Below are 232,486 nucleotides of genomic sequence, written 5' to 3'. Positions count from 1 at the left end.
TATTAATTAATGAACTATTTGAGTTGTCTTTGCCAAGTCATAGGCATATAAAAAGGTGCATTGTTTGCATCCATGTAATGAAATTCTTGGCTCTATGTATTTTTGTCCTCTCATTCAAACTGCCTTTGTGCTTCTAGTACAGAAGAATGAAGTGACTCATTTCTATTCTGGAAAATATCAAGATCCACAGATCCTCAGGTCTGTGCAAATATTTCATAGAATCATTGGTTTGCAGAATAGTTTAGATTGTAAAAGAACTTTAAGATCATTGAGTCCAAACCTTATCCTAACACTGCCAATTCCACCACTAAATCACGTCCCTGCCATTTCCCTCACCTTATGAGGGATATAAGCATGTTGTGGCTCTGGAAGCCCAAATGTCCCTGGCTTGTTCCTGCTCTTTTTCTGATTTGGTTTTTGTTTGCTTGTTTGTTTTGTTCATAGGATTTGTTTGGGTTATTTTGTCTACATTATATTTTTCTGAAGTCTAAATCCTGACAACTTTACTTGAGAAAGATTTTATCTGTGGTACATTCTTTTCTCTGCTGATCTTTTCTCCTTCCTCCTGTTAGCTCCATGGCCTTTCCTCCGTCAAATAAGCTCAAAGAATGGACCCCAACCATGCTGCTGTGGCATTCTGAGCTGATGGATCCTTTCCCTCCTCTCTTACTTGGCATGTACATGGTTTTCTCTGCCCACTCTCTCCTTGGCCACTCATCCAGACAACTTCCCTCTCTTTTGCCCCATAGTCACTGATCTGTCTCCCTGCAGGTACTTTTATCCAGAGTTTTTAAAATGGAAAAGTAAATAAGGTACATTGAAGTTCTCCTAACAAAATGTGCCAGAGGTAGTCTGTGCTGTGGAAACAAAGCGTTGTCCTAATCTCTTCCATCTCAGAGGTCTCCTTGAAGACTTGTCATCTTCAAGTCTGAAAGTGCATGAGTAAGAGGGGTTGCTAACTACACAAGAGTCTGACCTCCTGTAAATTCTGCCTCCTTCAAGGGAAATGACAGTTTTCAGAATGGCCTTCAGTCTTCACCAGTAAAACGAAGATGTGGTATTTCCATTACACAGTTTTGTGAATTTGTTTTTACATTTAAACCCTTGCTGTTTAAAAACAAGTACTTATTTCACCTGATCAGCTTTCAGCTCCTGGTTTTTAAAGTGCTAATGGGCCCTGCAGGATCCAATGCATTTTCACCCCATGAGTATCACATGGAAGACGTCAAAGGAAAATAACATCTGCTTTAGGATCTGTTTGTCTGACTGATGGAGGTAAAGTAATGGTCTTCTAGCTGAATCCTGATTTTTAAAGTGGAGCAAGAAAGCAAACTATATTACTAACTCAAAAAATCAAAGTTTCTTGCTGACTGGCATCGAAATGTATGCGCTTCTTTAAATCTAGTGTCACATAAAGCTAATAAACAGACAATCAGCATGTTCATAGAATTACAGACTACCAGGCTGCGAGGGACCTCAAGGATCATCTGATCCAATCTTTCTTGGCAAAAGCACAGTCTAGACAACATGGCCCAATTCCCTGTCCAGCTGAATCTTAAAAGTGTCCAATGGCAGGGAATCCACCACTATCCTGGGATTGTTCCAATAGCTAATAATCACCGTGAAAAATTTTCCTCTTGCATCCAATTGGAATCTCCCCAGCAGTAACAAGTACCCATAATCTCTCATCTTTTCCATGTGACTCCTTGTAAAAAGGGAGCCTCCATCTTCTTTGTGGCCAGCATTTAAATACTGGAACATGGTGATAAGTTGTCCCCTAAACTTTTCTCAAGGCTGAGTAAACCCAGGTCTCTCAGCCTTTCCTCATACGGCAGGCTTCCCAGACCTTTGATCACCTTTGTGGCCCTTCTCTGGACACTCTCCAGCCACATCTGTTTTGTATAGCAAGGACCAAAACTGAACAAAATACTTCAGGTGTGGCCTGACAAGCACTGAGTAGCGGAATAATGACATCTTTATGTCTGTTGGTGATGCCCTTGTTTAAGCAAGCCAGCATCCTGTTTGCTCATACTGAGCTTATTGTCCACCAGCACCCCCAGGTCTCTTTTCACAAAGCTGCTCCCCAGCCAGGTGGATCCCAGATGCTGCTGCACTCCTGGTTAATGTTTTCTCAGGTGCAAGATCTTACACTTGTTCTTGTGAAACTTCATAAGGTTCTTGTTAGCCCACTCTTCCAGTCTATCCAGTTTTTCCTGCAGGGTGGCCTTCCCCTCAAAAGCGTTCAGTTTCCCCCTCTATTTGGTATCATTGGCAAACTTCACTAGGTATGCTTGATCCCACCATCCTGATCACTTATGAAGATAAACTGTCGGGCCCAACATTGATCCCTGGGGGACCCCACTTATAAGATGTTACCGGTTTGAAAAGGAGCTGCTTACCACCAGCCTCTGGGTGCAGACCAATTGTCTGGACTGTAACACATCAGTTTCTGTAGAAGCAAGCTGTGCGAAACATATCAAAAGCTTTGGAGAAATCAAGGGGTACAATGTCCACCACTTTATCAAGCACAATTTGCCCATAGTGAATACATGCAGGCTTTTCTCAATCACATGCTTCATTTGACTGGTGACAGACCGCAGGAGGATTCATTGCATATTTTTTCCAGGGACTGAAGTAAGACTGATGGCCCCATAGTTTCTTGGATCCTCCTCTAGGCCATTCTTCTGGATGAGGGTGACATTAGCCTTCTTCCAGTCTTCTGGGAGGTCCCCTGATCTCCACAGATGCTGAAAGAGTGTGGAAACAGGCCTCACAACAATATCAGCCACGTCTCCTAATAGCCTCAGGTGGATGGCATCTGACCCCATTGACTTGTAGGGGTGAGGCTCTTATAGGAGTCCATACATCAATTCATCCTTCACTTGATGCTGTGCCTGTGTTTGCATCAACCTGGGTTTTTGTTCCCAAGGCCTGGGGCCCATGGTGCTGGTAAGGGCAGAGGTGAATAATGTATTGAGAACCTCTGCCTTTTCAGTGTTATTAGTGACCAATTCACCTCTCCTGTTTAAGAGCAGGCCAATGTTTTGGTGCTGTCTCTGCTTGTTGTTGATATACTCAAAGAACCCTTTCTTGTAGTTTTTGATATCTCTGGCAATCTAAATTTGCACTGAAATTTTGCTTTTTTGCCCACATCTCTGCACAGCCTTGCAATGCCCTTGTAGTTCTCAACAGGATCAATCTGATTTTCCACCTCTGGACATTTCTCTTTTGGATTTGAGCAGACTCAGAAGTTCAGAGTTAAACCAAGGGTCTCTTGCTCCACATCCATCCCTTACCTTTAAAGGGCATGAACTGTTTTTGTGCTTCCTGGAAAGCGTTCTTGAAGAAGTCCCAGCACTCACCAGCTCCTTTATCCTCCATGGAAGCTTCCAACAGAATCCCCTCCAACTAACTGAGCCCTGAGCAAGCTGAACTTTGCTCTTCTAAATTCTATGTTTTAGCACTGACTTTCCATGGGCTTAGCAGAATCTCAAACTCCACAACATTGTGCTTGCTGCAGTGAAGGTTATCACTAACAGAGCTATTACAAAGCAGATTTTCTCGGTTTGTGAATAGCAAATCCAGCAGCGCCTCATTCCTGTCTGGCACATCTAACATTTGTATGAGGAAGCAGTCCCCTACACATTCTAGAAACTTGATGGATGACGTGTGAGCCAGCTGTGCTGTTTTTCCAACAAATGTCTGTGTAATTAAAGTCACCCATAAGAACAAGGACCTGTTGACCCAAAGCTCACTTAGCTGACCTAAATATTGCTTCATTGGCCATATCATCCTGGTTTGGAGGCCAGTAGCAGGTGTCGACTCTAAGGTCCCACTTGGAGAAGACCCCTATGATCTTGACCCAAAAGCATTCAACAGGGCTTCCACATTTGCTAAAGCTGAGTTCTATACACTCAAGGTTCTCCTTAACATAGAGCCCAATTCTTACTCCTCTTCTTCCCTGTCTGTCTTTACAAAACAGGCTGTAGCTTTCCATCACAATCCCCTTGTCATGCAAGTTGTTTCACCATATTTCAGTTATTCCTATGATATCATAATTTCTGACTTGGCATAGAGCTCTAGTTCCTAATGATTTTTCCCCATGCTGCATGTATTGGTATATGTACCCTTGGGGTACATATTGGTAGCCTTGGTCTTTTGATTCTCATCTTGGGAAGCAGCTAAGGATCATCTGTCACTGCTCTGGTTGGCCTAGCTTATTTCCCACTTGGTTGCAATGGTGTGAGCATTGCCACTTTAGACCTTGCCCCCCAGGTACTTCAGTTTAAAGCCTACCTCACCAAGCTGGCCAGCCTGCCGTCAAAGATCCCAAGTGTTTTCTCGACAAGGTGGATTCCATCCCTCCCTAACAGTCTATAGTTATCAAAGAATGTCCTCTTGTTGTAAAAGTCAAAACCCTTGTGACAGCACCAGCCATGAAGCCAGAAGTTGATTTGCATTACAGGTCTTTTTCCGACTGCATCCTTTTCCTCCAACTGGTGAAATGGAAGAAAAGAAACTTGGACACCAATGCTTTTTCCTTGCACCCTCACACTTTTGTAGTCTTCCCCAGTTCTGCCCAAGTTCTGGTTTGTGGTGCATTCATGCTCATGTGAAGGAGTAGCAATGGATAGTGGTGTGTGCTCCTAAGAGGTTTTGGCATCCTCTTGGCAGCAGCTCAGACCTTAGCTCCCAGAAGGCAGCATTACCTCTCAGTACTCCTTTACAGTCACCTCCTGAAAGCACTCATCATTTCTTATTGCAGTATCCACTGTGTGCTGCAGGTAGAGTTTCTCCTTACAGACATTGCCTGCAGGTGTCTACAGCTGTTAAAACTTCATATCTATTTTCAGTTGTGATGTTGGAGGGTGGGGGCTGAAGCAGAGTCCTTGCGTGGGGGTCACCAGGGTCCAAGCAGCTCATTCTCTGTGGTGCTTGAAAACCACTTCTCCATCTCCATCTCGGCTTCTCTGGCACTGCACAGCCTTCCAACAGCATCCTGCGATGCCACATGCAGCACCACATCCTCTTGCAGGTACTCACTGGGAGACTGGGCCAGGCACTCACCACAACCTACAGGCTGCCTCGAGGTCTCCTGCCTTACCCATTCCACCTGCCCCTGTGGAAACACTCTTACCCTTGGGATGCTCAGAGCCTGTATCCTTCCAGGACTCTGTGCTCAGGCAGTGGAGCTCGAGTCATGTTTGCTGGGCAGCACTGTGGGGTCTCCTCTCAAGGACAGGCCTCTATGGGAGCCTCAGACATGAGGTCTCTGCTGCTGCTGCTGCCAACACTGCTTCCAACACAAAGCCAAGATTTGGCTTAAAAGTAGGAGTTCTGGGAAGTAAGAGTCTGCTTTTTAGCATCTCACTTTTCAAAGAAGCAGCATGGGGAATATAAATATAAAAAAAAGGGGGGGGGAAGTCACAAATCTATAAAAGGACACATTCAAAGAAAAGAATGTAACTGTTTCAATTATCTCCTTATATTAAAAATATCTAAAACTATTTTAAAATACTTCCCACTAACATTTTACTGAGAATTAAGAAAAAAAAAATCACAACCCTCGCCAGAATATTTTTGCAAGGCTAGTTCATATAAAACACAAGAAATGCAGATGTTAATGATTTCAGGAGCTGTCTCTCACCCACCATTCTCATGACAATCCACTCCTGCTGGTGTTAGTGCAACTGCTAGCCAAGTATTAAACTCAGCAAGTGGTGTGTGCCGCATAATACATTAGTTTCAGTTTCGGAGTGAAGCAGTTAAGTGGTGATTCCAAGTAAAAGCAGCCTCCTTTGCAATCTTTCAAGCTTGCTTCCTCTGTCATTTACTGAAACATCCACCCATCCATAGATCGGTAGGTTATTTGTTGCTGTTGCCTGCTGCAGCATCTCTTCTACACAAACCAGCTCCCATTTTCACAAATTCTGCTGAAAAATATCTCCAGCTGGGTCTACTGGTAGCTTTAGGCTTTCCATCTCTGGCTGACTCAATCAGCTGTGTAGCAGCAGAGAAGGCAGAAGAGGAGACATCCAGAATCAGGAGGGATGGACTCACATGGCTTATCTCTGAGGACCAAGTTTGCTTCCAGGTCTTGCCATGTCAAAAGCCATGACAGGGCATTCCTGTAGCTTCTCTGGCCCTGGGAATGCCACATTCAACAGTGCTTGATATTAGATAGGGCATTTAGCAAAAGCAGTCAAAATCAGCTTTCCTTCATTTCTGTGGATAAGCACCAGTTGTACTCTTTCAAGCAATTAGGTAAACACTTCTAATTGGTTTGGTCCTTCACATGAAATCTACCTTGGGAATGACATATTTTGAAGCTACTCACTGTGAGGATCAAACTGAGTTAACAAGTATTCCTGCCTTACATACAACTACCCCAACAATACCTTTTATAATCCAACAGAAGGCAGGTGAGCAGGTTCGACATCCACTGGTACATGTCCTTTTGCCTAAGGGAAAGCTTTCATGCTCTGTTTTGCACATTTTCCTCAGTGTGAGGGAAAGCTTGCTGGAACTGCTTATCTAAAACCTTCCTCCTCCAAGAAGAGGAGTTTGTGGAAGCTGTTTCTAGATCCTGAAATGCTCTGCTAGTGAGCTCCACATGTTTCCATTGCACTACAAAGAGTGGAATGAGGAACTGATGTTTGTAAACTTGAGAGCTGCTAGGTGCAATTTTTTTTTGGGGAACAGGAAATGAATACAGCTGAATTTGATATATTGTTTTAACTACAAACAAAAGACCTCACTGGAGGAGAAAATAAGTGCAGCAGACACAGGTTTGATACTGTTTGTACCTATGTAATTCCAGAACAGCAATGACAGTTACTAGTTCATTAAAATGATGTGGAGTCTGAGGCCACAATTAAATAATTAAAGCAGCATTACCTGAGTGGTGGCCTGTGGGAAAGATCTCTCTCTTTGCAGCAAGTGCTTCTTTAGCTGGTTTGCACAGGTCCTTATCAGGGTACCTTTTTGAACCAAGACAAGCAAATTTCTTTGTGAAACCCCCGTTTCTGCTAGTTTTAACTGAAATTAGACAAAAACTCCAAAAAAACCCCAGCTATACTAAAGATACTTGATAATTTACTTTTAACCTAAAAGTTTTGACGTTAGTTTTGCCAGCATGCACACTTGACTCCAACATTGATATTGAGATGCTTCCTGAAGTAACCTACTTTTTCAGTAACAGTGATGAAGTGAAGCATCTCATGCTGACTCTCATTTGAGTAATAATTACTTAGCATTTTTGAAAAATCAGCCCTAAGCATATTTTTATAATTATGTTTCAAACTGAAATAAGTTTCTGATATTAAATTAAACTTTGCTCATTCTATTCCAGGACTGTGAATCAAAACACAACTTGCTACTACTTTGTAGTATGAACCAGAAGTAAAATGAAGTAGAAGCAAAAGTGAAACTTGGTGTCTTTGCTTTACTGTCTAATGCTATGATTAGAGTACTAAGTGCAAAAATTAACTGCAAACAAATGAAATGTTTCACTCTAAAAAGGCATTTAGAAACAGTTCAGAAAAGATTCTTGTTCATGTATTTGTGTGCATATTGAAGCTTCTTGCTCTTCATGGTCTCTGGTGATTTATGTGAATACAGTAGGCAGCTTGGGAAATGTTTAGGATAAACTTGGTTCAGTTTTATGACAATAACTTCCATATTGCATTCAATGAGCCTAGTAACTGTATCATAATCATAAACAAAAATTAAAAAAAAAAAGAAAAACTTAATTCAGAAATGTCATTAAGGTTGAGCTCTCCAGTGAGGAAATTCCAAGATTTCAAAGGTTGACCTTAGAGGTATTTAGTTACCCTGTTCTATTGTCTTTTGTACTTTTAGCTTCTTGCTGTATGACACTCATATCCTGTCACACTGGCTAAGGCAAATTAAATTACATTAACAGATTAAATAATAATAAAAAATACCCAACAGGATAAGAAATTACTGACTGAAATGAATTTACACAAACATTATCTTTTGAAGCTTCCTGACTTCCACAGATAGATAAGTGCTGCCAAACAAGTTCAGGAAGGTTAACCTTCCATAATAATGCAAAGAAAAAGTACCCAACACAGTGGCAGTTAACTGCATTTAGAATCAGATATCATTAATCAGTACATATTTAGCTTCAAGAAACCTTAATTTGAAAAAACCTTAACAGAGATTTCCATCTAAATGTCCACAGATATCTTGAAACATAAGAGAAGAATTTTAATATATGTGCAAGTATGAAAATTTCTATTTCAAATAACAAACTGTCCCCAGATTGATGCCAGGTCCACCCAAGTAATTATGCAGTCCTAAACACTGCACAGGATGAGGTCCTGGCAAATGCATTTACATGAACCTGGGCTGGAAATTCTTCATTTTGCATTAGAGTACTTCTGGTCAATTTCTGAGTCACTCTAAATGTTTGGAAACTCCAAGGCTGAAAGCAGAAATACTACTTTCTGACTAATGTGAGGGAAGCAGGCTGTTTCTCATGTTTGACTGACGTAAAAAGGCTGAGTTGATTTTGCTTACATTTTTCAAAAGAAAAAAAATTTGTAGCCTCAAAAAAATCTATTACAAGAAGATATCAACTGGTTAGACTTCCCTACTCCCAAGGGATTTTTAAATACATTTTAGGGGAAGTTATAATCCGTTTCCCTGGTGATAGGTAGACCCAGGAAGGCATAGCCTTAGCTCTTCTTTATTATGATTATAAACACATTCAATTCCTGTAACAGGATAACCAAAGCCCATATGAAATCACATACTATTGTGTTTAGGCACCAGTTAAACACAGCAGACACCCTACTCTAAAGACGAAATAGTCTTGGAGGAAAACACAACACAAGTAAACAAAACCTATGCAAGCAAAATATGATTAGGAAATAAAGTGTAACTCAGTGGACACCTATACTGATGGACTTCAGAAGCATCTGTATTGCAATAACCAGGAGTTTTGACTGCAGAGCCACTGCCAAGCACTGCAGTGTATCATTTGTAGCATCAACACTTCAAGGTTCTCTTCCAGCCCAGGCTGCAGTTTTAATAATTTCGTTTTGTTTCATTCTGTTAAAAGATTTTGTTAAGGAAGGAGAACCTCAGACTTTTTTTAGGGACTCTTTTCCTCACTTGATGGTGCCAGCATACAAACTTGGTTACTCCAACACTAAGTAAAAGGTTCTGAAAGTCACAGAGTGACAGTAAACTTGTAGTTCCCTTTAACGCCATTTGCACCAAGCCATTTCCCATCAGCGGACTGTATTTCAAAACCGATTTTGAGAAGTTCTACAGTTAAGACAATTGCTTGCACTTACTTGCCTGCCTGCTTTTTCCAGCTACATAACTCTTGGCTGTGTGCTAGGTTTTATCCTATAACAGGAGAAAGGCACATGTTCCTTAAAAGGAAATCCCATGCTGCTGCTCCGCTGTGACTCAACTAACTTGGCAAGTAAAGCATTTTCTCCATCTCCAGATCAGAACCACACCAACCTGTGCTGAGCCACATGGATGAGAGGCATGGAATATTTAATAGAGCCACGGGCAGTGTCAAAATTGGAGTGGGCATTGCTGTTCACACAAGGCAAACAGCTTCATTAAAGAGCAAATTAAAAAATTACTTAACTTTCTCTGTTTACAGAAAACCTATCAGAAGCTACTGAAAACAACAAAACCAGAATAACTCAGTTTGAGAGATACTTATGAAAATCTTGTGTGCCACATATGGTTCATCTGTGTATACGCTACCAATATAGGTAGGCAATACAGCAATATAACTATGTCATCTATTTTTAATGCAAGTTTAATTGCCTCTGTACGTCCGGCACACGCACCTGCATCACACAAACCAAGAGTCTGTCAGGTAGAGCACTACTGCTGGTCAGGGTAGGCTATATAGCAGCCTTCTTTACTCTCACCCTCCACGCGCCACTTGGAAGGAATCCTAGAAGAGTGGTTGGAAAGCAGCAGCTTACCTAGCTCTTTGAGAGTGCTATGGCAGGGAAACAGGACCGTCATGGATACAAAGGAGGGCGGAGCATTATCTGATTTTATTCCTCTCTACTTTATAGAAGTCCTTGTACTGTGCTAGTCACTGTAAGTGTCTAAGTGCTTTTCAGTCATTCGGCAATTGAATTGATGTCTGTTCTTGTAGGGTTTTTTTCCTGGGGTTTTCTTTGGTGGTTTTTTTTTAATTATTATTTCTTTTTAATTTTTCCTCAAGGTTTGTTGCATCAAGAAGACAGGGGGCTGTTGGAGAAGGCAATGTTGAAAAAGGGCATCTTCCACCATAAGCAGTTTAGTGTAGGATTTAGTGGCTGGGGAAGTATATTTTCCATTCTTAGGTATATGCTCCAAAAGCAGCCTTCACAGAAATGCATTATGGCAGGTTTTTAGGTGCTCTCTACTGTCTTTCAGAGGAACAGGTATCAAGGGAATGTCTAGAATGGGACAAACTCATACCTACCACTGGGACCCGCAAAGCCAGGAGACAGCTTTCTTTCCTAGGTTTTTATTTTTGGTTGTTTTTACAAAGTAGATGAATTAGAAGTGCGTCCTTCTGGGAGCTGAATCATATGCAAACCTGTATTTACCAGTGCTTGTTCCTCTCTTCTCCTCCAAGAAGGAGGTTATTCATGCACATCACCCAAGGAAATAGTTTTCAGAGAATAACTATAGATAATGAAAAAGTTCCTTTCAAGAGCGTTGTGTCATATATTTAAAGAAAAAGCATGTGTTCTTTGATGAAAACATGTTTTTCTCTAAGGCTAGACCTACACAAAGAGATGGAGAAAAACTATTACAACATATGTACTTGTCTTTAAACATTAAGAATTTTAAATCCTACTCCAGAAGTAGAAGGAAAAGTGAAATACATGCAGGCAGTCTGACTTCATAGATTCGATTTAAACAAGTAACTACCTTTGCCTTGTTCTAATTAGTGACGGTTTTGCAAATAATGCCCCCACTCTGATTGCAGAATATGCTTTAATTCCAGCTGAAAATGACATCTAAATCCAGATGTGAGAATTTTTGAATTAATTACAACAAAGCTGCTTCTATCATTTTTAGTGGCTTGAATATAAAAATGAAACAAAATATTTTTCCTGGTCTATATGCTAATCTCGTAATCTGGAACACAGAGGTAACCAAGACAGTAAAACTAAGCCTTTTGCAGGGGAGGCAAATTTTATGACTTACTCTGAAAAGCAAACTACTTCCAAAGGGAAGTTGCTACAACTGTCATGAAAGTCACGTTTCGTGTATAATTAGTGATATTTTCATCCATTATTTGGAGGTATGCTTACTAAATTTAGTGTTTTACATCCATGTTTAATTTAGGTTTCTGTGGTTATGTCTGTGTTACTACACCCTCCATGTATTTGTATTTGACGTGGTTTGAAAAGATGTGACACGACTGTGTAAACAGGATGTAGATAAATGATACTTCAGTCCTTTTAGGAAGTTCCCAGGTGTCACAGGCTTACAATTGTACCCAAGTGTATTAATATGCAAATGTATGGAGACTGTGTATCATCATTTAGCCCAGAAGAGGGAAAGGGTTGTGTGTGCTTAAATGGTAGTAAAATGAAATCTGAGGCGCTGGCAGTTTTTGGGTGCAGATGCCTTTGAAAGGACCTGTTTAAAATTAATGGAGTAGCAGGAACACTGTTGGAAGTCATAACAACCCTGAACAGACCAGTGAGAAAAGGACATATCATAGGACAAGAGTGTTTCATGCTCTATTAGTCTAAAACTAATAGATAGTAAAAACTAAAAACTAATAATAAACTAATAATAGTAGAAGACAAACAGAGGTAATGATATCATTAGATGAGACGCGAAGTTTGTAGTTCTAATGTAGACTGGACTTCCACAACCTCATCAACTGATGGTGAGCTTTATCACTCAAGGGTCTGGCAAGTTTTGAATGCCCAAACAAACCTGACCCTGACAAAACATTGAAACATAACAATATTAGGAATTTCCATCTGTATTTTGATTGATTTTGTTGCATTTGCAGGGTCCTGTCCACAGAGATCTTGAGGAGTGGAGTATTATGCGTGCAGTGCACGCAACCAACATAGTTGCTACTCTCCCAGTCATAGAATCATAGAATCATAGAATCATAGAATCATAGAATCATAGAATAACCAGGTTGGAAGAGACCCACCGGATCATCGAGTCCAACCATTCCTATCAAACACTAAACCATGCCCCTTAGCACCTCGTCCACCCGTGCCTTAAACACCTCCAGGGAAGGTGAATCAACCACCTCCCCGGGCAGCCTGTTCCAGTGCCCAATGAAATGATCTCCTGATCGGACGCTGGTGGTAAATGAGGCAGTTCTATCTGGGTGGCACAACATCATTTTTATTTTGCAGTTTATGTCCTTTCCCTGTTTGTGAGGAGTTTTCAGGGTTACTGCACTACACACTTGTCTTGAGTTTTCCACATTGCAGCCTGGAGCGATTTTAAAAAAGAAAAGCAAATTATTAAGAGGATCTAACCCCACAGCAAGTCTCAAACTAGATGCACTAGGATACACTAGAAGAAGACATGCTGTAGTTAACTCTATTTCAAAATCACAAGGTTTCCTTCCACGTTCGAGGAAGCCAAACATGCAAGGCAACGCGCAGACCAAGTCAAATTCTAGCTCTGAATCGGCCTAGCTCAGTTTTCTCTCAGACAACACACGCACACGCTACTCCCCCACGGACACTCACTAACACCCACACGGCTCGGAGCGAGGCCGCCGCATCCCCCCCACCCCCGGCCCCGCGCTGACGCGGCCCCCCCCGCCCCGCCCTCTCCGCTCCGCGCGCCGGAGGGCGGGGCGCGCCGACGCGGCGGGCGGGGCGCGCCTCGGGAGCGCTCGGGTCGCCTCGGCTCGGGAGCACTCGGGAGCGTTCGGGTCGGCTCGGATTGGAAGCGCTCGGCTGCGCTCGGGTCGGGTCGGTTCGGGAGCACTCGGCTGCGCTCGGCTGGGCTCGGGAGCGCTCGTCTGCGCTCGGCTCGTCTCGTCTCGTCTCGGCTGGGTCCGGTCCGCCCGCCGCGCCCCCGGGGCCGTGCATGGGGCGAGCCGCGCGCCGCCGCGGGGTGAGTGCGGGACCCCGCCGGGCCGCCTGCGGGAAAACTTCCTGGGGAGCCGCGGCGGCGCCGCCGGGAGGAGGGCGGGTGGGAATCGCCTCGCTGGGGAAGGAGGCGAGCGGGCGAGGAGGCTCTCAAGGATCTGCCTGGAGCCTGGGTGGGGAGGTGTTCCCCGGGACTGGGCTACGACCCCGGGGAATTTCCTTTGTTTTCACGAGGGAAATATTTATCTATCTATCTATCTATTTATTTATTTATTTACTTATTTTTAGGAAAGAATTGCGGATAAAACTTGTTCAGAATTTTTTTCTGCAGAACCCGAGAGGCTCCGTCTTCGGATCCCCCCTGGTCGCCGTCCCCGCCCGTGACAGGTGAGAAAACGGCGCCGGATTATTCGTGATCGATTTGTCGCCGGGGACAGACCGTGTTGTGCCTTTCGGCCGTCGGGCACTATTCGGAGGATTGTCGTGTCTACTTACGGTTTCGAGTGTGGGGGTTTTTGCGTTTGAGATTCGTTGTTTGACGGTGTTTCTGGCGTCTTGACACCGCGCGGCTTTCCAGTTTATCATCCACTTTTCCGCTGGTTCTGTTGTCAGTCAGATGTGTGTGGGAGATATGTCAGGATATACGTCAGATACTTGTGGGTTAACAGAGAGAGAAGTATTTCTAAAGTTTGTATTTCATGGAAAAATAAACCGAAAGGAGATGGCAGAGGGTTCATGTGTGCTGTTAAACAGGCTGGTTTGGATCAGTTCTCTGGATTAACTTTTTTTTTATTATTATTTCCCTTCTGGGTGGTGTTCCTAGTAGTCAATATGGGAGTAATATGTTGTGGTGTTCCTTGGGCATGCCCGTGATCTTCCCTGGTTATGGTTGGTGACAGTAATTTGAGGATTCAATAGGAACACAGTAGCCATCATTGTCTTGTGCTCCATGCGAATGACTTCCAAGTGACTTCAGTGGTGTAAATGAAGAATATTCTAGTGAAAACCCGCAGTATTATAATATAAAACGGTACGGATTTTGAGCAGTGGTGTGCTTTCCAGAGGAGCCTTAAATCCGAGCTATTTATGGAGTTTTCGGTTTTTGTTTAAGTGCCAGTGCCACAGGGAAGTAGTGTTCTCTGCTGGGAGGGGAAGTGTAATGAGAAAGTAGTTTACAGAATGCAGAAAATGGTTCAACGTTCTTGTTGGTCAAATCAGATTGACTGGAACTGCGGAATGGAAAATGAAAGGAGGCTGGTGCTGCTTCTCACCTGTAGCTGTCAAGACCGATGACTAGCCTAGTAAAAACAAAGTTGAAAACTCTGTAGAATAAACATTTCCAGGCTCTGTGAAGTTAATGTTATGCATGGCCACAAAATACCCCCAAAGTGAATGTCTCTGCCATTTTATGCTAGCAGTGGCATTTTCTTGCTGAAGCAGTAAGAAAAGCAGTTAACTGAGCAGGATCCTGATTTTTGCCATTGGTCAGTGTCTTAGTGATGGGGCGTTTTTACCTATGACCTTACGTAAACAAGAAGCTAAGTGGTGCTGTTTGTAGTTACTAGCATCTCAGCAGGAAGAACCTTAAGAGGGAAATAAACAAGGTTCAGACGTATAGTAATATTAAACAAATGTATGAATTAAATGGTATTAGTTATGACTAAAAGGGAGCTACTATCCGAAGGTGCAAAACTTACATTGAAAAGCAAAATAACATAATCAAACATGTAGTAATTAAAAACAAAAAATAGTTTAGTGGTGTTTTGAAAAAACCTACTGATGTGGAAGAAGGCAACCAAAACCTTATGGCTTTTTTATAAAAATACCTGGAGCTTTGAGTAGGATGTTGAAATAGATAGCCTCCTGAGATGCCTTTCAACTGAAATTATCCTATCTTACTGCTAACGTGGTATTATAGGCCAGCATGTCTATTGTAGCACCTCCTCTTCTTGTTACCTAGGCTTGTATCCAAATATTAACACAGTTATTAGGCAATACATAGCTATTATTTTTTTTTTCATTTCACTTATTAGAGCTGCTGTTGCAAAGGCTCTGACCCTGACTGTGCACTGATTTCAGTGGGATCCATATTAATTCATTTGTCCACCCACAGGGTTCTCAGCTTGAGCCCAGTGACTAATATGAGTAAGAGTAGCAAGATCTGAGTCAACATTTGAGCTCAGGCTTGCATTTGTATTTCTCTAACTTGTTTCAGATGTGATTTCTCTGTCAGAAGGTAAAGGAGGAGCTTTCTTGAATTTCTGGATCTGAGATTTCGCAAATTATTCCATAAGGTATTTCTGTCTTTATGGAGACTTGAAAAACAAAACAAAAATGTGTTTATACAAAGAAGCTTCTTTATAGTAATTCTGCTGGGAGGACTGTAATTGGTTTTGTTTGACACATACAATGGGGTGCTTACTGCAGGGTGCTGTGTTGATCTAGAGAGTACAGTTTATCTCTTACTTAAATGGGTTATACGCCTCACAATACAGTGAGAGCTACAAGGTACAAATCTCACTGTCAGCCGCAGCCTGTGAGATGCTGGAAAAAAAAGGTGCTGCCTCACTCCAGTACTAAGCTCTCTGCATTATGCAGTACAGAATGGAGAGAGATCTGATTTACATGGGCAAAGATATAATCCCCTTGTGTTGTCATGGGTATTGAGGTACAGCTGATTTGACCTTTAAAAGTAATTCCTAGCTTGCTTTCTGCCCTGGTGGGATGTAATAGAAAGCAGCTTTCTGTGGAGGAAAATCTAAGTACTCCTTGAGTAGGTAAGTAGAATGACTTGTCTGAAAGATAATTGTCCATCTCATTTTGATTATGTGGTCACTGCATCACACAGTCAAATATGAATATGTAGCCAACTATTGATTTAAAACCAATGAAGCGTTGTCCTTTCATGGTTTCTCTCTGCCTCTATGGCTTTGTCAGTGATTTCCACAGTAGTATTATACAGTTCCTTTTGTTGTTAGTAGATTGCTTTTTAATCATGATTGATCAATTTCCTTGTATTAGAAGAGGTCTTAGCTCTTGATGTTTTGATTTCCATACTGCTATTCCTTCTTCTGGGCTTTCTTCTGTTTTTTGTTTGTTTGTTTTCTAGGATCAATAGTATTTGTCCATAACTCAGATAAATCTATGAATTAATTCTGGCTTTTTGTGTCCTCCGTGATGTCACATATGACAGTATTTCAGGTGATATGAGAATATCTCATTCTTTGTTCTTGGAACACTCTGGTTCTTGTCTTGCAGGTGCCTATGTTCAGAGATTCTGTTGAGCTGCACGTCCTGTTGCATGGTTATTTTGTTCATCTGCTTACATTTGGCTTAAAATTCAGTGCCATGTGGGAATAGCTTCAGGTTCTTCTTTCAGGAGTTTGTTAGTTTGATTTTGTTGACATCGGATGATATCTGTCTTCTGTTTTTTCGTTTGGCTAGCTCTATATTTTGATCCTGCTCAAGTCTCATGTTAACTGGTTATCACCAGAGTTGGTTTTAGCTTCCCGTTCAATACATACTAGAAAGCTGAAAAATTTATTCAAAGCCCGGCCTAGGAAACAGAGCTGACCATTCTATGCACTTACTGAACTGAAGGTTGATTTCTTAGGTTGGGACACTGAAAATGCTTACGTGCTTGCAAAAATCATCTATAGTGTGGTATGTCTTTGCTCTATTATGCATCCCCATGTAGAATTTTTTCTGATACTTACTTTAGTTCTTGAACTCTATTAATAGTTTGTGATGTGAAATTTTTTACTGACAGCTTAGTGGAGCTATCTTTGCTGATGTTCCCTTCATTATTTTGCTTATGTGCTCGAGCAGTTGCATTAGATTTCAGGGTTCAAGAAAGTCTTTCCCAAGTATTTTAAGTAAATTAATACGCAATATCTGTTCAAAGTGATGTGATTAAAGTTACTTGCATGTATAGTTAAGAATTAAAAAAGGTTTCTTTATGTGGCTCTGTTGGTCTCAATGATGTTTTTTTTCCTAGCCATTAATAAGAATAGTTATCAAATCAGTGGAAATCAGTTGTGCTGTAGCATGGGTTTTCAGTACCGTGAGATATTTTTAAAATAAGAAAACCTTTGACTTTTAAATGTCTGATCTTGCTACATATAAATATACAGCAAATTTTGTACCTGTATTTCTAAAACGATTTTTAGAGGTCTCAGTTGTTCAAGTGCTTTTAGATTGGGAGCCCTGTTAACGTCAACATGGAGTTACGGGATTGCTTGCATGGATTCAGTTGTAGAGATAGGGCCACAGGTGGTGTCTGGGTCTTGCTGAATATACTAGGTAAAACTTGGCTACAAGACTAGCACAAGAGGATTTGAGGACAAAGGCTATTGGATAACAACCATTAATTCTTAATAAAAGAGGGAGTTTTGTGAGTTAAAAAGGTGCTTTGGCAACTTATTAAGATAGTCAAATAGTGTAGGAGGCTTTGAAGTTACAAAGACAAAAGCCTTGTAAAAACACAGCTTTCAAGTCAGGGTTTGTTGGGGGATAATCAGGAAAGAAAATACTAAATCTGTTGATATCTGGTATGGCTGGTGCACTGTGTGCTGCAGTAGGCAGTGTAATCCAGAAGAAATCCTCACTCTTGCAGCATTTCTCAGTTGTGGGGAATTCTGACATTCTTTAATGTTTGGTGCTGGTTCTGTAGCAATACTGCATTACATTTCTTCCTAAGTTAAGTATAGTAAGTTTGCAAAGAACAGCAATCCCCAGCTCTCTTATACTTCACTCTGAAGCAAAGGTGCAAAAGGTTGCCAAAATGCAAAGGGGACATAACACTGCTTACATGTTTGTTGCATCCCATCCTTATGAAGGAGTGCTTCTGTGTGCTGGGAAATCAGCAGTTGGGGCCAAATAGCAACTGATCTGAATGAGACTGCACCCACTTGGGTACATGCTAAATCAAAAACATTCTTATGCCAGTCCTGTAGCCTGTGAAGGCAAGAAGGCAAAACGTTACCATCAGAAACCTGAGAAGTAAAAGGAGTCAAATTAAGTGAAACCGTTAAAACACTTCCCGTATTGCTGAAGGAGTCAAAATTGGACACAAAGACAAACTGTTTCCATTTTATAGGTTTCATGAAGACTGCCAAGAGGATTGGTGGACTTAAAAGTTTGCATGTTTTTCAACTTTACCATCAGACTGCTAAAGAGATTTACTCTCACTATGGAATGTACCTCACGTGGAGAGAACCACTTCTTGTCCAGACTGATTTTAGAAATTATAACTGACATTTTCGGATCATATTCATTACACTATTTTGCTGTACTTCGCAGCACTGGCAGTGCAGGTTCTCTCCTTGGATTCTATTTTGAACACCATAAATTTTACTTTAATATGGAATTATAGTTATGTAATAATATGTACATAGAAATGTCTTTGGTATTTATTGTCTTGTAAAGTCAAATCTGAACCAGTTCTACTATGTTGTACTCTTTAGAGTCTCAGATTAGTTGTGTGAGATTTAAATGCCCACTTCTGTGTATTAATATACAGTTGTTAAGCAACAGATGTATTTTTATTATGTTGACAAATGCTCTGCCTTTCATATTTTTCAGATTTCTCCACAGAGTAAAACACTGACACTTTTCTGGATTTTTTATATTTTGATACCTTGAGGTTTTGCTCTTTGGAGCAGGACAGGAGAATTCCTAATGCTGAGTAAAATGAGTGGCAAGCCAAGCAGAGTAGAAGTTTTGGCTCTTCCATCAGGAATTAGAAACTATGTGGTCCCAGAGATCTAGGAGTAAGGTAGAGGTGGTGGTTTCATATGTGCTTTATGTGTCCTCTTAAACTGTCTGTGGTGAGCAAGATGTTTTTTCCTTATCCTTTCCCAAGGAATTGGCTTCTCTCTATTTTGCAAACACAACAGCTCTGCGTAAAGCTGTCCTGTAAACTGTACCACAACTGTGTACTAAGTAAAAATAAGGTTGGTTTTTTTTTTTCCTCTTTTGGAGCAAGGTGCAGGAGGGAAGGGGAATGGGTGGCAGGATAACTTCTTAAGCGGGCTTGCAGTGCCAGGGAAAGTGTTGTGTAACCACATCCTGGATAACCCAAAAGATGGGCTGAGCTACAAAAGAAATTTTAGGTTCCCTGTGGAATCTGAGGACATGGGATTGCACAAGGCCCAGATCCTCAGCTGTGGGCAATAAAGCTTGTGTCAGTCTGACAGCTGGCTCCCAAAAGGGTGAGACTTTGGAACTATTCTAACAACTGTGTAAATAGGTGCATGGTTGTCTTTTAATTGCTATGTGCCTGGGTCTTCATAAACCCTTGTAACTGTGCTGTCCATCACGGGGTTTGTGAATAAATATTTCTGGTTGCTTTTATCTTAACCTGGCTTATAAGTTAAAGGTGATTTCAAGGTAGCTGGCTAACATTAGGACATTCAGTTGATGTGGGTATTTTGATCCCTAAAGGTGGAGCCTAGCAAACTAAAGTGATGCTTTGGGCATTGAACTGATGATGGAGTTGCATTGAGTTTCAGTAAGTATTTTGGAAGCTTACTTGCAGAAGTTGAGAAGAAGCACGTTACACTTAAGTTTGTGATAACGGGAATGTAAAACTAGTAGTAGGACTCACAAGCCCTGTGCAAAGAGGGTATAAAAAATGAGCCAGAGTCTTCACTTCTCGTTGTTATGCATTGGCACACCTAAAAGCAGTGTGGTCAAATAGTCTCCACTTTGGCCAGAGTCTCAGTAAACCAGGAGGTTTATTTGGTCGAGGTTAATGAGATTACATCAGTGTAAGTCAGAAATCAATTTGAAGTTATTTCTGCATTATAGGTTTTGTGTGTGTTTTTAGCATACTTGGATGTACCTGAACTAGCTCATGTTTGAGCGACTGGAAGCCGCAGCAGTGCAGATTGCACAGAACCCTGGAAATCTGATGTTAATTTTGCTGTCTGAGCTGGATCAGATATATTAACAGTGTTTAGAAGGATATATTTAGACTGTAACAAATTTAAGCCATACCGTAATTTTCCTGGGCTTTGGTACTTTTCCAGGTCTGTTTTCTAAGAGCTCTGCCACGTGCTTAGGCTGATAGCTTATGAGTATTTTTGCCTGTGCACTCACAAAACTGAGTTATAAGCTAACTTCAAAATGTTTTTACTTTTGTTTTTTTTAAAAAAAGATTGTGGTAATTGTCAGTTTTATGGTGGTTCTGTGAGTTTTGGCAAAATTTTTGAGCTCTTGAACTTCAGGTAAAAATTTTTATGCAAGTTGATAATATGTCACGTCTCTTTTTATCATTTAAGATATTATGCTGTGATTAGAATATTGTGCAAGGTGGTGAAATAGCATTGCTGACAGTCAGACTTTTTAGAAGCAAAGTTGAATTTTGTCATTACCTGATATTACAGCAAGTTAACCACATCATATAAACACTAGAAGGCATTTTGTTTCTTATTCCTGCAGTAGCCTCACATACTGCTCTGCCAACTTCTGTGAAATATCTTTGAGCAGGTTTCTATTTGGGTTCCTTGAGCCTGTTTCTGGACATACAGAAAAGCTGCAATTTTAAACAGTGTGTTGGGCACTTAGTTCTTCATGTTAATCTGTCAAACTACTTTTCTCCTCACACATCAGAAGTCTGTCTTGTCTGAGAAACCAGTCACTGTTTCGACTTGCCACAGTGCAGCTGAAGTATTTCTGACCGAGAATGCCTAAGGCAAAGTGACTTTGAGTGCCCTTTATTACGTTGTTAAAACAATGGGTTAATTGTGCTTGGGTTAAATATACTTTGAGCCAGGAAAAGTGATGATTTCTTCTCATGCCAAAGGGATATGCAGGAGGAAAACGAGAGGGTATCATTGCTGATCTTGGGTGGATTGGCAGTTAATAGAGATGAAAAAGATTTATTTAAACTACTGTTTTAAAGAAAACCATTTGGAGGCTATTATTGCAATTCTGCTATTGCCTAAATGTAGCCAAATAATCTAACTTTTGGTTAGAGATACTGTATTCATAGAATCACAGAATAATTTAGCCTGGAGGAGAACTCAGCAGGTTTCTGCTCTGAACACTTGCCAAAACGAGGGTCAGTAGTAAGGGCAAAATGGTTATTGAAGCTGTATCCAACCAGAATATCCAATCCAATCCAGGGCTGTCCTCTGGATGAGAAACTTTCTCCCTGTATCCTCTCTGAACCTCTTGTGTTTCAGCTCATACTTCTTGTCTTGTCAAGAGCCTGGCTCTGTCTTCTGAATGACTGCCTTGGTGTTACTGGTGGCTGCTGTTAGGTTTCCCTGAAGTGTTCTCTTGTCCAGGTGGAACAGCCCCTTCACCCCATCTGTCCTCACAGAGTCAGTACTGTAGTCCCCAGCTATGCTGGTGGCCTCTGCTATGAACTTGTTCCTGTCTGTCAGTATTTTTTTTTTCTGTATTGGGTGAATGGGATAGAGCCTGGGTACAGAATTTTAAATTCAAATATGATCTGCGTATTGGCAAAGTTCTAAAGAAATGCCAAGACAGTAGGTGGTCGGAGACTTTTCAACAACCAAACTGGGAACACTTTTGTCTCCTAGTTTATGTACAAAAATAGCCATAAGATGATGAGACGCATTGGTTTTAAACCCTTGAAGGACATTGTGACCAGAAACTGTCTGTTCAGTTCATATAATTACAGTGCTTCCCTTCTTTAATGAAGCTCAGTTTCAAATGTGAAAGGTGTTCTGATAAATGTTTGCTTATGCAGCGTTTCTTTAGAAATATTTTATTTAATAATGTCAACTGCAGATTTTTTCTTGAGTTTTGTATATGTTTTCATTCCATTTAAATTTTCTAAATGGAGCATACTAGAACTAAGTTGGAAATTACTGTTTTGAAAACCATAGCCAATGGGCTTCCTAGCATAGTGTAAGGAATTAAAATTCAAAATCTAAATAGAACACATTAAGTTGTATCACTTCTTACATAAAAATGCAAAATAACGTGTCTTGTTTAGTTAAAAAAAAATAGTACAAAGAACGACTTAACTGCCTCAATGATTAAATGTGCAGAAAACCAGCTGAAAAATAAACATGCAAAATAAGTGAATTATATCAAATGTTCTCCTCAATTTCAATCTATCTTAAAGAAGCTATTTTAAATTAATTTGAATAAATCAGTCTGTCTGCCCTCCAGATTGCTGAGTACTTAACTGCGGTACTCAGTAATAGTTTATATGCATGCGATACTTACATTTATATTTTCTTGCTCTGTTTCTTTTTTTCGTTTTTTATTTTTTGTTTGTTTTTTTAAATACCCTTTGGTTCTGTAAGATTCGTGGACTGTTAAACTGAAACTTTTGAAGTATTTTTGGAGGCCTTGTGTTTTTGTCCAAACATTAAACTTCAACCAGTTGAGACCAATGCATTCTGTTTTGCTGGAATGTGTTCTGGAGCTAGTTACAAGGGTGTAATGGTGGGATTTGGTTCTTTTATCAAGCTGGATTCTTGAGTGCAAGTTCAGAAGTCAAGTTAGCTTTAGTATTTGGCCTTCTTAACTGTTGCACTGTAACCTTTCCACTTACTAATAGAGTTAATTGTGTAATGTAAATTCCTTCCCTTGAGGAATATAGATGTGTGATGAATCTGTGTGCCATTTTTTTGCGTCATTTAGTGGTATCTGAATTTGTTTAACAAGAGGTTGCACTATTGGTATTATTTATGCCTAAAATTCTTTATATTTCTTACTGAAATTTACTCTTTATTTGAGAAATTAATTGTATGCATGGTTAAAATGCTTGTCCTCTTATTCCACTTTTTTGTTTATATTGCTTTTTGAATTTCATGTTGCTGCCTCTATTATCAAATTAAGTTGAGCTAAAATATTAGGTGGTTTTCTTAATTATTTAACATTAGTTCAGAAGGAAAAAGAAGAAATTTTAAGAAATTCCAAATTGTTAAGCAAAACATCTTTGTCATGGTTATTTTCCTCTGTTTAAGAGATATATCTGTTTAGAAGCAGTAAGCATGTATGTGTTACCTTTATGATTTTATTAGTTGAAACTACCTTTACTTTTTGCTGATTCAAATGCAGATACAAATTCTCATATAATGGTAATATGTTACAATCCGTTACAGTGGATTTAGAATACTTATCTATTGTTTGGTGCAGTATCTTTCTCATCTTGACACGATTTCCAGCTAATGACTTCAGAGAAAGAAACAAAGCAAGCAGAACTGATGGACATCCTTTTGCTCTCAGGGTAGTAAGGTTGGAAATCATCCCTGATAACACATTAATATGTAGAAAGAGAAACTAAGGCTACAAGAACAATTTAAAAGTCTCTCTGGCAAAAACACACAAAATGCAGCTACAATGTTACATAGACTTGGTAGACTCATTTGGTAAACTTATAGAGCAGATGGTAGGGGAAAAAAAACTTTTAAAAAATAGTAAAAGTGGACTTACTGTACCACACATTGGAACTATTTTGAACCTACAAATAAAAAAGACAGCGTCAGTTACAGACACTATGGATACGGCATAATATATCCTTACTGCTTCTGAATGGTTATATTTCCTCTGCTCTAAGAAATGGAGTTCTCTTCTTTTCCTGCAACAGTAAAAATATGGTGGCTTTCCTTCATAGTAGTGAAGCAGGAGGTGACTTTACAGATAGAAGCAGGAACTCAATAGGATTCTGGGCACAAAATGGCTTAAAGTAAGGAGTGAGCAAATACGTAAACAGCTTTGTCTCTTCATCCCTACAGATGCCTCTCTGTTCTTGACCTTCTTGTGATCTGTTTTCTCTTCCTTTTCAGAAGCTTTTCTATCACATTCAGTCACATCTCTCCTATTGTGGTTTTGTTGCTTTCTCACATTTTTTCCTGTCATCTCATGAATAAAAGGACCATTAGCTGTGCTGTCCTTCTGAGTCCAGTAGATTTTAAGATCACTTTCTGATCTTGATAGTGGTCAAGGTCTGACCAACTTGAAACCAAACTTCAGGGCCCAAATCAAGCCAAGTATTCGGTCTTTGAGTTTAAATTGATGAAAACAGCCTTTTGTCTTTCTGGATCCGTTGTCCTCCTCAGATTTGCTAGCGCAAAGTCCCCAGTCAAGTTTTGAGCATCTCTGTATTGGAAAACGAGAAGGAAATAAAATAACCAAAAATGCACATTACATAAAAGAAATGTTAAGATCAGAAACTATATGATGAATATACTTCTATTTGCAAGCTGGGCTAAATGATATTGAAATGATGTGGGAGGTTGGAAAATTGATTTTCAGTTGGAGGAGAACTGTTGCTGGCTTTGAAGAGGAAATTAGTTTTGATTTGTTAGCGGAAGAAATATACTGCTTGTGAAAAACAGGTTATGGGAAGGCTTGGTTCTGTTGGCCTCATTGGGCAAGGGTGTGGCATTCTGATTGGAATGTGTTTTGAAGTGTGTGGAATGAGAAGAATCAATATTTGTCTGGAAGGAGAAGAGAATGCGAAGGTGGCTTGGCAGTAGATAGGATGGGAACTCATGTTTAGTTGGAAATACAGGGATAATGGGAGGAGTCAAAATGTATTATGAATGGGGGTGTGTGTGAAATGAATGATGGAGACGGGTGAAAAAAGTACAAGAAAATGTGGGTAGATGAGTGGTTCTGTACTGGAAATGCAGACTGTGTGCGTATTTATATGTGTCTTTTTAACCTTAACTCTTAATGTACATGTTCAATTATGCCAGCAGATAGAGTTGTTGGAATGTAGTGTGTAATTTCAAATTTTAGTGAGGCTGATGTGTTAAGAATGGACAAGTCCATTATTGTGATAAAGATTGGAAATTTCATTTCATAACCTTAGTGCAGACAATTAATGTAGAAAAAGATTCATGCTGGGTAGGCTTTTGGGGCTGCTCTTCGTGCTATATTCAAGTGTCTTGCTCAGTTTTGATTTACCATGGTTGAAGGCCAGACACTCTGGCTGTATGTGAGCATTAAAGAATTCATAATTCGGATTAAAGTTATCTCTAAAATAAGCTAGATTTATTTTTTCTTCAGCAAATTGGTTTTGAAATCCAATGGGGTTTCCCCGCACAGGTTAACTCAGCAGCCTGCTTGAGTTGGTGTGTCCAAACACCATTCACCTGCAAACTGTATGATTGGGGTTACAAGAGATGGGGAATGGCAGCAAGTTCCTGCCAGACGAAGGAAACCTGCTCCCCTCACCCAGACAGCAAAACCCCAGATGCCCCTGGTGAACAAGTACCAGGTGCTGCAGGTGGAATCCAACCCTGAGGATGAGGATGATGGCTCCCACAGCCTAGAATCCTTCCCTAGGCCACACCATCCTCAGAAAGAGATAAAAACATCCTCCATTAAGAAGATGAGGGTGATTGTTGTAGGGGACTCCCTCCTAAAAGGAACAGAGGGACCCATTTGCAGACCGGACCCGCTCCACAGAGAGGTCTGCTGCTTACCGGGGGCATCAGTGAAGGAGGTAGCTAGAAAACTTCCTTCCCTGGTCCACGAGACAGACTACTGTCCTCTGATAGTAGTCCAAACTGGTAACAATGGTTTAGCAAACAAAAAGGCCAAAGCCATCAAGAATGACTTCAGGGCCATTGGGAAAATGATGGAGGGCTCTGGGGCACAAATAGTATTCTGCCCCATCCCAAGGCTAAATAGAGAGGAGCTGGAAGTCAGGAAGAAGAATTCGATTAATGCCTGGCTCCGAGCCTCGTGTGAGGAGAGGGACTTTGACTTCTTTGGTCATGAGGTGGCTCACGCACCCCCAGGCTTTGTTACGAAGGATGGGACACGTATGTCTCCTAGGGGGACTAAAGCCCTTGCTAAAAACCTAGCTAAGCTCATAAACCGAGCTTTAAACTAGATGTGAAGGGGGAGGGGGTTGAGCCCAGGCTAGACAGGAACAAGCCTGGACGTGGGGAATTGGTGATTCGGAGAGGGTGTGCTGGTGAGGACCACCAGTACCTCACCACACAGAAAGTGGGGGAGAACACACCTGGGGGTGCTAAGGGAGATACGGGCACTCTGGAGCTAGCTACTCCAGTTACCAGGCAATTGGGAATGAACTCTGTTCCCTCTAAGAGGGCTGAAGGCTCAGCAGCTCAGCTGAAGTGCATTTACACCAATGCATGCAGCATGGGGAATAAGAAGGAAGAGCTGGAAGCTGTTGTAGGGCAACGAACTTATGATGTTGTTTCCATCACGGAAACGTGGTGGGACAACTCGTATAAGTGGAGTGCAGCTGTGGTGGGGTACAAACTCTTCAGGCGGGATAGGAAGGGCAGGAGAGGAGGCGGGGTATCCCTCTTTGTAAGGGAGGACTTGGACACCGCTGAGATGGATTGTGGCGATGAGGAGATTGAGTGCCTGTGGGTGAAAATCAGAGGAGCCCACCAGAAGGTAGATTTTGTGATGGAAGTCTGTTACAGACCACCCAGCCAAGGAGAAGCAGCTGATGAGCTCTTCTATAAACAGCTGGGGTTAATCTCTAGATCAATGCCTCTCGTTCTTGTGGGAGACTTCAGTCTTCCTGATATCTGCTGGAAGTACAATAGAGCAGAAAGGAAGCAGTCTAGGAGGTTCCTGGAGTGCATGGAAGACAACTTCCTTGCACAGCTGGTGAATGAACCAACAAGGGAGAGTGCCCTCCTGGACCTGCTGTTTGTGAACAGAGAAGGCCTTGTGGGGGATGTGCAGTAGGTGGACGCCTAGGACAAAGTGATCATGAGATGATAGGGTTTTCAGTTCTAGGTGAAGGGAAGAGGGTGGTTAGCAGGACAGTAGCATTAAATTTCCAGAGGGCAGACTTTGAACTCTTCAGAAGGCTGCTTGGCAAAGTCTCATGGGAGACAGTACTTCAGGGCAAGGGAGTCCATGAGGGCTGGGAGCTCTTCAAAAAGGAAATGCTAGCAGCTCAGGAGAAAGCCATCCCCATGTTCCGGAAAAAAAGCCGGCAAGGGAGAAAGCCAGCTTGGTTGAACAGAGAGATCTTGAGTGATATCAAGAAGAAGAGAAATGTTTATGGGCTCTGGAAGAGGGGACAGGCCTCTTGGGTGGACTACAGGAGGGAAGTGAGATTGTGTAGAGAAAAAATCAGAAGGGCTAAGGCTCAGCTAGAAATCAGATTGGCCAAGTCTGTGAAAGATAACAAAAAATCCTTCTATAAATATATAAATAATAAAAGGAGGACTAGGGAGACCATACAGTCCCTATTGGATGCAGAAGGAACAACAGTGACAGGGGATGAGGAAAAGGCTGAGGTGCTTAATGCCTTCTTTGCCTCAGTCTTTACTTGTAAAGAAAGTTATTCCCTCTGTGTACAAACCCAGGAGCTAGAGGAGCAAAATGAGGCTCCCAGGATCCAAGAGGAGGTGGTCAGAGACTTGCTTGCCCAACTAGACACCCACAGGTCTATGGGGCCAGATGTGATTCATCCAAGGGTATTGAAGGAGCTGGTGGATGTGCTGGCCAAACCCCTTTCCATCACCTTCCAACAGTCCTGGCTGACTGGGGAAGTTCCACTGGACTGGAGGCTGGCTGACGTTGTGCCCATCTACAAGAAGGGTCGCAGGGAGGATCCAGGGAACTACAGGCCTGTCAGTCTGACCTCAGTGCCAGGGAAAGTCATGGAGCAGGTGATCTTGAGTGCTATCATGAAGCACATGCAATAGAACCGGGTGATCAGGCCCAGTCAACATGGGTTCATAAAAGGCAGGTCTCGCCAAACTAAAGTGATTGCCTTCTATGACAAAGTGACTCGGTCTGCTGGATGAGGGAAAGGCTGTGGACGTGGTCTTCCTGGACTTCAGTAAAGCCTTTGACACAGTTTCTCACAGCATTCTGCTTCGGAAACTGTCAGCCTCTGGCCTGGACAGGCGCACACTCTCCTGGGTGGAAAACTGGTTGGATGGCCGGGCCCAGAGAGTGGTGGGAAATGGTGTTAAATCCAGCTGGAGGCCAGTGACAAGTAGGGTTCCCAAGGGTTCAGCGCTGGGTCCAGCCCTGTTCAATGTCTTTATCAATGACTTGGATGAAGGCATCGAGTGCACCCTTAGCAAGTTTGCAGACGACACTAAGCTGGGTGGAAGTGTCGATCTGCTGGAGGGTAGGGAGGCTCTGCAAGGGGATCTGAACAGCCTGGACCGCTGGGCAGAGTCAAATGGCATAAGTTTTAACAAGGCCAGGTCCGGCACTTGGGGCACAACAACCCTGTGTAGTGCTACAGGCTAGAAGTCTGTCTAGAAAGCTGCCTTGGGGAGAAGGGCCTGGGGGTGTCAGTTGACAGCGACTGAACATGAGCCAGCAGTGTGCCCAGGTGGCCAAGAAGGCCAATGGCATCTTGGCTTGTCAGAAACGGTGTGACCAGCAGGTCCAGGGAGGTTATTCTCCCTCTGTACTCAGCACTGGTGAGACCGCCCCTCGAATCCTGTGTTCAGTTCTGGGCCCCACACCATAAGAAGGATGTTGAGGCTCTGGAGCGAGTCCAGAGAAGAGCAACAAAGCTGGTGAAGGGGCTGGAGAACAGGCCTTATGAGGAACGGCTGAGAGAGCTGGGGTTGTTTAGCCTGGAGAAGGGGAGGCTGAGGGGAGACCTCATTGCTCTCTAGAACTCCCTGAAAGGAGGTTGTAGAGAGGAGGGTGCTGGCCTCTTCTCCCTAGTGACAGGGGACAGGACAAGGGGGAATGGCCTCAAGCTCCGCCAGGGGTGATTTAGGCTGGACGTTAGGAAAAAATTCTTCACAGAGAGGGTCATTGGGCACTGGCAGACGCTGCCCAGGGAGGTGGTTGATTCACCTTCCCTGGAGGTGTTTAAGGCAGGGGTGGACGAGGTGCTAAGGGGCATGGTGTAGTGTTTGATAGGAATGGTTGGACTCGGTGATCCGGTGGGTCTCTTCCAACCTGGTTGTTCTATGATTCTATGATTCTGTGAAATACTGCACCTAAAACATGTGCGTGTGCATGTTCCTTATTATTTTTCACTAATAGCTTTTTAGTTTCTTAAAAGCAGAGTGACCAGAAATACATATTTTGTATTGTTTTCCTTTCCTTATTTAGGCCATTTGGTGGAATAAAACAGCAGTTTAACAAACCTTTTTGGTTTATCACATCTCTGTTTTACTGCCACAAATGGTATACAGTATTAGTTTTGCAATTGTAATTAGTGATTTTTTTTCGTGTTTGTTTCTACGTGCTTTTATTTCATTTTCTTATATCTGTGTAATGGGTGAGATCCTTATGAAAATATAATGAAAATATTAGATCACAGGACAAGCAGTGGGCCGTGAATTGCTACATTGCTACTGTCTTAAGTTACTGAAACAATTTTATACTCAAATGCATAATTGCACATGCAATGTTTACAGTAAAATGTTACATAATTCTGATGTTTGTTATGAGAGGGAGTCTAGTTTAGTGTAGTTGGGTGCACAAATATAGATTTATCAGTAGTTGAAATTACAACATGCCTCTGGTTTATGGAACATGGAAATTAGGTTTGGTCACGATCAGAAAACATCGCATGCTTTCAAAATGCAATTGCAGCATTGCAAATGTGTCATTACTAGTGCTACTGTTCTACTAGTTTCAAAACATTGAAAAGTGTTCTCGGTGTTTAGCAAGTAGATCATCAAAATGCTTCTGTGGACTACTTCACAAAAAGTCTGGCTTTAGCAAATCTCATTATATGATTACAGCCATTCTTAAAGTGCTAAATGGTGTGTACAAGTAATGAAAGAAATGGCAGGTCAGCCATGGATTACACAGACTGTATGTGGGAGTGTGTTTGTTAATTTGTCTGTCTTTTCAATTTTGCCCTTGTAACCTGGAAATCCTCACTGAGTAGAGAACATCTTGTTTACTGTCAAGACTGTGATGATAATTAGCCTACTTATTTGGAACAAATGCATGATATCTAGACTCAGTAACACAGCATTTGACCTCTTCAGTTGTGTGTTTCTTTCACACAAAAAGCAGAAGAAAACCCCCTCACTAGTAGTGCTAGAACTAATGAAATTAACACTGTAATTTACACTTGACCATGGTTTAGTAGAAATGAAGTAATTTGCAGTGTAGGAGCAAGAAAAAATTGGCGACACTACCCATAGAGTCAGGTTTTCTAGAACCTTTTTCTAGATATATTTTCTACATGTATTTCTAAAGGTTATATGAATTTCTAAGTTAACTTATTTTCCCATCAGGGGTCAATCTGTGAGTGCAGTCTTTTTGTAGATAATCCTGTTTTGTCAATTTCAGTGGTCACCTACATAGCCAGGTCAATAATTTATACTTCTAATGGATTATTTCTAATTACTGACTTGACAGCCGTTACATAAGAATACATTGCAGATTATCAACTCCAAAAGTAACTTGTGTGCTCTTGAGTGATAAGGAAACGGAATACTAGGGAGAGTTAGCTTTTTTGTCTTCTACAGAAAGTAAAAAAAACCCAGACCTCTCAAATGGGTGGAATGGGTTCCTTTGAGGAACCCTGCTGCTAGGAAAGGAAAGAGGAAAGAGGAAATGGTAAATAGAGAATGCCCAAAATAAACGAAGGAAAAGGAATTTAAAGTGGGCAACTTTTATAAAATGCAGAATAGAGCTAGGCTATAGGATAAGGTGGAAAGAACAGAAGAGGCTCTGGGGTTTCTTTTCACCCTCTTTTTTTTTCTCTTTTTTTTTTTTCCTTCTTTTGTCTTTTTGATGGTGAGGAGAGGTTTCTGATGTTTAAAAGGAAGGGACAACATAAAGGCAGAGGGAAACCTGGAAGGCAGTTCAGCTGCCAGCATAATTATAGTACTGTGGGACTGGAGGGTCAGCTTTGAGAAGGGTTTTGAGGCTTTACAGGGCTAGTATAGGCGATATATTTGCATTTGTGCAGTGAAGGGAGACATATTTAGTCACTTGTCTGAGTTGTACTGGAAAAGCCTGTGAAATGAAGGGCCAGTAAAGGGAGTTCTCAGTAGCTGAGCAAAGGCAATACAGAAAGGACTGGTCTGAGAGCAACTGCAGCTCTGGAAAGGCAGTTGAACTACATATAGGACAGCTTTGGGTATGTAAAAGGAGCAAGATGTAATGACATTTCAGCGATTTTGGCTGTGGTGGCAGATACAGTTGCTTCAACAAACAGGTTGTTGGTTTACCAGGATGAAGGCACTGGCACATGAAGCCTTTGGCTGTCAGGCTGTACCTCCTGCGTTAGTGATGTGACAGTAGTTTCTCATCCGGTATGTCAGTTGTTCATAGACATATAAAAGTGGAGTATACAGGAGAACAACAGCACAAATGTTTGCTGTTTTTCTTTGTCTGTAGAGTAGAATTGCTGATAAGGTGAGGTAGGTGGCATTAAGGAGGAGAGGTTTCGCAAGGCTAGGATGAGAAGTTATGTAGAAGCTTAGTGTCACATCATTGTTACCAACACTTCCTACAACAAAGCCTGATAAACCACAGGAACGAGGTCCTTGAGCAGAAAGAACTGAGAAAAGAGAGGGATAAAATAGAAGGGTTAAAAATAAAGAGTACTGGCACTTGCTTCAATGTCAGAAGCCTGGCAGGCAGGTAAGGCCATGCTACTGCAGCTGTTCCTGAAGGGCTGCTCCACAAGATGAGATTTTCAGTGCTGCAAGGATCCTCTGTTGATTGAGTCAAAGGACAACCAAATTGATTGGAGTTTAGTAGCATAGATGGAGAGGGATAGTAGGTTTGTATCCATCGTTGTTTTTTCTATACTGCTGCTGGTGGTGATAAGGGGTGGGTATTAAGCTGACAACATACTTGCCATAGATATACCATAATGTTACAGTAGCTGAAGGAATTCAAAGTAGTGTTTTAGAGATAGATGCAGATGGCTTTGATCAAAGCACTGATTCTGTAATTTGATTGCTTTCAGTACAAAGTAAGGTCCATAAAATGTTAAGAAGGAAAGAACAATCATAATTGCATATGTGAATACGGCCCTTGAAACAGAGGAGTTTCAGGTGCCTTTAAAGAGGATCTGCAGCCGGATCATATTTTTTGTTCTTCTACATTTAAAACTAACGAAACACCTCTATTCAAATGTTCAGTATTAACACTGGAAACATAGCTTCTGATATTTGCCCAATTTAAAATACCCAGCTCTCTGGGGTCTCAAATTGAAAAGTACATTAGATTAACATGCAAAAAGCAAGTCAACAATAAAACATTTTAAACTCCATCTGACTTAGCTGCAGCTTGTTTAATTGGATTGCTAACTTTTTTTTCCCATGAGGATTCAAATAACTATTTCAGTGTTTGGGCTTTCAGTCAAGGCCTTATGAAATCAGTAAGATTAATGTGAATATTTTTTCAATTTTGAGCTATGTAGATGTGATAAACAAAAATACTTGAGTAATATGTGACTCAGCTAGTAGCTGAATAAATCTAAGGAAGTTTTATGTAGCAAGAGTTTATTTTTTAATCATGGTTGATTTATGAGGTATTGCTGAGGTAATTAAAATGTTCTTCTACATAGAAGAGAAGATAGAGCCTTTTGGAGGCAACCAGCAGTACATTTAGAACCCACTGGACTTGTTACTTTGAGAACAGTTCTCTGTAACATGTCCTGTTGTTTATTATTAAAGTGTGTAAGTTCTTGGTATAAATTTAATAAGCTTCCATGTCCCAGATCTTTCTTGCAATGTAAGTTAAGTGTTGGGAAGAGGTGAGGGAAAATTGCCATACGAATTTCCACCTGACTTGAACCTTCTAAAGGTAAGAGAGGGCTATGGGCAGGTGAGCAAAGAGTGGACAGCTTGAAGCAGGTTATAGTGCTTGCGTTTGTTATTGGCAGACCAGATTGCAGAGGTAGCCGAATACTTTATTGTAGTTGTAAAGGGAAGGAAATCCTTTAATCTCCCAACACCTTACAGTCAGGAACGTTTGTTCCTCTCTAAAATGGTTCTGTGAAATTATTTCATTTTCTTGTCAAATTGAGAGTACTTACTTGCTCAGTGATGTAACCATCCCACGACCTGTTGTGGTGAAAAAAAGGGGTTTTGAATCCTCTTCTACCTTCTCGTAGAGTCCAGAGAGGTACTGTGCATTTTCAGGAATCTATGTCTCTGCACTTACATTTTTTTACATCTACAGATTAAATTTGCTTGTCTTTGATGTTATGCGGAGTAAAATAGGACTTTCTGTTGTATAATCTAGCAAAGTGTGTCTTAGAATGCAATGAAACATCCCTTGAGTCTGAGGAAATGGATTGTATCATTGTGAAGTTTGGTCTGCAATGCTTGGGAAAAAAAAAAAATCATGGTAACCCAAAGATACTTTAAAATTGAACCAGTCACTTTGTGTTATTTTTTTCTTGCCTAACAAAGTTCCGACCTAAGAGCAGAATTTTGGGTTACTGTTCACTCTTCCTTGTGCAGGTCTTGCAGTGATGCTGCAGACTTAAGCATGTTACAAGCTCCATTAGCAGGTTCAGTGATTGTGTTGAATATGTACAGTTTCAAAGGTGATGACAAATGTTTATAAGTTATAGTTTTATTCTTGAATTCTTTGCAGTTGTTAAGCATTTTAAAATTTGTAATTTGTCGTCTTCAAGCTGGAATAATTGCAAATAAATGTCACTCCTACAGGGACTATGGAAATATATTCCTATTTTGGGACTCAGCCAGGTGGTGTGTAAAGGGAAAATTGACTCTACCCTTGATGCCCAAGTCCCTTATTAAATGCGTATACTTTTCTTTTAATAGGAAGTATATAAGCAGAATTGAATGAGCATAATATTATTTGTGTATAAAGAAGACATAATCTGATCCATATACTTTGTGATTATAGGATATGCTTACAGTTGGATTATACTGAAAATTTGTATTGAAATAATTCTCTATGCTAGTAGCTATAAATGATAACTACTACTTGTAAGGGCATACTCAGTAGTGGTTTCCTAGGTGTAGCCTGCATTATCCTGGCTATTTAACTTTGCATTTGTATCATGAAAATCTATTTCTTTTGAAAGAACATTTTGTTTGAAAGGGCAGTAATTTTGTCTGTGCTACTCAAGTTCAGTGCTTCTTAATACTAGATCAACATTGGCATGCTGGAATGAGTCCAGTGAAGAACCGCCAAAGATGAATGGGGGTACGGTACATGATGTACAAATGGCTGAGAGAACTTATGTTTCCATTTGAAGAAGAGAAGTCTGAGGAGACATCTGTTGTTTCCAGTGACCCGATGGGAGGCTATAAGGAACATGGGACTGGGGTGTTTTTTTGAAGGTACACGATGTCCGGCTGGGGGACAACAGACACAAGTGAAAACATGGGAAATTTTTGTTAGTTATTAAGGAATTTTTTTTTTTTTTATCAGGAGAGTGGTCAAACACTGGAACAAGCTGTTCAGAGGAGTTGTGAAATATTCATCTTTTCAGATGGTAAAAACCTCACTAGACAGGCTGATACAGGCAGTATACAGCAAATGTAGTTGTATGAAGAGGAAAAACAAAAGGCCAATAATGGTCAAGTTGGCTGGCAGCACTTCAACATCTTTTTAGGTTGGTATTGGTTTTGTTTTTTTGGTTTTTTCGGGTGGGTATCGGAATCTTAAGATGGAAATGGAATGCAAATGCATCACTAGTATGATGGATGCTTTATGGAGAGCATCTGTTGGCAAGAGAAGCAGTATGGAAAAGGCTTATTATTTGAAACAGTAATTGGGACAGCTTTTTGTGTCGGTCTGGTGGGGAATAAATGTGAAATAGAAACTGCCTCTGAAAATTAAAGGTTAGAGCAAGAGGAAAGAATGACCAAGGTCAGAAGATTGAATGGAATTAGTGGAAATGCAAAAATCAAAGGATGAGATTGAACAAGCATGTCAATTTGTGACATCAAGTGGAGGAAAAGTAGTGGATGGTAAAAACAGCAAGAAAGGTATTTTAGTTAAGACCATTTAGCACTTTGTTCCCCCTGGGAAAAATTGGAGCAGGAGGAAACAGAGGCTGGAGAATGAACTCTGAAGTACAAGTTAAACGGCGTGAGGTTCAGTTATGCTGGTGAGAATGTTCTTTTCTGAGTAAAATGGCATTGTTAAAGAAGAATTGTATGTACTGAAAGTTCAGGCTGATCAGTTGTAAGGTGGTCCTCGGCTTGAGTGGAAACAGAAGTTTGTGGAGGTGCTGAAGCAAGGTGAAAGCAGATGTGAGGATGGGCAGGTGGAGGGGGCAAAGAATAGAGGGGTAAATGGAGATTCAATAAGTATGTGAGTATACCAAGTAAAGAACCGAAAGGAAATCAGATAAGAAGTGGTCAGTGCTGATGGAGAGCAGTTGTGGAATGTGTGGCAGTTAGAATTATGGGACTGAAGATTGTAAAGGAGAGGTGTGTTGCCAGAGAGCATTCTGTTGTTTGATGGAGGTCCTTTGGCTGACTGTGAGAATTAATACCTCTTTTGGCTCCATGGAAGATGAAACAAAGACAGGAATGCAACAAAACCTAACCAAGGGTCAGAAGGTGAAGTTTTCAGGGTTGTAAGGAGAGTTAGAGAGACCTGTTTGTTTAGGTATGAGGGCATTGTATTAAGAAATTAAACTAAATGGAAACTGAGGAAGGATGTGTATTACAGTAGGTGCTAGGAGTAGAATGTAAGTTGTTGTATGGAAGCATAAAAATCTCTTCCCTCTACACTAATGAGACCAGCAGAATGTTGATTTGGTTTGTTTGTATTAATAGTTGGAAATTATTGTATTAACAGTTCTGTATAAACATTGGAATTAGAAACATTTAGATGTTCATTGTAGTTGTGGTGTGATTAGGCAATACAAATTATTTTAATGCATTTGCACATTGTCAGATGATGAATTAATTTTTTTGACTTTGTTTCAAGAATGCAGTGAAGATTTTTTTTCTTCTTTTAAAAGATTTTGTATGTTATAACCATGTGATGTATAATCGTGGAAATTTTGTGCTGATCACTCATTTTTCACTCAGAACAGACTTAAGAAAAAGAAATGCAGTGGTGGCTTTCCTCCCTTGTGCACTTTGCCAACTCTTTTTGGTTTCTTTGTTGTTGGTTTGTTGTTTTTTTTTTAAACTTCCCAGCTGCCAGATCTTTCTCCTGCCAAGAAGTTAAAGCTCTTTTATTGTTACATGTTGCTGGTCTTGATCAGTGCCCAAAACGCTGCTGTAGGCTTTTGGCAGTGACATGGGAATGCTGCTGCTGGGAAAAGGATTTCACGTACAAGATAATGCAGTGTTTGAGTAAAATATATAGGGAAATAATAGAGAGTGAAACCCTGAAATAAAGCACCTCTGATGTAGAAAGTCTAACTGCTCTAAAATCAGGAAAGAGGGAAAGGAGTAGAATGTGTGAAGGCAATCTCTGCAAATGATTAAATACCATTCTGTTGTAATCACAGGTAAGAGATTTCTAAAAGTACAGGAGCACAAGGATTATAATAGTTGTACTGTGAAAAACCAGATCAACAAATGAGCAAAATGTAAAGAACGTAAAGATGATTTTGTATTCATTCTGGCTTAAGACCACAGAATTATGGATTGCTTTGGCTTGGAAGGGACCTTTACCGTTCATCTAGTCCAACCCCCAGTGAGGAGCAGGGACATCTTTAACTGGATCACATTGCTCAGATCCCTGACCAACCTCTCCTTGAATATTTCTAGGGACAGGGCCTCTACTACTTCTCTGGGCAACCTGTTCCAGTGTTTTACTACCCTCATTGTAAAAAAAATTGTTCCTTATATCCAGTCTAAATCTACCTTCCCTTAGTTTAAAGCCATTGCTCATTGTCCTGTCACAACAGGCCTCACTAAAGTCGTGTCTCCATCTTTTCTATAGGCCCCCTTTAAGTACTGGAAGGCTTCTGTAAGGTCTCCCTGCAGCCTTCTCTTCTTCAAGCTGGACAACCCCAATGGTGTTTATAAATCTCAAATCACTGTGGAACTATGCTGGTAAAGTACTTTTGTAGGCTTGTCCTATTCCTAAGCTCTTTCCTGGGCACTTGTTCTTGCCACTGTTAGAAGAAGAGTTAGATGTGCCTTTGGTCTGATCTTGTATCCCAGTTCTGAATCAAGTGGACAAGCAATGAAGAAACTGTACTGGGAGAGAATTAACTCCCCAAATCACAATCTCCTGTTATAATTTAGGTACAGAATGAATACAATAAATCGAATTCTTCAGTGGGCAGATGAAAAGTAAAAATTGTCTGAAATCATGAATATGCTGAATGTTGAGGCTGACTGAGGAAAGACTTTTCTACCTTCTGGTCTTAATGGGTGACTCTGAATCACACTCGCAGGATCTGCCAGTAAGCAAAAAGCACATTTAGAGCAGAATATTCAGAAAAGTAAAAGATAACTAAGTATATGGATTAAGACTTGTGTGCATTAAGTAAAAACCACTTCAAAACTGTTATTAGTGTATCTTCATGAAGAGACAGAAGAACATTAGTTGCTGTAGCTGAAGTCTCTAGAGATCTTTCTAAACGGGAGCTGGATTTTGGGTGTCAGAGTGGTTGTTACAGAGCAGTTGGAGAAGGGGCAGTCAATATTTAGGATCATAGAATCATATAATGGTTTGGGTTGGAAGGGACATTAAAGATCGTCTAGTTTCAACCGCCCTGTGATGGGCAGGAACACCTCCTACAAGACCAGGCTGCTCAAGTAGCCTGGCTTTAAACCGGGCCTTAAGCACTTTCAGGGAGGAGGCTGCCACCGCTTCCCTGGGCAACCTGTGCCAGTGCCTCACCACCCTCATTTCTTCCTAATGTCTAGTCTAAATCTTCTTTCTTCCAATTGAAAGCCATTCCCCCTAGTCCTATCACTACATGCCCTTGTAAAAAGTCCCTCCCTAGCTTTCTTGTAGCCCCCTTCAGGTACTGCAAGGCTTCTATAAGGTCTCCCCAGGAGCCTTCTATTCTCCAGGCTGAACAACCCCTACTTTCTTAGCCTGTCCTCTGATCATCTTTGTGGCCCTCCTCTGGACCCATTCCAACAGTTGCATATCCTTCCTATGTTGGGGATTACAGAACTGTACACAGTACTCCAGGAGGGGTCTCATGAGGGCACAAGAGAGGGGGAGAATTGCCTCCCTCAACGTGCTGGCCAAGCTTCTTCTGATGAAGCCCTGGATATGGTTTGCCTTCAGGGCTGTGAGAGCACATTGCCAGCTGATGTCAAGCTTCTCATCAGTTGGCACCCTCAAGTCATTCTCTGCAGGGCAGCGCTCAATCTTGTCATCCCCATCCTGTACTGAAACCATAGATTGCCCTGACCAACGTGTAGGACCTTGCACTTGGCCTCGTTGAACCTCATGAGGTTCACACAGGCCCACTTCTCCAGCCTGTCCAGATCTCTCTGGATGACATCCCATCCTTCCAGAGTGACAACTACATCACTCAGCTTGGTGTCATCTGCAAACTTGCTGAGGGGGCACTCTATCTTATTGTCTGTATCGTCAGTGAAAATATTAAACATCACTGGTCCCAGTACAGATCCCTGCGGACGCTACTTGTCACTGATTTCCATGTGGGCATTGAGCCATTGACCACTACTCTCTGAATGTGACCATCCAACCAATTTCTTATCCACTCAACAGTCCACCCATCAAATCTGTATCTCTCCAATTTAGAGTGAAGGATGTTGTGGGGGACTGTGTCAAAGGATGGTCATATAGCTGAAAGAAAACAAAATGATAGACTAATGAAGAACAGTTTTATGAGTAATGAGTTTGAAGAATTGAGCTTTTCTTTCATTGTTCTTTATTTATCATGGAATGTAGGTCTTCCAGAAATACTTACTGATACGCCTTTGTTCTGGGAGTAAAAGTAGTGTCTTGCTCTGTTAGGATCAAGAGACATTAAATACTAGAGAAAAGGACTCGTTTGGAAGGACATAAATATTAAGGATTCAGCTTTTGAATCCAGAAAGATACCTTTTCTGAGTCTTAAGTAGGAAAAATTAAAGGAACACAGTCAGTCAATGGCTGTAGTGTGAAATGCATGCAGTAAGACAGTTTTTTGGTGATGTGTCTGTCCAAAAAATATAACCCAGTTTTGTAATCTTTGTTGGTAAGTTCACATACCTGAAAATTACAACACCTTAAGCACTAATTAGTTTTTCTTGTACTGTCTATACCAGTAGAGAATATTGGTCTGTTAGAGCATTTGTCAAAAGCTCTCGTATTGCCTGGTATGTCTACAGTAGCCACTGGGCTTCAAGGAGTCAATGTGAGCAACATCCAAAGATGTGTTAAGGAGTAATAATTAATTAGGAACTTACTTTCTTTTCCTATACAGTGGACAGTTGAATCTAGGCTGTAGTAAGAAATTCACATCGTGTACTGATGATGGAAGGGAAATTAAATTTTTCAAGCTCATAACATTTTCCCTAGACTACCAATGTGAATAACCACAAAATTATTTGTGATGAACTGTCTCCTGCTGTGATTACTACTGATCCTAAAACTGATACTTTACTGATCGTAAAAACTGTATACTATTAATTAAAATCCTTCATACTAGTCTTGTAATTTAGGCAACTGCTTGAAGTAAAAAAAGCAGTTACCTTTAATTTGAATCATTTTCAAAGGCTTCAGAAAATAACTATTTGAAAAGCAGGTCTCTATCTCTAATTTTCCATAAATCCATCATGTTTTGTGATAATAGTATGTAAAGGAGCTGAGGGAAGGAGATGCACTACAAGTGCATTTAATTAACTTTGACAGCTGCTTCAGTGAATAGATAAAACATACACCACCCATTGTGGGAGGATTTACTCTGTGTTGGGTATCGTACAGTCCCTCTCAAACCTAAATGACCGTGAATCAGGCAGTAGAAAGACTAATGTTAGCTTCACATTGGCAGGTGAGAATGAGCAGATTGTTTTTCTCTTGTTTTCAGTGGTCCTGAACATTCAGATTTCTTTCTCCTCAGTTTGTGCTTGGACTTCTTAAACTTCTGGATGGTTGCAAAGCCATTAGACTTGTGTTACAAAAACAGGGTGTTTTGAGGGGAAAGCCATGTGGCAAGAAACCAGGAAATGACAAGCAGCTGGAAAAGCTGTCTGGAAGTTGATTGTCCATCAAGGCCGTCAGTGAGTGGAACGCTGAAACTGAGAGTATTGATTGCTAGAGAAGAAATTGGCTGACATTCATGTGTTTTATATGCTTCTTGAAAGATTTGTGTAGAATCACTGGAATAGTTAGCACACCTTGTTGAAGGATGTTAATATTTAGGCTGTGTGTTTTAACAGCTCTGTGGAAAAACTGGTAATTTCTTGTCTCTGGGAGGAAACGAAACTGCTTTATCTGAGCAGATATTTGCATAGACTGACCATGAAAAATGTAACAGCTATGAAATCCACACACGTGGACTGTGCAGAACAGTTTCTTCAGTTCTGTTTTATATGCCCTTGGGAGACAGCCAGAGGCTTATAATCATTCCTGCTTTGGCTCATTATATGTTTCAGGTGATATGAAAATAATGGAACTGGTTCCCTAGCTCTCTTTTCTGCTTGAGAGTGGCAGATCACAAGGTACCTGACTGGAACCACAGCATCAGAGCTGCTTTGTTCTTAAGGAGGAGTGTGTTGCTACAAGTAGTAACTGTTCTGGCTTCTTTCAGTGAGACTACTTGGCTCTGCAACACGTAAGGCTTGGCAGTAGTTGGGATTCTACACGGTCTTTATTGACACAGTCTGTCATTGGGAATATGCATACTGTGACCTCTTGTGCTGTATTGGCTCAAGTTTGTTGAAGAAGAACAGTCACTTTTGCTGGTATTTTTACGCACTGCACAATGTGAAGATTCAAAAGAGAATTTGGGCATCTATGTTAACTTTGTGTTGCTCATGTGCTCTACTGAAGACTCCTTAAATCCTCACCGTCCTTTTCTCATACAAATCATTCCTGATGGTAATTTTTTTTCCCCTTAAAGTTCTTTTCTCTCGCTGCTTCTCATTTTCTGTCTTTAAAATATGATTTATAGGTTTCATTTATTCTACTTTCATTAAAAAAAAATGGTCTGCAAGTGTCATCAACAGGAGGGTGGCATTTATAATGTTAATGCTTAAAAGCATGAGCTGCATTTGTATTACTCAAAGGTATTATCTGCTTTTGAGGTGTCTCCTATTTACCATTTACTCCCCATGTTTAGAGAGGGGGAAATGACTGAAAACCTTGCCTTAAAAATCATAATCACCACCCCTTGAGGCTTGGCATACAATTCAATCCTCCATCAACTTTTTCCATCACTGTAAAGGAATAAGTAAGTGTTGTTTGGAGAGTGATGGAAAAAAGCGAATATTTTATAAGGATTAAAATAATAATAATTTCTCCTTCTCTCCAAAAAGGAGAGAGGAAAGAAAAGCCCACCAATCCACCTGTGGTGTATTTTTAACAGCAACTATTCCCATGTCTTATTTCTGCTTACACATAGATATTATTTCGACACCATGGGAGTGGAAAATATGAATTGATTTGTTACCCTGCAGTGTGAGATGTGATCCTTACTTTATGCTCTATGGTATCTAATTTGATAGCCTGTGGATGCTGGGCAGACTCTGAGAACCCAAGAGAACTGGGAAGAGGAAGTCCTTTGTGGGGAATCACGTAGAATTGGTTTACTTGTGCGCGTTTGGTATCTAACTGGCAGAGACCAGATCTGCTAGAGATGGGAGGGGGATGAGACAGTCCTACATACTATTCCTTGCAAGACAAGAAAGAGTGTAGGGGTGCAAGAGAAAAATATGTCTCCTTTTCCTAGTTTTCTTGATTTCTGTCCCACATATGACACGGTGTGCTGTCTCCATCTTCCACTTGAACTGAGACTCCTGCTTTTACTTCACTCTTCAGTTACAGAGTATTTCATGCTTCAGGTGTCTGTCTCTGCCCCCCTGCAAATAATAGCTGTGAGAAGGTATTTTTTCTCAGTAACAGTTTAACCTTCTTCCCAAGATATCATTTGTATTCAATTATGATACTAAAGGTTAAAACAAAAGAGAATGCTTTGGCAGAAGTTGGCTGTGGCAGGATGCCTTCATTTCCTTCCTCTTTTTTGATTTTTCTAGGAATCAAATGGAGTCCAGGCTTTTGATCATATTTAGTAGTTACCATGTATTTTCATTTACCTACTGAGATGAAACAGGTTCCAGCCTGCTAGTTGTATTCATTTGCGTATGCACAATCACCTGTTTTACGTTGCGTCAGTTAAGGCTGTGCCTGCCTAGCAAACAGTACTTTTAATTAGTTTTAAACAAATCTTATTAGATTTTAATTAGTTTTAAACAAGGTGGAGTAAATGCTAAGTGACTGAGGTTATTTCATTTAAAATGCAAACCTGGTTCTGTACCCCATTGTGGGTGGGAGATGAGAGAGAAGAGGAGAATTTATGTCTATTTTAAAATAGCTTGGCAGGAATGAGGAATAGGGATGGGGAAAGTTGAAAAGCTACTGTCTTTTGAGACATTTGGCCTCAGACTTGGTGTACTAATCTGTGCTTCTGACCTAATAACACATTCCAGAATTGAGGACTACTCAAACAACATCCAGGTTTTAGAGTAAAGGATTCACAAATCTACATAGAACATCTTGTGTTCTGCACTGTCAGTTTATCTGTCATCCTGTCCTCTTTTCTCTCTCTCTCGCTCTTTTTTCTTTTTCTCTAGGATTTACTTGTTTTTCCTGTTGCCCAATGATTTTCTTCTTGTGGAGACTGTGTATAACAGTGTAATGATCTGAAGTCTTTAGATGTGACTGCTGCTCTGCATACATTGCTTAATGAGATATAGTCTGAGAAGGGGATAATTTGGCTTTATTTCGTTTCCACATTAGATGAGATGGAACCCTTCACGGGATGAATCTTTCCATTACTCTGTCTTGCTGTCAACAAAAGCATGTGTACAAGAAACTGCAAGGGAAGGATGTTATGTTCTACCTCTTTTGTACATTTTTTTTGTTTTAGGGAGTCTCTCACTTTTTTATGTAGTTGTCAAACTACCTTAACTCCTTTTCTTTAAAAGGAGCTAGTATACCACTTGCAATTCTTACTGCGTCTATCTGAAGTGACTGGCAGGATCTGCCCCATCTTATGTAATCCTTCATGTGGTCATGGTGACACATGCTGCTTATGCCAGTAGGCTGATATGGTCAAGTGTTAAATGATGATATTATCAATGAGCAGTTTTCAGGAGGGTGGGAGGGGAAGCAGCTGCTAAATAAGATAAACCAAACTTCTTTTAGAACCCATCAATCTTGAATGGGGACAGAAAAATAATGAGTCCGTTTCTGTGAGCTTGTTTTATTTGATGCTTGGTGTAACACAGAGGAGTTAAGTCTACATAGTAATGGAGTTTAAACTAGATCAGTAGCACAGAGCCGCTAATAATCCTTGTTTCTGTTGAGGGTGTGAGGAATATCTTGGTCACCTGTGAGCTACTGACCAATACACCCACAGGCTTTGATAGAGATGTTCACAGTAGTGTCATGTTTGTTACCTAATTCTCTTTTTACTGAACTTGAAAGAGTAGTTGAGAATGAAAAACCTAAGATTGCAAAATGATAGTACTGTGTTACTTTGAGATGTATATTAAATATATTGCATCTATGTCTTTCCCTCCCAATGTTTTTTTCACTCCCTTTGATATGGTCTGTTTTTCCTGTTATGCATACCCTTTGTACTGAACTGTGCATCTTCTGTGTTCGAGAGGGTTTCATTTGCTCTGCTGCCTGAAGTTTGTTCTATATACTAAACCAGGAAAATGAAACTCAGGCATTGTGCATGGGGAGAGTTATAGTTAAGGGTTGAATTTTAAAATTTATTTCCTTTTGCAGTGTTTAAGCGGTTTGGAAATTTCAACAGCACTTCCTTTATGGTGTTACTTAATTTTTCAACTATTTACCTTCTTTGAAAAGAATTCTGAGGTATTTCTTTCTTTTGCGGTGAAATTTGTTCTATTAGTTATTTTCTGAAACAAATCATAGAGTTTATATCTGATATACTAGTGGCTTACAGTGTAGGCTTGGACAAATAGCTCAGACCCTTGTACTTCTCTTACATCTGTAAGATAAGAAAGGTCATGTTTTATGTAGAGTACCCCAGTACTGAAGTGCAATGCAAACTGAAAATGTGAATATTACTATGTAAATAGGTAAAGATTGCCTAGAACAGTAGAAGTAGTCTGAGGGCATTGAAGCAAAGTTTGTCACTGACAGAAGCATGCTCTGTCTTACGCAGTAAAGCTGCTTTGTGGAGTTTTATTTTGAAATAAACTTGATACCTAAAAATGCTATCAGTGATTTTAAAAATTAGGGCTGTGCTCTGACTTCTCCTCTTATTTGGTTGGTTGTTCTGTTTTGGTTTTTATAATTTTCTTCGTGTTTGTGTGCCAGTCAGAGGGATGTAATTGCACAGTGGCCTTGTTTGCTTTAACAAAATGAAACTCAATTCAGTTATTTGATGAATTGGCAGGCAAATACTGTGATATTTAGTTTGGATCAAGGTGTGAGTGGACTGTTTCTGGCATGCACTAGCAGTCAAAGACCTTGCTACGTACCAGTTAAAGGAAAAAATAAATCTATTTAAAAGATTGTTTATAGATGTGGAAAATGCTTATGAGCAGGACGGAGTAGAGGTAGAGGGAAATCCATTTATAGATACCGGAATTTCTGGTCAGGAATGGTCCGTTCAGGCATCTTTCATTCCTGAACTGGATTTTTAATTGAATTTCATCTGCTAATTGGAAGTGACATTCAACAAATCTGGTAACTAGTAGTGCTTATATTAATTTTTAATTTGTTCAGCTGTATCCTCAGAAGCTCAAAGCATGCATAAAGGAAAGAGAAACCATGGGCAGGTTTAAACTTGTAGCTGATTTCAGTGGGGCTCAGCAATTTTTTTTTATACCTCAAAATGTGTACACAGAAACCTCTTAGAGTGACAAGTTCAGCTGGAGACATGTCTGATTTGATGTAGTTAGCAGCCAAGATCATTTGTACCTTGCTATGTGCTGTATTTCACTTCTATTGTAGGCTTGACTTCAGCTGATCTGCTTAAAAGTAGTTGTAGTCAATGAACTAAAAACTGTCAAGTCAGCTGTGTCTTTAAGAGGCCTTTTTGAGTGGGCTAGCAGGATTTTTCATTGCATCACAGGCATAGCTTTTTTTCCCACCTCTTTGTTAGACACATGTTAAGTAGAGTGGAATAATTAATCTTTTTCTCTTTTGCCTTGGCAAGTGTTTCTAGAGGTCCATGGGAAACAGCTCTTTTGCAGCAGCTTGTTCCAAACCCTGGCAGATGGTCTGAAATTCTTTGTTTGACAGAGCTGACAAGAAGCTGTGAATTTGTATGTATAATATGCTGGAAAGTTCTGTAGAGAAAGGAAATGGACTGTGAGTTTGAGATTGGTCCAGGAAAAAGCCCATCTTGTTTGGTTGTTTAGAAAACAGAGTTTCCTAAGTTTTGAACACATAACTTGAAATTTGAAATTTCTATCCAAAAGTATATGTGGAAAATACTACCTTTAGAGAAAGTGGAATTTGACTTGTGTACTGAGAAATCTGGATATTTTAAGGGTTTTTTTTCTAGTTTTCTCTCCTCAGATAGACTTTTAAGAATAGTTGAGAAATTGTTCAGTGGAAATTTTGTATGCAACTTTTACGTAAACAGCTTACCAGTTTAAAAATACAGTCATGCTATAAATGTTTCATCTTTGTTTTATAACGCCTTATGGTAAAGGAACTGATAATAGCACAATCTATAGCACCACATTTTGAAATCCAGAAAAGAACGCTGTATCTCCTTATCTGAATTTCTACATATCATAGGCCACTTACACTTTGGCTTTCCTCCTCCAAGTTCAGTAACAGGAGTTTATCTAAAGTGTATTTTGCAACACTGCATTTACTCGTGATGTTTTAAAATCAAGACATACAGAATCTACTACTTGAATGTTTGTTCTAGTAGTTTCATATTCTTGTTTCTGAGAGAGACAAGATGTATTTCAAATCAGTATTTATTCTACAGCCATTGTATCTGCTATTTAAATCTTATTTGCTTTCCCATTATGTTTTTTTTTCTTGAATCTGCGTCAGATAGTCTGATGGAGCTTTTCGATCCATTGGGGCACAATTCTCATGCTCATGTTTCTTGCGATTCCCTTATACATTTTCAGGATATAATATCAAGAATAATGAAAAAAGTTCTGTGTCATTATTATTTCAGAACTTAAATTATGAATATGGGGAACTCTTTGTAAGTGTATTGTAATTGGGACTATTTTCTTTTTCTTCAAAAGTAAAGAATAGAATTGAGTTGTGTAATCCTACTCAAAACGGGTCGGTAAATACTGGACATACATGATGATCATTTGATTCTGGGTAGAAGGAAGCATGAGTCTCTCTTCTTTCTTTTTTTTTATAATGTACAGGAGCACACAGAATATTTGAAATGTCACAGTACGAAGATGTGGTTGTTTTAACTGATGTTTTCTTTGTTATTTTCATTGGAGTTTTGCAGAATGTCTACTAATGGCATGTTTCATGACGGACCTTTGTTTACTTTCAGAGCCTTGGGGTTTTTGGCTTCTATTTTTTTTTTTTCTGACAATCTGTGTTTATAGAGATAACATGATCTTGGCAAAGCATGTAGTGCTGTATCTTTGCAGAAGCTGGCTGGTATTTCAGATATGGAACAAGTGGAGAGCTCTCAGGCCATTGATGATTAAGGAAGCATAAAGTAAACAATCAAGCAAGTACATTTTCCTGAATTATGACGATAAAATGTCAACATAAATTATTCAACAATATGAAGCATTAAAATAGAGTTTAAAACAAGAATGCTTTCCCTCTTGTTAAAGTGTTTCAACCATCCTATCAAAGAATAGCAATTGAACTCTTTATTGTTATTTGATAGGCTTGTGAATGCATTTTTATGGTTCTGGTTTTTAGAGTATTAATATTTAATTAAACTTTTACTTACAGAAATCACTTGACTTGAAATATTTCTGTGGCACTGTCTCACAGAATTGGAGGGTCTTTTTTGTGTTTTGTGGTATCACATGGTATGACCAGGCCCTTATTCTATAAGGATTTGTTAAAATGACTGAATTTCTGCACAGTGCCCACGTGTAGCCTTCTGAAATCTGTATGGGTTCTGAACTGTGGGGAGAAAGAAAGTGAAGGTCTTGTGGTTTTGGGAACTTCTTGTGTTTTGATGACTTTTTTTTTCAGGCAGATTTTTTATCAGCTGTTTTAGAGCTGAAGGCTCTAATCTTACCTGGGCTGCTCCTGCAACACCAAATTAAAATAAAAGTGCGAGACATAGGTTACACGTAGTTTGCATTGTATGGACTTAAAAGGTAATTGAGAATTAAGTGCATCTAAATTATATTTGTGTTCTGGGTTTCTGTAGCTGATGTGTCATTGTAAAGGGCTAGTTTTGTTTCCTCTACAAAACTTGAGGCCCTTTTCCAAAGGTGTTGGTGGGGAAACAACACCAAAATCTCTTAAGAAACCCCCACACCCTGAGAAGGCAATTGCACTTGCAGCTGGGTTGGGTCTAGCCTTATTGATACACAGCTTCTAAGCTAAAGCTGAAAGAGCAGGGTATGCTGAAGATGAGGAGCCTCTTTCTGGAAAGTCCAAAGGAGACACTTGCATCTGTTGCTCTTGGCTGTTCAGTAAAGGTTGCTGATTCACTCTGACTTATATGTTATGCTGTTTACATGCTGACAGTTATTTCGGCAAAGGGCTAATTTGTTAAAGCACATGTCTCCAGATTCTCGTCAGAAAGTGTAAAAGCTGAGATAAAAGTAAGAGGATAACTTCATTCCTCCAGATGTTTTCACATTTTTTTTATGAGACTGTCTCAGATATGCTAATCTTCCCCTCCCCCTTCACATTTTTCACTGAAAAAATTTTTCACTGAAAAATGTTACAGGAAACAAGGTCATGCACGTTTTATCATGCAGCGTGTTACGCAATGTTCTTGTCTAAGACCAGTTTACCCTTTGCTTTTGTCAGGTGGTTAAAACTGGGAGAGGAAAGAAATCAAAAAGCCCACAGAAGTGAGAGCAGCAGGGGCAACATCTTATAAATATGATATTCTGAAGAATGTAGTGGATCCCTCTCTTTCTCTCTCTCTTTCTCTCTCTCTCTTCTCTCTCTCTCTTCTTCTCTCTCTCTTCTCTCTCTCTTTCTCTCTCTCTTTCTCTCTCTCTTTCTCTCTCTCTTTCTCTCTCTCTCTCTTTCCCTCCCTCTTTCCCTCCCTCTTTCCCTCCCTCTTTCCCTCCCTCTTTCCCTCCCCCTCCCCCTCCCCCTCCCCCTCCCCTCCCCCTCCCTTCCTCCCTCTCCCTTCCTCCCTCTCCCTTCCTCCCTCTCCCTTCCTCCCTCTCCCTTCCTCTCTCTCTCTCTTTCTTTCAAAAAGTGACAGGGGTTGGGATTATATACTCCGTAGTACTTTAACCTGTGTGGTAAATTGTAACAGTGTACTTTTAATCTCTAAAGGTAGAGATTTAGAAGTATGAGAGAAGAGCAGTCTCAGTCATGATATTCTGGTTGTTGAAACTGGAGATGCCTTTTCAACAAGAACAGTATAGGAACGAGGTGAAGTGATGCTGTTCTGTGCAATTATTTCTCACTATATGTAAGGTGACGTAAATTTCTTTAATCTCTCTTTGAGGTTTTAGTAACAGTTTTTATTAAGCTTATTTCTTATTCTGATGCTTGACCAGTCATCAGGATCTTTCTCTGCCTGATTAATTTTTCCCCCCATTTTTTGATGCTGCTAAGTTCAAGCTGTGTTAGGACAGAATAATCCAAGAAGAAAAGTGAATTAACCCACAGAGGGGAAAGAGGGTTTTTAAACATTGTTTTGACACTTTTCATATTTACTTTGCCTCTTCCTCCTTCTGTGTACCTCCTGTTTGCCTACAAGGGACTAGTGGTGTCACTGCCCTTCCCCCTTGCCACGTAATCTTCTCCTGATTTGCAGGGAGAAAATTCTAGCTCTTCAGCTTTCGTGAGTTTGTGCGCACGGTGTAAACACATATGACAGGTTATGGTAGAGGCAGTAGTTTACTAACCTCTGAGGAGGGAAGTTGCCAGACTGGGGAAGTGAGATAAGAAGGCAAAAAAATGGAGATGACGGAATTCAGAAGAAAAGTCCAAAAGGGTTTAACTTTTTCAAATCTAGGTCTTGGGGAAAAGCTTCTTGAACAACCACAAACTGGGTAATTTATCCTAGCAGTGGTAAGACGGGTAACTGGGAAGAGTTATGACTGGTTTTCCTCACAGAAATGTTTGCTATGAGAAACCCTTTTATCTTCTGTGAAGAAAGAGAACCTTGTATTTTTTTACCAGGGTATAACTGCGCTTGATGAAAGCATTACATTCTTTGCCTAGAAGATACCTGTTTTCAGTAGACTGAAGCTACAGAGCAATTTCCGTAATTGGAGACAATAAGGAACGTTGTCAAAGGTCTGTCTTCAGAAGTACTGAACTATGACAAGTGGTGGATCTTTGCTGTTCTCTTTCTTCCACAGTTAAGCTGTTGAGAGCAGACATTTACATGTGAAATCCTTGCCTGTCACGGGGAGAAAAACAGGTCTTTGGAGGCTGACTAACAGTTTTGAAACCTTTTCCATTGCATTATGGCTGGTGTTGTCTGCTTTGCCACCATTCTGTACTCTCAGACTGTAACATAAAATGTGTAGGACTTCTGATAGCTCAGTGTAGCCAGCTTGGTTGTTGACAGCATCTGCTAAACTGGCATCTGTTTGGTAATTGTTGATGCTATTCTTTGGCAATGCAGTACTATAGCAACAACTGTTGGTTCATGTTATGACAAATCTCTCTTTGCTTATGACACTGGGAATTGCATTTGGAAAAGGATAACTTGCTTGCTTCAAAAGTGCTTTCCAGAATCGCCTGCCCACTGTCTCAATCTTGCAATGTTTGAGAAAGCCAAGCAATTTGGCGGACTACTCTGCTGTTATTGTCGTTCATGTATTTGTTTACACTTTCTATATATATATTAACCTGTGAGTATAGCTAGAACTGTCATGTATTCTCTAGAGGTCTGTGAAGTGTTTTTCCCCTAGAGACTGTTTTCAACAAAAATGCATTTTAATAGAAAAGTACTTCTTCATTTCAGTGGTGTGTTGGAATATTTTTTCAACTTTGAAATACAATTTTGTTTTCAACCTTTTTGTGTTGTCTCCCCATTTCTTAGTAGTTCACTGATAGTTGTTGTTATATAGAAGCCAGTACCTCAATTGTTCAGTGTAGGACAGTGGTTGTCCATTTTTTGTAAGCAAAAGCTATCAGACAGAATGATGCTAGCAGCAAGGAATTCTGAGGTATGTTTTTACTTTCAGGGAATTTGCCCTTAAACACAGGAGCACTGACAATTCATTTTTTCTACCTTTTCAAGAGAAATCAAAGAATCAGCTAAGAAAGACTTATACTTCACTAATTAGCACTTATTTCATGGTCTGAGCCATTCAACAGAATTCAGTTTCACTACAGATCATGAAACAAAGTCTAGCATGATGTGGCATGGTCGTGAAAATATCACTTAATCCTAACTGTGCTGTTGTCATTTTTTGTAGCAACACTAAAAGAATTTGAGAGAGGTGTGTAAAGGGGGTCATGACATTTTTCACATACTTCATCTTTCTGACCTGTTTAGGTTGTTTTTCCTATGTCCTCTGTGGATATAAAGCTGCGCATTTAATGGTGGCTCTGAGTGGACTAAGCATCCTCAGATGCCTCTGTCTTGGCAGATAATCTTTACCCAAACAATTGGGCAACCATTTCAATTGCTTGGAAATTTTCTGATGAAACAGTCTTCTGCTGAAATTTATCAGCATGGTGAAATTAAATGCTTTGCAGATAGGGACCAACTTTTGCCAACTTTCTGATGGAACCTAAGTAGAGCTGTTGCTTTTCTGGTAGCTCAGCTACTTGGCAGTTCACTGTGCTAATGAAGTTTATAGTATGTGTTGTTCACTCTGCTTTTCCAACAGCACCCGCAGGTAGCTTCCTTGCTGAGATAAGCCAGAGCAAGAGCTTCATTCTGTTGTGAGGAATTTAGAAATCCTGATATATTTTTCTTTTAAAATGTCTAATTATAATGGAAAGATTAAAATCCTCATACTAACAGCTCCTGTCCGCTTAGTCTTCTTTGTGTGTCATGCAAGTGAATCAGGCCAGGATCTTTCCTTGTGTAAAGGTTCATGGATTCTTGCTGAATTGCTGATACAAGTAGTGGTTTGCCAAGTCAAAACTGTAAGCAAATGTTATCTTTGCTTTTCCACTTTTTTTAGCATATGTTTTGTCATTGATAAGTTAGTCTGTTATCTCCCTTCTGTATCTACTTGCTACAATGAGCATTCAAATTTTGATATATTAAAAATGATATTAATGTACAGCTGTACAGGAAAGATCATTTTGAGTCACTTAACTTTTGCAGGTTTTTTTTGTATGAGCAGTTGTTTTCTTTTGTCAGTGGCTTTACGTTATTCCTTGAAAGAAGAATGTGTGTATGAGCAAATGGAAAATGTGCACATTTTCATCATCTTCAGTTTACACAAGATGTCCCAGTCTACTGGCAATAAGCTTGTTGAGTTGTTGGGAGACAGCATACATCTTCAAGGCCTTGCTTGTGAATAGTAAATTAAATTCTGATGTTTTGTGCTCCTCTTCATAGTGGATTGAGTGTTTAAGGTACTCGGTGACACAGGCATAAAAACCACTAATTGTATTTATAGGAGTTCTGAAGGCTTGCTGAAAAGTGACTGTTTCAGGTTGTATAATGTCCTCTGCACAACAAATTTGGTATTGTGTTCTTTGCAGATTATAGCAACTTGGACATGACAGACTAATTTGTGTTGACTGAGTTTAATTAGACTCTTAAGTTTCTTTTATAATTGAGCATTTAAGTCCCTGCAGCTGCCAGAAATGTAGGCTGATGTAGACTTGAACAAATAGGAGGTAAAAAGTAAACGTGGAACTATATTGCTGGCAAGATGATGCACTGTCAGATTGGTACAGCCAGGAATGTAGGTAACATTCTTTGCAACTCTGCAGCTGAAAGAACAAGTTTTGTCAAATGAGACTTACTCATCCTGGAAGTATGTAAACTGGTTTTATGTTTTATAAAGTATTGATGCAGATGCTATAAATAGGTGTGTCTGTAAATGTTGGCAGAAGAAAAAGCAGTTGACTCTCTTAAAAAAAAAAGAGAACAAGAAAAAAGAAAAGAGAGAAATATGTTACATTAACCACCGTGAGCCTGTTCAGCTCAGAGTTTTTCATCTCCAAATTTCCTTGCTTTTTGTCCAGAGCAGACCGATGAGATGCTCTTTTTATAAGCACTCGATTGTTTTTCTGATTGTCATGAGAAGGGTAGACTTGGAATTGGGCTGCTTTATCTGATTTTTGCGTTTGAAATGCAAGCTGCTGTGGCACTGAGTTTATTCAAAATATTGCAACCCTTATTCTGCTGGACTTGGTTAGGCAGAGAATAGAAGCACTTGAGTTCTTAGTTTAACCTGGTTTGTCCCATAATTTCAGTAGCAGCTGTCTCGTATAGGTAATGATGTTATGCAATTGATCTGGGGTTTATGGAAAAACTACATAGTTAGCTACAGTCAGGTAAATTTTTATGCTGTTTTGCTCAAAGTCAAGAGCCCACCTGGAAATAATGAATGCAAGGCGGTTCTGAGCATAGAACAGTACTTTTAAAACAGAAAATAATTTGGAATACTGAGCAATGCTTCTTCGTCTGAAACCTGCACAAGCAGGTGGTGATTCTGTGCTTTGCGTGAAGCTGGTGCTCTCAGATCATTGTGCATGAAATGTATGCTCAGTAGGTCGATGATAAACTGCTCTGCCCCAGACAATGTCCCCTCTTCCCCTCTGGTGCTTTAATACAGGTCTGGAAAATTTCTGTTGACTGCACTGGTCTTTGGGTCAGATCTTAATTGGCTGGCTACAGAACATTTGAAGGAGAATCCCTGGGGATACATACAGAAAACAAAAAAACCCCAAAAAACGCAAAAACGCTTATCTCTAAAGCCAGTATTACAAGGGGAGAAATGCTAATCATTGCTGTAACAGTCTGACTTTGGTGAGGACAGAACCTGAATTTACTAGTCATTGAGATGGATTCCTTTATTCTTGGGGTATTGATAGAGTCAGTAGATGCAGCACATGGTGCTGAGGAAATAGTGTTAATTTCCTTCTCCTCTTACCTGTTCAGGGAGACACCTGTCTGAAGAGTCATTAAATACAAAACTCGCTGAGTTCTCCCGTTGTGAATGCTGCCCCCTTTGAACTTTCATTGTAATTTTTTCCCCTCTACTCAGTTTTAAAATTCATTTTTACTTCTCTGTCAAGTGGTTTCCTATGTTGGGAGGGTCACAACAGGGCATTTATCATTTTTTCACTGCTGCAGGAAGCTGCTGTTGTGCGTAAGTGCTCTGAAATGGTGTTTCTGGCAGCCACAAAAACGTAGTGCAAAGTCAGCAAGCGTGGGGTGCCCTTGTTCTTTCTGCTACAGGACATTTGGTATTAACTTCAACATCGGTTCAAAATGAGTGGCTGTTGTCAGTTGTCAAATAGAATTGTTCTGGCTAGCAGGAGTGTTACTGCACAAAATAACCATACCATGTTTCTCTCTGTAATTATTTTTCTTTCTTCATTTGTCTTTTCTTTCTGTAATGGCGAGTGCAAAAATAATTATTGGTAATTATACTTTATGTCACCTGTTTCATATACTAGTTTCTTGCTAGAACTGAGGAGCAATCTCAGTATCAAAAATGGATGTTTAAAAAAGTTGAGTTTATTTTAAAAAAACCCACTTTGTATTTTACTAAGTTTTAGAAGATCTTGGCAAAGAAGGCAGGAATTTGGGCAAATGAGATAGGAGTGGATCACCCTATCTGAACCTAAACACAGATGGGAATTTTTAAATAGTGATGTATTATGTGTTGTTCGCAGACATTAACTTTTTTTAACACTGTGTTTTTATTGCAGACACGTTATGTTCCATCGCTGTTTACGTGCCTGCATTGTCTGATCTCATATGGATATCAACAGCAAGTGGGTGACTTACGATGAGCTTATGTAAAGAGCTTCATCACTTATGTTTCATACAGATTTCTCAAGTGATAAAAGGTAATTAACAGTCAGGGATTTAGCTGTAGTGAGAGAATGATCTGATATTTGAACCTCCAAAGTTGTGTGTCTGAAGTGGTATTATTTAAGATCCTAGCTCTGGGAGTTTTCTTAGAAACTCACAAGAGAAAAAAGAAAGACATAAAGTGATGTTAAGGGAGGATTATTTTCAAGAAGTGTGTTTAGATTTCACAAAACTAGTAGAGCTTGTAGCTCAAGTTGTCCATAAGATGAAAAAAATGTTCTGAATGGAGCTGTGAATGCTACATATTATTAAATCATGAGGATTTTGTGTATCCTCCGCATTTTAATGAAATTTCTTGCATAAGTGGTGATTTTCAGTCTCATTAACTAACTGCTTCTTAGCCTGGTGTTGCTGGTAAAATTAATCCTTAGTTAAGTGTATTGGAAGTCCAGACAGCAACAGAAAATTGCATGTAAACATGTTGCATTGTAGATTCTGGTGATTGTCATTAGATCAACATGGGGAATGATTAATCTCATCACTTAGGAGCTGCAACTTGAAGTATTATCTGGATTAGAAACATTAAAATAATCCTATTGGATCAAATTATCTGTTCATCAGCATTAGAATATGATCTTTTATTGTTAATGGGTTTGATCTCCAAATCAAAACATTTACAATCCACCCAGATTTTGTTAGGCATTGTTGTTATGCATATAAGTGGACAGGACATTTTTCACTTGATTATGTCCGCTTTCAAATGGGTGTGGACGTGGTACATGGCTCCTTTTTGACAAACAAATACCTCTGTGGTCCTGTGAATAACTTGCCAACAGAAGGCCTATTCTGGCTATATTAAATCCTTTTATGCAACTATGGGAATTCTTTACATGAACATTTACATTTTTTACACAAACACAGAAATTTCTCTGAACAACAGTATCATAAAAAAATCTGTTCTGTATAACCCAGAAGGTGATACTCAAATATGTTCTGCAAATGGTAGGTTACTGTCTGTTTAGCCTCTAAATGCCTAATTTTTACAATGCTCAGAAGATTAGTTTATAATTTTAAATTTTCTGGATGAACAGTGATTACATTTTTGCCATGCTTAATGTTTCTGTTATGCTGATACAATGGTCTTCAGATGGAGCAAGAAGGGAAAAGCAAGTGTGTCTAATTGGAGACATCTACGTGAAGGATTACAGGTGAAAGCAGTTTTGTTAATGTTAAGCTCTTTCACGCCACTTGTGTCTGGTGACCATGTGTTTCAATAACTGCACATATCAAGATGCATCTATAGAACTGGTTTACTTGGATGTGTAGGACAAAGAACAGGAAAATGTATTTTATATTTTTCAGTGGAGAAACTGATTTAGTATGTTTCTTGCTTTCACCTGTCATGTTTCATCAGCATGTTGACATAAAAGACATTGAAACATGAAAATTATTTAAGGTGAACTGGTGACACAAATATATAAGTAGTATCTCTGGAGACTTTTCACATTGTTGCACTGAAATTTTGAAATCAGTGCAAGAAAAAGAGCAGAGTATTCTGTTACAGTATTAACTTTGCATTTTTTGCTGTAATTCATTGATATTTCATATTCTTAGTTAAGATTAAGCAAGGTTCCTTTCATGGTTCATGTATTTTTCTGTATAGAAACAAGGAGGGAATGATGAGAGTTTTTTGAAATGGCAAATCTGTTTTTACAAACACATACTTTATGAAGGAGAGGTAGATACAAGCATGTCTATTTTGTTCACTTTTAAAATTGGCTAGGTTTTTAGTTAATTCTATAAATGGTATTTCCATTAGTTGTTGGATAGATGTAATACCAACTGAACAAGGTAGAAGAATATGTCAGTTCATCTGAAGATTTGTATTCGACAGGGGATTAATTCTAGAGTATTTTAGAAAAATTACTGTGGTAATTATATATGGCTGCCTCTGGAGATTGAAGTTGTGAATGTTTTATAATATTAAGTGGTAGAGCACAAACATTGTATCTTGCATTTTATTAACAGAAGTAGTGAGAAATCTTTTAAATATGATGTTTCTAGTGATGTGGTTATTTTCTTCTAAGAAACATGAATTCCTCCATGGGTTAAGAAAAATGCATTTTTTTTTAATTACTTGAACACTTACTTGTTACCTATGTGCTGCCTTTGGAAAGAACAGATATTCTCAACTATGGGTGGTTGGCTCTATGAATGAGGCATAGGGAATCCATGTTCCCCCGAGGTCAAGGCCCAAGGAATGTAGTGCATGACACTTGCACCTAGAAATTCAGATTTATATGTCTGTGATACACTGGCTTTTTGTATTGCTTAGTTTGGGACATAAAATGATACGCTTTTTGTTTGGTGATGGTGCCTTTTTTCTTTTTTAATTTCCCCCCAAACTACCATTACAGTAGCTTAGTTTTATTGTCCTATCTCATAGCTCATGTAGTTAATATTTTCCATTTTTATATTGCTGAGCCTTTTTTTTTTTCCAGCTGGCATGATAATTTAATAAAACAAAAGCTGTTGAGAGTTGCAGTTTAAGAATATAACACCCATCTGGCTATGCAAAACAATAAACATATTTTTAAGTTAAATAGCAACATTTTCATGTTCAATACCTTTATAAACTAGCCAATATCTTCATCAATTGCATAGACAGTGGGATTGAGTGCATGCTCAAAGTCTGCAGATGACATCAAGCTGAGTGGTGCAGCTGATATGCTGGAGGGGTGGGATGCCACCCAGAAGGACCTCAGCATGCTCAAAAACTAGGGCCATGTGAATCCAATGAGGTTCAACAAGGCCAAGTGCAAGGTCCTGTACCTGGGTAGGGGTAGACCCTGGTATCAGTACAGGGTTGAGGATGATGTGATTGAGAGCAGACCTGCCAAGGAACGCTTGGGGTTATTTGTAGATAGGCCAGTCATATTGCATAAGAATAACCATGGCCAGCAAGTCGAAAGTTGTGATGCTCCTTCTCTGCTCTGCTGTTGTGAGTCCTACATCCAGCTCTGGGCTGCCCAGCACAAGAAATAAGTGAAACAGTTAGGGCAAGTGCAGAGGAGGGCTACAAAAATTATCAGGGGGGTGGAATGCCTCTCCTATGAGGCAAGGCTAAGAGAGTTGCAGTTATTTAGCCCAGAGGAGAGAAGGCTCTGGGGGACCTTACTGTCACCCAAATCACTCTATGATTCAAAAAAAAAAAAAAAAAATCAAATCTTTGTAGCTGGTGTCTTGTTTAGACGCATTCTGCATTTTGAAAATATGAAATGCTGAAATCCAGGTGGTAGTACTTGGATTATACTCATTAAAATGATAATGGAGTTACAGAAGAGCAAAGAATTTCTTGAATTGTTTTTTGGAATATGCTGTCAACCTCAGTTTTTAAAAAAATTTTTTTTTTTTTTTTACATTATCAAATATACTTGTGGCTGTATATTGAGTTATTAGTCTCGTTTTAATTATTACATTTATCTGAGTGGATTTTTAGCTTGAGTGCCTTATGAATAGACTTAAATTATAGGTGTGAAAGACAGAGATCTTGGAAGTCCTCTATTCACAGATACAAACAATCTTGTTTACTTAGAGTCTCATTTCAGTTAGTACATATTTTCTTTTAAGTGTCTGTTTGTGACTAAAACTCATCTGGGAGGTGCTACTCTTAAATTTTTCTTAATTAGTGCCAGTTTGTTGCATTTAAACTGGGAAGATGATGAGTTCCACAGGTGTCACTGAAGCAATCATTCTGGCTTTCAGATGTAACTAGCATGTTTCAGTTGGACAGGTGAGCATTCACTGTGTAAAAACTGGTGAGAGATAATAAGTCCTCTGGTTGGACTCCCAGTGAATATCTGTTTTTCCTGTCACTGCATTTGTTATTTTTCAGACTGGGACCATGTAATAAGTCAAAGAGCAACTCAGCTTTTAGTAAACCTTTTAAGCCAATTTCCTGTCCGCAGCTGTCAGTGTTTTTCCTGTGTCAGAACAGTACTGTCATTAAATAGTATTACAAGCAAAACCAAATGCACTTAGTTAAGAAGTACTTCTTACGTTTCTTTCAGGCAAATACTCTGAACAGAACCAAAACGAGCAATGGCCTGTCTTACAATGACAAACATGGAAAGTACAGACACTTCTACTGTCCACCAGAATGGTGACATCCATGGGAATACGAGTGCACCTAAGCACACAGAACCATTGCTGCAAGTGTACCTTTATCATTCTCCTGGGAAGACAGGAGGGGATTACCTTCAATTTCCAGCTGGAGAATACGTTGCGGAAGAGATTTGCATTGTTGCCTGTAAAGCCTGTGGTAAGTATTTACATAATGGTTTTCCTAATGAAGGAGTAAAATTCAACTTAATGCAATAAAGTTTTTAATAATTCTGACCTGATGAAAATGGTGGGATTTTAACTGAAATACTAATTTCTGTTCTTTCAGAAGTAATTGGTATCAGAAGTAATTAGCACCTGGCTGCAAAGCCATTCCTGTTGAAATGGTTTTGAAACTGAGATTATAATCAAGTGACTGCCATCTTTTTTAGATAATATGAGCATATACTATCCTTTACTTGGAAGTCTTCTTTTATTGAGCTGAGATGTAGCTTGGATAAATCACAGCGGGGCCTGGAAGTAGCTTCAATTACTTTCTGATGCAGTCCTGCAAAACAGATTAATGATGTTGCAGGTGGAAACTGTTCTGTTTAATATAATATAACTGCTTCTGTATATTTGGTTAATGCTTTTTGTAATCATTTATGAAATAAAGTGACTAAATGAGAGGATGGTATATTTGAAATAAATAAATATTTTTTAAAAAATTATATCTAAGAATGCCTTTGAATTGCTACCTTTACTGAGAGTTTAACATGAACAGGTGCTGAGAACTGTAGTAAAATATAATAATTCAAGCATGCATTTTATGCATGTATCTTTCATTGCAAAAGTAGGTTGAATTTATGAGTAAAAAACCTAATTCCAATAAACTACAAATATTAAAGCGAAAGTCTTCTTATTCCTCATGCACACGTGCACGCGCGCGCACACACACACGTACAGAGTCATTCTGTGTCTTCTTTTAGGGTGTCAGTGGTTGTAAGGCTGGAGGTGTTCTTTTAGCTTTCCAAATGCAAATTTGCATTTCAGGTGCTAATGAATTGAAATGGTTCATAATTCCAAATCTTTCTTTTCCAGTGCATGTCACAAGTATGAAGCTCTTAAATCTGGCAGTACTTCTAATTTTCTCCAAACTTCTTGTATTTTTGTGGGTTTTGTCCTTTGATTGCTATACTGGTCTTAGGTTTGTTTTTAGTGACTTTGCTTTTGGGTACAGTCTGTCACTCTTTTCTGTGCTGTTGAGTGTCTTGTACTGAATGAATTGCATGCTGTGAATTGGTATTTTGCTTTATATGCTAGTTTCACACAGGTTTTTTTCTGGGGTTAAGCCCCATTGTTCCTTGGGATTTCTTTAGACATGACAGAACTTGACTAAGGTGCAAGTTTGTAGAGTAGCTCTTGTGTAGTATGACGGCATTAGGCAGGTAAGCCCATGTAATAAGTTCAGCAGAACCCTTGCCTGGGATTCATTCTACGAGGCTGTGAGGAAATGGTATTTAGAGGTTTGCAAAGTTTTAGCAAATGTCATGACCCAGTTGGTCTGAATTTGACAGATGGACCTGAGAGTTTTCTTGGACTTGAGGTATTTTTGTTGGTGAATCAAATCAAGATCTCCCAAATATCTTCCACTGTGTCTGCAAGGTTCTGTAGTCTCTTTCCTCCAGTTGAAGAGAAAAAAAAAAGTCTTTGCACTCTAGAAGATACACCCATACTAATTTCTGTGATAAGGATAAACTTCTTCATGCTGATGCCTATGGTTTTTGGGTCTCGGTTTTGCCTCTGTTAGATTTGTCAGTTTAGTTCAGACCTGGAGTTACAGCATCTAAAGGTGCGTAAAAGCTAATATGGATGTTGGAGGTTCTTCACTTTGAGTGTTGAAGTGGTATTGAATTTTCACATTAGACAGTAGTTCAATATCTTTTGTGCAAGTAGTGGTGTAGTCACTGAGGATATTGCTGAGGGAGTGAAACAGAGAATAATTTTAGTATATAGTGGTGAAAAAAATGGTTCTTTGTTTAACTTTGTTGGCCTTCTGGGCTGTGAGCACGTATTGCCCGCTTATTTTGATCTTCTCATCAATTGGCACCCTGAAGTCCTCCTCCGCAGGGCAGCTCTCAATCACATCATCCCCCATCCCCCATCCTGTATTGAAATGGCAGATTGCCCCGACGCAGGTGTAGAACCTTGCACTTGGCCTTGTTGAACCTAATAAAGTTCACACAGGCCCACTTCTCTCAGCTTGGTGTCATCTGCAGATTTGCTGAGGGTGCAGTCAATCTTGCCGTCTCTTATCATCAATGAAGATTAAATTAAGCCTCAGTGGTCCCAGTATGGGCCCCTGTGGACACGACTTGTCGCAGATCTCCGTCTACACCTTGAGCCACTGACCACTACTCTCTGAATGTGACCATCCAACCAATTCATTATCCACTGAACCCATCAAATCCATATCTCTCCAATTTAGAGTGAAGGATGTTGTAGGGGACCGTGTCAGAGGCTTTACAGAAATCCCGATATTTATATCCATTGTTTTTCTCGTGTCCACTGATATGGTTACCCCATCATAGAAAGCCACTAGGTTGGTCAGTCAGGACTTGCTCCTGGTGGAGCCCTGCTGGCTGTCATTAATCACCTCCCTGTCCTCCATGTGCTTTATCATAGCTTCTAGGAGGATCTGTTCTATGATCTTTCCTGGCACATAGGTGAGGCTGACAGGTCAGTAGTTCCCAGGCTCATCTTTTCTGCTCTTTCTAAAAACGAGGACAATGTTGCCCTTCGTCCAGTCACCAGGGACTTCTCCTGACTGCCATGACTTTTCAAATATTATGGAGAGTGGCTTGGCAACCACATCAGCCAATTCCCTCGGGTCTCTGGGATGAATCTCATTGGGTCCCATAGACTTACATTTGTTAAGGTTCCTCAGGTGGTCACAAACCTGATCTTCCTCTATGGTGGAGGGAGCATTTAGCCCCCTGGTCTGCATCTTATTGCCCATTGACCTAGGAGGGATGAAGAGAGTGGTTCATAATTATTTGTCCAAATACATCTTATATTATGTTGAGCCTGTATCCTTCTAGAGACAAGGTACACAAAGTCCTTTGAAGAGTGGCTTCTGCCTGGGAACTAACTGTTGTAGTAGTAAATAACTCTTCAAACAAGTAGTAAGAATAGTTCAGAAAAGCCGCCAGAGTTGATGCAAGAGTGGTAATGCAAACTTGATCTGATACTTTACAGAATAACTGTAAACTTTATGATTTTTGTTTTACTTGAAGCATAAATATATATGAAAATAGTCTAGAATTCTGTGTTTAAAAATTAGCAGGTCTAATTGAAAATAGTACCATCTGAATTTTGTTGTGGTGTAGGTAAATCAAATATGGACTACTGGGAATGCATGAAGTCTTTGAATTTGAATCTTGGATGTATTTATTTGTATACAGAAAGGATGTTTCGTAAACTATATAATTTTGCAGTGAGATGCTGCCCAGTCTATTGTAAGTGGATTTAAGAGTTTTTATCAGCAGATGGAGTAGATTTTTTTTTTAAAAAACCAAAGTCAAACCCAGACAGATGTGGACTGTACACTGTAATTTACTAGAATAATGCATTATACAGATATTTTCTTTTCATTATTAAACCAAAGATTTGTGGGTTTATTCCACCAGGTGAATAACATGAGTAAAAAATATATGTGTTACTTGTATATATTGAGAATTGTTACTGAGCTAGAGTTAACTAAGCGAAGGTATTTTTGCATTACTCTAGGAAAGTGAGCTTGTAAATCACAGTTAAAACAGTTACAGCTGTAAGCAAAGCATTGCTTTGGTGTTGAACAAATCAATTTGTGCCATGTTCTTGAAAATAGTAATAAATGAGTGGTAAAGGATGCAGAGCTACTGACTTTAAATGTAACTATAACATTTAATTAACACAGTGAAAAATATTTTGGCAAAATCAACCGAGGAACATAGTTTTGTTTAATATCTTGCATTTCTGCCATGCCTTGTTGCCCTGCTGTATAAGACCCCTAAATTTCTTCAGGACATACCTGACTTTATTAACCTACTTTCTGGCAGGCTTTTGTTCTGATTTTTTCTCTCCCCTTTCGTTAGGATCGTTAGACCCTGTAATCTTAACTATTTAATGGAGACAGAATCATAATAGGGGACCAGTTTGATAATCCTGAGTGGATTGCTGAGTTACAAGCAGGTAGCAGTTAACAAAAGAACTTGAATTTGTTGGCTTCTGTGTTTGTTTTTTGTTTTTAACGTTGAAATCCTGAAACTTCACTCAGGAACTTTTTTAATTCTCACCCATCTATTTTGCAAATAGAGTGGAAGTTCCATGGTACTTTCCTTTAAAACTGCTGGTGAATCCCAGATAGCAGAGAATTTTTAATTGTACCGCTATACAAGCACAGTTTCGAAACATTTGATGTGACTAAGCACTAACAGTGTCTGTAGTCAAATAAACATTTCCAAGGGAGTTACTGTGTTGCATAATGTGACAGTGGTGATGATCTGTAGTACCTTTGTGCTTGCTTGTTCAGAGGAGATTCCTTCTTAGTGGGTAGAGAATTTTAAGTAGATATATCTTTAACATACTGAATTTCCACAATTCACATGGCACAGAGTTGTCATTGATTATAACTGCCCATTGTGGGTGTTCAGAGGGGTCGGTGTGAGTGGTGTGAGGGGATTAGTTTTGTTTTTTTCTTAAGTGATAGCCTTTCCTGAAGATCTGCACACAACATTGCTTCCCCCCTCCCAACTGAGGCAAGGAGTGGATTAGTCGGAACTCTGGGTGATTCTGTTTTGCCAGGAAAGGAAACAGGTGCTTCTGTTAAATATTGGAAAAACATTTTGTTGACAGCACAGTGACATTAAGTGTGTTGTCAGAGTTTGGTAAGCCTCCAGTTTGTATGAAAAATGAGCGTAAGATATTTTCATGTGAGAAAAGCCAAGGAATTTTCCATCTGATATGTGCAAGACTTTTTAAGTTAATTTACTCCACAGTTGTGTGTGAGAACTGAATAATGTTTGTATTGGACTTTGAAGATTTTATATTTTAAAGTGTTTTTAATCATTAACTCCATGCAACTAATTGCTTTCATCTATATATGTCTAGTCACGTACTAATATGCTTGAATTGACAATTTCATAATATACTATTTCTACTGTAGACTGTGCATGGCTTCCATACTTCATATTGTCATGGACTTTTGTGATTTACAGTTGCTAGGGTTTAATTTTCTTTACAGAGGTACGTTACCTAATGAAAATATACCATATGGGTGATAGGGAACCTAATGCCTATGGAGGAGAAAATACATGGAGGAAGAAATACAAGAAAACTCTTATTTCCTTAGCTGCTTCAGGGTAAATGAAGTCATGTGACTTGTCTGAATGTGGAGCTCTAAAATTGTATTGAGGAAGGGAAGAAACTACGATGCAAATTGTTCGCTTTTTAGACTTGAGGTAGAATTTTGAGGAAGGAACTTCTGCTGTGTTACAGCCCTTCATTATTTTACTTGACAGTCTGTATAATATGATGAGACTTCTTTATTTAGCCTTACATACTCAATAAAATACTTGACAAAAACACGACTACCCCTTTGCAGTAGTCCATATAGTTTATTCGGTAGCCCTTGCTGGACAAGCAAAGTGTAGAACAATTCTGAGTTATTGTTTCTGAGTCACTGTCTCCTAATTAATCACTGTTTGATTTGATAGTATGGTGCAGAAATCCAGGGGAGGTTTTCAGTACCTGTTGTGAACAGCTTTTGTGATTTTGCTTGTGCTGAAAAGGTATTTCTTAGAAGTTTTCACAAGTATTGACATGTCTAGGCTTCATCAGAAGACTTTGATTACCCAACCTCCACCCCGAGTCTTTTAGATTCTTTTTTTTTTTTTCTGAAGAAAGCACGTAAATTCTACAGTTATCGTTCACTTGAAAAGTCCCTGCAATTTGTAGTACTGGTAAGAATTACATAAAGAGAGGTGCTTCTGGCTTCTCTGCAGTTGTCAGACTTCTGTGGACAATTTTCAAGACTTCAGTAAGGGTATTTACTCCGTTTTTATGTGTAGAATCATAGACTAGTTTGGGTTGGAAGGGACCTTAAAGATCATCTAGTTCCAGCCCCGCTGTGATGGGCAGGGACACCTCCTGCCAGCCCAGGCTGCCCAAGGCCCCATCCAGCCTGGTCTTGAACACCTCCAGGGATGGGGCAGCCACAGCTTCCCCGGGCAGCCTGTTCTAGTGCCTCACCACCCTCATCATGAAGAAATTCTTCCTTATACTTAGTCTAAATCTGCCCCTCTTCAGTTTATACCCGTTGCTCCTAGTCCTAATCATTGAACTTTTTCTTTGAAGTGCTGTAATATTCTGACACAAATGCCTAATTCTTAAGGGTGGAAAAAAAAAAGTATAGCTCTTCTTGGAAAACACATATGATCTGTATGTCATTCAGCACTGGCGATGAAAATAATGAAGTATGAGGGATGGATGAATGCACGGTTTACTCTTCATACATAGGAAGCCAGTAAAGAAGTTGATTTTTTTTTTTTTAATGCCAACATTTCTGGTTTGTAGAGGAAATCCCAAAGTCATGCTCCTTGCCTAGTTAAAGTTTCTTTTCAGAACAGCGGTGTTATGATCTGGATTGAAATACTGTGATCTGTGGGTTTTTTTGTTTGATTTGGGTTTTTTTGAGTGATGGGGTGGTGGTGGTGTCTGCAATGTATTTAGTGAAATATGGCAGCTTGACATTTGAGTTTAAGAATATGATTTGGAAATTTTTTTCTAGTTCAGTGTGCTTACATGGAGTTTGTTAGGGGAAATAGATTGGTGGGATTAAGTAAACATTCAGTGTTGTCTTGAATGGGGTTTAGCATTTGATTAGAATCCTGAAATAGGTTGTTGATTTGCATGCATTGCACTGTAATCGATCTGAAATTATTTGGGATATAAACAAAACACAGCCTTAAAACTGCTAAGTTAATTGTTACTGCTTTACACACAGCTGATTGATAATGTAATCTAGTTGATCCCGCGTCACACATCAAATGAGAACCATGTTTGGTTGCTTGGGATAGGGTTTTTTTTTAACTCCATGCAACAGAGTTAATTTGATATTTTTTAGGTTTGTGATGGAGCAAATATGCCTTACTACACCATAAATTTACAATATCTAGATTTACAGCCAGTCCTTCAGTTACTAATTCCTTCAGGGTTATTCCTTTGGGGGTTTTGTTTAGTTTCTCTTTGGTTACTTTACATAACTCTCCATTTCTGTAGTTTTCTGTAAGTCTATGACTCCTTTTCATAGGAAATCATGTGTTAGGACCTGTAGTTCTGGAATATTTTCTTAGCTTTAGTTTAAAGAAGTGTCAGGTGATTAGCCTGTAGATTTTACCAGTTTAATCTGACATCTGGATAATGAACCTCTCATTCTTAGACCTGTGGCTAGCTCCCTACAGAGACAAATACTGTATTGTAACAAATTTAAGCTAGTTGATATTTAAAACTTAATTACTTTGTGTTTTACAAGCTTATGCAGTTTTATATGTAGAATTAATTAATTGTTTCTAGCTGATTGTCTTACATGAGCTTTCAATGTGATGAAAGAAATTTGGGTCTGCCCCCTCCGGTAGCTATCTGGATGCTGTTCATATCTGAAAGAAATAAAGGATTTCTGCTCTCCTCTCCCTCCTCTTGTGTATTTTTTGTGTATTATTCTAAGCGTCTGGGGAGGGTTGTGAGTACTGAGCATTTTCCCAGAATTCTTTTGCCTCTTAACACCATCTTAAGTTACTTTTCTTGTCTTTATTATTTTCTCAGTGGTTTTGCCTCCTTCCTCCAAAGTGTCTTTCTTTAATGTAAACAGTTTTCTTTCATTATGACTTACTGTGACTTTCACACTGTAATTCTCATCCTGCTCTCTGGTCCCTGTATCTCTTTTCTTCAAAATATGTTAGTTAGTGGTTGAAGTTCATCCTTCTTTGCTGTTGATTCTCAGGCATGTTTTCCAAATCATAGCACTGGCGTTACATGGATGCATAACACTGCAGCATAGAACAATGTTACAGCATCTGTCTTATGTTAGGTGACACTTTCAGCTGGGAACCCCAAACTCAAATTAAAATTATGATACTGCTGAGGAGCTGATGCTTGTCTGATTTCTGTAGCTTGTAATTAGGTAGGATTGCTTGTCACTTAAAACAATGTTGAATATTTAAGGAAAAAAATATTTTCCAATTTTGTTTAATTAACAATATACATTTGGATTTGTTCTCAGCTAAGCTACTAAAATATAAGTGGCAGCTGGTTGTCCTAGTCATGATGACTTTCTTTCTATTGCTTTACTTCTAATTTTTCATCAGTCTAAAATCATAGAATCATAGATCTTAAAATCAATGCCTAGATTTGTTTTGGGGAAAAGTAAGGGGAAAAAGTAACGTACTGTTGTTAGCTGTTACTAGGCTGAGAAGCTGGCTAGACTGAGACTCAGTCTGCAGTCAGAGAACATAAAGGAAGAATGAGGAAATAAACCAGGAAAGCCAGTCTTCAGGTTATAAGGTTGTGATTGCAGTGCTGTTGACAGTGATAGAGCAGTGCAATGAATAGTTGGACAACATGTACTAATCTGCTACTTTTAACCCGCAATACAATTTTTTTTAGTAAGGTTGATTCTTCGTGAGAGCCATTTCCTGTAAATGTTTGCTTCTCTGTTCTTTGTTTAGGTATCATGCCAGTGTATCATAACATGTTTGCACTCATGAGTAAAACAGAGAGAATGTGGTATCCTCCAAATCATATCTTCCATGTAGATGAAGCAACCAGACTCACTCTACTTTACCGGATAAGGTAATCCAAATCAAATGTTATGCACTTCTTAAGGTAAAAGAAAACAACCAGTAAGATATGTAGTTGAACCACAGTTTCTCTAAGAAGTTATGGATAGATTATTGATGATAACTGGATAAGAGATAGGGAAAAGAAAAAAAATATTGAAGTAGATTTGAATAACATATTTTGTCGGTTGTCAGTATACCATGTTTGCCGTGTCGGATTGAAGAAGTAAACAACAAAAAATACAGAAGTCGAAATAGTTTTTTTCTTAATAATGATACATCTCATCTCTGTGCTTGCCTGTTTGAAATTAGTAGCAGTTCTGAAATGCAGAGTAATTATTGTGTGTAGTCTGGCAGATGTCTACAGTAGAACAATTTTTGTCTAACCTGGGTTTTGAATGTGAATGTCTAAAGCTACAGTCACAGTTTTGCTTATACTAAAGATGTTTGCTTATGCTGCATAATGTGGCCTGAGTGTTTCTTTAGGAACTGTCTCAAAGAGTACTGGAAGACAGTAACACAAAATCCTCCATATTCTGATTAGTGAGGATAGTCTTGCAGAGCTTCTCATCCTACCACTACGGCTCGTTGCCCTTCTTAAATGTTGTAGTACTTTAAGACACCAAGAACTGGATCCAAAGCTTTCCATTGACTAACTGGGCCTTTGTGTTGGTCCTCCAAACCAGCCAGCACTAATTACATGTCTGTGAAATTGATAACATCTGATGTGGGAAAGCAAAGTATCTGTTTATTGATGTTTGCTTAAATATTTATGAATAGGTTTTATTTTCCTCACTGGTATTGCAATGGCACCAGCAGAGCATATCGGTATGGAATTCTTCGAGGTGCAGAAAGCCCTGTTCTTGATGATCTCGTCATGTCTTACCTATTTGCACAGGTATGATTTACTTGATTATTTTTTAATGCAGATTGGTAAAGATTGCTTATATATTCCTTTTCACATCATCAGATAGTAACTGTATAGGCTCTTCTGACAGCTGGAAGCCCACTGAAAATTAAAATTACATGTTGTGTATGTGTAGAGATGAAGCTCACATGGCACTCGTGGGGAGAGCAGTGAGAGTGTGTAGCTCCTTTCTTGTGCCACTACCACGTGGAAGTTTTTCTGCCTGACTTGCATTTTGGACTGTTACAGTGTAGAACAACATCCTCCCCACATCGACCTTTTAGAGATTTGAAATGAAAATACTTGAAAACAGTGTTTCTAATCATGGTAGTAGCTGGTATCCATTATGAACATGTACAGCTTTTTGTGGATGAAGAGGTTCATTCAGAATAATGCAAGTCTTTAAAAAAGCAAGCTAATGAAAAATAAAATCCCTCACCCCCAAGAAAAATTTGTATTGATGAATACCACTGCTGTAGTATGATTTGCTTGCTTGCATTCTTCTTTCTCAGTGGCGAGATGATTTTTTGGATGGGTGGATACAAATGCCTGTTACTCATGAAACACAAGAAGAATGTCTCGGAATGGCTGTTCTGGATATGATGAGAGTGGCCAAAGAAAAGGACCAAACACCGCTGGCTATTTATAATTCAGTCAGGTGATTCCATGCTTCATAACTTGTCTCACACCTGTTAGATATTTAAACCAAATATTTTCGCACAGAAGAATCAGGGAGGAGACGTTTGGCTGTTGATGATTTATTCTAGCATAATGATTCCATAAAGTTACCTATAGTGTATACTAGGTATTAATAGAAAGCTTTAAGGTACATGGGTTTTGGTCTCTTAATGAGACGTAAGGCAGCAGCTGCTCATGAGGGAAAGGAGATAAGCAATAATTTGAGTTAGGAGAGACCTCTGGGAGTCTTCCAATCCAGCGCACTGTTCAGATCAGGGCTAGCTTCAAAGTTAAATGAACTTAGGGCTTCATCCATTCAAGTTCTGGAAAATGTCCAGGGGTGGAGATCCCACCATATCTCTGAGTGGCTTTGTCCTGTATGTGGTGAACCTCATTGATGAAGATTTTCTCTGTATCTAATTAGTCTCCTCTGTGAGACTGTGTATCTGTCGCCTCTTGTCCTTCACTTTGTATATCTGAGAAGAGATTAAGTCAGTCTTCTGTGTAAACATCTGTTAGTTGAAGACAATTAGTAGAACACCCTGCTTGAGGCTTTTCTCCAGACTGAACAAATCAAGCTCCCTTGCACCTTTTCTGTCATGTCGTGTGCTTCAGGCTCTTATCCGTTGTGGGCAGTCTCTGCTAAACATGCTTGAATTTATGAATTCACTTTGGTTTATCAACCTAATTGATTTCCACTCAAGCTGAGTTAATTCTGTCCCCTGCTTACAACTTAATGCTTGATGTTTGTGTTTTAATGAAACCTAGCAGGAGGAGTGAAAATCAGAGTGAGACAGCTGACTGCTGGTGACAAACTACTATTTTGCCCCTTGATATAATAAGGACTGTGGTACAGGAACTTCAGTGAGAACCAAACACAGTGCTGTGTTCTGCCACCTATGTTTTCTGTGGAGTTGCCTCTGTTTGTGCACTATTGTCTTTCCAACTTCTACACCAAACAAAGCAACAGTGTAACTTCTGCTGCTTTACCTCAAAACTTCAGTAATGATCAGAACAGGCACATCTGGATTAATGGCAAATGAAAGAAAAAAGTGGAAAACTGAAGAAGAGGTGGGGCTGTATTTGAAAGAAAGCTTTACAGACTGAAGAGAGAATCCTTGTAATTCTACAGTTTAAAGAACAAGGTTACATTCAGAGGAAAAGATATTTTCATGCTCACTTTTTTACCACAGAAATAATTATCTTTGCTGCCTTTGATGGGTAAATCTAGTAGGCTTGTGTTTTTTTTTCTTGTTATGTATTCACAGCTACAAAATGTTTCTGCCTAAATGTGTGCGAGCAAAAATCCAAGACTACCACATCTTGACACGAAAAAGGATAAGGTACAGATTCCGCAAATTTATACAACAGTTTGGCCAATGCAAAGCTACTGCCAGAAACTTGAAACTTAAATATCTTATAAATCTGGAAACCCTTCAGTCTGCCTTCTATTCAGAGATTTTTGAAGTAAAAGAACCTGGTGGAGATCCTTCTGGAGAGGGAAGTTTTGCAACTATTGTAATAACTGGAAATGGTGGAATTCAGTGTTCAAGAGGAAAACTTAAAGACTGTGAGACGCTGGCAGAGCAGGTAATTTGTTTTATTATTTTAATAACTGTGCAGCTTATCATGTAACAGAGTAGTTAGCTCATATTAGAAGTTCTAATATACCCCAGGTGAATTTGGTAGGTAAATTTTACTTCACAGTGATGATACAATTTCCATATGGCTGAGGCTCATAGATATGTATTAACTTAAACAGTGCAGGATTTTAAAATTAGGTTTTTTATTGAAATGTTAGAAGAAAGTCAAAACTTGAACATGTAATACTTCTGTCCTTGACAAGTGAAAAATTGAATGTTGGACCTTCATTGCTGTAAAAAAATCAATGGGGAAAAGTAATGACTCTGCCCTCAGGTCTAGGTAAAATGCATAAATTTCTCAAATTCTCTTTGAAAGCAGGGTTTTAAGTACTCTTAAAACCAGGTAAATTTCCGTGTACCTCTTTCCTGCTGCAGTTTGACTTCTACCAGCGTTTGAGCCAGCAAAGTTAAAATGACATTTCTGTGACTGCTGAATCCATACACTGTTCAGGAACTAGATGCTAAATTGTTCCAATAAGTGCTAGTAATCATGTGCTGCTGCATTTTTACTTATCGGTGTTATTTTGTGTGTGATTTCCCAGCATGATTATTCATTTTGTCGGATTTACCAGAATCTGATACAAACTCATAGCAGTATACATTGAGAGTATTGCAATTTTCCAAAAGTAAAATTAAGGGCAGAGCAAAGCACCTAACAGCTTTCCAAAATAATTTCACCCACTACTTTGGCAGTTTCGATGCATAATATATGGTAGTCAAGACCCATCTACAAAAGATTGTATTTTTACAATGTGATAATAATAACTTGTAAAAATGCTATTTTTTTGGTAATATGTAGGGGAAAAAAAAAGAAGTCTGATTACATACCCAAATTTTTTAAATGTATTATTTCCAGAGTATTTGCAGATTGATGTTAGTTACAGTTACCTCATTCATAGTTCTTATGTATCAGCCCTCTGCCTTTCCTAAGTTGATTCTGCATACCAGTTAGCTGGTATGTTAGCTCTGACAAGAGCTAACATAAATATCAGTCTTTGCAATTTCTAGTTTTAGGTATACAAAGTTTGTGCATATTATGCTATTTGGGCCTCGCAATTAAGCCTTTAGCTAGTTTAGTGTTTAAACTGATCATATTTCCTATAGAGACTGCCAGATTATTTGTCATAATTAATAATAGTATCATCCTACTTATTAGCAGAGACATGGTTGAGGCTGCATATATTTTCACTGATCCAGAAACTGTTTATTAAATTGCTTATGAGAACTTAGTAAATCAGCTGCTTGTAAATGTGATTGTAACTTTTCTCAGCAAACTATACTGATGAGTCTATTAAAATACTTAATTGAAACAAAAATTTTGGTTCTGAAGGCAGGAATGACATGTGGGGTAGATTGGGAAGAATTTTGTTTTGCCAGTTCACGTTTCTGACCACCAGATGAACAAATACAGCTTCAGGAACTCAGTGCATTTGAGCTAGTTTGTTCTAGCTTATACCCACCAAGTCTTACAGCCTTGATTATTACACCTTTTTATGTATTGGGATATGCTTGCAGCCACATAAATGGAGTATTCTAACTTAAATAAAATCTATTTGCTTTGGAAGAACAATTTTACATAGGTAAATCTACTTTTATTTAAGGCTGTTACTTAGCATCTGAAGTTCTGCTGAGAGCAAAACATAGTATCATTCGTGTGAGTTGTAATTTGGGCTGTGAAAGCTAGAAGGAATTGGTACAGAATGTGATATTGTCAAAAGCCACCTGAATTTGCTATCAAAGGAAAGCGTGTCTTGGCTTTCCCATGTAATTAGAATCAGTGCTTCAAGTTATCTAGTCAGTGATGACAGACTGATGGGAGGACCTTCTTTTAGACCCTTTTTGTTCATACTACATACGTGTCTTTAGTAGCACATTTCACAGCTTGAATCACTCAGAATGAAGCCATGACAATTTTCATTGTTAACAGGCTTTCCAATTCTTTTTTATTAGGATGTCGATAACAAGTTCTCAAAAAAGGTCTCCACCAAAAGATTAACCAAAATCTTCCATTGTTAATCCTTACAAAATGCTACAGAGTGAAGAAATATCTACAATAAAAAACCCCAAACCAATCCATATGTGGATATGTCCGTTCACAATTCCTGGATCTATGTGGTTTTTTTTTTTAATTGATGCTCCTAGTGATGGTCCTGTAAACACAAAACTTCTTTCTTTATTTTTAATGGCATATTTCAGGTTTAATGATCCTCTTTGTTGTTGCTAGCTTATAAATTCAGAGCTGTAGGAATTCTAATGCTGCAAGTAGATGGGTTTTTTTAGTTGCTATTTATGTTATTACTGACATTATATAACAATGTTTATTGCAGGACTTACAAACATACTGTGATTTTCCTGATATCATTGATATCAGCATTAAACAAGCAAGCCAAGAAGGCTCCAGTGAGAGAAGAATTGTCACCATTCACAAACAAGACAGCAAGAATCTGGTCTGTTTACTTTGCCTGCTGATTTTTTCAAATAGATGTTGCTTTGAGCAAACTGTGTGATTGCTGTGGTATTTATAGTATTGTATAACCAATTACCATGTTAATTAAGTGTGAGGTAAAAACCTGAATGCATTTCAGAAGTATAAGCAGCGTATCAGAACATCAAAGGTCTTTTGCATTCAAAGCTCTGTGCATAGATTGAAATAGAACTACATGCTTATATCTGTGAGCAATTTCTAATATGCAGATTGATCCTTTATTGGAGTCTTAAACCTGAGTCTGTAGTTTCAGCTATTGAGCATACTGTTTCTATGCTGTCATGGTAAGCTGTATGCCACTGACCAACACATTCAAAGAGCTTTTAAAATGCTCTGAAGGAATGGTGACGCACAGAAAATTAGTATTTTTACAAAATTAATGTCAAGACTTTTACTGTTTAAAATTCCTCGAAGAAGATCTTAAAGCATTTTATACATGAATGTAAGAAGTTAAATTGTTTTAGGTTGAACTCCAGCATTACACCTGAGTCAGGCTTTCCAGCAGTATAACTGTCATATAGTTGTGTGGAGGGTTGACCCAGGCTGGATGTCAGGTGCCCACCAAGCTGCTGTATCGCTTCCCCTGCTCAACTGGACAGCGGAGATAAAATGTGAAAAAAGGGTTGTGGGTTGAGATAACTGTATGGGTGGCGCGTAAGGTTGCAAATCCTGCCAGCAGACCTGCTGAACCATGGGTTTCTCTGTCTTCATGGGCCACAGGTCCAACCAGGAGCCTGCATCAGTGTGGATTTCCCACAAGGTCACAACTTCCTTTGGGCATCCAGCCACTCAATTTTGGGGTCCTCCATGGGCTGCAGGTGGATGTCTGCTCCACTGTGGACCTCCATAGCCTGCAGGGTCACAGCCTACCTCACTGTGGTCTTCACCACAGCCTCAAGGGGAATCTCTGCTCTTGTGGCTGAGGCCCTCCTCCCTTTCCTTCACTGGCCCTGAAGTCGGCACAGTTATTCTCTTGCATCTTGTCACTCCTGTCCTCTGGCTGTTGTTGCACAGCAGGTTTTTCCCCCTTCTCAAATACATTATCACAGAGGTGCTACCAACATTGCTGACTGGCTCAGCCTTGGCCAGCAGCAGGTCCATCCTGGAGCTGGCTGGCATTGGCCCCAACAGAGACTGGGGAAGCTTGTGGCAGCTTATCTCTGAAGCCACCCCTGTAGACCCCTCACTATGAAAAGCTTGCCATGCAAAACCTATATATATTGTTTCTTCCGCTGTCTCTGACTTACCTATATACACTCAGGGCTCCCCATCTCTGGCATTTGTGTGACAAGAGAGCTTCCTTCTGTGTGTATGTATGAAAAAATCTGTATACAGCTTACGTACTCTTTTTCTGTAAAAGTAATTTTTAAAAATTCCAAAAATATTTCAATAATTGTAGACTAATTGTATTGTCTCTTTAATGGTGCTTTTTTAAAAAAAGGCAAGTGGTTTATTTTCATAGCAGAGTTGTGATTCACATTCATTTCCTTCATTAATGGCACAGAATTAATGACCTCCTAAGAATTTGAAATTTTTTCGAAGGTTTTTAGTGAAACGTAAGAGTAGCTGGAATATGTGATGTGCATCTATGATGCTGAAAGCGTAACAATATTTCACATTGGTGGATGAAGCTTCCTTAATCTTGAACCATTAAAATTCTCTTTGAAAATTCTCAGTAGCGGTAGTTTGGTACTTGACTGCATATGCTTCTGAGTGTAATAGTGACTTTTTAAGAGCTTGTCTAAAAAAACTACTAAAGAGTAAGGTGGAGTAGGAAAAAATACAATAGCTACTGTTTTGCATATGATTTGTGTGTGGACACTTTACCCACCAGAATTAGAAGAAGTGTAAATTAGATTTTGTGATTGAGATTAGCCTGATACACAGCCAGTAAATTCATTATAGAAATGTACTTTGTATGTTTTTGGGATTGATTAAAAATGATTTCTACGTCTATTATTTGCATGGGTTTTCCAGCCATGTTGAAACAACTGGAAAGGTAGTTGTTTCCAAGTCCTCTTTAAAGTAAGGAGTTTGCAGACTCCAAACAAATGCTTGGCATGTGATCAGGAGCAGCAGCTTTTTTATTGCTCTCTGGCAAAGAACTTACTCAGGAACTGTGTTCAGCTGCTAAGCGTGTCCCCAGTGTCATCGGCAAACTTGTGCAGCGCATACTAGAGACAGTTCTTTTGGACTGTGCTGCTGAATGCAATAAAGTGTGACTGTAGACAGTAGAGTGACACTTCTTTGTTGAAATAAAGACAGTCTTTAATGTTCTCATAGAACTGTCAAAATACTAAGAAAATAAACTTACATAAAAGTACACCTTATTTTCTTTTATTAGCAGTAGTATGTTGTTACAGGTGGATTTAATTTTGCATTACTCTTAGTTGTTCAGTGTATTCTGCATAGACAATTTCCACGCTCTGTTCTCCTTCGACCACATTGTTCTCCGGGCCTCCATCCTGCAGTACATGTCTGCCATGTTGAGATGTATCTACTGGGTTTTCCACTTTCAAATGTTACCTCTACTGTTTCGTATATTTAGAGTGAGGGATTTTCTTAGGGCACACCTGTTTGTTTTGGGTATAATTCTGAACATTGAAAACTGCGAATGAGTTGTAAGTGGCACTGAGAAGGTAGAACTATACAAAAAATAGTTAAAAGCAGTTTGGATATCTTCAATGTATGCATATATTTATATCTTTTATACCATTACTATGTCCAGGAATTTTGTGTTGCCTATTAATAACTGAAATTCTTATTCTCTCTCTCTTCCTCACCCTTCCCCCTACCCTCTTCCCCCTCCTCCCCTGACAATTTAACAGGAGGCTGAATTTCAGTCATTAAGAGAAGCTCTGTCCTTTGTATCACTAATTGATGGATATTACAGACTAACTGCGGATGCCCACCATTATCTCTGTAAAGAAGTAGCACCGCCATCAGTCCTTGAAAATATCCAAAGCAATTGCCATGGACCAATTCTGTAAGCAATTTTTTAGCAATATAACAGAATGATCTTATTTTTGAAAGATGAACTTTAGTTGGCTGTGAACCGTAATGGACATCTTGAAATGTGTATTCATTACACTCACATAACATAAAGTGCTTTACATTTTAACTCTTACCTTTCACTTAGCATAATATAATGTATTATTGACATATCATAAAAATAAATGGAAAGATTCTGGTTTTAGTTTCCTTCACTAAGAATTCCTTTTTTCTTAAGTGAGACAGGCAGCAAAGTCATGATGCTGATTTTACTGTATTATAGTTACTACCATGGCAGCAACATAAGTGTCATAGCTCCACGGTCTCGGATTTTCACTGCAGCCTCTAGTAGTTCTATTAGCTGAGTTGCTAAGGGAAAAAAGGCAAATTCAGATAACATTCTCTTCAATATTTAAGGAAGGATTGCAGTAAACTGCTAGCTATATAAACGGGAGGTTTTTTTTTTTTTAAGGAATATTAATTTCCTTGGTTGCTTTCTTCTTTTTTTGATTTCTTTTTTGTTTTAAAGAAGGTCTTAGTACCTCCACTGACTTTTTTTTGTCTTTTTGGTAAGAATTCATATCCTGTTGTCTATTGTTTTCAGAAGCACGCTTGGGAGCTTAGAAATGTTTTTTTAGGTAGAACAAAATAGGTTTTTGCTTTAGCTACAGAAAGTTTGAAAGTTGATATATGCAAGATATGTTGCATGAAACTCACACTATCTACTCTGCTAGTACAGAATAGTTCTGTAAATTCCCCAGTGATGGAAAGAGGATAAGGGGCTATAACCTTTAGAACAGATGAAGGAGGAAAGGGATGGAGACCTTTGGAGTTCTAATCACATTCCATGCACTTATGTCTAATCCTGTATATTGATCTTTATTTGGGATTGTTCAGAAGGATATGCAATGAGCCTAGATCTTTCCAAACCATTCTGTTCCTAATTGCATAAGAGGGATAGAAATAGTCAGTTAAAATAACTTGTTTAAGTGGAAATTGGGTCTTGTAGTAACAAATGATGTTTCATTTCAATGCTTGTTTCTTGTTAGCCCTTTCCCAAGTTAAACCCACATTTTCCACACCCACAGATATTTCTGCTTCTTTATTAGACAGTCTCATCACAGCGTCTTCTAAAATAGATATCAGAAGTTGTATCATAAGCATAAGAGAATATCCTTATTCAGGCTCTAACATTTCTCATTAAATAAATAATTATGATATTTTCAGTATTAAGACTTTTTAATATACTGCTTACCACATAAGCAGTCACTCTAAATGTTGGAAAATAAAGGGACAAAATGTCTTAAAGCTGCAAACAATTTGGAGTTTGAATTGTCATTATGTTAGGTATCTGTTGATAGTGCTCATTGGCCAGTCTCTTGTGTTCCTGGATTTTGAAATTATGCAATATTAAATGTTTTCTTTTTACTATAGCATGGACTTTGCTATCAGTAAACTGAAGAAAGCGGGTAATCAGACCGGTTTCTACGTTCTTCGTTGCAGTCCTAAAGATTTTAGAAAATACTTCCTCACCTTTGCGATAGAGGTTTGTAGTCTGCCTTAGATAGTAACTGCATAATCTTTATTGCTTATAATGAGCATGGGATGTTTAGTAGATGGTTTTGTTCTCTTCACAATGTTTGTCCGATGCGTATATTCTATAGCTACTTCTGTCGGACTGGCCACTTTTCAGGGACTTGTGAGAAACATCAAAATACTTTCAAATTGAATTGCTAGTGACACATACCACAGAGAAGACAGGCAGAGGGAAGAGTGGTTGAGAGTTCTGGGCATGTTGATGTGGCTCTTGGGACTGTAGTAAATACTTGGGTGGTAGGGTGATTTGGTTTGTTTGTTTGGTTTTTTGTTTGTTTTGGGGTTTTTTTGTAATTTAAGGTTTGAGGGCATCTGGTTGGATTTTTTTCCTGGGATTCGTACCCCATCATCCCTCACCCCTTCCCCACTTAGGTTTAGACAGTCACTGGTGATCTGGGAGTATCTCTCCTTCACAGGTTCTTCTGGATTTAGGTCCTATCCCCATCCCCAGTGCTGAGCCAGCCAGATTGTTAGTCAACACAAATCTCCTGCTGGGTATCTGGTGTTACCTAGAGTGGGAGGCACTCTTGAAGTGCAATTATCACGTAGCTAAAGAACCAGATGTACCTCTCTTCGGTGAGATTGCAGTTAGTGATAATACAGTACTTTAATATTGCTGTTACATAATTGCACAATCTTGTTCCAGGGATGGGCTTCTTTTTAATGAGATTAATAGAGCTAGCTTTGGGTTTTTAACTGGGAAGGGTAATACATGGTTGTCCCTGCTGGTTTGCAGCAAGCTGGCAAGTTCAGTAAATGCTGCCAGAGATACACGTCTCTGAAAATGACAAAACAGTGTTGATGTGTGGATGGAGAAGTAAAGAGCCATTTTAAATTCAGTTTCACAAAAATTTTATTTTGGGTCAGTGAAGTGTATTTGGTAGGGGATTTTGTAAAATGAAGAGATAGGTCCCTGGGCAAGCTTAGAGAGTCAGGCTTGTGAGTTAAGTCTGCCGTTACTGACCTAGCCACACTGGGGGATTTTTTTCTTGTTGTCCTGATTCTCTCTGGACAAGCTGTAAGAAGGTTTTTGAGATTCAGAATTTCTTGGAACATTTTCCACAGTGTTGACATGAAGGACCGTGAGAGCACTATTAAGAGCTTTTCTTGTTTAAGAATGTTTAATGAGATCTTTTCAAGACTCATTGTAAAAATAAATCAATGCATATTGAGAATCTGTGCTAGGAACTAATTGTTTAGAACTGTACTATAGATGGCAGAAAAATGGAAATGCAGCTAAGATCTCCAAATGCTTGCTGAAAGAACACAGAGCATGACCATTTGGGCTATTGTTTCCAACAAAACTCTAGTTTTTATATTGCCCCACATAAGAGTGAAGAAGCTTCGTTACTAGCTCTGAAGGATTTTTCCTAGGATCCATTATCTGTTTTCTGAACTCCATCTTTGCAGATTTCATAACATTTGTTTGTTTATCATCAACATGCTAATTCCAGTGATGGGAGTAGAATCATGTTTTCTTAGAATCATGATTACATAGTGAGAACAAAACAGCAAGTTATGGTAGTATTTTGCTGTATAATTCTTTCTTTAATTAGCAGAGTGCTATACCTTTAAGTAAACTTTTGAATACTAAATATTGATACATTTTATTTTTAATGGCAAAAACCTCTGCAGCGTGAGAATGCCACTGATTATAAGCACTGCTTAATTACGAAGAATGAGAATGGAGAATATAATCTTAGTGGAACCAAGAGAAGTTTTGGTAATCTTAAGGATCTGTTGACCTGTTACCAGACAGAAACTGTCCGTTCAGACAGCATAATTTTCCAGTTCATCAAATGCTGTCCTCCAAAACCAAAAGGTAAGAGAAAGGTCATGTCTAAACAGAAGAGTTTCCAACGTCTATATTGAAGATTTAAAAATAAGTTAAGGTTAAATGACTCTCAGGTAGATAGATATATATGTTTGTCTGGGTTTTTTAAATGTCACTGACATATTTGTTCATCTTCCTTGTCATAGATTTCCATCCTAGTGTGTGACAAATTCTACTTTTTTATTGATCATCTTCCAGAACTAATCATGGTAGCCAGTTACATGGTTAGAAGTAAAACTGGTTTCTTAATGGTAGTGGATTGTGTACAGCAACATTTCTTCTGTCAATTGTTCTCATATCTTGAGAAGGATGGAGCTACAATATGTATCATTTCTCACTGATGATAGTTCCATAAGCAGTGGAACAAACAGTGCCAGTGGATTTATTTAGTTGTTTGTTGATGTCCTAGCTGAATTATGACAAGACAGCAGTGTGATTTCGACTTTTCTTTGACATTGAAAAATACACATGGAGTAGAGCTCCTGACTGTGGAGTGATCTTTTTCAAATTTACATTCAAGGTTTTTGCCTAGCTTTGGTATTCTTAATGTTTCTCCTTTATGAATTCTGATAACATCTGCCCTTTTTGCTTCTTATAAGTAGTACTGTTTCCAGTTAATATCAGTTAGTTTTTATCTCAGTCCAAGTCCCTTTTTAAACAAAAGCTTGAGAGAACAGACTATTTGGTGACAATTTTACCACTGTCAATTTTATTGAAATTAGCCAATGGATTCAAAAGCTTAGAAAGGATTTGACAACTAGCTATATATGTGCATTACAGAGAATAACTTTTCATTTCCATTAAAAACAAAAATGTGAATACATCAGAATTACATATTATTGAATAAATATATTTTCACATGCATACATATACCCACAAATATGTACCTGTCAACCTTCATTTTACTAACAGAGCGACTCGACATAAAACTGAGCCTTTTTCCAAAATCAGTCCTGTAAAATTAAGGCAGTCAGGATCACCAAAGTACTTCTGGTGCAAAAACATGTAAAAGCTTTAACGAGACATCAGAAAGATATGCACATCTTTTCCATTATGAAGTCTTTCTGGTAGAGAATAAAGTGACTTATATCCCCCTTTTCCACCTCTGATTGTTTTTACAGATACAGCAGAAGTTGGAATATGGAAGGATACAGAAATATTTTCAGAGTGTTTGTCAAAAGTAGGAGTAATTAAGAAACTTAAAATAGCTAGGTGAACATAAATGTTCTGCTGATTAGAAAGAAATCAGACTTTGAATTTGTCTAATTAATACTATGTCCTTTTTAATAAACTGATATTGATATCTTCTTTTTGTTGGATTAACAGCTTCTCATTAATAATCCTTCTGAAATAGTATTGTTTAGTTTTGTATTTTGCAGATTTATTTTGTTTTTCTTTTCCCTACCCTCTTTCTTCTCCCAGATAAATCAAATCTCTTAGTCTTCAGAAGCAATAGTGTTTCTGATGTACCTTCATCACCTACATTTCAAAGACACAATAATGTCAGCCAGATGGTCTTTCACAAAATCCGGAATGAGGATTTGATATTCGTAAGTGCATTAGTTGCTTCTTCCATTACAGATGATTGGTTTAATACACACTGAGTTTTAAAAAGCTCTGTATATTTTTAGAGCCTCATCTGAGCTAGGAGATGTCACTGTAACCGTTTTTTAGTTAGAGTTGCAAGAGAAAAGAATTAATTTTTAATTTCTATCAATACAAATACTCAGGCTTATCTTATAAATAAGAACTGTCCTTTTTACTGCCATAGCAATTTTCTTTACTTCTCGGGATGTCTAAATACATCTTAATAACAGAAACTCCTTCCTCTCTGGTTCATGCATCAAGTTATTTTCTGAGATCCTTGAGCAGTCAATAAAAAATAAGCAAATACTTCAGCTGTTTCTGATATAGTTGCTTCCTTGTCCTTTCAGTCTGACTCTAGAGATATGCTAGCTGTAAAGATTTATGTATGTATTATTGGGATTGACGTTTAAGAAATCTTTTGTAAAACAGGTAGAGATTTCTGATTTTTTTTTCCCCATTTATATCCTTCCTGTATTTTAGGAGGAAAGTCTTGGACAGGGCACATTTACTAAGATTTTCAAAGGTGTAAGGAAAGAAGTGGGAGACTATGGCCAGCTCCATCAAACTGAAGTTCTTTTAAAGGTGCTGGATAAAGTACATAGAAACTACTCTGAGGTTGGTGTGATTGTTGACTGCTTTGTAATGCTTGTCCATACTATGCTGAACATTACTTTTCTTACAATAACGAGTATTTGTTATATGATAGAGGGTTGTATGTTGAATTAGGCTTATTCTTGGCCTTGCATCACTGGGAGGATGGATGTTAAGACTGGCTTTGGGAAGGTCACCTACATCCTCTATTTCCCCTCACCTTGCCATCTGTCAGAGAATTCAGAACTTCTCAGTGCAAGCCAGAGAAACTTGTCTTTATATGATACAAGTAATACAGGACAGATGACATGGTCACAGAGTTATCTTTACCAGTATATTCAGATAAGGTACCATCATATATGAAAAATTACCTTCTTCTGGTAGACCGTCTTTTATGTTTTAGAGTCACACCAATTCATCAGTTAAATCAACATTTCACATCAAGTCATAAAAAATCAGAAGTGTTTATCTGTGAGAAACACTTGGCATATATAGAATCATCCATATGCACTTGGACTTATTCCTCTTTGAGTGAAGCTGTGATCAAACTTGAAATACCTTTATGCAAAATCTAATACACTTGTAATGTAACAGAGCCCAAGGTTGTGTATGTGAGAATTTAACAACATGATATGGTAACGTTCAATATATTAATCTAACTGTTTATTGATTATTTCATTGATAGAATTGTATCAAATTCCTAGTTAATGTAGCTGCATTTACAGCAAGCTAAAAGGACCAATTCATTGTTTACTGAACTTTTCAATTACTCAAGACAAACCTATATGAAAATGTAAACTAAAAAAGAAAAGACATTTCAGATGGCTAATCTGCATAAGCAATGTAGACTTACACTTTGGACAACTGAAAACAGTGAAGAAAATATAACCCGTGCTTGAGTATTAATAAACTGGAGAAGGCATTCTGAAGTTAAGTGAAAATCAGTTGTTAAAAGGACTAGGATAATAGAATTAGAAATATTGTCACCTGAAGGAAAATGTAATAATTTTGACCTTTTTCTGTCGGGTAAATAATCAGTACACAAGCAAATGTAGTTGGAGGTGCCACTGAAGAGAATTTAAGAAGTAAGTAAAAAAATAAAAGCATCTGAAACCTTCTTGACAAGGCTTCTTGTCTCACAGTACTGGACGAGTGATAATATTTCTTGTCTTCTAACTTAATAATGTGCAATGAAGAAATAAATTGGAAACTGAATAGTGCATTATGAAAGAATAAATTGGAAACTGAATAGTGCATCATGCATTTGTCTGCTGTTAACTTTACTTGGTTAACTGACATGGAAAGAAGATTGTTAACCTCTCTGGAATGTGGACTATCACTTGTTAGAAAAAAAACAAACCTAAAACAACCGCCACCAATGTAAAATACGTTACACAGGATTTTTGCAATGAGATGGAAGTTGAAATGTTTTATAAATGTACATTATTTTAATAAATGTATTAAAAGTAATGTAATTTTTTCACTGATATTTTTTCTCTATCTTATTAATGTTTTGAGGTTTTGTTTACACTGATATTTATTCTTTTTCAATCTCTCTCCTTCCTCAAAGTCCTTCTTTGAGGCAGCCAGTATGATGAGCCAGCTTTCTTACAAACATTTGGTGTTAAATTATGGAGTCTGCGTATGTGGAGAGGAGAGTAAGTAGCAATTAATTATCTTTTTGTACTAGTTTTATGTAGCTGTCATTAGTTTGCCATTGTTTCCAGGTAAAAGCAGGGGTGGAAAACCAAACAAAGCAACCTGTCACACTAGCTGGATAGGTTCTAGATAGTTCACATTGCAGAAGTATTAGTCTTGGTGTCTGAGAATTTGTTAATATAGAATCATAGAATCCCTAGGTCAGAAAAGACTTTTGAGATCATCAAGTCCTACCATACCTGTCCATTTCTAAATCATATCCCTAAGCACTTCACATACCCATCTTTTAAACACCTCCAGGGATGGTGACTCAGTTGCCTCCATGGGCAGCCTCTTCCAGTGCTTGATTACCCTTTTAGTGAAGAAGTTTTTCCTCAGTCTGATCTGAACCTCCCCACATGCAGCTTTGAGGCCATTCTCTCTTGTCCCATCACCTGAGAGAAGGGACCAACGTCCACCTCTCCACAATCTCCTTTTAGGCAGTTGTAGAGAGCAATAAAGTCTCCTCTTAGCTTCCTCTTATTTAGGCTAGACAATTCCAGTTGCCTCACCTGCTCCTCGTAAGACTTGTTCTCCAGCCCCTTCACCAGTTTCATTGCTCTTCTCTGGACACACTCCAGGACCTCAGTGTCTTTCTTGTACTGAGGGACGCAAAACTGAAGACAGTATTTGAGGTGCAGCCTCACCAATGCTGAGTACAAGGGTAGAATCACTTCCCTGGGCATCCTGGGCATTCTGTTTCTGATACAAGCCAAGATGCCACTGGCCTTCTTGGTCACCTGGGCACACTGCTGGCTTATGTTTGGTTGGCTATCAACCAACACCCCCAGGTCCATCTCTGCCAGGCAGCTTTCCAGCCACTCTTCCCCAAGCCTGCAGTGCTGCACAGGTTTGTTGTGTCCCAGGTGCAGGACTCTGCACTTGGCCTTGTTAAACCTCATACCATTGGTCTCAGCCCATTGATCCAGCCTGTTCGGATCCTTTTGAAGAGCCTCCCTACCCTCCAGCAGATCGACACTTCCTCCCAGCTTAGTGTCATCCGCAAACTTACCAAGGGTACATTCAATCCCCTCCTCCACATCATTGATAAAGATACTGAACGAATTTGACGCAGCACTGAGCCCTGTGGAACACCACTTGTCACTGGCCTCCAGCTGGATTTGACTCCATTTACCACCACTCTTAAAGCAAGACCATCCAGCCAGTTTTTTACCCAGCAGAGGGCGCACCTGTCCAGACCAGTGGCAGCCATTGTCTCAAGCAGAATACTGTGAGAAACTGTGCCAAAGACTTTACTCAAGTCCCGGTACACTACATCCACAGCCTTTCCTTCATCCATTGAGCGGGTCACCTTGTCATAGAAGGCAGTCAGATTAGTTTGATAGGACCTGCCTTTCATAAACCCATGGTGACTGGTCTTGATTACCCGCTTATCTTGCATGTGCTGTGTGATAGTACTCAAGATCACCTGTTCCCTCTGACCCATCTTGTAAATGGGTGTAACATCTGCCAACCTTCAGTCAAGTGGAACTTTCCCAGCCAGCCAGGACTGCTGGTAGATGATAGAAAGGGGTTTGGTGAGCACTTCTGCCAGCTCCCTTAATACCTTCAGTCGGATCCCATCCTGGCCCCAAAGATTTGTGAATGTCTAATTCGCCAAGCAGGTCTTTAACATTTTCCTCTTGGATCATGGGAGCTTTGTTCTGCTCTCCCTCCCTGTCTTCTGGCTCAAGAGGCCAAGTACCCAGGGAACATCTTACCTTACTATTAAAGACGGAGGCAAAGAAGGCATTAAGTACCTCATCCTTAGTCACTATTCTTCCCTCTGTATCCAGTAAAGGATTCAGTCTACCAAAGAAAATGGAAGAATCGTGTAAATACAGTCTATGTGAATAGTATTCTCTGTAAACGTCTGTCATGTCTGTTCTATCTGAAATCTTACTTTGGAGAAGTTTCGCTGAACTTCTGAAAAGAGCTTTTGAAATGCCAGAAATGCACTTATACACTGTAATCAGCTATGATTAGCTAGAAAAGATTGAATATGAGTGGGTTCTGTATCCAGAGTTGCTTCTCTTAGGAGGCTGGAAAAGGCCCAGCACTGTGTGTTGGGCAAGAACTTGTTGCACCAGTTTCTTTGCAAAAGCACCCACAAGTGTGTTTTCTAGCTTATGCATTGTACTGTGTATGGGGACTGTATATAAAATTTTAAGTAGATCCAGTGTATAATTAAAAAAAAAATAGCTACAGTTGTATATGTTTACTTATTTCTCCTTTAGATCACAGTTGCCCTTTACAGCCTGTTCTGCTTCTGAAGGCAAGAAATTTATTACAGAGGCTGTTACTAAATTTATTAAGAGGCTGTTACTAAGATGTAGTAAGAGAGGCTATTATTTTATCTGTGCCTTACACATTTGATGTACAGATTTGATGAATATTGCTTCACATAATTGTGAAAAGATAGTTTTCTGTCTATAAAATGCATTTGTTATAGAAATCAGTTTATTTATTATAAACAAATATAATACCAGTAGTTTCCAATATCTTTAGAGTCTAAACAAGAAGTACTGCAATGTGAGCAACTTGCAGCTGAAGGCAATAGTTCAGTCATGCAGTTTGAAATTATTGTGTTGAAACTCAGAAAGACTGTGCAGCACTATAAAATGAATCTAGTTTCTTGGATTAGTCACTGGAGTTGTTCATATATAAAGTGCAGGGGGGGAGTTAGTGCTAATATTAGTCTGTTTCCAAGAAGAGCATCTCTTGTCAGCAAAGCACCATAGTTTTTACTAAGAATATAGACTGTAAACAACTATGAAGTGAATGACTTGGATGCTATTTGACTCACTGTGCTGATATTGCTGTACACTGCTATGATTTATCAGAAGTTACATAATCTATTGTGCCTTCCAAGTACAGGGTTGAAGGATGCTTACTGCATTTGTTAAGGTGGAGAACTGTTTTGTAAAAGAGCTATTAAATCTCATAATTTTGCACTTGAGAAGAAATTAGGCAAATATCCACACCCCGAAGAATTATAAAACCCACAGAATATTTATGACAGTACTCAAATGAAGCTTTGAATTTTTAGTTTGTTCACCAACAAGGTATCAAAGAAAGAGGTGGAAAGTACTAGAGTAATGAATCTGTCCTGAAACTCTTACTTGTTATTCCCTTCTTTGATTTTTGTTTTAATTGTTCCTCTTTTCACCATTTTAAATCAGACATCCTTGTACAAGAATATGTAAAATTTGGATCCTTGGACACATATTTGAAAAAGAACAAAAATGTTATCAATATCTTGTGGAAGCTGGAAGTAGCTAAACAGTTGGCATTAGCCATGCATTTTCTGGTAAGTGATTTATTCTTCGTTTTTGTTAATGGCTGATTTCAGTGTATCAGGCTAGTGCATGTAGAATGGTTGACCTATTCATCTGCTTCTAGAAACTCTGGAGACTACTTGAAAAGAGATTGGTCATGTACCAGGTAGCTAGTGGATAGCCAAGGACAGACCTTTGTATCTTGCACAAAGTGTAATTGAGTTTTCCAGGCTTTTTAATACTTTGTTTTAGTGTGAAATAAGAACATATTTCCAGTAAAAAACATTTGTTTTTTTTCCTCAGGAAATCCCTCCTTCCTGGTTTTCCCACCTCAGCTCATTATGCTGAACTTAAAACTATTTCCTGGTTGTGTTAGTAGTTAATGACTGGGAGGGGAAGATGTTGTGCTGTTCAGACTGCTAGTACATTCCTTTTGTGCTTTAGGTCCCAACCTTACATTCTGTTTAATTCACCATGAAGTCTGTTATTCAAAACAGGATATGTGAGTAGATGAATCTTCCCTTTAACAGAGTTTAAGTGGATCATACCAGTGAATGAGTATTCCTCCGAGTTAATATACATCAAGTAGTTTTAAACCGAAAAGTTTAGGTAGATAGTTGAAATGAATGAAAATTGACCAGAAACTGTAACGGTGAGAAGAATTAGTGAAAAGTTTGAAATTTGGTTGACATAACTGTGATCATTATTTTGTTTGCTGATGTTTCTCTCATGCTGTGAAGTGTTGGTTTTTAAATACCTCTTCAACCATAAAGTTTTTTTGGCAGTATGTAAAAGATGCATTTCTGTTCCTAGGAGGATAAAGGACTCGTTCATGGGAATGTCTGTGCAAAAAACATCTTGCTTATCAGAGAGGAAGACAGGAAATCTGGAAACCTTCCATTTATAAAACTAAGTGATCCTGGCATCAGCATTACAGTTTTGCCAAGAGATAGTGAGTCTTTGTGTCAGCTTTCTTGTTTAATGGTTCTGACTTGAAAAATAAGTACTGTGGTTGTGGGGTTTTTTTCTGAGCACTATATAAGATTCTTCTGTTATAGTAAGTTCCTTCATCTGTAAAGTGTTTTCTGCTGTCCTCGTCATCAGTTTTGAGTGATCTTCATCTTCTTCATCAGCAAATGGAAACAAACAGGAAATTCAGCCGGAATTCTTCATTGCATGAGGGCTTTTTTTCCTGCTGTTCTGATTTTCAACTTTGTTTTCACAGGTGGTACTATTATTGTGCTATAAAATAGTAAGTCTGTTGCATCTGCAGGTAGCTGTTGCACCTGGTGTCCTATTATTGATCAGAATTAAATTGTTATATTTTCTGGTTTGGAGAAGCTTTCAGAGCTGAAAATAAACGCACTTTTGAAAATGCTGCCTAGCACTTGAATATCATCGTCAGTGCATGTGTTGGTGCATTCCTGAAGCTACTTGGTGATGCCAAAATACTGGACTATCGCCTGCCATTTAGGCGTGCAAGTTTGTTACATTAAATAAAACTGAAGTAACTAATTCTTTGGTAATTTTGTGCACGGCAAAGAAATAATGCATCTAAGAGACCATAAGCAATGCAGCATTATTATTTTCCAATAAACTATTTAAACACCCCACTTTTTAAATGAGAAGCCTACATTAATCTTACAAGATCTTATTTTAAGAAATTATAAATCTACATCAGTACAATACCATCATTTAGCTTATTACTACAGTCAGTATCAAAAGTTTAAAAAGTCAAATAGTAGGAAATTCCTTTTTATGGCGCCTTTTGCTGTGCCATAATGTACCAACCACTAGCAAAGTACTTTTAACATTTTGCCATCTAGTTCCTCTGCAGTAGCTACTAAATCTTGATAATCTTAGAAGAAATACAGAAGTTAGAGCAAAAATATAATGTTGAAATAACGTTAAGGCAGTTTTATAACATTAGATTCATTTTACAATAAAACAAATGGTCCTCTATTCTGATTCATAAGTACTGTTTTCATATGTATTCTGTAGGTTTCTTTTAGGCAGAAACAAGAACTTGGGAAGTTAGTAAAAGCACATTATAGAATTAAATACCTATGTACTGAAGTAATTTTTATTAAATCTAAGAAGTTGCAGAATTTTCTGGTATTATTATTCTTAACATGGTGTTTCCCTTGCATGATTGCACAGTTCTTCTTGAGCGAATACCATGGGTACCACCTGAATGTATTGAAAATCCCAAACAACTGAGCCTAGCTACAGACAAATGGAGTTTTGGTACTACTTTGTGGGAAATCTGCAGTGGAGGAGACAAACCTCTGAGTGCACTGGATTCTTCAAGAGTAAGTATTACTAACTGCAGTCATAACAGCTTTTTGGACACTTCTAATTTAAAACATCTGCTGTTGCAACTGTACCAGTATGATGTGATCTATGGTGTGGCCCATGACCACTGTAGGAAAAGGACACTTCTTCTAGTAGATAATGACCAGAAGTAATGATTTAAGGTTTATTTTTATGTTGTTTGATTTGATTTTAGTGGGTAAAAAGTACATAATTGCCAGTATTATCTTGTTCATGTTTCCCTTGCTTTGTTGCAAGTGTGTCACTTTAAACGAAAAGTATTCCTAACAGTGTACATGGATTTCAATTGTCATTATTCTAGTAATAGAACATCTTAAATACCGTAGACTGTGTGTTGTAGACAGTTCTATTTTTTTAGCTGGCTTGCCTTGGCTAGGGTCAGGGAGTGGAAGAGAAACTTATTTCATAAAAATATTATTTCTTATATATTTGCTTCCTTGGTCAGAAGCAAAAAGATTATTTCCTTTACTACGCTATGAGAAATTTGTAGTATCATATAAATGGACTACTGCCTTCTCACAAAGCTGGATCTGATTTCTGGGATATTTTAATTAGCTCTTACAGTAAGCTCCAAGGTCTACCTAGACCTAGCTTAGAGATATCTAGGCATTTCAGAAGTTGCCTTCCTCTCTTGCACTAATCCACATTATTTCATAATGCTCATGAAGCTTTTTACAACTGGTGGGGCTTGGCCAGCTTGCAGGTGCATAAAATTTTCTGCTTGACTCATCCAGCTGAGGTTTTACGACATTACCAACGAAGGAGACACAATCTTTGTTATTATCTTGCTCTATATCTTCCCCCAGTAACTGACTGGGAATTTCTGAACTGATTGCTCTAAATTATGCCTGTCTTGCTACATTGTCAGTCTTGGCTTTTGATGTAAGTTCATCAGATTTGGGGAGATAAGACTAGGTTGAAAGCTGTATTTTTTTTGCAGCTCTGTTAAGAATGTTAAGGCTTCTGCAGCTCCTGATGGTTGTATATCAAAATGGCTTTTGTCTATTTAATTCCAGAAACTACAGTTTTATGAAGATAGGCACCAGCTTCCTGCCCCCAACTGGACGGAACTGGCAAATCTTATAAACAACTGTATGGATTATGAGCCAGATTTCAGGCCTTCATTTAGGGCAATTATACGTGACTTGAATAGTTTGTTCACTCCAGGTGGGTCTGTGATACAGCAAGAACACATTAGACAAAAAGAATCCTGATTCCTATTGGCTAATTTTCATATAATGCCCTCCTTCTTGGTGTGTGGACCCACAACCGCTCTCCAAAGCAGCCTTGTAAATCTAAGTTCATAAGGACACTATGTTACTGCTTTTTAGTTTGTTCTGAAAGAGAACACATAAAAAGTTAGCATTATTGTTCAAAGCAGTTTTCTAGCTTGGTTAATGTCTATCCCAAACATGGTAGTCTCTTAGCCAGGTGTGTTATGTTTGTGACTGTCTTTCTTTTTGTCTCAATAAAATAAATAGGTGTCTTTCTTTTTTCCAGGTGGAAGGTCTGTATTATGACAAACCCTTGTGAAGTTTACTTTTCTTCTGGTAGTGGGATTGTTAAACATTAGTGGCTAATGTTTTTAAGTACTAGTTTTTAAGTACAATAACCCTGCAAAAAAAGAAAAACAGGAAACTAAAGCAAGTTGTGCTGTTAGTTGAGAGAAGTAATCTGGCTTTTTTGTAATAGGCCTTTGTCTCTGACTGAAAATTACTGTGTGGAAATTAAGGTGTTTGTTAATATTCTATTGTGTTTGGGGTCTGCCAAGCAAAGTAGAACATGCCATGATTGCAATAAGTTTCTTCATTCTCCTGTTCACTTTTCTGTGCCTCCTGTTACCTATGTCTCTTCCCTTCTTTCTCCTCCTCCTCAGATTATGAGATATTGACTGAAAGTGATATGTTGCCAAATATGAGAATTGGAGCACTTGGATTTTCTGGTGCTTTTGAAGATCGGGATCCAACACAATTTGAAGAAAGACATCTTAAGTTTTTACAGCAACTTGGCAAGGTATGATGTTTCTAAGTTCTCTAATTGCGTAAGAAAGAACTGTGTTTTTCAGTTATCTTCCAGTGACCCCATGTAACTTATTTACACTGAAACTTCTGTTACAAGAAGTAGTAATTTCAGTCATATCTGACCATAATGTGCTGTTCCTTTTAGATCTTTCTTCCATATGACAGTATCGTTAGATAGAAGAAGGACAGCTAACCTGTTCGATGAATCCAGTCACAATGAAAACCTAAAATCTTTTTCACTAATGCTGCATCTGACATAGTCGTCTTCTTTTTCCTTTTCTTCTTTTCTTCTTTTTTAAATACTTGATATTGATTTTAAAATGCCCCAGGCAGACTTGCATAGAGGTAGTGGGGTTTGGTTTCTTTGTGCATGCATATTCTGAGAAATCTGAATATATAGACCCTAAATTCAGTAGTATCTTAAGGATATATGTAGGCTTTGAACTTCTTAGGTTTTACAGATCAGCTTTTAGTTACTAGTTTTGCAAGTTATTGCAGTCTGTCTATGTAAAAGCCTGCCTAGACAGATGACAAAATGCAGCTGTCGAATCTTCACCGAGTACCATTTTTCCAGAATGTGTCTGTGCTGTTCTGTGCCTTTTATAGAGACGATAGCTATATATTTCTTTGACCTCAAGTAGTAGTGAAAGCAACCAAGTGGAACTTTGTGAAGAAGAGTGAGAAAATTTAATGGACGTCACTCTCTCTTCTTGTCCTCATTTCCTCCCACGCCGATGGTTTCCTTTCATAGAACATGTTTCTTATTCATATAGAACAGTTACTTGTGATTCTGCATTCTTCTCTCAGGAAGGTTTTGTGGCATTTCACTTAAATAATTATTGTGGTCACCTTTGTGCTAATTACAAGGAGCCCTGAGGTGGTATGAACAAGCACAAGAAATAGGCAATGGTGTGGACTTGTTCTTAATTGAATTATTTCTGTTTGTGATCTAGGGAAATTTTGGCAGTGTTGAGATGTGCCGGTATGACCCACTGCAGGATAATACTGGGGAGGTGGTGGCTGTGAAAAAGCTGCAACATAGCACAGAAGAGCATCTTAGGGACTTTGAAAGAGAAATTGAAATACTTAAATCTCTGCAGCATGACAACATTGTTAAATACAAAGGAGTATGCTACAGTGCAGGTATGTGCTATATTGAATACATCTTCAAGTGTACACCTATATGTGCATGCTGAGAAATTCAAAGAAGTAAGTGTTTATGCAAGTCACTCGTGTGTCCTAACTTTACCAGGACCTAGAGAGTACAAATCAAAGGAAGTGGTGTCTGTCATATACTACTACTATTCAGTACAAGGTGGAGATTTTATTCAGTCAGATCATTACATAATGTGATCGATTGGCAGAAAGGCCGTTTTGACTAGTTACCCAGTTTCTTTATCTTAAAGTATAAAAGTTTTCCTAGAAAGGAATTTTGAGCTAAGTGGAAAAATGTAACCATTTTGTAACTGTTGTTTTTTGCTTAATGTAATGTCAGAGAGTAGACATTACCAATTCTTGTACAGCCTATACAGTAAAAGGCTAGACAGAAAATAGTTTCAGAAATGGCTGTGTTTGAGTGAATTGTTGACACTGTCAAAGTTGACAAATGATAGCATGGGTTCTGTTCAGGATCTTACTGTAAAAAAGAAAAATTTTGATTTCAAAATCAGACAAAGTTGATGTCACTTGCTGTTCCAAGTTTCATGTCAGCAATAAGGAGGAATTACATAAACATGGATATACACATGTGGCACTTCTGCTTTACTTTAGCAACAGTAGCTAAAGCATTGATGAGATGATCTTAGTTAATGATGCTCTGTATATCAAGCATGTCCACATTATTGTTGTGGTTAAATAAATGACATTTCCAGAACAAATACAGTTAACTAATGTATGAAAAAATGTATAATGATGTACAAATTATTAATCAGGCTTCCGGTATTAGGACTATTCTCTATTAATTTTCTTCAGCCATTTGTCAGTATTTATATTTCAAAACTTGTCACTGGAAAATGACAGAAAAATTAAGTGTATGTTTTGTTTTAAAAGGCCGTAGGAATCTAAGATTAATTATGGAATATTTACCTTATGGAAGTTTACGAGATTACCTGCAGAAACATAAGGAGAGGCTGGACCACAAGAAGCTTTTATTGTATGCCACTCAGATATGCAAGGTAGGAAATTTCAGATGATTGATATTTTTCCACAAATTTGTCTCTTTGGTCTCATCTCATTTGAATAAAAAAAACCCCAATCATTGGTTGTTTAAGTATATCTTTTATAATACTGTTGGGCTGCTAGCAGCACATAACCCTAAAAAAATACATATTCATGTAGTCAAGAACTGGACAAACATATGAGTGTCTTAATACAGACTGCTGAGACTGCTGACGGAGGCAGAATATACTCTGTTTATTTTTGTTTATTTTGTAGTTTGCTTAGCTTATATTTCGTTCAGAAAAATTAAAACCTCTTTTCTCCCCAGTGGGAGCCGAAATAAAATTTTTCAAGAGTTTATATACTCACCCAGAAAAATGTTCATGACACACTGTAACTGATTTTTCAGAACTTAAACATTCAACTGTAAAACCACTATAATAGTATGTATATGTTTAAGAAATTTACTTTAAAATGTAGATAATATTAGCTTATTTAACAGGAAGAGCAAAGATACATGATTTATGAATGAAGAACTGGAGACATAGAAGTGCCCAAAGCAGTAATGAAGTATTTACTAGTCTCAATGGTTTGTACTGAAAAACCTTCACAAAATTCTGAAAATGGAGGCAAACTGATCTTTACTGTGATATCTTATTTACTGAGAAAGAGAGTTTATGCCTACCTTAGTCTTACTCTGTTACTATGCTGTGGGTACCACAAACTACAGACACTTTAGATTTCATTGCATGTTTGGTAGTTTGGGGAAATAAAAATTAAGGGGAGGAAGAAAGTAAAAAAGAGCGAGGAAGGGCACCCTGCACGCACACTTTCAAGACATGTACCAAAAATATTTTGAAATTCCTTTCCCCAGTGTACAGAAACAGTAGGTTGGTTAAAATTAATGAGTATTCTTCAGAGGTATGTAGCCCATAGATATTCTTATGTCTGGTAACTGTGCCCTGCCACATTCAGACTAGAAGACCTTCTTTCTGCAATATCTACAGAAAAGGCAAGACAAGAATCCGGCAAGAGGGTCTCTGCCAGCACCAAGATCTTCTCTGAGCATTCAGACTTTCACCTGGTGAACAGAGCTTGATAGTTCCCCACTTGAAAATCGACTGATTCATTAAACTTTATAGCTTCTGAATCTAGGGCATGTACATGTGTTAACCTTTAGCAGCTGATCTCACCTGTTCATGTGCCTCACTGCAGCAAGGCTAAGTGGGTGGCCTCTAGCAAAAACTCCATAATGGGCAAGCAATGTGCAGTGAGTTTGGAACACAGAAAACATTCACAAGTCTGTGGCAAATATCAATCTTTTCATAGAGAGGGGGGACTGAATATGTGATCACCCACTTAAATAATTTTTAAAAGCCCTCTGATCTGTGCTTCCAAAACAAGAACTTGGTCTCCAGTAACAGGCTTAAGAAATTATCTCAGTATTATTCTGCAACAAAGTAACTGTTACTAGTGCTGGTAAGTGGCTGAAAACAAGTCTTCTTTCAGGCAAGGAGCTGGAAGAGTCTAATGCTCAGCGTGACCTAGGAACACAGTGACAATGACTTTCTCCTAGAATAGAATCATATTATGGTTTGGTGTGGAAGGGACCTTTAAATGTCATAGAATCATAGAATAACCAGGTTGGAAGAGACCCACCGGATCATCGAGTCCAACCATTCCTATCAAACACTAAACCATGCCCCTTAGCACCTCGTCCACCCATGCCTTAAACACCTCCAGGGATGGTGACTCAACCACCTCCCTGGCGGAGCTTGAGGCCATTCCCTCTTGTCCTGTCCCCCGTCACTTGGGAGAAGAGGCCAGCACCCTCCTCTCTACAACCTCCTTTCAGGTAGTTGTAGAGAGCAATGAGGTCTCCCCTCAGCCTCCTCTTCTCCAGGCTAAACAACCCCAGCTCTCTCAGCCGCTCCTCGTAAGACCTGTTTTTCAGCCCCCTCACCAGCTTTGTTGCTCTTCTCTGGACTCGCTCCAGAGCCTCAACATCCTTCTTGTGGTGAGGGGCCCAGAACTGAACACAGGATTCAAGGTGCGGTCTCACCAGTGCTGAGTACAGAGGGAGAATAACCTCCCTGGACCTGCTGGCCATGCCGTTTCTGATACAAGCCAAGATGCCATTGTCCTTCTTGGCCACCTGGGCACACTGCTGGCTCATGTTCAGTCGCTGTCAACCAACACCCCCAGGTCCCTCTCCTCCAGGCAGCTTTCTAGCCAGACTTCTCCTAGTCTGTAGCACTGCATAGGGTTGTTGTGCCCCAAGTGCAGGACCCGGCATTTGGCCTTGTTAAACCTCATGCCATTGGACTCTCCCCAGCGGTCCAGCCTGTTCAGATCCCTTTGCAGAGCCCGCTGCCCTCCAGCAGATCAACACTTCCACCCAGCTTAGTGTCGTCCGCAAACTTGCTAAGGGTGCCCTCAATGCCTTCATCCAGGTCATTGATAAAGACATTGAACAGGGCTGGACCCAGTGCTGAGCCCTGGGGAACCCCACTTGTCACTGGCCTCCAGCTGGATTTCACACCATTTCCCACCACTCTCTGGGCCCGGCCATCCGACCAGTTTTCCACCCAGGAGAGTGTGCGCCTGTCCAGGCCAGAGGCTGACAGTTTCCGAAGCAGAATGCTGTGAGAAACTGTGTCAAAGGCTTTACTGAAGTCCAGGAAGACCATGTCCACAGCCTTTCCCTCATCCAGCAGCCGAGTCACTTTGTCATAGAAGGCGATCAGGTTAGTTTGGCAAGACCTGCCTTTTGTGAACCCATGTTGACTGGGCCTGATCACCCGGTTCTCTTGCATGTGCTTCATGACAGCACTCAAGATCACCTGCTCCATGACTTTCCCTGGCACTGAGGTCAGACTGACAGGCCTGTAGTTCCCTGGATCCTCCCTGCGACCCTTCTTGTAGATGTCATCTAGTCCAACCTCCATGCAGCGAACAGGGACGTCTTGAACTAGATAGGGTTGCTGAGAGGCCCTATCCAGCCTGACCTTGAATATTTCCAGGCATGGGGTATCTATCACCTCTCTGGACAACCTCTTCCAGTGTTTCTCTACCCTCCACTGTAAAATTTTTTCCTTATATCTAGTCTAAGTCTACCCACCTTTTAGATAAAAACCATTACTCCTTGTCCTGTTGCTGCAGGCTCTGCTAAAGTCTTTCCCCATCTTTCTTTCTTATCAGCCCTCTATAAGAACCGAAGGGCTGCAATAAGGTCTCCCTGAGGCCTCCTCTTCTTCAGGCTGGAAAACTCCAACTTTCTCAGCTATTCTTCACAGGAGAGACATTCCATCCCTCTGATCATTTTTGTGGCACTCCTGTGGACCCATTCCAGTAGGCTCATATCTTTCCTGTGCTGAAGGCTCCATGCTGAGGGCACCAGGGCTGGATACAATACTCCAGATGGAGTAGGGGGGCAGAATCACTTCCATCAACCTGCTGGCCACGCTTGTTTTGGTGCAGCCTAGGATATGGTTGGCTTTCTGGGCTACAAGTGCACATTATTGGCTCACGTCCAGCTCCTCATTCATCAGTAGGGCTGTTTTCGGACTCTATCCCCATGTCTGTATTGATACCAGGGGTTTCTCCGACCTAGGCGCAGGACCTTGCACTTCGCAAACCTCATGAGGTTCGCGTGGCTCCACTTTTCATGCTTGTCCAGTACTGTCTGGATGGCATCCCATCATTCAGGCATGTGAACCACACCACACTGCATGTCATCTGCAGATTTGCTGTGAGTGAACTCAATCCTGCTGTCGATGTCATTGATGAAGATACTAAGTAGTACTGGTCCCTTTATGGACCCCTAAAGGACACCACTTGTTACTGGTCTCCATTGAAACATTAAGCTGTTAACCAGTACACTCTGGGTGAAACCATCCACAAGTTCCTCATCCACTGTACAGTCCATACGTCAAATCCATATCTCTCCAGTTTAGGGAGAAGGAATATTGTGGGGGATCATGTCAAAGCCCTTGCAGAAGTCCAGATAGACGACATCCATAGCTCTTCCCTTGTTCACTGATGTAGTCACGGCATTACAGAAAGCCACTAGCTTGGTCAGACAGGACTTGCCCTTGGTGAACCCCTACTGGCCGTCTTGAATCACCTCCCTGTTTTCCATGAGCTTAGCGTAGCTTCTAGGAGGATCTGTTCCATTATCTTACCAGGCACAGAGGTGAAGCTGTTGGGTTACTAATTTTTGGGGTCCACCTTTCCACCCTTTTTAAAAGTTGGTGCAGTGTTTCCCCTTTTCTAGTCACCAGGAGCTTCATCCCGCTGCCGTGACTTTACAAATATCATGGAGAGTGACTAGGCAACCACATCAGCCATTTCCCCCAGGACTCTGAGAGGCGCCTCATCAGGTCCCACAGACTTCTCCATGTTCAGTTTCCTCAGGTGGTCACAAACCTGGTCTTTGCCGACCTGGTCCCTGTCCTGTGGTCCATCTTCTCAAAAGGTGTGGGAAGAGAAGTTGCCAGTGAAGACTGAGTAAAAAAACTTCTCGTAATTTTTTACCATTTTCCTGTCATGTTCATCAGGGGAGTACACCTTCTTTAACCTCCCTTTTCTGGTTAACGTACGTGTAGAAGCCGTTCTTATTAATCTTTGCATCCTTTGCCAAGTTCAGCTGCAGCTGCACTTTGGCCTTCTTGACCCCATCCTTACACAACTGGGCAGCATCCTTGTACTCTTCCTAAGGTATCTGTCCTGTTTCCACTGCCTGTGCATTTCTTTCCTGTTCTTTAGTTTAACCATCAGGTCTCAATACATCCACGCTGGTGTCTTGGCTTCCTTTCTTGATTTCTTACGTCTGGAGATTGAGAGCTCTTGCACGTTACGGAAAGCATCTTTAAAGATCTGCCAGCTCTGTTCTCCCTCGTCCCTGAGGACAGTTTCTCTGGGGGTCCTATTGACTTACTCCTTCAGCAACTGGAAATTTGCTTGCATAAAATTCAGCATCCTGACTTTACTACACCTGATCCATATCCCTCAGGACTGCATACTCCACCAGTCCATGAACACTGCAGCCCAGACTGCCTCCAAACTTGATGTCACCAGTTAGATCACTTGTATTGGTGACTGTCTGGTATTGCATCCCCTCTAGCAGAGGTGTCTTGTTACCTGGAGTAAGAAGTTATCCTCAGTGCACTCCAGAAGTTTCTTTTACTGCCTACAGCTCACCGTGCTACTTCTCCAGCAGTTGTTGGGATGATTTTAAGCGTCCAAATGGAATGAGTGTCTAACAGTGCAGTGCCTCCTGTAACTGAAGTAAGAAGGCTTTGTCAATAGCCTCCCATTGATCAGGCACCCTGTAGTAAACACCAGCCACAAGATTCCCCTTGTTTGTTTTTATGTCTGTTTCTTGCTCATAAGCTTTCAACCTGCTCATGTCTGTTCTGCAGAGACAGCTCTTCACATTCTATTCATTTCTTGACATGGAGAGCAACACCTCTGCCCCTCCTTCCTTGCCTGTCCCTTCTGAACAGCCCATAATCCAGCTGTGGGATTTGTGCCATCAAGTTCCAAAAATGGCACCAAGGTCGTAGCTTTTTAGCAGCGTGGTGGCTTCCAGCTTCTCCTGTATGCATTGGTGTATGTAGCACTTCAGCTGGACTGTGAGCCATGTCACCTTCTTAGAATGACACTCCTTAATTCCTTTGACTTATTCCCCTGGTGTTTCCCTGTTGACTTCTCTTACTTCAGAACCCTGTGGTTCATCTCTGTAAGACTTCAGGTGTGCTGCAGAGTAGACAGCACATCTCAGAGCAACAGGCTGAGGGCCCTCACTAGCACCCCATCCCTCAAACCTAGATGTGTCATCCTACAGCTCATCAAGGGGAAACCTGATATTCTCCTCCCACCTCTTCAAGTGTAGTTCAAAGCTCTGTCAATGACCCATGCAAGCTCCAGAGCAAAGATGTTCTTCCCTCTTTGAGAAAGGTGAATCCCACCTGATGCCAGGAAGTCTGGTGCCGTGTAGACCATCCGATTATCAGAAAACTTGAAATTCTAGTGATGACAGCAGCCACAAGAGCCATATACTAATACGCTGGATTTGCCTTTGTCTTCTAATGTCAATGCCTGCAACTGGAAGGAGAGAGAGAAAAATAACCTGTTTACCAACTGTCCGGAGGCCCTGAAGTCTCTGTCAGCCTTAGACTACATGTTCCAGCTTCATCACTACCCCGCACAGAAAAGCAATAATGGGTAATAGTCCAAGGGTCGTACCAGGCTAGGAAGTTTCCTAGCAGAACTAGGATACACATCCTGCTTTCATGTGACAAAGCATGGGTACACACAGTATGAGAATGCGGGAAATATGTGCGTAGGACTTGCTCTTTTCTTCACTTCTAAGGGAAACAAAGTATAAGAATTGCAGTATGTATGTCTTGCTTTGTACTGCTCTTGCTGTATGACCAGCAACGCAGAGATTATATTGATTGCTCTAAGATTTCACTTTAATCTGCAGCATTCTCTTACTTCCAAACAACTTAATTAAAAACATAATGAGTATCTAATACTGTGAAAATGGAATCTGAACGCTTTTCCTTCTTCATTCAGCTGATCACATTTCCCCTTTTCTTTTAGCTGTTTTTACTTCTCATGTAATATTTACTCTCTCAGCATCTCTTCTCTCTTCTTTCTGCTATGCATTTCTCTGACTCTTTCTGTTATTTTTTTTTAATTGAAACTCTATATCCCACTGCCTTGCTGTTCTTCTCTCAAATGTATGAGGGAAACGAAGGCATGCCAATACCCGAGTGTAAGATGAGTGTGTTTTCTTGCTTGCTTGCTGTGTTTTTGTTCCTTGCTACTATACTAGAAGAGGGTTCCTGACATACAGGTGATGACTTTTTTTGTGCATATCTTGTACTGTGAAAAGCAGCATTTGCAGAGATGGCTTTTGCTAGTGGTAATATTTCTCTGGGTGCGTGCTAGTGCAGACTGTGCCATTAGAACTGCTTGTCTGAGGGCAAGCGGTAGGACTTTCTATCCTAGTTTAAAGAAACCAGATAATAGAGCAGCAAATAAAGAAGCTAACTTTTCCATGTATCTGATTTTAAAGATTTTTTTTTCTTTTTTCCTGCATTTTGTTGGTGCAGGAGAAGAGGTTAAGAATACATTTGTTTTTCCATCTCTTAATGTTTAAAGTGCTTCAGATGTTCTTGCTGGAGAGCCCAACTTTAGTGATAGAAACACTTGAAATCACATAATTAAAGTCAGCTCCATCTTTGGAGTAGTGCAACAGGATTATGGTTTCCACTTAATTTGCATGATTTTAGTTAAGGATCTCTCTTTTAGAAGAGGAGTTTTCCAGGCTAACAGAAAAATTACTATAATCAGAGAAAATTTAAGACTATGTTCAGTGCAGTAGGTAGTAATAATGAAAAGTTGTAGCATTTAGATAGACTGGTTGTATCGAAAACCCATGAGTCTCACTTCGGAAAAGCTGGACTTGGTATTTTTCAAGGTAACAGTGGAGAGTAGAGCGTTTTGAAGGGTTGTGGGATGGGGTGCGTGTAAACGCCGATGCCATCTAGCGGTGCCAGGTGGTACCAAGAGTCGGAGAGGAAGGTTGACTGGTGTCAGAATATTCCTGAGATTTCTTACTTACAAAAGTACAAAAGAGAGAAAGAAATCTTTTGGCATTAATAGTGTAACATTGATGTTAAAAAAATTTGATTTCAACAATATTCTTAGCATAATTTATTACTTTCAGTTGTGTTGAAGGTGTGAGGTGCTTTCTGCCGAAACTGAAATTGAGAGCGTGCTTTGTGTTTCACCTATGAGTTGGTGGTCTCTTGATATTGTAGTGTCAACTTCTGTCTGCCATTTACTGCTGTGTAAGCAAGACCTTTTTTAAGTAATGCTGCTCTACGCACAGTTGGGTTTTTTTAACACATTCCATTGTTAGGAAATGTGGTGGTAGAAGGGATCATCAGCAGCAAAAAATAACATGGCTTCAAACCAGTGTTATGTTACGGCAGCCCAAGGAAATATAACAGTGACCAGATCTGTGTTGGTGAATAATGCTCCACATAGAACAGATACAAGACACACAGGTGGGAACACAGTCAGAGAATAGTTGTCAGATTCGAGGAATCGTAATGTAACATTTCATGAAGCAATCAGTAAAGCAGATATACAAAGTGAAGAAAAAAAAGATTAAATTAAATGATTAAATAGGACAGTCTTCTCATCTACCCTGGATTGTGTAGCTTAGCCCAAATTTTTTTTTCCTTCTGTCTATCACTGGTAAACTGCATTTGTCACTGGCTGTGACGTGTGCCCAGTCTATCTCCTTTTATTCAAATGAAGTCCCTGCACTTGGAAAAAGTAATTTCTTGGAGAAGACAAATGTTCAGGCACACTGATTTTGGTAACAATCTGTGTTTAGTTTTAACTTTTAACTTAATTCATCTCTTTAGGGAAGGTGTAGCTACTTAATGGTAAAAGTAACTTTTTTCCTATTGTGTTTGTGAACTTTACACTTAGGGCATGGAGTATCTGGGTACAAAAAGATATGTTCACCGGGATTTAGCAACAAGAAATATCCTAGTGGAGAATGAGAACAGAGTTAAAATTGGAGATTTTGGGCTGACAAAAGTCTTACCACAAGACAAGGAGTACTACAAAGTAAAAGAACCTGGTGAAAGCCCCATATTTTGGTAAGTCTTTTTGTTTATGAAATCATGGCACTTTTTCAGTTTTTGCAGTTTCAGCCAATTGTTTCGCTTATGTTGGAATTTTTAGGTACAAGATCCAGGTCAATTGTCCAGCGTTACATGCATGATGTCCAGAGTCACATGCATGATGTTTGACTTTACTGAACAGCATGTAAGACTTTTCAACGTATTTAAAAAAAAAAAAAATTCCCAAAAACCCCGTAAGAATTTCCAAGATATTTTAAAGCAGGAGAGATATTCAAAGATAAAAGATATCTAAAAGAGCCCATTTCTCAGGGTGCTTTCAAAATTTCAGACCTTTTGATTCCCTAAACACTGGTCAGTCATATCATCTAGCTGAGATCTGTTGGGCAAATGCTCTGTTGACCAAGAGTTAAATCGCACAGATTGTAAGTAACAAGGATAAAGTGCTGGGTTGAATACTTGAGTAGATGTTTGTATTTGGGCATTGAGTGTCCAGAGGTTACTCCGAAATACCTCCAACAAGCTGCACTTAGTTTGGAAAGGAAAAGAACATTCGGTGTAGCCTGTGGGAAACTTAATGGATTGTGAGGTGGAAATTGGTAGACTGTATTTAGAATGCAAAATTAAAACTTCAGTTCTGTTCTGTAAAAATATAGAAACATCTCAGAAAATACTGTGGCAGATAATGGATAAAAACTATTTTATGTCCTGTTAGCGAAATAAAATGCTACTTCATACATGTGAATTGAGTCTATATTTTATTCTGCCTTAGGCACTGTAAAAATGGCATATCTAAAATATAAAAAATACAAAGTGGCACCTTTGTAGATGTTCTTGAGAGCTGCAAATTTCCAGAAGTACCTGGGACACAGTTCGAGGCTCATTGAAAGTGATGGAAGGATGCTTACAGTAGTTAAAATTGTCTTCTTTTCCAAACCATATCACGTTAAAATCTTGTTTACTTACACTACAGACAAGAAAAATACCTACAGCTTTGTTGTTAAAAAACAGTCTTGGATACAGTTATCACTATGTTTGTTTAAGGTAGTTCATGTTTTCAGTACCGTTTAACTATTATTGAAAGAATAGTTACTATTGAAGGGAGTAGAAGGAAAGAAGAACATGGTAATGACTATGAACAAAGAACACTTATTCATGAAAAAAATACATCCTGTTAAAAGAAATATTTCAAACTCAAGAAGACACATGTGACACAGAACACTATTGCTTTTACTATGTGTTGCAGGTATGCTCCAGAATCTCTGACAGAAAGCAAATTTTCTGTGGCTTCAGATGTGTGGAGTTTTGGTGTGGTCTTGTATGAACTCTTCACGTATATTGAGAAGAGCAAAAGCCCACCAGCTGTAAGTAAATCGTTAATGGTTCTCAGAGGGTTTCTGTTTGTTTATTTACATTTTCTAAAATATATGGATTGTTCCTGTACCTAGATTGGTTACCTGATAACCTGTACAGACCTTGCCTATCCTGTAATTCTTGTTTGAAAATTATTTTAAAATCTGTCATTACAGACTGTTCTTTCTTGTTCTTCGTGAAGTGTATTCTCAGATGTAACTATTTGTAATGCTAGTCCAAATCTAAGGCTCATACAAACAAATACGTAAACATTAAATTGATTTAGATAAGGTAACATAAAGTTATCTTGTTGTGGTGCTGGAACAGATTAGTAAGTTATTGAAGTTCAAGAAAGAAAGGGAGTGGCTTTTTGCAATCTGATTATGAATTTACAGTGGAAGGAGAATGATGTTGCTTGTACGTGAGTAACAGTTCTCCAATAGGAAATGAGATTCATGATCTTACTTATACCTAGTAGTCCTCTGCAGGCCTAACAGAAGAGAGTGGAGTCTTTTATATTTACTGAAGCTGTCCTCACCCTTGGCTGGTGTCTCAGTCCTGGCAAACGTAGTTTTGAGAGCGGAACAGTGATGACAGGCAAAAAGGCACTTGGAAGATCTTTGCACTGAACTCGGTGGACCTCTTAGTAATTTGATACAATGACTAATTTGTCAAGGAAGAACTCTGAAGACAGGGACAGCTCTTCCTGCATAATAACATAAAGATGGCAGACACCTGCAGTAGTTTTGCAGAAGTATTATGAAATGGAAAATAGTAGAGTAAGTCTTGGGCTCAGGTGGAATATACTTTGAATAAATCAACTCTGCATGCGCATTCGCCACTTCATCAGGTTAGTTATGCTATTCAAATGTATCAAGAAAAATTGATTTTACCAGTTAGCCAAAGTGGTCTGTTTGACTATTGTAGTCTTTGTAATTACACATTGTTTCCCCAACTTCGGCTGTTTGCACATTCTGCCAACAGTTGTTTCACATTTTCATATAGGGGATCATTAAATATATTTGTGTATCATTAGAGGAAAAAATTCCTTTATGTTGTGCGTAGAAATTTTCAGTTAATAGTATTTCCCTGTTTACTTTTGACCTCTGACAGTCTGAGTGAGGTTTTAATCTACTTTTTGGGTTGTGTTGTTTATTTGGATAGCAAGGTTTATCTGAGCCATTTTTGCTGGCTTTAATTATGCCACTGCTTCTGGCCTGTAGTCACCAATGAATCCTGTTTTTCTGGTTTGTTGGTTTTGGGGTTTTTTTATATAGATCAGTAAGATATTATCTGTTTTCTGTTTGACTGGGATTTTCCAAAGCATCAAGGTCTTGGTGTAAAGTTGCATGGAGCTCTTTAGAATTACCGGTGACTTTTATCCTTTAAAAACTGCTGAATCATCATCAGATGATTGACATTTTTAGATAAGATTTTTTTGTTTACTGCTTTAAACTGTGTAGATATCCTCTTATTTTTATACACACATACAAAAAAATCTGTAATTATTGATACAATTTCTGCACATGTAATTTATTGTTGTCTACTATTCTGTTTATTGTTTTTAATATTTATTCCTATAGAGAATTTTCCCTTTATAAGACTATTGCAGCATCTTATTTTCCTTTGCAAATTATTTATGACAGTTGGCCTTCTGTTTCAGGAATTTATGCGCATGATTGGCAATGATAAACAAGGGCAGATGATTGTATTTCATTTGATAGAGCTTTTGAAGAATAATGGACGACTACCAAGACCTGATGGATGCCCTGATGAGGTAAAGAATTGTATTAGTATTTTACTGCAGTTCAGAAGGTGCTCAGTCAGAGTGAGTACCTGGTAGATTCAAACCTTGTCTTCTGTTCTGCTTGGATTACTGAAGTATTTATACGAGCAGAATGGCTCTGCTGTTGTTTTATTAGTTGGATGATGACTGCAATCATATTTCTTTTCTGATTCTTTAGATTGTTCTTTCCTCAGGAGCATAGAATGTAGTCTTTCTAAATATATGAAGTAGGACTTCTATGACTGACTACTGTACTGGGGTACTCAGGCTTCTGTTTCAAAAAAGAACAAATTTATTGAGTCAATGAGATTAGTATATAGAATTTGTTCCTTGGAAGTCCTACATAGACATTCTTGTTCAGTTCTGTGAACTGGATTATTTTGAAGTCTCTACATTTAGCAGAAGTATCTCAATATCTACATAAGGAACTCCTTCTCTTGATTTTTCCCATCTCTTTCTCTTCCCTTCTCAAGAATAGGAATACCGATGTTTATCATGTATGTTACTCACTGTCAAGCATGGTCAGCCACAAGCTACCTGCAGACAGTAGGCACAGTCAAGTGTATGAATCAGATTTTGTAGGTTCAGGGCTATCAGATTTGTATTCATGTTCTTCATAGACACTGAATTGTATATGTATATAAAGCCACCCTCAAAGCACACAAATCAATTTAGTGTTCTTTTGGTTTTGCCAGAACTGCGGTTATTTTTAAAAATACTTCCATGCTGGTTCTAAGTCTTGTTATTCTCTGTTCTTCAGAGCAGAGTGCGCTTCAGCTTGAGTCATACTTGTAGGTGAATAAGTAGGGAAAGAATGTAAGTAAAACAGTTACACTTTTTAAAATGTGTAACTTCCAGCTCAGATCAATTGCTGCATCCCTTTAAAATCAAGCATGCTTGGCAGTAAGGTGAGAAATAATCCATTCAAAACAGGAAACTGAGGAGAGATCAGTGGTCTAGCAGAGAAGAGAAAGACTCGTACAAGTAGGGCAGGGGAGACACAGGGAAAGAAATAGTCTACAGAGAATCAAAAGAGAAGTCTCTGATGTAACCTTTCTTGAATTACATGTGTGAGTACAACAGTTGTTTAATTGCAATGGTTTGGCTTTCTGTAGGTAACCTGGATGTTATATGTATCAGATAATGCATAATCTGTTTTACATGAAACTGTATCCCAACTAATGCAAAGGTTTCAATGTGTGACATTTCTTCAGATATCAAAGCAAGATGGAAATGTCTCTCTGTCAGAAACTCTGCTCTTCCCATTTAAATCCCGAAAGGCCAGTCATCACAGATATTAAATCTTCCAGATTTATGTAGCTTACAAGCTGCTTGAGAGTTGGGTCTAAAGCAGCCTGGTTAATGTAGAAGTTTCAGATTTGCTGAAAAAATAAGAAAACTATGCTGCTTCTTTTCCGGGGAACTGTGCAAATTGTTTTTAAGCAATATGTAAAAAAAAAATGGAAGTATGTGAAGTTTGGTAATAATGATCTGGGTTAAAATAGTGACAAGAGTACACATGAAGAGCTTGGCAAGGTTTTTTGTGTTCAGATATTGGGTATGTTTTTGGGAAAAGAGAAAATTTTTCCCAAATGCCTGTTGTGATGGAAATCTCTTCCAAAAAATCATATAAATCCATTCCTATTAAAAGGGGGCTCAGTTTGTACAGTAATGTTTTGGTCCTATTTCTGATTATATATGAAGAATAATTAAGAATTTAATTTACAAATGTGGAGAAGTACATGTTGTTGCAGAGGAAGCTTAATGTAGAATTGCTGTCTTTGTAGATCTGATTTTTGGCCAGACTTGTAAAACATTTGTAATTTTAAACATTTTTGAGCTTTCCAAAAAACAAGAGCAGGCAAGAAGATAAAAACTTAGCAAAATAATATACATGTCCTAAATATTTCTAAAATTAGCAAAGAGGTTTTCCATAGTAACTTTAAAAAAAACCATCTGCTTTTATAAAAAGGGATTTTGCAGAGCCAGCTACCCTCACTTCTTGCTGTCATTGGGATCAAGCAGATAGACTGATTGGTATGGCAGGACTTTAGGCAGAGGCTTGTGCCACTATTGTTTGGAAGCATGAGGTTAAGTTGGATGTTCTTTGAAGCAGTTCGAAATTTACTAGTAACTGTTTGTAACATCTGTTTATCTACTGCTGATTTTCTTTATTTCTTCTCCAGATTTATGCTATCATGAAAGAATGCTGGAATAACAATGTTACCCAACGCCCCACTTTTAGGGATCTTGCTCAGCGAGTGGATCATGCAAGGGACAACATGGGTGGATGAGAAAACTGTCCCTCTTTCAGAGGATGTGTTTGATTGCAGAACAAAATGTGCTTGGTCTGCTGTGTATAATTTATATACGTACACATGTGCATCTTACCTTTGCTGGAAGTATATCTGTGTGGTATATATCCTATCTCAGTCTGCATACCAAGGAATCCTGCTGGTTTTGTTTATCAGGATATATTTGTTACTATGAGAACACGTCAAAATTCTCAATAGAGAGAGAAATTATTTTTCTAAACAAAATAATCTAATATGTGATCTGTCCACACCACCATTATTTGCCTTATTTGGCAATGCAAAAAAGAGGTGACTTAAAATGCAGTGAGATTAAGAGGTGACAAGACAGTGTATTTCCTTGTTGTAATGGAGATGCACAGAAAATACTGAGCATATAGTGACTTAGCACCCTGTTTTGTGTGTTGCACAAGGGCTTGTGTTTGTTAATACAGTTTTATAATTTTTTCATTGTTGATGCAGAAATGGCTTCTCTGTATAACAAAATAGAAGTGGTTATGTAACCAAGAACCTTATAATGTGCCTGTCTGAATCAGTTATCAGCCAGCAATATATGCAAAGAAGTTTAATAGGCTGTGCAATGTACTGTAAGCATTTTGAGGGGAAAGGGAGCAAATTGTTCTTAATTTGGAGAGCCAGGCAACCTACTGATCCATGTGAAAATTTTAATTTAAAGTGAAAAAGCAAACACATTATCTAGTTTTTCTTACTTTTCTTTTCCTTTTTGAGTAAGCATTAGATTCCATTTACATAGCTAAAGATACAGTGATAACAAGTAGAAGTGAAGTCACTATATACAACGCAGTATCTTCAGGTTGTTTCTGAATATGAAAAAGCTAAACATACGGCTTTTAAATCCTGCTCTTATTCTTTCTGTCTTTCTGTGTATCTATAAATTTGGAACATTTTAAAGCAGAATTAAAAATCTAGAAAATGCCATCCATTTCACAGTTCCTCACTTTGCTGTTAAGATCATCACCTTATACCTTCCTTGCAGCACACAAAAAAGAATGATTATGGCCAAGTATCTTGATATGGCCAGTCAAGTATATTTTGTAATGACGTGGCCCAAGTTACCTGATATCTTGCTGTGATAATATCCAAAGTAAAACTGTTTGGAAGGAGGAATTACAAGTGCAATTGCTCCGCACTTAGCGGGGGGCAACGACATGATCCAAGTTACTGAGAACTGGAAGGAGACCAGAGCTAACTGAACAGTTTACTTATGCTGTATGTAGTTCAGCTTGTGAAATAAGTCTAACAAAAATTTATAGATGAGACAACTCTTTGGGTTTGCCTCCAGGCATAAAACATGGGGATAATCTCATATCTCAAAGCAGTGAAGAAGCAGGTTTTGTTGTAACCTTTTCTTATTTTACTTATTCTTTAGCATTATTATTTGCAAAGTACAATGCTTGTTTTTCTTGGACTTCTGCTGAGAGAAGTTCAGTTAAGGGGATATACAACTTGGCTAACTGACCTGACATCCAGATTTGTATTTAAAATGAAGTGTTCAGTTTTTAAATTTGTGGCAGTGAGTCAGTGAAACAGCAGAGTTACTTTCGCTGTGGTGCCTATTTAAGATTTGTGGTTAACTACATCCGTCTTATCAGTAGCATGAGTACCTCAACTTTATAAAATAAAAAAAAAAATCAAAAAAATCCTTACTTAGTGTAACATAGTGCCAGTATAGCAATGTTTTGTACCACTATTATGTTTTTCTCCCACAGTCACTTATAAAAAATAGTCATTTTATAATCCATGAGATTGCTAAATAGGGAGAGCAGCAGCAGCTTTCTTTCTGCTCATTGCATTTAACAATATTTCTCTTTGATTTCTAGCCACCAAGCACTTGCATAAGTAATTTTTAAAACTAATTTTGCAATCAGCTTTTAAGCTGCAAAGAATTTTAAAATTTTCTGTTCAACTTAACACCTGTTTTCTCAATTTCTATACATCTCTTTGAAGTTGTCCAAAAAATGTCTTTGCATTTGTAGTGTCAGTTATGTGTATGTATTTTTTGTAACAAAAGAAGGTAAAGCTTTAAAGCATTGAAACAGCACTTAAGCTGGATAACATATGCAGGAGTTATGTAAAATTTGCTGTGTACGACACTCAGTAGCCAACTGGTTGCCAATATATGGTAGACTAAACATAATTTATGTACAAATCTCAGGGAAGTTTGTGAATGCAATGAAGAAATCTTCCAGTCTGCTATTTTTAACAGTGAATAAAAAGACTTTATCTTGGTCTGCTACAGTATGACTGATTATATGGTCTATTTGGTTGCATAAATATAGTGCTGAACTCAAGAACAATTGTTTTGTGGAATATTTGTTTTACTTTAATACTTAATAATTTTTAGAGAAAGCCATATCTTTACACTGCATTATGACTTGGTGCTTTTGGTCAGGAACAAACAGTCTTTTGTAACAAATCTCTGTGTGCAAAGGGCTTGGTCACTGGGGATAAATATTCTTAGCTGGGTGAATAGGACCAAGTAGTGCTTATGACTCTCGGGGATATGTGTTCATCTGCAGCATCAATGTTTCGATCCTGGAGCCAACAAAATGGTTTTCTCAAGGAGCTGTTGAGGATATAGATGCAGTGATTTTCCTGAATTTGCTACTGTCAGTGGCAGTAACGTTCTAAAACAAACAGACAAAAACACTGCATTTTGAAACTCTCTGATCTACAGCAGCATTATATAGTGCCATATTTTTATATAGCCTTTGTATTAACAGACTTGGTTCTTTGTTTTAGGAACTTTCTTTAGTTGGTGTTGCATTTGTCATGTGTAATCATTGTGCTACCCAAAATGCTGTGATATTTTTTGTAGACAAAGTGCTGGTTTATGCATACATGACTGCTGCTATGATGTAAAATTAAAATATTAACTACTGCTTTGCACTTACATTTTAAGTGAAAGAATTTTGCTGTAAATGTTCAATGTATCTTATAGAATCTCTGCAAATAAGTATCATCTGGTATAATATTAGTTTGTTGTCTATCAGCATAAATATGTTAAGTTTCAAAATTAGTTTTTAAATATATTCCACAAGCTTGCAACAGTCATGTAATAAGCCAGAGGAAGAATGAATTTTCAGGAAAAGAGAAACTGATGTTCTTGTCAAGTCTCATGATTGATTTAAAGCTTCCGTTGTTGAGATATTTGTTTCTAAACATAGAGATGAATATAACTGTAGAAAGATATGTAAAAACTTTTTTTCAGAAATTAATTTTTTAATTGTTGCATTTAGTTGAGATATTGACCACCAGCCTTGAAATGTATGGGAGATGTTACTGTATGAAGGATGAAGGAGCTCTTGTGTAAAGAAAGCAAGCTTTTCAGAATTGTATGATCACAAACACCTGGAGAGTAGAGTTCTGAGTGCAAAAGTGTAAATGTAGAAGAACAGCCAGACTGAGGAAAAAATGCTGATGTTCAATACTGAAGATGCTTTCCAAAATGTGAAATGTACAACAATTTTTGAAAAGCTGATGTCTACTGAAAATGCCATACAATGACCAATATGTGCTGATAAACTTCTAAACTGTGTATTTTCTGCCTTAAACCTAGAATACTCACCAAAAAAAAACCCGGACCTGACTGAAAAATACAAGAATTGCTGTACCAACAGAAACTGGCTTAAGGTTGTGCCATGCCAGATGGCAATTTTTAAAAGGTGTTTGGCTAAGAAGATGATCTGAATTTTGCTTTTTAAATAAGAGGTTTACAATGCTTTATATTAAAGTAGAAAAAGTCTCTTTAGGGGTTGGGGGTAGACAATACCTGCTGCTTATGGTTGGACTGCAAACATTGAAGAGAACGTGAAAGAGATATTTTTTAGAAAACCGTGTATTCATACCTGAATCTTAACTGTGCATTTCTTTTGAGTTTGGATAGCAAAAATAAAATAACTAAATACAATGAATGGCACATGCCTGCCAAGATTTTCTTTTATGTAACACCTAAAATTAGTCACTGATGTTTAATTTGCTGCTTAAGAAAGCTGATCTGTTTAAAGGGATAGAGTACTGCACATCATACACCTTTGTGACCTCCTTGGTATAGTCATATACAGTGTTTTATCTTTTGGAAGGAATGTACATGTACCAAAAGTAAGGTTGGTGTATTGGGTGCTCTCAAGTCAAGTAAGACTGGGAGTTTAACTTTTTTTTTGGTGAGTTTTCATTAAGCTAATTATTTTGGGTTGAAGAAGCACATTGCTTTGCTTGCAGCATTGGAAGAGAAGCAAGTCTATAAGATGGGACCACTGACAGATTGCCTGGTATTAGTCTACCGTTCTTTAGAATTTCTGACACAAACTCTCATGAAACCATTTCTTGATTTGCATTACATTACATTTCATATGACTTTCCTGTAACTTTGTATGAAAATTACCACCACTTACCTTGAACAGAGTTGCATGCTGTTTTTAAATTTTGAGAAATAATGGCAAAATGGCAAATACACAGACAAATACAAGCATACAAATATATACTTAAGCTACTACTAGCAGTTCCATAACCCCTTCCCACACATAAAGGACATCTTGCTGTCAGGGCAGATTGCCTGAAGATTTTATTTCCCTTTATATAACAAAATACCATCCCAATGAAGTGTGAAGAGTATAGGTAGTGTTCCTGCTGTTCCTCCCAACACCTGCTGACATAACTGGGGACCCTTAATTGTTCTAGAGAACTAATTTCTGGGAAAATGAAAGAGTTTGAAGAAGGAAATACGGTAGGAGATGTAGTGATATCATTAAGCACACTGTGCCTTTGTCATAAAGCATGGGACAATATAGCCTTTAAGTCATTTTCATGTTATGCCATAGCGTCATATTATGCTTCTACTTTGTGATATTCATAGTGGCCTTAATGAATTGTGAAATTCAGGTTTAGAAACCTGTCAAACTGCAGTCAGACTAAGTGAAACATTCTTTGTGGTTAGTAATAAGGAAATATATAAGAATGTCCAATATTTGCAAAGATTACTCTAAAATATCATTTCATGATTGCAGGAAGGATTCAGAAGGCATTTAAAAGAAAAAAAAAAAGCGAGCGAAACTAGTTATGTTGGTTGTATAAAACAACCAAGACAACAGATACTAGTCTAAGGTGCTGACACAGTTGAGTCTCCCTTAGAAATGCAGATTAGACAGATTAATAGATATTCTCATGTTTCCAATCATTAGAGGCAAGTGCAGAAATATTAAATATTGAGGTTATAGCTAAGTGATACTAATAAAAGCAGAAAAATGAGATAAAGCTTAAAATGCTTCAAGTTTCACGTGACATCATTTTGAGCAATGTGGAAACTTCCAGGAGTACGAAGGATTTATGAACTTTTAGTTAAATTAATAGTGGAGCACTGCATGTGCTGATTGTTTTGTTGGGTTTGTGTTGGTTGTTTTTTTTCAGGGAATGACAAAGACTAAATAAGACACTAAATTGACTTATTGCTTTAAACTTCTGCAAGACTGCAATAGCTAATTTGCTGTATTTCTGTTTTTCTGTGTATTCAGTTGCATTTTTCATACGGATCTGTGTGGTAAAACTTGAGCTCATTGAAGAATATTGGTCAAAAAAACCCAAAGCAACTCACGTATAAAAAAGCAGTTTATGTTCCTTTAAGTGTGTTTCCCTTTTGTGTTTTGAAGATGTGAAACCTCTAGTGAATTTGGAAAAGAGGAAACTCGCATCCATGTAAGCTTACTAAAACCAAAGTGAAATAGCAATCTCTGCAGCAATACAACTTCATTCCATTTGTAAGTTTATTCTGAGTCTGTGGAAAAAAAGCTGAGCACCCTAACAGGTTTGAAACTGCGGTAGTATGTCCTGCTCTAGAGTTAAAGCAGGTTAACGTTTTGTGTTGAGAAAGGAAGTCTGTGTGCACGTATTGAGTTGATGTATGTTTTCCAGAGTTTCTCATCTAAGGGACTGTGTAGCACACTAGTAACAAGATTGGTGCCACAGGGGCAAGTGTGACTTCTGTGTGTGTTAATTCCTGTTTCCACACGGTGTAGCTCATTTCAGAAAACCACAGAACCTGTTTGTGACTGCCCTGCACATCTGACTTGCCCTCATGTGAAGCGTGTGATTCACTACACAATACTAACTCTAGAAAATAGGAATTTGAAGGCAAACGACAGTGTAGAAAGCAAAATCTTTCATTAATGCCAAACAAAATGGGACTGCAAGGTAAAACTTGGGGAAACAGGTATATAATAAACTCATGCATGTAATTCACAAAGCCAGATGCTCCTGATGTGAATAGGTCAAAAGAAACCGAACGGGAAGAATTAAGTCTGAAAAATGTTGCAATGAGCCGTGAGATCTGAAAGACCCAGTCGTAAACCAGGTCACTTTTTATCTCCTCCTTCCTACAGTATGTGTAAAACTGTAGTGCTACTCAGATGCCTTCAAAAAGTTTTCATTTGGAGTAGTTCTGTCTTGAAAGCTTTACATCATTTAACAGAAGAAACACTGAGTGAAGGAGGTCTGGGAAGTGTGGTAGTTGCTGGTGCTGCCTCGTTGTGCCTGAGCTGCTGGTGTAGCCGGGAGGCTGGCACCCAGCATGGCAGGGATCTGCCTCTACCTGTGGCGCTGCACCAGAGCTGGCAAAAACAAGAGCTGCATGCTTCAGGGGGGTTGGATTTGAAGGGAGTTTGCATAGCTAGTAACCTCAATGCACTGACAGATTGCAAAGAACGTATGATCTGGTGCTCCAGGAGCAAGGCTTGCTCACTCTATCAGGCACAACTGGAGGAATAAGGGGAGAGGGGTCCCTGAGTCTGTAAGCAGGTGTGTGACAATGAAACGTTTGCAAGGGCAGTGTGCAGGCCCTTGTAAGCCCTGGACTCGCCCTTCTGGAGTGCATCCTTATGAACCACAACTGTGGTGAAGATTGTGGCAGGTGCTATACATAACTGATTTTTTTGTAATGCTGTCATTAAGAAACTATGAACTAGTTCAGCTAAATTGCAATGGCCTGGGAACTGCAAAAGCTATAGAAAGCATATCTGAGCTTCTCACCAAAAACTGCAGATAACTGGAGCATGAACTAGAGTTAAGGAGCATGAGGCTGTATTGTATGTGAACACATATTTTGATGAATGGATAGGTGGAATCAAGATTCCCCACTTTTTGCATCCACGCTTTTGACTAATATTATTTCCTTAGCAGAAGAAATTAGTGATAAATGGAATGGCATCCAATATTCAAAGGTTTTCATTGAGATACAACTTAAATTTCAAATCTGTGGAGAAGATCTAAATAAAGAATGCTTGCACATCAGAAAGGTACTGGATATACCCTTCATTTTGTGGGACTAAGCAAGATTTTATTACTTTACTGCAAGGTGTATAACTCAAAGGCTACAAGGCAGTTGATGCGGGAATACTGTAGCCCCTTTACTAAGGCTTTTGAGACATCCCATGATGCACGTGTCTGTGCCACCATGCTGTTACGGGAAGACGATATGGAAAAGGAAGACTTCCCTAGAGGAACTTTAACCTCCTGTATGGAGACTGTTGGGTCTTCGGGAACCTGTGGCTCCACAGCTGGTTGATCCGCATCTCCCTGTGGTGTGCTCAGTTGGTAAGCGTACAGAGTTTTGGAACAGCCCAGTCGGGATAGTGACTGTGCTGCCGAAGGTGAAGCCTCACTTTAGCATGAGAAGAAAGCAATGCATGAGCATGCTGTGCTGCAGAACAGCACAGCGACATAAGGAAGGGGATGTGGAAGTCAGCACCACACAAGGCAGGTTGTGGCTGAGATGGAGCTGCTCCACACTGGAACTGAGCTGCCACTTACAAGCCAGACAGTGAGGCAGGTGGGAAGGAGTGAGGTGGACTTAACTCTGCTGGTACATGGGGGTGATAGCTGAGGCTGGTCTCAGGCAGTTGTATATGGGTGTGCGAGATGAGTGGGAGAAAATCCTGTCCCACGCTTGGTTAGCATTAAGCTTAGCAACCATAGAATCATTAGGTTGGAAAAGACCTTAGAGACCATCAGCTCCAACTGTACGTTACATGGTTTGATGCTTCCTGCTCCTACCTGAGCACAAATGTACTGTCAATTCAGTGCATCTTTTCCACTACCAGCACCATCCACCAGACTGACAGCCTACTAGTGCAGACCGATCAGCTGCCACGTAGGACAACGCTTTCCTGGCGTTAAATGGGTCTTTGCCATCTGAAACGGCCACCAGGCCACTCACTAATAAAAGGCCTTGGGGCATCAACAAAAGCCACTGCCGAAAGAAACAGAATGCAACTGCGACAGCTTTAAAATTAATAATCAACTAAGAAGCAATTTCTTGGGTTTGAAGTTTAGAATGAAAACTCAAACAATCTTTTATAACTACCCTTCACTCAGGCACACAGGCAAAAAAATTAGGTCACTTAAAACTACCTTTTTGTTCAAATTATCATCTTTGTTTTGCCTTCTTTTGACCTCATTTTCAGATCTTCAGATTGTATGGTTGAACAGGGAACAAGACATCAAGCGTACCTTACTTCCATCACAAATGATGGAATGGAAAATTTTAAATTTTCAGTCAATCTTGGGTCTTGAACTAGTTCGTCTGTTGAGCTAAATCTGACTATGTAGACAAGAGAGCGAAAATAATTTGGTTCTTTGCAACAACGAACAATAATAAGAGTGTAATCATCTCAGATGACTTCAACAAATACATCTGACACCTTGTGTAAGGTTCTCAGAAGAACTGGCAATGTGAGGAGAATCAAAATCTGGATTAAATATGCCAGAAGTAAAAAGAATATTATTGCAGAGTTGGATCAGAATTGCTGCCAGTCAGACTAAATAAGCAAGGGCAGTAAAAAAATCCTACTTGAGTTCAGAGTGTGTGATCAGTATATATTTTAGGTACATACAATCAATTTTGGCTGGCTGATGTGTGATTGAATGCACCATGGTGGGAGAAAATTAGCATTGTATTTCATTTTACTCTGTAATACAGCTGCTGTCATATTGCTCATTTCTTAGAAAGAAAAAAAGTCCTACAAATGTAATAGCTATCAGTGATTTTTCTTTGTCACTATCATCTTATCTGCTGTTGGCTGAACCTAGACAACTACTTTTAACCTTAGACTTTATGTACATATGCAACAATTTTAAAGAGCTTTTGTAAAACTTTATTAAAATTGTGTCGTAACTAATCAGATATTTAAATGAGTTGAATATACCTGAGTACATAGCTCAAGTGTTTTGCAATTCAATTAAAATTGCAGTAAGTTCCCTCGAACAAGAACTCCAGTTAGCAATCATCTAGTGAATTATTGAGTACGTCTGACTTGAATGATATAACATCAAAAGCTGAACCATTGCATCAAGAGGAGTTGAAAAGAACAGCTATTAAATGTGGATGGTATATGTGTCTCCTGAGCTACAGCTCATTGAGCTCTAATCAGATCAGTGGGCTTTTCTAACTGTCGTTAAAAATACTCAGTCAGGTCACTATTAGAGGTGGCTTCTTCTCAGAAATACTGATCTAGCAGTTACAAAAGTAAATAAAATTTAACATCTAGTCCACGTACAGCAGCTTCTGTATGGGAAGTGTAGAGCTTACAAATAAGCACGTGCAGGTTCTTACAGCTGAATGGACCTCAGAAAAGATCTTGAATAAAATTCAAGGTGAAACCTAAGCTTAACTTAAGCCTTCAACAGAAAAGCACCTGATATAAGGACATGAATCTCTCTATTCACTTAGTCAAAGATGCTGCTATTTAAAAGGTTCTTTTGACAGCAAATGAAAAAAAAAATCGAAAGGCTAAAAGATCTTCTTCACTGAGGACTGAACAGGTTGGAATCCCACTGCAAACTGGATTCCTAAATAGGGGGGAAGAGAAAATTTTAGCAAATCTGTCACAGGAGATCCTAAGGTGAGATAATACCAAATTCCTTAGATATGAGGATTTTAAGGGAACTGACATTGAGTACCCTTGCACAATATAAATGTATAGTTTAGACTAATGGACAGGGAGATGATAATCAGGTGATGATAATCAAGCCCTTTTATCATACCACATACCATAGCCACTATGGGAAGTCTATTCAAGGGATTGCTTTTCCTTGGTCTTAAAAAGTCTTTTCTGACTCAAAAATACACTTCCATAGTCCAAACACATTTCTCCTTGTCCAACACTGGTTGTGTAAAATTTCTTTATTTCATCTTTTTTTCTGCTGCATTTACATAATAGCTGAAGACTTGCCTTAATGTTCTTTCCTCTGTATAAAGCAACTGCCATTTCTACGTTCTTTCTTTAGAAGCCCTATCTTCTGTATCTTTGATAGTTCTTGTTACTGTTTCACAGGCCTCCTCCTTCCTGAATTGTGGTGTCCCGGACTGAGAATGGTACTGTGGACATTATTTATTCCCAACAGAAGAAATATTCCAGGTATCTTACAGTTAAAGTTCAGATTTATATATCCTTGTACTACATTTGCCTGTTTTTATGATATGATATGATATTGTTACTTCATTCTGCAATCATTTACAACCTGAGACTCTTCTGTATAGCCAAACATCCTTTGTATTTATACTTTTGATTATTCCTAAATGTAGGAAATAATTTCCCTACTTCTTAAGATCAATCTGAACTCTTCCAGCATAATTCCAGACTTTTCCTCCTTAATGTCATCCACAAATTCATCTGCATTTTCATTGTCTCTCTCTTCCTGCATGCAAGCAGTTAATGAAAATGTAAAACAGTACTAGACTAAAAAGAGGATGCTCTGAACTCAGTTTGGTCTGTGTCTCCTCCTTGACAGCACTCCTTGATAAATGGTTTGAACATCATACTAGGAGGATCTGACAGTTCTCCTCTTATTAGTAGTTTAGTTTATATATTTTTGCCTACCACCTGAAGCTTCTCTTGTCCACTTTGAATTTCTGCAGATGACTATAAATGTTTCTATGTCTCAGCCTGGGGGATGCAAAAGCCCACTTTAACAAGCCTGCTCTGAATTGTTCTTTACTTAGCTGTGATGGATACACTTGATCCCTGCCTGTACTTTGGTTCAGGCTGACTAAGGAGCAACAGGTCTCATGCCCTGTGGTGAACTGGTAAGCTGGGAGACTCCTGGCTCACAGACAAGGCAGTAAAGGTGCCTTGGAAAAACATTTCAAAAGGTGGTTTTGAAATGCACACATGCAAGACGCCTGTATAGAACAAGACATCAGAGCTAAATTGAAGACGATATCTATCTTGTCTGTTCTGTTGACTAGATGACAACTACTTCACCTTATAAAAATTACCATCAGGATGGCCCTAATAGGAGCTGTCTCTGAACTGCCTGTGGACTGCACACCAGGTGACTTTCCCCTTGAGCAGGGACATCTCTCAAGGTTTGAGATGCTGTACCTGAGACTAAGACATCCTTCCTTACCAAAGGCGGAGGGATCCCTTACGTGACAGATCCTCAGGACATGACAGATCCTCAGTACGTGACAGAATTATAACTAAGGAAACATTACTAATCCATGTAGCTACTCAATATTATTATAAACATTGCACAGACAATTCCATTAGGCATAAACTGTTGTCCGTGTCTGTCCACACTTAGGCTCCATAAGGAGTTTAGAAAGCAAAGGAGTCTACTTGGAACCTCATGACTCAACAGGAGGTTCCTCCTTACTTTTTGTTTCTCTTCCATTAGATGTATACTGTTGAACAAGTCTGAGACTAAGACTGGACCTAGCCACACCTAGGCTCCATAAGGAGTTCAGAAAGAAAGTGGGTTCACTCTGAACCTTGTGACTCAGCAGGAGGGCTTTCCCCACTCTTTGTGTCTCCTGTCTCTGTGCGAATCATTCAAACTCAATGTTCCTTTGTATTTTTCTTCCATATAATAATTAGTAAGGTGAACTGTGCTATCAAATGTACTAAACCTTGTCAAACCACTGTTAAATGTTGTTTAATTGTTGTTTTACCTCAATAAAACATATTGCTGCTTCTCTCTTTTGAGTGAGGCGCATTTCACTCATCCACGACACCAGCCTAGTCCCAGTTCTTAGCCCTAGACCACTGGTGCAGTTGTGCTGGTTGGTTGCACTCTGTAATTCCAGTAAACACTAGAGCATGGGGGAAGGCACTGGATACTTTTTTCCTTCTGTATGTAACAATTTGGTTTAACACTCCTTTCTTTTCTACAAATTACCAAGATGATCCTTTCTTATAATGCCCACCGTGTCCACCTTTTCAGCTAAAACTTTTCTAGTGGTTAATCGGCACATTCACCTCCATTTTTATTCTCCATCTTCTGCAGAAAGTTTCAACACCTTTCCAGAATATTCTGGGTAGTCTGTATCCTTCTGTGTTGCTTTCTCATCAAAATGATGACTGGAATTTCCTATTAGTACAGTTTTTATGATTTTGATAAGTCCTTTGGTCACCCAGTGGAAGACTCATCTCCATTATCTTCTTTATTTACTGCCTACTGTAGTCCCCTGCATGACAGGAATATTACTTTTACTGAGAAATGTTTAGTCACTCTAGCCTCCAAAACCCTTCTGGACTGAAGAATAAACATACACATCCTTGAAATAGCCTTTTAGCTTTAGCTATCTCTCCCTAACAGACTGTACTTGTCTGTATGAACTCTCCAACCAAATGTCTGTCATGCCAATTAAGAAATTATTATTAATACGATTCAAGACATCTAGCCATTCCCCTTTCCTATCGTCTTGCAATACTATGTAATAAAATAATTATAGTGTCTGTTTGTATGTGCTAGTTATCTATTAGTATGTCATGAACAATGGCATAAAATAAGTATGTGTTTATATGTAACGAACTAAGACTTTTCTGCTTACCTCTCTCGATACTACGTCAGGAAAACACTTCCTTCCACATCTAAGTCTTTATACCAATTGCTGTCTTGAATGTGCCTTGTCAGCTCATATTCCTTTCTGCAGTCAGTCCTGGCTTCACATCTGCAGGACAAATCCTAGGGGGATGCAGGCTGGCGGAACCTCAGCAGGACTCCTGTCCCACACTCTGTAGACTTAGCTGTGGGGCCAGACTAGGCTTCTAAAGGTATTACCCAGCCAGGACTTCAGAACTCTGCACGGCTGCACACCTCCACCTCTCTGCATCCCAGCCCCACTGCCATGCTGTCCTTGTAGGCAAAAGCTGCCTTCTTGTTTTGCACCTGAGCATCTATTGTTTCACTTTGTCTTCATTGTCTCTCATCATGCACTGCTGTGAAAAGCCTGGTTCCTTGGATAAGCTCTTAATAGATAACAGGGAGCTGCATCATGGTGGTTTTTTGGTTCGTTTTTTTTTTTGTTGTTGTTGTTTGTATTCTCCTATATCCTATTCAGGTCAACTAATTTAATTTAGCTATAATCTGAGTTTGTGGTTATATTTACGGTCAAAGGAAAAAAAAAAAGATTATCGGAAGCTGCAAGTCTGAAAGAAAGAATAGTTAGGCCAACTTAGGAAAACCAGTGACAGGTCACTTTCATACAGTACCAAGTGAAAGGATTGTACTATGAGCAAGACAGATTTTTTTCTTGTTTTTTGAAGCCTAAGTCACTGTAATTTAACAAGGCTTGAATTTCAAATAGGTACACAGCTCTGATCATTGTTGGGGTCTACTTTTTAACAGGCTTTCTCCTGACTGATAATAATTTTTAGCTTCCAGTATGGCCTTTCTCTGTGGCCTGTGGCCCTATGCAAGCCCAAACCCACCTCACTGACAAATTTTGACATGGAAACTGTTGTCTGAGGAAAGTTTTGGACAAGTTTGATACCGCTATAATAAAAGAAGCTTGTGTGTTTTTAAAGGCAGGTTGACAAACCTGTAATTGCTGAGGGTTTTTCAAAAGGAGAGTGTGAGGGCACAGGAAAAAACTGGAGAGGACATCCTTGGAAAGGGGACATGCAGACCTTAAATGAAGAGGTTCCAATGAATAAAAGGTCCTCTCCAAGGTGAATGTATCTCTTTGAAGATACCCACGCTCTGCATCTCTAAGTGGCAATACAGAGAGACATCACAGAGGACAGACAGGAAGGTGTATCTACACGTTCCTTAGTGCTGGGCTGCAAGTCATCTAAGTTTCCAAAAGCAAAACTGAGAATGCTTCTCTTACATGAGGTACAAGAGCCTATAAAAGTTAAAACAGTGTTGAAAGCTACGCAAAATTAGACTCACGTCTGGTAAACAACATCTGACTGATTGATAAACAAATGGAACAATGCAGAAGGCTATGCTTTCTTCCACGAGCTATGAAATTTCTGAGCTTTCTGATTAAGATATGCACACGGCACACACTCACTCTCTCTCCCCCTCTCTCATGCAGTACTTAGTGAGAGGACAAGAGGCCCAAGAGACCTAGTGCTGAGAGTTTTAAGATGAATTTTGATAACACAGGAAATCTAAGAAAGTGTAAACAGAACCAGACTTTCCTCTGAAGTGCAAGTACAGTAATAATGCTGCAGACCTTAGGAGATTCTGAAAAGCTGCCTGGTTTTTCAGGGTAACTTGGTGCATATTGGGCCTTGTATCAAGGCTGGAAGGATCTGCAGGATCAATCTCACTGCCCCTCAGACCGGCAAGGTGTCTTAGTTGTCAACAGCCTATTGTAGAACTCAGCAACCCCTCACACCTGTTACTGAAAGGCTCCCAAGACCAACATCTGTCATGTTTCAGCTGGACAGGAAAGCTGACCTGCCTGACAAAGTCTCTGCCTCACAGGAGCTCTACACTAGGGAGCAGAAGACTGCTGAGATCAACGTGGCACATCACCAGAGTTCCCAGCTCTCAGCCCAGTGTTGTGAGCTCAACTGAGAAAAAAAACAGGAGGAAAAAGTTTAATGTCATACTGTGTGGCTACACGGGAAACAACTCAGGAAATTTCACTTCTTGGCACAGGGACAAAAAGACGCAAAACTACAAAGACAGAAAAGTACTTCAGCAGTGTATTTGATGCCAAGAGCAGCTGTTGCTGAGTTCTACAACTTCTGCAGTGCCAGGAGCATGAAGCCTCAGGTGAACACTTTACACCAGATTGCTGACACAGGAAAAAACTTCATGCTAGCATTGAATGAGCCACTGAAGAATGATACCAGGAGAGCTGAAATAATGGTGATGCAGTTCTGGTGCAGAGGTGCAAAGTGTGATCTTACTGTACTTTGCTTTCTTCGCTTGTCTGGACAGAGCAGTTCCTGCAGAGGCACACCTCAGTGCCAGAAGGGATGCATCATCTGCTGGCTGAGATGGAAATCGCATGGAAATCTCAAAGACCTGGGGAGTTTCAGGTCGAAGATTTCCAGAGGACTCAGAGGCGTGTCTTTCTGGGGCCTGTTTGGCAAGCATACTTTGAAGATCTGTATCCAGAAGTTTTCACAGCACAATGGCTGGAAGCTGGGTTTTGGTTCTCATCTGAATTTCTGTATGCGAGATGCAGCTAGTCAGCTGTGCTAACAGTGATGTGCTCTTGAAGTCTCATAGATATACATCTAACTTTAGACAATTAAAGCTTAAAATGTGAGAGTAGGCCACAGTTGAGGAACTTTTAATATCACAAATGAAGTACAGGAATCTTCCAGGAAGAATGTAGATTGTGGGGGAGCTAGGCAGAGGAAAGAGGCTGATGTGCGGACTAGTGAATTTGCTTTTCCTTCCTATTACTGCTTGTTCTCTAGAGTATATAGGTCAGAAAATAGTACTGGACAAATGCATTGTGATGGTGCAGTATTCATTACCAGGACCTTACCACAATGCAGTTGACACAAAGCAGTCAGAGTAACAATCAAGCAACTCACTTGGAGCTAAAATCCAGTGAAAGGGGCCAACAGCTCATAGGTTTGCTCCTGAGATATGGGAGAGCTCTGTACTTAACAATTCATTAACATGGCACAAATAAGAAAAAGATTCTCTTCCAGGCACTTGCCAGTACTGGAGAGTGACTGCAGATGGGATACAAATCTGTTTTAGGATCTGTTCTGCTGAGTAGGAAAGGAGTTGGTGTTTCCTGTAAAGTCTCTGCTGCTTGCTGAGGAGGAAAAATAGGTAGGCTCAGGGATGCTGCCAAAAACTCAGAGTGCTAAGTCTAGATCTGTCTCTGGTTTTGCCAGAATATAGATATTATAGAAAGGTTAATTTTTTGTCCTGCCTGTCAGCAGAGTTAAAAAAGACAAGGATAGCACATCTACTCCAATAACTCAGGAATCTAGATTTTTCCTGTACGCTTTAAACATCTGGCAAAGTAAGCAATTGTCCAAATAGGCCTGGTCATAGGAGAGAGCCATGTCCTCTAAGTCTCTGGGATTTGTTAGATAGCTTTCTGCAGCACATTTCTCATTCTGTGTGTGATCAAACTTACACCTCAAGGTCATTTGAGGTACTTGGCTCTAGCTTTATCAGATTGCTTAGTGCTTTACATGGAGAGTTCTGTCAGGTTTTAAACAAGATGGTAGCAGAGAACAGAGCTGAAAAATCTGTTGTATAAACTGTTGTGGATTATTCCTATCTTTGGGCACCATTCAAAGCGTTCATAGTCAGACTTGAATCAGACTACAGCCACAGTGAAAAAAAACCAACCCCAAACCACCCAGAATAATAAACCCTTGCAGACAAAAATAGCAGTGCTAGTAGGAGAACATGCTGATGTAACATATTCTACTTGTAAACTCAAAAAATTAACATTCATAATAATGTTTGGAAGGTGGCTTACACATTTTAACAGATTACCCAGAAATCAGATACTTCCGTTGGGTTAAGAGCACACCAATAAGATTGCTAGTTCTGTAAGGAGCAAGTTGCTAAAATGATGCTTTTCTTGATAGCCGATTGTTTTTTGAATTAAATAAGTGAGGGGAAAAGAGTTTATTTCTTGTGAAAACAGTGTATGTGTCTGAAAAGTTTTGAAGGTAAGCGTGTGAAGGTAAGTGTTGTGCTTTGAACTGCTGCACTCATCTTTATGCTGCTGTATACATATAGCAGTACTCCCAGAGGACCTCTCAGCAGAGGCAACATCCTTTTTAATTTGATATTAGGATCAGTATGACAACTCAGTAATTATTTTACATTATGAACTGCCTGCTCCCAAATGTGTTTTCTTCCTCCATATAACTAGTCTGATACCTCATTTTACCTAAAAGGTTTACTTCTAGTCTTTAAGTGCATTTGGACACAGAGTCATCTGAGCAGGAGCAGGTTATCCTTTAAACCTGTTGTAATTGAGTGACATAACTGTCACCTTTGGCTTGTTGTAAAATATGGCCTACCCACATAGAAAACCTTAGAGGTCTCTGAAAACACAATTTGCTTTAAAACAAAGAAAACCTTTGCACACTCTAGTGTACACAAAAAGTCAAGGATTTCCTTACTCTAAAATACAGGCTAAGTTTCAGACTGTGGCACGTATCTACATCATAGCTGACCTGCTAAATCTACCACAGACTGTGATGAGGCCTGTTAAGAAACTAGATATAAAGACAGATTTCACCATTTCTCTGGGTCACGCATACTGACATACCTTGACTCATGTCTCTGATAATGCCTATTTATGTCAGATAAACACCGATTTTTCTATTTATGATTCTGTCTCAGCATGAAATAGTTCATCTTGAACACTGATTTCCACTGAAACCATTTATAGTTTTACCAATAGGTTACATCTAATGTGGCAAGAAAAACTCCAGATTAATCTGTTCAAGACTTAAGCTCACGAATTTAAGGTTTTAACTGTATGTATGTTGTACTCAGGATATATAAAGCCTGCCCACTATATATGCAAGATGCCTACAGAGCAGTGCTACTGGAGCAAGCAAGAATAATATACACCATACTCACCTTTCCCAACATTCCTTTTTAAAATCTTGGTAGAAAGTCTTCTGGCAAAATGAACAAAGCATACAGGCTAATTTTCAGTTTCCTCACACATGACAATTTCATGTTTTCCCTTTTCCTACAGATTCTGCATCCCATATGGTCCTTACCTCACTAAGGAATGTTAACTCCCAAAGCTCTGCATCCCACTCAAAAAAGAAGGAATACTTCCCCTCAAGGTCCCCCTATTCTTCTAGGAAATCTGATCTAAACTAGGAGTTTCCAAACATAAAACAGAAGCTAAGCTATAGAAGTCACAAAGAAAATAATAGCAGAACTTCACACTGTACCTTCTCCACTGTCTGAAAGCATCTTACATTCACCCTAGCAATAGCGTGGAAGAAGATAACTCATTTCTTGCTATACATTATTATTAGAGTGAGAGAAGAAATGGTGCTTTTTAGTTGTAAAATAACAGTATTCATAGTGAATACACATTACACGCAGTCTCAGCTGAAAAAGCTGACATGGTATAAAAAGGATTGATAGGTGCCTACTTGTTGGAACAATATAATCTTAGGAAAGGGATAGAGAAATGACACAATCCTTTCACTAGGCAATAGTTCAATTAACCAACACTTTTCAAAAGACAGCTTGAAGAGTTATCATAGAACAGTTAGGGTTGGAAGGGTCCTTAAAGATCATCTAGTTCCAACCCCCTGCCATGGGCAGGCACACCTCCCACCAGACCAGGCTGCCCAAGGCCCCATCCAACCAGGCCTTGAACACCTCCAGGGATGGGGCATTCGCAACTTCCCTGGGCAGCCTGTGCCAGGGCCTCACCACTCTCATCATGAAGAAATTCTTCCTAATGTCTAGTCTAAATCTGCCCTTCTCCAGTTTATACCCATTCCCCCTCGTCCTATCACCACAAGCCTTTATGAAATAGTCCCTCTACAGCTTTCTTGTAGGCTCCCATCAGGTACAACCCTCAGCCTGTCCTCATAGCAGAGGTGCCCCAGCCCTCAGACCACCTTTGTAGCCCTCCTCTGGACACGTTCCAACAGCTCCATATCCTCATTATGTTGAGAATTTGACACAATTCTCCAGGTGAGGTCTCACGAGAGGAATAGAGGGGCAGAATCACCTCCCTCAGCCTGCTGGCCATGCTTCTTTTGATGCAGCCCAGCATAGATGGATGCAGATCCATCCCCATAGTGTACTGAAACTGGGGATTGACCTAACCCAGGTGTAGTACCTCACATTTGGCCTTGTTGAACCTCATGAGGTTCCCACAGGCTCAATTCTCCAGCCTGTCCAGGTCCTTCTGGATGACGTTCTGTCCTTCTGGTGCGGCAACTACACCACTCAGCTTGGTGTCATCTACAAACTTGCTGAGGGTGCACCCAATCTTGCTGTCAATATCATTGATGAAGATATTAAACAGCACTAGTCCCAGTAGGGACCCCTGAGGGACACCACTTGTCATGGATCTCCATCTGGACTTTGAGCCGTTGACAACTACTCTCTGATAGGACCCTCCAACCAGTTTCTTATCCACCATACTGCCAACCCATCAAATTCATAGCTCTCCAACAGAGAGAGAAGGATCTTGTAGGGGACTGTGTCAAAGTCTTTACAGAAGTCTAGATAGATCATATCTGTTGGTTTACCTGTGCGCACTGCTGCAGTTACCCCATCATAGAAAGCCACTAGGTTGGTGGTCATACAGGATTTCCCATTGTCATCTTTCGTACACTTTTTAAAAAAGGGCACAACATTACCCTCCTTCCAGTCACCAGGGACTTCTTCTGACTGCCATGACTTTTCAAATATCATGGAGAGTGTCTTGGCAACCACATCAGCCAATTCCCTCTGGACTCTGGGATACATCTCATCAGGATGCACAGACTTATTTATGTTCAGGTTCCTCAGGTGTTCACAAACCTGATCCTGCTCTGTGCAGACTAAGCTATGAAGGATAATAGCCAGGAAGGCAAAAAGCTTACAAACTACAAAGATTAAATTTGTAATATATAAATACAGTATGAGCTAACAACTTAGAAATGTATTTGAGGTAGTATAGGCCAGCATACTATAAGAATGCATAGGAAGACATCTGAGCGTCCTTAAATAAGTCACTTCAAGCACATCCTATGATCTCACTTAGCAGTAGTAGGGAAAAAATAGGATAGTAAGGTAAACAAGGGATAATTACAGTGTTAATACTCCGCTTGCTAACTATTTAAGCCCATCCCTGAATATGAAGGAATGTTTAGGCCGCAAGTGCTGTACTGTGGTAAAGTTCCTACAAAGAAGATACTGCATAAAATAACCCTGTAATTACAAGGAAATTGAAAAGGTGTATTCAAAATAATCAGCAAGCTGAACAAGCACTGAGTGGAGTTTCAGCCAGCAAAATAACCCTCCTGTACAGCTTTGTACAATGAATTTCATCTCAAGACCGTCGCTGGATGTTCTTTCTGTTGGCAGAGAAAGAACAGTTGAGTAACACTTCGTATAATCACACTTTAATGAAACATTGAAGTACTTCATAAAGCGTTACAAAGATATAATACATACATAACATAAGTGTAAAGGCTAGATGCCTTTCATAAAATGAAAAAACTTGGTAAAAAATATGGATTAAAAGTTACTGCAGCAAAACAAAGTCATTACAATTACACTTGTGGATTTTTTTTTTTAAAGAAAACCAGCAGTATTGACTGGCACATACAGACAAAAAAAATACAGCGAGAGTTTTCTTCCTCCACACAGTATTCAATCAAGTAGCACTGTAATGAACATTGATTTCATGCATAAGTGCAGAGAGGGTTTTTAAACTCTGCATATAGTACTGATTTCAGCTTTGGTACAGCCCCATTTACAACACATTCCTGCCAAACCCAGAGGTTCCCGTTTTCTTCTGGGATACCTGGCCCAAAGAAAACTGCTTGATCCCATGGAGTTTGCAGTTTCTGCCCCTCCTCTATCCTGAACAGCTTCTTCTATCTGGTGAACAAATTCTTTGAAGTCATCCGCCATAGCTGCATATTCATTATAGTCATTTAAGCCATACAAATCCTTAAATGTCTCCCATCCAAGAAACGGGCTGCTTCTCGGCAGCTGCTCCACTTCAGGACCCCAGACGGATTGCAGCTTGAAGTTCCCCAGCAGTTTGTTACTTGGTGTCCGTGCAGAATCTGTTTAAAGAGAAGACTTTTTTTTAAAGTTCAGATTGTAGAAGGAGTATCAAAGGGAGCGCGTAACTCTAAGAAATAGCAATAAACGTCATGCAGTTAGCAATACGCAAAGCACTGTTACCTAGGAAAACTGTCAGTACTGCAGAGTCTCTGTTCCTTGATTAACTTACGGTGGAATATTTATGTTAGGCTATGCTGTCTGTTAGACATGGAGAGGACATGGCTACAACAGTGGCTGAGGCTTTGTATCACAACTGCAAGTGTAACTTGTAAAGAAGTTCCAATATTTCTGTAAAAACAAAGTTTTGTAGACACTTACCCAGAAACCACACAGAGCTATGTCATGCGGCTCATGAATTACACTAGACCACTCCTACCCCATGCAAAAATCACACAAAATAGCATCATGTGAACAACAAATGTAGGGAGGACCAAATACTGGACTAAAGAAAATATTGTACACAAACTGCTTCTGATAGATTGTATTTTTCTACAGCTATTTTCAGCCAAGGCTTTCCACTAATTTCTTTAATCTCTCAAGGTGCAGCAAAGGCTTGCAGAATTTACTTAGAAAAAACACTGGGTCTCACTGACTGAAGTTTTCTTAAAAATTCAGCCCTGCTTCATTTCACCTCATACTGTTTCTCCTGGGTTTACCTTCAGGAAATGGCATTGCATACTTCAGCTTCTTGTGAAGAAGGCACTTACATTAATTAAGTTTAAAAAATGCAAAATAAGTGTTTGCCTTGTGGTCTTAATTCTGTTTAGTATAATTTTTGTTTCAGAAAGCTGAAAGAACAGAAGAACACCCAATGAATGTTATATATTTTCTTTAATAGGGCTAGTTACAACGTAGAAGCTGACTTTCAGACAGAACAACTGCCTGGATATGTAAAATAAATAAAAGTGGTTGTAGCTGCTTTACTAATCAGACAACAACTGCTATTTATTACTCTTTTGAGGCAGGGAAGACTTTTAGAGAGCATGCAGCACAGAGTGGGCTCCTTAGTGACTGATGTTGAAGCTATTGTTAATAAAAAGGAAACCAAATTTGCTGGGAAAGAACACTATGCCAGCAGAAGCTGCACAAGTGTATTTTTGTTGCAAATACAAAAGTAACTTTTACTTTCTATGACCTGTCTGGGGGGGAAAAAAAACCCAAATGTACAAGCAAAAGTAACTCCCAAGAAACCCCAAATATTGGCTTCATTAACTGCCCAACACCTAATGTTATTTCACAGACAGCAAACTCTTCCATTCCACATTTTAGCTGCAATTCCAAATTTTGTCCTTGCTAAAAATGTTATTTTCACTAGTCAAAATACCAACATAAACGAGCGTTTTCTCTTAAAATTACTGTTATATTACTGTAGTTTGAGAACACAGCCCCAAATCCCACCTGCTTACACTTTCTTAATATACTGACTTGGGACATGTGACAATAAATTTTTTCAAGGAATACTTTACCCACTATCTGCTTCACCAGAGATCCCTAGAGCAGTTCTTGCTGTTTAAGTTGCAACCTGAAGCACCAGAGAGTCCCCTCCATCTTCCATTGCACTAGCTCTTTCACACAGAGCGGCACAAGGCAGTGATAAAAAAAACCCTAAATGATTCCACAGCCCAGAAAGATGAGGAGCACAGCTCTAAAGCTCCTGGCAGAGAGTGGAAATCACGCCAGGTGCCTCCACCCCGAGAGTAACGGAGAAAAGCCGGGGGGTGTCCCTGCCCACAGCAGAGGGGTTGGAATTAGGTGGTCTTTAAGGTCCCTTCGAACTCAAACCGTTCTATGAAAGTCACGGCGAGAGGCACCCGCTACGCCTCGCAAGGGCGCATCACACCTCCTGCGCAGCCAACAGGGGAAAAGAAGTGTGATTTGTGCTTTGAGGGGGTGTTAAATGAAAATTTATCAGGGAGACCCGTCTGCCGTCGGGGCTGCTCAGTCCCGCGCAGAGAGATTCCTGGGAACAGCCCAGGGCTTCCCAGGTTATCCCGGCTAACAGCGCCCCGGCGGCAGCCGCTCCTTTCCCTCTCGACTCCGGAGTTTCCAGTCGGAACTCCCGGGAAACACCGGTAGGAACAGGGATCGAGAGGCAAGGCGAGGGATGGGGACGCCCCCGGGGGATGGGGAACGCTCCCACGAGTGGGAAAGGCTCTCGGGGGATGGGAGACAGTCCCACGGATTAGGGAAAGCTCCCACGGATTGGGGACGGTCCTACGGATTGGGGATGCTCCGAGGGATGGGGAACGCTCCCACGAATGCGAGCGGTCCCGTGAAAGGGAAAGGCTCTCGGTGAGCAGGGGATGGTCCCACGGATGGGGATTTCTCTCGGGGGATGGGGACGCTCCCACGGATGGGGGACGGTCCCACGGACTGGAAAAGCTCTGAGGGATGGGGGACGCTGCGAAGGATGGGGATTTCTCTCGGGGTATGGGGGACTCTCCCACGGATGGGGACGGTCCCATGGATGGGAAAGGCTTTCGGTGGGTTGGGGACGGTCCCAGGGATGGGGAGCGCTCCCACGGATGGGGATTTCTCTCGGGAGGTGGGGACGCTCCCACGGGTGGGGCAGGTCCTACGTATCGGGAAAGCTCCGAGGGCTGGGGAGCGCGGCGAGGGATGCGGAGCGCTCCCACGGGTGAGGAAGCCTTCGAGGGATGGGGACAGTCCCATGGACGGGGACTCTCCCAGCTATGGGGAAGGCTCTCGGGGGATGCGGGACGCTCCCAGGCGTGGGGGCGCTCCCACAGGGCTCGGCAGGACCGCGCCGCGGGGCGCTCGCCCACCCGCGATCCCCCCCGCACTCACCGGGCGCGGGCTCCACCGCCAGCAGCGAGAGCCGCTTCCAGCGGGACCCGCCGCAGGTGAAGATGACGGCGCGGATGAACTCCCTGCCGCACAGCTTCACCCCGTAGCCGTAGCCGTCGCTGTCGCCGTCGGGGAGCACGGCGGCCGCCGCCGCGCCCAGCAGCAGCGCCAGCCCCAGCCCCGGCCCCATGGCGGCTCCGCGCCCGCAGACCCGGCTCGCGGCGCTTTTATGGGCGGCGGGGGCGGCACCTGCCCCGCAGAACCCTCGCTCCACCTCCCCGGGACGGCGACAAACCCGCCTCCGGGGCAGCCTCTGCCAGCGCCCGCACACCCGCACGGCCAAGTTCTTCCTAACCACGGAGTCAAAGAACCAGGGAACGCTTTGGGTTGGAAGGGACCTTAAAGATCCTCTTTTCTGAACACCTCCCTGCTTCTTCATCAGGAATACTGGATGTAAAACATGGACAATACTTTCTGTGCTTGCTATCGTGCGTGTCGGTAGGTGATGGAGCGCAGGTGGTCATAGAACCACAGAACGGCTTGGGTTGGAAGGGACCTTAAAGCCCATCCAGTTCCAAGCCCTCTGCCATGGGCAGGGACACCTCCCAAGGCCCCATCCAACCTGGCCTTGAACACCTCCAGGCATGGGGCAGCCACAGCTTCCCTGGGCAGCCTGTGCCAGTGCCTCACCGCTCTCATCGTGAAGAAATTCCTCCTTACATCCAGTCCAAATCTGCCCCTCTCCAGTTTATACCCACTGCCCCTCATCCTGTCACTACAAACCTCTGTAAAAAGTCCCTCCCCAGCTCTCTTGTAGCCCCCTTCAGATAATGGAAGGTCCCTATAAGATCTCCCTGGAGACTCCGCTTCTCCAAGCTGAACAAGCCCAAATCTCTCAGCCTGTCCTCATAGCAGAGGTGCTCCAGCAGTCCTCTGACCATCTTTGTAGACTCCTCTGGGCGTGTTCCAACAGCTCCATATCCTTATTACGCTGAGGATTCCAGAACTGGACTCAATGCTCCAGGCAGGGTGTCACAAGAATGGAGTAGAGGGGCAGAATTACCTCCCTTGACCTGCTGGCCACGCTTCTTTTGATACAGCCCAGGACACGGTTGGCCTGCTGGGCTGTGAGCACACCTCGCTGGCTCATAACAAGCCTCTCATTGACCAGCAGTCCTTCTCCACAGGGCCACTCTCAAGCAATCTGAACCTCCCCTGCCTCAGGTTGAGGCCATTCCCTCTCATCCTACCACCCGTCATTTTGGAGAAGAGACCAGCACCCATGGCTACAACCTCCTTTCAGGTGTTTGTAGACAGTGATAAGGTCTCCCCCCAGCCTCTTTCTCTGTAGGTTTCTGTGGCTGCCACGCGTCGATGTGCAATCGGGCAAGGCTCCCTCCTCTCTTTGCCCAGCGCCTGCTGTCACAGCTCCTCACGCCTTGGTGAAGGTGCACCCCACCTTTGGCATCCCTCCTTGAGCACCCAGCTCCCACCAACCCAGAGACATGTTCCATCCCCTCCACCATGTGCTCTCTCTCTGAGCTTTCCCTGTTTGTGGTCACCTACCAGTTGCTGATGAACTCTTAAATGGCTTTTAAAATGTGAAAGTCTCCTGCTTGTCTGTTTTTCCCTTTCTAGAATCTGCCTAACTACTCCTACATCTGAAAAATGTTGGCTGAAGCAAAAACAGAGAAGGAAGTAAAGTAAAAGAAATGTGCTTCTGTAAAACTACTTAAGCCACGGAAATTTGAGGTGGTATTGGAAGCCCTGAATTCTTCTCAAGTTTGTTGTTCTTGAGACCCGTGTTGAGAAGTTGCCATGGGCAGAGAGGGCTCAGCGCTGACATGCATGACCTGGGCATGCAGAGCTTCGTGTCTGTGTGTTTCACCAGCAGCCTCAGCAGCTTCTCATCAGCAAGGGTGGCATTCTGCAGACTCACCAGGCAGAACTATGCATCCCGTGAAAGTGAACTTTGCTTTGAGGAACATTTTTTCAGCACAATAACACAAGAAGAGGCTGCTCTCCTCCTTTATAAGCAGTCATGTGGAAAGCCAGAAAAATTCCTCTCTTTAAAAATGTAATGAAGCTGTTTTCTATGGGTCCTTTTACCTGAGGGCTGTGCTTTCTATCCCATGAGTACTGTTAGCATACAGAGAAACATCCTCAGAACTCAATCTAGAATGAGAGCACAAAGATGTGCATCCACAGCCCAGCATACCAAGGTGAATGATTCACCTGTGCTGGCAGAGAAGACACAGTCTCCAAATATCTCTGCAAGGAGGACTTAGGCGTTTTACACTAAGCCTGATCTAGAAAGAAGCTGTGGAGGGTGAGAATAGTGAGCAGCCTGCAAAGTTGTCCATACTTGGACTTTGTTTTTGGTCCAGCCTGAGATGTTTTAGGTAGTGGCACCACTTTAACAGTAAACACTATCACCCAGGCTGTTCCTTGGTTGCAATCCACAGAAGTGGAGGCTGCCAATCTGAAATTCCTGAAGAATAAAAACCTTGATCTGTTTCTCCCTTAGCTGAAGTCTCAGCTGCTGTTCTGTTACAGACAAGCTGTGCAGGGTAGTGGCAACTTGCCTTTTTTAAGAGAGCAGCAGACTGATCTTGTTGGTGTTGTTGACTTTTTCTGAAAATACCCATCCCATCAGGTGAATTTACTCATGGTCTGTAAGCAGTCTCCTAGGCAAGGGAATTGTTTTCAGTGACTGGAAGGCTGTAGCCATGTGCAAGACCACTACCACAACTTTCAGGTCAATAAGGAAGGTGTCTCCTTAGCTGGGCAGTGACCACCCTGGTAACTTCTTTAGCTTGTAAATTAATATTTATTTTAAAACCTACATTGATGCACATGCCCCATATTGGATCTAGTCTTTAAAAGTGGCAAAATGTCAGATATACCTTTCTCAGAGTTTTAAACAGGGAATTCCAAGACAGGTCCTGAAACAGCAGGCTGATTTGTCAGTCCAGCTGGAAAACTCATGACTCTCCACATGCTTTAATTTCTAATTTAACTGGAACATTAGGTACCGTGGCACCACCTTTAATTCTCTCTAAGCAAAGGCAGGCATTATGATGGCCACCTTTTTGGTTTTTTGCAAGAATCTCATTTTTGCCACTGTCTGAAGAACATAACCACTGAACACAGCTGCTAAGTGCAACCACTCAAGAGATTGGAAAACAAATAGTTGAGAACAGTTTTTCTGACCTCCCCTGCTTCTTCGTTGGGGCTACTGAATGTGAAAGACAGACAATGCTTTCTGTGCTTGCTATCATGCATGTTGGTAGGTAATTGAGCACAAATGGTCATAGAATTTGGTTTGGGTTGGAGAGAACCTTAAGGATCATCTAGTTCCGCCCCCCTGCCATGGGAAGGGACATGTTCCACTAGGTCAGATTGCCCAAGGCCCCATCCAACCTGGCCTTGAATGCCTCCAGGGACGGGGCATCACTGCTGACTCGTCTGGACAACCTGTTCCAGTGCCATACTACCATCACAGTAGAAAACCTCTTCCTAATATCTAAATCCACCCTCCTTCAGCATAAAACTGTTATCCCTCATCCTATCCCTGCACTCCTTTATAAGGAGCCTCTCTCCATCTCTCCTGAATGTCCCTTTAAAATACTGGAAGGCTGTTATGAGGTCTCACCAGAGCCTTTTCTTCTCTGGGCTGAACCCCAACTCTCTCAGCCAGTCCTCAGTCCTGCTCCAGCCCCCTGACCATCTTTGTGGTCCTCCTCTGGGCTCACTCTAACAGATCCTGCCTGTGCTGCACTGAGGATTCCAGAACTGAACATGTTACTCCACGTGAAGTCTTGTAAGAGTGGAGTATGGAGGAAGAATCACCTGCCTTGCTAGTCACAATTTTTCGATGCAGCCCAGGATGTGGTTGGTTTTCTGGGCTGCATGTGCACACTATCAGATCATGCTGAGTTTCTTATCCACACAGTTTGGTTGCATCAAAGAAGCCTTGGAGGAAATGTCCCAAGGGTTCAGTTTTTTTGGTTTTTTGGGTTTTTTTACACGGAAAAGCCTAACTGGCAATCTCTCAGTAATTTGACATGAATTTAAATCAAATCAGAGGGTAGGTTGGTTTATCTGTGCATCATAGGTAGAAAAACTACTTCTATTCAAAACACTCCAGAAGAAAACAAATAATTTAAATATAATCAGTCTGAAGCAACTATCCACCTTCTAACTGTTCGTATTATAGACAAGGGCAAAAGCAGAGTGAAGAAATGAAATTCCGTTCATTATTTGTAATGTCCTGCAAAATAGCTACGTCAGTGTGCTGTCAAAATTCAAGCATTTTGTATTTTCTAGTTTCCTGAAGTAAGGAACCATTTCTCTCCCTTGCACTAAATTTTTAATCTGTTGTCCAATAGCAATCAAAGTTTATAGAGGGTAGAGGATGTTTCAGGGAAACAGGTGGCTAAATAACACCGCTGCGATAGCATTGAACACCTTGAATGAAAGGCTTATTCACATTAAATGTCAGACAATCTATGCAGAAGATCAGAAGCAGGACAGAAATGCACAGAATTCATTAGTCTTTCTTCAGAGACCTCATTACAAATTCATGCAATTCGCTGCTCAAAAAACAACTTAGTTTTTGAAAGCTGCCCGAACATGTACTTAAAATACTTCCTAAGTTTGCTTAGTACCAGACAGGATTCTGCAAGAAATGCGAAATACCACTGCAGGCATGTGATTGGTGACTCAGTGTTATCTAGCTACATTCATCATAACATGGATAACATGATCATGGGCTTTCACAAGCAGTTCACCTTTAAGAAAGTTAATAGTTAAAAAAATAATTAATCCAAGCATTTTCTTAAATATAATGAATTCCAAGACCCATTAAGCGATTAAATAATAATGCAGAAACAACCTTATATATGTATGTCCATGTAAGTGCTTTCCTCTTTTAAAAGCAGTGATATGCTACTATAGAATCATAGAATCACTGGGTTGGAAAGGACCCACTGGATCTTTGAGTCCAACCTACAAGTCTTTTTCCTCTCGTCTCCTTTTCCCTAACTTCAAAATATTTAGTTAAGGACAGTGAGAATCAACTTTGCCTATTGTAAGGAAGGACTCAGATACGTTAAATCATGCACCCAAGGAATGAAGGAAGGGGCCTAAACAGGAACCCCCAAAGCGACTTGGCTCATTACTCAGCAATGCTGATTTCTCAACAATACCATCAAAAACAGATGAACAAGAGAAGTGTGGTGCAGACAGTTGTGGCTTGCGAGTAGCGTGCACTTTCTTAGATTCAGTAACTGAGAATGAGAACACGAAGTTTAATTTTGACATCCTAATCATGACTGAACTCTCACTTTCCCAGAAGAATCCTGCTCAGAGTGACACAGATTCAGAATACATGGCCACCAGGCATCACGACCAGAAAAACAACAGGATTAAGGTGGTAAGAGTAGTGTCCTCAGGTCAGAACAAGCTCCCTTATTCTCCTTCCACAGCGATTCACGGAAACAAAGATAGATTCTATGATATATTAAAGTCAGTCTTACAGCTGAAGCCAGCTGAGCACCAGTGACAAAATGGAGCAGGAAGTCTTAGGCATTTTATTTGTTCATTTCCGTGAATACAACTCGTATCATGATTACAGGCAACATGCTGTAAACATCTATTTCCCCAAAGTAGACTCTACCAAAGATCATGCTTTCTTTCACTGTTCTCTGAAGGAAATACAGTTCAACCACTCTATAGCTGGATATCAACATGACAGAGACGACTGAGCTTGGCACATGCAACCATTTTGACTACTACACTAGCAGTAAAATAACTACGTGGTAACACAGAATGAGCATCTTTGAAACAAATGTATATCAAGCAAATAGCAAAGTTAATAGTAAAAAATAAAGGGAGTAACGGTGACTAGCCATTAACTCCTTTGGCATATTCTATGTAGCCTGTTTAAATCTACTTCTGGAGTTGGCATTAGACTCCACTGCTTAGAGCCTGTTGCTTTTCCCTTATAAGTTTGGTAAATTTCACTGATACTCACTATGCAACATTGAATTAAACTTGCCACATTTCCATCACTTTTTGGAGTGGACTCCTGCAATGGATTAAAGCCATTGATCTAAATTTAATGTTTGGAGAAAAAAAAATCTCCAATTTAGCTAAGAAAGAGTAATATGCTATTATCCCCTAAAACTGCTATCTCGGTCACTGTTTTGCTTAGTCTACTTTCTTCCTTTAACATTGCCTTTTAATCCTACACTATAGACAGCAATCTATCACAAACACACAGATATTAATTCCTAATTCACAGTGGACAGGACTAGGGTACTTCCTAATTTTCTAGGACTTGTAAAAAAAAGCCCTGCTGTATAGGCCAGTAGAACTGCTTTCATTAAAATGGCTTTCATAAGATTAAAAGGTGGGTTATAAAAGGCATGAGAGGAGACATACATGTACAAAACCAAGCTCATTTAATTGTTTTTCTTTCTTGGAAGAAAGAGTATCAATAGATGACAGACCAAAACATAAAGCTGTTACAACTACTTCAAAATTAAAGCAAGGCAGAATTCAGAAGTGGAGGAAAGGTAGCAGATGATCTTTTATTCAAGGCAAAACAAGTAAGTAGGGGTACATACATCCTAAGAGCAGTACACTGTACAGCAGCAGTGGTGAGAGACTGTGTTATAGGAGAGGCAGAAAACATGAGGTGGTCTTGAGTGGCATTTTATGAGCTCACAGAGCATGGGTAGCACCATGGGCTGAGCTGAGGCAAACCTTCCAAGACAATTAAAATTACTGCCTTAAATCTAAAACGGCCAAAGTGTAGACCAAACTATAATAAACAAACAGGCTATTATAACCCATTTTGTCACTCTGCATATTAAAATGCATCACATTTGAAATGTTTCAGATTGAATGCTTTGTTAAAATGCAGATGACAGAACCAATTACAGAGGTGACTGAATGCGGAAGTTAATGCACTTCCAGAAATTAATCTTGCACAACTATGGCAGCTATGCTATTAATTTCTTCTACATTGAGAAGCTTTTGCTTTATTATATATTCACCTGTCTAACTGTAAAAACATTATAATTTTATTCAAGTAGTCTTCAAAAGCAGATTTTGGGCACTATCTCCATCTGGAACTTAACTGTTAACAAATAGCAAATGCAGATGTAGGCTTAATTAATTATTGGATGCTTTTTGAGCATTTGTTTTTCATTTCACAATTAGACTTGTGCTAAAGAGTTTCCATTCAAGACAAAAAATAATCTGTTCTTAAACAAGATTTCCATACATAAAAGGTGCATTTTTTCCAAGTGTACCATCATAACACTAAAATATACTAAAATTATATTCTCAGTATATACCATACTAGAGTAAATGCATGCAAAAAATTCCTCAGTTTTTCAGTACTTGTAAGGCCCCTTGGATCTATCCATTACAAAAACAGACATTAAAAATTTTGCTTGCTGTTAGCATAGTTAATATTCATCTTAGTAGTGAAATTCTGATTTCATGTAAACAAATTATCCTGAGTCTCAGAATGTCAAACAAGCATGAAAAAGATTCAGGAAATAACTACATAATTTGTTTTCCCTTTTTGAGAATTTATCTCTGCACATACTTTAATACAGTTTTTCCTAAGAGTAAAACACATAGTTAGTAAATGACATGTTTACTTCTGAACCTACTTCTGATAAAAGCTGTTTATTTCAGAATTTGAAGCAGAGATGGTGAATTTACTGCATAAAGAACAGCAAATAAAAAGTGCCTTATATTTCAAAGAAGTTGACTGTCTACTCCTGACTTCAAATTGAGCTTTGCATCCTTAAATATATTTGAAAATTATGACCAAATTTTATAAATGCCAATTAACTTGTTTTTCTTGATTATAGTGAGTTTGGTCAGTCCCAGACTTTTTTACTGCAGGTGAAAGTTATTTTCAGTCTCCAATAAGCAAGGGAAATTCAATATTTAATTCTAAACAGGAGAAATACACTACAGCAACAATGTATATATTTAAGAGATGCATACAGTATGAACACCATTGCTTTAGAAAGTTTGGATTTAAAAAAAATTAATAATACATTGAATTTACAAAACCTCACAGTTTTCTCCAAACTTTAATGATTCATTTAGGTCTAAAACCAGTGTTACAATCACATTTCAGATATTGAGCTTTAATACCATCCTTTTATTTTTCTATGAAGAACTTGCTCTGAGATCTTCTGATTTTCTCCAGGTCTTCATAAGTCAGTGGTCCTTTCGGCAACTCTAGCAAACTGTTCTCTGTGTCTAATATATGCTCTGCTTCACCTTAAAAAAAATAAAGAAATTAAATAAATTTCCTCACTCTTACTGTAAGAAAGCAAAGGAAGGAAAAAAAATTAATTAAGAAACTGAACAAGCTGTTCTTGTTTGCCAGAACAATAAACCACCACATCACAGCTATGTATTTTACAAAGGAGCTGATGTCTATGCAGCATTAAAGTTGTGTTTAAGGAACTTGGGACTGGTGAGATAACTTCATGGAAGTTTTTGGTCTGAAGTGAATATCTGCCTCAGGCTGCCTTCACTTGAAAGAACTGCAGACAAAACAATCAGTGGTGCTGTTGTTGTTGACATTTCTTTTAGCCCCTTTCTCCTAAAAACTACCTTTCGAGATTTATGTTCCCTTTTGAGATTTATTACACACACAAGCTTTGGAATGGAGGCATGAGATACATCAAGAACTTAGCATCACTATGTACTTTGTAACAACCCCATACTGTCTTGGGCCAGTTAGGAGTTTGAAAGAATCAGATGTACATATGAAAGCATACATAAGCTTTAACAAGTAAACTCTCTATACACAATATCCAAGACATGCCATATTTGGGCTCAATTTTCCTTCTTATCCAGGGCCTAGGCTAGAAGATGTCAAGCTACAGGCAGAAAGTGGGCAGCACAGGACTTGAAGAAGCATTGGGCAAAGCATACTGCTCACAAAAAGATTTGCTAAGGCAGTTACCTAAACATGCAGCCTTAACAGCATAGCATGGAAAAGCTGTAGGGTGCAGAATGCTCTGGGTAAGGCTGGAATGAAAACATCTAGGACAGAAAATCCAAAAAACAAAGATAGAGACTGAACATCACGCATAAGTTGTGGCGTCTGATTGTGATATAAGAAAGGATGAAGATTAGGCAAAGAATTTGTTTGTTTCAGCATTTTGTACATTTGGTACAAAGCAAACAATCTTGTTTAGCTATGCCTACCCTTAGCATGATAATGGTTATGAAACTGATTTGAAGCTGTATTTATGTGCACTAAACCTGACTGAATATTGTAATGCAGCCAAGGTGGTGGTTATTCTTTAAAAGAGTCTGAACACTGAGATTTCCAACTTCAGTTTTGGCAGTATTGCACTGCTTGGCATCTCCACACATCAGTAATATCCAACAGTACGACACTGGTTACCACTCCCGGTAACTAGCAATACAATGTCAGCTAGTTGCATATAGCATCTGATTATGGAATAGGAAGAGATCTTGGATCTTGGGTGGCAGAGACGTTACAGATAGTCAAATCTCTATGCCTGTCACACACTAGAGCACATTGCTCAGCCGCCACCCTTCTCAAGTTGTGAGCTATCCAAATCTTGGAAAAGGCAGACAGAGTTTCATTACTTAGCTGAGAAGTTTTGTGCACTTAGAGACTGGCTGTATACTTCCTTCCCCTCCTCAAACAGTAGGTCTGAAAAACACAATATGTAGCTGGACTGGGAGGAAAGCAGAACAGCAGAGCCAAGAACACAGCAGGTCTGTGACTGATTCTTAGTGTCCTCAGCCATTCAGAAAAGATAGTGGACCTGAGGGCTGTTCTGTAATCCTGCCAAAGATTATGTTCTGACACACGGCCCTGGCACACTTACGGCTTTTCAGCAGCACAACCAAGATTCAAAACAGGTATTTCCCACTATATCATCAGTTTCGGCTTTAATTAGCCCAACCTACAAAGTAGGACCCCCCACACTCCCTACTCCGATTATAAAGTAGGAGAATAACCAAATAATGAAAAAATGTTTGGACAAGTTGGCTAGAGACTGAAGAAAAATTAGCTGTAAGTTCAGAGACAAAATGCTGAGTGAAAGAGAAACAGAGAAATCTTTCAGGGGCACAAACTGATTCCAAAGAATGAAGGACAGCAAATGCAGGGCTATTTGATCAAGGTGGTTCACAAACAAGGGAGATTGTGCAGCACGGAAAGAATTGCAGATTAGCTTAGGAGAGGGCACTGGCCATGAGGCTGAACATGGGCATATCCTGAAGGAAATAGATCAGTTAAACAGGACACAATAAAGGAAATGGTGTATACATTCATTACTAAACCACAGAGATGAAGCATGGCATGCATCAACAAAATATATGGGCAAGCAGTGAAGTGGTTGAGAAAGTAGTATGGGAGGGGACACAGATCAGCTAAGTAATAAGAACAAGCGTTGTGGCTGCAGGTCAATTGTGTCATAAAACCTTCTCTTCAACTACTTAATTTTAATCTTAAAATAAAAATGAACTCCTGAACCTGATTTTCACATAATTATAAACCTTCTTCTGACTTCCAGCCCAGATTCATTCAGGCTAGTCCATTTCCTTTTATTCTAGTGCTGATATTAGTAATTAGTTTAAATTCCTTCTCTTACTTTCCTTTATCCTGTTCTGTAAGTAGGACCTGTAGGCTCAAATCTCTCATGTCTTTTTACAAGGCTAATCAAACTAAGCACTGTGTTTTCGCTTATAAGGCAGCCCAACACTCCCCAATAATTCTAACTCTTCAGTAATTCTAGATTCCTTATCCAAAAGTGATCCAAACTATGAATAAATTTCTAAGGAAAGTACTACTGTTCTTCAGCATCAATATCTTCTTAACTCTACACTAAGGTTGTGGATTGTGCATCTTTGGAGATTTCCAAGAGCCATTTGGGCATTTTCCTGAGCAATCAGCTCTGGCTGATCTCGCTTGAGCAGTGTGGTTGGACCAGAGGTCCCTCCCAGTCTCCACTAGGCTGCAATACTAGGAAACTTCATGTGATGTTTCTAGATTTTGCTTGACTCTCAATCTCATCACACTACTGGATCATACTCATTCTGTGATCACCTAATACATTCATTTTTTCCCATTTTAAGACCATTTGCAGCTGGTGAGCTCTGATGGTAGAAATCCCTACAGTTTCTAGTTTCTTACTGACCTACTTATCAAATTGAATCCTATTTTACTATCTCAGTTCTTCAGCCCATCATTCCTTCTTGTACTACAGTTTATTTCTTTTCTGTTGATGACACCAATCAACTTTGTCATCCACGGAGTTGATTATACTAATCTACTTATAAGTTCAAATACAAAACAAAAGCAGATCCAGACCAAATCTTGAAGAGTTTTCGTAATAACCTGGCAAAAACCTAGCCTTCCTTTTTAAGGACAAAACTTTAACATCTTCTCTTTATTCCAATGCTTACCTGTATATTAATTTCCATGTTCTTCATGCTAACTTAACCTTCATGCAACACCACACTAAATGCTTTCATGAGTTTGTAGTAGATCTACCACATTTCTTTTGGAAAAGATAAATTATTTTCCTGGAAAGACATTTGTCATGCTTCATTTTAGCTTACTGTCCATTTGGCTCCATAGCTTCTTTTCTCCAAAACACTTGCACAAGCCTTTCATACTGCTGAAGTTACTCTAGTAGATCTGAAGTTATGAAGATGCCTTTTCCTGTTTGGAAATCAATAGGATCCCACATCGACCTTGTTCAAGCTATACAGGACCACATGGTCCTCAGTAAACACCTTATGTACTCTTGCCATAGGGTTTGCATTATGACAGGCTCACTCCTTCAAAGATCTGGAATGAAAATTATCTCATTTGAAAAATATTAATAAATCCTTAATTCCAAGTGTTCCTTCTGCATCGTATGTACCGATCTCCCTTTCAACATACTGATTTCCAAGAGTCACACAGTTCTTCTTCCTGTCCTTAGCTGCCTCTTCATATTAAAATCCAGAGGAATGTAGTTAGTGGAGTTTAGGAAATGCTCAGATATACATTGTGGCATCACCTAAATATATCTGCCCTCCTATGCAGCAGGAAATATCTTGGAGTTTGTCTAATTAATCAATCATTAGCTTCAATGAAGGACACAGAGGTAGGAAACCCAGCTCTTGGACAGGGAGGCTTAGATTGAAAGCTGTAACAAATTTTTATTTTGTTTCACTATGCCCATCAGTATCAGTCAGGAAAATCACGCAGGTTAGGTAAGATCATTTGTGAAGGTGACAAGCCATGGTTCAATGCTGTCCCCATTTAGCAGCAAACACGCTTCTTAGCATGTCTCCTTTACTAGAAATCAGAGCTAACATAGGCACCTCTGTAATCCTCAACACCCATTACTTAATCACATCTGTTACTGGCACCTATGAGGAAAGACCCCACTTTCCAGGATTCACCTGTCTTTTTTCCACTTTAGTAGGGCACCACATTTGGCAAGGCAGTCAGGTGATGACTGTGTTTGGACATGAAGGTACGAGGGCATGATTCCTATCTGTATCCCTTTATCTACTCTGATCATCCCTTTCCCTTGCCAAAACAGCACTACTGAAGTGAATATGGAAGGAAATCTCTAGATCTGTAACATCTCCAAAATATGCAGTGCTTTCTTCAGCTGTATTTATAACCTTAGAATTCTTTTCTTTTTTTTTTTTGAGACAAAAGAGGAAAAGTAACAAACTTAACTGGAGGGAAAGGCAGAGTGAGTACTCTTCACTAGGAAAGTACCTGATTGTAAGAGAGGAGGAAAGAAATAGAGGAATAAGATTTTTGCCCAGAAAAAATGGGAAAAATCTATTGTAAATTTTCTCCCAGCCATTCTAAAAAGATAAGAGGTTATCTGACATATTATGCTTAGGTCTACGTGTGAACCAGATAGACTTAAGCACACATACCTTTTATCCTTTGCAACAGCGTCCCATAGCCCATATCAAACTGATAGGCAAATATGAAGCTTAAGGGCACGATTGGCACTAAAACGCCTGGATTCTTCTTTTTTATTGCTCTGTTGATTTGGGTTTTTTTTTTAAAAAAAAAAAGAAAAAGAAAAGGAAAAATAAGATTATTTAGAACATACAGTACATCAGCACTGTTAATTTAGGTTGACCTTGACTGTCTAATACTTGTGTATCCTTCCATACCCTCTAATCAAAGGGGAACAAGTCCTATTTTCCTCAGAAGAATTCATCTTATGAATGCCCTCTTGTTCAGGTGTCAACCTCAGGGTGTTAAACAAAAATGAGTTTTGAACAGATCTAACAAAACCAGAATTACCTAACTAGTATGCACATATATATATATATCCATCCAGCCACATGCAGCACGTGGCAGTCAAGATAACTATGTACAGTTCCAAATGCATCTGAGTCCACAAAAACCACAATATGTAACATGCATTTAATTTGTACTACGTACACAAACCCACAAATATTTCCTACACTCCCTCTAATCACGTTCTAGCACAAGAAAAAAGTGTTACCAAATGGAAGCCCTATAAGGCAAATTCTTCCCCATGCAATACAGCTTTACTAGCCAGGTTACTCTCCCACTGGGTAAGTTTCTGGATTCAAATTTTAAGTGAACAGATTTCAGAATATGTCCACTTGTTCACTGACATTAAAAAACCCAGATAGTGGAGGATTTGTTGCTTATTAATAGTTTATTAAGTCAGCTTATTAATAGCTCAGTAAAACACAACACAGACAAGAAAATAGCATGGCATTTAAACAATCCTTCCAGTTCCACAAACAACTTCTATTTTACACTGAATTCTTCATACCTCAGCTATATCATTTTATTGTCAGCTCACACATTTCTGCATTTACGTAAGTCTGCAGTACAGACATAACCAAAATAAAATTGGAAGTAGACAGTAATTAGAGTCACTTTGTAATCTGACCAACCTCTAAGAAGTTACTGGATAAAATAACCGTTCAGTATAATGGAAAACAAAGATCCTGCACCACACAAATATAACTGTAATATATCTATATTTTCTGTTAAGAAATAAATGTCGTACCCAGCTGTCAAACCTACAGCAGCAAGTCCAAAAAAGGTCCCAAAATACTTGAGAAATTCCCGTGTCCAAGCAATCTGCATGGCTGTTTGTCTCTCTCTCATTTGGTTCTGCATCAGTAGTTGCCTTTCCAGCTAAAGAAGGAAGAGAGTTTAAACAAAATTAAGTAATCCATTTATTTCAAACACTGAGTCAATCTCACATTGGTGTATAAATAAAAAAAAAACAGTTAAAAAAACCAGTTAAAATTCCCCTTTTGTTCTTCAACCATTCATAGCTTTTGATTGAGAATGGTCTTCTTCAGAAACAACTCAGACTAGTTTATGGGTAGAAAGCATTTTGGTCAACTACTAAAAGCAGGATCTTTCTAACGCTGCTTCTCAAGGTTAGGAAAACCAAAACACCAGTGTTAGGTTTTGAGAGCTCCCCAAGTCTCAGCAGCACTCCCAACTTTAAGGTTCTCTGACCTGTGCATTTCCATGGTGATCCAAAGGGTACCATCTAGATGCTTTCCAATTTATTCTGCTTGATCTTAACTTAGCTATAATACCTTTAGGATCAACCTTGACACCTCTTTGCCCTTTGAGAACTTCTCTCCTTCATGATGCATCATAAGGCTAACAACTATTTTGAAACACCATAGCTTACAAATATAAAGAAAATGCTGTGAAGATACCATATCTTTTAAAGATACTGGAATACATATCAAAAGCCCATGAGAAAATACTTCTGTAACTAAAATTAAAAACAATAATGTAAAAAGTACAATCTAGACTGTATATTCACAAATCAAAGTAGAACTTTCTATGGGGCATAAGAATAAAAAAAAGCCGACTACTAAATTGTGTGGGTTTTTTTTAAAAAATACATGCTCATTTGTGTACATTTCCACTAAATAAAGGTAAATTTAGTATTTCTAAAGTTCCTCTCTATTGTACAGAACACCATAAAGAGAAACGGTCTTTCCTCCTTAGAGTGATGCAAAACACAAGAAACATGACAAAAATAACCAGTCTGAAACCAGAGTACAGAAGTTAGTTAACATACTAAGAAGTCCATCTCTCCCCATTAATGTTTGCAACTTATTTTTTTTGGTAAAAAAAATAGAGTATCTAAGTTGGTATATCTAACTTAGCTAGCAGAGTTGCACAAAAAGTCCGACAAGGTATAAGAGATAGAATCACCGCTGCCTAAAGCAGTGTATTCTAGAAAAGAAAGAACAAAGAAAAAAATCAGAAAGTTCTCTTTCTGTGCATCTATAAAAGTAATTAAATCTGTTATTTTCTCCTGCTCTCCAATTCAAGCATAATTTAAAGGATTTGTAATTACTTAAGGTTTCCACCCATTTATTCATCTCCATTACTATTGATTTAGCCAGAACAGAACAATTTCTGTTAAATTGTTACTAATTATTTCTTCAGACTACGTTGATCTTGCTATCTTATTTGCAAGCTCATTCAGTACCTAGATAGGCAGAATTAATTTTTTAGACAGCATAATAAAAAAAGGACAGATCTAATTACATATAATTGTACATAGTAAGAAAAACAACATTCACTGTAGTCTCACAATGCTGTTTCATCTGTTTCTCTCTCCTTAAGACTTACATTGCAATTGTTGTTCTCACAAAAATTATCAACAGGCTCTGCCTTCCTGATATCCATAATTTTCAGATCGCTTTTTTCAGAAGTAATTATATAATGGCAGACAAAACACTTAATAAAATATCAAAATAATTAGATTTTATTTTGCCACCTATGAGACAGTTGGAAATTCTAAAGTAAACAAGCACACTGCCTGTTAATTAGCCCCATTGTGGTCCCCAATACCCTAAGCCTAGTAAATTGCTGAGGGCTGACGTGACAAGATAAACTAATGACATGTAATATCAATTTAATGACCTCTATTTTCTCCTTCAATTTGATTACGTGTGGAGTTCACACACGTGTGAGAAGTATTAAGGGATCCTTTGTTTGTCTGTCAGCACAGATAAGGAGCCTACGCTTCCAAGATGCCCAGTATTACTCTAAATGAGCTTCAATTTGAAGAAGTACATAGGGAGGAAGCAGGACAAGAATATGATGATGAAATATAGGTCTTGATAAAAGAAAACTTAATGGAAAAGAAGAAATACAGACAGTGTAATATGCACAGAGTGTAGAAAGAAGTAAGCATGGAATAAAAAGAAATCTGTAAGTTTAAATGCTTAAAATTTCTAAGTTTAAATGCAAGTTTAATCTGTAAGTTTAAATGAAAATTTACCAGAGTAAACGAAAGGATCTTAGCACGATTTCTTTAAAAACAAACTAACAAAGAACCTCACACAAGTTATACTTTGATAGCTCTTTAAAACCCAAGGGCTGAAAGAAAAAGATAATTACGAAGTCACAGACACTAAGGTCAAGCAAACACATTTCTGCAGGAAGCTGTCGTATCAAATTTCAGAAGCCCAAGGACACTTTCACATGTATCTACAAGTAATTTATAAAAATAATTTCGAATAAATGCAAACAACTTGTTTTGTATATTATAAACAGCAGCCAGATAACATAATCAAACAATTTTTCATATTATTTTCTGAACAGGAGGTTTTTTCCCCACTTTAAAAAAAACAAAACAAACCCTCAACTTCCTCCACTGTACCCTTCCAAAAATGAGGGGATTGGGGTGGAATGCATAGAAAAATTCTCACAATACCTCTCTTTTGAGCAAATGTCTTCAATGTGGATGTAAAATCTTCACTAGATAAAACACAACACTCTATTTAAATTAATTTCTTAAAAATGATGTGTTGGAGAGAAACTTCAGGCTGATGAATCTTAAAGAGATGAGCATTTTTGGTGTAGATGGGGAAATATGGCATAGCCAAGAAGAAAAGGTACCAGAGGAATCCTGATGCACAGAAGGCATTCAGCTAAACTAATAATTTAATTCTTGCTATTAGTGAAGCTGCCCAGTGCTACAATGAAGAGTATTCTATAGAAGATCTATTTTTTCCATAAGCTTACAATGTAGCACCAAGAAAGCACTGAGATGTTCTTAGGGATGTCAAGTAACCTACAATACTGCAGAGGTTTGTTTTTAGATAACTTTTTGTTTAGTCATAAGTTATATGAAGAAAATCTAATAACAGACAAACATCACTAAATGTGCTCCAAAATCTCTCTGAACATATGCAATCTTACTCCAAACCCAAGAATACCTCTTCCAAATGCCAGAAATGCCCTTTGTTCTGTCCTCCTTTATTGTGGGGGAAAAAAAAAAAAAAAAAAAAAAATCATTCTTGCTTTCCACTGTTTTGTCACTTGGCATAGTTTCATCTTGCCAAAACAAAAGACTACAGTGCTGTAGCTCTAGGCCCGTAAAAGAAATCTGCATAATGAAGAGATTAAGTGTACCAGGGCAATTCCCCTGTGTCATCAAAGGCCGCTTTAACATGTCCAGACCTGACATCTGATCAGCTAAACAGACTTATGAGCAACATTTGACACTAAAAGAGTACATGCATTTAAATCAATTTTGTATGCAACTCCTGTGTAACTCAATCTTCCAAAATTTCAAAAAATTTGGTGGCAATATCCTTGTGCTTGCCCATTTAACATGCCAACCTGAACTAAATATCTTGAGCTCTGTCAGTTGTGACTTCACACTGGCAAACAACTATTGGTAGATCATAATGCGAAACTAACACTAAGATTACATTAACCTTAAGCAAGCCAGGATGTGAAAGCAGATCTACACAAGGAAAGACTCAAGACCTCAATACAAAAGATGATTCCAAATTAAATGAAAAGTAGAAAAGCAAATCATGTTTGACTGCAGTTTAAATCAATATCCCATTTTCAGCTGTTAATTTCTTAACAATTGCATCTTATTTTCCTCCACATGTGTTCTATTGAAAATGCCAGCCCCACTGGAGTCGCAACAGGGTGGAGAAAACTTTTGACCTATTAACATGTAGATTTTATGACAAAGGCCAAGTTGTACTTCCTTAGGACTTATTTCGCAATGACGTTGAAGATGACTTCTTTTCCTATTATGGCAGATTGGAAGCAAGAAGTAAGAACTGTAGGTATTCATTTTACTGCAAACCATAACTTCACAAATTAAACTTTATAAGCTAAAAAAGATGTATCATTCAAACTTAGCAGAGGTATGCTTTAGGCAGAACAATCTCACTGACGGGAGAGGTAGATTGAGGAAATAAGTCACAGGTGCTCATCACATACCAGGTGAACATCATCCAAGTATCGTGTCTTAGGGAATAAATTCTATTTAATTTTAAGCACATAAGCCTCTCATCTATATATCAAAAAAGACTTCAATAGAGGCTATTTATATTACTGTGCTTGAATAAATACTACAGGTAAAGGGTGTCAGATTTACTATGGGAGGACGGGAGATGGTGTAGTTTTCTCAGCCAGGTTGCTCTGCATGGCAGAAGAGAGCTGAAGCTGTGATGTGGATACATGGGTACGCATACAAGCATGCTTCTCTATTACCGTTAAGAAATCGCACTCTACAACAATCAGACCATATCTTAGAGACACACGTACCAGTACAGCTAACATCATAACCTAAAAAAACCTGCACATAAATCTGTGCAAGTTTTATTGCATAGCGAACAGATTTTCTTAAACAACAGTAGCAACTTCTTTACTCGTAATAATTTTAAAATTTAAGTTCAGTATTTCAAAATAAAATGGGTACTAGTAGCAAGTAACATTTTATATTTTATAACACTCTCAGGAGGACCCAATTAGAAATAACTTTCCCATTTTTCTTTAAATACAGCTAGTAGTTTCTCAATACTGTGTGAGAAACTGTAAGGGCTGATTAGCATTTGAAGTCTGCTGCATACCAACTGTTATAGTAAAAGGAAATCAATCTGACAAACTGAAACATGACAGATGAAGAGTGAGGCAGAGGGGGAAAAGGTCAGTTACTGCGAAACTGATAACGCTAATAAACCAGTCAGTCGTAACCATCCTTATAATTTCTATTGATTATTTTTCCGACTGTCACAATGATGTCAAAACACAGAAAAGAGCATATATACCATCATTTCATTGATTAAAATCCAGTGGAAGAAAATGCTCATACGAAATGCTTCTATCAAATTAAACTTTGACAATCTGAAAAAAAAAGAAACAGTCCTCTCTGCATTACAAGCCATATCAACACTCATAGTTAGACTGGAAACTTCTGATACTTTAGCCTCTTAGCTTGTTTTCTTTCTTTCTGTTTCATGCTCAGATGCTGTAGGAGGGAACAGATCCTACTCTGGTTTTGTACTACGGTGAGGCACACAGCAAAACAAATGGGATGCAAGGTGGTGTACAAAGACTCAACAGCAATGGAAAGCAGACAGTGCAAAACACACTCTTCACTGTCCATGTATATTAAATACCATTTCTTTGATGTACTTCATGCAGGTCAAGATTTATCTGGAGAGAGGAATATATAGCAGCCACCCCTGGACAAATCCTGTTTGCAGCCTGACATATTCAGTAGCTCTCCTGGCAGACAGGCTGTCCAGTGGACAGGACAAACACTTGGCTTGAGCATGGTTGTGGCAGTAAGCCTATTTAGGGAACTGTATTTCAAGTCTCTGTCAGTAAGACATAATTATGCTGACAACCTTGTAAACAGACAGAAAAGGAATTGATCTACTTTAGAAGGAATTATCAGCCAGATAAACACACACTATCTCTGCTTAAGTTCTGAAATTCACTATCTAAATTTAAGAAAAGAGAAACACAAAGGAACTGAGCAATATCCTTACACTCATGTTAAAATAACTTCCAGTTTTGTCACAGAATAATCTCTTGCACATATGCTATAGGCCACAGCTTCTGTGCCTATAACAGGTTATTTGGTTGTCTTCATTAATAGTTCTTCAATGATCAGAGAGTACGAAAGTGTTCTTTATACAACTAAGAACTTCTAACTTCCAAATATTCAAAGGCACAATGAAAATAAGGCTTAATTTTTAAAAAATGTGACAGTCACACATACAAAAATTTGCAAATCACTTATGAAACACAGGTCAAAGTTGGAGTGCAGGAAGTAGAGCTAAGTAACTGCACAAACCCCTTACTGTCATTTCATAAGCAGATGAAATATTAAAGGTTTATGGGACTATCCCTAGGCGTCATCCTTCCTAATCACTGTGCAAAACCAGAAGCTGCTGCAAATGGTTGTTTAGAAAAAATAAGTGGAAACTAGAAAAGTGATACCTATGTTTACACCTCCGTTGTAAGCCACCAGAGTGCAATACTGGGATGATTACTCGTAATAATTATGCAGTATCTGCTTGATTCTATGACCAGCATGCACATAGAAGTGCCAGGAAATAGGCCTCTAGATCAAATAGTAAAAAAAAAAAAATCAGACTTAAATGTCATATTGCGCCACTTCAAAGCTTGGTTGGAATATTTTTCACATCAAGTACATAGAGCAATTAAAATTATTAGTACTGCAAGAAACTACACTCCCTAAAATTAAAACTCAATTTTTCAGGCTTTCAAGTGCAAAGATGCATGACAAAATATTTACAAACTAAGAACTGTAATAAAAAGAACACGGCATTGCAATATTAGCCACAAGCCAGAAAGTAAACTGCATTGAAAACAAATCCTTTATATACCTTTTATTATCAATAAGTTCGTAGAATCACAGAATTGTTTGGGTTGAAAGAGACATTGCAGATCATATAATTTCAACCCCTCTGCCGTGGGCAGGGACACCTCCCACCAGACCAGGCTGCTCAAGGCACCACCATTCAACCTGGCCTTGAACACTTCCGGGGAGGGGACAACTACAACTTCCCTGAAAACCTGTTCCAGTGCCTCAACATCCTCATCATGAAGAATTTCTTCCTAATGTCTAATCTAAATCTTCCCCTTTCCAGTCGAAAGCCATTCCCCTTTGTCCTACCACTACATGTCCTTGTAAAAAAATCCATACCCAGCTTTCTTGTAGGCCCTCTTCGGGAACTAGAAGGCCACTATAAGGTTTCACATGAGCCTTCTCTTCGCAAGCCGAACAAGCTCAACTCTCTCAGCCTGTCCTCATAGCGGAGGTGCTCCAGCACTCTGACCATCTTTGCAGCCCTCCCGTGCACCTATACCAACAGTTCCATATCCTTCCTATGTTGAGGATTCCAGAACTGGACTCAATATTCCAGGTGGGGTCTCACAAGAGCGGAGACAAGGGGCAGAATCACCTCCCTCGACCTGCTGGCCACACTTTATTTGATGCAGCCCAGGATACGGCTGACTTTTGGGCTGCAACCACACATTGCCGGTCATGTCAAGCTTCTCATCAATCAGCACCCCCACGTCCTTCTCCGCAGGGCAGCTCTCAATCCTGTCATCCCCCATCCTGTATTGAAACCGCAGATTGCCCTGACCCAGGTGGAGGGCCTTGCACTTGGCCTTATTGACCTCATAAGGTTCACACAGGCCCACTTTTCCAGTTTATCCAGGCTCCTCTGGATGACATCCCATCCTTCTGGTGTGACAACTGCACGACTCAGCTTGGTGTTATCTGCAAACTTGCCAAGGGTGCGCTTGTTCTCACTGTCCATATCATCAATGGAGATATTAAACAGCACTGGTCCCAGTACGGAACCCTGAGGGACACCACTTGACACAGATCTCCATCTGGACATCAAGCCGTTGACCACTACTCTCTGAGTGTGACCACCCAATCAATTACTTATCCACTGAACAGTCCACCTATCAAATCTGTATCTCTCCAATTTAGAGAGAGGGGTGTCGTGAATGACCGCGTCAAAGGCTTTACAGAAGTCCAGATAGATCACATCTGTTGGTCTTACCATGTCCACTGCTGTGGTTACCCTATCACAGAAAGCCACTAGCTTGGTCAGGCAGGACTTGCCCTTGGTGAAGCCCTGCTGGCTGTCTCAAATCACCTCCCTGACCTCTATACACTTTAGTATAGTTTCTTCAGTGGCAACCGGCAGCAGGACGGTGAGTTCTGTGGTGGGGTGGACTTCTTGAGGCGGTGGGAGCTTCCCTGAGCCGGGAAAATCCCAGAGAAGCCCAGGTGGGGGTCCTGACAGCCCCCACAGGCCGGTCCCGCGCGGTGCCTGACGGGAGGGGGCGGTCCCGGCGGATACCGCGGGAGATTTAAACAGTCCCCTGGGAGCACCGTGAGGAAGAGTGGGGCAGGGCGCAGAGAGGACCTAGAGACTAGACAGAAGACACCGAAGACCATGGTGGCCACCCGGCAGAAGATTAAAGCTGCTCCGTGCGCTGCAGCAGGCAGGGTGGATGCTGCCACCCAGCCAGAGCCACAGTGGGTGCATGCAGCTCCCCAGCCCCTGGGCTGCAGGCAGTGCCCCACCCCCACACCAGCTCGTGCCTCTGGTCCTGTCTCCACTTGTGAAAGTTGCGCTCGAGTCGGGGAACTCCTTCACATGGTGGAGGAGTTAAGGGAGGAGGTAAAGAGGCTGAGGACCATCAGGGAGTGTGAGAGGGAGATAGACCAGTGGAGCAGTGCCCTCTCACTAACTCAGCAGCCTGCTGGAGCTGGTGTGTCCAAACACCATCCACCTGCAAACTGTGTGGTTGGGGTTACAAGAGATGGGGAATGGCAGCAAGTTCCTGCCAGATGAAGGAAACCTGCTCCCCTCACCCAGACAGCAAAGCCCCAGATCCCCCTGGTGAACAAGTACCAGGTGCTGCAGGTGGAATCCAACCCTGAGGATGAGGATGATGGTTCCCACAGCCTAGAATCCTTCCCTAGGCCGCACCATCCTCAGAAAGAGATAAAAACATCCTCCATTAAGAAGAAGAGGAGGGTGATTGTTGTAGGGAACTCCCCCCTAAAAGGAACAGAGGGACCCATTTGCAGACCGGACCCGCTCCACAGAGAGGTCTGCTGCTTACTGGGGGCATCAGTGAAGGAGGTAGCTAGAAAACTTTCTTCCCTGGTCCACGAGACAGACTACTGTCCTCTGATAGTAGTCCAAACTGGTAACAATGGTTTAGCAAACAAAAAGGCCAAAGCCATCAAGAATGACTTCAGGGCCATTGGGAAAATGATGGAGGGCTCTGGGGCACAAATAGTATTCTGCCCCATCCCAAGGCTAAATAGAGAGGAGCTGGAAGTCAGGAAGAAGAATTCGATTAATGCCTGGCTCCGAGCCTCGTGTGAGGAGAGGGACTTTGGCTTCTGTGATCATGGGGTGGCTCATGCACCCCCAGGCTTTCTTGCTAAGGATGGGACGCGTGTGTCTCCTAGGGGGACTAAAGCCCTTGCTAAAAACCTAGCTAAGCTCATAAACCGAGCTTTAAACTAGATGTGAAGGGGGAGGGGGTTGAGCCCAGGCTAGACAGGAACGAGCCTGGACATGGGGCAATGGTGATTCGGAGAGGGTGTGCTGGTGAGGACCACCAGTACCTCACCACACAGAAAGTGGGGGAGAACACACCTGGGGGTGCTAAGGGAGATACGGGCACTCTGGAGCTAGCTACTCCAGTTACCAGGCAATTGGGAATGAACTCTGTTCCCTCTAAGAGGGCTGAAGGCTCAGCAGCTCAGCTGAAGTGCATTTACACCAATGCATGCAGCATGGGGAATAAGAAGGAAGAGCTGGAAGCTGTTGTAGGGCAAGGAGCCTATGATGTCATTTCCATCATGGAAACGTAGTGGGACGACTCATATAAGTGGAGTGCAGCTACGGTGGGGTACAAACTCTTCAGGCGGGATAGGAAGGGTAGGAGAGGAGGCGGGGTAGCCCTCTTTGTAAGGGAGGACTTGGACTCCGTTGAGATGGATTGTGGCGATCAGGAGGTTGAGTGCCTGTGGGTGAAAATCAGAGGAGCCCACCAGAAGGTAGATTTTGTGATGGGAGTCTGTTACAGACCACCCAGCCAAGGAGAAGCAGCTGATGAGCTCTTCTATAAACAGCTGGGGTTAATCTCTAGATCAATGCCTCTCATTCTTGTGGGAGACTTCAATCTTCCTGATATCTGCTAGAAGTACAATAGAGCAGAAAGGAAGCAGTCTAGGAGGTTCCTGGAGTGCATGGAAGACAACTTCCTTGCACAGCTGGTGAATGAACCAACAAGGGAGAGTGCCCTCCTGGACCTGCTGTTTGTGAACAGAGAAGGCCTTGTGGGGGATGTGCAGTAGGTGGACGCCTAGGACAAAGTGATCATGAGATGATAGGGTTTTCAGTTCTAGGTGAAGGGAAGAGGGTGGTTAGCAGGACAGTAGCATTAAATTTCCAGAGGGCAGACTTTGAACTCTTCAGAAGGCTGGTTGGCAAAGTCTCATGGGAGACAGTACTTAAGGGCAAGGGAGCCCAGGAGGGCTGGGAGCTCTTCAAAAAGGAAATGCTAGCAGCTCAGGAGAAAGCCATCCCCATGTTCCAGAAAAAAAGCCGGCAGGGGAGAAAGCCAGCTTGGTTGAACAGAGAGATCTTAAGTGATATCAAGAAGAGAAATGTTTATGGGCTCTGGAAGAGGGGACAGGCCTCTTGGGTGGACTACAGGAGGAAAGTGAGATTGTGTAGAGAAAAAATCAGAAGGGCTAAGGCTCAGCTAGAAATCAGATTGGCAAAGTCTGTGAAAGATAACAAAAAATCTTTCTATAAATACATAAATAATAAAAGGAGGACTAGGGAGACCATACAGTCCCTATTGGATGCAGAAGGAACAACAGTCACAGGGTATGAGGAAAAGGCTGAGGTACTTAATGCCTTCTTCACCTCAGCCTTTAATTGTAAAGAAAGTCATTCCGTTGGTGTACAAACCCAGGAGCTAGAGGAGCAGAATGAGGCTCCCATGATCCAAGAGGAGGTGGTCAGAGCCTTGCTAACCCAACTAGACACCCACAAGTCTATGGGGCTGGATGGGATTCATCCAAGGGTATTGAAGGAGTTGGCGGATGTGCTGGCCAAACCCCTTTCCATCATCGTCCAACAGTCCTGGCTGACTGGGGAAGTTCCACTGGACTGGAAGCTGGCTGACGTTGTGCCCATCTACAAGAAGGGTCACAGGGAGGATCCAGGGAACTACAGGCCTGTCATTCTGACCTCAGTGCCAGGGAAAGTCATGGAACAGGTGATCTTGAGTGCTATCATGAAACACATGCAAGAGAACCGGGTGATCAAGCCCAGTCAACACGGGTTCACAAAAGGCAGGTCTTGCCAAACTAACCTGATCGCTTTCTATGACAAAGTGACTCGGCTGCTGGACGAGGGAAAGGCTGTGGACATGGTCTTCCTGGACTTCAGTAAAACCTTTGACGCAGTTTCTCCCAGCATTCTGCTTCGGAAACTGTCAGCCTCTGGACTGGACAGGCGCACACTCTCCTGGGTGGAAAACTGGTTGGATGGCCGGGCCCAGAGAGTGGTGGTAAATGGTGTGAAATCCAGCTGGAGGCCAGTGACAAGTGGGTTCCCCAGGGTTCAGTGCTGGGTCCAGCCCTGTTCAATGTCTTTATCAATGACTCGGATGAAGGCATTGAGTGCAACCTTAGCAAGTTTGCGGACGACACTAGGCTGGGTGGAAGTATTGATCTGCTGGAGGGTAGGGAGGCTCTGCAAGGGGATCTGAACAGGCTGGACCGCTGGGCAGAGTCCAATGGCATGAGGTTTAACAAGGCCAAATGCTGGGTCCTGCACTTGGGGCACAACAACCCTGTGCAGTGCTACAGACTAGGAGAAGTCTGGCTAGAAAGCTGCCTGGAGGAGAGGGACCTGGGGGTGTTGGTTGACAGCCGACTGAACATGAGCCAGCAGTGTGCCCAGGTGGCCAAGAAGGCCAATGGCATCTTGGCTTGTGTCAGAAACGGTGTGACCAGCATGTCCAGGGAGGTTATCCTCCCTCTGTACTCAGCACTGGTGAGACCGCACCTCGAATCCTGTGTTCAGTTCTGGGCCCCTCACCACAAGAAGGATGTTGAGGCTCTGGAGCGAGTCCAGAGAAGAGCAACAAAGCTGGTGAGGGGGCTGGAGAACAGGCCTTATGAGGAGCGGCTAAGAGAGCTGGGGTTGTTTAGCCTGGAGAAGAGGAGGCTGAGGGGTGACCTCATTGCTCTCTATAACTACCTGAAGGGAGGTTGTAGAGAGGAGGGAGGGAGCTGGCCTCTTCTCCCAAGTGACAGGGGACAGGACAAGAGGGAATGGCCTCAAGCTCTGCCAGGGGTGATTTAGGCTGGACATTAGGAAAAAAATTTTCACAGAAAGGGTCATTGGGCACTGGCAGAGGCTGCCCAGGGAGGTGGTTGAGTCACCTTCCCTGGAGTTGTTTAAGGCACAGGTGGACAAGGTGCTAAGGGGCATGGTTTAGTGTTTGATAGGAATGGTTGGACTCGATGATCCGGTGAGTCTCTTCCCACGTGGTTATTCTATGATTCTAGGAGGATCTGTTCCATGACCTTCCCAGGCACAGAGGTGAGGCTGACATGGCGGTATTTCCCCGTGTCATCTATTCTACCCTTTCTAAGAATGGGGACAATGTTGTTAGGGACTGCCATGGCCTTTCAAATATCATGTACAGTGGCTGGGTCACCACATCAGCCACTACCCTCAGGACTCTCTGATGAATCTCATCAGGTCCCATAGATCTATATGTATTCAGGTTCCTCAGGTGGTCACGAACCTGATCTACCCATACAGTGGGAGGGGCTATACCCCCTAGTCATCATCTTGTCCATTGACCCTGGAGGGATGGAATTATATGCCATATAAACAGTTACTGCAATGATACGCCATATAAAAAGAAAATAGCATCAAAAGCAACTAAATCTATTTGTTGTCTGAAGCTGTGCAAAGAAGATGCTCAACCCAATGGACTGTGGTATCAAAGTAAGATTTCTTCACAGTAACATAGCTTTTCCATGCTTCTGCTGTGTAGCCTTCAAGTAATGAACATGTCACAGAGAGAAGAATGGTGCCCCCCATCTGCATTTAAAAACGTTATTTAAAGAGTAAGCAAAGTTTTAAGGTACTTCTAATAGTGTTTAGAATTCTGAAGTGTTTTATACAAGCTCTCCAAAAACAAACTCAAGTCATTGGAGAATCAGTTATGCAAAAAATAGATATCCGTTCAGTAGGAACAGTAAAATAGATCAAGCAGTGCAAGAAAAACAGTTAACAATACAATATCAAGGCATTTCAAAATCTGACTAACAACTATTGAAATCGCTATTTCCATTCCCCAACAACATTTTTAGGTACACTCCTTGGGTGCTTCATAAACCTGCTTTTTAAGAAAGTAATAAAGAAAAAGAGCACCGAATAAAACCAGACAAAGAAACAGAGAAAAAAAGCACTGAATAAAACCAGAAGAATTACTATTAAATGATACCACAGTACGAAAGGGTGTTATAATATCAACAAATCTTGCAAGTATGATGTATCTGCCTGTTCATTTCAGATTCTGACTTTCAAAATTATTGTGTCTCTCTTTACACTATTTTTCTTACAGAATCAAAATAGGTACAAGATGGCTTTACTTAGCAATTGCACATCCTGGGATCTTGCAAGTTCTGCTCAATACAGGGCTCCACCATCCACCTACTTTCTTATTTTTAAAATAAAGAAAAAGTATTTCATAGAGGAACAACTAAATGGCCAGATCCAACTTCAGTGGACTTAAGAGCGTAAGACTAAAATGGTAGGTTTGCTCTACTAAGAAGGAACTAACTATGGAAAATTCACAGTGTTGAAGTAGGCGGCATAAGAAGGTATTTTTTCTTTGAAGTCAGTTAAATCCCCACAACAAACTAAGCCTACATATGTAAGGGTTAACTGTAGGTGCACCTACAAATAAAAGTTTTACCTAAGCAAGCTGCCTTCAGAACGATACATCCTAGTAACAGATATTCACCAGGAAAAAAACCTAGTAGAACTGATTCCACTGAAAAGATTCAATTAACATGTCTCACAACTGCTGGAACAATGAGTCCACTTTGCATCTTTTGCTGATAGTGCTTGCATATTAGAAATGGCTATGAAAATACGCTCTTTCTAAACCACTGCACTTCTTTACAGAGATCAGGCAGAGTATACAGTCTCCCAGCTAATACCAGGTAACTGGCTTTTTTTCCTGTGAGATAGATTGTTCTAATCTTCCTTAGTACAGATACATTAATCATGTTCTGTTCCATTTGATGCACGCAAACTAATAAGGATATAGAATTGTTACCAGAGAGCATTTATTTCCTGAATTAAGCCCAGATTACCTAAGGGGCAAACCAATTTTTCTAATGCTTCAAGACAAATACATTAGAGATGCCATAATCGCTACTAGTATCTTGCCAATAGAAAACAAATCTAACTATTTCCCACTCCAAAGAGAAAAAGATGGTAGTCGTCAGAAAAGGGAAAGCTTTTTCTTCACACAGAAGAAAGGAAACAATTGTTTCCACTGTAATAGAACTTAAAAAAATCCTTTTGACTAATTCTCAGTGAAAACTTTAACGAGGAAAACGTTAGGGACTTATAAAACCCTGCAGGAAATTTCTCAGTATCTAAGGCATTACTAAAAATTAATATCTTCAGGTATCATCATGGAGATGACTGATCTTTTACTAACAAAGACAAGCTGGCAAATCTGTAGATAGAAAGAATGTCATCAAATAAAGTTTTATTAGGCACAGGAAGGACTATAGAAAGCAGTCTATGCAGACACATGTCAGTTATACTTCTCTTATTGACCAACGAAAGTAATAAAGTATGAAAAGAAAACCTTATTATTCAGAAACTCACTGGCATTTTAACATTAGTCATCTTTATTCCTGACATAACAGTCAACAGTCATCTCGTTTTATGATCAACTGATAAAGCATCAACAGTTAACTGAGTAATGGATTAATAAGAAAAAAACCAGCAGAATCTCACAACACTGTTTGCAAACATACTTCATATTAACATAAAACAGAAAGCATCTTCCCTTGCCCTTACTTATACTCTCTTATTCACTTCCTATTTTTAGCTCATTACTCAAAGAGCATCCTGGGATAGGGACAGAAACATGTAAAAGATGCAGATTCCTACCAAGAATAAAATGACAGGCTTAACAGGTCAACTCATCTAAGAAGGAGTACTCTCGGTCTCCAGTATACTGAACAGCAATGAATATTTTCCCTTTTCAAAAGTTTTGGTTTTGTCTTCTCTGGATTTCATTAACATTTTGCATTTATCTTAAAGTTGAATTACTAAAACAGAATTTGTCCCAACGTCTAGTTTGTCAAAAAACTACTACTGAATTATCTTGTAAAAGTATCTTTACATTCTTAATGTAGTTGCAATTTAACTGAAATAAAAATTTAGCAGTTAAAACCTTCACCTCAAATACAAATTTTTTCTGAGTTTAAAACTAACCAGGAAGAGGCGGACAGAGGAGACCACTGAGATGCCTGATAAATAACTCCGGTTTTCCCTCACAAACTTCTCAGGATCTGCAGTGGTAAAGGTAGTTCAGCAAAATGTTAGATATTAGTATATCCCGAAGGAAAGCATAATCCATTATTCAATCAAAATCTCTCTAAACCGATAACTTAAGAACAGTGTTCATATTTGCATAAAAAAAAAATTATCCTAACTATGCAGGTACCAATATCGATTGTACTTTACCTATACTAAATGAGTAATCTCATTTTTCACATGAACAGAAGTTTAAAATGTTTCAGCTGTCACTTTCACTATATCCTGTCGCATGTTACCACAGAAACTTGTTTCTTAAACAGTAAGAACTTTAATAAAAAAGACCAAACCACACTAGGAGGATAGCTAGATTATCAGATACTTCACAATAAGAAACAAATTTAAAACTCCTGTTGAAATGTTTAAAGGCATTTCTTACTGGGCACATATAAACCTTAAAGTTGTTAAGTACATTTTCAAAAAGACATTGAGACGAAAATCAAACACCAATAACAAACAGCCATATAATTGAAGTTAAAACATCTTGTAATCTTTGCTGGGTAAAAGTCTCACTGGTGATATGATATACGATATACTATATACGATATACGATATGATAGCACTTACACAGAAACCAGTGTTATGTTCTGGGAAACAGGTATTTTCCGTATTAAAAAAAAAATAGCACATTTACTGACGACTTTGAGCTTGTCAGAAATTGTAAAGTTGGAAACAGATGTTGCTAAAGGAGAAACAACATTAAGTGCTAAAAAAACCTAGAAGAAAGAGTTGTTACATATTAGCCAGCCCTCAGTTAACTGAACTGCTTTTGGTTTAGGTACTTCAGCTTCTGTGTTTGCACAGTCACCAGGATAAGGCTAGAATGTGTACTCGGAAGCCCTTTGTAGTTAGACTGAAAGCAGAGAGCTGAAATAGACATTTATTTACCCCAGTCAAGACCACCAGACCACAGATTTCACTGCCTTTCTTAGTAACCCATTTGATGACGGCTAAGCACGCAGTCTCCCAATACTTATGCCAATTCTCACTTCTTTGCTTTTGCAGTAGAAAAGACTCAATATCTCTCAAATGATGTATAAGAAAACCAGTGGATTAAAAAAACCTCAACACCACATAAAAACTTTAAATTCCTAACAGACATGTTTATAACATTCGACAAATATGGGTTTTTTTCACCCTTTCATCATAGGTTCTAATACCTTTATTATTTTTACTACCACCCTCTGAACTTTTCACAGCCTGTCTGTTCATTAGAAGAAGTATCAAAACATTTTTCCAAGCAAAGTCATCAGTAGCATAAAAGTAGTAGTTTTATATTTATTTTCTTATTTATAATAAATACACAATTACATTTGCTTTTTACAAGAATCTGTGCTGTTGACTCATCTTATATCTCAATATATACATGCATACATATATATATATATAAATACACTGACATTTATGCACAAGTATGTACACCCTAGGTCTTCTTTAGGCTCCTGAAGTCTAATCACTTACACTCGGTTAATTTATTTAACTTCTGCATATAATGTTCTAGATTGGTATTTATTCTATTGACTATTATACCACTGCCTATTATCTTAGACATTTTCCAATTCATCAAGACAATCAGAACACTAAACCAATTTGCCAATCTAAAATTTTACACAAACAACATTTCATTGAATTATGGCCAGCTTTGAGAAACTGCTGAGTGCCTGGATATCAATTCAAATGCTCTGGTCCCTTTCCATCACTTATAATAGGTCTGCCTTTATTTTTCTTTACTATTATTATTACTTTGATTCAGAAAAAATACAATATAATTTGGTCATAAGACATGGTCTATTAAGAAGTTTGCTACAGGGTACTTCTATACTTTCATTGCAGATTTAAGGACAAACTGTTAAACATGAAGAGAAAACTGCCCCATTCCTTTCATTTATCATCATTCAATGCAATCCTCTTAAGGCAATACAACCCTGGCAGGAAAATAATGCAATCATGTTATGTTTTGCCTCTAACCAAGTGCTGACAGTGTAGAGGAAAGAAAAATATGGTGTTAACTTGCATTTATCTATGCCTTCACTTAGTTTTTGATAGTTTTTCCAAGTTCAAATACTTCCGTCACACATTTTTTATAACATCAAACTACAGTCTAATTACTGTTTAGACATTAACATTATGATGAAATAATGCTCAAAATCATATTCTTATGACATCAAGAGCATTAGCGCCATTTGCAGATACACAATACATTCAAAAGCAGTTTTACTTCAAGCTGAATCATGACTGTATGTACCATAACTTGCATACATCTTTCTCCATAGGAAAGAGCTGAAAAACAGATGAATCATGGAATCATAGAATCACCAGGTTGGAAGAGACCCACCAGATCATCGAGTCCAACCATTCCTATCAAACACTAAACCATGCCCCTTAGCACCTCGACTACCCGTGCCTTAAACACCTCCAGGGAAGGTGACTCAAGCACCTTCCTGGGCAGCCTGTTCCAGTGCCCAATGACCCCTTCTGTGAAAAATTTTTTCCTAATGTCCAGCCTAAACCTCCCCTGGTGGAGCTTGAGGCCATTCCCTCTTGTCCTGTCCCCCGTCACTTGGGAGAAGAGGCCAGTACCCTCCTCTCTACAACCTCCTTTCAGGTAGTTGTAGAGAGCAATGAGATCTCCCCTCAGCCTCCTGGGGTACATTTGTCCCCAAGGGGTAAAAGGACACTTTACAAGCACAGAACATTTAAGAGTAGTTTTCAGAAGAAGAAATCTTATGATTTATGATTTGAATGAATCATGGAAGTTAGTTACCCCTACAAGCAGAGAATCTGCAAGAGTCAAGTAAGTTTTTGGCATTTCTGTGCTGTGTACAGAAGAATGTTTCACTTGCAGAAGAACTGCTATCGTCTTTTTTATCTTCAAGAAGTCAGACTATGCAATATTGTACCAGAGGATGAGTTTCACTCGCAATATTTTATACTATCTGTCCAGCTATTCAATTAAACAATTTTTATTAAATGGAGGTAAAAATGCTTCCAGTTTTTATTTCCATTATCATTCTGCATCACTGCCAAAGCTTCTAAAGGAGGTGTTCAAGGTACAGAACTGCAGAGGAGCTTCAATACCACTAGCTGGCCCTCATTAGAATAGGACAATGTAATCTCCCCATGGGACAAAATGAACCCGTATGACTTTGGCGACCCTAAAAGAGGGAAAGGATTTGAAAAGCAAAGAAAGGCTGGCATGGATTTTCAGAAAAGAAGATGTAGTTACATTGCATTGTAAAAACAGAAAAATCAAACCCTTACTTTTCCAGCTTTACTTGACACTGGCATTTTTTTTCACCAAAGAGCACAGAACCTTTCCCATGCCCACACAGGGAGCATAGAGGCAGCGAGTCTATAAACTCACAAAGACTAACTGCTATGAAAGAAATCTGTTGCTGTTTCCTGGCTATCCAATATTACCTAGGGAGAAGAATGCACTTTACAGTCTGACATAATAAAACAGGGAGAGAGTAGGGATGGCAGAAGAACGGGTGTGAGACTATCCAGAGATTCATATTGCAGACAGAAGGTTATAATAAAACATTATTATTATAGCTAAATACAAGATTTGTCAGAAGTATGTTATTTTCCTACCCTGTTTATTTTCTCAAAGGTTATGTGACTCCCATCAAAGATTAATTTGGAGGATTATCTCTGACTCCTGAATACAATTATGTTTTCCCACAGAGAAGATTATCCTTTTGTCTGATAAGGAATTCTCTTTCTGGGAAAACAAACTCAAAACTCAACTGAACAAAACTCCTAACCACTGTGAACTGCTATCTCAAAACAGCAACAACAACAACAAAAAAAAATCCGTTAGCCACAGAAATGATGATATGCCATAGGCAGTAGTCTCTTTTCCCAGCAATTTCAGTGACTTTTGGCCCCTTCTATATTACTTTCTCCTAAAACTTACATTTTTCAAGAATTCCGGTCCTCCTGTCTTCCACTCCTATCAGTCTGATCTGCCCTTGAAAGTCTGTCAGAGTGAACCTTCTGTAATCTTAAAGCAAGACTTTTCTAACAAGTTTTGCTTAAATGATGGTTGTAGCTATTTATTGGAAGTGCCGATTTTGACCAATTTATGCATGTGTTACTGCTGGATACATAATATTAAGCACTCTTGGGGAAACGTACCTGGGAAGAACAGTGAAGGGATTAGGTAGTGTTCTCCTCTGTCATTCCTATCACAGCGAATGATGAGGGAAGAAGTAGGAAGAGCCAGGAAATAAGTACCTGGGTCTGAACCTAGTGCGAGGAGCAAAACTTTGGGTTCTTTGACCATGGGTTGGCCAGACATCAGGCTTGCTGTCCAAGGACGAGGTACATTTGTCCCCAGGGGGTAAAAGGACACTTAACAAGAAAAGGCTTTTCAACAGAGCTTTAAACTAGATGTGAAGCGGGAGGGGGACAAAACCAAGCTTGACAGAAAGAAGCCTGGGAATGCCACTTCGGTGTCCGAGGAATGGTGTGCTGGCAAAGACCTCCAGCCTGCCACCTCACAGGAATTGAGGAATAGCACTTCAAATGGCAGCAAAGATGTAAGTACTATTGATGGGTTAGAAACTACAGCGAGTAGTCACTTAGTAAGTGACTATTCCTCTCAGGAACGTAGTGGGATTGATAGCCCAACTGAAGTGCATCTACACCAGTGCTTGCAGCACAGACAACGAACAGGAGAAACAAAAAGTTAATTTTAAGGTAAGAAAACTATGATATAATTGCCATCATAGAAATGCGGTGGGATGATTCGCATAACTGGACTGCTGTTATGGCTGGCTATAAACTCTTCAGGCAGGACAGGCAAGGAAGGAGAAGCAGTGGGGTAGCCTTCTACGTCAGAGTGTGTTTTGATAGCCTTGGGCTTAATGATGGTAATGATAAGGTTGAGTGTCTATGGGTAAAAATCAGTGGAACGCCCAATTAAGCAGATCTTGTGCTGGGAGTCTGCTATAGACCACCCAGCCAGGAATAAGAGGCTGACGAGTTATTTTACAAGAACCTGGGAGAAGCCTCACGATTGCTAGCCCCTGTCCTTGTGAGAGACCTCAACTTACCCAATGTCTGTTGGAAGCATAGTACAGCAGAGAGGAAACAGTCTAGGAGGTTCCTGGAGTGTGTGGAAGACAATTTCCTAACACAAGTGGTGAGTGAGCCAACTAGGGAAGGTGCCCCTCTGGACTTGTTTTTTGTAAACAGAGAAGGCCTCTTCTTGTGGGAGATGTGACAGCTGGAGGATACCTGGGGCACAGGGAACATGAGACGATAGAATTGTCAGTTCTAGGGGAATCGGGGGGGGGCAGCAAAACTGCCACCATCGACTTCTGGAGGGCAGACTTTGGAGTGTTGATAAAGTTGATAAACTTGATAAAGTTCCTTGGGAGGCAGTCCTAAAGGGCAAAGGAGCCTTGAGAGGACTGGATGCTCTTTAAGAAGGAATTCCTGGTGGTGCAAGAGCAGGCCATCCCCGTGTGCCTGAAAATGAGCCAGTGGGAAAGAAAATCACCTTGGCTGAGCAGAGAGCTCCATGTGGAAGTCAGAAAATAGAGGAAAATCTATGAGCTTTGGAAGAAGGGGCAGGAATCTCAGGAGGACTACAGGGATGAAGTGATATCAGGAAGAGAGAAAACCAGAGGGTCTAAAGCCCCATCAGAACTCAGATTGGCCCATTCTGTGAAAGATAATAAAAAATCTTTCTACAAATATATCAACAACAAAAGAAGGGCCAAGTAGAGTCTCTGTCCTTTACAGGATGCAAGGGGAACAATAGCAACAGTAAGGTAAGATGCTCTCTGGGTACTCAACCTCATGAGCCAGCAGACAGGGAGGAAGAGCAGAACAAAGCTCCCATGATCCAAAAGGAAAGGGTAAGAGACCTTCTCAGCCAATTAGACATTCACAAGTCTATGGAGCCAGATGGGATCCACCTGAGGGCATTAGGGGAGCTGGCAGAAGTGCTTGCTAAACCCCTTTCCATCATCTACCAGCAGTCCTGGCTAACTAGGGAATTTCCATTGGACCGGAGGCTGGCAGATGTCACATCCATTTACAAGAAGAGTCAGAGGGAGGATCCAGGGAACTACAGGCCTGTCAGTCTGACCTCAGTGCCCAGGAAGGTCATAGAGTAGGTCATCTTGAGTGCTATCACACAGCACATGCAAGAGAACTGGGTGATCAGGACCAGTCAACATAGTTTTATGAAAGGCATGTCCTTACAAAATAACCTGACTGCCTCCTGTGAGAAGGACTCATATCTGACCAACTAGAATAGAATCATAGAACAGAATAGAATAACCAGGTTGGAAGAGACCCACCGGATCATTGAGTCCAACCATTCCTTAGAGCAGCCAATTCTGTGGAAGACATGTGCAGACATCAAGTGGTAACTTGTCTTAATTATCAGTTTGGGTAGCAGTAGATGAGATGTAGACCTGTCTCATAAGATGCACAAAATACAGTGGCCCACAGTCTATGCCTGCTTTCATGGCGGTCAGAGAACCACAGAACAACTCAGGTTTGATGGGACCTCAGCAGATCATACTCAGTACAGGGTCAGCTATGCGATAAGACCAGGGCTGTATCTAGTCAGATCTTTAAAACCTCCAACGACAGAGGTAGCATACCTTCAATGGGCCTCTGCTCCAGTCCTGGATTGTCCTTGTGGGTGAAAAGGTTTCTCCTTACACTCAATCAGAATTGCTCTCCCAGTTCTCTTTCAATGTATACCCACTATCTCTCACCCTCCTGCAATCCACCATTGTGAAGATCCTGGCTCTGCTTTCTTGATAACCTCATCACCATTGCCGGTGAGCTGCTGTTGGAGCCCACACCTCAGAAGGCATCCCACTCCAGACTGAGTAAGTCCAGCTCACTCAGCCTCTTCTCAATAAGTGCTCCAGCTGCTGACCACCTTGATAGACCACTGCTAAACTTGCTCCTTTTCAGATATATTTTTCTTGTACTGAGGGAAGAGAAGGGGGGGCAAAACTTGGATACCATATTTACAAAGCATTTAACAAGGCACTGAACAAAATGCAACATTTATTTTTCTCAACCTGCTGGCTGCACTACTGCTTCTACAGCCCTGTTGTTGGTCCTTTTGACTCTTTTTGCTGCTAGGGCACACTGCTAGCTTATGTTGTGGTTGCTGTCTTCCAGCACACCATCCATCTCTACAAAGTTGCTCCCCTGTTGTTATCCCCCAGCCTGTACTGTTGCCAAGCATTCTGTCTTGCCAGGGACATTAGGAGGTAGTTGTCCTTAAACGCATCAGCTTTCCTGAACTCCTTTATCCTCCAGAGAGGTATCTCACCTCATATTGTATCTCGCCCATAGTTCCCCAAATAAGACAAAATCTGCTTCCCAATATCCAGGGTTTGCACTGTGCTACCTGCCTTTCTCAGCCCCCTTAGAACTCTGATCTTATCACCACAACAAAGACTGCCTTTAATATTACATCCCCAAATCAGTTCTTCTCTATTTGTGAGTAACAAATCCCACTGCACATGAGCCGTGGCATGTCCTGTACCTACATGTACCAGTTATCCCTTGTATTTTCCAGGCATGTATTCAGTCGCTTATGCCCTACTTTATGGCCCTTCTAGCAGATGTTAAGGAGACTTAAGTGTGATGTAAACCAGAGTCAGTAATCCAGCGGCTTCCTTCTGTTGTTTAAACAGTTTCATGCACTTTTGAACAGCGGTCTGTGGCTCTACAGTATCATGTTTTGTGGCCTCTCCTCAGACCCTAACCCACAAGCTAGCCCATCGCATCACTGGCAGCCCTTCTTGCCGTCTGCATCTGTCTTCACTGAAGAATCTGTATCTGTCCATTACTATTTCCAGTCGCATAAGCTGCCCTACTATGTCTCAATTATTCCCACAATGTTGCAGTCTGGTGAGTAGAAACAGTTACTGTTCTTCCTGCCTGCATGTCAGGTTGTGTACGCGTGTACCTGTGCATGTACAGGCCTCCTTTCTAAACAGTCATCAACACTGCAAAAACTCCAGCATGTTGTCACTCAAACACTTCTGCAAGGACCAGATACACTCTAGACTTATTCACTTGACATCTGCCACAAAGACAAAATACTCCTATTGTGCTCCTTATACTAGGAACAATTTGTTTAGGTTGAGGGAATGTGAATTACTGCTTCGTTTGGAGAAAACACGGGTTTTTTCATCTTCTCGGGTTTTTTTGTGCTTCTCTTTCTCCTCATTGTTTTTCTGTGCAGTTTTCCCACAGCAGTATCTAGGTGAAAACTTCAACAGCTAGACAACATCAACAGAGTGCTTAATCCCTTGGACATGATTGTTATACGTAAAGCTATCGTAAACAAATCAGTTAAACACTGCCTTCCTATTTTGATCACCTCATGTCAAAAAAAAGGAAGTGACACAACAAAACTATAAACTAGTCATCAAATCAGATCTCATTATTAATAATTTTGCAAGCTAATATACGAAAGAGTAAAAACGCTAGTCATTAAAGGACTCAGTGTACCACTAATCCTTTGTGGAGTTCCAATGAAAAATTTCTTTTCAGTAAGCAAGAAAACACCTTTTTTATATATGTACATATAATAAGCACCATACACACACATATATATGAACACATACAGAGAGAAAGAGAGAGAGGGAGAGAACTGAAAAAAGTTACAAGAGATTTAACATGTTATAAGGACTTAAGTTTTTTAATATCATAGACTAGAAACTACTGTTTACAATGAAGTATTATTCCCATACACAGCAAGACATCTTCATATCATTCAAATAACATCACTAGAAAAATAACCCCAGAAAATCCCTATAAAACAAAATCTCAGCCTCTTCCTCTGAAAGGTTACCTTTCATGTAGTTCAGTAAGTGCAGACAGACTATGTACAGGAAACCGGGAATTTATTTGGTTTCCCCTGTGTAGAGGTTCCCAAGCAAAGCAAGGAAAAGCAACTTTTTAGAGCCAAAAGTGGTGTTACTTCTATAAAAATAACAGCAGGGCACAAACTAAAACTTAACCTAGGGAGGAAGCTGGGGGTGAGGAGAGAGTGACATGGTACTGAGTTGGTAGAGCTCCATTCAAAACAAAATGAAGTGGCCTGGATTCCTCTGTAAGCATGAGAAAGCTTGGCAAAAATTGCACAGGAGAGCTTAGGCTATTTTTTGTGTCTGTACCCTAAAGTAAAAATCTTTAAGTTGCACATAGAATGATTTTTTACACAACAGCACAGAAATATTCCTCTACAGTACAAAGTTAATTTAGTAAGCTTTGCTCTATGTAATCCTAGAATCAAATTCATTAACAGTAAGAAATGAAATTTAAAATGTTGATGTGTACTGTGCCGTGACCTCTACCACGATTTTGCTTCTTATCACTCTAAATAACACTACATATAAAACATACAAGGTTGTTTTAACATTTTTTTTTAACTTTCTGAAAACAATGTGCTTTTAGTATCTGCTAATCATGCTTAAGCCTGTCTCATAACAATGAAGCTTCAAAATATGTGAATTCAGCCAATATCCTATGAAGAGATCCATCTACTGGTCAAGGAATGTCACAGTCCAGAAATATGAAGAAAAAGGTTATATTTTAAGTGTTCTAATCCATACTCAGGAATGAACTATCAGCCACAAATATTGCTGCATTCTTAGTTGCCAGTTCCAAAATGTGTTTTTTCTTCCAGTTTGCCTTGTACAACTGAAAATAGCTTTCTTAGTAAATAGTTATTGAAACAGCTTTTTCAACATATGCATTTGGATTATGGAAAAAAAATTGCAAGGAACAGAAGTTTAACCAGAATAGAAAGTACAGAATATAGCACCTCAGAAAAAGAAATAAATTAATTTCCTGCTTTTTATTGTGTAACAGCACCCACAGAGCTCATGAAAAAAATTAATCTGCTATAAACACTCTGAGACCTGGAAACTTCTCTTACCTATTCAACCACACTAGAAGCACTTAGCCAGGCCATGCATCAGGCCTGAGCTGTAGAATGGACACATTAAGTCCTTGGAAAGGACTTTTTAAGCTACACTTTAAGGAGCAGGCTCATGATAAAAACGATGACTCAACAAACTTCTACCATAAACACTCACCACTTGATACTGACTGATACGCCATCCAGGAGCCACACCAAGACAATACAACCAACCGGCAAGTCCTTCAGTATCAAGGTGAACTGACAGCTGAGTTTTTATTATGATTCCAAAAAGCATTAAGATAAGTTTTACAAGGCCATAATCCCTTCTTTTCAAAGTTATCCCAAGAAGGGTATAAAGAAAAAATACATGCACAACTTAACATCATCTTTCAACTTTCTCTTATTCTTTAGTAGTTGAGCTGGTTTGGGTCTCCAGCACTCATCAGAGCAACCCTAAAACTGACCAAGCTTTAGCACGCACCAAGGTTTGTTATTTGTAGAGGTCTTTATCAACTTTCATCATATTACTGGCCTTCCTATTATTGCAACAGGCTCCTTCCAGCCTAAAATCCTCCACAGAGAATGCCAATGACTGAACAGCCTTGTACCTTCTATCCATTCAGAGAAGAGCATACACCTAATATTATACTTTTTTTTGCTTAGGGGGGAAAAAAAAAAGTTTTCTGTCACAGAAGCCAATAGCACAAAAATCTTGTTCCAAACAATTTTACATGAACTTTATGATTCCTCTTTATCTACAAGGAACAGGAGAAGCCTTCACAGTCTCGGATGCATCACCAACACCTGATGTGTTTTGCTCCAGGTCAACTCAAAGACTTACTAGTTCATTTCTGAGCAGTGTCACAACACCACCACTAGTAGGGAGGGCATTCTAGGAGAAACAATTTTGGTGACTTCTTGATTCATACCAATTGGCTTGGAATAACAATACTGCCCTATTCCCTCAACTCTGTAATCCTTGCACACTCTAAAGTACATTCAGAAGCTACGAAAAGCTCCAACAGGTTTAGATTCCACATGTTCTGGGACAGATTTACATTTAAAGCAAATCAGCATTTTTTTAATCTCTCACAGCCCATACACCATATTGCTTGAAGTGGGAGCTTCTGTTTTACTAATAAATACGGTTTTCTTAGGAAGATGGGAGATCTGATAGAGTCCAAATCCTGGTGTTTCACTCTAAGAAAATATATAATGCTTTACAGAATCACAGAATCACTAGGTTGGAAAAGACCTTCAGGATCATCAAGTCCAACAGTTCCTATCAACCACTAAACCATGTCCCTCAGCACCTCATCCACCCATCCCTTAAACACCTCCAGGGAAGGTGACTCAACCACCTCCCTGGGCAGCCTCTGCCAGTGCCCAATGACCCTTTCTGTGAAAAAAATTTTTCTGATGTCAAGCCTGAACCTCCCCTGGCGGAGCTTGAGGCCATTCCCTCTTGTCCTGTCCCCCGTCACTTGGGGAAGAGGCCAGCACCCTCCTCTCTACAACCTCCTTTCAGGTAGTTGTAGAGAGCAATGAGGTCTCCCCTCAGCCTCCTCTTCTCCAGGCTAAACAACCCCAGCATTCTCAGCTGCTCCTTGTAAGACTTGTTCTTCAGCCCCTTCACCAACTTTGTTGCTCTTCTCTGGACTCACTCCAGAGCCTCAACATCCTTCTTGTGGTGAGGGGCCCAGAACTGAACACAGGATTTGAGGTGCGGTCTCACCAGTGCTGAGTACAGAGGGAGAATAACCTCCCTGGAGGTTCTGATACAAGCCAAGATGCCATTGGCCTTCTTGGCCACCTGGGCACACTGCTGGCTCATGTTCAGTCGCTGTCAACCAACACCCCCAGGTCCTTCTCCTCCAGGCAGCTTTCCAGCCAGTCTTCTCCTAGTCTGTAGCACTGCACAGGGTTGTTGTGCCCCAAGTGCAGGACCCGGCACTTGGCCTTGTTAAATGTCATCCCATTGGTCTCAACCCAGCAGTCCAGCCTGTTCAGATCCCTTTGCAGAGCCCCCTGCCCTCCAGCAGATCAACACTTCCACCCAGCTTAGTGTCGTCTGCAAACTTGCTAAGGATGCATTTGGTCCTCTCCACCAGGTCATTGATAAAGACATTGAACAGGGCTGGACTCAGCACTGAGTCCTGGAGAATCCCACTTGTAACTGGCCTCCAGCTGGAGTTAACTCCATTTCCCACCACTCTCTGGGCCCGGCCATCCAACCAGTTTTCCACCCAGGAGAGTGTGCGCCTGTCCAGGCCAGAGGCTGACAGTTTCCGAAGCAGAATGCTGTGAGAAACTGTCAGTTTCAGTACGCTAAGCTATTTCATTCTGGCCCCAGCATCACCTAACTTCTCTAAGTATTTCTAGTAACAACTTCTGTTTAAAAGTAAACACATCAGGTTACGCAATTTTCTACAAATAGGCTGAAAGCAGTCTGTATAATAGTAGACTCGAGGCACTTCACAGGTTTTACTCATAGAATCGTAGAATAGTTAGGGTTGGAGGGGACCTTAAAGATCATCTAGTTCCAACCCCCCTGCCGTGGGCAGGGACACCCCCCACTAGTTCAGGTTACCCAAAGCCCCATTCAACCTGGCCTTAAACAACTCCAGGGATGGGGCAGCCACAACTTCCCTGGGCAATCTGTTCCAGTGTCTCACCACTCTCATCATGAAGAAATTCTTCCTAATGTCTAGTCTAAATCTGCCCTTCTCCAGTTTATACCCATTCCCCCTCGTCCTATCACCACAAGCCTTTATGAAATAGTCCCTCTACAGCTTTCTTGTAGGCTCCCATCAGGTACTGGAAGGTCGCTATAAGGTCTCCTTGGAGCCTTCTCTTCTCCAGGCTGAACAACCCCAACTCCCTCAGCCTGTCCTCATAGCAGAGGTGCCCCAGCCCTCTGATCATCTTTGTAGCCCTCCTCTGGACCCGTTCCAATAGCTCCATATCCTTCTTAAGTTTAGGATTCCAGAACCAGACACAGTACTCCAGATGAGGTCTCACAAGAGAGGAATAGAGGGGCAGAATCACCTCCCTCAACCTGCTGGCCACGCTTCTTTTGATGCAGACCAGGATACGGTTGGCCTTCTGGGCTGTGAGCGAACACTGCCAGCTCATGTCAAGCTTCTCATCAACCCCCAAGTCCTTCTTCGCAGGGCAGCTCTCAATCACATCATCTCCCACCGTGTACTGAAAATGGGGATTACCCTGACTGAGGTGCAGGACTTTGCACTTGGCCCTGTTGAATCTTATGAGGTTCTCACAGGCCCACTTCTCCAGCTTGTCCAGATCCCTCTGGATGACATTCTGTCCTTCTGGTGTGGCAACTACACCATTCAGCTTGGTGTCATTTGCAAACTTGCTGTGGGTGCACTCAATCTCACTGTCAATATCATTGATAGAGATATTAAATAGCACTGTTCCCTGTACAGACCCCTGAGGGACACCTCTTGTCACCTACCTCCATCTGGACTTGGAGCCATTGACCACTACTCTCTGAATACGACCCTCCAAACAGTTTTTTATCCACTGTACTGTCCACCCATCAAATCCATATCTTTCCAATTTAGAGAGGAGGATGTTGTAGGGGGCCGTGTCAAAGGCTTTAAAGGATTTAAACCCAGCAAAGCCACCAGCAACAGATTTCCTCATATATGGCAGTCTTTTCCTCTTCCCCACATCCCCTCCAGCCCAGAGCAGAGCAATTTTCTTTCATCCCCTTCTGACTCAAAATTTAGTCCCCCTCTTGCCTCCACTGTATCTTTAGCCCCTGACATAACTGCCCACTTCATATGTTTTTAAAAGATGGAGGTTTTCTGACATGACTGGTATGTCTGCAAACATATTACAAATCAGATAGGATCGGGTATTTCTAATGTTAGAAAGAAAACTACTATGTTGAGTACTGCTATCACCAAAAATAAGAACCACAACACAAGGAGTGTTCCCAAAAAGCAACTTAGAAAAATGTTGTATGCAATATTGAAAAGGCTGTGTTGTGTAACTGTCCTCAAAGAAGTTTGTTTTATGTAAATCTAAGCATTTGGAGTAGAACTAGAGGCACCTAGGGTCAAAAAGCCAAGCACTGTTTGACATTCAAAGTCTGCAGCATCCCACAAATGCTAGCCTGAACTCAAGCTGTTTGTTCAACTCTCTATTTCATTGTGATTCAAAGGACAGAGTTTCCAACCCCCCTTGCTTTCTAGCAGTCCTCACCCAAGTGGGAGGCTGCAAGTGGCTGGGCAAGGATTCTGATATAATAATTCAATAACAACTAGACGGTCGTTATAAAGCAGGTACTCTTTTATTAGCAGTGCTGGGTGTGTGGGGGAATCAATCCTCCAAAACCATGCATCCCAAGCAAGAAAACTGTGTGTCTTTCCTAGTACAGATCTATGCATTTTTCATCACCCCACCTCCAAAAAAGGTATTCATTTCTTTCCAAAGAGTCATTAACATATCTCCCCACCATATTTATACGCACAGACAGTCCGTTGGGTGGTCTGAGGACCCCCTCCTATGGTCCAAAGATGAAGACTAGAAGTAAGGGGAGAGGGGGGTGCAGCCCAAATTTTGAGAAAAACAGTCCTTTTCTGCTGGTGTGGTAGTGTGGATTTCATGCTTCCTTATCTTATCTTGCAAGATGCCTGGGATGCCTGTTCCTTTCACAGCTGGCCCACCTTTAGATAAACATCTGTCCAGACACATATCACGATGGGATATATAAGCTTAGACAATCATTATAGATCAAGACACAAATTCAAACATTTGACATTCCTCAGACCCCCTTTTGAAAAGAAAAGAATTTTTCAAGACACATACCACTATGAGACATACTGACTTAAAATTTGCCACTTATCAATTGTGCACAGCAGAGAAGCTGATCACGGAGCAAGCCTCCACTTTACTTTCCTTGCAATTCTCTCCAATGTAAAACCCGCCTGTCATTCGGATTTCCAAAAACTTTGGAGGTGGGAGGAGCCTATGTTTGGAAAAAAAACCTGTTTGTACACAAAAGTTGTGGTTGTATCCGAGAAACCTATAACCTAGCACGCACAGAAAACGACTTTTACAAACCTTGCGATAATGTGACTTCCTTGTAACAGCTAAAAGCTACCCAGCAGGGCATTGGATCACCTTTCCTCAGGCTACCTTCCTCCTAGCTAGCCACGTTCCCAAGGTCACCCCCAGAGTTCAGTTGACATGTGATCTGCGAGCTGCTTCGAAAACTAGAACACGCCACCTACTGGCAATTTAGTAAGTGGGAAGTTCGCCCATCACCACTTTTAAACATTTTAGATTTACCTGTATTCAATTCAAACTCAAAATTAAAGGGACAAACTCCAGCTAAGTCCCTATAAACAAGTTAGGGATCATAAGATACCTAACAATAAATCAGAAAGCTGCTAACTAGCGCTACACTGTAATCTCTGTTCAGCACAGCTTTCTGAATCTTAGTCCAACAGGTTTTCCTTCTCTTCCTCCGCTGCTGTTTTATTATTTTATAAGAGAGCATAAACAACCACCTTTGCCCTACCTGTCCTAGGGTTCCTAGAACCGGAATAACTGCAGCTGCCCAACTGAACCTAGAGAGAAATGATGTTGTAGAGCGGAAGCGCCGAGACGCTTCGCTCGCCTATTTAAAGCACGCGTGTCCCGTGCCCACGCGGGGCCGACACGCTCGAACGCAGACACCGCGACTGACACCGCGCTGCGTTTCCAAAGCGGAACTTTGAGGGCCCGGCTACCGCTCCCTCCTCCGCGAGTCGTGAACGGAGAGCCCCGAGGGAGCCGCGGGCTGCGGGGAGCCGGCGCTGAGCTCGCCTGCCCCGGGGGCGCTGGGCGGGCGGCTCCGGTCCCGCCGCGGCCCCTGCCCCGGCGCCTTTACCTGCAGCCGCGAGTTCATGAGCATGAACTCCTGCTGAGCCTTCAGGCTGTCGTTCATGGACTTGGAGAAGACGAACCCCATCGCGCGCCGAGGAGACGAGGCGGGAGACGCACGGACTCCGCTCCGGGGCACGGGCAGCGCGGCCGGGGCGGGGCGGGGGGGGGGGAGGCCGGCGGAGGGGAGGGGCTTATCGACGGGGCGGGGCCTGGATGAAAGGGGCGGGGCTTAGTGGGGATGGGGCGGGGCTTAGTGGGGACGGGGCGGGGCTTAGTGGGGATGGGGCGGGGCTTAGTGGGATGGGGCGGGGCTTAGTGGGATGGGGCGGGGCTTAGTGGGGATGGGGCTTGGTGGAGGTGTTCAAGGCCGGGTTGGATGGGACCTTGAGCAGCCTGGTCTGGTGGGAAACGGCCCATGCTGTGCCAAGGGAGTCAGAACTGGATGATCTTCAAGGTCCCTTCCAACCCTAACTATTCTATGATTCTATGATCCAGGAGCGAAGAGGAATTAAAAGCCTTTGATGCTCGGGCCTCTTGTTGTACTCTGCGTTTCATCATGTGTCAGAGCATTTTCGTGGCATCATCATCCATAATTACAGGCTGACTTTGAAACCCAAAGCAATTAAATGTAAAAAAAAATCATAGGATCATAGAATCATAGAATGGTTTGAGTTGGAAGGGACACAAGCCAGCACTGTGCCCATGTGGCCAAGAAGGCCAATGGCATCTTGGCTTGTATCAGAAACGGCGTGGCCAGCAGGTCCAGGAAAGTGATTTTACTCCTGTACTCAGCACTGGTGAGGCTGCACCTTGTTGGGCCCCTCACTGTAAGAAAGAAATTGAGGTCCTGTGGTGTGTCCAGAGAGAACAATGAAGCTGGTGAGGGGGCAGGAGAACAAGTCTTTCGAGGAGCGGCTGAGGGAGCTGGGGTTGTTTAGCCTGGAGAAGAGGAGGCTAAGGGGAGACCTCATTGCCCTCTACAACTACCTGATAGAAGGTTGCAGAGAGGAGGGAGCTGGTCTCTTCTCTCAGCTGATGGGAGGAGAGGGAACGGCCTCAAGCTGTGTCAGGAAAAATTTAGTTTGGACGTTAGGGAAAAATTTCTTCACCGAAAGGATTCTCAAGCACTGGAACAGGCTGCTCAAGGTGGTAGTTGAGCCACCATCCCTGAAGGTGTTTAAAAAGTGAGTAGATGAGGTGCTTAGGGAGATGATTTAGTAGTAGGCAGGTATGGATGGAGTGGATGACCTTTAAGGTCTTTTCCAACCTAATGATTCTATGATTCTAAAAATCACCTACTTCTTACCCTTGCTGCTGTGGGCAGGGACACGTCCCACCAGACCCAGCTGCTCAAGGCCCCATCTTACCTGGCCCTGAACACCTCTGCAGGCTGGGGCATCCACAGCTTCCCTGGGCAACCTGTTCCAGTGCTTCACCACCCTCATCATGAAGAACTTCCTCTTTATGTCTAGTCTAAATCTGCCCAATTTATAGCTAGAAATGTTCAGACAATAATTAAGATCTGTCACTTGGCTTTTTAAAGAGTGATACAAGTATTGGATAGGATTTCTGGGATTCATTTGACACTAAAGAGTAGCTCATTAAAGTTTCCAACACCAGTTTGTGAGAATATACAGCACCTCAAACACCACCTCCGTGGAATCTGACATCTCACCTTGCAACAAGAATTAATCATCTCTGTCTAGAGAGTCTTCTAGTTCACAGTTCAGATGTAGTGAGTATCATTTCAAAATACTTACATCTGCTGATGTCTTGACCTGCAAGTGATTCTTCCTGTTAGTATTCATTCATTTTCTAAATTTATACATTTTTGCAAAAGGTCTTTTCTTGAAAAAAAAATGTCTGAGAAGACAATTATCTTCCCATTTTTCCTCTTCCCCCTCTCTTTTTTAATGACACAGCAAAAATAGGTGAAAAGTAGGGACAAACCCCAATTTTTTTCTACTGTGGAAAATAACATTTTTTACTTCAAGTCTTTTCAAGATTTTTTTTTTTGGTATTTTGAAAATTCCAATTACTTTTAGAAGAATTTTATTTCTGGACCATGCATAGTTTTAGTTTGTAAGGAGACAGAAACTTTAAAATTATGACAGTAGGATGTATCCTCAGCTCCCGAGGCTTGACAGACAAGTCTGTGTCAAACTCACTGCCAATTAGAGTGTTGATTTAACTGCTGACAGGTGTAAGCATTTCAAGAATGAAGGCATCTCGCCCAGGATTCTGCATACACCCTTGAAAATAACGCTTTTGCGTACAGTTAATAGTTTTACTGAAGGTATTATATTGCTCCCTTAAATATAATCCTTGCATAAGTCTTGGTTTATCTAAAGTAACGTCTGCCAGTCATAGGAAAGAACATGGAAAAGCCCTGTTCCAGTAAACTTCTCTAGTGTTTAATATGGACCTAAGATTATATCTAGAATAAAAACATTCTCTGTCATAAAGATACAGTGAATAACAGCAACAACCGAGGTAGGGGAAGCAGGAAAGCTGACTGACAAGATGCCAATCCTGTGGAGAGCACTAGAGGATGCACTGGACTACATGTACTTGGTTTTAATTGCCTGCAACTGAGAAGTGAGTAAGGTTTTGTGGAAGGATACATGGAAGCCTGTTAGATACATGAGTGATGGATGAATGCCTAAAATGTCATGGAAAATGGGAATTAGCATAATTATGGGAAGGAACTGAAAAAAAATGGTGGTGTACTGAGAGGGTAGGAGAGAGAAATGCTCGTAAGAAAACATCAGAGAGTGAGAAGGCAGAGGACGACAGAAAAAAATAATAACTAATAGTCGGAATTATACACCGCTGATAACAGACCTGCCCATCCATGAGGAGTTTGAGCAATGGCTTCTGTGATGAACAGGAAAGTGGCAGGAACTCCTTGAGGTTTTGCCCGCTACTAGAGCAGCAGGGATCCTGGAGAGACATTTCCTGCTACGCTCCAGCCTCCCGCGAGATGGCAATACTGCACCAGCAGCCCCTGGCGAATGACTCTTTATTTAGGCTTCAACGGGGAAAGTTAGGACTGATGGGTCTCTCGCTGATAAATTTGAGAGAATGTAATTTTCCTGCAAAGATATCATCTTCTCCCACCCACCGAGCTCCTTGCAGCCAGACAAACTGTTTTGATCTGTCCAAATTTTGTCTTTTCTTGAGCAGGAAGAAATTTCAGTCTATCAACATTTTCCAAAATGCAACAGCACATGCTTATTAGAGCCTTATAACTTTAAAGCTGCTGGATGAAAGTACTTAAATAGTGCCTTAAGTTCCTAGTCTTTAGCAAACCAATTTTTGAGTTTTACCATGGCTCATTTACCTGAGTATTTTATAAGTGTACTGACTGTAGATGTGAATGGCTTTAAGAAATTTTTAAAGAATTAATTCTTTAATCTGTGACAGGTGTTTATTTTTATTTGTGAATGAGCCAAATATCCAGGTTTCTACTATCTTATGCTAATGATAAGAAATGTTTACATTCTTAAACATTGTTTGGTTTTGTTTTCCTCTTACTATTAGACTCTTGGAAAAAAAAGGAAGTGTGTGAACATCTAGAGATACGTGAGCTTTGAAAATCCAAGCATGTACACAGAGTGGATATAACCTTTAGCTTTGACGCAGCATTTTTTGTTTTCAGTGAGGGAAGTCCCATAGTTCTCTAATCCTCTTGGTTAACTAAAGCATTTGTCAGCTGAGTAAAGCTGCTCTTTAATGAAAAACTTCCTCTTCAGTCTGGGGATATTTTTGTCATGGTTTGTTGTTGTTAGTGGAAAGAGACTTCTCAGACTGGTTTGTGACTGTTTTGCATCTTTATTTTTTTTATGTACCAACCCTAGTTGTATAAGTAAATTTGCCCTTTATAAATGTCAAGTTTTTTACTAAACAATTCGAAGCTTATTAAACTATTAGCTAAACTATTAGCTGAACTAGTTGTTACTGGTTACTGATTGAACTAGTTACCTTCACGTCTGGCACCAGTTCCCATGACCAATGTGCCTGTTTTTCAAACTGCAAAGAGAAAGCTGGGTAGATAATTCCAATTCTTATTCATCAAATTCCTGATTCTTTAAAAGAACCAAATTCCATTGCTAATTCAAGTGGTAAAATCTGCAGCTGGAGAGGAACCCACTGGATAACAACATGTGGAATAGATTTGTTTCATCCTGTGACTTCAAAATGAAGAAGCTACTAAAGAGGCATGCTGCTGCTGCTTAATAATTCCAAGGGATAATAATCACTCAGCTCATGTTTGCTTATTTTGGTTTTCCATTTGGAAAAAGATTCTTGCGTCACAAGTGCAGCAAATGCTAACCAGGTGATGCACACTCTCATGATCAAATTCTCTTCTTCCTGGTGGAATTTGATTTAGTGTTTACTGGGAAGCATTCTCTTTGCTGTAAGAAACTGAAGAATACAGAAATGCTTAAAATTTCAGGTTTTGACTGTAGTTTCCTTTGCACATTATCACTTTTTGTCAGCCTGTCAGAGCCCTTCAGTATCTGATCATGCTTAATACCATTAGAGAGGTCCCTAACACTTCTCATTTGTCACTGTGGAGTTCAATAGATGTTGCTGTGCTCTCCTCTATGGTATACACAGGGGTCACAAACACTGTTGCTGTTATCACAGTGGGCTCTGGTTGCCCTCTGCAGCAGTTCTTGTGGATGCTGGAAGGATTTCCAAAGAACCACATGCGCTCTGAGGCATAGTCCAGTGAGTACTGGTTGGCTACTTCTTTTACACCCTCTGGTGATGAAGCTTTGTTAAATATGATGTTACATTTAGTCATCGATCTTCTGATTGACCTGTTTAGATCCACAAAAACATTTTAAACATGTTGTGCTGCATATTTAACACCAAATGTGACTAATACACAAACTATGTATGCTAGGTATGCTACAGTGCTCGGTAACAACAACTAATCCCAACAACTAATAAGGAAGGAAGGGAGGGAGGGAAGGGAGAAGGAGGGAAGGAAGGGAGGGAGGGAAGGGGGGAAGGAGGGAAGGAAGGGAGGGAGGGAGGGAGAGAAGGAGGAAGGAAGGAGGGAAGGAAGGAAGGAAGGAATGGAGGGAGGGAGGGAGGGAAGGAGGGAGGGAAGGAAGGAAGGAGCAGTAGGTCAGCACCCGGGCTGCATGACCTGTGCCAAGCCCCTATTCCTGTGCGGGAAGCATTGGGAGCGGCTCGGTTTCGGTTTAGTTTCCCCATCGCGGCTCGATTTCCAGGAATGGCTCGGTCTCCTCCCAGCGCCGAGGCGGGAGCTTTCCGGGCAGGGTCTGTCGGCGGGGCCCGTCGCCCGGCCGGGAGGGCAGCGCCGCGGGGGACCGGGACACACACCGGCACCCAGACCAACCACTGGCACCAAGACCACCCACCAGCAAGCACCCAGACCTCTCACCGGCAGGCAGACCACCGGCAACCAGACCACCCACCAGCAACCAGACCATCAGCAGCCAGACCACCTACCAGCACCCAGACCACCAGCACCCATACCACCCACCAGCAACCAAACCACCAGCACCCAGACCACCCACCAGCACCCAGACCACCAGCACCCATACCACCCACCAGCAACCAAACCACCAGCACCCAGACCACCCACCAGCACCCAGACCACCAGCACCCATACCACCCACCAGCAACCAAACCACCAGCACCCAGAGCACCCACCAGCAACCAGACCACTCACCAGCAACAAGACCATCAGCACCCAGCTGACCTACCAGCACCCAGACTACCCACCGGCAATCAGACCACCTTCTGGCACCCAGACCGCCAGCACCCAGACCGCCAGCACCTAGACCACCCACCAGCAACCAAACCACCAGCACCCAGACCACCCACTGGCACACAAACCACCCACCAGCAGCCAGCCCACTCATCGGCACCCAGACCACCTATTGACAACCAAACCACTCACTGACAGCCAACCCACCCACCGCCACCCAGCCCACCCATCAGCAACCAGCCCACCCAGCGGCAACCTACCAGCACTCAGCCCACCCATCGGCAACCAATCTGCCCATCAACAACCAGCCCACCTCTTGCCAGCTGTGGTACGTATCTATGCTGTAAAATGTATACGTATTGTTCATGTGCATGCATGTATGTGTGTGTGTATGTGTGAATGTATGTGTAAATATATATTTAAACAAACAAAATAGCTTACCAAAACCAACCAAGTAAGAAGAAACAAACCAAATCCTTTCCTGGTCTTTTATTTGCTACTAACTACTTAACATGGAAAAAAGCAACCCAGTGACTTTGAAGCAAGCAATTAAAAAGAGGAAACTAAACTCATGACATTGAAAGCTAACTACATCAATGGCTTCTGTGGTCTGACAGTCAGTATTTTACATATTTGTTTCAGTTTCTCTTTGTCACGTTATTTTCTTCTGAGAAAATGTCATAAAACCTGTGTTTAAGCGCAGAAACAATCGGTGGAAAAGAGTCTTCGCTGGTCTCACCTATTGCAGAAATCCACCCCCTCAACATTGCAAGGTGGTTTCAAGTTATTAGAACCTAACTGTTACATTCATTTATTTCATACACCACTGTCACTGTGTTCCTCCCACGTGTCAAATTAAAGGTTAACTCTTGCCAGTTTTGAGTATGACATGCTTTTGCTACTGTGACGGATACTGTGAGTAGGTTGTCAAGTGTAAAGAAGAAAATATTGCCTGATAAATTTTAAGTGGTTATTTCACAGTATTTTAACGCTTCCAGGAATCTCAGCCCGTTTTCCATATACACAAAGTCAATATAGGTGGGTTAACTTGGACTGAAGCATATGTTTGAAGTTATATTTTGTGCTGTTGACCATGTTATCAAACTATGATCTGCAGATTAATGTAAGTACATTCTTTTGCATGTAGTACTTGGGTTTTTTCCTGTATTCTAGAATCAGGAATAAAGCAGTGCTTGTTTTTTGCTGATCTAGTGCATAGATTTAACGACTCTTACTGCAGTGGTAAGGCAAGGAGGTTTCATTGTGCTCAAATCTTGGGCAGAGAATACCTTCTTACCAGCCACAGGTAGGCAGTGCTCTTCCCGTTATTCTTACTTATGACCTTTGCAGATCTGAGTAAGTTGTGTAGAAATTTCCAGTGGTTGTTAGCCACTGTTTGGCACCGATTGAGATTAACACGGTAGGGACCCTGAGTATGAGTAGAGGGATGCCTTCTTGCTGCTGATATTGCTCACATGTAGGTTTGATCAGATAACATTTTTCTTAAAATACCTGTGGCCTTTTATGTACTAATTTTCCTAACATTTCTGTCTCTGGTTACAGTGAACCACTATTAGCAATAGAGAATTTTCCCTAGTGGGGAATTTTCCAGTAATAGGGAAGTTTCCTGAAGAAGTAGGTGGAGTTACATCAACATTTATGTTCTGTCACATGAAGTCTTTGGGCAAATAGTTCTAGTTTTCTTGGCTTCTTCATTTTCTTGTGAAGGAAACATAAACCCGTGACACTGAAACAGCAAATATATTTTTTGCTTTTATAAAACTGTGTTTGCCATAGATGTTGGAAGCCATCAGGAGGATGGAAAGAGCATTGTGGTTGGTTCTGTAGGAAAAACAGAAGATTGCAGCTTTGGTAAAGATTTTTGATTGGCATCTACGTCTTGAGCTGCTTCAGTCCATCCACCTAGGGGATCTTTTTGCTCAGGATGAAACAGGAGAAGTGTCTGTAATGGTTATTGCAGTGGACTTTCTGAGGCTTGAGGAATTTTGTAAGTAAGTCATGCTTTTTTTCGCATGTATTAAGGCTTGATTTTCTGTACCGTGAGAGAAAGCTTGCAAAGTAAAGGTGCAGGATACAAGCATGGGTCTTAGAACCATAAAAGCTTTTTCTATAGGACATTGTTTTGTTTGTTAGACTGATCATACCAGCCTTACAGTGTATTAGATAGCCTCCCTTTCTCAGCTCCCTCTATGTTACTTCTGCAAACCTGCTACTGGGATCAGGCAGCCGCAATCTGAGGAAGTAAGTAGCTTGAATCAAATTCTTATGAGAAGTCTAATTGCCTTAAGCCACAACACTGTGAAGGCAGGTGTCTTACGATTCAGGACAGTATTGTTTCTTTATTATCCTCTTCAATTTGACAGCCAGATACAGAAAGACAAAACATATTACAAAAAATGTTAAGAGTCACAGTCCAGGTAGATTTTAATCAGTTAAGAAGTGTGACGGGTACAGTGGGTGTGTGAGGGGTAAGTGTATGTATTGACATTAATCAATGTTTTATAATAGTAAAGTGTTGTGTAGGAGTATGAAAGCTCTGACAAAAAAGAGGGGAAAACCTTCTGACAGAAAATTGAAATAATTTACGTGTTCAGAGGTAAAGCAGAGAGATTCAAGGAAATTGATTTTGTTTGTAGGCTGTCTGGTTTTGTCACTGTTTTACAAAGGCACTGTTTTAAATACGTGGTAAGCAATTAATTACTATGTGAATTCTGTTCACAGTATACGTAACTCCATGAGCCCCATTGTGAGTACTGTGAGACCATGTGTTATAAAACAGGGTGTGTTTATTGTATCTCAAAGTAAGGCAAACAGGTAGGGGAGGACCAAGCTCTATTTCTTCCACTGAAGATGTATAGAAGACTCCTCCATTCTTCTCCTAGCAGGAGCAACACTCCCTGCTACAGTTTAGGGGAATGACTGGATATTTGTGAGTATTTATTTACTAATTGACAGACAGTCATAAAGCATGTATTTTGCCATAACTAAGGACAAATTTTTAAAGCAAATAAAAGTAGATACTCTTTCTGGAAACACAGAGCAAGATCTCTGATCATCTACTGTAGTTAATGGTGCAATTTTGTCATGTTTTCAGCTAGAGTATAATTCAGTGCCTTCTGTCTAGTTCTTTGTGTGAGTGACAACAAAGTGTATTTTACAGTGCAAGTTAGAAAATGACCAGATATTTACATTTGTCTATTATTTGTCTGTTTTCTTTTTTTAAGGTTCTATTTACATCATGGAAAAGCCTTTGCTTTTGTATGTATTTTCATTCTACTGGCATTTCCTAAATGGTAAGAAGCTGGGTCATAAGAAACAGAACTGTTGAAGTATGTTTCCTTGTCATATATAAGCTTAGAAATGTTACTTCCTCAGTTTTCCTTCAGATGCTGTTTTCTGGTTTTGTCTTTAGTGTTTGAATACAAGGTCTTAGTGTGTTTTTACATTAAACGAGATATGTGTACTTAATATGTGTGCTTTGATACAGGACCAGGCTGAAATACCTCTTGGTGTTTTAGCATAAATACCATTTCAGACAAGGTTCTCTTTGTGTTAAACAAAAGGTTTTATTTGCACTGTCAAACCCAGAATTTGTTATGTATTTTTTTAACATTATGTGTCACAACAATTGACATTTACATGAACATGACATTCACACCCAAGGCACTAACAATTGCTGGTGTCCTTGAAAATGTTCTGAAAGCAACAGCTGAAAGGCTATGCACTCACATTTGCCTATTTTTAGTACAGCATCCTGCTGTGCATGTGCACAAAGCAGGCGTTTGCAGGTATAAATAGCCCAATTTGTCTCAGACTTGGGCAACTGCATGCAAAAATGTTTAACTTTTCTGGACATGTCACATATCTTTGGTCATTAAAATGTTCTGTGTATATGGTAAGACATTACTTGAAAGTTTTGTGAAATAATTGGAAAATTAAGTTTTTTTCCAAATTTTGTTTTTCAGCTTTATTCACGGTTGAAGCTCCGTCGTCACTCTACATTGTGGAATGTGGGAGCAACGTTACCATGGAATGCACATTCCCAGTGAATGGGAAATTAAAGTTTAGAGATTTGAGTGTCAGCTGGGAAAAAAAGGATGAGTTAAAGAAGCAGGTTTATTCACTTCTCAGAGGAGAGGAAGACTTCGAAAGTCAACACAGTGACTTTAGAGGAAGAATAAAATTGTTGAAAGAGAAGCTGAACTTGGGGCGGTCTCTCCTTCAGATCACTGATGTGAAGCTCGGAGATGCAGGGGTTTACCGCTGTCTTATTGGCTACGGGGGAGCCGACTACAAGACAATCAACCTGAAAGTTAAGGGTGAGAGTGCTACTGCAGGCCATTCAGTGTTACCTGACAGTGATCTGTTAAAAAATTCAGAGGAGTCCCTGTAGTAAGATAGAGGCAGGAGCCAACTCATGACAGTTGTGCAGCTGTATGTTTCTGCCTAGGCTGAATCCGTGTTCTGTCTTTCAGTTCCCACAATAACATGAGAGGAATGGTGTGACAAAAACCCTTTAGAGAGGACAAAGACCAGAAAGATAAAGCAATTTCCTAAACAATGTCAAAATTATAATAAATCCTGTACCTCCAGTTACCTTGGAGAGACACGATAGTGACATTTAGTTTTCCTGTCAAGACTGTTATTTACAAAATCAAAGCTGATATACAGAAATTTGCCCCAGGAGCTAGGGATAGAGAAGAGGTATCTTGCTACTATATGCTGTTCTAGCTTCCTACTAGTAACCATCTTCTTCCATTTGTTTAGCTCCTTATAGAACTGTAACCCAAAGAGTGGTGAGGACAGGAGACAACAAATGGAAGTTGACATGTCGGTCAGAGGGATACCCGCAAGCTGAAGTGATATGGCAAAACAGAGAACGCAAAGATTTGACTGATAAGGCAAACACAAGTTATGAAACTGGGAGTGACCGACTGTATCATGTGACAAGTACCCTTACAATCAAAAGTAGGATTGATGAGATTTTTTACTGTATATTCTGGAATAAAGAGCTGCAAGAAAATACAACTGCCATTTTACACATAGCAGGTAACATTTCTAAGATTTTATTTATGGTAGTACACTTCAAGGTACTATTTCATTTTATCCCAGTTGAATGAGCCATGATTTGTTTCTCTTTCCTATTTATTTTTAAAAAGTCTAAGAAAAAATATCTGTGTTGTTAAGTTTTGCAGTTATTGTACACTCTCACCATACTAACATGTTCATCATGTATGGGTGCATGTGATTCAAGGATAGGAGTTTTGCCTGACTTATGGCTATGTGAAGATTGAGTCTGAGTGCTAAAAAAGTTCCGTTATTTGAAAAGCATATAGCTTGGAGCCTAGAAATTAAACATTCCTGAACATAAACACTCCTGTACAAATTAAACAGACCTTCCAAGAGTGTTCTGTTTCACTGGTGATAACTATCAAATAAATCTGAAGAATCTGATCTTTCCCTGCAGAGGCAAAGGCTGCTACAGCCTTTGCTTCGAGCAGATTTAAATTTAACAAATTGTACACAGATTTTTTTTTTCTTCTCCTTAAGTCTGGGTTGAAGGAAGATGCATGAATGGAGAAGAGCAATAGAATTTCTCTTTACAGCTTTTAACTGGGCACCACCCCTACTGCTTTTGCTTTTGTTCACTCTTTTAATTTCTGCACTGTACTCCGATATATTTGCACAAGCTTTCAACCAGACTGGAGACCTTATCCAACAGTAAAATTATATTTCTCTTTATTAGACTGTTACTTGGTCAGGTAATTTCACTGGTCCTTTTCACCATGAGGTTTTAAAAATATCTGTGCTGGCACACTTTTTGAGACTGACAAAAGGTGGAAACAGGCAGCTGAGAGTGAGCAAGACAGGTCATTGTTTCAACAGGTGGTTGACAAGTTTGGTTTTAATAAGAAATGCCTCTGGGATTCAAGGAGGCTGCTTATCCTTTGTATTCAGAGCTTTACAAAGTGAAAGGGAGTTGATTCTGTTTTTCAATCAAGTCTTTCCTGTAGTCCTGATGGGAAACTAAGCTAGGTATCACACTTTATACCTTGGTGAAAAGCAGGATGCACAACAAGAATCAACAGCACTATCACATGGAATGCAGGAAGCAAACATAAATATGAATATGTTCTTTATTTTCTTTCCTTTATTGGGATAAAGATGTATGGTGGAGTGCGCCATCAGCACCTGACGTTAGATACAATCTAAAATACTGTTATCATGTCTGAACTGCTCATAACAAAAATAATACTGTGAAAAGGACAGGAAAAGGGAGAAACTTATGCAACAATGTAATGTCTTTCCCTCATTTATTTTATTAGAAGATTCAGCAGACACTGAGAGCAGACACTTTCTTGGAGCAATTCTCATTGTCCCTGCTTTGATTGGATCAGTTCTTCTATTTATTCTCTGCATAAAGAAAGGTATTCAAATTATTTATTTTAGTCTATCTCAGTTATATCTCAGTATATCTGCTCTGTTAGTTCACCCGCACAGAGATGGAATGAGACAAAAGAAATCTGCCTCATCCTGATCTTTCATCCTGAAACCACTTAATTTTTTCACTACATCATTTATTTCTTTTTATCTAACTTGGATAAATACTAGCAAGTTAGCAGAGTGGAACAGATTTGTTAGCCCCTCACAAACCATTTACTCATGTATCTTATGAGTAATGATATAAAGCAGGAAGATTAGTGTCAAATTTGTTCAAACAACAAAGCACAGCATATGCACCTACAGAAAATGGAAGTTTCCTATTCTGTGTCCTCCCTTTTGATTAGGGACCAGAATGTTGGAAGAAGAATATAGTTTGCACCCAAGTTAAAGAAAAAATGCTTGAAACATGTTGCTTGACCTGAAATAGGCAGTGATACATTTTTTTTCTTTGTTTGATTTTTTTTTCTTTCTCATGCAGGGAAAGTAGATGTGTTTGAGGATTTTATATTCAGGGGTTTTTTTCCCACTCTTCATTTTAACAGATAGAATAAAGTCATGCAGATCTCAGCACATTTGTAAGACTCATTTGAGAATGTCAGAAGGAAAGTGATATTGCTGAACATTCTGGTTTTGGCCAGAACTTTTCTTGTGTGTAACAAGTGTGTGGATTTTTTTAGCTAATGTGTAGCTACTTCTTTCTTTCCAAATAACTTTTTCTTTTTTTGTGGGAGGATCAAGTTGTCTGTGGAGAAAAAAGCACGAGAGACATTAAACCTGATACAGTACTCTTAGCATTATAATACCATACTTGCATGACTCTAAATTATTACCAGAAATGCTCCAAAATACCTGAACAAGATAATTGATTAAATTCTCCTTTTGAAGTTCTGAAGATTTGTAGGAGATGTAAATGTGTGTAGGTAGCATGAAACTCAGCTGGAACTAATGCAAAAACTAGTTATTCTGTTTTTTAAAGTGGTATCCGAAAAGCTTCCACAATAAGGGTAGTGTATTTTCTCAGGTGGTATAGGAGAACTGTTGGTTTTCATAGAATCATAGAATCATAGAATAACCAGGTTGGAAGAGACTCACTGGATCATCGAGTCCAACCATTCCTATCAAACACTAAACCATGCCCCTTAGCACCTCGTCCACCCGTGCCTTAAACACCTCCAGGGAAGGTGACACAACCACCTCCCTGGGCAGCCTGTTCCAGTGCCCAATGACCCATTCTGTGAAAAATTTTTTCCTAATGTCCAGCCTAAATCTCCCCTGGCAGAGCTTGAGGCCATTCCCTCTTGTCCTGTCCCCTGTCACTTGGGAGAAGAGGCCAGCTCCCTCCCTCCTCTCTACAACCTCCCTTCAGGTAGTTATAGAGAGCAATGAGGTCTCTCCTCAGCCTCCTCTTCCCCAGGCTAAACAACCCCAGCTTCCTCAGCCGCTCCTCGTAAGACCTGTTCTCCAGCCCCTTCACCAGCTTTGTTGCTCTTCTCTGGACTTGCTCCAGAGCCTCAACATCCTTCTTGTGGTGAGGGGCCCAGAACTGAACACAGGATTCGAGGTGCGGTCTCACCAGTGCCGAGTACAGAGGGAGAATAACCTCCCTGGACCTGCTGGTCATGCTGTTTCTGATACAAGCCAAGATGCCATTGTCCTTCTTGGCCACCTGGGCACACTGCTGGCTCATGTTCAGTCGGCTGTCAACCAGCACCCCCAGGTCCCTCTCCTCCAGGCAGCTTTCTAGACAGACTTCTCGTAGTCTCTAGCACTGCACAGGGTTGTTGTGCCCCAAGTGCAAGACCTGGCATTTGGCCTTGTTAAACCTTATGCCATTGGACTCAGCCCAGCGGTCCAGCCTGTTCAGATCCCTTTGCAGAGCCTCCCTACCCTCCAGCAGATCGACACTTCCACCCAGCTTAGTGTCATCTGCAAACTTGCTAAGGGTGCACTCAATGCCTTCATCCAGGTCATTGATAAAGACATTGTACAGGGCTGGACCGAGCACTGAGCCCTGGGGACCCCCACTTGTCACTGGCCTCCAGCTGGAGTAAACTCCATTTCCCACCACTCTCTGGGCCCGGCCATCCAACCAGTTTTCCACCCAGGAGAGTGTGCGCCTGTCCAGGCCAGAGGCTGACAGTTTCCGAAGCAGAATGCTGTGAGAAACTGTGTCAAAGGCTTTACTGAAGTCCAGGAAGAGCACGTCCACAGCCTTTCCCTCATCCAGCAGCCGAGTCACTTTGTCATAGAAGGCGATCAGGTTAGTTTGGCAAGACCTGCCTTTTGTGAACCCATGTTGACTGGGCCTGATCACCCGGTTCTCTTGCATGTGCTTCATGATAGCACTCAAGATCACCTGTTCCATGACTTTCCCTGGCACTGAGGTCAGACTGACAGGCCTGTAGTTCCCTGGATCCTCCCTGTGACCCTTCTTGTAGATGGGTCTGCCAGCTCTCTTTTCCACAGTGAAAACTAGAACTGACCCTTATTTCTGTTTAGATATTACTCAAACCCATCTATAAATAAACTCTACACTGAGTATTCATGTCCAAGTTCCATAAAATAAATAGAAGATAGAACTAGGTATGACTATTCAGTTTTGGTCACAAATTCATTTCCTGCATTGGTGCTATGGGAAAATGTCCTAAGAACATGATAGGAATAGGAAGAGAACAAGAAAGTGGAAGAAGAGACAGCAAAATACATGACTGCTCAGAAGATTCCAATCTAGGGTTTTCAATGAAGGTCAGAAGTTTCCTAGGTTGCTTGAGTAATATTAATTTTTTGTGTGTATACATGCATGTACAAGTCATGGTGTATGTGATTTTCATGTTTATGTTATACATCTCTGTGTGTCAGCAACTAAACATTGATTTAGAAGCTAAAGTAGTGGCAATAGTTTTTTCTTTTAAAACCCAAGCTATCCTAGATGATCAGACAACTCATTCTTTCATCCCTGGAATACGGGCTTTTCCCCCCTCAAAAAGGCACTGACAAGATGATCCTCTTCTTGTTTTCTGTTGCCCAATATGTTCAATTTCTGGGTAAAAATATGCAATGGAAAACCATTTGAACATGTATTTTTCAGTAATGTTAGTATATAGTATTCTGGCTTAGGGAAAAAGAAAGGAAATTGGAAAGGAAGCTGACGGACTGGGAGCACTGAAGTATATATTTTAGTCTTTGAAGAAAATGAATCTTTTGAGAACCATTGATTACACTCTACGTGTGCCCTTCCCACCAGTGTGCTTAAGCTGCCATTAGTTCTAAAGGAAATATTTTATTTCCTTTTTGATCTTTCTCTCTTATTTTCTTTCAGCTAGGGCAAATAAGGACAACAGAACACCTGTGGCTGCTTCATCAGTAGCAAGTATGTACATACAACATAAATCTAGCTCAGTGTGACTGTTGTGGAAATAATTGCTTGAGAATTTACTTTGAAATGGTGACAACCAAATGCAGATCTGCCTTCAACTTTCATTTTGCTTCTAATTTTTCATTTATGTAACAAGTTTAAATTACAATTGGAGAGTTACTTTTCACTACTATGTCAATTTCTTGAGAGGAAAGCATGAAAGAAAAGCATATTTGTTCCATGCAGTCCTGATATGGACAAGAAGAGGTATGCTGTGTTTTGGAAAGTCTGTGATAGGGGGGCACATGCTCCTTGGAACACATACCTCACGACTGCAGCACATTCTAGTGTGCAGACTCCATGCTGCGGTTTAAGCCATGTTTTTTCCAGTATTAGAATATGCATTCAAGGGTCTTTGTCACAGTATTGAGGACAGAGGGTTTGGCTTTAGCTTCCCTAAAAGTTTCCTTTTCCTCCTGTTGAGATACTGATGCTATTTGCTATGAACAAAGCTGAGCGAATGGCTAGCACCACCATGACAGTGAGAAATGGAGGAAAGAATCTACAGTTAATATCTACAGTGGGAGAGAAGAGATGAATCCTTTACCCTCTTCCTGTGATGGCTTATGGTTGTTGGTTTTTATTTTTTTAAATTTGTTGTATGATTTTATTTGGAGACCGCATCAAAGTAAACTGCTGTGTGAATGTTCATACTGGCAGTTGAGTTTTTCCTAAGAAAATCTCTCATGAGAATTCTTGCCCAAAATGGACACAACATTTGATATTAATCTCTTCTCCTGTTATGCATTTGAGTCACATGCTTCCTAGATGGCTCGAGATAGCAGCTTTTAACAAAGATTTATCACTATATGAAACTTTTAAGCTATGCTGTTATCTGTATGTCTGTTGTTTGTTTAAAGAGCTGTCAAAACACAAGGATAAACATAACCGCAGAGACACTTCTTTTGAAGATGGAGAGTTGAAATGTAAGTATAAATTATAAAGAGAAAAACAGTAGCAAATTGCACAGCATAGATCATCCACAGTCATCAGAGCCTTGATTCATGGCTGGTTTATTTGGTCCCTTGTTTCAAACAGACAGAGCCTTCAAGAGATGCCCAGCCTCTCATTTTCTCTCTTACAAACTCACCAGCATAACTCATTGTGTACTAGGATTCATATCAAATAATTAATCTAGTTTTAAATATAAAAAGAAAAGCCGTATGAAGGAAAATGCAATGAGGAAATATATAACAACCCAAATTAGTCTTTCCTCTAGCTCACACTTTTGCTACAGAAACAGTTTTGCCAGCACAACTGAAGGAGTGGTGATGGCAACAGGGAGGGAGACCTTAACCCATCATAGCCACTCAAATGTGTCTCAAGCTGTGAGATTCTGTCTCAGCAAAGCAAGAAAATAAACTAAATGACTAAATCTCTGAGATCTCTGAAACATACTGTGGTGTGGAACAGAAAGATGAAGTTGTTGAGGATTTTCTTCCACGTACTGACATATAAAGCACTTGCATTAATTACATCCCAAATCCCTCCCTGCTACACTTCACTGTAGTGAACATAAACAAAGGTAAGTCTGCTGCTCCTCCAGGTATAGATCTGCAAGAGCTAAGGCCTGAGGATAGAGCACAGAATGTATTTGAAAGACTTTAAAAGATTTTAAAGGAATGGGGGACCTAAGCCACAACAATTTCAATGCATTTACTAAAAAGCACGTCCTACCAGTGTGCTTGAGCTACCACTTAATTTCCTCCCATGATCTTCTTTTTCTGTTTGACCCTTAAATTAATTTCATTTTAGATCTTCAATTTTGACAATGAAGGGAATTTCTTTGGTAGCTCCAAACTCTAGGAAAGAGTCCCAAATCCATGAAATGTTCTGTGAATTTATAATTTCATAATTTGATATTTTTTTCATACAGTGTTTTCTTTTACAGATATCCAAATTGAGAAGACCTAGAGAAAGCAGGCAAAGCTTTGTTCCTCTGTGGCCAAAGTTTGACAGCTCAGATGTTCTGTGTTCTGTCTGTTAAGGGAGATATTAATTTTTGTGGTTTATTCTGTGATGGAAATCTTCTTCCGTATCATTGTAACTTAGGAAAAAATTACAAAGAAATTAATAGAATTAGTGTAGCATAAAACTCCCTTGATTTCAGGCTTCTGTATCTGTGACTAGGTATGGAGGTATTTATCTAACTTGCCCAAGTTTCTGCTTTCTAAATTTTATGCACTTTGAAAGACATATTTCATTAAAAATATCTTTAAGGTAAAGCAATAGGCCTATAAACATCATTAATGTCATAGCTAGTTCTTCACCAGGCTCTGTTCTAGGCTTTTTTTTTTTTTTTCCCCTCCTGAGTTCTTGGGTTTCCTGCAGAAATTTTGATTTCCAGCTTTTGAAGAATTTTTTCAATACTTTGATCCTCATAAAAGGTAAGGATGCAAGAAAACAAGACGCCATACCGACAGGGTGTTTTCTGTCCTTACCATAGATCTTAAAATGCCAGATACTCACAGCTAAACCTGGAATGTAATAAATGCTGTAACCCTCTTAGCAACTGTAGTTCAGAAATCTTTAGATAATACTGAGCTTTTTGATCTCTTTCTCTGAGAAGCATTTTAGGCATTTACCTTCCTTGCTGATTTTTTATATACTTTTGATTTCCTGTTTGGGGATATTGCAACTCTTTGGACATTCAGGAAGAACAGCTCTTGGTTTAGACTGCTTTTTTGTTCATCTTGTGGACTGAAGAAAGATAATCTTCTCATTCCTAGTACATGAAGTGCGTGGTCATGCGATTACTTAAGAGGGAACAGGCTCCTGGATCCCACTTCTTGTTACATTTTGCTAGATGCACAGCTTTTTTTGGGTCATACACAGATGAAAAAAAATTATTTATTACAATGCTGTTCACAATTATATTTTTCTAATAAAATTTCTTTCATTTTTCTTGTGTTTTTTTTTTTTCTGCTCTCTTTGACTTGTCCATAAGTAGTGTTAGCACCACTTGTGCTTTTTATGGGAAAATCAGGTATATAAGAATTTGGTTTTAGAATAGTATCTACATGCATGTCATCTTCCCTAATGGCTCCCACAAAGAAGAGATAGTGGAGAACTGGAATCTCATTGGACTCAGATTTTATTTTTCAGGTTAAAATACATGAGTCTGTTTTTCATTCCTAAAAATGTGAATACGGGCCTTGACCTAGGGCTGCACAGCTGGCAATCTCGATCTAGCTAATGCAAAGTTGTGTTTAATACATCTCAGCAAGCTGCCCTACAGAGTAGTATAGAGAAATGCCCTTCATAACCATAATGGAGTTAGTAGAACTCAGGTAAGTTGCTGTGAAGTGATTTCCCTTATGTGTTGCAGAGCTTGCATGTTCTGGTATTGATTCTTGCAATTTGATTCAAGAATGTTACTTGAATTAAAACATCCCCTCCTGCTTCCCAACATGACTTTTGAGGCCACAGTCCGAGTGTCTCTGAAAGCAACGGTCAATTTTTAATTATGCCTGGGGTGCAAGAATGGCTTTAGAAATATTAGGGCCATTTGTAGAAAAAGCACTGATTCTCCTCAACACAAAAACATGTATTTTCATATCATTACATAAATAATTCCCCTTCCAGGCAACCTCTTCTTTTTCTACTTCCTCTTTGAGACTGCAACAGCTGTTTGCATATTAAAGTAAAAGTGAAATGTCTACTTCTTTTAGTTATTATCAGCCTTTGCAAGGCAGTGCTATTAGTGCATGCTCAGGATCATGAAACAGAAGCTGCTGTCTCTATCAAGCTGCACCAGACAGCAGGAACTGTTAAATTTATCTTTCCCCAGGAGGAGAACAGGTAAGTTACTGTTGCCCATGTTGTACATCAGATGGGTAAGATAAGGGAAATGAGGGTATTTAAATATTTTAAAACTCTGTAGCTGAATGGTCCTGTCCAAAACACCAATGCTTTAATTCCTGAGTGGTTGTTAGGAAGCATGAAATTTTGTTACTTGATTAGAAAAGCAAGATGTGTGGTGGGTAACGTGAAAAGCCTTATCCTCTCTAACTAAGCTCTACTTTATATTACTCCGACATTCAAACCAGAGCTTGTCTAATCTAATATTAGTAATTCTACAAATCATGATTTTTGGAAAAGCTAATTGTCTTGGCTTGAGTTTTATGAATACAGGGAGACAGGCGCACATGCTCATCTTCCCGTGCTACACGTTGTTTTGGCACAATTACTTTCCACTTGTGACGGAAAAAAGAACGCATACCTAACTGAAAATATGACACAATTAGGTCATGACAACTTGGTAAGAGGAAATCCTTCCTATCCTCACCTAAAAAATGTAGTTAAATGCCATATTTGTAATAATGTTTTTTTTCCTTCAATTAACAATTTTTGCATGCTACTTCAGTGTTTTGGGATATCTGGAAAAGGAAATTCAGCAGGAAGCTAGTGCCAACTCAGTTTCAGTAAAAAGCATTTTGCTTCCTAATGGCCAGGCATTGCTAGACACCCAAAAGTGCTAAGAAAAGCCTGCTTCATGTGCACAAGCTAAATTGGCTTAATGATGGCATAATTACATTTGTTGATTGTTGCAGCCAAGTCCCTGCTAGGTAATACTGTGTTCCTGAGGTGCTGAAGGCAGGCCACTGACTTAAGCAGTCGCACTGTGCTTTCGGTCTCCCTATCCCAAAACAGGGACATATGAATAAAATCTGTCAGAGCCAGAGCTGGCTCAGAATGAGTAAAAGGTGATGGCGGTGACTGTGAAGTAACTTTGGGGTAACTTTTCTGTCAGGCAGGAAGTGAACAAGGAACCCTTTTTGTTATGTTCCAGAACTGTCAGTATGTGCGGGGAAGCTAGATGTTCCCCAACAAACAAGTGAGCAAGTTGTGGTTGAGGTAGGCAAGAAAAAGGCTAGTTAGAAGAGAAGGAATATAGCAACCAACAAAGCAAGGCTTCCCTGAGGACTTTATGCAAGTGGAGAGTCTCTCTCGGTTGTACAGTGGTATTCTGCAAAGACATTTGCTGGGCATCGCCATGACTCCAGCTGGGACAGTAGTCTTTTAGGCTGAACATTAGGAAAAAAATTTTCACAGAAAGGGTCATTGGGCACTGGAACAGGCTGCCCAGGGAGGTGGTTGAGTCCCCTTCCCTGGAGGTGTTTAAGGCACGGGTGGACGAGGTGCTAAGGGGCATGGTTTAGTGATTGATAGGAATGGTTGGACTCGATGATGCGGTGGGTCTCTTCCAACCTGGTGATTCTATGATTCTTTGGCAGAGGTCTCTCTCCTGCCTTTCCCACCTCAAAATGCCTGTGGGCTCTGCATGCTTGCGCATTGTTCATACTCTTCTGCCTTTCTCTTTGTTTTAACATTAATAAACCCTTTGGAAAATGTCACTAATTGCAAGGTGTCTTTGCATAAACACTTTCCCCTAAACAGGCTGTTTGTCTTAGTGTGGAAGGCCTTTGGGAATTGGTGGTAAGTGGAAGGTGAAGATGGAGTTAAGAGAAACAGTAGCCACAAGCATCACTTAGGAAGAAGTGCTTTCGGAAGATTCAATTCCCCCACCCTTGCATCCTTACAAAAAGTAACAAGATCTTGCGCATCTCAGTTTGATGCCATCTTTTCCCCTTTTCTTGCAGTGAAACTATTAGGACATTAGGCAAACTTGATTTTAATTGTAAATCATAAATCAAGCTGAACTCTGGCCCTTTGGACTTACTTTTCTGTCTCCTTTAAGTGTCCAGTCATCCAAACTATTGATTTCTGACAGCTGCCAAAAAGGTCATTGGAATTTTTCTGGAAAAAAATGTCGGGTTAGCCGGGAATTAGTTTATTGAGAGTAACTCCTAGGATAAATTTATTGAGGAAAGGATAATTACTGAGAAAAAAGTTTAAAAAAAAAATGTGGTATAGCAGTGGTTTTGTTGAGAAGGGTTGCTCTGCACCAGGATTTTACAGTCTGAGTCAGACTGGAATTGTGAGGAAGGCAATCAGCATACGTTGTCCCAAACCAGCCAGGATTCACAGAAGTAAAGCCACAACCATTATTTGTGTGGAGCTAGAGCACAGTCCTCCCACATGAAAAGGCACTAACTGGAGAGACGAGAGTATGTGTGTCCTACCTGCAGCACCAATGCATCCCAGAAACCTGGGAAGAGACCTCTTCTTCCAAGGAAGCATCCTCTTCCTTGTCTCCTGTTTATGATATAGTCATAAATTAAAAGACAGAGTGATGAACTGCAGTATGGAATTAAATAGAACTGAGTAACCGTAAAACACACAGAGATATTCATTGATAAGTCTATTTTATAGGACAGCAGACTTTATGTTGGAAAGGAGCTCTGGTAGTCACCTAGCCCAGCCCTCCATGCAAAGCAGGGCAAACTTAAATCCAATGTCAAGTTTGGTATATTTGCAAAGAAGGAGATTAACAACCACACTGGGCAAAAATGCTTTACCATGCTCATTGTGGATTTGGTTTTTAATTATATGGATATAGATGAAAATGAACAAGAAATGTGATCTGTGGACGTTAGGTAATCTCCTGAGGAATTCTTGTAAAAGTAATCTGATGAAAATTAAGAAAATGTAACCGGGTAGTTTCATGAATGCAGAGCAGTCCTAGTAAATGCAAGTTCAGATGCCAAGGTTATATACGGCTCTAAATAAGTATAAATCCAGAAAAAGTACATGGACATAACTTAAAGCAGAACATTAGCATATAGATTTTACAGAATCTTTTGAATAAACTCGTTTGTATGCACATGCTCAGCAGTGCAGTGCACAGAACTCAGAGTGTTTTCAGCACAAAGTCTTCAAAACTGAAACTAGAACTGCTTACAAATTCCTAAGAATCTTGGTGGTTTCCTTTTAATAGTCAGTTGATTTGTGGCAGAACGCCTAAATAAGATCAAGCTGTGCTATTGGTGTATGCTTTAAACTGATCACAAGGGTTGGATAGTTTCTCCTCTTATGCAGACAGGACAGACGGATACACTTGCTTTGTAAAGCTTTGAAAATTCTAGCTGTTATATGGACCTGATTCTTCCAAGGACTGCATAGAGATCTGATGTGAGTATAATGCTACTAAAATTCAAACTGATATTTACAGTATTTCTGACTGATGGATTGCAGATTTTTTTTCCCTATATGTTTAAGATTTGCTTAAATTAAGTTTATTTTCAAACTATTTGTGGGGAGTGGACTCTGATTCTGAATCAGAGATTGGATAAGTCCCAGATAGGAAAACATAGGTCCATATTGTAACTTCAAACCCTGCGGAAAAAGGAGTTTTAGAATCTGAATGTGTCTTGCAACGCCATCTTGTGCTATGGGCAAAGGCAAAAGAGTGATGCTAGCTTCAGTTTATCATTGAACTGTTGCTCTTTGTAACAGTTATATTCTAAAAGTTGTATTGGGAAAAAAAAAAGTGTATATATTTCTATTTACACATTCTTTTTTACTTGCTTTTGGCTGTTATTACACACCTACTTGCAGGTGGTAGGTTATTTTGAAGGTACAGCAAATCTAGGGTCTTTAATCTTCTGTATTCCCAAGAGGAGCACAGGCTAGGAAGAGGAGAATTTCTTGTGCTTCTCCAAGAAGTCTTTCTTTCTGTAGAAGCCAGAGATATGTAAGGCAATTTGCAGCGTATCACAGCAGAGTGTTGGCCTGTATTGTTCTGTGCCTGTGGCTAAGAGCTGAATGGAGTGTGTTCTCCGGAACATAGAGCTGCATTTTAAATGTAGGATACTTACTGCAACAAACTTTCAACCTGATCTGTGCCTAATATTTACAGAAAAAAAAACCCAAAACCCAAAAAAAACCCCAAAACACGAGGTCATATTAGCATTATTGTATTTGACATTGAACAAAAAAAAGTCACAGTGGAAAAAATACAACAGGTGGCAGTTAAACAGTGCAGGGAAAGGGGAAATTCACATTAAGGCTGTGCAAAGAAGGAAGTAAGAAATTATATCGCTTCACCTGACAGCTAAAGTGAGACGGAGAGCAGACTGAAATGATGCAAGTAGGCTTTCATGAGCAACATGAACATCAGATATAAAGCAATGGACCCAGCAGCAGATTGACTGAATGGTGAGGTGGAGAACAAGGGACCACAATAAGGGTGTGATGGCAGAGGAGGAACAGCAGGTGAGCAAGCGTGTGTGTGAGGTGGGTTGGAGACAATGAGGGCAGCAGGCTGTGTTCACAGAAAATACTGAGGCAGGTCTGAGACATGAGCTTTGAACAAATGTTAATATACGTGGCTATTTTTTTTTATTAAATCCCTGAGATGCAAACAGACTAACTTACTTCTGATGATGAGATATACAACAGATGTATTTTGTATGAGGATCTACTGCTGCTTTTCATTTTTGTTTTCTGACTCAAGATTTTTTAACTTTTTTTTTAAAATAAACCCAGGTCTTTCACAGAAAGGAAAATCAGTTTACTAATTCCACGAGGAGGTTGAAAAGCTTGGGTCTTTTTGCACATATAAGAATATTGGAAGGAACCTTTTGAAACCACAAGATGCATCAAATCAAAGAAATTTCAGTAACAAAGAAAGACAAAAAAAAAGGAAAGAGTGACTGTGACCCCTCAGTACTTTGCACTGCACATTGTCTGTTTTCCAACAAAATGAACATAAAACTCAGTTTCATGATGGAAGATCCGTGTTAACCCCAAACAAACTAGCTTAGGAGTGAGAAGCAGTACAATCACATTAGCCTGATATTGGTTTGATGTTCTCTTTTGGCCAAATGGAGTGAAGTAGCATGTCATGTTAACACAGCATGATTGCTTCTGGTATTCAAATTAGTTTGCCTTTCTGGGATTCAGTGCCTTTCCAGAGGGCACTGTGTTGTGTTTTATGCAGGCACTACCTTTGCAATACAAAAATACAAATGCTGTAGAAGGACAATAAAAATATATCCTGAATAGGAACAAAGCGCTGTGAGCTGATCTCCGTAATACTACAGAGTATGTCAGTGGCAGAGCAAAAGCATTCGATATACGAATGAACAAATCAGTCGCAAGACTGCTGTTTCAAATCTGTAACAAAGTCTATCAGCTCAGAATTTCTCACTAGTCTTTCAGATCACACGTAACACCTTGTTTGCTAAAATGCACTTGATAGTTCGTATGGAGCTGGACACAAACTGCCTGGCCAGCTTGGCGACACGTCCCAGCTCCCAGATGTTCAGTGCTATGTCCCTGCTTCCTTCCAGCAACTTTGTAAGGACACCAGGGTGGTACCTGCTTAACCTGAGCATGATCACATCATAAGTGCTGTCAATGTGCTAACTTGATCTGCAGGAAACACAATACAAACAAGAGTCTGTCTACAGTACCTAATTAACTTTAAAAGGACCAAGTACCCTTTCCTTAGTCCTTTAATCCTTTATTCTTTCAGACTGAACTTGAGTAATTATTGTGAATTTCTGCTTTAAACCTGGAGAAGAGCCGGTGTCCTTGGAAGGTCGTTAGTTCCTTTCAATCATTCTGATTCTAGTGGAAGATAGGCTCTTAGTCTAGAAAACTCTTCTTGCTTAATGATGCTGAATGTCCTTACATAAATACTAAATGTGTTTACTGCTCTTAATCAAACATTATCTGGAATACAAATATTTTAATAGCTGAAATGATGTTTCCAGAAAAGGATTACGTGTGATTTCTTGTACTAACTGGTCCCTGAGTTGGTGAAGATGCTTCTGGTTTTATTCACTTAGCAGACAGCATAAAGAAGATTAATTTGTCCAGTCCAGGATCCTTTGTTATCCTTGTGTTCGGAGAAATCATAGAATCATCAAATGGTTTGGATTGGAAGGGACCTTTAAAGGTCATCTAGTCCCTCCTTGCTGCAACAAGCAACGACCGTCATAGCAAGGCTACTAATCAAAGGTGGTGCCAGCAGGTCCAGTGCTATGCCTTTTTACTAAGATGATCCATTTCTTTAGGAAAAGCACTATGAACTTTCATATATATGGATGAAAGGAATAGAATTGAACTCACAGTTCCCATTATTCAGATGTGGGTTTCAAACTTCATTACTAAGGAGTAGATTGCAAAATATTCTGCGATTTCCACGTTCCTTTAGTTACAAATCTTCTTACAAAATCTTCAATATTGCCAACATTGTTACTGAGGTCAAATCACTTCTGACCAAACTAGTGCCAGCCTCCTTCATCAGCTCATTGTGGTTGACAACATAACTGTTCCCCCAAAGTAAGATGCAGTAGCTACAACTGTAAACAAATGTCAGAGATTTATAGTAAGCACAGCTACTTAAAGAAGTGTCCCAGCTTTTGCTCAAAAGCTCCATGGTTCAAACATATATCAGAGTTTGATGTTCTCCTTTTGCCACCACATTTACCTCCTGAAAGCATCCTTATAAGATACAGTTCTGTTAGGACAAACACCCCTTAATTTCTGTCTGTAGAACTGAATGACGTCTATACTTTATATTGAAAATTGTATATGTTTTAAACAATATTGTGGCCTGGAGTGTACAGCTGATGCAGTTTGAAATGGGAATGTTCAGGCTAAATTTTCTAAGAGAACAAGAAATACTTTTCTCACTCCTTACCAGGAAATTTTGGGTGGCTGCTAGAGATTTTTTGTAACCTGGGGCATTCCATTGGCCAAAAATTACTTTTTTTTTTGGAGATGAGTGTTAGACTCCATGTGGGTACGTGAGCTGAGGACTAAAGCCAGAGACATGATCAACTGAATCAAAAGGAGAAAAACTATACATCGTGTAATTTTGACCTTCGATGGAATTCTAGCAATTTATTATCATTGCCCACCAGTTTTCACTCAGTATTGACTAAGAAAACTTACCAGAATAGGTTCCTTTTGGGCCAAAGAGAGTCAAGTGTGAGTTTCAACTTACTGCATTCAGTAACATAATAAAGCTGTACTAAAAGAGAAGATTATATCACTCCCTTTTCACACTCATCTTTTTCACAACTTTTTTTTCATTGTACCCATTCATATTTTCAGTCTTGGACCCTACATCTTCACTGGAACTACTATAAATTATAAAATGGTTTTTAGATGCTTGATGCTACGGTTTTCACCCCTTCAGCCCTCAGAGGTTTATTCAACTTAATTTTCATAATCACACAGCACTGCACGAAAACTTGCTTTTTCTTCTGCAGGTTGGTCTGGGAAATTCATTTACTGACGGGATCTGAATAGCTGTTGAAATGTCATGCGACTTCCTCATGTGTTCAGACGTGAATTTCAATTCCTGACTTTGCTGCCAGAACGACTAAGTGCCGATTTTTATGGTGCAGTATTCCTTTGTTATATCCCTATGAAGTTGTAAACAGACAGAAAATGAAAAAGCTTTAAAAGTGGCTTTCTGCTTAAAGGAAAAGAAAAAAAAAACAGTTCTGTGCATGAACTTGTTAGAATAGTTGTATAGAAAGACTACTGCATAGCAAGGCATGGCATATGTTTTACAAAAGGTAGGAACAATATGAGGGCTATTCTACAACAGCATGAAAAAATCACTCTGCAGATGCTGGTACAGATGTCTTTATGGAAATGTGTCAGGATGCCTGGCAGAGCCATGTAAGGAAGTTGCACAGGCAAATTGCACTGATATTGCAGAACAGGTTGATGTCCACTAGTAAGATCAGGCAATTAAAGAAAGGTAGCTTTGAATGCAGATCCTTGCTGATCCCCACAAGCATTCTATGACTGCTTTCAGTATCATATGTGAAAATGTTTCCCTTTTTGGGTTCTTCTACTAATTTATGGTATGTGTCATGCTGTTTGCACACCAGTCTTTGTGGTCAGGCAGGATTTACTCTTATTTGATATTTAATAATTAGGATGCTATCTACTGATTATGTATCCCTTTATTTCTGTTCTGTCCTTTTACTCTCAGCAATACGCATAATTAAAAAGTCCCATCTCCTGCATTATGCAAGATACATGATCTGCATTCTCAGTGCATCCTGAGACATAAAAAGAGAGTAGATCATCTCAAACATCCCACATGAGGCTAATCCAGCAATCTAAACATTCCTGTGTAATACTGTTCCATTCTTTGTCTGGTTCTTTGCTCTACGTCCATCTACTTCTAGGCAGGCTGTATGGAGAAGTAAGCAAGCAAAAGGATGATAAATTTCTTTATAATACTAGTTGAGGAACACTGTGGTTGCTACACAATGCGTGAAATTTAAGCTGGCTGTCACGGCAGTACACGATTTCTGTTTCTGCGTCCATGAAACAGAGATACTGACGCTGACATTGTTTATTAGCTCCTTCCTTGCACAGATAAAATAATTAAGATTTATCACACATTAAGTAGTGACAACTCAGCCAAACCTCTGATAATTATTGTTTATTTACATGCAATAAGTCTGCTTACTTTAGTGTGCATGTCGGCCTTTAAAGTGAACATGCACACTATAGTAAGTGGTCTTTATGTCCTTATGACCTTTATGTCACCTTTAAAGTGGCATAAAGGTCATCTTTATCTGTGGTAGCAAAAGATTGAAGTCTAAATTTCCAGAAAAGTCCTCTGATTTTGGCTGCTGACTTTGCTAAAGATTACACCTGACTTTCCGAGGTCCTGAGATCTCAAAGGTGAAAGCAATCATAAAATCACAGAAAAATCAAAGCCAGCATACTTCAAGATGAGCCATAAATAAATGGGGAAGTAAAGCTAAAAGCCCTCTCCAGTAAGTCTAGCTCTGAGGAAGTCTAAAATTGTTCCTTCTTTTCTTTACTTCCTTATGCTTATTTCTGGATCTCCTTCAGTATTTTCTCAGATTATACTATACATTAGTATGCTTTATTCAAAGTAATTCTTCCTTCTACTGTCTTATTATTTCTGTTATAAATGTCGTCCCTGGTTTGGGATTGTTTTGGTTTTGCTTTTTAGTTATGTCAATCTGCATACAATAGTATGAACTAAAGTTTGCCTTTTACTGGAACAGGAAGATACTCATTCTAAAACTGGACTTTCTACTTTTGCATTATTTCAGGGCTGCTGGTTTACTGTCAGTATTATAAGGCACTTTGACCGTGTCAGGCAGTGCCATTTGCAAAGTGAATGGATTAGCAGCAGTAAGTCTTCACTTCTAATCCATTCTGAAGAAAACTTTAATTTACTCATCCCAAGATTCCCAGTGCCTCACATTGAATTCCAGGTATCTACTGGTCTTGAGGCTAAAGAACTCAGACAATTAGGTAACTGCAAAAAAGGTATGCAAAGTAGAGTTGAAACTAAATCAGGATTAGCAATATTGTAAACTAGATGAGGTGTTAGTGCAGGCAATTAAGAAAGTCTGCTTGTGTATGTGAGAAGCTTACTGCAATTAGTATTTATTATTCATGGGTAGAGTTTTAATGTGAAGTTGTAGAAGTGCTGCCCTGTCAGACTGTTTAAGGCTGCCTGGAAGCTATAGATCCTGAAAGTCTCACAAGTGAAGTTGTGGAAATGTTTTACTTCCCTTCATTGCCACAGGTCAGTGGTTCCATGCGTGTGCACGGGTTGTTTTAATCAAGGTTTTCCTTGTTTCTAGTGGTAGCCTAGTGGGGGTTTTGTATTTCTGTTGATTTTTTAGCTGCGGTGGGTTTTGAAGGCTAGCACAGTTATAATTTACTTCAGCTGGAGATGGAAGTTGTTGCAAGCTCTGATGAAATCCTGATTTGTTTCAGATACACCTGAGAAAATGTTCCAGATCCTCACAATGCTGTTGCTAGAAATGCAGCTCTCCATGGTTTCAGGTGAGAGAGAAACTCCACCAGCAGAATCAATACAGCAAACGCTGCTACGCCCTCAGCAAACAGGCTTCAGCAACTCCGGTGATATTTGCATGAACAGCCAGTGATGTCTCAAGCCTCTGCTTTGCAATGGGTTACAGAAGGCACTGTGTACTAGTTGAGCACAGGACAGATGTCCATCACTTTCCACAACGAGGCTTCTTCAAAGCAAAGGGTATTGACAGCTGAGGCACCCAGCAATAGCAGGCATGGCTGTGAGAGGGAGGATGGCAAAGGTAACCTAAGCCAGTTGTAAAGTACAGTAGAACAACCTCAGCACGAGGCAGAGCGAATTAAATCATGTATATTCTCCTGCCCTTGCCTGTAGCAGGCAGTAGTTTGGCTAATAACCAGAAGAGGCATGGCACTTCATCATACTATTTTTTCCCTCATTACAGTTGCATGAAAATGAATAAACAAACCTTGCTAAGAGGAATTGAATCTTTCCCTGAAAGTATTTCACAAACACATGAAAAAGAAGGAAAGCATAAACCCTTGCATGAACTTCTCTTTTGAATGTAACTATCAATAATTCCAAGTGCTTCTGAATTAAACCTACTAGTATATGGTACATCCTATATAGAAACAAGCAATATTGAATGAGGTACCATCAATATCTCTTGCTTTTATCAAATGCACTTTAAAATGGTTAATTATTCATAACAATATGAATTTCAGATTTGATGAATAGCTAAGAAGATTATTTTTATATGCTTTCTGTAATATTGTTGCATGCATCTGAGAAGATGCAAGGGATTAAATAATACTCACATGGTGTCAGGCTCATGAAAGACTGTAATTGCCATATAGCAATACTTCTAAGTTATGTGTGCTTGTTCAGTGCAACTGTTTCACAGGAGATAGCACTGGATTTTCTCTTTCTAAAGGATAATGAAATTAGATTTACTATTTCCACAATGAACTGTTGCTTTTACTAGAATTTTAGGACATATAAGATACAATGATAGTTTCATAGAAGTTCTCACTGTGTTGGCACTGACTTAGCCTTAGGCTATTGCTAATATTTGAAAAAAAAACTATGCCCATTTTGTCCTTGTCTTTGAGACTCAGTAATCAATACAGAATACAGATTATTTTCTATAGATACAACTTATATGGTAAAAATGTTAGTGCAAATAGGAACAAAAAATGCTTAAAACTTCTGGCCAAACTAGTAACTATTTGACTAACTACGTGACATCATCTTTCCAAAACTGAAAGAAAAACTGACATATTTTAATATACCAAACAAAACTGTTTTCTTTTCCTGCTGTAGCTTTGTTTACAGTTGAAGTTCCTCAGCAGCTATACGTTGTGGAGTATGGGAGCAATGTGACCATGGAATGCAGATTCCCTGTGAATGGTTCATTAAACCTAGAGCTCCTGACTGTTGTTTGGCAGCAAAAAAGTCAGGGGCTGTCAAAATCAAAAGAGGTTTACATGCTCCGTAGTGGGAAGCCATTCCCTCTATCCCAACATCATGACTACATAGGGAGAGCAGCACTTCTGCACAGTGAACTGAAATTAGGACGAGCTATCCTTCAGATCGCCAGCGTGAAGGTCACGGATGGAGGATCATACCTATGTCTAATTGAGTATCAGGGCGTGGACTACAAACACATTACTTTGGAGGTAAAAGGTTAGTGGTCAAATTGAATGTAAGATACACTCAATGAGGGATCTCTGCTAAATTCCTACAGGCTTGTAGAAATGGATTAATCGAGAGCTAATTGATGAATCAATTAATTGTGGCTAATTCTGTCACCAAGACCTTGTGCTCAGCCCCTAGATGAACAAAAGCCGTTGTCTCTGTGTCAGCTAATCTTTGGTTCAATGGCCAGCCAAGCTTCTCTAGAAGCAGCCTGTGCCAAAAAGTGAGAGCAACTGCCCCCTCCCTGTCCTTCATTCCTCCTCCTTCTTCCCAGTGCCCCCACACCTGTCCTCTCATTTGACCTCCAGAAGTTTCTCAAAGGTGCTCTAATTTACTCACAAGCCCTGCTTCCAACTACCCAAGTGGCTGGGAATTCCCCAAGTGATTGCAGCTCCCAAAGCAAGGACATGTGATTTTCTGTGCTCATCAAAACCAAATGGATATTAGTAAGAAAGACCTTTGTTACTGGACAACATGACAGACCAGTCTTTTGAAAGGCCTTTGGTGTTTCCCACTAACTGCAATTTGTCCATGTGATAGAAGGCAGCGTTCATTTCCCATCCAGGCATCTAAATAACAAGCTTTGTCAAACACAAAAATGGATACAGGCATTTTTAACACCCACATTTGTTACTCTGAACTGTCCTCACAGAAATTCTATGTTCATTTTGTTCTAGTATGATGAAAATACCATACTTGATTATAAGCTATAGTAAAAAAACATTAAAATGGCTTTTCTCCTGACATGGCATGTTTAAAAAGTGAAAATACAAGCCCCACGAGGCTGAACTTGTTTCCTCTGTATTGATAAATTATAAATTCAGTGTCAACTGCTGCCTTGCATAAAGTAGTGGAGGAATTTCTTTTACTCTAGGCACGAGAAGGATTGGCTAATAAATATTGAATTTTTCTAGAAAACATCCTTCATAATTTCAAAGAAGTGTACCTCAGATATAGACAGAGACAAAATATGGCATTAAAGAGGAAGGAGGGGAAGTGAAGTGGGCAAATGACTATTGTTGCATAAAATAATTTCACTCAACACCTTCTTATGCAGCATTCTACAAGAAAATAAACACTCAAGTAATAAGAAAACCAGGTGAAGATAAGTTTGTTTTTATGTGCCAGTCAGAAGGCTTTCCTCTGGCAGAGGTTTTCTGGCAAAATGAGGAGAAACTCAATCTCAGTGGATCTGCAAATACCACCTATACACTGACCACAGATGGCCTCTATAATGTCACCAGCTTACTGACGTTCAAACCAAGTATAAGCGAGAACTATAGCTGTGTGTTCTGGAATAAAGAACTGAATGGAGAAACTTCAGCTCATGTTTCCACTTCAGGTTCGTATGACCTTGAGCTTGTACAAGACAAAGAGAGTTTGTACATACATGGTGTGCTATGACCCGTCACTAAAATTTAGCTCTGGAAAACAGTGTAATACTGAGGTTCTGGGAAAGGAACAAGTCACTATGACTCGTGTATTTGAAGGCTCAACTAACACGCACTCCTGCAAGCCAGTCTGTTGGTTTTCTATATGTTTTAATTTTCAGGGTAGTTCTCATAATTTAAAAGAAATTCTTTAATCTGCATGGGTGTCTTCCTTGATCTAGACTCCTAATTGATTGTCCTTCAAGGGGGTTACAGACAAATTGCAGTAGTGCTCACTCAAAAGCCAAGCAGACAAAAGATTTGACTCAGCTTCTTATACTGTAGAATAAATTATTCATAAAAAGAGTGTAAAACACTACATTGATAAATTTTGAGAATCTTTTGTTCAGTCAGAGCGAGACTTTGGGGAGTCAGAACAGATAACTTCATAAAATATGCCTGTTCTGTGAGCTATAAATTTACCTTCTTTTCATGTTTCTTGACAGCTTTAGTGAGTACACAGTATAGCAGACGAAAATCCCTGATCTCATTTGTCATCCCCGCATGTGTGGTGGTAGCTGTCCTTCTCTCCGTACTCATAATCTTTCAAAAGAGAAAACCATTCAAGAATGGGCAACTCAAAAAAGGTACACGTTACTTTGGAGAGTAGATCTTTTCACTTATATTTTTATTTTTCCTGTGAATGACCTTTTAGAAATTTTAGTAATTCTAAGCACACTTAAGTGACTTTGGTCACATTTGATTTCTAGTTGTGCTGTGTTCTAAAAAGTCTACTTGGATCATTTGAGTTTTTCCTCACCTTGTTACTTCCATGAGACAAGGTATATGGGAAGATACATTTTTATATGTAATCAGTTACTATTCTGTAAAGAACACAAACAAAGTTTGGCTTATTTATGCAGGGCTGTGAAATTATAGTTTGAATGGCGTTTTTCTTCATGGCTACAAAGACATCGTGGCTACAGCATATGACATGGAACTTCTATTTTTTATGTCCTTTAAGGCTGAATAAGCAAAATGGTAGTGCATTACGACAAATGGCCTTTCTTTCCTTGTTTGCAAGTGCAATAGTGGAAAAGTAATGAAGTATTATTCTAGTCTTCTCTTGCATATGAATAGACTCCAGTAAGCTCAGATAAATGTATTCATTGTCATGAAATGAAAACCTTGCTATTAAGGATTTAAGAATTTGGTTCAAAATCTATAAAAAAAAGTTTAGAGAAGTTTACATATTTCATGTGAACTAATAATAAATTAAACATGCATAAAACTCAAGTTAATCTAAAAGTTTGTTGAATGGTATTGTTTCTTTCAAATATAGAAAAGCTAAATTTGTATACATTTACTTCAGCAGACAGGAAAAGAAAATTGAACCCTAACATGGAAGATGAGAAGAGTAAGTCATAGTGTTTTCTGTATTTATTCTTGCAGCTTTTTCTTTCTTACAGCTAAAATCTTTATAAATCTGTAGATGCAACTTAAATAATGTTACATTGAAAGAGAGGCTAGTTTTTAATTTAAATTTAGCTTTTCTTTGGTTTCCTAAGAATGCAATGTCTAATGTTATGACCTTTTTCCACAGGCAATGTAAAAATTTATAAATATTTTTTCACTCTCGTTGAAATACAATTAGCTTGCATATATAGTTTGGTTTACATGTTTGTATGCTAATTGCAGTTCTAGTAGCCTTGGCTGAGCAGGATACACAGAAAGGAAGGCATCAAGATGTTTGTGGTAACAGTCTATTATACGCTTGGCTCAGGCCACATGTCTTTATAACAAAAAAACCCCGAGACCTTGTTTATACATCAAGAAGTCATTGGCTTAAAAAAAACTCTGTAGGTGAAAGAAAAACAAGGAATTGGATGGAGAGGGCATGAATTCACTGATTCCCATGTCACTTCAAATTGTAGTCCTTGCAGCTTACCTGTAGCTGTCCAATCTACAGCCATTGGTAGATGTTACAGTCAAAATGACACTTTCAGAAAAACACTTTCACCTTTCAGAAATCAGTACTTGCTGTATTCAAAGGCCCTTTCTTACTTTTCACATGATGCTGTTACACTTCAGTGGAATTATGCATGTACAAATGAACAGAAGCTTAAGGCAAGCAGCAATCTGATGGACAGTGTTTGCACGTGTCTTAACACAACTCCAGTGCACATTGTCTGAGCACAGTGTGGCTTTCTGTGGCTTTTTATATTACTGTTGTAGAAATTTTTTTCACTTTATAGGCCCTGGCCACCTCTGTTCACTTAGTGAAATGAAGAAATTAAAGGAGAGCTAGCTGCTTCTTGTGGTTTTGTTTTACTTCTTCATTTTAATGACTGAAAATATTTGTGCAACATGCAGTAAGTCATATGGCAAACATTTGTATTTCTCAGCATTATGTATTTTAAAGAAACACTGGAAAGACCCTTTTTTCCATGCTGACTAGGTAGTTGAAGCATAGAAGCCACAGATACTTTACCAGAGAACCTTGGAAATGACCCTCATGGCCCTGGTTACAGGAATAAGGATTGTTCATGTTATCATTTTAACTTACAGCTCAAGCTGTATAAGCACTGAAGATGTAGGACATTTGACTGCAGTCCCAGTTCTGCAAACTTTTATGCACTTGTACAGATTTTACCAACAAGCACTCTCACAGATGTTATCTAACCATATTTCAGCTTTGCTGTTTCATTTATATGACTGAAAGTCAGTAGTAGCTTTGATGCAATAGACAATTCAGAATTCTGACCACAAATAAGAAAAAGAATTCTTCCCTCTGAAAAGATTGAAACAGGTTGTCTTTGTAAGTAATAGCAGCTTTAAGGAGCTATTGTAACTTAAGCACAACCCAGAAAAGCTTGCATACAATGAAGATAGAGTTTACACTCTTTACCATTCAATTGTTAAAATCAGGATATTTATTTGCTTAAATTATTGCATAGATTTTTAAATACTATTCCGTTCTCTTTCTTTAAGGAGATGATTTTAACTCTCAAACTGAGGTGTTATATTTGTCAACTGTCACAGCTTCAAGAGACAGTGGGAGTGTGGCTCTGTGAAAACACTTAATCTCACATGCCCGCATTTGCACTTATTCTGGTTTTGGAGACTTCAGAGAAAAGTTACAGCACTTTAGCTTTGGGGTGAAGAGTCGACTCATGGGGATTTATTGGCACTGCAGCAATGGGAAGCTATGCCTCTTCACATTCTGTATCTTGCAGTTACTGAGAATTATGCTGTCATGAAATGTGGTTTACCATTGCAAAGAAATCTGAGTGCCTTTGATACACTTCAGTTTTGGACTTAATATTACTCAAGCAATTTTTTTTAAAAAAAACTTTATTAACTGTTCTAGTCTCAGGAATGGTGCTTGGGTCCAAATATCATGTGGGAATTTGAATAAAAGCTGTACATGCTCTCTTATGTCTAAACAGTTGTCTTTCAGGTGGAGACATCATTATATGCCTGTATCACATTTCCAAACTTTCCAACACATTAAGCTGGAAATTACCACAATTACCACCAGCATGACAATGTATGGAATATATTTCACATCACAAAAATAACAAGAGGTTGAAAAGGAGAAGGCAAAATAAAAAAAAAGACAAAAAAAATCCCAACACCAACAGTAAATCAACATTATGTCACAGAAGAGAATTTTAATGCACAGTCTATGTAAAACCCCATCAGTAAATCAGGTTAAAAAACATGAACTGTGATGCTATGTCATATTACAGTAAGAAGTTTTACACTTGAACTGATTACTCAACAGAATTTTCTTTGGGAGGAATTTTGGAAGCGAAAGTGAAAATGAAGCTCAGTCAGATTTCTCCACTGATTATTTTTAAGCAGTAACTTTAACTTTTGTCAGAGGAAAAGACGTCTTTTCCATACCATATGCTTATCTGATTTACTTCCTATTACTGGAATGCTTAAAGATGCCTCATTCAACTCTGAATAGGCTGTGTCCTGGGTGTGGCTTTGACAGTGCCAGTTTTGAAGCAACACCTAGCAGGAAAACAGTTTTGCATCTTTGATAGTTATCAGATAGTGAAGCAAAAGCACTGAGCAGGACCTGTCATAGTTTTTTTCAAAGAGCACTGGCTTTGGTGAGCTGTATTTCCTCCTAAGGTAGACATAACAAGGTTGAAAAAAGGTGTTCACGTGGAAACTACTTTTGTCTTATGTTGCTCTTGGAAAAGTGCTATCTGTTTCGCAAAAAACCATCATAATCAGTAATGTTAAGGCTTTCTTCATAGTACTTGCTCTGCATTTAGATGGGAGCTTTCTCCAGGATCATGTTGTAACCGTTTACTCCAGGATTAAGTGGACCTACAGTGCTGCTATGAGACTAGAAAGAGAGTATTCACACCCTTTTCTTGTTTCACCAAGCTAACTGATTTAAACAGCAGGGCTACTGTTGACTTTACATGGGGAAGAGATAAATACATCTCTCTCTGTCAACACGTCTACTTTAATATGTATGTGTTGTACCTCTACATACTCATTTGTATGAGTGCTTTAGATTCAGCTGAGACAAATCCACACTAGACTGGCTAGGTCCTTGCTGACATGGTAATACAGGTAGACATGAGAGAATCAGAGGCAGCTTCTTGAAGCATTGCTTAGCTTCAGATGCAACAGTAGTTTGGGGACAGCAGCTTGGAGACTGCCCTGGCTTGCATCATCTCACAATACTTAAAGGTAACTGCACAAGGTCAAGCAATTTATGCTAGATTTGTACTCCACTGGGAACTACGAGCCTCCCCATCAGCCACAGTGAAAAACCTAACCCACCATGTTCCTAAAGGATTCCATTTCCTTTTTTTTCCTCTTAATCATAAAATGGAAGTAATTAAAACTGAATTTATGTGGATAAACATAAACAGTATATCCTAGCCTTTGAAATTAGATTATGATGATTGTCATTGTTCCGTACTGAAATAAAAGTCACTTTGACATTTTCTTATGCTGCTGAGTAAATGTTGCCTTGGCATGGGCAGGGGAGAAAAGGTGCAGACAGTGCTTTCTTTCCATTTTACAGGAACTGCAAACACTACCTTGCTTTCTCTCTTAATGGTCTGTACACTGAAAGGTTCCACCTGACATCCCTGGGCAGAGGCAGCTCAGCTTTGCAGAACAATCCTATGCTCTATCCACTCCATTTCATATGAAAGGAAAGATAGTACTTTTTACCATAATAACCATAAGAATATACAGATATATATATTGGTTTATGAGCTTCTATCTTTACCAGCTCTCACTAGATACTTATGAAATGCAGTGAAAATGTATCAGCATGATTGTCACATCTTTGTATGTAAAAGTTAGCTTGTCAGCAGCTTGAACGGTCTATTTGTGTCTATAAATTCATGCATGAGTTCTTTTTCACTGAAAAACATCTGTCATTTGATGTGTGCGTGATATGATGAGTCGCTGCTCTTTCTGCTTCAGCTGCTGTTTTACACGCTGTTATCTTGAAACAGCTGAAGTAAGAGTTTTCAGATACAGATAAACTGCAAAATGTTCGAAATGTCTGTGGGGTTTTTTGATAGTTTTGAAGTTCACAGTGAGTTAAAAGCCAATATTATGAGACTACAAAATATTAGATATTTTTGGAAGTAATGTAAAGATTAATTTTAGGGATTGACTTTAAAACTTACACTCTCAGCTGGCATTTTAGAGTGGTGTAGTGGGCACCTCACACAGGAAGCTTCCATTATCTTTTCTGATATGTACCTTTTCTATTCATCTCCATATGTTTGTCCCAACTAGTAGAATGGGCTAAGCAAAAGCATGTTAGTGTGTAAGGTATGGATTCAGTCAAAGTTGGTGGAATGTTTGTATGAAAAGATACGCAAAGAACCTACTCACTTGTTTGGAGTCCTCAAAATCGTAGTTCACTGAATTTTCATGATGACCATTTTTCACAAGCAAGTATAAAAGTGTAGCTTTTTAAGCACTGATTTTTTTTTAATGTCTGGCTAAGGAACACTGCTTCTGCAGTCCCCTGATCTGCTTTACTAGGAGTGGGACATTTGCCATTGCAGCACAGGAGCAACTGGCAAACTGGGTCATAAGTCATCTTGCTCATTCCTCACCTCTGCTAAATACAATAGATTTTAAGGATGCGCAGTACCTTCCTCTGGGTTTTCTACCACAGCAACACCTTTACTATGTGTGAGTCGTGTCTTGTTCTGTGAGCACAGAGAAGAGTAAGATTAGCTCTGCTTTGTACTACGTTTGCAAACACTGGCAAACAGCTTAAACCCAATCCATTTACTTGATTTCCATTAGCACAGACACAGCTGAAAACAACAGTTAACATCAAGAGTATTAATATCTTTTGAAAAAGACTGAAGTGGAAGAGGGATTTCTAGCAGCCAGTCTTACAAGACTTACTTCTGCATGCCAGAAAACTACCAGTTGATTCTGAACAAGGCTTACTGGGAGCAGTTGGAAACACCTTTTAGAATGAACAAATCCATGTCTTTGTTAAGAAATGGTGCAGTTATCTTTTCTTACAGAATTTCTTCCTTAACCTGACAGAAACACGTTGCTTGCAACCAAAACCAGTATCTTCTGTCTTCACAACACAGCAAAGGAGAAAGGTTTAACAAAGCAACTCTATACTGTAAAGAATCACTGTTACTTGAACAGACCTAACTTCAAAGTAGCTTTTGCTTTCTGTAGATGTATGGGTCAACTAAGTGACCTGCACTTTTAATCCAATGTGACCTTTGACTGTGAATATGTTGTTCAAATTACCTCCCATATTCTTTGTAATTACCTGACTTTTCTCACACTGATGAAAACATGGCCTGAAATTTTAGCCCTAGATCAATAATTGTCATCTGGTTTGACAAGGCATCCTAGTTTTCCTCAGCATGTTGTCAGGTGTGCCCTGAAATACTATTTTATAGCCAACACAGGGTAATAGTTCATTCAACTTCAATACACAACCATATGGTAAAAAGTAGCTGACACAGGTAAGCACACCATGCAAACACTGTTAAAAGCTGACTTGAAAGAACCATTAATTGAATTCAGATGAATTTACTTTTGGCTTTTATGTTTACTGCCCTTTTTTCTGCAGCTGAGGTTTGTTTACTCCCAACCCTCTTTCTTTAATGGGCTTTTCCAAGAGAGAAGTGAAATGCCTTTTGTGCAAAGTCTGTGTTAGAAACCACTTTACAAAAGGAAATAAAACAAACCATATACAAGATAAATTTGAAGAGTGCATTTAAATGCATTCCTTACACACATGTAACAAGCAGTGGGGCAAGATGTTTACATGAGTCTCAGCTGGTGAAGACAGGGCTTTCTGTGGTGAGGTGGGGAATCTATCTAGTTAGAAATTTAGAGTTCTAATTGCAACATAAATGCTGATAGCCAGAAGATTGCTGTGCTACTGGATGACTCCATTTGTGTAAGAAATTAAACTTTTTTAAAGTGACATGATGAACATACTGTTTCCAGACTGAAATCAAACAACTGTCAGTTTTAACAATGCTCCATCATGGCAACAGCTACACCTAAATTCTGAGCTGACAAATGGTGAAATAATTCTTTCCACCTTGTATTCATGGACCAGTAAAGTAAAACCTGGCAGAACAAAGAAGCCAGATGCTGGTGAAGAGACATATAAACCTGAGAGTGCCACTGAGGAAGGAGAAGCTTTTGGTGGGAAAAGGGAACAGGAGAAGGTCAACAGTTTTTGTTTCAAGAAGGACCCAGAATTTTTATGAGATGAAGGACTGTGAGCTCAAAGAATTTCCTGGTTCATATAGAAGCGAAGAACTGCTGCGGGATGCTTCTGTACATCCCCAAAATATTGCAACCCTTATACACAGACCTGTCTCAGGCTCATGAGAAAACTGAGACTGCAAAACAGCTATAAGCTTACCGAGCAAAGCAACATATTTAGATCTCCGTGAAATGCTTTTGATTTTCTGTATGTTTGCCATGCACATACCTCATGCTCCTAAGGAGTTGTGAATTAAAATGCAAACCAGAGTGTAGACCTTAGGGTATTGGGAAAGGTGGCAGAGATAGAGCCTGCTTCTAGTTAGTTAAATGCTTAAAGTGGGGAGCAGAATCTCATTCAGTAAACTCAGAGATGGAGAATCTGGTGGATCAGTAGCTGAGAAGCTTATTTACACGACAGTCTAAATTTCACAGAGCTGGATGAAGATGAGTATATGCTGTGAACAGGAACTATTTCCACCTTCCCATACATTCTGTTCTTGATATAGATTTACAGTTTAACTCCAGAAGAGACCACTGGATCAGCTGTTTTAATTCCCTCGATGTTATTGTTTATGAAGAATTGTTTAAGTTCTTTAAAACAAGCCTCAAATTTCACCTCTACAAAGTTTTTATTTTTTCCAAATCTGAAAATATGTATTACTTTTCCTGCCAAGGAATAGAAAATCAGAGCCCCAGCCACCTCCACTGGGACGAAGTCGGTTGGGTCGGGTATTCCCAGGATTTTCACAGTGCTGAGTTGTACAATTGAACATCACATTGGAGAGAAAAAAGGTGAAGAAAGCCTGAGGACATGAAAAATTGTCTTGCATCAGTCAAGGCAGTCCTGAACAAGACATAATCTGGAAGGCATTTTAGGGGTACCAGCCACCTCTGCTCAGTTAGTCATTGCTGATCTTCCCAGTGCCTAATACTTCAGACAAGGGTGCCACTATGGTGGAAGCTGACCTGTGCACTGAGGTAACTTAATCTTCCTGATGTTTCCAGGGGAACAGCTACAGTTTGGAACATGGAGATTCATTTGAGCATCTTGTCTGACAGAAGAATCTGTAATAGGCACAAGCTGAAGGGTTTTTGACTCAGATAGGGAAAGCTATGAAGAATTGTAGGAAGTGATTAGCAAAATTAACCAGACAGATGGGCTCACAGTCCCACGTAGAGAAGGACAAGGATTTTCTCAAGTAAAATGTCAGCATTCCATGCATCTTCTCTGTGCTGGGTCTTGATATAAATAATGCATTCTTTGTCAATCTGTGTATTTTCAGCGTTATTAATTGATCTGCCTCAGGAGCTCTGTCAACTACAGCAGCCCAAGAGCATATATAGCTTAGGTCCAGTTCTGGGCTGTAGTGTAGAGATCAAACTTCTTGAGAGTTTTAGAGCAGGGAGGCTCAGAAGTTGCTTTTCAGTGGAAGTGATAGAGCAAACCACAGTCTTGTTTACAGCTAGAATACAGTAAGTTTGTGGAAGTGATTATGTGACTTGGGTCTTGTTACACTGGGGTGCTGAACATGGTAATCATGAGATCTTTGCCAATTCTGCACTCTGGTCTTAAAGATCACACAAACCATGCTTACCACGTGCTGAGGTCCATGCCTGTGAGGACACCAGCTTTCCAGGATTTACAACTTTTGGGGCACTGTTTTCTACCCATTGTTGCCTGTATTAATTTTCTTTCATAATCCCATTTAATGAACAAGAGTAACAAGCTGCAGTCATCCACTACAGAGTTCCTATTCAGCAGAAACTCTGATTGCCTAGGCCTGTAACCAAAAAAAAAAAAAAGCCTGTTTTAATAAAAAAGTTTTGCTTGTGATGTCTGGCCAGACACTTGTTTGGCACTAAGGTGCCATTTCAAGTCAGACTCTGTAAATACAATCAAGTAATCTCTTTGGTGTCTAAGCACTGTGGTCTGTTCAGGGGTGTTGGGTATGTGTGAGGGCTGTTTCTCAATGCCATGGGAACAACAACACAAGTTGCTTCTTGTAGGAAAATTAGTAGGAAAACATCACTGCTGTGAGATCTGGTTTCATTTATTTTACTATAAAAAAAAAAATTTGTTGTGCATTAGGAGCATGTATACATTTTGTAAAAGAGACTCAGAATCCACCTCTAGTGTTCTTACAGTTTTAAGGACACCTAGATCTTGTCAAAAAGGCATAACATTGGTATTTCTGCAACACATCAGCCTACTTATAAGTGGATCTGGATCTACTGACCTTCTCCTTCTGTTTATTTAGTACCTACCCAAAGGCAAGCCTCACTGGATACTCCTTAGTTCTCACACTGGAAAGGACAGTGAACACCACGTCCCTATTCATACCATTAAGTTTGACAGAATTTGCCCTGTTTCCCCCTTACCCCCTTTTTTTCCTGTGACTCCCATGTAAACACAAACCACACTCACATATGATCAAGTGGCCTCATCCAGTTTGTCCTCTCTGGCTGATCAGTCTTGAAGGCCAACGCTTTCATATCTTACACGTACATTCACATTTGCAGTCCTTCTTGGGTCATGTACAAATGTTTTCCACATCCTGTTCACCGAGTTTAATCCTGAGGGCTTTGATCACTCTTGTTACCCTTGGTGCCTTTTTATATGAAACGGTGAAAACAGTAGAATCATGGAATAGTTTGGGTTGGAAGAGACCTTAAATATCACCCAGTTCCAACCCCTCTGCCATGGGCAGGGACACCTCCCGCCAGACCAGGCTGCCCAAGGCCCCATCCAACCTGGCCTTGAACACCTCCAGGGATGGGGCAGCCACAGCTTCCCTGGGCAGCCTGTGCCAGTGCCTCACCACTCTCATAGTGAAGAAATTCCTCCTTGTGTCTAGTCTCTAGTCCTGTCACCACAAGCCTTTGTGAACAGTCCCTCCCCAGCTTTCCTGTAGCCCCTTCAGGTACTGGAACATTGTAATAAGATCTCCTTGGAGCCTTCTCTTCTCCAGGCTGAACAAGCCCAATTCTCTCAGCCTGTCCTTATATGGGAGGTGCTCCAACCCTTTGTAGCCCTTCTCTGGACTCGTTCCAATAGCTCCAAATCCTGCTTAAGTTTAGGATTCCAGAACTGGACACAGTACTCCAGATGAGGTCTCACAAGAGAGGAACAGATGGGCAGAATTACTTCCCTCAACCTGCTGGCCACGCTTCTTTTGACATAGCCCAGGATACGTTTGGCCTTCTAGGCTGTGAGCGCACATTGCTGGCTCATGCTGAGCTTCTGATCGACCAGCACCCCCAAGTCCTTCTCTACAGGGCTGCTCTCAATCACATCAACTCCCACCCTGTACTGAAAACAGGGATTGCCTCGACCTGGGTGTAGAACCTTGCACTTGGCTTTGTTGAACCTCATGAGGTTCTCACAGGTCCACTTCTCCAGACTGTCCAGGTCCCTCTGGATGACATCCCATCCTTCCACTGTGGCAACTACACCACTCAGCGTGGTGTCATCTGCAAACTTCCTGAGGGTGCACTCAATCTTGCTGTCAATATCATTGGTGAAGATATTAAACAGCACCAGTCCTAGTACGGATCCCTGAAGGACACCACTCGTCACCTATCTCCATCTGGACTTGGAGCCATTGACCACTACTCTCTGAATACAACCATCCAACCAGTTTCTTATCTACCATATTGTCCACCCAACAAATCCATATCTCTCCAATTTAGAGAGAAGGACATTGTGGGGAACCATGTCAAAGGCTTTACAGAAGTCTAGATAGATCACATCCGTTGGTTTACCCATGTCCACTGCTGCAGTCACCCCATCATAGAAAGCTACTAAGTTGGTCATACAGGACTTGCCCCTGGTGAAGCTGTGCTGGCTGCCATTAATCACCTCCACATCCTCCATGTGCTTTAGCATAGCTTCTAGGAGGATCTGTTCCATGATCTTCCCAGGCACAGAGGTGAGGCTGACAGGTCAGTATCACTATCCTATCACTACAAGCCTTTGTGAACAGTGTCTTCCTCAAACAATAGCGTTCAAGTGATAAGAACACCTTACGCTTACACACTGACAAAACAATGTGCTCATTACTAGCAGTAAAGTAATAAGGAGCTGGCATTTGTTAGGAAAAAATATCAACAATTTAAAAATAGATTAAGAGTCAATACTGTAGCTCTGGTTCAGCAGTGCATTAAAAACATGCTTCACTAACTGTAGAACTGCAGAATCACAGAATGGTTTGGGTCGGAAGGGATCATCTTTGTGGCCCTCCTCTGGACTCTAACAGATCCATGTCCTTGCTCTTCTGAATTGAATGCAGTACTCCAGGTGGGGTCTCACAAGAGCTGAGTAGAGCAGCTGAATTGCCTCTCTTAGCCTGCTGGTCACACTTCTTTTGATGCAGCCCAGGATGCGGTTGGCTTTCTGGGCTGCACTTGCACATTGCTGGTTCACATGAACCCCCAAAAGGTCCTTCTCTTCAGGGCTACTTTCATCTAGTTTCTGCCCAGTCTGTATTTGTGCCTGAACAAGGTGCAGGACCTTGCATTTGGCCTTGTTGAGCTTCATGAGATTTTTCAATGTGTGAATAAAAAACTCTCATCTTTACAGTTTGGCACACTGGAAGTACTGAAGTGCTTAATGCATTTAAGTACGTCTGAAGCCAATGTGAATCACTGAGGCACTTAAAACCACATGCTTTCTAAACTGGAGACTTCTGACTGAACATTTTGTTGCATCGTTCCTCTACTAGGCATGCATATTTTTACACGCACTGATTATTTCAATGTATTTGGAATTAGCTAGCAATTTTCATTGACCTACGCAAGTAAAACAGAAAAATAACCCTTAATATGGAAATAAAGTATTTTTAATAAAACCTAGTAGTTTTCTGAATAAAACTCTAAATATGCCACTCACTCTGAGACCTGTGCTTATCAGGATTGTTTCAGAACAATGGGTGCTATATTCATCATGTTCATCACATGACTCCAGAACGATGAGTAAGGGAGATTCTGCGTGTCCTGATTCTGCATTAATTGTCCTTTGTTTACTGTAAGTATTAAGCCAAGTCATACAGCAGTATTCATGTTAGAAAACTGACATTCAATAATATATAACATGCTTATCAAAATAAGTAAGCATCAGTATACAGAATTGTATTTCATTCTGCCTGCATTCCAGCCAGTTTGCTCCCCACTCAAAAGTTTTCTGGGTAAGGTCTACAAAAGCTGAAATGTTTCTCTTTTTTAAATTATGATCATATCACTGAAAACAAATGCTTGATTACATTTAAGAAAATGCAGTCAAGGAACTGCTGAAATGGTGGCATGGTTGAGTGACTGAAAAAATATGACTCCTGTAGCATAGCCTAAAACCAGAACTTCATATAGCACTTCCCCTTTTATTTTTCTGTTTTGAAGCTGTCTGATTTACAGCTCCAGAAGAACAAGCTCTATAGCTCCACACAGTGTTCGCAAGCATCAAACTTTTAAACAGGCAACAGGATCGTTAGATATTTTTCTAAACGGGGACAGTCAACCAACTCTATAATTTTTCTAAAGCATTCTTCTTTAACGGGTTTATTTTTCTGACAGGTTATTTAATAGTTCTGAGGTCCATCTAAGAATATAACGGACAGTATTAATGCTTTGTCTGTGTTTGTCTACTACCAGCTAATCCTAATGTTGCACCTTTTGCCTTTTCAGATCTTCAGCTGAGGTACAAGCTTCTGCTTGACAAACAGCTTGGAATCTGTCTCCTTAACCAATTCTCACACATAACAGTTTGGTGAGGCGCATATTCTAAGCAAGATTTTAACAACATAAGCCTTAAGTGACTTCCTAGAGACCATGCGGATGTCCCTGCATGTTCTCAGATCAGAAGTCAGAATGCGTGGCCTATAATTGTCTGAGAGTCCTGATTGGAAAGCATTATTTAGTATGACATGCAGAGGAAAGGCATGAAGAAGAGCAATGTGTTCATAAATATCAGTAAAGAAAAGTCTCCGCTTTATGCTGATGATATTCTTGCAGCAGATGGGCTACCATTTAATCAATGATTATTTGGGATCAGCAATCAATTTTCATGTAATTTATTGAGTGATAAACGATTTCCAAGTTTTGCCCTGCAACTGGAAGATATTTTAAGCTGCAGCAGACAGATCATTAACAATTAGAAAAAAAAGCAGAGTTCAAAAATAATTTCCTTTACATTGCACTAGAAATAGCTCAAAATAGGATGTCTTCTTTGTCAGTGACAATTTCAGTTTTACTTGCAGGTGTATTTTAGGGATGTTGGGAGAGCTCTACCTTAGTATCAACTTGGCTGAATCAGATACGTTGCCCTAAATAAAAAAAGGTGCAGGTTTGGGGTTTTTTTTTTTTTCAGTGTAGTCACTGACCACGAAGATCTGAAAAACTGAGCTAATCATCCATTTCTTTCAGACATAGACAGGTCAGTATAGACAGAGATGAACTTTTAAAGGGAAAAGAGCTGGAAACTGGAATTCCTGTTGGCCAGGATGCTGCATGGTTGTAACACAGAAACTAACAGGAAACCAGGCTCTTGAAACAAGCCTGTAATTTGCTTGCCTATCACTTTGTGTGTTTACTCACAGCATGCTATGTCTGTTTCAAAGTAGCTTGGGAATAAAATTCTGAGTTTCAGACAATGCTCTGCTAGCAAAACATTTAAAATAACTAGCTCAATCAATATAAATATACAATCAAAACAGAGTGGAAAAAACTCTGCTTACCAAATAAAAGTCGGTAGAGGGCACTGCTAATGCTACAGTCACCTTAATACACTTTCAAGAGGTTATTTAATACGCACCTCAGTCTAAACAAGTGCCTACAATGAAGAGACAGAGAAAACAAAATTAAGGTAATTAATCCACTAATCATATTCAAGAAAATCCCTCTTTTTTCTTCTTTTCTTTATTTTTGTCCCTTGTGTCTGCTCAAGAAGATACCTGGAAGTGTGTTTTGCATCCTGACACCTGCTTCTTGCATACAGATGGTATCTCATGCTGCATATCATGTCCAACAGCCTACAAGATCAGACTCTTACCTCCAGCATGTATGTTCTCCTTTACTGTTGAGACTGAAAACTCTCTTCCCAAAATTCAACGGTGGAGTCAGGGCAGGATCTGTTACAGATAACACTGTATCCATAACACAGCATTATGGATAACAGATGTATAGCAATATAATTCAAGGGCACTTTTGTGAGTTTCAAATGACACAATAGAGCAAATAGTCACAAAATTCCAGAAACACCTAATAAACCAAATAATTTAAATGTATAACATAACAACAAGTGTAGGTCATCCTATCTACCAGTGTTTATATATGCAAGAGCCCCCATCTCTCCAAATATTTTGTGCACAGTTCCCATACTTACACAATGTAAGCGTACTTCAGGCAGGGGGTGTTACCTGGTAGAAACATGCAGCCACCACCCTAAAAAAGGTTTGATTAATTTCTTTACATATATGGCAGCCTGCATGGTTCATCAGCATGTTTATAGCGAACAAAGAACCTTTTTCCAGCTCTGGTTTATATTAAAAATGACGTTAGGAAATGCTCACCAGAGTAATTCAGCTTGTTCTGCAAGCCCTTTTTCCTCTTAGAAAGCCATATGTAGTTTGCATATCGTCTCTTTATTGGTCAGTGGTGCATAATATTGGGGCTTTCCTCAAGAAGCTGCACTGTGTGTTCGAGAATCTAAAAGAATAAACTTATTTCCTAAAACCAAGACTTTAAAAATTATCTGTGATTCTGGATGTTTTGGCTTCCCAGTAGCAAATATTAAATAACTTCAAGGAATACAATTCTCTAGACATATTCAGAAATAGCAATGGCTTTTGGCAAGGTAATTGTGTGCACAGAGCAAATACTTCACTGGCAGGCTACTCATGAAACAAAAGAGCGTGTTTGTCAGTCACTGAAACCTGGATAACAAAGTCAGAAAGAAGATAACGTCTTCCTAAGAATATTTTCACTAACATAGAACCATTTTTTTTTAATACCCCCCTACTGAATTTATAGCAGTTGTGAAAATCTAACTGAAGTCCTCAGGGTTGTTTCTATACTGATTTTACTCAAAAGAACCCAAACCTTTTCCAACTTTTGTGGTAGCTATGTTAAATCTGATAGCCCATGTTCTCGGCAAACATATTTACTGACATTGTCAATGATTAATCCATTAACTGATAAAGATTTCTTTCAGAATTATCAGATTTTTTTTTCTCTTCATATTTGGCTTTATATATATTTTTATGGCTGTTAATGTGTGGGTAGGATTTCAGCTTTTACTTCCTTTTCTGTTTTCTCAGAGACAAGTAAACACAAGAAAATGTTGTGGCCCCAAATTTATTTGATTTCCTCCTCAACTAAACTATAACTATTACTTAATTTTAATATCTGTATCCACATCTATTTCTGTCCCAAAATTCACTAGAAAATTTACTAATTTATTGCAAATTTTAGATTTGGGTTCTCAAATACTTGGTGAAAGCCGCTTCTGAATACTACACACATTTCAAACATTCAGAATCAAAATGTATCAGTTTGGTACATCCACTGAAAAAAACACAGAAACATCACTGCAAAACTCTACTGAAAAACTCAGGAAACTGAGTTCTAACAATACTGGTTTATGCTGCTGGTGAGTCACATAAATCATCCAGTGAGGAAGACAACTTCCTCACACAGCTGGTGAGCGAACCGACAAGGGATGGCGCCCTCCTGGACCTACTGTTCGTGAACAGAGATGGCCTTGTGGGGAATGTGAGGGCTGGAGGACGCCTGGGGCAAAGCGATCATGAGATGATAGAGTTCTCAGTGCAGGGTGAGATGAAGAAGGAGGTTAGCAGAACAGTCGCGCTCAACTTTCAGAGAGTAGACTTTGGACTGTTCAGAAGGCTGGTCGGAAAAGTCTCATGGGAGGTGCTTCTTAAGGGCAAGGGAGTCCATGAGGGCTGGGCACTCTTCAAAAAGGAAATCCTAGCAGCTCAGGAGAAAGCTGTCCCCATGTTGCGGAAAAGTAACCGGTGGGGTAAGAAACCAGCGTGGTTGAGTAGGGAGGTCCTGAGAGACATCAATAAGAAGAGGAAGGTCTATGAGCTTTGGAGGAAGGGGCAGGCATTCTGGGTGGACTATAGGGAGGAAGCGAGAATGTGCAGGGAAATAATCAGGAGGGCTAAGGCCCAGCTAGAAATCAGATTGGCCAAGTCTGTGAAAGACAATAAAAAATCTTTCTACAAATATATCAACAGTAAAAGGAGGACTAGGGAGAATCTCCAGTCCCTACCAGATGCAGAGGGAACAACAGTAAGAGGGGATGAAGACATAGCTGAAATACTCAATGCCTACTTTGCTTCAGTCTTTAATAGTAAGGAAAGTTGTTCCCTCTGTGCACAACCCCAGGGGCTGGAGGAGCAGAACGAGGTTCCCACAATCCAAGAGGAGGTGGTTAGAGACTTCCTTGCCCGCCTAGACGTCTAGAAGTCTATGGGGCCAGATGGGAGTCCACCCAAGAGTTTTGAGGGAACTGGCAGATGTGCTTGCCAAACCCCTTTCCATCATCTTCCAGCGGTCCTGGATTACTGGGGAGGTACCACTGGACTGGAGGCTGGCTGATGTCGTGCCCATCTATAAGAAGGGGCACAAGGCAGATCCAGGGAACTACAGGCCTGTCAGTCTGACCTCAGTACCAGGGAAAGTCATGAAACAGGTGATCTTGAGTGCTATCATGAAGCACATGCAAGAGAACCAGGTGATCAGGCCCACTCAACATGGGTTCACAAAAGGCAGGTCTTGCCAAACTAACCTGATCGCCTTCTATGACCAAGTGACTAGACTCTTGGATGAGGGAAAGGCTGTGGATGTAGTGTTCTTGGACTTTAGTAAAGCCTTTGACACAGTTTCTCACAGCATTCTGCTTAGGAAACTGTCAGCCTCTGGGCTGGACAGGCGCACACTCTCCTGGGTGGAAAACTGGTTGGATGGCCGGGCCCAGAGAGTGGTGGTAAATGGTGTGAAATCCAGCTGGAGGCCAGTGACAAGTGGGGTTCCCCAGGGCTCAGTGCTGGGTCCAGCCCTGTTCAATGTCTTTATCAATGACCTGGATGAAGGCATTGAGTGCAACCTTAGCAAGTTTTTGGATGACACTAAGCTGGGTGGAAGTGTTGATCTGCTGGAGGGTAGGGAGGATCTACAAAGGGATCTGAACAGGCTGGACCGCTGGGCTGAGACCAATGGCATGAGGTTTAACAAGGCCAAATGCTGGGTCCGGCACATGGGGCACAACAACCCTGTGCAGTGCTAAAGACTACGAGAAGTCTGTCTAGAAAGCTGCCTGGAGGAGAAGGACCTGGGGGTGTTGGTTGACAGCCGACTGAACATGAGCCAGCAGTGTGCCCAGGTGGCCAAGAAGACCAATGGCATCTTGGCTTGTATCAGAAACGGTGTGACCAGCAGGTCCAGGGAGGTTATTCTCCCTCTGTACTCAGCACTGGTGAGACCGCACCTCGAATCCTGTGTTCAGTTCTGGGCCCCTCACCACAAGAAGGATGTTGAGGCTCTGGAGCGAGTCCAGAGAAGAGCAACAAAGCTGGTGAAGGGGCTGGAGAACGGGTCTTACAAGGAGCGGCTGAGAGAGCTGGGGTTGTTTAGCCTGGAGAAGAGGAGGCTGAGGAGAGACCTCATTGCTCTCTACAACTACCTGAAGGGAGGTTGTGGAGAGGAGGGTGCTGGCCTCTTCTCCCAAGTGACAGGGGACAGGACAAGAGGGAATGGCCTCAAGCTCCGCCAGGGGAGATTTAGGCTCGACACAGGGAAAAAATTTTTCACAGAAAGAGTCATTAGGCAATGGAACGGTCTGCCCAGGGAGGTGGTTGACTCGCCTTCCCTGGAGGTGTTTAAGGTGCGGGTGGATGAGGTACTGAGGGGCATGGTTTAGAGATTGGTGGGAATGGTTGGACTCGATGATCCGGTGGGTCTCTTCCAACCTGGTGATTCTATGATTCTATGATTCTATGATTCTATGATTCTATGATTCAAAACCAGTACCGTGTTAACTTGTTTGAAATCAGACACCTCTGTAAAATGCATGGTGAATATTTGCAAGGAATTAAAGAACAATCTGAAAATAATAAATATTAATTGTATAAACTTACAAATTATAAAATGGTAAATAATGTTGCCAAATGATTTTGTAACTATTTGTCAATAACTGATTGCTAGAAAAAATAGGTCAGATGTATCCAATTAATTTTATCACTTGTGCTTTCATTGCTTGGAATTAGCTTTACATTATATATCACCATAGCTGAGTATAAAAACAAATCATAATTTGACAGCAAGTGAGAGTAAACTTAATGATTAATCCAAAAGAACAGTGCCATTTCTTTTCTATTCCGGAATGATCGTTTTGTGTGGTAAAATGATGGAGTCTGTTACTGTAAATGAATACTCTCCCAGTATTTCAAGCCACATATTGTATACAAGCAGAGATTGCTGTCTGTGATTTTGCAGTTATCATGGAATAAACTGTTCTTCCCCTTCTTTCTAACAATCTCTTCACAGGAATACTCTTTCCATGTCTCTTGGCTGAATTCAGAAAATGCCTGCAATAATCAGTGATTTTTCTCTGTGCTTTATTAAAACTCATGGATTTGCAGCTAACTAGACAGCATTTGATCCACTGTTAGGTTTTTATTTTATTTGCCTTTTAAATTACATAAGATTTTCCTGAGGTGTTATAACAAATAACTTCCCTTTTACTGGTTTTGTTGTGGTGGGTTGGGTTTTTTTGTTTTGTTTTGTTTGGGGTTTTTTTATAGATTTCTGACATTAATATTTTGATATTTCTTTAGATTTCATCCTTAAGGACGGTAACAACCATTTTAATTCACTCTCTGAAATCATCACCGTGGATGGTCTACAGGAAAATCAGTTGGACGCTTCCCCTACCTTTGTTCTGCTTATCTGGATCTGTTCCAAATGAAATTTTTGGTGGGTCAAAGGAGGACTAATTAAAGAGGCAGTTTAAATAACAGGCTAATCCAGAGCAGTCTTCACCTCTCAGCAACAGAAATCTGCAAGATGGAGGACTTGCTTGTTCCATAACCAGTTTTAAGAGGTCAAGATGACGACATTTTGATGCACACACACAGACACTCACACATTGTCACACACTTCTATGGTTTATACAACACAATGCCTGCATCTCAAAGCAGCATGGCAAAAACTTCCTGCCACTGACTATGATCATGCCTCACGAGCAGTCCTTATGCAGGACTTTTTTGGCTTTGTGCTATGTTGTTGGTAGTGAAAATAGTAGAAGGTGGGGTCATTTAAAAAAAAAAAAAATCACATATCAGGACTGACCCCCCATAATTGTCCATGCAACACTTGCACATATAACATTAGGTGAGACCCAGCTGTCCAGCCTGAATGATAATTCATGGCAATAGCTACAAATCAGTGCCAGGAGGCTTAACCTTGCAGGCTATTTACCCTCCTGCAACATTTTCATCCTGGATCTACTTTTGCCGCTGGCAGTGTCCCCTCCTTCCTTTCCCTAGTCTGCTAATATTAAGGCTTATCTATCTATTCTTATGATATTTCAATGTCCCTGGATGTTCCCACAGACCTGCACGAGCTCTTCCTTTTCAGGACACAGCTATCTCAAGAGTGCAGTTTCCAAAATAACATGACTGTCACTGAGTAGGCAGCTGCAAGCAAGTCTTATCTTCAATGAGGTGAACTTAATGGCAACTGACAATTGGACTTCTGTGCATAAAGGGCTTTCACAACTCTGTTGAGCACTGTTTTCATAGTCTTGCTGCCATATCCTGTAACCGCGCCTTGGCAGCCACTGTCTGTCGAAGAAATTCTGAGAGCTTGGCCCCCTGTGTGCATTTAAATTCCACACAACTCCTGCATCCCAGGATATTATGAGTTACATTCCCATACCACAACACTGAGAAATGCACTTATGTTTTTGCACTCAGGTGCAAACAGTCTATGATTTTAAAATGTTTACTATTACCCAAGTACCATTCTAGGCATCTAAATATGTTCTCAATTCAGCCAACAAAAATGTGCCAAACCTGACATATTTTAGATCATATAAATATCAATGATGTGAGGATTTTGACAGGCATCCTTTTAACAAAACACTGCACCATCATTCTTTCTAATCTCAGTTATGTGCCCTATGCCACTCCACAGAGAAAGCAACAAAAGAAGCAATGCAAACATTACAAAGATTTCAGTCTCTTTACTCTTTGCAAAATGTACAGTTATGGCAAAATCATACAATGTAGTTACTATTAACAGTAGCAGCTGTTCCCTTCATGAATGCTGCCCTCAGCATACAACTGGCATTGTTCTGCATGAACAGGACAAGATATGAGTGTGTTTGCCTCTTATGCACGCTAATGCTATCTCACTACCCAAGGAGGCTACAAGGAAGTACAAAAGACACATAGGTCCCGTACTAGTTGTTTCATGCTTTGAGAAATTTCACTGTTCTTCCATCAAATGAGATAAACTTGGTAAATTATAACTCATTCAGAAGAAGATCATTCTAAAAGTCATACCTATTCTTCAGGATGTATTTTTTTTTTTGTGGCATTTATTTCCTAATATAAGAAATAGAGGGGGAGTTAATAAATGAGATGCTTCTACATTCCTCAATATTATTTCAATTTCCTGGTTCAGAAGGACAAAAATAGTTCAGAGAAGAGACTACAGCAAGGAGAGAGTTTGTAGCAGAAGCACTGATTGGTATCTGTTTGACAGCAGTGAATTTGATGTCAACGCATATCCAAGTTGTCCACTTAAAAGTCCAGGATATGAAATATCTTTGTATTTTCATCCTTTACAACAACTTTTTTTCAGGTTATATTGTGATTTTTTCTGGATTCTAACATATAGATCCTTGTAATTCACTTTTCTTCTGTGCTTGTGTTCAGACAGAAATATTTCAGCTGGAACACAGTATTTGTATGGTGACAATAACAATCTATTAAAATATGCTGAGAGCAGGCTTTAGGTGCAGAGACAGAACATGTTCTTTCAAGGGAACTGTGTAATTTGCATGAAGTGAAATCTGTTCAAGCCAGTTCAGCCCAGAGGAACTAGTCTAGAAAGCAGTGCTAGGTGACTGGCTCAGTAAACTTCCCTGATTATTTATTGTGGTAACTATTTCTTTCCAATACAGATGGTAAAGTCATCTACCTCTGGCTTTCTTCCATCTCCTTTCATTTTCCAACCATAAGGGAAGACTAACAGCCTCATTCACTATAAATAAAGCTACAGCTTTAGTTTCTGCCTTTCATTCTTCAGGCTATGTACTCCTGCTCTTTTAATGTGTGAATAAAATCATTTGGTCAACCACAGAAACAAGGTCATACAATCATAGAATGGTTTGGGTTGGAAGGGACCTTAAAGATCACCCAGTTCCAACCCCCCTGCCATGGGCAGGGACACCTCCCACTAAATCAGGCTGCCCAAAGCCCCATCCAACTCGACCTTGAACACCTCCAGGGATGGGGCGTCTCAGATGGAGGAACAGGTCTCAAGTGAAATATAACTCTAATAAAAAAAAAATAAAAAAAATTGTTGGGCTTCCCCCCTCCATGAATCAGATCCTTAGTGAGACACTGGCACAAGTTGCCAAAGGAGGTTGTGGCTGCCCCATCTCTGGAGGTTTTTAAGGCCAGGTTGGATGGGGCCTTGGGCAGCCTGGGCTGCCACAAAACCAGCTTCTCTCCTCTCAGGCTGCATGCTGGGTGCCAAAGGTGATACAAGAAGTAGTTACTATTACAAAAAGTGGAGTATTTTTTATTTAAGCTGAAGTAAAGTTTCATGTAAGTAATCGTATTTTTTTAAAGTTAGACAGAATATTCCTCTGACAGCATGTTTTCTTTCACAAGTATTTTTCCAGGCATTTGATTCTTTGAAGACAATAATGTCTTGTGCGCAGTAGGATCTGTGCCGAACAGGTGTATCTTCTGTGATCATCTCTGTTTGTGGCCTTTCCCTATCACAAAGGCATGGTCGAGCAGAGCTGGAACCAGCTCAAATTACCAAGAGTTTTGACTGTTGTGAAGTTCATAGTTATATTAAAATTAGTCCTTGTGCTTAAGATTTCTGGGAGACTTTATGCACATGCACATGAGTGGGAAATGTATTCTGCCCCAGTTCTGGTCTCGCTGCACATGATGCCATGAAGAGCCAGACTCAATCAATGTCAATTTGATTACTAAATAAGGTACTCTTTAATATGATGATGGGTATGCAGGGGATTGTGCCACCTAATGTGCATGCAATTTCCAGTACCATTCACAAAGGCTATATACAGTTGAAGTACACATATTGATCACTTTTCCTGGAACAGGCGTGTCTATTATAGTCAGTTCCCAGAATTTATTTAAATAAGCTTCCTCGCCCTGGCACACATGCTCTGCCCTCTGGGGGTCTTCTTCAGGAGTCTCTGGGTGAAGGCCATTGATCTTCCTCAGAGCTGAACTTCTCAAACTCTCCTTCTTGCATATGCTCTTAAGACTCCTTGGGCACCTCTTCAAAGTTCTATCTGGTCCTGTCTGGTTCTTCTTTCTCTTATCATTGTGCTAGTCCCTGTTATCTGGCTTAACTAGATACAGACACATTATTTCTCATTCTTTCTAACTGTAGTCCTGTTACAATTCCTTATTTAAGCATAAGTATCCAGGCACAGGCTAACTAAAAGTTACTATTCAAGCTAATCCTATATTCTGATTCTAAAATCACAAAATCTGTATATAATCAAATGTAAAATAGGTTAGCAACTGATAACAAATCATGAGGTTCAACAAGGCCAAGTGCAAGGTCCTACACCTGGGTCAGGGCAAACCACGGTTTCAATACAGGATGGGGGATGATGTGATAGTGAGCAGCCCTGCAGAGGAGGACTTGGGGTGCTGATTGGTGAGGAGCTTGACATGAGCCAGCAATGTATGCTTGTAACCCAGAAGGCCAACTGTGTCCTGGGCTGCATCAAAAGAAGCGTGGCAG

At 40.0% G+C, this 232,486-nt stretch overlaps 5 protein-coding genes across 16 annotated transcripts; 3 read left to right on the top strand and 2 right to left on the bottom strand.

The window, feature by feature from the left end:
• Positions 1-13,394: 13,394 nt before the first annotated feature.
• Positions 13,395-229,326, top strand: JAK2 (Janus kinase 2). 2 transcript variants are annotated; one of them, XM_069881241.1, is made up of 25 exons: positions 13,400-13,469; positions 54,063-54,203; positions 58,239-58,489; positions 67,035-67,158; positions 67,926-68,043; positions 68,565-68,710; positions 69,999-70,320; positions 72,701-72,820; positions 75,687-75,844; positions 77,284-77,395; positions 79,081-79,267; positions 80,702-80,829; positions 81,347-81,481; positions 83,028-83,115; positions 86,338-86,465; positions 87,247-87,385; positions 88,594-88,745; positions 89,784-89,934; positions 90,644-90,780; positions 91,742-91,931; positions 92,838-92,962; positions 101,463-101,635; positions 102,864-102,981; positions 104,634-104,747; positions 106,943-111,003. In XM_069881241.1, exons 3-25 carry the CDS (start codon positions 58,270-58,272, stop codon positions 107,048-107,050), a joined length of 3,393 nt encoding a protein of 1,130 aa, XP_069737342.1. In that variant the 5' UTR covers positions 13,400-13,469; positions 54,063-54,203; positions 58,239-58,269; the 3' UTR covers positions 107,051-111,003. The 2 variants fall into 2 exon arrangements, with proteins under 2 accessions (XP_069737343.1, XP_069737342.1); XM_069881242.1 differs by lacking the exons at positions 92,838-92,962; positions 101,463-101,635; positions 102,864-102,981; positions 104,634-104,747; positions 106,943-111,003 and adding an exon at positions 229,315-229,326 and having other exon boundaries at positions 13,395-13,469; positions 91,742-91,973.
• LOC138733465 (relaxin-3-like) lies at positions 127,715-131,078 on the bottom strand. The gene is made up of 2 exons (XM_069880654.1): positions 130,889-131,078; positions 127,715-128,079 (listed from the first exon to the last, which is right to left on the bottom strand). The coding sequence occupies exons 1-2, from the start codon at positions 131,076-131,078 to the stop codon at positions 127,715-127,717; spliced, it is 555 nt and encodes a 184-aa protein (XP_069736755.1).
• PLGRKT (plasminogen receptor with a C-terminal lysine) lies at positions 138,012-176,415 on the bottom strand. Its single transcript, XM_069881257.1, has 4 exons — positions 176,284-176,415; positions 144,991-145,121; positions 143,867-143,976; positions 138,012-139,204 (listed from the first exon to the last, which is right to left on the bottom strand). Exons 1-4 carry the CDS (start codon positions 176,362-176,364, stop codon positions 139,083-139,085), a joined length of 444 nt encoding a protein of 147 aa, XP_069737358.1. The 5' UTR covers positions 176,365-176,415; the 3' UTR covers positions 138,012-139,082.
• On the top strand, positions 155,057-194,770 carry LOC138733751 (programmed cell death 1 ligand 1-like). 7 transcript variants are annotated; one of them, XM_069881250.1, is made up of 10 exons: positions 155,057-155,073; positions 183,272-183,337; positions 183,829-183,992; positions 185,277-185,345; positions 186,018-186,371; positions 186,820-187,101; positions 188,379-188,480; positions 191,816-191,866; positions 192,772-192,837; positions 193,803-194,770. In XM_069881250.1, the coding sequence occupies exons 3-10, from the start codon at positions 183,977-183,979 to the stop codon at positions 193,823-193,825; spliced, it is 963 nt and encodes a 320-aa protein (XP_069737351.1). In that variant the 5' UTR covers positions 155,057-155,073; positions 183,272-183,337; positions 183,829-183,976; the 3' UTR covers positions 193,826-194,770. The 7 variants fall into 7 exon arrangements, with proteins under 7 accessions (XP_069737351.1, XP_069737354.1, XP_069737350.1 ...); XM_069881249.1 differs by lacking the exon at positions 155,057-155,073 and having other exon boundaries at positions 182,925-183,337; XM_069881253.1 differs by lacking the exons at positions 155,057-155,073; positions 183,272-183,337; positions 183,829-183,992 and adding an exon at positions 181,599-182,359.
• LOC138733177 (programmed cell death 1 ligand 2-like) lies at positions 198,792-217,806 on the top strand. Of its 5 annotated transcripts, none has more exons than XM_069880154.1 (8): positions 198,792-198,946; positions 199,869-200,029; positions 205,559-205,627; positions 206,940-207,302; positions 208,372-208,656; positions 209,191-209,331; positions 210,060-210,101; positions 217,454-217,806. In XM_069880154.1, exons 3-8 carry the CDS (start codon positions 205,573-205,575, stop codon positions 217,489-217,491), a joined length of 924 nt encoding a protein of 307 aa, XP_069736255.1. In that variant the 5' UTR covers positions 198,792-198,946; positions 199,869-200,029; positions 205,559-205,572; the 3' UTR covers positions 217,492-217,806. The 5 variants fall into 5 exon arrangements, with proteins under 5 accessions (XP_069736255.1, XP_069736254.1, XP_069736251.1 ...); XM_069880153.1 differs by lacking the exon at positions 217,454-217,806 and adding an exon at positions 216,299-216,607 and having other exon boundaries at positions 210,060-210,111; XM_069880150.1 differs by lacking the exon at positions 217,454-217,806 and adding an exon at positions 211,676-211,963.
• Positions 229,327-232,486: the final 3,160 nt, after the last annotated feature.

The sequence above is a fragment of the Phaenicophaeus curvirostris genome, chromosome Z (genome assembly GCF_032191515.1).
Source record: "Phaenicophaeus curvirostris isolate KB17595 chromosome Z, BPBGC_Pcur_1.0, whole genome shotgun sequence".
NCBI classification, from domain to species: domain Eukaryota; kingdom Metazoa; phylum Chordata; class Aves; order Cuculiformes; family Cuculidae; genus Phaenicophaeus; species Phaenicophaeus curvirostris.
Note: the sequence above shows the minus strand (reverse complement) of the source record. Positions and strands in the feature narration are given on the sequence as shown.

Coding starts and splice junctions, on each gene's coding strand:
- LOC138733465 (XM_069880654.1), bottom strand. CDS start 131,078: ATGGGGCCGGGGCTGGGGCTGGCGCTGCTGCTGGGCGCGGCGGCGGCC. Junction 128,080..130,888: donor GGCGGTGGAGCCCGCGCCCG/GTGAGTGCGGGG, acceptor CTCTTTAAACAG/ATTCTGCACGGACACCAAGT.
- PLGRKT (XM_069881257.1), bottom strand. CDS start 176,364: ATGGGGTTCGTCTTCTCCAAGTCCATGAACGACAGCCTGAAGGCTCAG. Junction 143,977..144,990: donor GCTGTAGGTTTGACAGCTGG/GTACGACATTTA, acceptor CCAAATCAACAG/AGCAATAAAAAAGAAGAATC. Junction 139,205..143,866: donor GCTGTTGCAAAGGATAAAAG/GTATGTGTGCTT, acceptor ATTTTTTTTAAG/GTGAAGCAGAGCATATATTA.
- LOC138733177 (XM_069880151.1), top strand. CDS start 205,573: ATGTTCCAGATCCTCACAATGCTGTTGCTAGAAATGCAGCTCTCCATG. Junction 207,303..208,371: donor CATTACTTTGGAGGTAAAAG/GTTAGTGGTCAA, acceptor CTTCTTATGCAG/CATTCTACAAGAAAATAAAC. Junction 210,102..211,675: donor TAACATGGAAGATGAGAAGA/GTAAGTCATAGT, acceptor TCTTTCTTTAAG/GAGATGATTTTAACTCTCAA.
- JAK2 (XM_069881241.1), top strand. CDS start 58,270: ATGGCCTGTCTTACAATGACAAACATGGAAAGTACAGACACTTCTACT. Junction 67,159..67,925: donor ACTCTACTTTACCGGATAAG/GTAATCCAAATC, acceptor ATTTATGAATAG/GTTTTATTTTCCTCACTGGT. Junction 72,821..75,686: donor AACAAGACAGCAAGAATCTG/GTCTGTTTACTT, acceptor ACAATTTAACAG/GAGGCTGAATTTCAGTCATT.
- LOC138733751 (XM_069881247.1), top strand. CDS start 184,000: ATGGTTATTGCAGTGGACTTTCTGAGGCTTGAGGAATTTT. Junction 185,346..186,017: donor CTACTGGCATTTCCTAAATG/GTAAGAAGCTGG, acceptor TTTGTTTTTCAG/CTTTATTCACGGTTGAAGCT. Junction 188,481..191,815: donor TATTCTCTGCATAAAGAAAG/GTATTCAAATTA, acceptor ATTTTCTTTCAG/CTAGGGCAAATAAGGACAAC.